The sequence below is a fragment of the Mytilus californianus genome, unplaced genomic scaffold, assembly GCF_021869535.1.
Source record: "Mytilus californianus isolate M0D057914Y unplaced genomic scaffold, xbMytCali1.0.p SCAF_19, whole genome shotgun sequence".
In the NCBI taxonomy this organism is placed as follows: domain Eukaryota; kingdom Metazoa; phylum Mollusca; class Bivalvia; order Mytilida; family Mytilidae; genus Mytilus; species Mytilus californianus.
In genome coordinates this window covers 6,159,326-6,447,683 of record NW_026262667.1, presented here as the reverse complement: position 1 = coordinate 6,447,683, position 288,358 = coordinate 6,159,326, and the positions used below count along the sequence as shown (strand labels likewise).

General features: G+C 32.6%; 9 protein-coding genes and 2 long non-coding RNA genes across 12 annotated transcripts; 4 read left to right on the top strand and 7 right to left on the bottom strand.

Moving 5' to 3' along the window:
• Positions 1–43,157: 43,157 nt before the first annotated feature.
• On the bottom strand, positions 43,158–48,716 carry LOC127727175 (uncharacterized). Its single transcript, XM_052234622.1, has 5 exons — positions 48,526–48,716; positions 47,887–48,030; positions 47,357–47,511; positions 45,980–46,128; positions 43,158–43,381 (listed from the first exon to the last, which is right to left on the bottom strand). Exons 1-5 carry the CDS (start codon positions 48,714–48,716, stop codon positions 43,241–43,243), a joined length of 780 nt encoding a protein of 259 aa, XP_052090582.1. The 3' UTR covers positions 43,158–43,240.
• Positions 48,717–60,002: 11,286 nt separating this feature from the next.
• On the bottom strand, positions 60,003–69,729 carry LOC127726959 (uncharacterized). Its single transcript, XM_052234335.1, has 4 exons — positions 69,337–69,729; positions 67,285–67,439; positions 60,941–61,092; positions 60,003–60,172 (listed from the first exon to the last, which is right to left on the bottom strand). Exons 2-4 carry the CDS (start codon positions 67,424–67,426, stop codon positions 60,032–60,034), a joined length of 435 nt encoding a protein of 144 aa, XP_052090295.1. The 5' UTR covers positions 67,427–67,439; positions 69,337–69,729; the 3' UTR covers positions 60,003–60,031.
• An 11,341-nt stretch (positions 69,730–81,070) lies between these two features.
• Positions 81,071–99,274, bottom strand: LOC127727165 (glutaryl-CoA dehydrogenase, mitochondrial-like). The gene is made up of 12 exons (XM_052234613.1): positions 99,114–99,274; positions 95,088–95,235; positions 93,695–93,733; positions 92,341–92,475; positions 90,992–91,115; positions 89,937–90,046; positions 89,150–89,279; positions 88,422–88,644; positions 87,609–87,712; positions 86,142–86,267; positions 84,158–84,318; positions 81,071–83,830 (listed from the first exon to the last, which is right to left on the bottom strand). Exons 2-12 carry the CDS (start codon positions 95,173–95,175, stop codon positions 83,760–83,762), a joined length of 1,311 nt encoding a protein of 436 aa, XP_052090573.1. The 5' UTR covers positions 95,176–95,235; positions 99,114–99,274; the 3' UTR covers positions 81,071–83,759.
• LOC127727163 (phenylalanine--tRNA ligase alpha subunit-like) lies at positions 95,376–111,878 on the top strand. The gene is made up of 12 exons (XM_052234611.1): positions 95,376–95,552; positions 98,338–98,475; positions 99,374–99,475; positions 99,873–99,991; positions 100,658–100,750; positions 103,713–103,841; positions 104,463–104,578; positions 105,317–105,407; positions 105,652–105,751; positions 108,068–108,314; positions 110,320–110,434; positions 111,008–111,878. Exons 1-12 carry the CDS (start codon positions 95,406–95,408, stop codon positions 111,114–111,116), a joined length of 1,506 nt encoding a protein of 501 aa, XP_052090571.1. The 5' UTR covers positions 95,376–95,405; the 3' UTR covers positions 111,117–111,878.
• A 5,420-nt stretch (positions 111,879–117,298) lies between these two features.
• On the top strand, positions 117,299–131,672 carry LOC127727164 (phenylalanine--tRNA ligase alpha subunit-like). Its single transcript, XM_052234612.1, has 12 exons — positions 117,299–117,529; positions 119,994–120,131; positions 120,495–120,584; positions 121,158–121,276; positions 121,676–121,768; positions 122,128–122,256; positions 122,761–122,876; positions 125,346–125,436; positions 125,780–125,879; positions 127,050–127,296; positions 128,541–128,655; positions 130,639–131,672. The coding sequence occupies exons 1-12, from the start codon at positions 117,392–117,394 to the stop codon at positions 130,751–130,753; spliced, it is 1,491 nt and encodes a 496-aa protein (XP_052090572.1). The 5' UTR covers positions 117,299–117,391; the 3' UTR covers positions 130,754–131,672.
• Positions 131,565–133,979, bottom strand: LOC127727167 (uncharacterized). The gene is made up of 2 exons (XR_007993812.1): positions 133,694–133,979; positions 131,565–133,546 (listed from the first exon to the last, which is right to left on the bottom strand). It is a non-coding gene; the product is annotated as an uncharacterized LOC127727167 (long non-coding RNA).
• Positions 133,980–136,100: 2,121 nt separating this feature from the next.
• On the bottom strand, positions 136,101–151,008 carry LOC127727162 (PDZ domain-containing protein GIPC1-like). Its single transcript, XM_052234610.1, has 5 exons — positions 150,544–151,008; positions 145,427–145,796; positions 143,340–143,440; positions 140,692–140,773; positions 136,101–139,762 (listed from the first exon to the last, which is right to left on the bottom strand). The coding sequence occupies exons 1-5, from the start codon at positions 150,850–150,852 to the stop codon at positions 139,572–139,574; spliced, it is 1,053 nt and encodes a 350-aa protein (XP_052090570.1). The 5' UTR covers positions 150,853–151,008; the 3' UTR covers positions 136,101–139,571.
• Positions 151,009–166,385: 15,377 nt separating this feature from the next.
• On the top strand, positions 166,386–185,572 carry LOC127727161 (transmembrane protein 214-B-like). Its single transcript, XM_052234609.1, has 15 exons — positions 166,386–166,589; positions 173,105–173,301; positions 174,314–174,470; positions 174,933–175,064; positions 175,708–175,790; positions 176,299–176,483; positions 176,926–177,064; positions 177,862–177,963; positions 178,358–178,449; positions 178,814–178,979; positions 180,491–180,608; positions 181,175–181,271; positions 182,029–182,197; positions 183,679–183,830; positions 184,582–185,572. Exons 1-15 carry the CDS (start codon positions 166,463–166,465, stop codon positions 184,697–184,699), a joined length of 2,034 nt encoding a protein of 677 aa, XP_052090569.1. The 5' UTR covers positions 166,386–166,462; the 3' UTR covers positions 184,700–185,572.
• A 5,294-nt stretch (positions 185,573–190,866) lies between these two features.
• On the bottom strand, positions 190,867–236,959 carry LOC127727159 (transcription initiation factor TFIID subunit 2-like). The gene is made up of 28 exons (XM_052234608.1): positions 236,874–236,959; positions 236,248–236,366; positions 219,783–219,930; positions 218,942–219,136; positions 217,496–217,598; positions 217,094–217,212; positions 215,216–215,329; positions 214,821–214,920; positions 213,532–213,729; positions 212,457–212,549; positions 212,144–212,205; positions 211,287–211,401; positions 210,029–210,138; positions 209,784–209,849; positions 209,159–209,291; positions 205,681–205,800; positions 204,945–205,085; positions 203,683–203,793; positions 202,628–202,710; positions 202,096–202,212; positions 201,664–201,803; positions 200,927–200,996; positions 199,641–199,745; positions 198,706–198,805; positions 198,168–198,239; positions 197,540–197,770; positions 192,185–192,287; positions 190,867–191,459 (listed from the first exon to the last, which is right to left on the bottom strand). Exons 2-28 carry the CDS (start codon positions 236,324–236,326, stop codon positions 191,146–191,148), a joined length of 3,342 nt encoding a protein of 1,113 aa, XP_052090568.1. The 5' UTR covers positions 236,327–236,366; positions 236,874–236,959; the 3' UTR covers positions 190,867–191,145.
• Positions 236,960–238,036: 1,077 nt separating this feature from the next.
• LOC127727160 (uncharacterized) lies at positions 238,037–242,333 on the bottom strand. The gene is made up of 3 exons (XR_007993809.1): positions 242,253–242,333; positions 238,378–238,430; positions 238,037–238,109 (listed from the first exon to the last, which is right to left on the bottom strand). It is a non-coding gene; the product is annotated as an uncharacterized LOC127727160 (long non-coding RNA).
• Positions 242,334–242,581: 248 nt separating this feature from the next.
• Positions 242,582–283,762, top strand: LOC127727157 (ADP-ribosylation factor GTPase-activating protein 1-like). 2 transcript variants are annotated; one of them, XM_052234606.1, is made up of 12 exons: positions 242,582–242,759; positions 244,746–244,855; positions 246,878–247,049; positions 247,668–247,864; positions 249,878–249,946; positions 251,803–251,911; positions 255,114–255,170; positions 273,986–274,075; positions 275,430–275,489; positions 276,239–276,298; positions 277,606–277,739; positions 280,214–283,762. In XM_052234606.1, exons 1-12 carry the CDS (start codon positions 242,700–242,702, stop codon positions 280,731–280,733), a joined length of 1,638 nt encoding a protein of 545 aa, XP_052090566.1. In that variant the 5' UTR covers positions 242,582–242,699; the 3' UTR covers positions 280,734–283,762. The 2 variants fall into 2 exon arrangements, with proteins under 2 accessions (XP_052090566.1, XP_052090567.1); XM_052234607.1 differs by lacking the exon at positions 275,430–275,489 and having other exon boundaries at positions 242,591–242,759.
• Positions 283,763–288,358: the final 4,596 nt, after the last annotated feature.

Genomic DNA, 288,358 nt, shown 5'->3' with positions numbered 1-288,358 from the left:
GATGACACTCACTAGCTTCTAGAATATTGTACTATCTTAGACTATGGAAGTGTTAGGGGTTTTTTGCTCGTCATATTCAGAGGTTTGCTCTAGCACACTTTTCAGTCTTCTCCTTCACCACTGTATTGTAGGCGGATGGACAGAAGCACGGACGGATTACGGAATACCATGATACGTCCCGATTTTTCTTTTGTTCTGTATTTTGATACAAGGTTTCGTCTACGGTTAGTCAAACTGTTTTTCTCTAGCTATTTGTGGCGCGTACGTCATATTGAAATCCGTGAAATACGCCAAATGAGACGTTCTAATCTGCCACTTTTTGCCGAGCTGGAAACAACGTCATAGAGCTTTCATGTCACAATCAAGTTACGTTAGCTAATGTGCACAAACAATAGGCTGTTTGGTCTTTGAGATGATTTTTTTTAGCTAGTAAATCTTTTTTTTTCAAATTTGCAATTCAGTTTTTCACTTTTATGTTATCTTAAAAACTTAAACGGGGGCACTAGTTGCGTAGGACCTGCTTCCGGAGCAGCTGAGATCACGTCAGTTTTTGATAGGATTCGTATTGCACTGTCTTAAGTTTTCTATATACAAAGCTCAAAATATATTTGTAAAATAAACCCATTTACAATGTAGAATATACAAATCAGGATTAAAAAAGGCCCCAAGAGGAATCGCATGAACTGCAAACGGATCAAAACAGGTTCACACTGTGAACGACTAATATGATCACCAATCGTGAGAAACATTCAAATTAAGACGGCATAATATTTGAAAGCATGGTCACTCTGTGGTGTTTATGTTTAAGTTAGCTTGCTTAATTGCAAAACTAGCAATAAGTAACCAGGTGACGGGAATGGAATTAACTGTCATAATCAAATCACCAACCTGACAATGAATTTGTAGAACAAACCATCTAAAAGGTAGATGCCGTATATGGTTAATGCCATCGATGTCTACGGGTAGAAATAAATCTTAGTTTTTGGAATGATTCTAATAATTTATAAGGTAATCCAGTTACAAAATGCTCAGCATACATTTAAATTTTTAAATCGACCAGAACGTATGTGTCTACAGTCGCCCAAAACGTCTGATGACTACTAAAGTATCGCACGAATAAAGTTGAATAGGTTTTCCAAATGTTGTATTTTGACTAGAGATTTTAGTTTTCATGAAGCACTTATCTAGAAGTGGCGTGAATCAGATGTGGATACTGAAAAATTCCATAGACCTTTAGAGTACATACAATCTAAGACTCTTTCATCTTGCAATAATTTTAAAACATTTGACTTTTCTACACTTTACACAAGTATTCCCCTTTCCTAACTAAAAGACAAATAGTAAGATTTGGTCCTGCTTTGTTTCATAAAAAAGAATGTCCAAAGAAGATACAAGTATCTTGTCTTAAGGAGGGATGAATCCTACTTTGTAAAAAATCACTCTGATTCAAACAAAATCTTCCCTGAAACTGACATTATCAAGATGCTTGATTTCATGATTGACAACATATTTGTTACGTTTGGAGGACGTGTTTTTCAACACTAATCGGCATTCCCATGGGAACTACTTGTGCCCCTCTTCTTGCCGACTTGTTCCTTTATTCATATTAGGCTGACTTCATACAGCAACTTTTTACAAAAGAAGTTAACAGTATCCTTTAACTTTACTTTCCGCTATATAGATGATGTTCTCTAACTAAATAATTCAAAATTTGTTGACTATGTTGAACGCATCTATCCCATCGAACTTGAGATAAAGGATACCACAGATACAGTTAAATCTCATATCTTGACTTACATCTAGAAAGTGAAAATAAGGGTTGGTTGAAAACAAAACTTTACGACAAAAGAGATGATTTCAGCTTCTCAATTGTGAACTTTCCATTTCTATGTAGCAACATTTCAGCAGAGCCTGCATACGGAGTATATGTTTCACAGTTGATACGATATTCCAGGGCTTGCATTTCCTATCATGATTTCCTTGATAGAGGGTTGCTGCTCACAAGGAAGCTATTAAACCAAGAGTTCCAAGTGGTGAAGTTGAAATCATCCCTTCGTAAATTTCACGATTTGGTTGACCGTGTTGGAATATCCGTTTCACAGATGATAGCGGATATGTTCCAAATGTCGTAACTACAATCCTGTCCCCTTTTCCCTGAATGTGACTTACTGATTTAGACTTATTACCGGCTTTGTACTAACATGAGCAACATGGCGGGTGCCACATGTGTAGCAGGATCTGCTTACCCTTCCAGAGCGTCTGAGATCACCCCCATTTTTTGGTTGGGTTCGTGTTGCTCAGTCTTTAGTTTTCTATGTTGTGTTTAGTGTACTATTGTTTATAGATATAGGAAGATGTGGTAAGAGTGCCAATAAGACAACTCTCCATCCAAGTTACAATTTATAAAAGTAAACTTGTTTGTCATTTTTCTTTTTCGACTTATGAGTTTGAATGTCCCTTTGGTATTTTCGCCTCTCTTTTAGCTGCTCCAAAATTTCTCTATCAGTGTATAAACATGATTCATACTACATGTACAGTCACTACTAAATATTACACATAGATGTATAACTCCCTCAGGCAAAGTTGACCTCAGATGGATTTGTCCATTTTTTAGGTATTTTTTTGTTCTTAAAGCTCTTCAACTGTTTCGATTCTTATACATCCTCGGCTTTCAAATATTCGGCTTTGAGCGTTCCTGATGAAAGTAAATCCAAAAAAGCGCTTCGGACTCATGGAGTTATTTAACGTGTTGCTTTCATTTTTATGCGTATTTTAAATTGTGCTGATGTAACTCTACCTATATCAAAAGTAATAGTTCTTTGTATACCTCTCCTACTGAATATCGTATATGTTATATCTGTGTTATTTGGATTTCTAACCACTAACTAAAGTAATCAAATTCTGTACTAATTGAACTTTTAATAAATAAATTATGTTATCTAGATAAGTGTTTTCTACATCGGCATATGTTTTTCTCTAAATTTAAATGTTAACTCGATGTAACATTACAACTTAGGTTCGACCGGTGTGCATTTCCGGCTTTGTCTTAATATTTATATCGTGGATGATGGTGGCCAAAAGTTCAATTAGAATTTTTTTTAAAGCAAACTCTATTTCAGGCCAAAAAAAATTGATAGTATCATCTGAAAAAATATTTACATTATGTCAGCATTTTTGGAAAGTTTAAACTTGTTTGAACCATAATCAAAAGGTATCCGTTTTCATTTTAACCTTCAATCGTTCTATTCATGTCCAATCACCAATCTCTTTGATGCAAGAGTTTAATAATTGTAACGTTAATAAATCATTTCAAATTTAGTTTTAAACAGAAGGTTACGACGTCTTCAATATCAACTAAAATATCATGTTTGTCTAGCAAATTATATAGAGGTGTAACACGTAACAGCTAATTATTTAATATGTTTAAAAGAAACTGCACTTTTGCAAATTATAATAAATAATACCGCTTCACTATCGTTTACTTTAAACATTTATAATTTGCAGTATCATATAACTCATAAACAATGTAGATGATTTATTTCTGCACCTACACAAATAATAAAAGCATGATTTAAGCAACAGTTAAAACGCTCAAATTTTGAGTATAATACTTTTGAAACCCATCACTTTGCGAATATTGATTTAAATTTATATCCTAACATTTGTGAAAGACCAAACAGCCTATTCAGTTCTACTTGTGATTTTTTTCTTAAAATTTTGTTTGAAGGTATTTTATGATTTTCGGAACAAAATATAATGAAAAATATTGGGGATTACCGACTCCGTTTTGTCACTATATCAACCTCAGTTTCGTGTCTTTCCCCAATATGAACAAAATGTTGGTTGTTATTTAAAATCCAAATAAACTATTTATATCAAACCTACAAGAAAAAAATTTTTTCACGTTAAACAGAAGATTTGTATCTATCAATTAAAGATCTAGAGTTGAAGATATTTGGTGTTTTGATCTGAAAAAGTATGATTTATTTCATTCCGTCCCAAAATAATAAGAAAGGAAAACATTTCCAGTATTACAAAATATCTACCAGTCATTTCTCCATAAAAATTTCAAGAAGGGAAACGATTTGTGTACTCTTTCAAATAAAAAAAAGCCCTAAAAAGTATATGTCACCGACCTTTCAAAAAGGTTATAGGTATTTTTCATGTTTTTTTTTCTCATTTGTTTTTAGGAAAAAGAGTTGTCTTTCTTCAGATCACTGAATCGGATGTCTAAGTTGAAGTTTCCTTCAATTTTCACAAATATCGCACATTGGACATTTGAAACCCGCATGCAAAATTTCAATAAAAACAACAATATACACCTTCTTTATTATCATGTTATATAAGAGAGTAGATTCATGTATCAGCATTTGTCAAAACATTCTGTTGCCGTATAAATCAGCCTTCAGAAAGCACCTTCTACTTCGCTTTAAAAAGAAAATTTTATGTTTGCCCCCTCAATCTTTTTGACAAAGTTATTGAACATAAAAAATGAAAATAAAAGATGACTATTGTACTATCTTAGATATGGAAGTGTTAGGGTTTTTTTGCTCGTCACTTTCAGAGGTTTGCTCTAGCACACTTTTCAGTCTACTCATTCGCCACTGTATTGTAGGCTGACGGACAGAAGCACGGAAGGATTACGGACTACCATAATACTTCCCAATTTGTCTTTGGTTTTGTTTTTTGATACAAAGTTTCGTTTACGGTTAGTCAAACTATTTTTCTCTAGCTATTTGTGGCGCTTAATCCCAATTTTTGACGCGTACGTCATATTGGAATCCGTGAAATACGCTAAATGAGACGTTCTAATCTGCCACTTTTTGCCGAGCTGGAAACAACGTCATAGAGCTTTCATGTCACAATCAAGTTACGCTAGCTTATGTGCACAAACAATAGGCTGTTTGGTCTTTGAGATTATTTTGTTAACTATTAAATCTTTTTTTTGTAACTTGCAATTCAGTTTTTCACTTGTATGTTATCTTAAAAACTTAAACGTAGGCACTAATTGAGTAGGATCTGCTTACCCTTTCAGAGCACCTCAGTTTTTTATAGGGTTCGTTTTGCACTGTCTTAAGTTTTCTATATACAAAGCTCAAAATATATTTGTAAAATAAATTCATTTACAATGTAGAATATACAAATCAGGATTTTAAAAAAGCCCCAAGGGGAATCGCATGAACTGCAAACGGATCAAAACAGAGTGCATGGATATGGTATGATATCAATTCTTTACACATTCAGTCAAAATGTCTAAATTAGGAATAGGTGACAATTAGTCATCAAATTACAGATGAGATGAATTTTCGGGTCTCTAAAGATTTAAAACGACGACAATGAAAACCTATCGCTTGTCCGTTGAGATATTGATATATCGCATGTTAATTAATGATGTTGACCGATCATGTTGTTTCAAAATCCGCCGTCCGTACACATGACCCTTCTGGGAATTATTTTGAGTCATGGCACGTTCTTGTTAATAAAGTTTGTACAATTCAAACATTCACGCGCGTAACGTGTCAAACGTGTCAGTTGAAGTAAGTTAACACCGAACGATTGGGTAAAAGCAATGTTACTGATGAAACATTGAATGTTCACAATTGGAAAGCTAAAATCGGCACGTTTGTCATAGATCCATAAATGAACCATGTTAGGTCTTTTTACCGCACAACTAAGGCAAAACAAAACCAAATTAATCTAGTTTATCCTTTTGCAATGAGCTTTTAAACACGAACGACAATTATGATAACGTGAAAATGCGATGTTCCGGTTTCCAATGATTTGATGGAAACTTACTGGAATCAAATAATTTGGTTATCGTTTTCCTTATCAACGGGCGTTACTTTGTAAGGGCGACAGTGAAATCGATCAAATTCGAGCTTTGTTTGATTAAATTGACTACTGTATTTCGATTTATCAAACCGCCTCGGTTGCCTCGAGTGCTGGAGGTCGTGGGTTTGAACCCCGGCCGGGTCAAACCAAAGACTTTAAAAATGGTATTTGCTGCTTCTCCACTAAGCACGCATCATAGACTGGTCGGCTCGGAGTCCGAATAATGTGTCCGGGTAAGGTGACATGTCTTCCTGCGGACTGTTACCTTGCGAACTAGCAAGTTAAAAATCCGGCGCAGTGTGTGTATTGGTTAGTACAAAGCAGGGTTAATATTCATATTACATAAAACATGTTCTCGTCCTGAATATGCATATCAATTTGCGCTGGACGTTAAGCAGCTATCCATCATCATCGATTTATCAACTGGATTCAATATAGACAACACAAGTGAAATCTGTCAAATTCATCCGCGAAACGGTTTTCAAATTATTTACATCTATGTTATCAATAATCAAAACCGGGTTTCAGAAATATTACCTACTTACAAACAATCCTTCGTATTGCAACAAACTATGCTTCTCTTTTTGTTCATGTGTTCCTTTATTCTTATACGGTATATTTCATACAAGAGTTTTTCAAAAGTTTGGCTCCCATCTATCCCATGGGACGTACAATAAAGAATACCACACATACAGTTCCTTCAGATTCATTTTTTGACTGAAATCAAGATTTGACAATGAAGGTCGGTTTAGAAATTTTACGTAACAGATATAATGTTAGATTCCCAATACAATGGTTTTCCTTTCCATAATGTAGCGACATTCCAGCAGCGCTTTCATATGAATAATATATTGCCCATTTGATGCAATATTCCAGAATGTACGTTTCCTTTGATATTTACATTGATGCAGGTGTGCTCTTATAAATAAAGCTACTGCACCAAAGGTTCGAAATGAGAAGCGAAAGATACCAAATGGATAATCAAATTCAGTCGTTCTTCTGCATAATTATGTTGGAGTAGTTTTCGTGTAAGGAGCTCGCTCCATCTAATAACGTCCGTTTCATGTGAACATGCACGAGTGTAACGTACCAAATGAGATATATAAACGCAATACGATGGGACAGAGGGTATGTTACTGCTGAGAAATGGAAAGTTGACAATTGGAAAGTTAAAATCAACACGTTTGTCATAGATATTAGTTTGAAGTCCTTTTATGTTGATTTCGAAGAATAAATCAAGATACAAAGCGGACCTTTTAGTTCCGATAATATCTCAAATCTCAAGTTCAAGATGTAAGGACTCACTGCTGTGTGGATTATTGAGTTACAGTACATCATTATTATATCTAAAAGTGAAATTAAAGAACTTTGCAAGGTTTGTTTTTTTTTTCTTTGAGAAGGTGTTGTATGGAAAATGCTTCATGTCAGTACAAAAAAGCAAGTCGCCCAGTAGGGGCACAATTCGTACCCATAGGAATTTCGACTGTACGTTAAGTAAATGAAATGGATGGACTTGTCTATATGTCTCGATTTTCTTGTGCCTACACGAATCCAGATCTGTTTTGTGTTATCTAACTATATATTCAATAATGATATCAAGTTCGCTAAACTCATTTGCAAATCAAAATCTAGTCATTTTAGTCATTGCTTAAGTTGTTTTGTAAATATAGGTAATACCATTTGTATTTGATTTAAAAAGTCTGCCAAAAACTTAGTCTAAATTCTAAAATATCTTATTCAAACTGTTTACAATAATTTTAGGAAATTTGATTAAAAGAACTGGGGTTTCTTGATAGCTGTATATTTTCCTTCTTTGTAATCATTTGTATGTAGCAAAATCATAGTTATTACAGATTTTTCAAGTAATATTTATTACTTATACAAAAATGAAGCGACGATCTATTGATGGGTGTCATTACCCGAACATGTTGCCTACATAGTACTGCAACTGACCTCGAAAAAGACGCTTAATTAACGAGTTTAATGTTCCGGAATAATACACGACTGGAAATTGTTTTAAATGATAGAGAAGTATCTATATTTTAATTTTCGTCTGGTCGTAAAAAGTTTCTTTGGTCACATTTTTGTATTTTAGCCCGTTTATGGGGTACCCCTCAATTTACAGTTTTGGGTAGCCGTCTTAAAATTAAAATAAAAAAAGTTTTATTCAATTTCAGGCTCTGCTCGAAATTATTTTCGATACACATATTATCAAGAATCATTGGAATGATGTAGACATAAATATAATACTATCCCCGAATAAAAATTTGAATCTTAAAGTTGGCAGTTTTTATGGTGGAAAATTAACGCATTTTTCTTTGAAAACGAGAAAACATACGATTCAAAAGCAATAGTTGTCATTTGAGAGGAAAGAATATATTGTTGTGATACTGCATGCCAATTTTTATTGACAAATTCCAAACAGTGGTCAAAAACTCAAAAACAAAAACATCACTTGTACCTTGTTTTTATTACGGAAATTTAATATCCGTCAATCAGCTCTATCACTTATTTTATCTCCACAATGAATTTGATAGTTTCGATATGATTTTGTACATTTTCTTTGATTAGTTGATTATTTTTGAGTTTTTTGAATTGTGATATGATTTTATATAGTAGTTTTTTTGTGTATTTCCTGTAAATACGTTATATTTCTGTAGATTCAATTTTAACTTTTATTAAAGTTTACCCGAATCCTTGGGATACGAAGTTTTCCGGATAATGGCTAGTTATGGTAGTCCAGTAAAGTTTACTCCTAGTAGTCCCAAAAGGAGAAAGAATGATATTGTGTGGGAATAAAGCCTTGTGTGTCAATGTTTAACATCAAAGCAATTAATATGTATGCGAGCGGTTGGAAAAAAAGTTTGATTGAAGCTATGGATTTATGCAGAGATTTGGTGTGCGACAGGGTGATGCAACAACTAACTTCTCTTGATAATCTGCTTTCCTTGGATGAAAAGGTTGTGTATCATCGGGCATGTTACAAGACAGACAACAGCAGGCAAAATTGTAGCGTCTTTAAATTAGAAACAGAAAGCCAAATATGTGATCAATCTGATCCACAAGTATCCTCACAACCTGATACTTTTATACAAACTCGCGCTTAATTTCCTCCTTGTAGTTTACATATCAAAACATGCTTTTGTGTAAAAACAAAACCTCTAAAATGGACAGACAACTACACAAAATTGAATCGCGTGAAAGTATTGATAGTCTTTTGAGGTGCGCTAATGTGAGTAATGATTTATCCATGGTAAAGATAATCGCTAGTACAGATTTTTAATGCAGTCTACCATTCAGCATGCATTACAAAGTCAACTCCTGTGCAATCATGCAACACAGTAACTGAAGAATCAGAACATTTACTTGCTTTCAAACCATTAATAACAATTGTTAATGGTGATCTGTTCTTCCACAAAAAAATTTTTTATATTGCACATCCTTGACATATATCGATCACCTTTATCCAAAAATGTCTCCGATACATACCAATATGCCAAAATTCAGAACAAATTAATTATTTATTATTGCAGCTCAATTACAATTTAGACACAGCGGGACATGGGATTTCAAATTTAGTGTTCAGCTCTGACTTTACTATAGGGGATGCTATATCTGCTACATATGTGTCTGCAGATATTAATGATACATTAAATGAAAACCAATTACTTCATCTGCCGCTACCTCTCTTAGGCGCGATGTCAAAAACCTCGCTATTTCCTCTGATGACTACCCTAGTGCCAATGAAGCCTCAGTGGGTGGGAAAAGATGCCCGCATTGCTTCGTAAGTTCATTTGTTGGTTGATTGATGAAAAATCACACAAAGTCGCTTCTGATGCGTATGTTGTCCCTAAAGATAAAATTCGTAAATGTATGACTATTACAGAATCTATCATTTCTGAAGCAAAATCAGCATTCACCCGGTTCTTAGTGTACATATAAGTCCAGAACAAGTATTCCGTCGTGCTCTAGTTCTTGAGGGGTGCCGTGAAGATATTACAATAGAGGAGGTTCTATGGCGTTGTCAGTTTGTTTTCGATCTATGAGTTTGACTGTCCCTCTTGTATCTTTCGTCCCTCTTTTCCATCCCTCCCAATCGGACCGGGGTTCCTATCTCTGTTTTCCACGAAGACATCACTATGCGAAAAACATGAAAGACCGATCTTTGCCATCAAATAGAATCAGAAGCTGCAATTACGCACCAGTTGGCACCATACGGTCGATCTGCTACCGTACTTATCAGGGAAGGAATGGCTTTAGTCCAGTCGTTGCATGTTCAGACATTTAGCACTTTCGGTGACTTGACAAAGTGATGATAGTTTAGCCAAACTACCCCCATGCGAATTAACTTTCCTGCAGCATGTCCTGAGAGCTTCACTTCAGACCACTATATGGACTTCTTCAAATATTGGACAGCAACCACAGCAGTCTTCTTTAGACTTTGGCTGGGAAGACACAAATGGATTAACCCCAACCCTTTTAAGGAACAAATGCCATCTGATTACCTACACGATTTACTTTGTACCTGCAAAGGTAAATCTTTGTGCTCAAAAAGCTGTGTTTGCTTTGAACAAAATCTGTCATGCACCGAACTGTGTCCGTGTCAAGGAAGTGAAGCGTGCTGTAATGCTAATACGATGACCATGACTGCGTCTACGTCGAGGACTTTCACCAAGCTACAGGAAGGACTAGATAGAATACCTTTACCATTAATTTTGTCATTGCAATTATATGGTGTTGCAGTTCCCAATTGTCGAATCCAGTAGGGGTGTTGCAAGATGAGGATTGTTAGTTCTGTGGTATATTTTTTCGATAATGCGAACTTGCGTAGAAAGGATTGAATGACCAGGCTGGTTAAAATGCTGTTAACAATGTCGCTTGTTGTAACATGTTGTTGATGTCTTATCTGTGGCTGCACATGCGTTTATTTAGCCTTCCTTTCGTTTTACCGACATATACCAATCCGCAAAGGTTACACTCTCATCCGTAAAACACACTAGTTGATTTACATTTCAGATCATCGTAGCTTCTTGTAAAGTCAGACTTTTTAGTTAAATCGTTAGTTAATTGAACATCTGTTATTAAAATTTTAAAGGTTTTACAGTTCCAAATGTGACAGTGTTGTTCAGTCATTCAAATCCCAAATGTCTTGTAGAAGAACTGAACACGGCTGCGTACGTAGATTAGTATGATGATCTGAATGTGTCATGTTAAGGATAGTTGTCATGTCTGGTGATGAGGGAAACCTGCTATATCAGACGACACCGTGTCCATGGTGAAGTATGTTTCGGACCGTTTTATAGTTGGCGACGTCCGAGCCAGTCTTCTTTTTGATCTTCGTAAATTCATGCATATTATGCTACTGGGTGGATGATGACCTCGGGGACAAAATTTCCACCAGCAGAGACATCGACCCAGTGGTTTTAAAAGAGAGGCGAAAGATGCCAAAGGGACATTCAAACTCACAAGTCGAAAATAGACTGACAACGCCATGGCTTAAAAAGAAAAAGACAAACAGACAAACAACAGTACACAACACAACATAGAAAACTAAAGACTGAGCAACACAAACCCCACAAAAACTGGGGGTGATCTTAGATGCTCAAGAAAAAGTAAAATCATAAAAATACCGAACTCCGAGGAAAATTCTAAAAGGGAAGTCCCTAATCCAATGGCAAAACCAAAAGCTCAAACACATCAATCGAATGGATAACAACTGTCATATTCCTGACTTGGTACAGGAATTTTCTTATGTAGAAAATGGCGGATTAAACCTGGTTTTAAAACTAGCTAAACCTCTCACTTTTATGACAGTGGCATCAGATTTCATTATATTGACAACGATGTGTGAACAAAACAAACAGACATAATAGGTAAACATGTCAAAAATAGGTGTACAGCAGTCAACATTGTGTTATAATCTTAATCACTATTAAAATAAACAAATATGTAACAAGGAAGCACAAAATGGTATATACACCAAGCATATTAGCAAAAATTAAAAACAAGAATACACAAATTTACCATAGTACAATAACACAATGACGAGATGTATAAGTACAGAGCCACGTCATATATGTATCATAGAAACATAAAAAGGCAAAGGCAAAAGCACTTTAGCAAAAATGAAAGGCAAGACTACAAAAATGTTTTACAATAACACAATAACGGGATGTATGAGTACAGAGCCACGTCATATGTATCATAGAAACACCAACAGGCATATAGACAAAGCACATTAGCAAAAATGAAAGACAAGAATACGAGAATTATCATAGAACAATAACACAATGACGGGATGTACAAGTACCGAGCCACGTCAAATGGATATCAATAAAAACAGACTAAACAGTAAAAGTAATATTCATAAAGACAAATAAAAGAAGAGTATAACACATTATTAAATATGATACACAACGTCAGTACCAAGAATCTATACTTCAAGACCATTGTGTATTTTTTTTGAAGTTGATACGGAATATTTATCAACATGGTCTTGGTACCTTCCGATGAACTTATTTAGAAAATTGACGAGACGTTCTTTGACAAACCCCTGGTTCATCAACTTTCTGCTAAGACACTGGTGACGTTTTACAAAGTCTGAGTAGGAGCTGCAAGCTCTTGAATACCGAATAAGTTGGGAAATGTATATCCCATATGCAGGTGAAGTTGGAATATTGCTACTAAGTGGGGGAAATTGATAATTTAAAATTTAAAATCGTCTCGTTTGTCATATATTCTGGTACTGAGATGACCGTGTATGTCAAATTCGAGGTATAGGTCTAAAAATGAGGCGGAGGAAGCCGTGTTTGTTGTTTCTTTAATTTCAAGTTCTGGGGGATATATCAATGGAATCCAATCAGAAAAGTTAGGATTGTTAATGGAAAGAACATCATCAATATATCTGAAAGTGAAATTAAATTACCTGGCTTCTTTGATCTTCTTGTTTTTGACAAGTGTCTGAAGGAACTCCGATTCATATGAAAATAAGAAGAGGTCGGCAAGGAGAGGCGCACAGTTCGTTCCCATAGGAACGCTGACAATTTGATGAAAAAGTCTACCTCCAAATTCAACAAATATGTTGTCAATAAGAAATTCCAGTATACTGATCACTTGTTCCTCTGTGTAGTATGTTTTACCCTTTTGTTCACTATTAACAAAATATGTCGTATGGTATCCCAAAGTAATACATTTATAGCGTATGCTACCGTTTTTAAGTTGAAAACATTGTGGATTATTTCTATTAGACGATTTTTCAATTTCACATGGGGAATGGTGGTATACATGGTTGAAAAATCTAAAGTTTTGATAAAACTAATTTCAGAAAAAGATCGAGATTTAAAATTATCTAGAAGTTCTTTAGAGTTTTTTAGAATCCATATATGGTTAATACCACTACGCGAATAAACATTTTCACAGTATTTCTGAAGACCCTTTTTCACTGCGGACAGAATGTTGGTCAATCTAATGGACAATTCATTAGTCGAACATGCAGATGAGCCGGCAATGTACTGTTGTTTGAACGGAATTTTGTGAAGCTTAGGAAGTGTAAGCAGATCCTGCTCCACATGTGGCACCTGTCGTGTTGCTCATGTTAGTACAAACCCGGTAACAATGTAAACTTCAACTTTAACTATTAATTATCTTTAGAAGTGTAATAAAAAGTCATGTATATTATGATAAATGTAACCTTTATCAGCAAATATATTACGCCAAACAGAAAAAATGAAGTATAATTATCATTCTTGTTACCTGTATAAATTTTGTTACCGTACAAAAGATCACATACTGTCAACTTTAACCAGATGGAACTCACTTCCCTTTTATAAAAATTATGATTACTTTAAAATATTTTATGAACCTAAACAAGTGGGGACACAGATCAGTGTGGATAGTATGTTTGAATGTTTGACAGTGTTTTCTGACAAAAAAGTTTTTTCCCATAGTGTTTTATGTTAAACTATGTTACACAGTGACAGTCATCATCAATATCAGACCACAACCAAACACTAAAATATTGTAGTGTCTATTATTCAATATTTGGTTTTTATGTTCAAGATTATCATGGAGGAAACATTTTTTATACATGTTATATGGATTACCAAACGATTCTGTTAAAATATGTTCCACTACTTTGCTTTTGGATAAAAGCAAAAACTCAAAATTAGTAAAGGAACACATAAGCTGCATTTCTGCATTATATGTGATTTGAATATGCAAGATGGTTTATAAGAACATGTATGTATTTTCTCCTCGTATGGTTCTAATTATGTCTGTTGTGGTGGACATTTCTTACTTGGAACACTGTAGTTAAGCTTAAAGGATAATCTGAGTATCATTAGTAAAAGATTTTGCTTACATGTTCGAAATTGTTTCTTAGAAGATGTCTAATAGTTCAAAATGATGATAATACCTGCCATGCACATGGGGCTAGATGAGCGAGAAAGTACACTTTTGTTGTATTACACATATATTTTAATTCTTTCTTTGAAAATTTCTTTTTCTTGTATTCTCCAAGGCCTGGTTGTAGTTATATAAACACGATAAAAGACAAATTTACCAGTATGATATAATTTCAATAACATGGTATATCCAATTTATTTGATTATGATTCTTAATTTTTATAAATAAATTATGACAAATAGGGTAGACTAAAAGAGATTTGAAAAAAAAAGTAAAATCACAAAAATACTGAACTCCGAGGAAAATTCAATCGGAAAGTCCCTAATCACATGGCAAAATCAAATGACAAAACACATCAAACGAATGGACAACAACTGTCATATTCCTGACTTGGTAAAGGCATTTTCAAATGTAGAAAATGGTGGATTGAACCTGGTTTTATAGCGCTAAACCTCTCACTTGTACGACAGTCTCATCAAATTCCGTAAAGTTTATATTTACAACGATGCGTGAACAAAACAGAAAAAGGTATTGCAAAATTATTCTTCTTTTAAGGTTTTTGTTATGTGGGTAAAAATATAAATGAAACCTGTGGGATGCAGTTTTGTTGTGGTATGCAAATAAACAGTGCTATAATATGGTAATTAACATTAACACAAATTAAAAATAACTAATGAATGATAAAAGTTGAACAATGAAAGATAATTTAGGGACTGACTAAGCATTATGAGTTTTGTCCATATGTATAAAAGAATGACCAGTTGCACTAAGGACTCTTCAGTAGGCAGTACAAATGGTAAAAAAAAGTGTTACAAAACCACTTGGCATCATTTTCCATGTAGCAATGTTTGGTATATTTCAATGTTTTTTTTTTTATTTGGCTATCTGGATGCAAAATGTTTGGTTCAAATGAAAATAATAAAATGCTTTAATCCCCCTTTAACTACGTTCAATCTTTAGATGCAGCTTCAATAATTCCTGTACTAACAATTTCAATGATCTTACGTTAGTTTTTCATATGTAGATATGGTTGTCTGTTTATAAATCTCATTTTAACAAAGAAGGCATTGGCATAACAATGAACTGAGCTTAATGCAAAGCACTTTAATAATACACTTAGACAGAGAGCTCAATCCAGTGATATACTTCTTAAACACCACTACAAACACACTTACTGCACTGATCGGAGGTCCTGAAAATAGACATGTCAATAAATTATATTAAACATATTATATGTAAATAAAATGTATATGCACATGTACATAAATCTTAAACTTATACAAATTACTGGTAAAACAGTTAGTGAAAAGCAAGTAGATGTCGCTATATGCAAAAATAAATATATCTTGATCATTAGTGCCCCCCTCTTTGAAATAAGAAACAAACTTCCACCTTATCATAGTAAACCGGTGAAAAAAACATTCAAAACTAAAAAATGGTTTCAGTGTCTATTACCTTCACAACTGAATCAATACATTAGTATTTGTACATGTATTTGCATAAGTGTGAAAATGTGCCAAACAGTAGTAACTTTTTTTTTAATGTATATTCTCCAACTATTAAACACTGTCGTATGGCTGTATTCTATTTATTTCGCACCTACATAAAAAGTCATTGTTGTACATCAATATTCATAGCAGTGAAGAATTTTCCTTTGGATAAAGAAATATATACACGAGGCTGTTGTGGACGAATGGACGACTACATCTAGGCACAAGGTCTGCAATTTTGATATATATATATATTCGAATCCCGGCCATGGAAGAACAAAAAATTTGCGTCCGCAAATTTACAGATCTAACATTGTTGGGCTGTTGTTTAGACGAATTAATTCAGACAAAATTAAAATATGTAGATAGTTTCCCTTTTCCTGCTTGGTAAATTTTAACTATGAAAAAATAGGGGGGGGGGGGGGTCGGGAGACAGCAGTGCATATACATGTAATCTGGTAGAGTAAGAAAAACAACTATGATACAATTTAATCATTATCTAAACTCTTAAATTGCTCAGGAGTTTAAGAGCCAAGCAAATTAAAACAGTGCAGTCACTGCAGTAGATATTTACATTTCTGTCAATACAAAAATAAAAGTTTAGTTGCTTCTCATGCTTTTAATACCTTATTTAATGAATGATTTATTTCCGAAAAGAACATCTAACATGGATAAAATGTAAATTATGTAAATATGTTTTAATTATCCCTAGAGTTGGAATATGTAGCATTCACCTTGTCCGTTCGTGCAAAGCACATTTCCGTCACAGTTTTTTATGTCGATATATCCTTATATTAACATCCACACATATTACAATCCAAATTCATTTGTTCAGAAAGAGATGCCCTGAAAACACTGCTGGGTACCTTTAACAGACGCTGAGATACGATGACCTAACATAAATAGAGAACTCCATCAAATTTCACGGAGCTGACTTTCCGGATTATATAAATCGAACATTCAGGAAAATTTCTCAGGTGTCCAGGCCAATCCCACACAAAACAATTTGAGTCACAGGTGTAAAGTTAAGGATTTTTGCAACAAAAACATCAGTTCAGCGATACAGGCCTACTTTAATATGATTATGTGTTTCGTGTCAACCGCTATAACAAATTAAGTTTTCAAATAAAACACTGCCGCCTGCCATGAGACAGTAAATATTCTTTTTGTTATAAAATGAGAAAATCCCATGATGTATAGTCGGCTGTAAAAGGGCCCAACATACTTATATTGCAATTCTATTCAAAAACCTTTAAAGACATCATAATTATTTGCTTTTGTTCTGTTGATTGATAGTGGTTTTATGGACTGGAATGAGATCAAATATGTATAGTTCTGTTCAACAGATTTACGGTTGATCAGTTGAAGTTTGTTGTTTGAAGTTCGAAGTATGCTGCATATTTAACTTCGTACATCTATTTCAGGTCTGCAACCAATATAAAAATAAGATGTGGCATGATTGCCAATGAGACCACTAATGACACTATCTACCAAAGTTCAAATGAAGTGAATGTACTAAGCAATTATAGGCAACTGTCCCTCAGACAGGGTGTTATTTTGCTGTTGTAGAAAAGGAAAAAGAAAAATGTAGCCTTTTTAACTTAAAAGGGGGAAAATTCATTATATTTAGAACAATTTTTCTAAAACTAGAAGAGGGTTCCACTTATTTTCAATAAAAAAGACGATTGAAGTCCATGAATATTCCAAAATGTATACAAACCCGACGTCAAATGTTGATACTGTTCTACTTCAGTGATTGTAGCATATCAAATTAGATGACGGTCAGTAAATTACAACCCAGAAACAAATTAATTGCAATGGTGAATGGAAGGTCAATGGAAATCTTTCCCGCGTAAATGTCATTTGTTAAACGGGATATACCATTTTTAGGGCTATACTGTCGTTCATATTTAGGTTATTTTGCACAGTAAAATGAAATATAAATGTCAACTATATATATAATAGTTTTGAATGTAGTCACTTTATCAGAAAAATGATTTATTTCTCGCAAACAACGCTAAATAGTATACATTAACTCGACTCTGAATCTAAAAACCCCTAAAATATAATGGTATATGGAATCGTCCGAAACAGGTTTTCTAATATTGATAAAAGTGAAATAGGTAGATTCAGAATTGCGCACAAAGAAATAAGATTAGATATAAAGCCCTATGTAAAGCGAAAACCAAAAGAACACCTGAATTGAATCATCGTTTATTGAATTTGCTTGAAGTTGAAACTACGACGATTACGTGTATCCTGTCAACCTAAAAAAATAATATTGTCTTCTTGACTACTTCCGCGCGCCACTGACTGAATTTTTAATATATTGTTATAGAGTATGTTAATAAATCTAAATAAAGAGGTATCTGTAAACACACAGGCGTATATAAAACAACTTAAAAAGTGCACATCCGAATTTCAAAAGCTAATGGAAATTCGTAATCAAACAAAGGAGAATTAGCAATAAGAAAGAAAGTGTCGTCATGTTTTCCATAAATTGTGGTATAATAATCACAAAATTGTAATAACAAGGTCAAAGAACAATAAGGTTATCAAAATGAACATTGCTTTCAGTAAGAGTGAGGTGAGGTGGATAAGTTTAATTTGTATGTGATTGAACATCTCGATTGGTTACAGACAATAAGTCGTCTTAATATCGTCAGAATCTGTTATAAATAGCTTTAGTTATAATACATATACTCCTGCAGATACAACAATTAATGAAAGTTTCTCAGCTGTTATATATTTATATTCATTAAATTGTTGTATTTCCTAAATTTTCAAGCCGATAGCTATATTTGTTATTTAGATTGTTTTATTTAGTAAAACCAGATTTCTTTAAGCTATATATTGCATAGGCAAATTGATATCTTGTTAATATGTCAGTTCATCCAACTGAGATCTTTGATTAGACGTTACCTTAAGTTTGTTCCTTTAGGACATTCAGAATCATATGCTCTCCTGTGAATTTGGCTCTAAATAAGACATTTCAAATTGCTGTCCTCACCATACGTAGCCAAACGTATAGTTAAACATAAAAAAAGAAAATGTATTCCAGGGTCAAAGGATTAATAGTTAGAATGTAACAACTGTGCTATCTCCAAAAGAACTTGTATCATCCCTCCCCTAGTACAAGTGCGATGTAATTATTTGATAACTGTTTGTTGATATATTGTCTTCTTGAGGTATAACTTTATATTCTCAGTAAAGATCGTAGATGATTATATCAATCTCAACTTACATACTGAATGTAACGGGTATTAATTTTACTATCGGAAGATATTACATTACAAATCATTGATATTTTTCATTTTTTGTTTAAAAGATAGTGCATTTTTGTACAGGATAAATGTATCCAATTAAGGTATCGTTAACTTTAGATATTTTAAATATTCGTTAGAAATGCAATACAAAGCCATTTATATTTGACTTGTAGATGTCTCGACAAAATTACACCGATAAAGATATTATCGTTCAACAAACTGTTGGTTCCTGAGTGCTGAATATTTGTCGTGATTGTGATAATTTTATCTGAGAAAAATTTAGATTAACCAACTAATACCTAAACAATAGTAAACCGTATTGGGTGCTTTTGAGCACGGACTTATCTATTTTTCTTTTATTCTCTATGAGTTTTGAAGGAAAAATCAATCAATTCTAATTTTACTATTTCATCCATTAACTACCTCTCATTTCATTTAAGAAACACGATATATATCTCTTTTCTACTGGCTAAATAAGCAAATTGCATTGCAAAAATTGTTAGCCACAAATGACAAATTAGAAATATATTTTTCTGCATTATTTGGGTGTAACAATGTTTTATTCATAAGCAGTAAAACTGAAAACAGCTATTGTAGTTTATGGTTTATGTCCTATCTTCTGATCTTGTTATACATTTGGATTCTTAAAACAATTGGTGTCGAGCGTTCTAGGCGTTGGTACAAGTGTTTTCATAGATATGTTTCGTGTTATTCGTCAACACGTAATTTTATTGTTAACTTATTTTAGGCGAGTTCAAAAGATTCTTAATATAAACATTCACAAAAAATGAAACTATGACTTTATAAATGTCGTGCGTCTGTATTTACCTTCATCAGAAACTCTCAAACCTAATCAGAACAAAAGCAGTAGAAAGGTAAGTAGAAACGTTAGGAACTATATGACTAAAAGGGCTATAAAAAGAATAGCCAAATTAATCAAAGGAAACTTTATAATTAACCTATAATGTTGGAAAAAATAGGAAGTTTAGTAATCATGAATTAAAGATAAGTTGTTGTTATTTTTCTTGTCATTAGTTCTTATAATAAGATCAAATACAGGAGTAACAAAATATTCAAAATAAGAATTTTGCCTCGTTATTCGTTATTTATTCGACGACGAAAAATTTATAGACTCCGTTCGCTATAAATAACTTTAACGGTACCAATTATACTGCACTAGAATCTCATTTCAACAATAAATTTCTCTTCATTACGAACGTTTGTCTTGAAACAGCTTTTGAAAATTTCTAAGGTGAGCAAAGAAGTGCAATGCTGGCCCATTTTTTTTTAAGAATTCATAAGGATAGAAGTGACGATTTTTGTATTTCTAGTTAGGTAAAGCTTGACATTGTAAAGGGAAAGCTTGAATTGACGAATGACTTATTGCAATTGTATTATTGATAATACATCTTTAACCAAATTTGTTAAAGATTTAGCATAAATCAAGTAGAGCATAACAGTCTAGTGCACCGATTAAAGACTTATTTTGATCACAATTTAACATTACTCGTTGCAAAAAGTGCAAGTATATCTTAAATGTCACTTCTCAAAAATGCAATCTAGAAAGATAATATAAGAATACATATTTGTTTCTTCTCTGTGATATCTGCTCTAATTTATTTTAAACATTTTTTATTGTTCAAAACAATGACAAAGGATCAAACACATTTTCTTCAACTAGTAAAGTCTTCTCCATTATTTACAAATAATACATAACAGAACAAAACCAAATACATGTGAATAACATAATACATAGTATTAATACGAAGACGTGAAATGAAGATTGCACAATATCATATTTTTCTCTGATTGTAAATTACGTCTTAACAAGAAAATCATGAGATTTGGATGTGTACTGATTGATATTTTAGTCTGAGATATATGCTTTTTTATTAGTTGTTATTGGCTTTGGGCTAGTTTTCAGTAACTAAGAGTACTCTCAGATCTGTACTTTGTGTCTTTAGTATTTTTGTTATTTGGTTTTGCAATTTGTATTGATCTGATTAGTTAATAAAATTGAGAATGGAAATGGGGAATGTGTCAAAGAGACAACAACCCGACCATAGAGCAGACAACAGCCGAAGGCCACCAATGGGTCTTCAATGCAGCGAGAAACTCCCGCACCCGGAGGCGTCCTTCAGCTCGCCTTTACAACATATTTTCATAGTCTGATCTTACCTTGTGCTGTTTCACCACTGTCAAAGATTGAGAAAGGGTTGGGCGCCCACAAACAAGTTAAGACCAGCCAAATTCTATGTGTGCCTGTCCCAAGCCAGGAGCCTGTAATTGAGTGGTTTTCTTTTTTGTTGCTGTTTATCATATTTGTTTGTCGTTTATTGTATTGTACAGTTTGTTTGTGTGTAGTGGTGTTGCACTACTGTCCCATGTTCGGAGACGTGTTGGACGTCGCTTACATGTTAAACCCCGCCACATGTTGTGTGTGCCTGTTGCAAGTCCGCCGCCTGTAATTCAGTGGTTGTCGTTTGTTGCTGTATATCATATTTGTTTTTGTTTATTAATTTGTACCTAAATCACACTGTATGGTTTTTCATTTGTCCTTTTTTAGCATGCTATATGCGGTATGGATTTTCCTTATTGGTGCAGGTTGTTCGATGAACTAAAGCTGCTAACTTCTACGTCATGTTTTATGTTTGTTACAGCGGTATACTACTGTTGCCTTTATTTGGGCTGCTCATCCAATTTTGTCAATATAACGGAACTATATACAACTGCCATATAAGTGGAGTTCAGCTAGCTGTAAAACCAGGTTTAACCCATCATTTTATTCTGAAAATGTCTGTATCAAAGTCAGGAATATGACAGTTGTTTTTCATTCGTTCTGATTTTGTCAGTTTTCATGGACTTCACCCTTTTTAAATTTACCTTAGAGTTCGGCATTTTTGTTATATTTTTTGGTATTTGGTGGACACTTGCCTAATTCGCAATCATACCACATCTTCTTATTTTATAAGTATTGAAACGACTTATGCCATCAATTCTAAAAAGTTAAGTTAATCGTAATCTTATTTGTCTTCAAACCAATTAGGAGATTAAATCTGGAGATAAGATTACATCTGGAGATTAGATTTCTATTTTAAAGCAATCAATTCGCTGTTAAAGTAGTATAATGCTCTATTTATCATATGCAGGATCCACGTCTTTGAATAAATTTAGCAATCTGATTCTGATCTCTGACCTCACATAAATATGAGACCCTATGTATTCGTTACATAAAACATTTATTTAAATATTGCTTTGAGCCAAACCTTTGTTATAATGTTCATTTGAATAAGGTCTTCCTTGCTAGATTACAATTAAGAACAGTTTTTGCCGTGACAGGTGGGAAATATTTGTTCCTATTGAATGAAATTAAGATGACATTTCATCTGTGGCAACGAAGACAGGTTTATCGGTCAAAGATTCAAATATATATATAATACTGGTTATGTACAAATGTGTGTTAAAACTATTGATGTACAAATGTGTGTAAAACCAATTGATGTACAAATGTGCGTAATAAACTGTTACCACAGAGATATGTCTCGCTTTTTTGTAATTTTGATAATGCAAATGTTGAAATTAAAATATCAATACTTTAACATGTAAGTTATGCAAATATTCAAAGTCAAAAAATAAACCATAACTGAAGGTACATGGCTAAGCAATCACCATGGAAATGAGATGTGCCAATGCTAATATAACTGCATACCAAATACCATTGACTTATCATAAGTTGTTCCCTTTAGACAAACCTAAACACAAACATTAACTTGTAAACTGTGTAAAAATTTCAAAGTCATTGAACCATGATGAGAGTGTGGGACTATATGATCTTCATGGAAATGAGACTTGCAAATGCCAATACATTTGCATACCAAATATCATTGACTTAACATTAGTGGTTCTTAAACTGATCTAATCACAACCTTATACATGTAAACTAAGCAAAAGTTTCAAAGTCAATAGACCATGATTGAGCGGTAAGGACCAAATCCATGGAAATGAGATGTGTTAATGCTTATACAACTGAATACCAATTATCATTGGCCTACCACTAATGGTTCTCCATAATCTGACCTAATCACAAACTTGTACACGTAAACTAAGCATTAGTTTAGTCATTAGACCATAACTGAGGGGGGAGGCCAAATTATCTCCATGGAAATGAGATATGCCAATGTTTATACAACTGCATACCAAATATCATTGACCTACCACTAGTGGTTCCCCATAAACTGACCTAATCACAAACTAGTACATGTAAACTAAGCAAAGGTTTCAAAGTCAATAGACCATGACTGAGGGGGGGACTAAATATTATCCATGGAAATGAGATGTGCCAATACTAATACAACTGAATATCAAATATCATTGATCTATCACTAGTGGTTCACCATAAACTAGACAGAATCACAAACTAATACATTGTTGACGCCGTCGACGCCCCCGCCGACGGAAACATATTACCTATGTCTCGCTTTTTGACTCCGTCAAGGCAAGACAAAAACTATTGAACGTAATAATAGATACTTAAAGTAGTTTACTTAGCGAACAGTTATAACATAGTGGGCTGTTTTCTGCTCTTTGGTCGGGTTGTTGTCTCTTTGACTTAATCCCCCGTTTCCATTCTCAATTCTATTAGAAATGAAAAATAAGTGTTGACACTGAAGCTTAAGTAAAACCGAAGACTATTGGTGTTTGTTTTTTTATTATCTTGGGTCTAGTTAAGAAATAACTTTCTACAGAGATGAATGTTTACCATCAACACCCCATTCGCACAAAGAACGAAAATTGCATGATATTCGTAAAGATTGACACTCACTAAAATGCTCAAATTGAGTCAATTGCATGAACACGTGGAGAATTAAACTTGTTATCTTAGATGTCTGATTTCTAAATGTCGTTTAGACAACATTGTAAGCCTTGTATCTTTGATGATTTGTTTTGCATTCGCTGAGTCGCTGAGTCGATGCCGCTGCTGGTGTACGTTTCGTCATCGAAGGTATCGGTAACAGCCCTGAGGTCAACTCTTTTTTGTAGACGGGAAATTTATTGATAATTTAACATTTTCTGTCAATCCTGTACTGAAATGTTACATTATAATAAGGTTGTTTCTACACTAGGCATATATTTCCTTAACCGTATTTTGCACAACGTCTCGGAATTTTCGGTTTTTATTTTTAGTTTTCAGACTTTGTATTTGATTCTTGAGTCTTGATGAGTTTTTATAAATTACAACCAGGGGTTAAATTCAAAAACAGTATAAAAGTATAAAAGAAGGTGTGGTATGATTGCCTATTAGACAACTCTCCACTAGAGACCAAATGACATAGAAGTTAGCAACTATAGGTCACCATACGGCCTTCAACAATGAGCAAAATCCATACCGCATACCAAGCCATAACAAATCCTGTAATGACAGACGTACAACAATTCAAACGAGAAAATTAACGGCCTGATTTGTGTACTAAACAATAAACAAAAAACAAATATGATACGCAGCAACAAACTGCAACCACTGAGTTACAGGTTCCTCCGATCTAGTTTGAGATGTTTGGCTTCCTAATATACAATAATGCTGAATTAGTTAAACGATTGTTTTTCTTCGGGGTAGATTTCATAACAACTCCATAAACTGCATAAAAAGATACTATCACGAGTAATACAAAGAGTATACGTCAACAGAATTTCAATGCAAAAAAAAACCATTTTAGTCTTGCTTCAATTTAAACATTAGCCAATAGAAGTTAATTAAATATATAGATACATATCCAAAAACTAATTGTTTGAAGAAAGACAGCCAAAAACGTTTTAGCCATTGATTAAATTGTTTGAAGGACAATTACTTAACACGGTTGCCTTTAAATTAATATTTCATGAATGAAATATAATTGGTGTGAAATACCACTTTTTATCAAATTCCTGCAGTTGAAATTATTTAAAAAAATGAAACCCTATGTTAAGGATAACATTTGGATAGTGAAAATTTACAATTTGTATAATGCATGCGTCCGAAGCGCTTTTCTGGATAACTCATAAGTTATAAACAAACTGACAACGTCATGGCAAAAAAAAATGAAAAACGACGAAATGACAGATAACGAAACACAACATAGAAAAAACTAAAGATTGAGCAACATAAAAAGTAAAATAACAAAATACCGAACTCCAAGGAAAATTCAAAACGTAAAGTTCCTCAAAACCTCAAACACATCAAACGAATGGAAAACAACTGTCATATTCCTGACTTGCTACATGCATTTCCTTATATAGAAAATTGTGGATTAAACCTGGATTTATAGATAGCTAGACCTCTCACAGTCGCATAGAATTCCATTATATTGACAACAATGTGTGAGTAAAACAAACAGACAAAATGTCAAAAATTGGGGTACAGCAGTCAACATTGTGTTATAATCTTAATCACTTTAAAAACAAACAACTATGTCAACAAAGAAAAACAAAGTGGCATATAGACACTCTATAGACAAAGCACATAAGCAAAAATGAAAGACAATAATACAATAAAACACCATAGCACAATAACACAATGGCGGGATCTATAAATACATCAAAATCTGAGAGTGATCTCAGGTGCTCCGGGAGGTAAGCAGATGCTGTACCAAATTAGCTACTTGTCGTGTTATTGTTTGACATAAATTTTACATTGAGGTTCTGCAAAAGGACATCAAGAATTCACCAACATTCCAACTGACTCCTTCTTCGGAAAATGACATCTGTAACAAACATAAACTTTTAGCTACCTCTTTACAAGCAGAACCAAATACAATGAAAGTTCCAACTATTTACTGGCTTCCGAAGCTGCACAAAACACCTTACAAATATAGATATATTTCATCTTCAAGCCATTGTTTCACTACTAAACTGTCTATTCTACTTACTAGTTCACTTGGTACAATTAAAAACCTGGTAATAAATTGTTCAAATAAGGCCTTTGAAAATAGTGGAATTAATTACTTTTGGACTGTCAAAAATTCGTTGGAAGTACTTGATAAATTGCATGGTGGTATTGGTGATTTCGAATCTGTTCAAAGTTCTGATTTGTCTACCCTATATACCACTTTGCCTCATAATCTTATTAAAAAACAATTCACACACCTGATTAAATGTGCATTTAAAAAGTCAGAATGCAAATATATATCTTCAAATTCTATTAGGTCATTTTTTAGTAACAACAAACAAAAGAACTAATGTCAATTAGACCTGCTTTGATACGAAAACTGTCCTTGAATTTTTACTAGATAACATTTGTGTTCGCTATTGAGATTCCGTATATCGTCAAGTTATCGGAATTCCAATGAGGACTAACTTTGCACCACTTATTGCGGACCTGTTTCTGTATTATTGTAAGTTACAATTTATGACTAAAATCAACAAAGACCAATCGAAACAACATATGATACATACATTTAATAACACTTTTATTTAGATATTTGGATGATATATTGGCTCTCAATAATGACGACTTCAGTATGTACACTAAAGAGATTTATCCTGCTGAACTGACTTTAAATCAGGCTAATACTAACAATGAACACTGCCCTTTCCTGGATCTTGATATCTATATCTTTAACGGTAAGCTTAATACAAAAGCTAACCAAACCTTTAAACAGACTTATTCAGAGAGAATATAGTGTCGATACTGTTGTCAGGTCATTAAAGATGGCATATCTTGGTATTCATATTGATTCACTCATAGGGTCTTTGCATCGAAAATAAACACATTTATTCTAAAACCAATTGTTGGCATGATACGGGTTATATGTTCTTCTCATATATTTTATGACGGTATGACACTAAACCCCTAACGGGAGGGATTGTGCTTGATTTTCATATGATGAAGACATAAATTTTCAATCAGTTTAATTGAGGTCTTGAGCTGGCATGTCAGTAACTGCTAGTAGTCCTTTGTTAATTTATGAATCATTGTCATGTTGCTTAGTTTCTTTTGTTACCTATTAAGACATCGGACTCGGACTTCTTTTAAACGGAGTTTTACTGTACGTATTGATATGTGTTTGTTTATTATACATTGGCTAGAGGTAAAGGGGAGGATTGAGATCTCATAAAACATGTTTAACCCCGTTGCATTTTTGTGCCTGTCCCAAGTCAGGAGCCTCTGGCCTTTGTTAGTCTTGTATGTTTTTTTAATTTTAGTTCATTTATATGTTTTGGAGTTTAGTGTGACGTACATTTTCATTGAACTAGTACACATTTTTGTTTAGGGGCCAGCTGAAGCCCACCTCCTGGTGCGGGATTTTTCGGGTTGTTGTCTCTTTGACGCATTCCCCATTTCCATTCTCAATTTTACTTATTTATGAATTCATCAAAAATACCAGGCTTTCAATTTGGTGCGTATAACACTTTTCAGTAGGGCTCCAATCAAATAATTATTCGGTGATGCCACATTCAAGGGAAAGAGGACGGTATTTATCAACGTGTTGAATATTTTTAACCCATTTATGATGCATATATTCTTGGCGCTTCCTTTATAAGCAATAGAAATATTACATTTTTGTTGAGATATATGGCGTCACTGAAAAAATTTAAAATACACAATCATCAACCCACTGCGAAAAGTGCATTCAATTAGAAGAAACCAACAGAACATTATCAACAAAAATAGAAAATAGGCATAAGATAGAACAAGTTATATTGGATGTCTAGACACGGACAGAGTTCTTTTCGAAGTGAAATTTGCATCATTAAATGTATATTGCTGTGGATTTAAAGGTGTTTTATTACAAATATTTTGATTGCTTACAAAGAATATATCTAATATTCTTGTTTTAAGAGTATAAATAAATCATATAAGTCCATGCAAGATCTTCTAAAGTCTTGTTGAAGTCCACTGTGGCATTTTATTCTTAGATTATACCAGTGTTTGAGGTTTCCTTAAATCCAGTTGAAATTATCAGTAGAGCTACATAAGACAGCAATAATATTGATAACTATTTAGATTTTCTTTCTACAAAACCTTTTTACAGTACTGCCGTAGTATTATGACTTTTCATATCGTATTTTACAGTAAAATGTTTACGGAAAATCAGTGATATTCGTAAAGGGGAGATTTTCCCTTGAGCCAAGTTGACATGTTGACAATTACCAGGTATAAGGCTTGTTTCCTCCCCAAGAAAATTAAGTCCAAATAAACAACGATTCGTAATCTAGTTTCTCCTTACATAAATAGACAATCTTTCACTTGCTGAATGCTATCTTTGTGGTAATTTCAATCTATTTGTAACCAAAATACAGAGGAAATTATTACAAATTTACAATGTATACAGAAAAGATAGAACACAAAATGACAAAGGGAAAAGTCATGGCGGATACTAATTGCTATTACTAAAGATTTTATAAGCTACAAAATAGATGAATTCCAATCAGATGTTATTACCGATATCAATACCGATACCTCCCCCCTATGGAACATCTTTTGAAAATTTATATATAACTCCAAAATATGGCTTGGAGGAGACTTTAAACTATGCCATATTGATTGGTCAGTTCCATGAGTTGTTGCTAGGAAACCAGAACCAAAACTAAACGAACAACTTCTAGACATAGCTTTCGATCGTAATTTACAACAAATGGTAGACAAGTTAACACGCAAAGACAGAATCCCAGATTTGTTCTTCACTAATAATCTATCTAGTGTAAAAAAATGACAACTTTACCACCAATTGGTAAGGCAGACCATGACATAGTATACCTTGAAATTGACACATGGTTGAAAAGGGCACGGGAACTACCTCGTAAAATTATGAATTTTTATAAAGCAAACTGGGGAAACATAAAATCTGATCTTATTGAGATATTAACAATAATTAAAGAAAAATACAAATACAGCAGTAAAGATAAGTTGTGGGAGACTTTTAAGATAGACCTATTAAAATCTATTGAGAAAAATGTACCACACAAATAAATCACATTCAAACATAGACGACCTTGGGTAACATATAAACTGTGTAATCTCATAAACAAGAAAAACATAGCTTATAGAAAAAGGAAAAAAGATCCAGAAAAATATAAAAAAATTTAAACAAACAGTACAAAAAGAATCACGTACAGAATACTGGAAATATATTGAATAAATGATCTGTGATATACCAATAAACAAACCTGGTTAATATGCACATCAAAAACAAAACCAAAAAATCTTTTCAGTTAAATCAAAAGTACTACGATCTGATAGATAGTGTTGCTACTTTGATAAAAGATGGCTTTTCAGAGACACAGGTGAAAAAAGAAAATATTTTAAATCAACAGTTTCAATCTGTATTCACAAATGAAAAAGATGATAACATCCCAAACAAAGGTAGAAGCCCCACCCTCAAATGCCAAACATAACAATCAATGAAGCAGAAAATACAAGTTATTGTCAAATCTTAATCCACATAAAACTTGTGGCCCTGATAACATCAATTGCAGAGTCCTTAAAGAACTAAAGGGAAAAGTTTCACCAATCCATACATTAATATTTAAAAAGTCTCTTGAAACTAGAGAACACCTAAGGATTGGAAACATGCAAATGTAGCCCCAGCTTTCAAGAAAGTAGAAAGATAAACCCCTAAACTACAGGCCAATATTTTTAACCTATGGCATTTCACCCCGATAAATGTACTAATCTTACCATCTCACAAAAAGAAAATACTTACAGGCATACTAACCACATTCTCGAATCAGTAACATCGGCAAAATATATATATATGTACCCTACAATCCAATCTTAAGTGGAACACACATATAGACAACATACTATCAAATGGTATTAAATCACTTGGTTTTCTTAAACGAAATTAAAAAGTCGCAAGAACTGAAATAAAATCAAGAATATAATAGGTACTAGTACGATCCACACTAGAGAATTTGCAGTGTCTTGGACCCACAAGTGAAAGACCAACAGCTAAAACTAAAAAGGCTCGCTACGTACACAACGAATACGATTACACAAGCAGTGTCACAAACATGTTAAGTCAGTTAAAATAGCCACCACTTGCTGAGAGACGATTAAAAATTATTTTATTTTATAAAATGATACACTGCTCTGTAGCCATTCCAACGCATGTTCTTAAGAAAACTGACAATAGAACAACACAAACCCATACATAGACATACAGATATATATCCAAACCTCCAAGGACATATACAAATGGTCCTACTTCCTTCGAACAATCATACAATAGAACTTGCTTCCTCAGACCGTCATTGAAACCACTTATGTTGACAGCGTCAGAGATCAGCTAACTACAGCTGTTCTCTCCAGCTTCAAATTAACACACTCAAACCAAAACATGTAAATAAAAGTTGATATTTTTTATCACAATCTGTATATATAAACACTTAAATTGTTATTCAATTATTATGAATTTGTACACATTTCGTCATTTACGCATGAGCAACAACATGTAGTCTTCAGTATTTAAGCCTTGTTGACCCAAAGAAGAAGAAGAAGATTATTCAGATCACAAATTCAAGGTATGGCCATGGTTGTTTGAAATAACCAAGACACACAGTTATGTACAGAAACCCGCTTTTCACTGAATCATTACACCTACATTGATCTAGATATTATTTTGTTCAATTAATCCCCATCCCCCCCACGATACATTCCAAGATTGGTAGAGATCTTGTCACGAGATAACCTCAAACTCAAAGCACATGTTTGAGAAGCTGTTTAAAGTGTAATTTATAGAAAGTAAAGACGTTCAATCTCCCAATCATACACAGAAAAATATAATCAGTGTTTAAGCAAAGTGAAAAAAAAATTACTGCTGTTGTCATCAATTTTTTTTCAAGGCGTTGGTCTATTAGATATTTTAGCTTGGTGATTTATTTCAGTCAATATCTATCAAGGCAAATTCAATAAGGGTGAAGTCCATTAAAAACTGACAAAATTAAACGCTATCAATCAATGGAACAAGTGAAAAACAACTGCCATATTCCTGATTTGGTACAGGCATTTTCCGGAGAAAACGGTGGGTATACGTATAATTTCTCACGTTTCGCTAGTATAGGGAGAAATTATTGTATGTACGGTACTAGCGTATAGTTTTATAAGTTTACGTCACTAGGTATAAGACACGTGACTAATTTTATAGCGGGAAATTTTTTCCCTGAGACTATTACTTTCTAGCCAGCCGCAGACAGGGCAACATTGAAAATGGACACCGGGATATCTAGTTCACTTAAAGACGCCATATCTTCGGAAGTTAAAAATGCAGTTTCGAACATTCAACAAGATATATTGAATAGCATTTCCTCTATAATGGATTCAAGGTTATCGTCTTTCCAATCTAACATCAGACAATCTCAACAGGACATTTCACAGTCTCAGATGTACAAAATCGAGCAGACCTTTACTGATAATTACTCATTCAAGAGAAAAGGCAACGAGAACCAGTTTAAACACGAGTCTAAGGTACTATCTAAGCTGAAAGAAGCAGACGTTAATTTAGAAGGACCAGAATTGAGTGTTGATTCCGTACAAGCAGCCAAAGCCAAGATAATAGAAGGTATGGAATTAGTAAAAGAAAGACAGAAACTAATTAAAATGGCAGATTCCTCGGAACTCGGGTGGAAGGTTGTAGGCGAATACGTGACAAATCCTATCGCCGACGATTCGGAAGATGAGAGGAAAATAATCAGGGCACAAAACAGAGCAGAAAGAAAACAGAAAGCAGAGAAATCCAAGAAACAAATTACAAGAAAAACACCATACACGAGAGAAAAGGCAGAGACTACCAATTCTTCTTGGAAACCTGGCAGGTGCTTCAATTGTGGAAGAAGAGGCCACTGGACCGACGATTGTCCGGATAAGAAGAAGATAAGTACTTTTAAAACTTTATATAATTTGCCAATCTTGACTAATAGTATATGTTCAAATTTAAATGATACTGAACAGAGTTCAATAGAAACTGATGGTCACATGACATTTTATTGCAAAGACGAGGTTAATAATAAGGTCAGTTTTAAATCGCCGTTAAATGTTACGGTTGACCAGCCTACAGGTATTCTCTCACCTGTAGGTCAGTTAAAATCTAAGTTACCTGAATGGAAATCAATTACAAGCAATACACATATTTTAGATGTTATTGAAAACGGATATAAGATACCTTTTAAGACAGAACCAAGATCAGAACTGTTGAAGAATAACAGATCTTCACTTGATAATCCAAAATTTGTAAAAGAGGAGATAAGAAAATTAATAGAGAAGAGATGCATTTCAGAAGTAAAAGAAAGGCCTTTTGTTGTAAACCCTCTTACAGTTGCTTACAATAAGAACAAACCGAGACTGGTTTTAGATTGTCGACATTTGAATTCACATCTCTTTAAATTTAGATTTAAGTACGAAGATACAGAAAACGCACGAGACCTTTTTAAAAAGGGTGATTTTCTATTTAGCTACGATTTGAAATCCGCATATCATCATATTGAGATCACAGAAATACACAGATCTTTTCTTGGTTTTGCATTTAATTTTGACGGTGTTATGCGATATTTTGTTTTTAATGTGTTGCCATTTGGCATCGCAACAGCTGGGTATATATTTACCAAAGTGCTAAGAGAAGTTGTCAAACACATGAGAACAGAAGGTAAACGTGTCATCATGTTTTTAGATGACGGTCTCGGAGGAGACAAAGATTTTAAAAATAGTATGAATAGTAGTTTTGAAGTTAAAAATACACTCGAAAGATTGGGATTTTTAATAGCCCATGAGAAATGTCATTGGTTACCAAGTCAGAGTATGGATTGGTTGGGTTACACATGGGATACCAGAATAGGTAGAGTTTTTATCAAGGAGGAGAGAATTGAGAAAGCCGAAAATAGTATTCGCAAATTATGCAAAGAAATTACAAACGGTAGATTGCTATTCAGTGCTAGATTTTTAGCTAGTATTTTAGGCCAAATAATTTCCATGATGATTGTTATCGGTGACAAGGTGAGATTGCACACCAGATACTTGTATGAGTGTATCATGGTACGAGCAAGTTGGGATGCTCCTGTAAAGATGAATCCAGATGCTCTCACAGAAATTTTATTCTGGGATAGCTCGCTCAGAAAATTAAATGAGCATGGTGTTGACATTTGCAGAGTTGATCATGATTTTGTGTCAGATTTTGACATTTTTTGTGACGCCTCGGATGTAGGCTTCGGTGGTTTTTTATCCACCCAGTGTAGCGTTGTTAATTGTGTTGACAACGGTGAAATGTCAGGTAATTGGACAAGTGATGAAAAGTTGCAAAGTTCAACATGGCGCGAATTAGAATGCGCCAGACGGGTATTATGCACTTATGAAAGAAAATTTAGCTTAGATAACAAGTCGGTTAACATCAACTCAGACAATAAAAACGTTCCACATATACTAAAGGTCGGCAGCAAGAAAAACATATTACAAAACATAGCAGTAGATATTCACAATATTTGTTCAGATAAGAACATCACTTTAAATTCTAAATGGCTACCCAGGGCAGACAATCAATACGCAGACAAATTGAGCAGAAACACTGATAACGATGATTGGGGTATTCACGGCGAATTGTTTAAATATTTAAATGGTAAATGGGGACCATATAGTATTGACAGGTTCGCTACGCATTATAATACACAATGCACACGTTTCAACTCAAAACATTGGTGCCCAGGTTCAGAAAGTATAGACGCATTCTCTCAAAATTGGGGTAACGACACAAACTGGTTAGTCCCACCACCGTCTCTTGTTCCTATGGTTTTACAAAAAATACAGCATGACAAAGCTTCATGTACCTTAGTTATTCCGGAATGGAAATCGGCCCCTTTTTGGCCGCTGATTTACACATCAAAAGGTAGAGCACATTTTATACAAGACATAGAATATCTGTCGGGAAAAAGGGTGATAGTTAAAGGAGCAGGCAAAAACGGAGTGTTCGTAAAATTGCCAATGAAATTTAGAATGCTAGCTTTGAAAATAGATTTTTGATAATACAATTGTTATTTGCAGGAGTGAACCTTAGACGAAACGTTGAAGCTGCTATAGTAGAGAGTGGCGTTTCAGAGAACAGTAAAATGTACAACTTAGCTGGAAAGATGACTACATTCCTTGTTGATTCGAGAAGTGAGAATACCTGTAAAAAGTACTATTCAAGTTTCAATAGATGGAAGAAATTCGCAATCGAAAACTGTTTAAATGAATTGCCTGCCGAGCCTGTTCATATAGCACTTTACATTACAAACTTAATAGATGAACAATGTTCTCCGAGTGTTGTTAATTCAGCTGTATATTCAATCAAATGGGCCCATGATCTTAACGGTTTTAATGATCCGACAGAAAATTCATTTGTAAAATACCTTTTAGAATCCGCTAAAAGACGTAATGGTAGGCCTGTAAACAAAAAAGATCCAGTTAACAATGACATGTTGATTGATTTATGCTCTATGTACACAGATAGTTCAGATTTACTTATAGTTAGGGATCTCACTATGATTTTGTTGTCTTATTCAGGTTTTCTCAGGTTCGATGAGATAAGTAAATTAAGATGCAAAGATGTTAGCATTTTCGAAGATCATTTAAAACTTTTGATTTCTAATAGCAAAACCGATCAATACAGACAAGGGAATGAAATTCTTATTTCTAAAGGTATCACTATCGCTTGTCCAGTTAACATGTATTTACGATATTTGTCTTTAGCTGGTTTAGACGCACAATCTGAACACTTCATATTCAAACCTATTTTTAGATCCAAAGGTGTAGCCAAACTTATATATAAGAATAAACCTATTAGCTACACTGCAGCTAAGGAAAACATTGTAAAGAGACTTAAGCTGGTAGCCCCAAGTTTAAATATTGGTCTTCATTCCTTACGATCGGGTGGTGCAACTGCAGCTGCTAAGTCTAATGTAAATGAAAGATGCATAAAGCGACATGGGAGGTGGAAAACAGATTTTGTTAAAGATGGTTATATCGAAGATACTTTAGAAAAGAGAATTTCAGTTTCACAAAAATTGGGTCTTTGATATCATTTTACTACACTCTAACCCTTTCTTTGGTATTTCTATGCTTGCTGGGCTATCGGCAACACTATATATTGTATTAATTCATGCCTTCATACTAGAATAATAGATATGAGCGTATAAGATATACGTATAATTTCTCACGTTTCGCTAGTATAGGGAGAAATTATTGTATGTACGGTACTAGCGTATAGTTTTATAAGTTTACGTCACTAGGTATAAGACACGTGACTAATTTTATAGCGGGAAATTTTTTCCCTGAGACTATTACTTTCTAGCCAGCCGCAGACAGGGCAACATTCAAGTTTCATTCATATTATGAATATATTATGATACATGTATTTATATGTTTTTAAAACAATACACGTCCGAGTATGTCTCGTGAGACGATTTGTCGCATTGGGTCGGACCCAGGTTTCCAGTTTATCCCATTATTGGGTTTGTTTGGTTGTTCCTGGCCGGCGAGGTCGTTCATGATCGAGTTATTCATTTATTCAGTTATTCAGTTTATATTCATGTCAACCATATAATAGCTCTTGTTCGTATAAGGTTTACATTATTCTAGCTAAGTTGTACCTAATAGTGTATATCATGGTTTCGTTATTCGGAGTAATTGTGATTATTATTTTTTCATATATTTATATATATTAAGATACATGTATGTAAATGTTTAATAAATTCCGTTGTCCACTATGCTTGCTGGGCTATCGGCAACACTATATATTGTATTAATTCATGCCTTCATACTAGAATAATAGATATGAGCGTATAAGATATACCTGGTTTTATAGCTAGCTAAACCTCCCACTTGTATTTCAGTTGTTTATAGTTCCGTTATATTGACGAAATAGTTCTGAAAATTTGCAAGTAAATAAAAAGGATGGCAGTAGAGAAATTCCAAAACCACTCATTCTTTTAGACGTATTAATAAACAAGATTAATCATATATATTGAGATACACAACGATAAACGGATAATTATTATAAAACTTAAGCCATCAATTGCAAATTTATATCGAATAACTTCTATATGACTCTAATACAAATGTTTCCCGATTGTAAAGTGAATAATTAAGTATTTTCCAAATTACCAAACAATTATATTGAAAATACAAAAAGACTTAACTTACCCCAAATGTTAATATCCAGTATGACAATATTGTTCAAGTAATTCGAAAATCTATTTTTAATTTTGGTAACGACTTTGCACTGTACAAACTTTATCACCCTTGGTATTATGTCTTGCGGGGAAATGATTTTGTTGGAATCAAGAATTTGTTTTACGAAATAAAATTACCAAACTGTAGACCAGCAGACCAATTTGCTGATAAATGGCATATTTGAATTTTCGTAAAACTTGTAGCTTTTTGTTTTCATCATTCTATATTCCTTTCTTTTGTTGCATCATCAGTCTTATATGCATTCATATAAAGATGACCATTTCATATACTAATATACCTTCGCATAAATTGTTTTTCAAAATGGTCTTATAAAAGGTCATTTTTTATTTGGCCTCCTAACTGTTTTGATTCGAGCATCACTGGTGAGTCTTATGAAGACGAAATGCGCGTACGGCGTACCAAATTATAAACCTAGTATATTTAATGAGATTCCTAACTCAATGTTGAAAATGTGTTTAAAACATATTTTCTGTATCTCGATGCATTTCTTCAACTACCTGATTAAACTATGAGTATCTTTCTTAACTTAATGCAATACTGATATATCAAGTTTTTTTGTTCACCATCATACCTGAGAATATGATTTGAAACTTTTCCAGTCTTTTCGTCGGTGATTTCGATAACTTTGGTTTGTCAGAAATACCTCAGAAGAAGTACACTTTTTTTCAGAATTTCATGAGCTAAAAGGGCAATTTTAAAAAGGATAATATATATGTCAAATAATGAAGATGACATTCTACGTTTTAATCCTTGTATTGTCTGTTATGATTAGACTTATGATTTTTAATCGTCCCTAAGTATCTGCTCTCTCTTATTTTTATGCCCCCGCCGCTAGGCGAAGGGGGCATTAAGTGTTACCCATGACCGTTCGTCCGTCTTTCCGTCCATCCTTTCGTCCATCTTTCCGTCCGTCCTTCCGTCCTCCCCAAAAGTTTTTTTCACATATTACAAGTCATATAAAATTTTACTCAACTATACCAATTTTTGATTGAAAATCATAGCACCACAGACAAGAAATATGGGACCACGTCAAGCCTGATAGGACCGACTGTCCACTGTGCTGAAAGGCCCTGGGGAGAACACTGAGTTTGGTCAATTTTAGTTATAAAAAGATCTATATTTTTTCCCTTAAAATGATCCAGAAACGAAGATTTAAGGCTAAGGAATAAAAAAGTTCTGGTTTTGAAAACATATCCTAAACATTGAAAATATGTCGAAGTCAGACACTTGCTTCGTGGTGGATCATCTGAATGGAAGTTTTTTGGACATACATATACTGAATTTGACACCACCGCTTGCTTTTAACATGTAAGGTATATAAAATTAACCTACCTTCATAGCAATACACCTTTGTTATCCTATCCTTTTCGATTTTTTCCCATTACAAATCCTCAAACCCTGACATTTGTAATGAATGAAATGAAACGAGCGATCTGATTGGTCCATTTTTTCAATGACCTTTACATCGACAATCACATCATTCGTTTTATTTCATTCATGAATAACAACAACTTGATTTGACCTAACTTGAGGCTAGTGGTAAATAAATAAACTGAATAATATAAAAGGAACTTCGAAGGAATTCAAATGTGCATACATTTAATTAAGATCAATTAAATAACAACCAAACAAACAAAAAGAATAATATGATTGATAATATTTACCTTTATATCATCAGAATCCTCCAAATTTTCACAGACGTTAGTAATAAATCCTTGATATTTACGTTTCGTCTTCTAGGTAACAATTCCCGACAAACATAAACAATATTCCTGCGCCTGTTGCCATTTGGCAAATGTAAACGACTTGTATTTTGAAATTTTCAGCGATGAAATATTTCATACAATTATTCTTTCACATCTTAACAAAAAGCACAGGGGATAATAAACAATGTACGGATTTCTATTGAGCACTATTTCCGATGTGCAACGTCAATTATTTTACGTTGTTCGACGATCATTTAAGGTTATTCTGGGCATATTTTTTGTATTCCAGAATTAAAAGTATGAAAAAAGTGTCCAATTAGTTATAAATAACCTATTAGCATGCTAGATAATGACAATGGCACCTATTTCAGCATTCGTTGGAAAAAGGGCAAATCTAGAGTGCTAGCATAAGGCCGCTTAACTGCCTAAAAACAGCTATGATACAAGTTAATCATTATCTAAACTCTAAACTTATCATTTGCTCATTAGAAGTTTCAGAGCCAAACAAATTGGAACAGTGCAGTCACTGCAGCAGACATGTACATTTCTGTCAATACAAAAATAAAAGTTCAGTTGTTTTTCATGCTTTTAATACCTTATTTAATGAATGATTTATTTTCAAAAAGAACATCAAACATGGATAAAATGTAAATGATGTAAATATGTTTTTATAATACCAAGAGTTGGAATACGTTGCATTCACCTTGTCGGCCTGTGGGTTTGTCCATTCGTGCAAAACACATTTCCGTCGCAGTTTTTTTATGTATGTTCAGAAAGAGATGCCCTGAACACACTGATGGGTACCTTGAACAGACTCGACACCCCCTGCAGACCAACTCTGTGTTGCGCCACCAATAAAGTCTACCTTTAATATTTGTACAGCCTTTTTTGTCTCGCCTGCAAAGAAAGTCCCAGTATGCGAGACATAGGTATTACTATTCGGCGGCGGCGTAAACTATTTGTATAAAGCTTAATATTTCAGAAGGTAGAAGATCTGGATGCTTCATGCCTTGTATGCATATACCTTATGTTACGAAGTTTCCATTTGTCATATGTCCATTGTCCTTGACCTGATTTTCATGTTTCAGCAACTGCCTGAAAACAAATTTCAGTTTTTTTTATATGTGTATTTCTCACTTATTATGAGTAATAGGATAACTATATTTGGTATATGGGTTCCTTGCAACACCTACATGTCAGTAAGACCGGGTTCACCTGACCTCGACCATATTTCATGAATCAGTGATCAAGGTTAAAGTTACATGATTAGGTTCGTTTCTCAGATACTATAATCAGGAGGTCAATTATATGTGGTGAATGGAATGATTGCAAGGTGTACACGTCACTCTGGCAGGTTTCATCGGACCTTCACTTCGTTTTCATGGTTCATTGGTCAATGTTAAGTTTTTGAATTTAGGTATGTTTTTCAAGTACTATAAGAGTAGGTCAACTATATTTGGTGTATGGAATGAATGTAAGTTGCACATGTCGGTCTAGCCGGTATCATCTGACCTTGACCTCATTTTCATGGTTCATTGGTCAATGTTAAGTTTTTTTGTGTTTTGGTCGGTTTTCCAAATTCTAATACAATGTAGCAATAAGTCAGCTATGTTTGGTGTAATGGAACAATTTTAAGGTGTACATGTCTGTCTGGCAGGTATTATCTGACCTTGACCCCATTTTCATGGTTCATTGGTCAATGATAAGTTTTCGTAATTTTGTCAGTTTATCAGATAATATAAGTATAAGCAAAAGGTCAACTATATTTGATGTATGGAATGATTGCAAGGTGTACATGTCTGTCTGGCCTGATTCATCTGACAAAGACCTCATTTTCATAGAACATTGATAATGTTAAGGTTCATGTGGGTCCTTTGGCTAAAATGGCTGCGTTTTCACCTCAAAATTTACTCGGAGTACAGACAAACCTGTGCATCTGGAAAAGTTTTAAGGCTTAGCATGCCCTAGATAAATAAAATTCAAATGCATTGTATGTTTTAGAAATTTTAAAACTTAACTGGATTTTGCAGTGTACTTTGCTATACGCATGCTTATTTTATTCAGTAGATACGGTATTCTTTTTCAAAATCCTAATCCCCCAAATCACATGGGAATCCCCTTTCCTTTCAACTTTATACCTGTACTACCTCTGTACCTTTGTCTTTGAGTCAATTCCTCTTGCCCCCTGGTTTTGTTGCTCTCAAAGCACATATGACATACAGTATATTAAGTTTAGCTTCTACCATGTCTACAGACAGACCCCTTATCTGGGAAATGTCCTACTATAGTGAGAATTTATCCAAATAATCGATAGGGATTTTTGTTTGGGGGGGGGGGGGGGTCAAACTTTTGAATTTATGTTTTCAAGCCGGGTAATTATGTGGTTCATAAAATTGGGTGGGAGGGGGAGGGTGCCAACAAAACTTTTTAATGTGAAAAATTTGAACCGACCCCCTCAGTTGATAAATAATGACCGTTCCTTAAGTTTAGCTTCTACAGACCCCTCATCTGGGAAATGTCCTACTATAGTGAGAATTTCTCCTCGCGTTAGGTTCCAGTTCTCATTATTTAAATCCAACTTAAAACATATGAAAAAGCATTCAAAGACCTGGCCGTCACTAGGTTATTCCACTGGTCTACTAAGACCCAATTTCACCGACGGCTAGAAATATTTGCATATATGATAATTCTTACCTTTTCTTTGATGCAAAATATCAAAAAGAAATGATAAAATGTCCAGCTGAGATACGATGACCCAATTTAGGGAGAACATAAATAGAGAACTCAATCAAATTTCACGGAGCTGAATTTTTGGATTATATAAATTGAACGTTCAGGAAAATTTGTCAGGTTTCCCACACAAAACAGTTTGTGTCATAGCCATAGGTGTAAAGTTAAGAATTTTGCAACAAAAATTTCCCGCAACAGTTTTAGCGTTAATCAGTTTTAGTTGTTGGTTGAAATGTGATGGGATATGCTGTACATCTACTTCAGTTCTGACGAGACTAACTTAAGGTGGCTCGGGTGTCTTCCTCCATCTTGGATTTTGAAGTAGCAGATAACGTTGGTCTAGATATTTGATGAAATGTGCAAATTTTGAGAATAGTATGTAATTTATGTAAAAGACTTTTGATGTAAATATGGAAAATTGTGTGTTTTATCATAATTACGGCTGTACTTTCTCAAAAACACCTTATGTGTGTTTGATAAGATTTTTTTCATCTTTGCCGAATAAGGGGAGATAACTCAGATAAAGTAATTTTTATAATAGAAAGTGTTGTGAATTTACCTATTTTGATATGTAGCAAGGAAACAAGTTCGGTGACCCCATTTTTTTCTTTTTCTTATCTGAAAGCATGCTATAAGATCCATCTTTTCACATTATATCTTAAAGTTCTCTCAAGTAGTATCTTTTTATCACACAAAATTTGATTTTCCATGCATAATCTATAGAAAATCTGACAATTTTGCACAACCTGTAGCGTAAAAAAAAGTCCGGTGACCCATACTTTTTATTATATTTTAAAAAAAAGCATGATAAAAACTTCATTTTGACAAATTATCAAAAAATCCTATCAATTTTAATTAAGACGCCCCAGCCACCTTGATGTGTACAAACCTGACGCCAAATGTTGATACTGTAGAAGGAGAATAAATTAGATCACACTAAAACAATCCAGAACAAATTAACTCATAAAATTGCAGAGGTCAATAGAAAGATTTCCCGCGCAAATGCCATATGTCAAACGGGATAAACCAAAACGATTTTTAGGGGTGTGTTGTCGTTCACATTCGGATCAGTTTACACAGTAAAATAAATATAAATGTCAACTATATATATAATGGTTTTGAATTTAGTTACTTTATCAGAAAATTGATTTATTTCGCGCAAACAACGCTAAATAATATACATTAACTCCACTCTGAATCTAAAAAACCCTAAAATAAAATGGTATATGGAATCGTCCGAAACAGGTTTTCCTAACATTGATAAAGGTGAAATACGTAGATTCAGAATTGTGCACAAAGAAATAAGATCAGAGATAAAGCCCTATGTGAAGTGAAAACCAAAAAACACCTGAATTGAATCATCGTTTATTAAATTTGCTTGCATAAGAATCATGAAGTTGAAACTATGGACGATTATGTGTATCCTGTCAACCCCTAACAAAATAATACTGTCTACTTCCGCGCGCCGTGAACTGAATTTTTTATATATTGTTATATAGTATGTTAATGAGCAAGCTTGAGTGGGGGCATTTGTGTCCTCAGACACATTCTTCTTTTATTTAATAGAAATTTTGTCCAAACATAAATTTGCATCCCGCTTAACATATATAGCTGTATCAAATGATTCCTAATCAAAGGTATTCTGAATAACTATAAAAACCAATAATGATGAATTAATTCAGACTGGACAATTTGACATCAACACAGGTACGTTGATATAGTATGTATCTTCAGCTATGCGTTTATCACCCTTCCCGTCATACGATTACAGAGTCACATCAAAAAGTAAAAAATGTTTACTACGTCATTTGATCTTTGGTGGATAGTTGTCTCATGTGCATTTATACTGCATCTCAATATTTTATATCTAATGTTCCAGTGACAAACTCGATGATATTGCCAGACTGATAGAGTGCCCATGTGCCGAATAACTAAATTATGATGGCAGAAAAAGAACGTATGAGGAGACAATATGAGTGTCTTTTCCTCTTGACCTTGTTGGTGTAATTTTTTCTATTTAGAGTATAACACTTCAGTTAGTAAAATCGATACATTGAGAACAAGCTCTAGCATAATGCAACAACAGAGATTCGCAAAGCAGATTCCCATACTCAAGAATGGAAAGTTGACAATGGTTAACTACAATCATCACGATTGTCATGTATCCTAGTTTCAGTTGTTTACCAGTACCAATATCAAAGATAAAATGGCTAGGGTGTCAAGCAGAAGATAAAATGATCTGGGTGTTAAGCAGAAGATAAAATGGTCTGGGTTTTAAGCAGACCTTATATCTACCCTTAATTTCAATTTTCCATGGATACACAAGTATAGGATATATTTGTCCGCACTGAAATATCCACGTTAAATTGACGTGTCGTCGGTGAGTATTAAACTACATTACATTCATTTCACAAGTAGGCTAACAGAAGATTTTATTTAAAAGTTTCGCGTTACATTATCGTCAGTACTCTTATCCCAAAAATACACCGGTATCATAAAGACATGTATGCAATTTTAACAACATTGATTAAATCATATGAAGTAATACATGTAACGTCGATTGATAGAGCGATTTCAATAAAAACAAGTATAACACAAATATGCTCTTTACTGGATAAGAAATTAACAGGCAAGTTTCCAGTTCACAGTCTTAACCTTGATTATTGTATTCATGTCATGTGGTCGATCAGAGGATGAACAGATCTCGTGCTGCTTTTGATGACCTTCAGTCGTAGAATGAACATACTGGATGTGGAACACCGGCTAAAACGAAATAAATTCAATTTACGAAAGACTTATAAATGCTACTTTTGATAACAAAGCAATAAATTGAAACAAAATTCCCCTAAATCCGAATAAATGTGGTGTCTTTTATGAAATAGTGTGTTACTTGGTTGTTGACTCCTTTAATGATAATAACACTATGTGAATTTCATGCGTCCGAAGCACTTTTGGTTATTTACATACATCAGGAATGCTCAAACCTAAACATTTGGAAGCGAGGGATGTGTGAAAGCAATTTACATCTTATTTTCATTTTTTCAGAAACAAGCTTTCAATAGCGGTCTTCTTGGTTATTGCTATGTAATTTGATTCATTGTTGAGAGAAGATTGTTTCAATTGTGGTCCAATGATTTGTTGTTTTTAATATTTTCTGATTACATCTGTGAATGTTGCACAAATGTAAACGGAATCGTCCGTAAGCCATTTCGCAAACGTCTTCAAGACATCAACGCAGTATCACATAGTTGGAAAACAGAAAATACAGTACAAGTTCTATTATTATAAAAGATTATTTCAGACCAGTTTGATTCCAACTGGCATGGTCGGTTCGAAGTGATTCAAAATGGACGACTGTCGACAAACATTAGCTATAAGTTATATTTTATGAACTCTGTCGGTGGAAAGTATACAACTAATTTGGTTTGAAACAGGAAACCAAGTAGCTGTTCCAAAGAAATATGTTAACTTGTGAACTTGAAATTAAGGATACTACTGATACTAGAAGGACTGCTTCATACCTGTATCTTTTCCTCAATATTGACACAGATGGACGACTTCACACTAAAATCTATGACAAACGGGACGATTTCAACTTCCCATTTCTCAGCAGTAACATACCCTCTGCCCCTTCGTATGGTGTTTACATATCTCAGTTGATACGTTATGCTCGTGCATGTTCACACTATACGGACTTCATATACAGGAGTGTGCTCCTTACGCAGAAACTGCTCCAACAAAGTTATGAGGAGGAAAGATTAAAAATGACACTCCGTAAATTTTATGGACACCATCACGAATTGGTTGATCCATACGATGTGTCTTTGTCCAAACTAACTAAGGACATTTTTACCACGTCTTAGATTGTGGTTTGCCATTACGTCTGATCTTTTAAGTACCGGACGTGACCTATTCCCGATTGTGACTGTTTCGCTGAGTGTGAATTCGCATTGCTATATGACGTGTCACGGTATTTTGCTATCCAACATTCTTGTATTTAGTTTTGATGTTATATTTGTTATTGTCAAATGTCTTATCGTTTGTAGTTGTAACTCTTACTTTTTTCTGTTCTATTTGTGTGTAAGTGTAAAGATAATTTATCACCCAGTTCATTTATAAGATTTTAGTTTGGGTCAACTAAACTTACACTATGTATTTGGTTTTCAGTTTGATTTAGAAGAAATACCGACATAGCTAGATAATACAATTAATTATCTAATTACTGACACAATTTTATATTTATAAGTATTGTAATTTTAATTGTTATTAAATACATGTAATATCAGTATTACAAACCTAATATTGAACTCTATCCTATTCTTTGAAATTTTTAGAAATTTACCTGTGACGTCACTTTTGTGTGTCGATCTTTTCGGCTGACATACAATGCGTTGTTCGGCTGTGCTGTTTTATGTGCTGATCTAGGTTGTTTTACGTATTCGTTTTTATTCTGTAGTTAGTTACCACTTCGGTGTTCACATGTATATTAATTATATGGTCATTTTTAAATTTTATAAATATACTGTTTGCAAAAATGTGAATTATTCTAAATACTAAATATTTTCTTATCCCAGGCAGATAACCTAGCTGTATTTGGCACAACGTTTTGGAATTTTGGGTCATCAATGCTCTTCATCTTTAGGCCTGGCACCTTTGATAATTATTAGCTTGTCGTAATGTTCTATTGTATTGTTTATTTGTGTGTTTCTCTGTCCTGTATGTTTTTCCATTTATTTGTATTATAGTCCTGTCATGTAATGTTGTCATTTTAGTGTTATGTTTAACATTGCCATTAAAGCGGGAGGTTTGGCTAGCCACAAAACCAGGTTCAACCCACCATTTTTTCTTAAAATGTCCTGTACCAAGTCAGGAAAATGGCTATTGTTATCTTATAGTTCGTTTCTGTGTGTGTTGCATTTTAGTGTTTCTGTTGTGTCTTTGTTCTCCTCTTATATTGATGTGTTTCCCTCAGTTTTAGTTTGTAACCCTGATTTGTTTTTTCTCATTCGATTTATGAATTTCAAACAGCGGTATACTACTGTTGCCTTTAATTAAAACCTATAGTTGAGTTGCTTGCATCCACGTCCGTTGGTTATCTCATAGGCATTCATACCACATATCCTTTTTTTTATTAATAAATCAACATTTTGTGTTCAGGCTGTACAAAACGTTATTTCTTAAATTGCTTGGAATTGTTTTAGTACAGCTGAGATGCAGTTGAGTGTAAATAGGGAGTTCTTTATGTACGACGTCATTTATAACTGCATCAAATTATTATGAAAAATTGTTGATACTATTTTTAGTTTAATTTTATGTACCCTAACAAGAACCGTTATACATATGAATCACTTTTCATCATACCTTCCGTGCATCAAAAAAAGGTTTGTACCGGCCACACTCGTGATAATTCATACAGGATTCGTTTATGGCGAAGTCAAAGTCGCCTACCAGGTCACTGAGTTGGCTTACATCGTTCTTTAGTCCTATAGCTAAACCATGTCCATGCGCCTCTGTAAAGTTGTTTTCAAGAATTTAAGTAGTAAATAGTCAATTAGACAAAAACAATGAGTGTGAAATTTTAAGGATCTGTTTTGACAGATACTGGAGGATTACACAAATAGGTACTAACTTTTCAATATATGTGTCACAGATGACCACGGATATGTTTCAATTGTCGTAGCCTCGATCCTGAACTCGTTTCCTTGATTGCGACACCGCCAAATAAGATTTAACACCGATTTTGAACCATGAGCAAAATTACAGATACCACGTGTCGAGCAGAACCTGCTTACTCTTCCGGAGCACCTAAGATCACCCCCTGTTTTTGATTGTGTTCAAGTTGCTTAGTCTTTAGTTTCCTAAAAGTTGTTTTGTGGACTTTTCTCCTTTTAAAGCTATTTTGCCATGGCGTTGCCGGTTTCTCTTCGGCAGATAATACCCCTCCTGTTGTATCTATGCGGCCCCTTTATCACTGCCCATCCGATATCGCTTTCCTATATAAGTCGATTTGCAACCAGGTCAGAAAAAATAAGAAAATTTTAACACAATTTCCTACTTTTAAGTTTCACTGCCATTATTTGAAAGATAAACTATTACAAACCGATCTAGTCGCAAAAAGACATTAGATTCACCTAACAGTGGGAATCAGGTTGAGTTCAGGTGACTATCGGACGACAGACGTGCACATCTTATTACCAAAAGAATGCCAATTACTAAAATATTACTGAAAACTGATATCCCTTAAATTCAAGCGTAGCATTGGAAAACCTTTATGTCTATTGTAGCTTGAAATGGCAAAGTTCCCAAGACTTGGGTAACAAGAGAGGAAAAACTCATTCAATTCCATTATAACAAGAGCATAACTTCAAAAATATATAGCACTGATTTATTCAAATAGAAAATTATGGCTTGATCTGATCACTTGCACCTTTAAAACTTTCGAAATTTTACTTAAAGAAAAAAGAGTATCATAGAATATAGTTAGTAGATATACTCTTCAGATTGAAATACTCTATGTTTACTAGATATCCGACAAAAGATTTTGAAACCAACACTTTATAGTTTCATTGTATGAATCTATGTGGCATCATGTATGTGCAAGGAGTCGTTAAGTGAAATACATGTATAAGTATGTTATGCTGTAAATTACTAACAATAATAACAAGCTTGACAAGGATGAAAAGGGTAGGTGGTCGCCGGAAGAAGGATTTCTGAAATATACTTCTTCATATTTATTACCTCTCGCTAAATATCTATTATAATCCAGTTGATCAGCTGGTGTTAAATGGAGTCCTGCTTGATTTTGTGCCCATCCATCAACATTATCCGGATCAACACCATCACAATGTCGGGATGCTGCATATGAAATCCGATCTCTCATTATTCGTCGAACACTTCAAACAAACGAAAAGTACTGTTACATTATACTGTTTTAATGTTGTTCGATTGATTGATTGATCGAGGGAGTGATGTCTGCTTAAATACCAGCGGCAAATAGAAACTGTAAATTAAGATTTTAATTAGAATTGAATATACCCTGTATTGTACACGTTGAGTCGAATATTCGACAACCTCACTCACATGGTAACTGTCCGTTGGAAGATACGCAGAGACCATAGTCCGACTCCGAGCAGACCAGTCTTTGCTTTCCCCCTAACTATCGCGTGCTTAGCGGAAAAGGCAGCAAATGTGAATTTTAAAAGTCTTTGGTTTAAAGCAAGAAAATGTGCATACCAGTAATACCTTACAAAATTCAAACATATACATACTGACTATTTCTGATATCAACCCACGTCTCGCCTGGCCAGTCCTTATTAGGGTCTCCAAGTCCATCGCGTGGAAATTTGCTGGCATCAGCTCGCCAATCTTCTTTCGTTCCAGCAGAAAAATAGCATACAACCTTCTTTCCTTTCCTGAGTTTAGATAAAAAAATATACACAAGTTTTAAGAAAAAAAGTGAAAAAAAGAGTAAACGTATAAGGTAACATCTGTTGGAAGTAGTTGGAGCCTTAATAACAACTTTCACTTTGGTATCCTCTTCCCCTTCTACACAACCGAGAATTTATGTTGAAATGAATCATGAGAGCGCAACTATCGACAAAATTACAGTAAATTAAAAAAACAAATGTTTAATATGATTAATTAATAAATTGCGGTACCAAAGTTACAATTACATGTATTAGGAAGGGAATCTTTTGCAACAAGTATTTTTTCGTTTCTTGAGTAATAAATAAATGCCATTATTTTTCAGCTGCGTATTAACTTCAAGTTTCTAAATATTTTTGGAGGAGAAAAAACATTTGAAAATACCACCTACCAAGAAACAAAACAAAAACAAAAAGCAAAATAGAAAAAAAACAAGCTAATTCATCAAGTTTTTTTATTCTATAAGCGATGATATTACAAACCTGTGGAGATCATCGATGATACTTTTAGGTACATCAAACAAATCGAGGACGAAAACTTCTTCTCCCTGAACACCAGTGTTGATGTGATGTTCACTTATCACATCGTTCCAGTACATGTGCTGATGGGGGCGCCACCAAGATCCCTGTGTAAATGAAAAATATAAGCTCAAAAGTACCAAAGTTTGCGACATGTTTCAGCCAAGCAATGATTAATTCTCTATTGAACTGCTATATATATATATATATATATATATACAAGGTTTCATTTTCTAATCAGCGTGACCTCTTCGGTTATTTATATATACATGTATATAGATTCCGGTACAAAGATTTCGTTATGCGAATTAACATATTGCTTGAAGTCTAGCTTGATCTGAGGAGTACGATCTCTGTGGGAAGAACAATTGTTCCTATAATCAGTGCCGTGTTGTTGTGATTGAGTGGTAGTTTGCACTGCCCTCAATCTTATAACTTTAACATGCTAGAAATACTGCTGTCGAATACGATAACTATCACATGTTTTGGTATCTGTGACATCAACATTGTCAAACATCTTAATGGACATCTGAACCTGATGCAGAAAATTCAACAAATATTCTGAGAAAAGTCGAAGGGACGATTTATAAGGGTATGGATATGAGGTCCTTCAATTCTATATTCTTTATATTTTACGCCATTTTTTATAAAAATAAGTAGATGTGGTATGATTGCCAATGAGACAACTCTCCACAAGAGACCAAAAGACATAGAAATTAAAAACTATAGGTCACCGTACAGCCTTCAACAATGAGTAAAACTTATACCGCCTAGTCAGCTATAAAAGGCCCCGAAATGACAACTGTAAAACAATTCAAACGAGAAAACTAACGGCCTGATTTATGTACAAAATAATGAACGAAAAACAAATATGATATACAGCAACAATCGACAACCACTGAATTACAGGCTCCTGACTTGGGAAAGGCACATACAGAATGTGGCAGGGTTAAACTAGTTTGAAGGCGTGCCAACCCTCCCCTAACCTAGGACAGTTCTCTATTTGTTATAAATTGTGTCCATTATTCTTTATATTTTAGCAACTCATTATTCTCTATTCTTTATTTTGTGGCTTATTATCTCTATACTTTACTTATTTCGCCCTTTTTTCTATAGTATTGTCTCATTATTTAATTTTGTAAACCCCATCCAGACTTTTGAATTTGACTTGAATAAGTCTGTCAAAACTGCTATGATATTTGTTAAATACATTTTTTACGAACTGCATACTAAAGTAAATCAATACATTTTAGTGACAGCGAAACCTGCCAAAGTAAACTGCCCCTGGGGCTTTTTATGGGTGGTATTTAATAATGCGCCCTTATCCAAAGGTTTGCTAGCCAACTATGTTCGTAGATACAATACGGAGTTGGAACAAACAAAGAGAACAAATAAGACAATAAAATATAAGTTGAATCTCTTATACCTAAGATAGCACATCCATTGCGACAAAGACTTTCAACTACGAACTGGTGTTTTCAACACACCAATACGGGTGCCTATAAAATGCGAAACGAAAGGAAAAGAACCAAAACAAAAAGAAAACAAACAAAACGAAAAGAAAAGAAACGGTAATAGCGTAATCAAAGAGCTTGGGAGCTATGAGGGAAAAGACAGCCATTGTTTCTATGTTTTGGAGTATCAATATTTAGAGAGAGAAAAATGCAAGAACAGTTAAGCTAGCCACTGTGAAATATTTTGAATTTCAATATGGTGGAAAGGTCAGATTATTAAAAGTCTTTGTGAAGGCAATTTTATTTAAACTAACAAATAACTAACTTAATAAAATGCAACTGAAATGATAACAAGAATGCACATGCTGAAATGTCTCGCCTGCATTAATTGAAGTTCATACCATACACCAAATAAAGTTGGCCTATTGCATATACTAAGATATTGTAAGCCAAAGGGCCAGAGAAACAGACTTGATTGCCAAAATTGAACATTGACTAAATAAATGAACCATGAAAATGAGGTCAAGGTCTGATGAACCTTACCAGACAGACATGTACACCTTACAATCATTCCTTACAACAAATATAGTTGACAAATGGCTAACAGTATTTGATAAATGGACAAAACCATGAAAACTTGCCAGACAGACATGTCTTCTTAACAATCATTCCATGATATATACCAAATATAGTGGCCCTATGGCTTATACTAGTATCATAAATAGAGCCCAAATAGGAAAATCTTAAAAGATTGTCCGATGAATCCAAAAAAAAGGTCAAGGTCAGTTGAAACAAGTCAGACGGACATAAACACCTTGCATTCATTCGATACACCAAATACAGCTAATCTTTTGCTTATAGTATCTGAGAATTGACAAATGAACCATGAAAATGAGGCTAAGTTCAGATTAAACCTGCCAGTCGATCATGTACAATGTACACCTTTCAGTCATTCCGCACACCAAATATAGTTGACCTATTGCTTATAGTATCTGAGATACGGACTTGACCACGACCATGTCTGACGGATATATGTAGACCTTGCAAGCATCCAATATACCAAATAAAGTTACCCTATAACTCATAATAAGGGAGTATTTCACAGCGACAAAACAACTAAAACAAGCATTTTGAGAGTATTGCATGGCAATACATTGTACATAGTCCCCTACCAGTTAAAAATTCATTACACTAGAACAACAAACTTGATCTATTAATTGTCCTGGTGTTAACATGGTCAAACTATATAATGAATATCAAATCAAAATCTTCAAGCTGGACGAAAAATAGTGTGGAAAACTGATTACTAGTATTTGCGTGAATTTTCTAAGACCGAGCACCATAACGCTGCATAAAATCAGCCGAACCGAACAAAATTCAAACTTGATCTGTAACTTGTCACTGTAAAACTATAGTCTACTACCTTCTGAAATATAAAGCTTTATAAACAAATAGTTTATGCTGTCGCTGTCCCTGGATTGTAATCCCTATGCGACTTTCGGCATATGCAGTCTCTACAATAGATTTTTGAATCTAAAGGCCCGATGCTGAATTTTAAAAAAAATTTAGGTAGATTATATCGGCCTGTAGAGATGATTTTTAAAGGCCAGACAGAAGTTTTGCAAGCCATGATCCATGTAAATGAGGTCAGGGTCAAATGAACATGTCAAATTGCCGTGTGCATTTGAAATCATTCACTATACACTAGATAGTTGACCTACTGCTAAAAGAATCTAAGAAACGGATCTGACACCAAAATATTAACATTGACAAATGAACCATGCAAATAAGGACAAGGTCAGACGAAACCAGAAAAACATAATATTGACCAAAGAGCCATGAAAGGAGATCAAGGTCAACTCAAGGTAGACTCAACTCTAACAATACCAAATGGTCAATTTAAATGTCCCAATTGTATTGTCAATTTTACAATCTGGTTGAACAATAGGTAAAGGTAAACAGCAACACCTATAGTCAAGTCAAAGTAATACGATATTCCAGAGCTTGCATTTCCTATCATGATTTCCTTGATAGAGGGTTGCTGCTTACAAGGAAGCTATAATGAACCAAGAGTTTCAAGTGGTGAAGTTAAAATCATCCCTTTGAAACTTTATGGAGTCCATAACAATTTTGTTGACCGTTCTGGAATATCTGTTTCACAGATGTCGGTTATGTTCCAATTTTTGTGACCACAGTCCTGTTCCCTTCTCTCCAAATGTGACCTACCGAATTCGACTTATCACCGGGTTTATACTTACATGAGTAACACGACAGGTGCCACAAGGAGCAGGATGTGTTTACCCTTCCGGAGCACCTGAGATCACCCTGGTTTTTGTGGGGTTCGTGTTGCTCAGTCTTTAGTTTTCTGTGTTGTGTTTTATGTATTGTTGTTTGTCTTTTTGTTAGTTTATTTTCGACTTATGCGTTTGAATGTCCCTTTGGTATCTCGGCAATATCTCTGAAAGAATTGACAGCCTCTGGAACACCAGTGTCAGCCATCGCCTTTAATGTTGTAAAGTTCAAAGAAAAATCATAATCAGTGGTAAGACATCATAAAATGGCAAATTTGTAGATACTGCTTGTCTAAGACATTGGCAAAGAGGCAAGTATGGAAAATTTAACCTGTATTGGTTTCACTTACAGGGTCAAAATTGAGAAAAAAATTAAACCTAGAGAATTTGATTAGTCTTGATAACATACTTTGACAATTTTTAACAATCACAGATATCCATAAAAAATTAAAAAAAATATTATTCAGTTCTTAACATTGCTGTTGAAGACAATTTTGATACAATATTGCAAATGTTTACATGTTTTTTTTTAATTTTATCAAAGTAAATTAAGAACCAAATTGCATTACTTCATATCTTAAGAACGATTCATACATTTCCAATAGAATGTGGGTTTTGATTTTGAAAGTCTTTCTATGAGTTATTAAATTTATAAACAAAATCTCTGAATTGGTAGTTTTGAACCATCTTTAAGTGCGTACTATTTAAATAATTATTAAGAAATACAACTTAATATTGTTAAGAATGAGATCCAAAATGAACTTGATCCAAAGGGTTAATTGCAAAGTAGAAATATGTGTATCAGAACTTTTCTCGTTTGACAATAAAACTTAAAAAAAAAAATGCCCTTCCCAACATACCCATTTCTTTCAGAGGTAGTTTAAATTTCAAGCCCTTTGCTGTTAGATTTACTGCTGTTATCTGTCCTCCTTTAACTTTTAACTTTGCCTGCCCCCTCTGCATATTCTGTAGAATGTATTCTTCTGATGTTTCAGTCTCGTTTAAATCTCGTTCGGGAAATATTTCCAAACATGTGATACAAGTGGAGAATATCAATGAATTTAAAAAATATTTCAAATAACTACTACATTTTTCAGTCATTGCAATAAGTACTGGTTTTAAAGGGAAATAACCTTTTATGTAGCGTTTATAGTGGTCGATATCTAAACGATTGTATAAACTATAATAAATAATTGCTTTTTTTGTCTGAAGCTATTAACAAAGTACACTACAACGTTGCATTTAGGACTGGAAATGCAATGACTATATATCATGACTGATTTAAATTAAACAGGTTATACTCTAAATGTTTTACCTTTAAAAACTGAAAAGCTTCTTCCAACAAACAAATTGACTTCTACATTGACATGTGAACATTGATTTATGTAATCCATCGCACTTCAGCAAAGCTATCGACAAGATAGCGTCACAATCTCATGATCGCACTTCAGCATGATCAAAAACGCACTTCAGCGTCCAACCATCGCGGTTCGGAGTACCATCGCGGTTCAGAGTCCTACATATATATATTGTTTAAAGCTTCAACAATATTATCACTTTTGATTGGTACTTAAATACGTTTGTACATTTTACATTTATACATTTACTGTTTTGAAGTGTAAATGCTACATAATTTAGTACTATTCGATATGTTTCTTAATTGCACTGGAGTTTGAATACTATGTAATTATGATAATAATTTGTGCTATTCTGAAGTTCACAGAAAATGTGCCGATTAATTATCACAATATCTAATTTCTTAAAATAATTGTTTCAAATGTGTGTGAAATAAAATCCACTGAAGTTATAAATAGCTCACCAAGATTAGAATTCTTACAAAATTTATTTCAAAAGTTTCCAAATCTGAGAAACGTAAATTTAGAACATCTTTATATCTGGATCATGACAAATAAAGATTTAGATTTTAATACAGGTTTTAGTCTGTATCTAAATTTCCAGATCAGACAGAAAAAAGAGACACAAGTTAAGGTAAACAAATGAATAATTGCATTCCATTTAATAGATAAATTCAACAACACTTACCGTTATCTTGATGATATTTTTTCGTTAAAAAATCAAAAATTCTCTAACTATACTGCTGAAATTTACCCACAGGAACTTACTTTAAATAAATCTAATATCAACAGCAATAACTGTCCTTTCCTAGATTTAGATATTTCAGTTTTACACCAGAAACTCTACAAAAATTTACGACAAAATGAATGATTTTTCTTTCCCTTTTGTTAATTTTCCCTTTTTGGACGGTGATGTTCCTTTGGTGTTAATATATCCCAACTCGTTCGCTATGCCCGTGTCTGTAGTGACGTTTTGGATTTTAATGAGCGTAATCTATGTATTACTAGTAAATTATTTAGTCAGGGATTTTGTTACCACAAATTACCAAAAACCTATACTAAATTCTTTCATAGATACAAAGATCTGGTCTGCAAGTTTGGCTGTACCTGTAGAAAACTTATTTCAAACGGAATAGCACATCCTAAATTTTACGGTGATGTTGTAAACCGAGTCCGGAAATTTAGATACAATCCGGGTAAACTTATCAATCATTTAAATAAACTTATTCTAAAAGGTTACCTATTCAACACTGTAATTAAATCTTTGAATATTGTTTTTATTGGAATAAATATTGATTTTGTTATCAGTAAATTAAAACCATACTAAATATTACATATATGTACTTTCATGGTACTACAATCTGTCGATATCTATAGTTTGGCATTGCACAAGGTCATGTTTTTCTATGACTGTTAATGACGTCTTTACACTAAATATGTTGGATGTGTACTGATTGATATTTTAGTGTTAGATACATGATTTTTTCATTAGTTGTTATTGGCTTAAACTAGCTGCCAGTAACTGCGAGTATTCTCAGATCTATACTTAGTGTCTTTTTGTTTTTGGGATGTATAAGTACCCGTCCACGTCCACTCTGTGTTTTTGTTAGATGTATTTCTATTTGTATCCATCTGATGAGTTAATAGATATAAGAAGATGTAGTTTGAGTGCCAATGAGACAACTCTCCATCCAAGTCAAAATTTATAAAAGTAAACCATTATAGGTCAAAGTACGGTCTTCTACACGGAACCTTGGCTCACACCGAACAGCAAGCTATAAAGAACCCCAAAAATTACTAGTGTAAAACCATTCAAACGGGAAAACTAACGGTATAATTTATATAAAAAACGAAAAACGAAAAACACTTATGAACCACATCAACAAACGACAACTACTGAACATCAGATTCCTGACTTAGGACAGGTGCAAACAATTGCAGCGGATTTAAACGTTTTAATGGTACCAAACCTTCACCCTTATCTGAAACAATAAGCCTTTTTCAACTGATTTTTATAGTCTGTTCTTATGTTGTACTGTTACACCATTGTCCCAGGTTGGGGGGGAGGGGGGGTGAGCGCTCACAAACATGATTAACCCCGCCACATTTTTAAGTGCCTGTCCAAAGTCAGGAGCCTGTAGTTCAGTGGTGGCCGTTGGTTCATGTCTGTCATATTTGTTTTTCGTAAATTGTTTTGTTATAAATTAGGCCGTTAGTTTTCTCAATTGATTTGTTTTATATTTTTCATGTCGGGGCCTTTAATGGCCGACCATACGGTATTGGTTTTTTTCTCATTGTTCAAGGTCACATCTCCTTATTTTTAAATGGAGTTATTCCTCTTTGTATTGGCTCTCTCCCCTCATGTATAAATTTTTAATCAATGTTTCCATATCTGTTCTTAATTATTTTTAATTATTAACAATCAGTATGTATGTTAGATTACATGTGTTGTTTGTGTGGATGTTGAATGAAATTTGTGATTTGTATTGATTTATATGCTCTATATGGGCCCTTAAATTAGGAATACGGACATTTGATTTGATATATTAACATAACATTGTCATGTTGATTGCAGGTGCTTCGGTAGGGTAAGCAGATCCTGCTTCACACGTGGCACCCGTTATACTGCTTATGGTAGATATTAGATAATCAGTCTCACTCGGTGATGTTACAAAATATACTTACAATACTTACAAAATCGTTCGATATTTTCTTCTCCTGTTAAGAAACCATGTAGTATACGATCGTTTCATCCTTTCTTTTCCAGTTGCTACATTTGAATTTATTATATAATGGTGAAGTGGTCTGCAAAACAAATGTACATGTATATCAAGTTTAAGTTCACCGTAAAATCATAGATGCATAAATATCCAGAAAAGAATACCCAATAGATGTTCATTGATACATTTCACTTTATCCTGGAATGACTTAACTCAGCCTCGTCATTTATTCAACATCCGCCGTATTAAACACTGATCAGTGAAAAACTAGCCCGATGGTCACCACAGTAGATTGAAAGATCTGACAACTATTATTGTGTAGATATTTTTAATCTAATCGTATCTCCATATCTTATACCCATTTGTGATGATGAACATTAAAGATCATTAAACCTGTGTAGTAGTTGTAATCGTGACTGATTGGGTAGTGTTTGTGTTTCGAGCTCTTTCCTGATAAAGATTCTGGTAAGTGTGAACATGCTGGCGCGTTACGGATCATTCTATAAATAAACATCAATACAATAGGACAGAGCTAGGGTATGTTATTACTGAAAAATCGGAAATGAACAATTTAAATATTCAGTCAAAATTTATGGTATCGCTTGTCAGTCTTTTCAATGAGATCCGATTATAACCTCCTTTGCCTAATAAATAATCTATATGTTTTAACTATTTTTTGTTACATTTTCCTTCAAATTCTTATAATCATTAAAAATAAAAACACAAAAATAAAACTTTTTATCAACTGAAAATTGAATATCAGTTTCTTATAACCATGAATTGAACTGCTTTGTCTCTCATCGATCAGCCCTTGTTCTCCTGTGATTGACAGTTTCATGAGAACAGATTCATTTTTATTAATTCTTTGATATACCTATGCTTGTAGGTTGTATCAATATTGATTTGAGCGTCATTGATGAACCTTGTGATGACGAAACGCGCGTCTGGCGTACAACATTATTATCTCTTTAGTACAGCTACATATCAATTATTGTCTTAAAAGCTTTTTATTCCAACTATGGCAATTTTGTCTGAAAGTATACATATAAGTTACTGACTTTTAAATTAGACGTTCTACGTAGTTATAAATGCAGTTATACTTTTGGGTGTATTTCATACAGCAATGCCATACACAGTTCAGGAAAAAGAGTATTTTGTGCAATTCCGAAAGTAAATTTGAATAGATTTACATTTAAAAAAAAATAACCACTTTTCTATTCACACTTTAAATACTTGAGTTGCTGTAAATTATAAATAGTTCCTGAAGGAAATACTGAATACTAACAGCAAAATTGCCCTTTTCTCTATACTTTGAGGTAGATATTCTACTGCAACGTCACAAATACGATTACTAGTATGTGCACTTCCAAAAGTAAAAGGATATAGACTTACAATGTAAAGAACAAAAAATGTAAAGAACAAAACATACTTTTTCCTCAAACTTTGAATATTCAAATTGTTGTCATTACAGAAGAATATTTGAGGATATGCCTATTTCGGTAGGTCACATTCGGGGGAAAGGGGACGATATAGCAGTTACAACAATTGGAACATATCCGTCGTCATCTGTGAAACAGATATTCCATAACGGTCAACCAACTCATGATGGCGTCCATACATTTTACGAAGGGATGATTTCAACTTCACCTCTTGGAACTCTTGGTTTAATAGCAAAAGGAAAGAATAGATTACTAAAAGTGTAGAGAGATCAAAATGTGAAATACACGGTGGACATTTTGATCTCTCTTTGTCTTTCTCTTGAAACAAAATTTGGTCAAAAACTTGGTGAAGAAGTTGCCTCACTACCTCAATAGAAGCAACACAACTGGAGGGCATGAAATTATCAATTAGCTTATCAACGGCAATTTAGGCCAAAACAAATATTTTTATTACCTGTGTACGTTATTTTATTTGGCAGCAAGGTTATGGTTGTCTTTCTGATATTGTTTTACATCTAACCTCCTTGTTTTATCAATTTTGTATTAACATTGTGTCATAGATCAAATTTATTCGTCCAGTGTATGTTCACTTGTTTTTGTTTTGATTGAGTAAAGCCATTTCAATTGATATTTTATAGTGTGTCTTTCTATGTTGTGTTGTTACACTATTGTTTCAGGTAGGGTGAAGGTAGGCGCCTATTAAAACGTTTAAACCCGCTGCATTTGTTTGCACCTGTCCTAAGTCAGGAACCTGATGTTCAGTGGTTGTCATTTGTTGATGTGGTTCATAAGTGTTTCTCGTTTCTCGTTTTTTATATGGATTAGACCGTTAGATTTCCTGTTTGAATGGTTTTGCACTAGTCATGTTGGGGCCCTTTATAGCTTGCTGTTCGGTGTGAGCCAAGGCTCCGTGTTAAAGGCCGTACTTTGACCTATAATGGTTTACTTTTACAAATTTTGACTTGGATGGAGAGTTGTCTCATTGGCACTCATACCACATCTTCTTATGTCTATATAGGCACTGGCTACAGTTACGTTGTAATGTAACAATAATAAAAAAAGTAATTGTTACATTGGACACTAATTGCCGGAGGTTGGGTTAGGACCCGATTAATTACAAACGTAACAAAAGTATTTGTGTCTACGGTTAATAATTGCTGGGACTAGTAATATGTATTAAAATACAACTTGAAAACTCTTATTCGTAAACACTGCAATTCTACAATATTGCATACATTTTTTTTGATTTTATTAATACTAATGGCAGCTTCTCACACATCCAGTATGTGCTTTTGGGAGCATGCTTTAGTCCGACGCATTTTTTTGTGAAACCACTATAGGCAGCCATCACAAACAAGTGTTGCAGCTGTAGTGTGCACGTATGTTTTGCAGACTAAACAGTTCCATTCTGCAATACCCCTTTTTGAAGTATATCAACTTCCAATGTCTGCCATGCTACAAGTGAAAAATATAAATGTGCATTTTTTCGTGTGGGGTTGTTTTATGTTGCCTTTCAATATCATTTCATTTCCGTCCATTACTGATGATATGTTTATCTCTGATTTCAATATCCAACTTAGCATGTCTGAACTTGATGGGGAAAAAAAAACCCACAATAAAACTTAAAAATATAAGCCGAGAAATATTTGTGAAGGCAATCAAAGTGATTTTGGCATTTGCCGAATGTTGTCAACAGTATTTATAGGTGGAGATGGACCTATTTTCATTTTCAGAGTCCAGATGTTTTGTGATTTCGTTCTTATTGGCGACGGTGCATGTTCTTTTGAACAGTTCATCATGATCAAGTATTAATTAATCAGTAATAGTGCCATTAAATTCATAAAAAAAATTTCACTCTTGTTTTTGATATTTTTTCAGCTTACCTCAATATCTACTGTCCAGTATTTTTGTAATTAAACAATTTACTTTCTTTCCTTTGATCGTCTTTTTAGAAACGTCAAGACTCTAACGTAACAATAACACAACGTACCCGTAGACACAAATATTATTGTTAACGTTAGTGTCCAATGTAACAATAATTTTTGTATTATTGTTACATTTCAACGTAACCGTAGCCAGTGCCAAACATATAATGATGCCACATATGCAATATTCAAAATAATACAAATAATATAGAACAATATAGTCCTTTCATCAGACGATTTTAATAAAAACAAACACACCACGAAGATGATCTTTACTTGAAAAAAATTAACAACCAATTTTCCAGTTTACCATCCCATGCTTAATTAAAGTATTCATGTTATGAGGTCGTTTTGACGATGAGCATATTTCGTGTTGCTTTTGATGACCTTCTGTCGTAGAACTAACATATTGGATGTGAAACACCGGCTAAAATTATAAAAAATCAAATGTATGAAAGACTAATGGTGCCTACTTAGATGAAAACATAATAAATGATACAAAATTTCCTAACTAATCAAGAAAATATGTGACAGTAGATTATTATGTGATTAGATTGGTGTATTGTTGACTTAAACCCCAAATCTTTTATTCGTACTTCCTAAAACAAACTTACGATGGCATCCTCTTTGGAAATTGAGTCTTGGTCATCTACCTTTACAGAAAGGAGAATGTGGCAATTGCAGTCCCAAAGCAAGTTTTTTTTTAGATATTACGAGAGTGTCAGTCTAAGTTCTTGAACACATTCTACATGGATGTAAATGAAAGCATTATAACGAATTTCATATAGACACCAACACTGCATCATGTGGTAAATAGTGAACACTGAAATCTTTAGTTTATGAATACAAATTGTATTGTTGTTGTCTTATCATAGGTTTGAAACCATTTCTACTCAACCTCAAATGGTGGATTGGAAGTCAATTTGATGACTGTAGACAGACATCACCTAATGATTATATTTTAAAAACCTGAATGTAGATCTTGTAAATTAATTTGGTTTAACAGTCAGAAACCGTTCAGTGTAAATGGGGGAGTATTTAATAAACAATTCTTACTGAATCAAATCAGCATTACAGGTCGGTGATAATATAAACTGTCATATTATATAGTTTATTTTCCGTAATTGGTATGATTTGTAAAGGTGTCTATCTCAACAAGGCAACTATAAAATTAATATAACTTATTTCGGTATACCTTTCTAGCATCAAAAAATGGTTTGTACCGGTCACACTCGTGATCATAATCCATACAGGATTCGTTAATGGCAAAGTCAAAGTCGCCAACCAGGTCATCAAGTTGGCTTACATCGTTCTTCAGTCCGATAGCTAAACCATAGCCGTGTGCCTCTGTAAAGTAATTTTCAAAGGTCTTAGTAGTAAAATATAGTGCATAACACAAGAAAAAAATTCTTGGACCGAAGATCTTTAGCACACATTTTGTGTGATCTCTTATTTTATCAAAGAATGTCAAGAAAAACACGATAAAGATATGAAACAGGTGTTACAAAGTAATGTGTCCCCTCATTTTCTGCCAAAAAATCATCATCGGTGTGTTCAGTTTTCTCCAACATTTGATAATTTTGTATACAGGTAAGTAATTTCGTGTTTGAGAAACGTGATTTTTTTTTTGGCAATAAGGATTAGTGAAATTTAGCTGTTATTATAGTTACAGTGAATCTAGTTCAAATATACTTTTGAATAATCTGCCGGATTGATAGTTGAAAAAAAGTCAAAATTGAAAAAAACATATTTATTTCACCAAAGAGCACTAATATACAAAACAGTGGTAAACAACGAACAAACTATTTTACAATCGTATGAAATTATTTACAATATTAGCCCTTATGGACAAAACACTATAAAATCCTGAAATTATGCGCAAGAAAATGTTTTAACTTGTGGACACATTAATAGTATACAAAAAATAATCTTTGAATTAAGCACAAAAAAGTTTAATTGATAAACAAGAGTGCACACGCTGAAATGTACTGCCTGTTTTATTTATCATGAATTAATTTGTGTTGAAAGACTGTAATATGACTGTAATATAACTGTAATATGAAGTTTTTACTACAAATATCACATAAACTTCATCACCATCAATGATCCATTTACATGAGGTCAAGGTCAGATGAACCCTGTCAGACAAGCATGTACACTTAATGTTGGCAAATGTTCGTTGGGCAGAATAACGGGTAGCCGTCTCAAAGTCAATAAAGAATATCCGCGTTGCTAGTTGGAGTTGATGTTGTTGACAAAGCAGCCATCAGCAAATTGAATGAGCCGTCGTGATTAAGTTTTTATATAACAAGACTAGATATTATATGTAAATGGTGCTCTTCAATTAAGAAATTAAATGCTTCTTTTTATAATTTTATTGGGGTGTAAAAGCGTTGACCGAAGCACATTTATTAAAAATGTGCTCACGTTCAACGCATTAACGCCATACAATATTATAAAAACAAGCATTCAGTTCTTAGAATTATATTTTTATGCTACAAACATGAAATTAAGAGTTATATCAAGCTATTCATAGATATTGTATTTCTTACGAAAATAAAATTTGATATGGGAGTTCCTCGCAATTGTTGTCCGCCAAAAATTACAGATTCTAATGAAACATAAATGTTATGTAATAATGGGGGTTTAAAAAATTCTCCAAGTAAAAACTGTAGCTAAAGATATTTACTAGAAGGAAAAATTTATACAACTTTGAAATTTGGCAGTCATATATTGAAAATAGTTTTTAAGAAATAAAATTTCTAGGATTAATTTTTATTAGGAACTTAACTTTGCACAAATATATTCAAAATTTACAAAATATTTGCATAAAAGTTATAAATTGTATGATATAACTTTCAGGAACCAGACGAGGCGCAACCAGCCATCCATTAAAAAAAGTTTATTCTTCTTTGGTTGGATAAAAAATTGATAATGGTTGTGAAATATCTATATTCAACTTCTTTTACAACTAAAATTCAAAGTAAGATATTACATACATTTAGCGGCTCAATGAGACCTTATGAAATAAGAAGAAAAGACCGGCTTAAGGTGCGGTTAATGTTAATCAAAAATTGTTAAATAAAAATCTTTTTCAGGCTGTCATATATGTTACACTTTCATAAATGTCCATCCCCCAAACGTGTCCGATTCGCCGAAACGTGTCCATCTCCCCCAAGCGTGTCCGCTCCAAGTTATAAGAACCAACTAAATTGTATTAATTGTTAATTTGTTCTCGTCCTTAATATACATGAAATATTTTTTTCTTGTTCACCGGGTATAACGTTCCTGTTCAAATTTCGATTTAATTTGTTTTTTTCGACTTAATTTGTTTTCAAACAACATATGTGATAACGAATAACTTTTCATATAGGTAGGCCCATTTGGACGTTTTCAAAATATGGACGTTTATTAAAAGGACACGTTTCGGTGTCTTACACAAGCTATACATGTCTATGCGTTATATGAAGACGTTTGGGGGGTTGGACACGTTTGAGGGGAAGGACACGTTTCTGAGTGTTTCATTTATATTTACATTTATATTATAATTGAAAGTTGAACAGTTTTAGAAGAAGATTTATACTAAATCACAAACAATTTTGAATTTTTCTTAATTCATTTATCATTCTATATTTAAGATTATTCATGGCTTTTGTTTAGAGAGATAGAATTTGATGGCAAAACTGCAAGATATGGAAAAGGACGAAAAAAAACTCTGTACAGAAATATCATTCGACCAATTGGACGTATGCCCGGTTTGGAAAAGGCTACATTCCAGTTCGATCTCCATATTGTTGACTTGAGCCTTAATGCAATAAGGTTTCCTCTTTTCCGTTTGCACTTGATACATAGAATATTTTTCCTTGCATTCACTATTATCCTCCTCTACAAAATGTGTTTTCTGTTGCTTCTGTTTAGATTTCGGATGTCCTGACTGCGTCTGTTGCTTATTCCTTGGTTTCACGTTAGCTGGGTGTTGCCTCCCTTTATTCCTGCACCTTTTTGCTAAGTGTCCCTTTTTTCACATATGTAGCACTTGGCGTCTTTCCATTTGCATTCATGTGGTCTATGGTTTCCACCACAACGGTAACATTCCTCTTGTCTGAATGTCATCTTATGCACGGTCTGACGTGATTCCGTAGTTTGCAAATCTTGTGCATTTTTCGCAGCTGTCTCCATCGCTGCGCTATTTCCATTGCTTTTGGAAATTTCAATTTTGGTTCAGCTAAAGGTCGCCTCTGTATTCGGTCGTCTTCTTTGCCACACACAAGTTTATCTCTTAATATGTTCTCTAATGTCATATTAAAATTACAATGTTCCGAAATATTCCTCAATTCGGCTACATACGAACTAGTCGTTTCGTTTTGATTTCTATCTCTAGTATTAAATTTATACCTCTGTACAGTTTCTGATGGCTTAGGATTTTGGTGATCTCTTACTAATTTTACCAGTTCATCAAATGTTTTTTCTCCTGGTTTCCCTGGTGCAAATAAATTTCTCATCAGTTTATAGGTTTTCTTCCCACAAGCGCTTAGTAATATTGCTCGTTTTTTCTCGGCATTGTCTATGTTATTTGTTGTAAAATAGAATTCTAATCTTTCTGTGTACTGAATCCAGTCTTCAGAATGTTCATCAAATTCTTCTATTCTGTCGTATTTGAAGGCATAACAACTGCTACTGGTGGATCATCAGCCATTGTAAATGTTTTAATTAATATAATAGTTTATCCTCGTCGACAAAATATGTGGTATCTTAACTATACACCCATAGAAAAACACAAAGTTCCTAAGCTATAATTTATTAATCCTAAACGGTCGAACTTCAAAATAATAATGAATCAATGCATGCAGCTTTAAGTGAACTTTCCCATGACCCTTATCTTACTATTGAAAACACGTGCAGACAAGACAACATTACTCAAATCTTACGGTTTCGGACTTTATCTAAATAACAATTTCGCACTTAAATACATTTCCACATGTTAGCATCAATGTATCTGTTTACAGATCATAAAGTGATAATGTTCAGTTATCACAACGGCCTAAAAGAAACCCTACACCAAGGACGCAACATATTGAGACAGTCCTTGAGAAACAGAAGACAAAATCCTATAGTACGAGACATAATCTGATAAAGAGCCAGAGCAGGGCTTCATTATTTGGTTGCCAGAGGAAGACGCACAAAGCAACACCAACAGTGATGCTGTACCTGTGGTAGGTTGGCAACAAGATAGCGTCAATTAAGCTGGTAACGATCGGACTACAGTTGGTGGTAGTCAAGAGAATGATTTTGGACATGACTCTTTCCCTCTAGCACAGTTGAACACTGGTGAACTAGCACTTGTGACTAATGCGACAACAGGCTAAGAAGCGACTGACTAGATTGATAAGAGGGGATACTTCTGACAAACAGAATGATCAGGATGGTAGTACGCTCTCAGACACATCAGGTGATACCGAGGCAAACACAAAGGAACCAGTGGCTCCAGATAACACACTGCAGTAACCAACAAGGCTCAGAGGACGAGGAATACTACATATATACACTACCATGAGAATAACCAACAACAGAGTTATAGTTACAACCAAGGTATTGGACAAACATCTTAGCTACATAAAGTAGAATGGTTAAAGAAACAACTGAAGGAAGGAAGGTTTAGAAGAATGGAGAGAGATATCACACGTACTATAATTGAAATTGTGAAAGAAACAGCATAGTGAATACCTGTTTTGAATGCTTTGACGTCATATCTTCATCAGAAGGAGGAAGAGTCGAATGGCGTGAAAGTCATTTTTCCAACACGTTAGAGAAGGTGATAGTCTTTTTATTTAGTGTATATTCAAATGGTAAAATAAAGATGCATAATTATGTAAATGTTAAATAAAACTTCAAAATATTATATTTTTTCTAAATTTTGATTACATTCAAACGTTTCCATACATTATTGACGTATTGTTAAATATTCATGATTATTTGGATTTCTGGTAATCTGATTTGTTGGTTTGAGGTTTTAGCGCTGATTTGTGACTTATTTTGTTTGAAACAGAAAGACTAATGGATTTGAAATAGATAGATGTTTATGTCCAGAAGCCATAGAAATTATTGAGAATTTATATTGAATAGATTGACAGACTTGACATTTTGACGTGAGTTTTTCTTAATTTCTTCTTTATTAATATGCCTAATATATTTTCATTGAGTGAATGATTTATTGAATGAATGATTATTTTTCTCTATTTTTTCAGAAATGTATTATTGCGACATATTTTGCAAATATATATATATACATCGTGTGTTGCATAAATAAAATGGAAGTCACTCGGTAGAACTATATGTAAATCAGTTTAGAAAGTACACACATTCCGATCGATATTATGAGGTGTATTCGATAACACTTTGTTATAAGTAAATTTTGAATACTACAGTGTATTAATTGAGTGCATCAGTCCGTACACGATAACAGTATTGATTGATTACAAATAGAAAAACATAAATAAAGTTGTATTAGAAAGAGAACGATAGTTCTGTACATATTTAAAGTATTGCCTGATTTATGTATGATTTCCTTACATGAAAACATCGCTTACATTGCATGTTTTATAACTATGTCTATGTTTCAATATGGTAACATTAAAATCATTAATTAAACCTTGTAATTTTGGATTACAGAATTTGTAAGCTGTTATATATTATAAGTTCACTGTGTGATATACCAGTATATAATATACTTTTGAAATGGTTTGTGTCATAGCAGTAACTACCTTTCTCCACAAGTTGGTGAGGATTAGTAATATGCTATTAGAATTATAATGTATTTTTCTAAAATAGGTTGAAAAAACTAAGTATTATGTAAAGCAAAATCTCATTTGCACTTATTATGTTCACAATTTAATCGTATTTTTGAAGAGCAATGTTTTGTATATTACCATTAAATGTGATGATAGTATGTTATAGTTTTTATATGTAATACCAAATTTATGATTTTATCATTGTTACTAGAGGATGTTTAACGTTACCCTGAACCCTAGCAAATCGGCTCGAGTTTTATATGAAGCCTGAAAGTCAGCTATTACATAGGTATACTTGAGACTTTCCTTCACTGTCCAGGTCTACCTCCAAACCGGGTTGAATGCTCTCAAACGTTTTATATTTCTATGGTTTCCAACTGTTGGTCTCTAGCGTACTTTATGAAGGTCAATCCAGAAACACGTCGTGTGTGCACGAATTAAGTATCATATGTTGTGTGAAGGTGGTTTACAAAGGTTAGATGTTGAAATAAAGATTATCCGTTTGAAACGCCTTCGTTCATATGAAATTGGATTTATTTGATCACTACCTCTTTATTATGATATCAGCAGTTGATATTTATCATTTAATTGTTCTTGGAGAAGACAATTAAGATTTTAAAATATTGAGCGGAAAATGATTAAGTGTAACATATGAATATTTCACTTGTATGTTGAAACATGATTGCAAAGTTTAGACGAGGATAAAAAGTGAGGAACGTCGGTAGTTGTCCTTCATATATAAATGTTTTACCTCTCGCTAAATATCTGTTATAGTCCAATTGATTATCTGATGTTAAATGGAGTCCTGCTTGATTCTGTGCCCATCCATCAACATTATCCGGATCTACACCATCACAATGGCGAGATTTTGCATGAGCAATCCGATCCCTCATTATACGTCTAACTCTACAAAACAACGTAGTGATATGATAAATTGTACTGTTTTAGTAATTTTGATTGATTAGTTGATAAGTGGATGGTTGACTATCAGCGCAAAGTATTTCATGCATATGAAAATGACATGTTAATGCAATATGAATGTACCCTGCTATGTACCAGCCTGTTACATATAACGGGCTAGTCTACCAGTTAATGGCCAGAGAAGATATATCTCCATAGCCGATCAGTTTCGGCGGAGAAGCAGCAAATAATAATTTTAAAGATTTTGTTTTGACTCACTTGAATAAAACAAGAAAATTTGTTTTTTCGTATGAATAACAACAAGATGCTCTACAGAGCCTGTGTCGCTCGCCTGGATATATGTGCATCTTCAACAATTGCCCGACATTATAAGACTAGCATATCATTCATGATCAACATATCTTATTTGTTGATCTCCCCCATTCCAAACTAAAAGACAAATTGAAAGAGTTGGTCCTGCTTTGATTCATCAAAAAGAATGGCCAACTTAGATACAAGCATCTTGTCTTAGGGAGGGATAAATCCTACTTTGTAAAAAATCTCTCTGATTCAAACAAAAAATTCTCTGAAACGGACATTATCAAGGCCTTACCTTGACCTATAATGGTTTACTTTTATAAATTGTAACTTGGATGGAGAGTTGTCTCATTGGCACTCATACCACATCTTCCTATATCTATTATCAAGATACTTGATTTCTTGATTGACAACATATTTGTTACGTTTGGAGGACGTGTTTTTCAACAAACAATCGGCAACCCCATGGGAACCAAATGTGCCCCCTTCTTGTCGACTTGTCCCTTAATTTATATGAGGCTGACTTCATACAAGAACTTCTTAGGAAGAAAGAAAAGAAGTTAGCAGTATCCTTTAACTTTACTTTCCGCTATATTGATGATGTTCTCCCACTAAATAATTCAAAATTTGGTGACTATGTTGAACACATCTATCCCATCGAACTTGAGATTAAGGATACAACAGATACAGTTAAGTCTGCCTCATATCTTGACTCACATCTAGAAATTGACAATGAGGGTCGGTTGAAAACAAAACTTTACGACAAAAGAGATGATTTCAGTTTTCTAATTGTGAACTTTCCATTTCTATGTAGCAACATTCCAGCAGCGCCTGCAAACGGAGTATATATCTCCCAGTTGATACGATATTACAGGGCTTGAATTTCCTATCATGATTTCATTGATAGAGGGTTGCTGCTCACAAGGAAGCTACTAGACCAAGAGTTCCAAGTGGAGAAGTTGAATCATCCCTTCGTAAATTTTACGGACGCCATCACAAAATAGTTGACCTTTATGGAATATCCGTTTCACAGATGATAGCGGATATGTTCAAAATGTCGTAACTACAATTCCGTCCCCTTTTCCCCAAATGTGACCTACCGAATTAGACTTATTAACGGGTTTGTACTAACATGAGCATCACGACGGGTGCCACATGTGTAGCAGGATCTGCTTACCCTTCCGGAGCACCTGAGATCATCAAGTTTGTGTAAGGGTTCGTGTTGCTCAGTCTTTAGTTTTCTATGTTGTGTTTTGTGTACTATTGTTTGTCTGTTGGTCTTTTTCTTTTTTAGCCATGGCGTTGTCAGTTTATTTTCGACTTATGAGTTTGATCATCTTATCATTTCAGATTTTCTCTTTTATCTATAGTTTTCAAGATATCAGTTCTATTTTGATCCATGGTTGCCATGTTGGTGGATTGGCTTGAATAAAAAAAACATGAACTTTATACTAGATGGCCTAGGGATCATTCAGGCCAAGTTTGGTTAAAATTGATTCCGTAGTTTCAGAGATCATCGAATAAGTTTACGACAGACACCAGACGACGACAGACGCCATTTGGACTAAACATTATGTATACATACTGACTATTTCTTATGTCAACCCATGTCTCGCCTTTCCAGTCCTTATTAGGAACCCCAAGTCCATCGGATGGAAACTTGCCGGCATCATTTCGCCAATCTTCTTTCGTTCCAGCAGAAAAGTAACATATTACCCTTTTCCCTTTCCTGAATTTGGAGGAAACATATTACAAAGAAAGCTTTGAGACAAAAATCATGTACGGTATAAATAAGTTAGCAAAAACTGTTAACGTCAAATTGTCTGAGATAATTGGAGCATCTATAACACAGTTTATGAATTGCATCTGAGAATGAATGTTTACAACAAATAGTGACAACGTTATTGACTGTTTAGAAGCCATAAAAAAATATAGTTAATCAACAGTGTTATCGACCAAGTAACAGTGAATCAATAATGCAAACAGGCAATAAAATTTAAAAATAAAGTGCGGTATCAAATTCATTATAACTGGAAATTGCATAGTGTTTGTATAATTTGCGGCAGATATGTTATGCTTTTTTAGCATTATTTTGCAGCGTCTTTTTAATTTCTAGGTAACTCATGCAAAGACAAGCAGAAACCCCACCGACCAAATTTTCCAATAGGCTTTTTTCAACAAAAATAAAGATTTTGCTCGCAACAATATGACAAACCTGTGGAGATCATCAATGATACTTGTAGGCACATCAAACAAATCGACGACAAACATGTCTCCATGAACACCAGTGTTGATGTGATGTTCATTTATCACATCGTTCCAGGCCATGTGCTGATGTGGGCGCCACCACGATGCATGTACAAATAAAAAGCACGAAATCAAAATTACCAAAGTTGGCAACATGTTCAACCAAGCATTTATTTATTCTCTGTTAGGTATCTTTGTTCAATGTTTAACTTCTTATCAGTCGCGACCTCTCTTTACTTATATACATATCTATAGAGATAATAAAGATCCGATGTCACAAACAGTAAGATCGCATGATGTATGACAATAATTGGACCTACACTTTACTACACTTTACAACGCTTAAACCTTTGAGATTTACTACTAGTATTAAAGGATGGTACAACCGAAGAACTATGTGAACGTGTATAACACAAAAAGAACGATATACACTCAAGTACAGTAGACTCTTTCAGAGATTAGAGAAAGATAGACTAGACAACTTCAAAAGATAACCTGCTAGTAAAAATGATTACTAGTTTTTAAGGCAAAGTACAGTCAGTGAGCGTTTGGTGTTGTATAGATGTTTTATAGCTCACAAGTCAGTTCTTTGGTACTTCTCTCCTTTGGTTTTAGCAATAAAAAAGGACGATGAAAATCTCCCATTTTTATACTGGATACCTCAACTTCACAAAAATCCTTATGAAGAACGATACATCTTTCTAATGTTCTGACCACCATTCTTTCTGTAGTAAAAGATGATTCTGAAATATCGTGATTAAAGCGAAGTGGGAGAAACCAAAAGGATATTCAAACTCATAAGTCGAAAACGAACTGTCATACCGTGGCAAAAAAAGACAAACAACAGCCTACAAAAAACAACATTGAATACTGCAATTGTCTCAATAGGTTAAATTATAGATCAGTCAACTTCACTCGTATCTGAAGATCTAAGATTGCGAAAACATGTCGTTCGTTAGGTGGGATTAAAGTCTGTCTATTACCTAATGCTGTATCTTAAAAATAAAAGTAAACAATTGCCTATAATTGCTTACATCCACTTCATTTGAACGTTGGTGGATAGTTGTCTCATTGGCAATCATACCACATCTCCGTATTTTTATATAGTAGCATACATATTCTGTTGGTTTTCCTTCGTTCTCCGAGGATTTCCTTTATTATTTGATTTATCATGTTTGTTACAAAGCCAGGTTTTCGGTCTTTGCAGTTGTTTTCGACAAATCTCACTGCTTCTTTTTGCACTTGTTCTATCAATGTGATCTTTTTTGCCTTGCATATGATGGGGTGACGGAAAAAACGCGAAGTACTAACATTGAACTATGATAACGTTGTAGCCATAACGCTGTATTGTATGACGTTATTGTATAGATTCCATTACTATATATCACGACGATTAAACGTATATTGCAATTATAACGTATTTATTGAGATTCCACAACATTTAATGGTGCCGTGAACAGGATATGGATTCAATGCTGAAGTCAGTTTGTGCTGGACACAAAGGAGCCGTAAGAAGTTACTGTTAACATTCTACGAGTTAAAGTCTAACACAAATACAGAAGTTGACGAAGTGAAAGTTCTCGATGATGCCGTCACGCAGAAACAGAAAACATTGATTGACTTAAATAGCAGACTTTTGGATCAAAAATCGGAAGAAAATCCGGAACAGGAAATCACCAACTCAGATGAGTATATGTATGAACTAGATTGCAAGCTTAGACAAATTCGCAAATTTACCAAGTCTTTAGAAAAAAGTAAAATAACGAAAACACCGAACTCCAAGGAAAATTCAAAACGGAAAGTCCCTTATCAAATGGCAAAATTAAACAAACACTAGAACGTCACATGATGTATGTAATGTTGATCCTTCAACAAGCAGACTTAACGTAAATGCATATAATTTCACGCCCGAGGTCAGAGTTGATATGAACACTTGTGCAACAGATTCTTTGAACAAGCAGTATTCAATTGACGCCCCTGCAGTACATACCCGATCGTCAGAGAATAGTATGTATCAAGTCCCGTTAGGGTCGAAATCGTCAAAAAGTAATTACTACAGGCTACCTAAGTTAGACTTGCCCTATTTTAATGGAGATATACTCAAGTAGCAAACATTTTTGGATTGTTTCGAGTCATTTATTCATCATAATAATACTTTAACGCCAATCCAAAAGACCAATAATCTAAAAGCCCAGCCTGCGGAAAGCGCCGCACAAACAGTAGAGGGATTCGCTTGGACCAATGCAAATTACGAAACCGCAGTCAACCTTCTTTGAGATCGTTACGGACAATCAAGTAAACTGATACATACTTGCATGAAAGCACTCATGAACCTACCCCCACCAACAAATGATGCATAGAGATTGAGGTTTTACGGAGACGAACTAGAATCCTATGTGCGAGGCTTCTAATCACTTGGTCAAACACCAGATATGTATGGATCGCTTTTGGTCCCAGTTGTTTTGGACAAATTACCAATTGAAATAAGGAAATCTATTGCGCGAGAACAAGGGAGACATAATTTGTTCTTAGAAAATTTACGCAAATCGATAACTATAGATATCGACTTACTCGAAGCAGGACAAGGGGTCACGGAATCAGACGGATTGCACACCATTGCATTTTTCATGGGTACGAAATCATATTCATACATCAAGGCCAAATTCTCAGAATCACGTAAGAAGCTTAATACACGTACATGTATTTTTGTTCAGGTGAGCACTTTCAGACAAAGTGCACTGAAGTAACAGACGTAAACAAGCGAAGTCAAATTGTCAAACAGAAACAGTTATGCTTCAACTGTTTAGGGTCACATTGAGTGACCGCATGTAATTTTATAAAACGATGCAAAACATGTAACGGAATGTATCATACCAGCATATGTAAAGGAAAAGAGGTCATTCCAGGTACGACACAGCAGCCTACAATGATTTACTAACAGTCAGCGATAACCGTAGTTGAAACAACAGACGAGACTAGTGTAATGCATTCTTCACAACAAGTCGCGACATTCTTCTTGAAACATCCATTGCACCAGTTAGTTATATCGACCAAGGAATAGAATCTAACATCTTGTTTGACGAGGGAGCACAACGTTCGTTCATAACTCAAAACTTAGCGGATAAATTGGAGATAAAACCGACAAGAAAAGTCAGCATTCATCTGACTGCGTTTGGAAATTTATCACAGAATGTTCAAAACTTAGACACTGCAACAATACAACATACCTACACAGGAGAAAAGATCCGTATCAACACGCTCATTGTTCCACAGATTGCCGTCCTGATTCAGAAAAAGATTTCGCATAATATAAGGAGCTTGCCACACTTTAGAAGATTTAAACTTGCACACTCTGTGCCAAGCTATAGAACGTTTCGAAATTGATTTACTAATAGGCGCCGACTACTACTGGGGAATTATCGAGGACCAAGTTATTAGAGGAAAAAGACCCACCGCTGTTCAGTCAAAGATCGGATATTTATTATCATGACCAATCAGTAGAAACATCAACCAGTCTTCATCATCTACAGTTCGTCATTTCATACCAGAACACAGCTATTGCCTACAAGAACGGAAAGTACACGGCAAAGTTACCATGGAAACATGACCATCTAGATCTACTTTCAAATATGGCCGTTGCTATAAGTAGGACAGAGAACATATCGCAATGCCTCGTTCAAAGCAGAACGCACGTAAATTCACTTGATGAAAAGCTCCAAGGACACAAATTAGAATCAAGGCCACCCGTTAGAGCAAACCAGCAACTGGTAGAGTCAAGTAGCCACATAGATACAGGCCAGGAATAAGTAACATGCAAAGACGATTACTGTTTCGTGTGTGCCAGAAGAAACATCCATGAATGGACTAAGAGATAAACTTTAATTGTGATCAGTTAAGGTTAAGTGACTAAAGTATTTCATTTGAGGTGGACATTATTTTTACATTTCTTTTATCTAAAGTGTGAACTTCATTTATTTAAGTTTTCATGATTACATATTTCAATTTTGTCTGCCCCCAGAATGTCGGAAAATACGCGAAGTACTAACATTTAACTATGGTAACGTTGTAGCCATAACGCTTTATTGTATGACGTTAATTTATAGATTTCATAGCTATATATCACGACGATTTTAAAAATGTATATTGCAATCATATCGTACTTATTGAGATTCCACATCAGGAGGTAATCGATACAGGTTTTTAATTGGAACCTAAATGTCTTTCCTCTTTCTTGAATAGGGGTACTGCATTAACATCTCTCTAATCTTGTGGGACTTCTCCGGTGTTGGGTGATGGTTGTACAGATTTTTGAGAATAGGAGCGAGTTGGTATGTCGCTAGTATGAGAGATAAAATTGAACCTGGTCCAGTAGCTTTTATGTACTTTGTGGACTCCTTTGGTGATTATTTTATCTTTGTTCTATTATATTCCTTTTGGTCGTATAACTCGACGTGGCTCGGTATTTGTGTAACCAGCTTTCGGGTTTTGGGCTTTGGGTGTTCCTGATGCTGGTGGGTCCAGAGGTGCAATTCGGACGCTTGAAGTTTAATCGTGGGTTTTTTTCCATTTTGTATACCTTTGCATTTATATTGTTTTACTTAAGTTGTACCCTATCGGGAAAGTGTAGTTGTCATTATGTTTAACTATACTGTGTGTACTATCAACTACAAAAACAGTCTTTGTCAGATTTATTTGTATGTTTGTTTAGTTTTGTTGTATGTATGTGATGTATGTTTTCACAGTTTTAGCTGCTGCATCCCAATTGTTGTTGTCACGTTAACCAATTATGTCTGTTTGGGTTTCTCATCCAATTTTGTCAAAATAACGGAACTTTTGACTATTCATACAAGTGGGATATTTAGCTAATTACAAAACCAGGTTTAACTTCGTACCAAGTCAGGAACATGACAGTTGTTTTCCATTCGTTCAGGTGGTTGATATAGTCATGCATTTAATTTTGTAAAACGTGTTGTGACGTCTACAATTTGTTTAAATCCATTGTCAGCTACAATCTCCAAGAAAGTTTAGTTGGTCCTGGAAGGATAGTGTCAACTTGTGATGGTTTGTTCTGACCAGTTAATATCTGGTATGTTGAAGTCGCCTCCAGTTAAGAAAATATCTTTCTGATGTTTCATTCGAATAGTATTAATTGTGGTCTTCTTTTGGTGCAGATAGCTGTCGACTGTTTTATCTGTGGTCGATAGAAGGTACCTACAAGCATTTTCTTTTTCTAGATTTATTGTTCCAGTTATTAATTCTGTTTTTTAGTTTTTGTGATGTTCCCTTGCTGTTATGAATTTTTGCAGCTACCATAACTCCTCCTCCATGAGGATCTTTCGTGCGATCTCTGCGTTCGGTATCAGATATAGATACAGATAATATCATAGTTTAGTTAATCAGGGATTATCTGGCTTAATTTGATGTTTGAATTTAACAATGGTTCTGTCCCTATGGTTACATCTAGTTCAGTTGAAACTTTCTTGGAAATTGATGTTTAATATTCTCAACTGTTTCTTTGGTACTGGCTTGGTTTTTGTTGGTTTTGGGATGGTGTCATGATTGGTCTCAGCACTGAATGATGAACGGTTAAATGATGGGGAATTTGTGCTTGGTCTTGATTGCTTCGGATATACTCTCAGCCAAATAACGGATTGGTTGAAATATTTAATAATTGAATGATTACTGTAATTACCATTTGGTATGAAGTATATTTTTGTCGAAGAATTGTTTGGTTTGGAACAAGATGAGCAAGATCAAGTGTGTTCACATTTCCCTTAATTGCTGAATTCTGGACATTCCAATAAATCAGGCTATAGATTCCAATTTGCATGATTTCTGGTAAATTGCGCATGGACATCTTGGTTGTCTATGACTTGGATTTGGTTTTGTGCCACTGTGTAGTAGTTAGACGAGTTGTTTAGTACTCCTGACCTTCGGGGACCACTTACTATGTAATAAGTGGTAGGGATGAGCCGCCGCTGGAATAGATCACTAATCAAGCTTTATAGTATATCATAAGATTGAGAAATTAAGATGAAATATAAAGAAAAGGTTGCTGATTGAATAAAAAATATCTGCAATTAATCAGATGTCGATATTTTTTCACAGATTCGATTAATACCTCAGTCGTAAATATATCAGATATTTATCAAATATAATTATCTCTTCTTGAAATGTCGTAATCATAATAGCAGGTGTATTTTTTGTCAAAAACTATGTAATAGGGTATATATATATTTTTATTAATCATTTCTAACTTAGGTCAATTGTAGTTATGTATTATAGATATAATGAATAAGCGTTGATTCTTAAAAAAGAAACCATGAGTCCGGATGGCAATAGCGATTCCCATGGGAACCAACTGTGCTCCTCTTCTTGCAGACTTGTTCCTTTATTAATGAGGCTGACTTCATACATGAACTTCTTAGGAAGAAAGGAAAGAAGTTAGCAATATCCTTTTACTTCACTTTCCGTTTATATAAATGATGTTCTCTCACTAAATGATTTGAAATTTGGTGACATGTTGAACGCATCTATCCCCTCGAACTTGAGATGAAGGATACAACAGCTACAGTTAAGTCTGACATCTAGAAATTGACAATGAGGGTCGGTTTAAAACAAAACTTTACGACAAAAGAGATGATTTCAGCTTCCCAATTGTGAACTTTCCATTTCTATGTAGCAACATTCCAGCAGCGCTTGCATACGGAGTGTATATCTCCCAGTTGAAAGGATATTCCAGGGCTTGTATTTCCTATCATGATTTCCTTGATAGAGGATTGCTGCTTGCAAGGAGGAAGCTTTTAAAACAAGAGTTCCAAGTGGTGAAGTTGAAATCCCTTCGTTAATTTTACGGAGCCATCACGAATTGGTTGACCTTTATGGAATATCTGTTTCACATATGATAGCGGATATGTTCCAATTGTCGTAATTACAATCCCGTCCCCTTTTACCCGAATGTGACCTACCGAATTAGACTTATCACCGGGTTTGTACTAACATGAGCAACACAACGGATGCCACATGTGGAGCAGGATCTGTTTACACTTCCGGAGCACCTGAAATCACCAAGTTTTTGGTTGGGTTCGTATTGCTCAGTGCTCAGTCTTAAGTTTTCTATGTTGTGTTTTGTGTACTGTTGTTTGTCTGTTTGTCTTTTTCTTTTTTAGCCATGGCGTTGTCAGTTTATTTTCGACTTATGAGTTTGAATGTCCCTTTGATCTTTTTCGCCTCTCGTCTAGTACTTCGAGAATGTCAAAGTTTTGTAAACACTTCATTTATAATTATGACCAATTCAAATTGGAGTCGAATGCATCTGCCACGTTCGGGGTTCAAACTCACAACATAATTGTTGGCAGGCTAGTGATACAGTAGATGAACTACTCGGCCAACGAGGCCCCTATGTCATTTATCACCAAGCATAATTACACCACAATGACTATTACCATAAGACATAGAAAGGAAATTGCCTTCCTCTATACATACCAAAGAGCATACACACTGAATTATGGACATGCACTACAATATTTGACATTAAAAGGCTCTTAGTAATTATATAGCATATTTTGAGACATGAACTAATTGTTGAGACCTAATGGAACAATATAAGCTTGAAGCTAATTATGCTCTAGCAATCAACATAGCGAAAGGATAAAATGTGCATTATTGACTTCAGAAGAGACTTTGCAATGTTCGAATAGTTACAAAATTTTATGATTTAAAGTCCTATCTTTTCCGCAAATTTGAATAAGCTTTGCAATAAGGCATCATTTATGAAAAATAAAATACTAAATTACTCAATAAAGTATGTGGAACCATCATTAGGATGAGGTCTGCATTGCCATTAGCATAATACTTATCAGGGGGTTTCAGGGTCCCGTGTCTCGAAACCTATGGGGTTCATGCGATGATTCTCTCAGTGTTTGTTAGTTTTCTTGATTTATATTCTCTTTATCGATTAATGAGACTTGAACATCAGTAAACTATAGTTGCCATCATTCATAACAACCAAAGAAAAATTTACAATTTTCAGTTGTTTTTTTCAAATTTTATATCCAAGTAACACCTCCCTCTACAAATAAGTATACAAGACAAATCTTGTCATGCAGTAAGCTAAGAGGTCCTGTACTTTCTTGAAGAAAATATGTTTGATATAAAAGACCAGTTCAATATTAAAACCATTTGCAGTTTCAGAATCTAATGCATTCTAGGTAAAATTTTCACAAGAGTACACCAAAACGTTGTGATTGGTTAAAAATGTCAAAAAACATGGAATTTCAACCAATGATGTAACGTTATTTTCATTTAGGGGTACAAACAATGAGGTAACCCATAGCCCTTTAGTTCTATAAAGGCGAATTGAAAAGTATAAAAAATTCAAGTTTAAAATATGGGACCTTTTCTACCAAATTACACTTAAAATAACTACTCCCTATTCCAGAAATTATTAAAAGACATACCAATGGAAAATTTAGTTAATCAATTAAAAGAATTTATTTCAAAGACTTTATATATTGTGGCAATATCCTCACTATGTAGTCCATGCTAAGGCAATGGCTGTCTCCTATGCATTTATTTTAATAAAATGAGTTCTAAAAAATGCAGTTCATGATTTGTTGCAGCCATTCTTTTAGGTCCCCTGCAATTTTACAATGCATTGCTTCTTTAATATATAAAGTCTTTGAAAGAGTACAAGTAACTAGATAAAACCAATTAACTCGAAGAATATCTTTAATATACCTCAATGAACAAAGTATTAGCTGTTAGTTTTAGTGGAAACTTTCAGTAAGTGATCTGAAAGTTTTTTCTATAACAAGTAGTATGCAAATGAGTATTTTTTTTCAGAATGATTTGATGCTGTATACCTGTTTCCTTTGTTAACTGTTATCATAATACTCCCATGCAAACTTTGTATTCAATTTTTGCATGCAGAAGTATATGTCCACTATAAAATGAATCCATTAAATCATGAATATAACATTTAGCACAGCAAAATTTTAATTTTAAGTAAAAAATAAGTCACTAACACTGAATATAAGACCATCCATGGTTACTACTACTAGTACTCTATTTGCACAAAAGCCACATACGTCTATATCTTTAAGTACGAGAGACAAATTGAATATTAGGTTTACAGTTGGCCACTGACGTTTCACTATAGCAAGTTGGTTGCACAAGCCTGTAAACTAGTACACTGTATCTCATATAAGCCTGTTAAAACAAACGTTAATTTCTTGTGTTTGTATTGTACCTTCCATTATATTGTTTAATAGAATAACATTGGATTGATTTGTTTATCCTTGTTTAAAGGGGCAAACTCCTCATTATGTCACCTTATGAAGCAGAGGGTATAGTTCATGCTAGCTTTTGCAGACTCCACAGTGAGCTGCAGATTTTTATCTGTATATTTTGGATAAAGTTACCTATACACCTAACCAGTATCTTTATTTTTTATTCTAAGACCAATTTTATTTTAACCATCTAGCAGCAATTTTAAACTCAAATTCAAAATATTTGAAAAAGATGTGTTTCCCCTCTTCCAGTTTAAAGCATTATTCTCAACTAAAGCCAATGAGTCTTTATTCTTACTCCTAATAGCTAAGCTCTTGCAGGAAATCTGGAAGTCCAAATACTGGTCTTTGGTTTACCTGGATACAATTAAATTCAAAACATCCTGATACCCAGTCTTTTTTGACAAGTTTGATAATACTTAATTGTTGTTAACATTTGTATATTACCAAAGGCATATTGAACATTTAACAGGGAACCAACCTAAAATGTCCTAATTTTGAGGTCAGTGTTGTACCAGATTACAACCGTAGTAATTCCATAACCACAGCAGTAGTCAAAGTTCAATTATTTTGTTGAAGGAGAAGGCTTAAATAATGTATGAAGAGTGGTTGTTTTGGCTAATTGATGGCCACTGTCACCCACATATCATATTCAATTCCATTTCCAGTACCCTATTTAAAACCAAATCCATAAAATCAGGTGTAAAAAAGTCAAATGAACCTTAATGTTTGCATTGACCTTTGTTACCATCCAATAAAATGAACCTTAATGTTTGCATTAACCTTTGTTACCATCCAATATATCACTGAATAAAGATGATGATGATGGATGGCTGCTTAACATCCAGCGGCAAATTAATATGCATATTCAGGACGAGAACATGTTAATGTAATATGAAATTTAGCCCTGCTTTGTACTAGACTGACACGCTGAGCTGGATTTTTAACGTGCTAGTTCACAAGGTAACAGTCCGCAGGAAGATATGTCACCTTACCTGGACACATTATTCTGACTCCAGGCTAACCAGTCTTTGCTCTTACTCCTTAATGCCGCGTGCTTAGTGTAGAAGCAGCAAATACCAATTTTAAAGTCTTTGTTTTAACCCGGCCGGGGTTCTAACACACGACATCCCGCACTCAAAGGAACACACTACCACGAGACCACCAAGGCGGTCCACTGAAATAAAGAGCTGCGCCATGAGCGCATGATATGCCTGTCACTTTTTCAATGAATAAAGTTCCATAACTCCTCAATGTCATATCTGAAATTAATAAAAAAAACTAAAGGGAGCTTGTTTTAATTGATATAAACCAGTCATAAAAGTTTCAAGAAAACTGCTTAAAGCATTTTTTTTATAAATAAAAACCAATAACTCCGAAACATAAAATCGAAAATTTATAAAAATCGAAAGGGAACTTACGTCAATAGATATAAACAATTACTAAAGTTTGATAAAAATTGATTAAAGTGTTTTTGAGTTATTGTCTGAAAAACTGGAAACTCCCCCCTTTTTTAATAAATAAAATCCAATTTCTCGGAAACGTAAAATCCAAAATTTATAAAAATCGAAAGGGAGCTTACGTCAATAAATATAAACAATTCACCAAAGTTTCAAGAAAATTGGTTATAGCATTTTTGAGTTATTGTCTGACATGTTGACGACGGATGGACAGACAGACGGAGGGACAGATGGACGGACGAACAACAGTATACCATAATACGTCTTGTAAACGGGCATATAAAAATATTATCATTCAAATAACTATGAAATAAAAACAACATAACACGAAAATACATTTATACATATACATCGCAAATCAAATATCGTTTAATTTTTAATATTCAAAAATGCAAAATCTTTAAAATATAATAAACATAAAAATGCTGATTATTAATTGATTTTTAACTTTTTTAATATCCTTCTCCCTTCTTCTCTGAGGTATTGATTTTTCATTAATATGTTTATAATATAAGCACATGTATGTTATGTTGAAATAATTCATTTATTTTGCTTAACAAATAACAAATATATAGTAATCATTGTACCAATAATGTAAAACAACTTTTAAAAAATACCTTTTTTTATGATAATTTCACCAGAAAATTAAATTGTGAGTTTCAGAAGTAGAAAAATAACATGCTTTATAACAGTATCTAGACATTTTTTGTCAATTCATCAAATACAAATAAGGCATCAAAAGTGCACATAAAAAACACTGACTTTGTGTAAATTAATTTTTCAATGTTTTTGGTACTAATTTTCTTGGATTTTGTTGTTACAAGTGAACTAGGGATGTTAGTGTTTAAGTAAACCTAAATTTACTTTACGTTTGAAATCAAGCATGTACAAAAATTCAGTTTTACTTTGATCCACAACAATTTAAACTCACAAATATTAATAAATCCTCAGTACATATACCTTTATCATGATTCCAATAAGAAACTTTTTTTTTTAAAACAAGCGACATTATATGAAATATTTACACATTATAATTATCATGATCTCCTTTATCAACAATAATAATAATAAAAACTATCACAGCTAACAAATCATTTATTGTTAAAAAATTATCTCTTTCCATAGAGAGAACTGAATATAAATAAAACAATTACTTCCTATTTTAGCTCAGTTTTCTGTAAATAAACAGCTGCATCAAGAGCCATGACATGTATAATTGAAATTGTCACATATTTCATAATTGGATGTCACTTACCAGTGGAATAACACATCTGAATATCTTCAAAATCAAAAGAGGTCATGTCACCATGCAACGAAAAAGTACATGTTAATATCAAAAACACACATTTCAAAGAAAACTAAGTTAACATGAAAAGTGCTGATAATCCTTGAGTGTAATTACTAAAATCTGAATGCTTTCACAATGGAAAATAAGATTGTCTTTATAATGGAATCAATCATTGTGTGAAAAATTCATACCAATTACTTATAGCAAACTTGGATCATCTCTAGACCTGCTAGGACAACCAGACAATGGAATATCATTATAGGTCTGTCATTGATGGGTGTATAAAAACATAAGTAAACTATAAATGTATAGGTAATTCCTTATCTAATTATATGTCTGTCACTGACGGGTGTATAAAAACATAAGTAAACTATAAATGTATAGGTAATTCCTTATCTAATTATAGGTCTGTCATTGATGGGTGTATAAAAACATAAGTAAACTATAAATGTATAGGTAATTCCTTATCTAATTATAGGTCTGTCACTGACGGATGTATAAAAACATAAGTAAACTATAAATGTATAGGTAATTCCTTATCTAATTATAGGTCTGTCATTGATGGATGTATAAAAACATAAGTAAACTATAAATGTATAGGTAATTCCTTATCTAATTATAGGTCTGTCACTGACGGATGTATAAAAACATAAGTAAACTATAAATGTATAGGTAATTCCTTATCTAATTATAGGTCTGTCACTGACGGATGTATAAAAACATAAGTAAACTATAAATGTATAGGTAATTCCTTATCTAATTATAGGTCTGTCACTGACGGATGTATAAAAACATAAGTAAACTATAAATGTATAGGTAATTCCTTATCTAATTATAGGTCTGTCACTGACGGATGTATAAAAACATAAGTAAACTATAAATGTATAGGTAATTCCTTATCTAATTATAGGTCTGTCATTGATGGATGTATAAAAACATAAGTAAACTATAAATGTATAGGTAATTCCTTATCTAATTATAGGTCTGTCACTGATGGGTGTATAAAAACATAAGTAAACTATAAATGTATAGGTAATTCCTTATCTAATTTAAGATTTCACCAGGTCTTTCCTTGACACAAGCAAAAATAAGAGTGCCTATAGTAGAGTAGGAACTGCTTTTCCTTCTGGAGTACAAGAATTCACATTCCCCCAGTTTTGAGCGGATTCATGTTATTAATCTTTAGTTTTCTGTGTGATGTAGAATGTTGTTTGCCTTTTTTTCTTAAGAGGATGGTGTTATCTGTCCTTAAACTTTTAATATTTACCTGCCCTTCTACATCTTCCTCACTTTTTATGAGAAAACTTTTACAAAATCACATTATTAGGAAATAACTAACAAGACAAATAGAAGCTTCATTGCTTCATCCAAAACCTATAACTGGTCTATAAATATCAACATAGAAGCTTAATTAAACTCTGAATAGTAATGACAATGTTATCAATCTGAATAAGATAAAAAAAAATATAGACTTGGCACACTGCTTATCATTAAAATACACTTTTTAATGTATTTTTTGTAATATATACTTGTTCATTAAATATACAATCTCAATGATAAAAGAACTGTTTTGAAGCAAACAAAATGAGGTGGACAGTTGTCTTCTTAATGCCACTTTACCATTGAGGTAATACCAGTGTCTTCCGTATACTATATAGATAATATAATTGAATAACCTTCTCTTCACTGACTAGAAGACTGGTAGAAGTCACAACACACTATATCAATCTGATGTAAAAGCTTGGATTCCTGTGATAGCTCTTCCCAATATCAATGCATGTATGTCATGAGTACCTAACAAAACAATAAAAAAAAACTGAAATTGAGTTTTCAACTTCTTTCAAATATCTCATATAGAAATGAATTTTCTAATGTCTGTTGAAAGCCAGTATACTTATATACATCACTACTGCTCTGAACTTTAAAACAATATGGAAAAAAACACTGGCAAAACAATTTCTTAACTAAAAAAAAATTAAGCTATAAAACAGCTTTATTCACAGAAAATTTTAGTAATTGAAACTACATTTAACAGTTTATGCTCTAGTTATAATTTTATGTTGAACAATTTGTTTTTGTTTTTTCATTAATAGATTTTTGTCAGTTGTATACTATACTAACCTTCGTATGTATTGACAGCTTCAAGGTTCATCACATGTCTAATCACATGATATTCATCTGAGATTCCATTTCCACCAAGCATGTCTCTTGCCAAACGAGCTATGTCTAAAGATTTACCACATGAATTTCTCTTTATCATAGAAATCATTTCTGGTGTAGCCCTGGAAAAAGGTTAGATATGTCTTAATACTTAAACAATTAGTTTTATTAAGAAAGCACAGACATGAAGAAAATGTCCAGGATGGAAAATTCAACTACTGTTAACCAACTTATTTTCGCAAATACTTTATTTCGCGTTTAGCACTTCGTAGCCGACTTCACGGCGATTTATTTTCGCGATTTTTAAATTATTTTGATGTATTTATATAAAGGAAGATAAAAGTTTAACAAATTCGTGAAGATTTATATTTGCGTTATTTTTCAACACGCAAAAGTCGCGAAAAATAAGTTGGTTTACAGTATCTGTTACACGTATGTAGTATGTAGTTTATGTATGCAGCCACACTGCTTGATATTTATTTAAGTGTGAGCATAAACAGCCACAGGGAAGGACACTTTTATGATGCCATCTTACATGCTAAATCAGGCAATCTTTCTTTTCATTTATACCTTTCACAATTTTGCTGCCATAAAAGAATACATTTATCTGAATGTACTGTCAATTTAGAAATTAAAGTTATGTTTATTTTTATACAATACATATGTCAGAAATCAATGTTGTGTTTACATTTATACAATACATGTGTCAGAAATCAATGTTATATTTATTTTTATACAATACATATGTCTGAAATAAATTCCATTACTTTATGGCAGCATAATGCTTGGCAAGACCATAATGCTTGGCAAGACCATAATGCTTGGCAAGACCATAATGCTTGGCAAGACCATAATGCATGGCAAGACCATAATGCTTGGCAAGACCATAATGCTTGGCAAGACCATAATGCTTGGCAAGACCATAATGCCTGGCAAGACCATAATGCTTGGCAAGACCATAATGCTTGGCAAGACCATAATGCTTGGCAAGACCATAATGCTTGGCAAGACCATAATGCCTGGCAAGACCATAATACTTGGCAAGACCATAATGCTTGGCAAGACCATAATGCCTGGCAAGACCATAATGCCTGGCAAGACCATAATGCTTGGCAAGACCATAATGCCTGGCAAGACCATAATGCATCAGCAAAATCTTTTAGCTTATTTTGACAAAATTGAACCAAACTGACTGTTAAAACTGAATTATTCTTTTCAATAGGCTGTTCTTGTACCGGTAAATGTTTGATTAAAAAAAAACATACCTTAATTTTTCAACTAACTGACAAAACTGTAGCTAATGCCACTTTAAAGGCTTGGGAAACATAATTTTTTAGAAAATATTCATTCATTCTTGTTGAATAACCCTGTGCCATATTATGTTATTATAGCCGACATACTTTCCTTGATCCTTCAACCTGCCAACTTGTACACAGATCTGTAATCCTAAAGAATAGTGTCTCAATATGTGACTTACTTTCCTTGATCCTTCAACCTGCCAACTTGTACACAGATCTGTAATCCTAAAGAATATTGTCTCAATATGTGACTTACTTTCCTTGATCCTTCAACCTGAATCTGCCAACTTGTACACAGGCCTGTAATCCTAAAGAATATTGTCTCAATATGTGACTTACTTTCCTTGATCCTTCAGCCTGCCGACTTGTACACAGGCCTGTAATCCTTAAGGATATTGTCTCAATATGTGACTTACTTTCCTTGATCCTTCAGCCTGTCGACTTGTACACAGGCCTGTAATCCTTAAGGATATTGTCTCAATATGTGACTTACTTTCCTTGATCCTTCAGCCTGCCGACTTGTACACAGGCCTGTAATCCTTAAGGATATTGTCTCAATATGTGACTTACTTTCCTTGATCCTTCAGCCTGCCGACTTGTACACAGACCTGTAATCCTTAAGGATATTGTCTCAATATGTGACTTACTTTCCTTGATCCTTCAGCCTGCCGACTTGTACACAGGCCTGTAATCCTAAAGAAATCTCTGTTAACATATCAGCCATTTTTTTCTGTATCAACTGATTCTTGGCCAAAGGTTTTTTGAATTGAATTCTAAAATTAAAATATTGAATATATATATATATATATGTAGGACTCGGAGGTGCGATTGGGACGCTGAAGTGTGATGGTCTACGCCGAAGTGTGATGGTCCTTTCGCTGATGTGCGATGGTCTCTAAGATGCATGATCACTATAGTTAAAATCTACAGATGTTGCAGTAAAAACTATCTTGTTCCTTGTTCTCATTCACAGCAGACATATAGATTTTCTGCATATTTTGTTCCATTCTGACTAATCAAGTAGTATTTGCATTTCAAATAAATACTAAGTTTTTCAGTCTATGCAATAAGTACTGGTTTTAAAGGAAAATAACCTTTTATGTAGCGTTTATAGTGGTCAATATATAAACGATTGTATAAACAATAATAAATAATTGTTTTTTTGTCTGAAGCTATTTACAAAGTACACTACAACGTTAAAGTTAGGACTGTAAATGCAATGAATATTTATTATGACTGTTTTAAATTAAACAAGTTATACTCTCGATGTTTTTCCTTAAAAAAAACTGAAAAGCTTCTTCCAACAAACAAATTGAGTTCTACATTGACATGTGAACATTGATTTATGTAATCCACCGCACTTCAGCCTTACCACTATCGCACTTCAGCATAGCTATCAACAAGATAGCGTCACAATCACACTTCAGCATCAAACCATCGCACTTCAGCGTGACCATCACGGTTCAGAGTCCTACATATATATATTGTTTAAAGCTTCAACAATATTGACACTTGTGATTGGTACTTAAATACGTTTGTACATTTAACATTTATACATTTACTGTTTTGAAAGCGTAAATGCTACTAGAAAACTATTGCATAATTTAGTACTAATCGATATGTTTCTTGATTGCGCTTGAAACAGTCTGGAGTTTGAATATTATGTAAGATAATAATTTGTGCTATTTTGAAATTCACAGAAAATGTGTCGATTAATTATCACAATAAATCTGAGAAACAAGAATTAAGAAAATCTTTTTATCTGCATCATGACAAATGAAGATTTAGATTTTAATAGAGTTTTTAGTCTGTATCTAAATTAAATTTTCCAGATCAGACAGGAAAAAAGAGACACAAGTTTAGGTAAACAAATGGAGTTATCCCTCTTTGTACAAGCTCTCTCCCCTCATGTATACAAGTTTTTAATCATGTTTCCATATTTGTTCTTAAACATTTTTAATTATTAACAATCAGTATGTATGTTAGATTACATGTGTTGCTTGTGTGGATATTGTATGAACTTTGTGATTTATATTGATTTATATGCTCAATATGGGCCCTTTAATTAGGAATAAAGACATTTGATTTGATATATTAACATTTCTCTTGGTTACCTGTCTAATGTATATTGCCTGGCTGTTTCCAAACAAAACTCTGCTGCCCCTAATGTCCCCCAAGCAATACCATAGCGTGCACTGTTCAAACAACCAAAGGGACCCTGAAAAGTAACATCAATGTAAATCATTACATGGAATTGATAAAGTAAAGCAACGTTTAGATAACCATGGTTAAAGTAAATCTTGAAAATTTGTTCATATATATCTGAGAGTAATGTAGTGCTAAAACTACTCTAAATGTAATGACAAAAGGTCTTCTTTTTTGTTGAAAATATGATATTGATAATTCATTTGTGTTTCAAAAATTGATATTTTTATGCATTTCAGTGCTGTCAGGGACCACTTAATACAGATTATGTTCATCTTTGATTATTTTACTTTAGTCTTCCAGAGTTATGCCCCTTGATTGCAGAAAATGAATCATGCAAGGATTTCAATTAAATAACTGAAGTTGGCCTTAAAGAAATCTTTTGATGACACCTATTTCAGGAACCATTCAATACAGGTCAAGTTCAACTTTCATGTATTTCATGATTTTTTTTATTAAAGGGAAAGTTGTTAGAGAGGGACACTTTATATCATAAAGGATGGAGGATCTTGACTTTTCCTACTATATACTAAAACTGTGATTTCCTACTAAAATTGTATAGAGTTTAAATTTTGCTTAATGAAGGGACTTTAGTGTGGTACGACAAAATTACAACTTGTTTTAATGGTTATTTATAATAAAATAATTGTAAAAGATTTAGACAGTAATTTTGTTTATGACCCACCCTCTATACTAACACAGAATAAAACTAGAAAACCTACCCCTAGTCCCATGACATTTGGTAGCATGTTTTCTTCAGGTACTTCTACATCTTCCATAGAGATCTGTCCTGTTATACTGGCCCTCAATGAAAACTTGCCTTGAATCACTGGAGCTGTTAATCCTTTCATTCCTTTCTCTAATATAAATCCTCTGATTTTGTTATTGTCTCTATCACACTTACCCCACACAATGAATACATCTGCAATAGGTGAGTTTGTTATCCTGGAAAAACAAATAAGTTTTACTTTAGAACATGTACAATGTCATCAATAAACATAAAATAGTCCTGTTCTATCAGGACCAGAACCTTGCTGATGGGGGCTTGCACCATGGAAAAAAATAGTTGAGTTGTACAGGTTTGTATATTTGAGGGTCTCTGTGGCCAGCGGGATGTGGGGATTCATTTCTATATTCTTAAATTTTGAGGCCATTTTCCTCTAACTTTTATAAATTATTACCCCTTTATTCTCAATTCTTTAAATTTTGGCACCCCTATGGCTTTATTCTCTATTTTTAATTTTTTGGTCCTAATTTTCTCTAATCTGTACTTTTTGGACCATTATTTTCTTTACTGTTACTCCATCAAGACCCTGCATATATGGTAATTAAAACAAGCAAAATATACATAATTTAAAGAAAACAGTACAGCCTTCAACAATGAGCAAATCTTTTGGAACACAAATTATCAGTCTATCTCATGTGTATGAATAGTTTTGCCATGACTTACCAAGATTTAGTTCCATTCAATGTGAAGGTTTTACTGGATGGATTGTATCTGGCTTTAGTTTCCATAGATGAAGGATCACTTCCATGGTTAGGTTCTGTTAATCCAAAACACCCGATTAGCTCCCCTTTTGCTGGAAAAAAATAAGTATCTTTTCTAACAATTTTTAAATGTATTTATATCTTTTAAAATATCATACATAAAACATGTAAATATGAGGATATGTAGTACCAAAGGACAGGATGAAAACAGGTAAAGGTCAATAGTTGTTTTAAACCAAATTTCTGATAAACAGTATATCAGTTTGCACCAACAGGGCAACGTCAGGGACCCAGTGCCCCACCCTAAATCCTCCTCTGCAGCAACTCAGCCATAACTAATCACTTAGTTCTTTAGTTGTGATAAAAATCTTGTACTTGTCTACAAGTATCTCATTTTGGTACTTTCCTTCAAACGTATCTAATTTTATGCTTGTCTACCAATATATCAAATTCTGTACATGCCTTTAAGTGTATCTATTTTTATCTTGCCTACAAATGTATCTCAGTTAGCACTTGCCAACAAATGTATCTAAATTGTACTTGCCTACAAATGTGTCTCATGAGTACTTGTCAAAAAATTAATCTTATATTGTGCTAGTCTACAAATTTATCTAATTTTGTACTTGACTATAAATTCATTTAATTTTGTACTAGTCTACAAAGAAATCTAATTTTGTACTGGCCTTCAAATGAATTTTACTTTGTACTTGTCTATAAAATGTATCTTATTCATTATATATCAGTCTTACCTAATCTAGGTAAGTATTTTTGTTTCTGTTCTTCTGTACCGTATTCGTTTATTGGATGCATAACTAAGGAAGACTGGACACTCATAGCAGATCTGTAACCACTGTCTACCCTAGAAAAGCAAATATATTACATGGAAGTATGAATACATATTGTAGAGAAAAGATAACCAAAGCATCCTCTGGCATGGTCAGCTGGAATAACGTAACAAAGAAGAAATTGGGCTCCAGTAGGGTATACCCCCCACCCCCTTTTTTTAACATAAAAGGTCACCTTTAAATATGCCTAATTTCACCATGTCACATTTAAGAAAATAAAACGTTTTAATAAAACGATTATGGACATTTGAATGTCACCTGTTCCTTTAATTTAGACGTCAGGTTGCAAGGTCGCCCACCAAATCCCCAAAGTTGCAGTTTGGATTTGACCATGTTTGATCCACAATAATGAGATTAATCATTTATTTAGCTTTTATTTTTGTGAATGTTCAACAACTGATGATACTTTGAGAATATTAAATGTGATCCCAGCACATACTTTTATAGAATATAAAAATCAAAAGTTAAAATGTGAGGTTTAAGTTTAAGTAATTTGATATTCATAAATCATCCTGCCCCACTTTTCACTTCAATTAAAAACTTTGTATAAAATTCTTTATATACAGAACTATATCCACAGTAAGATTATCCTGTGATAGCATAAGGCTAGTTATGAACCTGAAAATACACTTTTATAGCATAAGGATGGATTCCAGTCTAAAAATAAACTTTATATATCCAGATCCATTTTTTGCCTCTAGTGTTAACCTAATAGATTTGATTTTTAACAACATTTCATATTATTGTATGTAAAATATGACGTGCCTCAACATTCCCTCTAATTAAATTTAGAATATTAACAATAATGTAAAAACATTTTATCACCAAACTTTCAAGAATAATTGTTTATTTTTTATGTAATCCAAAGGCAATTATTCATTCTTCTGAGTAAAAGGTTTTGTTCCACAAAGAGAATGTTCACATAGCTGTATTATGGGTAACCAGTTCTAACATCTTACCTCTCTACTTCCCTGGCTATGAGACCATAAGCTACAGATGACACTCCAGCACAACCATAACCATGTATATGTGGTCCAAGCACTCCTATAGACCCCATTTCTGGTATAATCTCTCTGTCAAATTCTTAAGATAAAAGGTATGTAAAGTCATATTTGTATGTCACAACTGTCAAACTTATCACGACTATCTCAAAATCCTGTTAAAGGTTTAATACGTTTTTTTAGAAACATGAAAAAAGAGACAGGATTGAAAATGGTGAATAAACACAAGATATGCATGAAGAAGCAATCAATGAATTAAAACAGTTTTACTAATAACAAATGATTATATTGTTCTTGAAAATGAGCAGGTTGTGATGCTCATTTTTTTTAAAGATTTTTATATGATTTGTGATATTTGTCCTTCTCTCAATCCAGATTTCCTCTGTGACCACTGACTAAACTTTTCTATTGGTCCTTTTTTTCTTTACTCATTCTTTGCAAGTCTAGCTTTGAACAGTGTCATAAATAGCATAGAAAGCACACATAATAAAATAATTGGGGAATGTGTCCATTGGACACAGATGATGCCCCTGCTTGCATATCATAATGAAGTTATAAAGGGACATAACTGAAGAAAAGTAAAAGTGACGCTACCCAAATTTGTATCTGATCTGAGTTTTGTGGTAATAATTATCGTGTATAAGTCTCATAACATTTGGTTGTGGCAAACTTAAGTTAGAGAACAGAAACGAAAAATTCAGCAAATTTTCCATTTGTAAATAGGCATAACTCAAGAACGGTAAAAATTAAGCCACCCAATTTCAAACTTGATCTGTATTTTATGGTAATAAGCATTGTGTATAAGTTTCATAACATTTGGTTGAGGCAAACTAAAGTTAGAGAACTGAAACAAAAAATTCAGCAATTTTTATGTTTAGAATGGGGCATAACTCAAGAACGGTAAAAGTGACACCACCCAATTTCAAATTTGATCTGTATTTTATGGTAATGAGAATTGTGTATAAGTTTCATAACATTTGGTTGAGGCAAACTAAAGTTAAAGAACGGAAACCAAGGCAACTTTGGGACGTACGGACGGACATACAGACGGACAAGGGTAAAACTTAATGCCCCCTCCGCTACGGCAGGGGCATAAAAAAAACATTCCAACAAAAATACAGTATTCTTTAAGGGCAACCTGCATTCTTGGATGTTGATATAGATTATAATGAGCTTTTATAAAGACTGCTAACATTTCAATATGGTACACTGAAACTTAAAACAATTACAAAATAGAATTCACCAATTTGTGTACATGTATGTACATATCTCATAATAATCAGATAATCTCATTATTTTATTTTTACTTTCATTTCTGTTTGCCATGAGGACTCTTGGCATTAACCTGTCCTGACAGTAGGCCCTGAACTGGTCCCGTACCAGTATCTCATCTTCTAATAATAGATTCTCCAGATTTAGTGCATCCTGCCAGTTAAAGGTCGCTGCAACAAAATAAATTTGTAAATAAACTAAAAAATATTTTCTTTGGAATCAAGAATACTTAGTTTTTTTTAATCTTGCCACTATGTTTATCATCATTGCATTGAAATCCCAAGATTATATAAAATAAGAAGATGTGGTATGATTGCCAATAAGACAACTCTCCACAAGAGACCGAATGACACAGAAACTAACAACTTTAGGTCACCGTAGCACCTTCAACAATGAGCAAATCCCATACCGCATAGCCAGCTATTAAAGGCCCCAAAATGACAAATGAAAAACAATTCAAACGAGAAAAACTAACAGCCTCATTTATGTACAAAACAATGAACTAAAAACAAATATGTTACACAGCAACAAACGACAACCACTGAATTACAGGCTCCTGACTATGCCTGTATTTACCATCTTTCCAAAATTCCTTAGATTTTGCGAAAAAATACAAATTTGTATTTCTTTTTGCTCTATACATGTATGGATAGGAATTTGCTGCAATAATTCAGTTGACAATAAAATTCTAATTCAAAATTTAGTGTTGAAGTGCATCTTGTATGATGGAATGGCCCCCTCGATACATTTCTGAAAAAAAACATTCTATCTGGTGTCAGAGGATAAAAGTATTTGAATATATTATTTATGGACTAGAACACTTGATAGTGAACTATTGATACATGTTACATAAATCTTTGTCAAAATTCTTTCAAAATACCATTTTAAAACATTATCACATTTTGAATGCTGTTATCACACAACACTAACATTGAAGGTTTGTTGAGAGATTCCTTCAGGTCTTTTTACCATGCTTTTTTTCCCATTGTGTGGGATTGAAATTCCAACTTGTTTAAAATAATGCATTTCATTGGTGATAGTACTTGAAATTTTGCTTTGATTGTAATGGTGATAAAAATGATGTTTCTATCTTTAGAAACACCACTAACACATAACACTGTTTAAAGTTTTTTTTTTGGCTTATATCAATGTTAGAATATGATAAACAGGTTTTATAAATTTGGTTTTTCTCATCTTTGAGGAATACATTTTGCCAAGTTATATTTGAAAAAATTACTTATCCAATATCTTAAACAGATAATCAATGTCAGCTTTGTTATTTTTAATGAACATTATGTATTGTTGTATGTTCGCTATGTCTAATCATGTAAACAAAACCTCTTGCTAGTACATGTAGCATTTATAGACTACTGCAATATAATTACATACCTTCAGTTTTAACATTATCTTTAGTTTGAGTTTGTGGTTCTGTAGCTTAGTTAAGGAAATATCCATCTTTTCACAGAAAATATAATTCACAGTATATAAATACATACAGATCAAGTACATGTATAATCATGATAATAATATTATTGAATATTTATAAATAATTGTAAAATTTTCTTTTGAAACTCCCTCTATAACATCTGTGCTTAGTCTATCAACACAAACATGACAAAGAGATTCCAAAAAAATTGTTTCAAAATAAAATTACCATATATAACATTATATATATATTAAAACACTACAATAAATAATATAAAAATATCTGAAAATTACACACAAAAAATATGTGAATTAACCATTTTTTCAAAGAAAATATATTTCTCTGTATAAAACATGTTTAATGAGAACTTTTCGATTAAATCTTTTTTTTTTTAAATTTACCAAAAAAATGTTTTTACCAACAACAAAAAAACTCAAACAAGCAGAAAAATTTTATAAACCAATACATAATGAATATCATATCATCATATATTTCATGCAGAGAGAACCATATCATTACTTTCACCTCATATATTTAATTCTATACATCTGCAAAATTACTTTTAATCTGGCATCTAAAACAGATTCTAAATTAGATACTAATGACTTAAAAAGCATATTGTGTAACGCCATATACTGGTCTTCCCATTAACCAAAATCAGAAATATAAGAAGAAAGTGTCTGAGGACACAAATGCCCCCGCTAAAGTTAGCTTATAATACGTGAAAATACTTTTGGGACGGACAGAAGGAGTCTTAGGACGGACGGAAAGACGGACAGTCAAGGGTGACACTAATGCCACCTTCAACTAGTGGCAGGGGCAAAAAAAATTCAACATGTTGAAATTGCAAGATCCAACAAGTGTCTATCAAACATCTAAATTACTAATGAAGTCAAGAGATGTGCATTGAGTTGTGTAATAAGTTTTGTTTACAAGTAAATTATTACTAAGGTTAAGATGCTGAGGTTATTTATACTGGTATATGCAGCTGTTAATTGACATAGATAAAAAGTATTCTCCATACATTTCACTTAAAATGTTACAGTACAAATAAGAATTCTGTAGGATATAAAATTCTCCTAGTACAAATCAGAATTCCAATATCTACTCAGGTCATGCTGGTAGAAATCAGGATATTTAGATTTGTACTAGAGGGATCCTGGATTGTACTAGATGATTACTGGGTTATTTAAATTATTTTGTACATATAAATTAAAAAATAATGGTAGAATTGATTTTAAAAAAATAACCAGGGGAATAAAGTCATCTAAAAAATGTTTCGATTTCATTGGATGGCTGGGACAAGGCCCACTTTTTTGTTTTGTTTACCTTATGAAATCTGTTATCAAAGGATACGAGCAGTTCCTTGGCATCTACATGAGATGGCTGTAAATTTGTGTCGTATTATATTCGAAATACGAAATCTTGAAGCTATAAACGCCATTTCCACTATAATAATTCTTTAAAGTTTCGTAAGAGGATAAAGCTATCTGACCTTGAACTTCTGAAAAATTGTCGCGGAACAAAAATAATATATTCTGTACATAATATATAGTAAACACAACCACCTGTATATTGATGTGATTCAAACAATTCGCAAAAAAATACATTTAATTTCTTATTTTGCAGAAAAAATCTTTTGAAGACACCACTTTTACAGGACCGCAGAAACGCATGAGCGAGAACATGGCTGAACTTGAAGTAGTTTTGCAGCATGTTGATAAAAAGGGGCATATAAATTCTCTTGAGCTAGCAACCGAGTTGAAAGAAGACCACCAAAAAATTGTTGGGGCCATAAAGAGTCTTCAGTCCTTTGGAGAGGTGATACCTTAATTCGAAACCAATAAATTATAGTGCTGTAAGCGAAAATATAGGAAGGCATATCAGATCAGACAGATGATGCAATAAATGAATCATTATTCTGTTATTATAAATGTGTATATTTCCTTATATTTTAAGGGATCCAACTGCATGTAAGGTTGTATGCTTCAATTTTCTAACCAGAATTGTAGATTGCTATATCATGTATATGCTGTTTCTCTTGCAAGCATGCATCATTAGGTTGGGGTGCAAGACAACTTGGGCTCCGAAGACCACTCAGACAATCTATGAAATTAACTTGGTCCGTCAATTAATCAACTGGGAATGCCTGTTATGCCAATTCAAACAAAATATTAAAACAGGTTGGGTATTGAACTATTCACCATATGAGTATAACAATCCAATATATGAGAAATCATTTAATAGTGCTAAAAACAAAATTTTCTTAACTGAGTCTTTTTTATTTAAAATGGCATGTATTTATAAAGAATGCAGCAAATTTTCCAAAAGACAAATAGCCCCAACCTGATTTACTGAGAAGTTGTAAGCTTCAGAAAACTTCTAGAAATTGACTATTTTCAAGGCGACTAACTTTTTAAAAACCCAAAATAAAATTATGTTTCTTTGGAAGAAGTTGTTCCATTTTCTATAAATGTGTGCCATTTTAAGTAAAAGCACCCAGTTAAGAAAATTTCCTTTTTAGGCCAAAAAAAAATATATGTCTGTTTAAGGTTACATACTTTTAAAAAATAGGGTAGGTACAATGTAGGTCGGTATTTCCATTTTATTCTATTTTTTCATTTTATTTTTTGTGAAATGATTTTGAGTCATGCGGTTTCGTCTTGTCGTGGTCCAAGTTGATCAAGGGCCGAGTTTACCTGTAATTTTAATGATTGGATAATTCCCTTGGTAATTGGTTGGAAAAAAATGGCGGCAGAGTGTTAATTTCTTCACACGAGTCGCGAATTTCCTTAAAACAGCTGTCATATTCACGATTGTGAACATTGGGATGTATCAGGCAATTGATTTATATTATTTGCAACACTAACTTCGCTTTTGACACAAGTTTCACTTTAGAATGGAAATAAAATAACATAGGGTCGGCGCTCAAAAATAGGGTCGGTCAGGTAACCGTAAACAGACATATATTTTTTTTTGGCCTTGGCACTATCAAATGATTGCTCAAATGAGGGATTGATACTCATTTGGGAAATAGTTTACCATTTGGCGGGTTGCCCCCATTCTGTTGAAGGAGACTTTTTACCAAAAATTTGATTTAATGTCTGAGTGTCTTTATATATGACAAAAAAGACAACTCGGAATTGTGAGAAGTTTTACCATAATGGGGAAGAGTTTCCCATTTGGCAGGTTGTCCTCAAGCTGTTGAAGGAGACTTTTGACCAAAATTTTGATTTAATGTCAGAGTGTCTATGACAAAAAAGACAACTCGGAACTGTGAGAAGTTTGACCATAAATAAGTCATATAGTGCCAACTCAAAGTATAAAGGGAGAGTTTTGATACCTGTTTTAACCATAAATGATTAAATGAGTGTCTTTGCATTTACATAATGATTTGAGCACTGTAAGTAAAATCTAAGACATACAATATAGAAATAATTTTAAAAGTACTAAAGTTAAAACACATTAATTTATTACTTTTATGTGAAATATAACATTTAATCATTACACTCTGACATTTAAAAAGTCCAAACCCTCTTTAAATACTATATCTGAGTTTTCATTATAGACGGTTGTACAAGTTGTCCTATTTCCTTTGGTTGATGGCCACTTTTCTAAAGCTGTTCCAGAGAAAAATGTATGGGGGGTTGGAAGGCAGTTTGTTTCAGCACCTGCCACCCAGACAATTGTAATTGAGAATCATAGTGCATTGTAGTGTGAAAAGTTGCTCTGATACCCATCACCCATGTATTATTAATATAAAATGCCTTCCAACCCCTTTTTCTGGAATAGCTCTTAAAGGTAAATATATACATGATATATCCAACTGGGAATATTAAAATCATGAAAAACTCATTTCAACATTTAAGAACAATGTTTTGCAATATCCCAATATCATAACCTGATCAATTTTCCACTCTGGCAATAATTCTATCAAAAAGGAGCCAATTTGAAACAACAGATATTTCTACAATTTGCTATCATTCTCTTTTTCAAAGAGACAGTATGTTAGTGTGTGTCAGTTCAATAACTAAAAAAGATAGTGAGTAAAAGAGTTGAACTTGGCAGTTTTCAATTTATGATTGGGAACATACAATTGAGAATGGAAATGGGGAATGTGTCAAAGGGACAACAACCTGACCGAAGAGCAGAAAACAGCCGAAGGCCACCAATGGGTCTTCAACACAGCGAGAAAATCCCGCACCCAGAGGAGGGCTTCAGCTAATCCTAACCAAAAATGTGTACTAGTTCAGTGAAAATGGACGTCATACTAAACTCCAAAACATATAAATGAACTAAAATTAAAAAACATACAAGACTAACAAAGGCCAGAGGCTCCTGACTTGGGACAGGCGCAAAAATGCAGTGGGGTTAAACATGTTTTGTGATATCTCAACCCTCCACTATACCTCTAGTCAATGTAGAATAAACAAACACACAGCAATACACACAGTTAAACTCAGTTTAAAAGAAGTCCGATGTCAGAATAGGTAACAAAATACATGGTTGTCCTGATCAAGAGCACTACATGGTAGTAAACTAATATTTTTCTGTCCTCAGCATAGCTTTACATATACTATAAAACTGCATAATCCTGTATTTGCAGTTAATAAAAGCAGAACAGATAGTTAATAAAAGATGGGAATTGACTGATGAAGGAAGGGATGTTGCCACTAATGGGAGTCATGAAGCCAGGGTATACTATGCCATCCCTGATGCTGGTACTTCACAAGCACAAATTATGGTATGTATCTGCTTGCCAATACAAACTAAAGTTTTGTTTTTCTGTTAATACTTGTTTTCAAAATTTTTTATTTTATTTTTGTTAGTGGATTAAGATATTCTTGCAGTTGCTTACTGATATGTTAGTTGGGATGGAAAAGAACATATTAAGGCACTAACTGATATGGCTAACGATAATTTATATATTAGAATTATAACTTTTTATTCAATATTGTTGTAAAAAAGAAATGCATGCCTATGATGTTAGATTTTTAATCGTAAAATATGCAACCATTCCATGAAAAATTACAAGAGTAAAACATTTATCAGTCCTAATAAATGAAACACTTTTACAATAATAATATTTTGGCAATCATAATATTATCATACCACATCTCCTTATTTTATATTGTTACAAGAATGAATTTTAAACATATGTTTATTTACTGTCATTTAATGTAATCTTTCATTCATCATTCATAATCAACTTAAAATTTCCACTGCATATTTCTAATTTCAAAATCGAAAGTAGCATTATCAATTCTTGAGGAATTTGCTTTCTCGACTTCTGCTGTATATGAAATTTACAGTTTGAATAAAAGAATATTGAATTTGAAATCATCAAATATGATCAAAAACCTGTGAAAAAAATTCTCTGACCTTTGGTTACAATGTATGCTGTCAAGTTATCGCCATCTAACTGTGTTGAGAGGTTTTCTTACTTCCAAATATATCAGCAAGATTTATCCAACTTTCCATAAACTGTCGAATCATATTTTTCCACATGCATCATGGAAGACAAGTGACCACCATATTTTACCTGAATAACAAATGTTGAGTTGTTACCTAGACCAACCTTTATAGTTGATCCAAGATATGAACACATACAGTATTAAAATTTACAAAGTTTGCATTTACAGAAAACTGTACCTAATGCCAAGATTGGATTCAGTAAAGCTATGCAGGCAGGATGGATTGTGATGGATAAAAAGGCTGAAGGAGGACCCAAGGTCAACAAAAAGGTAAGATTAAAATAGAACACTGTTTTTTGTCTTACACTAATCTTCATGTCATGATTATCTGGATACCTAAAAATCCCTTCAGTGAGTTTTACTGATTGATTGACTCAGAAAATCAGCATTTATATATTCTGTCAAAATCCATTGCCATTATTGTTCTCATTGGGAATCTTAATACTGTGCAAGACCTACATTTAACATGTTGAGAGCAGCATGATCAGTTTTCAAACTTTGAACAAGATACATTAGAAATATATATTTGGATTTACTTTCATAAGTCTCTGATGAAACAATGTAAAACTCTATGAAAATTTCATCTTATTGAAAAGATCTCAAGAAGAAAAATCAAATCAAAAGAAGACTTTAATTAGCTTATCTGACCTGTTCTTTCTTTTTACAGGCTGACAGTATAGAAGATGCTATTCAGAAGAACCTACTGAAACTTCAGCAGGATCAGACAGATTCCCTAACAGATGAGCAAAAGGCTGAATACAAGAAGAGAAAACTTATAACAGAAGTGTATGTTTATAATTTATTGACATTCATAGTTAAGATTTGTTTTAATTTAATGCTTAAAAGAAAAAAAATGTTTGATAATGATGTTAATTCTTAATTTACCTGTTATTCACCTTATCAGGTTTTAAGGATTGCAATTCAGTCATTCAAAAGGAAGAAATGTATATGAGGTAATTGAAATTCAGTGAACACATGAAAAGTGGATTTGTAATTTTTGACATTTGACAAGGAATTTATTACGTAATGGCAGATCATAAAAAAACGAACAAAATAAATATAATCGATCTTTCAAAAAGCAGGGCACTGTGAAAGAGGCAATGGAAATTGGAAAAAGGGCACAGGGCGCTGCGCCCTCTGAAAACGGCCTATCTGGAACACTATTCTTCTCTTACTATAGGAAATTTTTTAATCATGACAGTATGTTGAATTCTATCATTGTTAGATGTGTTATTTGTGTAAATTTAATTGTTTGGTTTGTATTTAGATAAGCTTATTTGTTTTGATATGTTTTGTCAGTTATTAGTTTCTAAGGTTTCAGTCAGTCATGCTTCAGTGACCCAGTTTCAGTGTCGTTTTTAAGAATGATATTACGGACAACAAAAATTCACCTCATCATAATACAAGTTAACAAGATAACAAATTAAATACATCTTTATCTATGTTTTGCAGAAAAATAACCAGCTATGAGATCACAAAAGGAGATAATTTCAGTCTTACCATAGAGAAACCAGAAGTTGATCTAACGCCAGAAATGTTACAAAGGTATAAACTTTTATTTGATTTTAACTGGAATTATAAATGCAACATATATCAGCGGAGGGGGCATTAAGTGTTACCCTTGTCCGTACATACATATGTACGTCCCAAAATTGGTTTCCAATCTCTTACTTTAGTTTGCCTCAACCAAATGTTATGAAACACAATGCTTATTACCACAAATCTCAGATCAAGTACGTCACTTGTACAGTTTTCTAGTTATGTCCCTTTATAATGTTATATGCCAGCGGGGACACATTCTCCATTTATTTATATTTATTATGAACCTATAATGTATAATCGACAAATATTTCATTCACTGATTGTTGATCGCAAGCTAGTTAACTTTCGAGTTTGTTGCCGATGTTTACCAGATCGTGACATTGATAAACAATCAACACAGAGCACTTGGAGAATGTGACAAATAAGTGCATTAATAGAGCCATGATATATTGTTTTTATATTTTCTATGCGTTCCCATTTGTTAATTCAATTTTTCCTTCACAGTTGTTAAATGATTTGTTGTACTAAATTTTATCTTTAAGAATTTAGTTATTACTGTTTACCTTCCAATGCATGTTTGTTTACCATCTTTCATCATGGTTTTCCTCTCACACTTGCGCTGTACCGTGGCCGAGGTTCTAACAAGAGGTCTCAAAGTTAAGGTCACTGCATATGGAAAAATATCTTTGAATTAGTGTATGGGAAGACAAAAATACATTAGTTGTACATTTATGAAGATTTTGATAATATAAAGGGTTTTCTTTTACAAGAAAGTTCACATACACTTGTTTTATAGTATAACTTAGCCATTCAAGTATTTAAAACATATTAAACTTTTTTTTTTAAATTTGAAGTTTCATATGACTTTAAAATCCCAATATTACCCAATTACCTGTACTTTGCCTGAATACATTACCTTTTAACCTTTGTGACTGATAACATTATGAGTGTTTCAGCTTGAATCTCAGGGCAGAAGGGTGCTAGTTGACCCAAAGGGCACTTTATAGCACAATCATTCAGATTTTTAGGGCACTTGTGCAAAGTAAAATAAATGCCAAAAATACCAATTCTGATAAATCCCTTCCTATAGAAATGTACCTATACAATTAGGCAATATAAAGCATTTCAACAAATTTAACATTAGTGGACTATTAGCACATCCCCTGAAAACAAATTTCAATATTTCTAAGATAAACATGAGGCCATATTTTAAGCATATTTCTTGATGTTATTTCCATGTTTTATCACATTGAAATGAAGCAAGACACATGATAATAATGGTCATGATGGTGAAGAAGAAAAAACATCAGAATTTTCAATGTTTTGGTACTGATATACCAGTCTATATAAATGAATAGACAACTTAAATTGCTTAACAAATAATATTATTTACAGTTAAAATATTTGTGAATACATGCAAATATTGTATATTGAAAATTATTTATTTTGTTCTTAAATAAATGTTACAAGTAAGTAAGTCTAATGTGCACATCCAATTAAAGTGCTCCTTTTTTAGTAAGGAATATTATAAATATTAGAGATGAGACAGGAAGTGATGCAATCACATTGATGTTCAAAATACAATTTTTATTTAAGACAACAGGAAAATAAACTGAATATTTACTGCTTTTTCCAATTAAGTCTTTTAATATGCCTTTAATATTGTTTAATAGAACATGTGATTTAATTTAATCCTCACAAAACAAACTTAAAGTTTTCCAAATGTACATACTGTACATAAACAATTTATAAAATGGTCATCTCATTTTGCATTAAATATCTAGTATTTGTTCTATTATCTTAAATCACCTAATTAGCAGAAGCCAATCATCAACAGAAGTGGAGGGGCCTCGGTGGCCGAGTGGTCTAAGTAGTTACTACTGTAATCACTAGCCAGTCAACACTGAGGTTGTGAGTTCGAACCCCGCTCGTGCGGGTGCACTCGACTCCAATCTTAATTGACTAGGATTGTCAGTTTTCCTATCGAAGGTCGTGGTTTTCTCCGGGCGCTCCGACTTCCTCCACCAATAAAAACTGGCCGCCACAAAAATAGCCCAAAAGCGGTGCTTAAAAGTGGCGTTAAAACTCCAAAAATCAAATCAAATCAACAGAAATGGTAAAACTGCCAAAGGTTTATTATATTTGATTTTATGTCAGTGTCAATTTATTAGTCTTTTAGAAAATTAAAGCAGGTAACAAGTTGACTGGAAATGCTGATATGTAATTTGATTAAGTTTATTGTTGAAACGGCAGAAGGATGCAATTTTTTGGTTTGAGGGGCAGAAGGGAGGGGGTAAGGGCACCAAGGGCGGGCCACCCTTCCATATAGGGCAGGCTGGCACACTGATTATATATAAAAATGAGAACAAAAATTGATAAAAATATCAACCAGTACAACAGTCTACATGAACAACCAACAACTGAAATATGAGAGATACAAAGACCTACAACAAATGGTCTAGATTACCTATATAGATTCAGGCACTAAATTTGGAGTCAAACAAGTTGTACATGTGTACAGACCTCACTATCTATCTAGACTTGTAATGAACATGTATGGAATATTATTGATATTCATATAAAAGTAAGGAGGTGTGGTATGATTGCCAATGAGAAAACTATCCATTAAGATCAAAGAACAAAGATGTGAACAGTTTCAAGTCACGGTACTGCCTTCAACAATGAGTAAACCCATACAGTATAGTAAGCTATATAAAAGACCCTGTTATGAAACTTATGACAAAATGTGTGATTATTGAACTTAGACGGTATAGTGAAAAACTTTTCTTGATTTATTTTTTCTGATGTTAAGTTGACAGTCTTATAAAATATAATTTTTACATCAGTTGCAAAGGAAAAAACAATTTCCTGTTTTTACTCTATACAATTAGACTAAAAAACGTGACAAAGAGTCAAAAGATTCTTAAAATGCAGGATCAGTATAACATTCTCTTTTTCATTTCAGTGGTTCATGGAAAACTAAAAATTTCAAGGAGTATAACTTTGATGCTTTAGGTATTCCACCAAATGGTGGACATTTACATCCGTTGTTGAAAGTCAGAGCAGCTTATAGACAGATCTTCTTAGAAATGGGGTATTTACATTGTAGATCATTGAAATATTATTAAAATTCCATAAAAAGATTAACTTGATTACAAATGACACTCTTGTCTGTTTATGAATGAAAAAGACTGGAAGATTGAATATAAAATTAATACATTTCATCCAATTTAGAATGTGGAGGAAAATAACTTTTTCTTAGAATTCAGACTTACCTAAGGGAGGAAAAGTATTGAGGAAATCTGAGAAAAAAAAAGGAATCTATTCAAATATATTAAATTAAATTTAAACAACTTTGTAGATATTTTTGTTGTTGTTGACATGTTTATTTGTAGAAGACAGCCTCTAAGGAGTACATTATTTTATAGTTCAAAATGTTAAGATAAAAAAGAATGGACTCAAGGAAAGAATTTTTTTTTTACACAAAATGTATTTGAAATGAATATAAGAATTTAAGATAAATGCTATCAGAAAAAGACATACTGGTAAATTATACAGCCAGTTTACATTAATAACATATTGTAGTTGTGTTTATTAGATTTTAAGTAACTGATAATGAACAGTAGATCCATGGTGTTTTTCAAAAGGAAAAGAAACTTCTGTATGTAATTTCATATAAGCAGCATCTTATTTAAATTGTCCTATTATATTTCAGTTTTTCAGAAATGCCAACCAATAACTTTGTTGAGAGCTGTTTCTGGAATTTTGATGCACTTTTCCAACCACAACAACATCCTGCCAGAGATGCCCATGACACCTTCTTCGTATCAGGTAAACTTGAACACACACTTACACACAGACACACTCATTGCAGTGTAATATATGTATTGATGTACTTTTCCAACCACGACAACATCTAGTTAGTAGTTGGTTTAAAATCCATTTTAAAACTCGTAAGATGTCAACATGGAAGAATTTATCATTCAAAACTATTTTTCAACATTGGTGTTTTAATGTAACCATATTTACAAGCAAAATCATTTATATAATAAAAATAATGTCTTAAAGATATGTTTAAAGACACACAATTGTCCCTAGAGCATTTATGGTCCTTGTGATAGCAATAGTTACTGGACAATATTGGTGAATTTACTGTTTCAGAATATAAAAAAAAATATGGTTAATTTCAATAGTTTTGATGCTTTTAACCAGTCACAAGGGTTTAAAAATTATCCAAATGCTATATTCTGAAAAAGTGAAATAAGACAATGATGGCTGCTTTTAGAAAGAAGTAAGGTGAATGATTCAAAGTGTCCTGAGCCTTTTAAAATAGTTATGTAGTGCAGTCTGCACCAAAATCTTTTCTAACTACTAGTCCGAAGACCAACATTCCGCCATTTTTCTTATGTGTCTAAACAAAATTTTGCAAAAACTTACTAGTCCAAATAAAATTTGGTATGGGGCATCGGACTAGTGGCTAACGGTGCAGACTGGTAGTGAGCAAGAAAATTGATAACATTTTACTGTATTTAGGTAATATATAGACTAATATAAATTTATCTTTTACAGAGCCACAGATTTCTGATATAAAACAGGTTCCTCCAGATTATTTACAAAGGGTCAAAAGAACACATGCGGAAGGAGGTTATGGGTCTCAAGGGTAATATATTTAATATTTTATCTTGTTCAGTGTGGTTACAAATAATTGAGGTCTGAACTTATTTCCTTGTTATTTCTTAGTTTAATTTGAATGTTAACTTTGTTAGATATTGAATAAATATTTCTCACTAGATTTAGCTGAATTTTAACACCTGATATTTCGTAAAATTAAACTGGAATTGACATGGTGCACAAAAAAAATCAAAACTTTGACATACATGTACATAACATCAATTTGTTTACAGGTATAAGGTTGATTGGAAAACAGAAGAGGCAGAGAAAAATATACTGAGAACTCATACTACAGCTGTCAGTGCTAGAATGTTGTATAAGTTAGCTCAACAGGTTGGTTAACTAATATGTATAGATGAACTCTAAATGTAACAACTGATATAATACCAAGGCTTTATATAGAATGCAATCATCTTGCAAAATAAATAATATGAAATAGGTTTTGTATTATAATTTTGCAATTCCTGTTCGTGACTTCAAACATTAAAAGCTCTGTGCACTTTTAAGAACTCTTGCAACAACTCTTTGATGGCCCCATAGGCAAAATTCTACACCAATCCAACATACCATTGTTTTCATGTGGCAGTTCGAATTTCTTCACCTATCCAACAGACCATTGTTTTTCCCTGTTGTCCTATCTTGCACACTTAAACAGTTTGAGTTATTGTAAAAAACTATTGCATAAAGTAAGGATTTTTATTATATAACTATAAAATTTCTCTTTTCTCATTGGCTCAAAGCATAAATCAGTGTTCTCCCAAGGCCGATATGACGCAGCGGTCCCGCAGCGCCTTCAAAATATTTTCGTTGATCCTGCAGTGCCTTTATTGGCCTCTGTCCCTTAATACTTGATCCCGCAGCGTGTTAATTTTCACATTTTAATTATAAATGTTGGTTAAAGTTGTCAAGTTGCTGATCACTGCTGAGAGGTCGGTCAATGTTGCGCAATAACTGATAACTAGCAAAAGTGTCTGATTTACCTGTTCCAGCCTTATCAGACCATGTAATCAGGTTATAGCGTAAATGATCATCAAGAAGATAGATATTTTTAGTAGAAAATAAAAGTTTTTAAAAACTTCAGTGCAAAAATTGAAGCAATAGATCGCAAATACATTGTATTTATGCATCGTCTGTGTGCGATCACTTGGCCATTTAAGTAACAAATTTTTTCATTTGTCGAGAAGAAGAATCTATTTAAACACAACCAATGAACATGATGAATACACATGATAAATTTGAATACACATTACTGAAGAAATTTAGGATGAAATTTATGAATGAGAGTATTTGTACGTCAAAAAAGTAAAATAAACTTTTATTAAAGATAACGAGGAGTGATTTATTTTAATAGAAAGTGAAAAATTGTTGCTTGCAAGTAAAATTTGTTAGTCAACTGTCACGTTTTAGAAATAAAATAATTTTTTAACATCGATCGTTAATTCGTCCATCGGGAAATATATGTACGGAATCGCTGCAGCATTTGTATAATGTCACTAGAATTTCACTGGTTTATATCTACCTGCCAAAGAAACGTTTTGACAATTATACACACAGAAGCGTAATGTCGAGCTACGGAAACTGGTCAGCTGGTTCATTACATTTTTTTTGTTTTAAAAAGTTGTATACCAAAGTGAAACATCTTAAACATAATCAATTTTAATGCTGAATCAACATGTTCTTTGCAAAGAAAAAATGGGTTAAGCGAAAGGCAGATGATGTTTTCAACCCTAAAGAGGATAAAAATTGAGGAACAGGCTGTCCAACAAAATTACAAACTGTCTTGTTACTATATCTCTAGAAGGAACAGAGAGTACAGAAATAAATATTTCTGAAGCTGTTCAGCATTGGAAGGCCTAGAAGAACATGAGGATTTTTCGAACTATATATCATGATATATACATTTTGACTTATTCAATTGACTGTGATATAAATGCTTTTTGTGTTTAAAATGAATTTATTTCATATATTTATATATATTCTTATTCTTTATCTGTGCATTATTGCATATAATGATTTATGACCGAATGCTTCAGGTCACAATAGTTCACTCTAAAATAGAGTTACACGCCCTTGAAATTTTGCGCCTTAAAAAATTTCTGGGGAGAACACTGTACATCTGATTTGATAAAATATTATATTCACTGCATGAAAAAGTATGAGAAGTAAACATTAGATAGGGAACAGCCAACATATACCTAAATAGTTATTTTCCTAGGCAAGGTAAATGGCGTAGAGTTATGACGTCATGCAAATTCTTTTTTCATACTTCAGTGTTCATTCTTTTAAAGTAATAAAAATAAGGAGCAATTTTAAATATCTTGAGAAAATACTAGAAAATTGGAGATGTATAAAAAAGTTGTATAATAAATCAATTGTTGACTTTTGATTAGGTTGATAGAATGATTTATCAAACCAAGAGATGTGATATTCACCCTCAGCCATTGGCCTTAGTGAATATCATATCTCTGGGGTTGATAAGTCATTGTATCAACCTAATCAAAAGACAATAATTGTATAAATACATTTGATGAAAAAAAAGGCTTTTTTTTTATACTTTCAGCATGGAAAATTATCAGTGTACAGCTTATTACTTTATACTTCTAGTGTATAAACAATATTAGAATACAGGTCAAATCTGTTTGTTTTCAGGAAAAGTTCACACCAGTGAAATATTTTTCAATAGACAGAGTGTTCAGAAATGAGACAACTGATGCTACACATCTAGCAGAATTCCACCAGATTGAAGGGGTTGTTGCAGATTATGGATTAACATTAGGAAATTTAATGGGCATTATTCAGGAATTCTTTAAAAAATTAAACATTAAAAAGTTACGTTTCAAACCAACATATAATCCATATACAGAACCTAGTATGGAACTATTCAGTTACCATGAAGGTAAGAATACAATCAGTGTATTGGGATTCAGTTATTATCTAGGGTTCTGATCTGCATAGATTGAGGAAATTTGGATTTTTTGTCGAGCCTGCGACTTCTGTAGCAGAAAGCTCGACATAGGGATAGTGATCTGGCGGCGGTGGCGTTAACAAACTTCTAAAAAGCTTAATTTTTCAGAAGGTAGAAGACCTGGATCCTTCATACTTTGTATATAGATGCCTTATGTTATGAAGTTTCCATCTGTCATATGTCCATTGTCCTTGACCTCATTTTCATGGTTCAGTGACTACTTGAAAAAAATAGTTAAAATTTTTAGTATTCTTATTTTCTCTTTTATTATGAGTAATAGGATAACTATATTTGGTATGTGCATACCTTGCAAGGTTCCCATGCCTGTCAGACAGTTTCCACTTGCCCTTGACCTCATTTCATGGATCAGTGAACAAGGTTAAGTTTTCGTGGTCAAGTCCATATCTCAGATACTATGCAATAGGTGTACTATATTTGATGTATGGAACGATTGTAAGGTGTACATGTCCAACTGGCAGGTGTCATATGACCTTGACCTCATTTTCATGGTTCAGTGGTTAAAGTTAGGTTTTTGTGTTTTGGTCTGTTTTTCTAATACTGTATGCAATAGGTCAACTATATTTGGTGTATGAAAATATTTTACGATGTACATGTCAGTCTGGCATGTTTAATTTGACCTTGACCTCATTTTTACGGCTCATTGCTCAATGTTAAGTTTTTATGCCCCCGCTGTAGCGGAGGGGGCATTAAGTTTTACCCTTGTCCGTCCGTACGTCCCAAAGTTGGTTTCCGTTCTCTAACTTTAGTTTGCCTCAACCAAATGCTATGAAACTTATACACAATGCTTATTACCACAAAATACAGATCAAGTTTGAATTATGGTGGTGTTACTTTAACTGTTATGCCCCTGTTCTTCAGTTATGTTCGTTTATAATTTTATATGATATGCAAGCAGGGGCATCATCTGTGTCCCATGGACACATTCCACATTTATTGTTTTTTTATCTGTTTTTCTAATACTATGAGCAATAGGTCAACTATATTTGGTGTATGGAATGATTGTTAGGTGTATATGTCTGTCTGGCAATTATCATCTGACCATGACCTCATTTTCATGGTTCATTGGTCAATGTTAAGTTTTCCTGGTGAAGTTTGTTTCTGAGATACGATAATCAATAGGTCAACTATATTTAAAGCATGTAATGATTGTAAGGTGTACATGTCTGTCTGGCAGGGTTCATCTGACCTTGATCTCATTTTCATGGTTCATTGATCAATGTTAAGTTTTCCTGGTTAAGTTTGTTTCTAAGATGTGCAATAGGTCAACTATGTTTAAAGCATATTTGGTGTATGGAATGATTGTAAGGTTTACATGTATTTTCCAGTTTGGTTTATCTGACCTTGACCTCATTTTCTTGGATCATCTTAAGTTTATGTGATAGTTGTAGTAAAGCTTGATATTTAGGACTATCAACATAAAATCAATGGTTAGTAAGAAGGGGAGACATTTCAGGGTGTGCACTCTTGTTACTTGATTTTGTGGTTTTGACAATCTACAAACAAACCTATATGAAATTATTATTTTATCTAGATTAATGGTTCCCCTATACGCACGAAATCCTATAAAAAATGGCACCTCATAAATAAAATGAATTCACAGTATGTTAATGTGTTATATTTTAAATATATAAATGTAAGAATTTACATTTTATTAAATACTATATTAAAAGCAGAATAATGTATTATTGTTATATTTGAGAATAAAGTGAACACAGGAATAATACATGAGCATGTAAATATATTTTTTATTGAGACAGTCCAATATTATGAAGTAATAGAAAATGTACTTTTACTTATTTTAATGCTGACAGTCAAGTGTATGGTTAGTAACACCTTGTATGCATAAGTCATGTAAGTGTAAGTTGTATTAAGAATGAATATTTTAGAATTAAAGAGACTTGAATTTTATTGATAGGTTTGAAGAAGTGGGTTGAAATAGGAAATTCTGGAATCTTCCGACCAGAAATGTTGTTACCTATGGGGTTACCTGAGGGTGTGTCTGTGATAGCATGGGGACTCTCATTGGAAAGGTGAGGACAATACTAAAGTTATAAAATTAGTTACCTTATATAAAAATTAAAAATAAAAATAGATGTTGTGTAAAAGTCAGTGAGACAACTAACCAACAACAGAAAAATAACCGAGAAAATTCATCTCAACATCATTTGTATATAAGTTGATATAGAACTAATTTTCTGGTTTTCAGGTACTACTGCATCAGGAAAAAAATAACTTAATAAATAGTCTGAACTGATACTTATACAAATTTTAACTGAGCTGTTGAGGATTTTGATGAAAAATAAAGATATAACAAGCCAATCCCACTTTTGATCATTTTAAGAAGACAATACAACATCTTTAAGGAAAAAATTTTAAACAATGATAACATAATGCATTTGAAATCTTGTATGATATGAATATTTTGAACAAGTTCAAAATGGTTTCTGAGAAGTAACTTTTTGTCCAAATAGACAGGTTGAAAACAAGATGTTTGCAGAGCCCTGAATTGTACCATGACTTTTATATAAAAAAATTAAACTGTACCACAGGGCAAGTGTATCATTTCAGCCCTAAACATTAATCATGTTTTACTTTTTTTTCAGGCCCACCATGATAAAATATAAAATCGATGACATCAGAACATTAATAGGACCAAAAGTAGATCTACAGATGGTTTATGATAATCCTATTTGTCGAGTAGAGAAACATTAATGTACGATTAGTTTTATATTAATTTATTAGATCTAAATGAATCATGTGATAGCAAATTCAGACCAATTCAGTACCTATTTTACCTGGTATAAAAAAATGGCAGAAATAATACACTGGGTCATGTTTGTGTAACTCGTCAGCCTTCTTTGGTATTGATGTCTTTTTAAATTCCATTGAACCTATTTGTACTAACAACTGTAATTGGCTTTATACTGATTTATAGTTTGGAAAAAAGGATTAATACTTGGCAACTTTATCTAAAGATGAAACACATTGTATTTAATTGTGACTTATGTACGTGACACACCTTTTCCTGTCAAGAGTTATAATCATGTGCCATAATTGCATCTTATAAAAAATAATGAGATAAAGAATCTTCCTCATCATATAAAATATGAAGAAGAAATTGACCACCCCCACCCCTCCCAAAAGCAACTCAAGTACATGTTATTTACCTTGGTATATCAGTATCAGTTTAAATATGTTGCCAATGTTTTCTTATGCAGTTAAAAGTTTATGTCTTATCAGAAAGGTTCAAAGCCAAAAGTCTGTAGAATGTTGATTTTTTTTTCAAGAGAAATCATGTTAATTAATATTTTCTACTGACAGACCAGCCAAGTTTCCGACATTATTTTGATCAGAAAAAGTATCAATAAACCAACTATTAAAATCTGTGGTCTTAAGTAGCACAGTGAAACCACCGATTTGGTAAATGCTGTAATCTTACTTTATGAATGTATGAATAAAAGTTGTGCAATATCATTGCTATGTTTCTTGTTACTTGAGACTGCATTTTATAAGCCTGTCAATGATAGACATATTAAGGTAATGGCACAGAGATTTAAAAATCAGGTATAGTGGTTTCTGTCTATCCCTGTCTTCATTCAAACATGTGGCCATAAAGTATTTTACCTCAAGGGCATATGATACAGTAGCAAGGGCAGGTAATAAAATTTGAGTCACATGAAGACTGCATATGTTTCTATCATCAATAAGTTTGTATATGACAGCTATTGGTTTAACGATTTAATGTACGGAGGGGAAAGCTGCACGATGAAGTTACATAAAGAATACAATGCAATGTGATATAGTGCCAGAAAAGGGAAATGAGATCTCCAGCATTGAAAAATAAGGTTTTTCTATTTCTAGCTCAAAAATGAGTATATAAGCCCCCATTTCTATTTCTATTGCAATCGACTAAATTCTACTTTAGGAATGTAATATTGAAATTGTAAGAAAAATCAAATATTGAATTTTTTTTATATACATTTCTATTGGCCAGAAAAATGTCTACAGCTTTTCATATCCAGTAATTGTATTTCACAAATGTTTTATTGCATTGAGTCATCATATAAGGGACTTTCTTAAAGGCCTATAGAATGAACACTTAGCAAAAAACCTTGTGAAAATATCACTTTCTGTTTCTAAGTTGTGTTATTTTTTCCGGGAAAAAATCAAATTTTATTTTTATGCATGTATCATGCAAATTTCAAACTGAATGTAAGTCATTAATGTATATTTTTTATACGACCGCAAAAAATTTTGCAGTCGTATATTGGTATGACGTTGGCATCGTCGTCATTGTCGTCGTCCGAAGACACATTGGTTTTCGCACAATAACTTTAGTTTAAGTGAATGGATCTCTATGAAATTTTATCATAAGTTTCAATACCACAAAAAAAAGGGGGGTAAATTTATTTTTTTTTTTTGTGGGGGGAGGGGGGTCAATTCGCAACAGCAAAGTGTATTGCACAAAAGCAAAAAATGAATATAAATTCAAATCATATAACCAATTCTAAGTTCTTTGACTACAGTTATTCTGTGTCAGAAACCTTTTATGTGTCAAATATTTATTAACAATCCAAATTCAGACCTGTATCAAGCGCGAATATTGCGTCCATTTTTGCCCCAACTGTTCAGGGTTGGACCTCTGCGTTCGTATCGGCGAAGCAATTTATCTTATCATATTTCGATAGTGCCAATCAAAATTGACTTTGTGTAAAAATTAAAAGGAAAAATGAATGGGAGATGTTTTCTTTTTCATATGCCCTTAAAGGATTATTATAAGTATCAATCACTGTTTCGTTCTGTGATGAATTACTAAATCTAAACATTTAGAGTTAGTATGCTGTTGTAAAGATATTCCGGAATCTTTGCTTCAAATCCTACATCTCAATCCAAATTCAGTTACTTTTTAGCTCACCTGGCCTAAAAGGCAATTTTTGTCATCACTTGGGGTCCGTTGTCATCTTCTGTCTGTCCTTCGTCGTAAATGTTTAAAAAAATCATCTTCTCTGAAATCTTTGCCAAATGTTACCAAACTTAATTTAATGTAACTTAGGGTATCTACTCATAAAATTGTATCCAGGAATGTGATCCATCATCAAACATGGCTGCTGTTACTTAAAATAGAACATGGAGGTATAATGCAATTTTTTGCATATATCTAAAAAAAAAAAACTAAAGCAGTTAGAGCAAATCTAACATGGATAAAAATCATCAGCAGGTCCAGGTCTATCACCTGTGGAATTTTCAGAAAAATTAAGACAATTCATTTAGGATTTATTGCCCCTGGAATGTCAATTTTTAGTATTGGCTTATATCTCAAAAACTAAAGCAGTTAGAGCAAATCTGACAAGGAAGAATTGATCAGCAGGTCAAGGTTTATCTCCAGCAGAATTTTCAGAAAACCCAGTTATTGCCCCTGATATGTAATTTTTACGCCCCCGCCGTAGTGGAGGGGGCATTAAGTTTTACCTTTGTCCGTACGCCCCAAAGTTGGTTTCCGTTCTCTAACTTTAGTTTGCCTCAACCAAATGTTATAAACAATGCTTATTACCACAAAACACAGATCAAGTTTGAATTTTGGTGGCATCACTTTAACCGTTCTAGAGTTATGCCCCTTTACAATTGTAAAAATTGCTGAATTTTTTGTTTGCCCTAACCAAATGTTATGGAACTTATACACAATACTTATTACCACAAAATACAGATCAAGTTTGAATTTTGGTGGTGTCACTTTAACCGTTCCAGAGTTATGCCCCTTTACAAAAGGAAAAATTGCTGAATTTTTCGTTTCTGTTCTTAAACTTAAGTTTGCCTCAACCAAATGTTATGAAACTTATGCACAATACTTATTACTACAAAACTCAGATCGATAACAAATTTGGGTAGAGTCACTTTTACCGTTCTTCAGTTATGTCCGTTTATAATTTAAGAACATAATGTACTCATTTGTTTATGTGTTTTGATAGAAACTATAATAAATAGAGAGAAATTGTTAACACAAAAGTGTTCAGCAAAATGAGATCTAATAATAAGTCAATTTGGCCAAAGTTGTCAATTGATGGCTAATGGGAGTTATTCCCATGAAAGTTGGATTAACTTATTGCTATATAACTACAAAATGTAGTTGCAATGAAGGAAAAAAATAAATATTAAAATGGCATATTTTTTGCCAGGTGAGCCATTCAGGCACTTGGGAGCCTCTTGTTTAAGCTCACCAGCCCTTAAAGGCCGCAAGAGCTTTTGCCTTCACTTGGCATCAATCATGAATCACCATAAATTTAGATGCATCATCAAAAATGGCCAGTATTGCTAAATATAGAAAATGGAGTAAAGTGCAGTTTTGGGCTTATATCTTAAACACTAAAGCAATTAGAGCAAATTTTTAATTAGTAAAATTTATCAGGTGATCAAGGTCGATATCCTGCAGAATTTCGAGAAAAAAAATTGACAACCCATTTATGAATTATTGCCCCTAAAATGTCATTTTATTTTTTTGCAAATTTCAGTATTTATGCCCCCGCCGTAGTGGTGGGGGCATTAAGTTTTACCCTTGTCCGTCTGTACGTACGTACGTCCCAAAATTGGTTTCCGTTCTCTAACTTGAGTTTGCCTCAACCAAATGTTATGAAGCTTATACACAATGCTTATTACCACAAAACACAGATCAAGATTGAATTTTGGTGGCGTCACTTTAACCGTTCTAGAGTTTTGCCCCTTTATAAATGGAAAAATTGCAAAATTTTTAGTTTCCGTTCTCTAACTTAAGTTTGCCTCAACCAAATGTTATGAAACTTATACACAATGCTTATTACCACAAAACACAGATCAAGTTTGAATTTTGGTAGCATCACTTTAACCATTCTAGAGTTATGCCCCTTTATAGATGGAAAAATTGCAAAATTTTTATTTTCTTCTATATATCAATTTTTGAAATTGGAGTTATCTTCCTTTGTCCATCATTATAGTTGAATCAACTACAATCAATGCTTTATACAATGCAATGTTTAATTTTGACTTCCATGATCAAGTTGAATTTGGGTAGTGTCACTTTAACCATTATTGAGTTATGCCCCTTGAGAAATTGAAAGATTGCTAAATTTTTAGTTTCCATTCTGTAACTTAAGTTTGCCCCAACCAAACATTATGGAATCTATACACAATATTCATTACCACGAAACTAAGGTCAAGTACAAATTTTTTGTTTCCGTTTTCTAACTTTAGTTTGCCTTAACCAAATGTTATGAAACTTACTACATAATACAGATTAAGTATGAAATTTGGAGGCAACACTTTTACCATTCTTGAGTTATGTCCCTTTATAAACATAAAAATTGCTGAATTTTTCGTTTCCGCTCTCTAACTTTAGTTTGTCTCAACCAAATGTTATAAAACTTATACACAACCATTCTAGTGTTATGCGTGTTTACAAATAGAAAAATTGCTGAATTTTTAGTTTCTGTTCTCTACTTAAGTTAGCCTCAACCAAATGTTATGAGACTTACACACAATGCTTATTACCACAAATCTCCGATCAAGTTCAAATTTGGGTAGCGTCACTTTTACTGTTCTTCAGTTATGTCCCTGTATAACTATATGATATGCAAGCGGGGGCATCATCTGTGTCCACATGGGGACACTATCAACAATTTATTTTTTTATTATCTTGAAAACAATAATAGATAAAGAGAAAGTTTAAACACTAAAAATGACCTGATCAATCAGATCTACTAATACTTCAACTTGACAGAAATTTTCAAATGACCCCTTATAGGAGTTATTGGATTTTAATAATGATTTTTACCCTTTTTGCAATTTTTGTGAAACTATATTTGGTAGAGAGAATCTTTTGATAGGAAAAATATTCAACAGAATATGATCAACAAATGAGTCCACATCGATTAATCATCAATTGACCTCTTATAGGAGTTCTTGCTCTTGAAAGACTAACTTGACTTATTTTTTGCATTTTTGCAGAAATTGTAAAATGCAAAGGTGTTAAGCACAAGAAGATCTACAAATAAGTAAAACATTGCCAAAGTTATAAAGGAATTTTTGCCCCTGAATGACCATTTTTACCCATTTTATGAATTTTTTGCATAAATGTTCAGCAAAATTTGATCTACAAATAAGTCAATAAGGTTGAAATTATCAATCTACCCCTCACTTACTCACTTATCCTCTTCGTGCGTACTTGCACATGAGGCCACTACCAACACCCTCCACTGTTGCCTGTCTTGTGCCTTTCTTTCTGCCTTTCCCCATGTCATTCCCATGATTCTCAGTTCACTCTATATTGTGCATCACCATGTTTCTTTTGGTCTCCCTCTCTTTCTTTTCCCCTCTGCAGGTGTCCATCAAAGAGCTACCTTTGTCATGTCATGTTTGTCTTTTCTTAGAATCTACCCCTGAGAGGACTTATTGTTCCAAAACAAATGAATCAATTCGGGCTCTTGGGAGACTCTTGTTCTAATTACTTGGTATATCCATCCTCAATCTATCTGTCATCAACTTTATGAAAAAAAATCCCCCCCTTTGCTATTTAGAAATAAAGTTTTAACATCATAGTTCATGTAGGTACAAGCATTTGAAAGGTGGTTTCTCAATGATCAGGTAGCTGATTTCAAAAATCTCAATCTTACTTGTAATTCAACCCCAGTTATTAATTCGAGGAACTTAAGACTTCTTTGAAAAAGGACAAATAGTGAAAGTGCAAAACACATACATTTATACTTACAAGACTTAAGTTATCCATTAAGAAGCAAAAGTGACAGGAAGAGGGGCAAAACATGTGTCACAGATAAATTTTAAGTCATTTTATATCTTTTTTAAAACAATAAAAGAGGAAGTAATATTTGAAAAAAATATTGCATCATACTATTGATTTCTTAAAGTTAGTCATACATGTGGTTTTCTAAAGAGAAAGCAGAAATCCCAAAATACTTGGAATTTAACATAGCTGAAAATTAAAGTGAAGCAATCATAAGACTATGGCAGACCTACAAGGCAGGTTGTTGTTAGCTCTGAAAGAGAAAAATATTGTAAACTCTGAAGATTTAGCTCGAGAATTGCAAGAAGATCACCAAAAAATTGTTGGAGCAATCAAAAGTTTACAGACACATTATGGGGTAAGATATTTATGCAAAGTATACAATACATTATTTGGTAAGTTAATTTCCCCAAAGTTGCATCATTTGTTTATATTTAATATTTTCTTCATGACAAGGAAAAGAGTATCTAACTTGATAAATTATTAAAATTAGAGGAATGGAGAGAAAAAATTAAAAGTGACTGAAATACCTTTTTCTGTTTTCATACTTCATAAAATGATCCAGTAGCAAGTTTTTTTCTACCATCTGGAACAATTAAGAGAATTTATATTTCTGAAAATATTTCCAGAAATAGTGATTTTTCCTTTGCACATTTGTGCTGATAAACCATAGGTTGACTATATGTTACTGATCCCTACTTGGTGTTGTGGGTTTGTTTTTTGTTCACATCTTTAATAGTAGGAAACTCTGAATATCACTGAATTGCTTCTATTCCAAGAACATTGCTTGTACCAATCTTGTGATATTTAACTGAAAGTGCTCCAGATATTTCTGTGAATGGCTGAAATCCCCTTACCTAATAGATTAGATATTTAGCTAACTTGCACATATTTTATGAGATATTTATTGAAAAAAATAGAGCTTAAGTTTTTGTTTCTCCAGTAGTTTGACTAAAAACTGTTTCCACCTTTTATTTGAAAAAAAATCATAGTTTGAAACAGGACTTCATTACAATTCTGGCATCAAGTTCATTAGTAAAAATAAGATTAAAAACTCTTTTGTCTTGTAGTCAAATTGTCTCAAAATGATATCTTTCTGTTCATAAAGTGGAATAACCAAAAACTGTTAATTGTTATGTGATATATCAAGTCGTCAGATTTTGAATTGTATTGATTTTATTTAAATGTTCAAACAAAAGATAGAAGCTTTCCTCTTATGTCTTGTTTTTAAGAAATTTAAATCTACTAGAGTTCTATTTATAGAACAAAAAATCCAGGACATTGATTATACTTGTCAATAGGCAACTTATTCTAAATATAAATCCATGCAATATTTCAAATACAAAGAACTTATGTTCAAGGAATGCATTCTATTAAAATGAATTTTAAACTTTTAAGAAATACTATAGTTATATAGTGTAATTTTGTAGAAAAGATATGAGGTGTTATAAGTTCTTAAACAGAGTTTGTGTTTTGAACCATATAATTCTTTTTTTATCATTTATATGACGATTTATTATCCAGTTGTATATTTTTATAATTGATTATGCAAACTGTTGAGTATGGTCCGTCATGTTTTTGAATTACTGATCTCTATTTGAACTTTTAAGGAAAAAGTGTTTCATGGAAGTTGGAAAATTTAAATACATATATTTTTTATAATTTGATACATATTCTACCAAATTGTGATTAAAATTTGTTTAAACTTTCAACTGGCGAAAAAGAAATACACAAGTATGATATAAGAGAACAGTTATCTCTTGAAAAAGTATGCATATTTGGTAGGTCCAAAACAATGGCATATGCTCTGATTTTATTTTAATCAAATACAATTCCTTTTTTTAAGCAGTAATGTTCTTGGCCTAGTGTCCCTAGTATGATTATTAAATGATATATTTAAGGAAATATAATAAAAATTGCAGCAAGGGGTTGTCAATTTAAAATAGTAAGTTAGATAGAATATACAATTAATAAACTTACCCAGATGTTAGATAACTTGTACTTTATTTGTTGGATAAAGAGGGTATAAAGACTAAGATTAATAATTCAGTTACTTTTATACTCCTGTCACTAAGTGACTGAAGAAGGTAATTTTACAAGACTTGTTTTTTCATTGCTGTAGAGTTTTAGTTATTTTTCATAAGACTGTAAATTTGTCTTGCTTGTGTTATATATCTGTAAAACTTGCTTTTGGTCTAGTTTTGATTTAGATATTCTTGACACTACAGAAAAATTATTCTATTGAATTTGACAAATTTGACCATATTGATATCATGAAGCAATTTGTAATCTAAACCCTAGTTGGATTGTGTTAACCTCCAAAATTTTATCTTTTTGTGATATGACCATAAAATTGATTATTGTCATTTGTGGAATATCTATTAACAAAATATTAAAAAATATTAAAAAATATAAATAAAATATTATAAAAAATGTATATGTGTCCACTCTGTCCTTGTCTTTCATTTGACAAATATTTCAGAAAATGAGACCCATGTTTGCTTTTTTCAGTTGGATTAGCAATAGCATGAATAATTTATAGAATCTTTGTGAGGTATATATGTATGTCTGACAGTCTGACAAGGCTCATCCACCCTTTGTTATAATGAAATTAACGTTTTTATTTGCATATCTTGAAATCATGTTACACATAAGATTTAAAATCAGATCCAAAGTTTACACACAAAAAAGAAAGAAAACGTAACAAACAAACAAATCAAATCAAATTATATTGTACTGTCTTAAAGCTTCTTTTTATAGATATACTTATAATGAATAAACATAATTATCTTGTAACTCCAAAGTTTAAATTTTGTTCTTAGATTATAAATGCAGAACCTATAAATAAAACAAGATGGCAGTTAAGTGATGAAGGAGAAGTTGTAGCTAAGTATGGAAGTCACGAGGCCAGGGTATATAATGCTGTACCACAACAGGGTATCACTAGAGAGGAACTACTGGTATGTTATTGTATGTTATTGTATTGAATTTATTTCAAGGTAACTGCTTGACTAATGTGATTAGAGATTATAGGTATCATTGAGCACAAATCTTGAATTCAGTCTTATAAAGCAATGCCCTAACGTTGGTCATTGGAAGGTCTTAATTTTTTTTAAAGTAAAACTCAGCTGATAGCATTATGGCAAAAAAAGCAATCTGAAATTGTGTGAGATTGTTATGGAATGTTCTGATTATTCTTTGCCCTTGTTTTGTTCTTATTTTGTAAATTGCTTGCATTAAACTTTATCAAATACATGATTCAAGCATACATAATATTTCTATTCACTGGATGAAATGATATATTGTATGAAATTTTCCTACAGAAATCTGTTCCTCAGTACGGTGAAATTGGTTTCAGTAAGGCAATGCAGGAGAAATGGATAGAAATTAATAACCAAAAGGTGTATAGGAAGGTAAGTTACAATTATATAAATGACATTCTTCTCCATTTAACTGCTCAGTTGGAAAAGATAAAATATACCAATTTCTTGAGTCTACTTCGAATGTCTTTTGTGAAATATTCAAACATTACAAGCTTTGATATATATATATATATATATATATATATATACAAGTCTAAATTGAAAACAATGTTCAAACCTATGATTGCGTTGGATAAAAACCGCAATTTTTATACGTGTGCATGCAAAACAAATTTCTTGGTAGAGGGGTCTAAATACAGCACAAACAACATTTTTCAAAAGACCAAAAAAGTACAAAAATTTGTACACCATATCCGGATTTCCACAATCAATGTCTCTTCAGTGATGTTAGGAATCGAAACGGTATTTGGAAGGCCATATAATTTACCTCAATTTATGTATATATATATATACATATTAAGTAAATGAGAGGCTTAAAAAATAAATAAAAATAAAAAGCAATTAAAGAAATTAATATGTGTGAGAAATGAGAAAATGAAAAATACCAAATTAAACTTACCTTGTTCATCTTTTCTGTTAGTAATGATGTTTTGTTTTTTGAAGATTGATAGAATAGATGATAAAATACAAAGTATGTTAAAGAAAGTACAGACAGGTAACATCAATGATCTATCTGATGAACAAAAAACAGAATGTAAGAAAAGAAAGCTCATCAATGAAGGGTAAGTTTAACATACATCTCTAATCATATCTTTTAATTTAATATTATATTACATATCTCAGTTTCTGCTTATTTTAGGTTTCCTATACACTTTTTACAGATTTTTGGTAGGGTCTAATTTTTGTTCCTAATTTACAAGTTTTGCTACTTTTAGGATAAGCCTCTGTTGAGAATAAGTAGACAACAGAAGGACATACTGGCAATTTCTTAAGATTCACGATTTACTTGTTATAAGATGTAAAGCTTTATGATAAACAGAGAATCTTTATTTGAATACAGATAAGGCTGTGCAATGCAAAAATATTTTTTCTAGTAGTTTTGGAAGAATGACCAAATATAATCCATTTTTGCTCTTCATAAAAGTAAATACGATTTATTATAAAACTTTGTTACTTTTCAGTAAAATGACAGTATATAAAGTTAGCAAGGGAGAGATGTTTACACTAGATATAGAGAGACTAGAAACAGAATTAACTCCAGAGATGATTGCTAAGTAAGAGATATATAACCTAGGCTAAAATATGTCTAGCACACTCACTTTTGCAGTAATTTTAATTTAACTACAAATTATGTCACCATAACACATCATGGTATTTTCAAACGAATTGCCTGGTAAACAGATCACTCGATAATTCTTATTTCTAGATAAACCAGATCAATATTTCAAATAGTTTTATAAAAGATATATTTGTATTCAAATTTTTGATGTAAATATACTGTTTCTTTATACTTTGTAATGACCTTAATAATAACCTCAGTAAGAATTGTTTCTAATTAAAACAAAAAAGTTCTCTCTAGTTTGCTGGGTTACACCTGATGGTGTTTTGATTTTTAACTTTGTGTTATTTACAGTGGTACCTGGAGAGATAAGAAGTTCAAGTCATATGATATGGATGCTTTAGGTATACCACCAGATGCTGGACATCTCCATCCATTACTGAAAGTCAGGACAGAATACAGACAAATCTTCTTAGAGATGGGGTTAGTATTGTAATTAACAAGCATAAGTCTGTACATTTCTCACCTACCAATTTTAAATACAGGTATTATAGGGAAGAATAGTAAGTTTAGTAGATGTTACGTGAAGGCAACATTTAATATTCTATAAAAATGTATGCATATACATTCTTCGTATTAAAAGTGTGTATAAGACTCGAGGTACAATTTTGGATATGACCTTAAAACATGCCTCAATGGTCTCTTGGTAGAGTGCCCACCTTGAGTATGAGAGGTATGAGATCAATTCCAGGCTTGGTCAAGCTAAAGACTTGAGAATTAGAATTTGTTGCTTCTCCACTAAGCATGCAGCATTAAGGAGTAAGAGCAAAGACTAGTGGGGATAAAATAATGTTTCAAGGTAAGGTGAGATGTCTTCCTGCAGACTGTAATACCTTTTTGAACTAGCATGTATAGAGATGGAATGTTATCTTCAATTGAATTTGAGTGTTTGTAGGCTGATCATTTATATCATTTCTATTTTACAAGGTTTACAGAGATGCCAACAAATAACTTCATAGAAAGTAGTTTCTGGAATTTTGATGCACTCTTCCAGCCTCAGCAACACCCTGCCAGAGACGCCCATGACACCTTCTTCATATCAGGTAAACTTACACAGACACACTCACACATAAATAAATACATTACAGTTTAATTAATATATTGATGCACTTTTCTAATCTCAACAACATCATCCTGCTAGATATGCCCATGACACCTTCTTTATATCTGGTTTTTTGTTTTTTACTGTATATGATCAAATATGTTTTAAAAAGTTGGTTTTTTAAACATAAAGGGATCAGTCTTGTAAACTAAAAACAGACTCATATATATATACAGCACCAACCATTTATCTTTTGTTTGGGAAGCTTTTTTATGCCCCGTGGAAGCAGAGGAGGCATTAAGTGTTACCCTTGTTCGTCCCGTCCGTACGTTCCAAAAATTGGTTTCCATTCTCTAACTTCAGTTTGCCTCAACCAAGTGTTATAAAATTATACACAATGATTATTACCACAAAACACAGATCCAAGTTAAAAATTGAGTGGCATCACTTTTATCCTTCATGAGTAATGCCCCTTTATAAACATAAAAATTGCTGAATTTTTCGTTTCCTTTCTCTAACTTTAGATTGCCTCAACCAAATGTTATAAAACTTATACACAATGCTTATTACCACAAAACACAGATCAAGTTCAAAATTGGGTGGTGTCACTTTTATGGTTCATAAGTTATGTCCCTTTATAAACATAATAAAATGCTCCGCTGGGGCGCAGCTTGATACGACTGCAGAGGTTGAACCCTGAACAGTTGGGGCAAGTATGGACACAACATTAACGCTTGATACAGCACTTAATTTGGATTGTGATTTAAATATTTGACACAGCATAGGTTTCTGATACAGAATGAATGTGGTCTAAGAACTTAAAAAATTTTAATTTACCGATTCAAACCATATCATTATTATTTGCTTTTATATATAAATCAGAAATAACCAATTTAAAATGGAAAATTTTAAAGAAAAAAAAATCCCCCCCCCCCAATTCTTTGAACCCCCTTATGATTCATCACCCCCAAACTCAATCCCAGCCTTCCCTTTGTGGTATGGTACCTTGCAGTACAATTTCAGAGAGATCCATAAACTTGAACACAAGTTATTGTCTGGAAACTAGAAAAATGCTTGTTTTTTGGCCCCTTTTTGGCCCCAAAGTCCTAAACGTTAAGGGCAATTACCCCCAAACTCAAACACAGCTTTCCCTTTGTGATATGGAACCTTGTAGTACAATTTCATAAAGATCCATACACTTACACACAAGTTATTGTCCTGAAACTAGAAAAATGCTTGTTTTTTTGCCCCTTTATGGCCCCTTATTCCTAAAATTTTGAGGCAATTACCCCCAAAATCAATCCCCGCCTTCCCTTTGTGGTATGGTACCTTGCAGTACAATTTCAGAGAGATCCATACACTTGAACACAAGTTATTGTCTGGAAACTAGAAAAATGCTTATTTTTGGCCCCTTTTTGGCCCCTAATTCCTTAACAGTTGGTACCATAACCCCCAAAATCAATCCCCACCTTCCTTTTGTGGTATTTAACCTTATGTTAAAATTTCATAAAGATCCATTCACTTAAACTAAAGTTAGAGTGCGAAAACCAATGTGTCTTCGGACGACGACGCCAACGTCATACCAATATACGACTGCAAAATTTTTTTGCGGTCGTATAAAAATTGCTGAATTTTTTCGTTTTTGTTCTCTAAATTTAGTTTGCCTCAACCAAATGTTATGAAACCTATACACAATGCTTATTACCACAAAACACAGATCAAGTTTGAAATTGGGTGGTGTCACTTTTACGGTTCTTGAGTTATGCCACTTTATAAATGGGAAAATTGCTAAATCTGTCATTTCTGTTCCCTAACTTTAGTTTGCCTCAACCAAATGTTATGAAACTTATACACAATGCTTATAATCACAAAACATGTGCATGCATATTTACAAGCATATCTGTGGCCCATAGACACATTCTCCATTTATTTTTTAATTGTTTGATTCTCAATTGCTTTTTAAAAAGAACTTTGTTTCCAAAGGGAATTTAAAAAAATAGTTTGTTTCCATTGAAAAGTAGGGGGACACAAAAGATATGACAGTAACTGTGTGTTATTAAAAAAATAGTTTGATTTTGAATACAGCAGAAGAAAATTGAGAAAAACCCATGCCCCACTAAAAGATAATTGGTCAGTATCTTTTGAGAGTTCATTTCTCTTTCTTATTAAAAGTTTAATCTACTGCAAAGATCTTATCATTCAGATTGCAAGCCTTGATCAAAATGATGTAAGTGTATTCTGAAATCATTAAATAAGTATTTCCTTACCTATGAAAATTTTCTAAACCAACTTAATGTTGTGGACACTGAATTGGTATAGGATGAATTCTTTCAATAGCTTCAGATCAAATTGTAATCCAGGTACCGGTTATTATCCTAAAAATCCACATTATATCTTGCTTTCTACATGAATTTTTCCAGTAGTTGTAAAAATACACCTGATTGTTTCAAATAAAAGTATCTTTTTACAGAGCCACATGATGCCAACATAAATATGATACCGAAAGACTATTTACAACGTGTAAAGAAAGTACATTCTGAAGGAGGATATGGATCTCAAGGGTATGGTCCTATACATAATTATTAGATAAGATAATTGATATTGGGAATAGAATTAAGATCAAAATGTATTTGAATAGTCTGTTATATTGTTATAAACTGGTGTGAAATAGCTAAGCTTGAAATCTTTCTATGAGAAATGTTTTTAAGAAATACATGGTCTATATTTCAAAAGACCAATAATTTTAATGCAATGTTTCATTTAACTGTTGCTATACGCTCTTTAATGCTAACTTGAAGAACAAATTGTCTTTTAGAAATTGAAGAAAAAATCAGTACCCTTTCAGTTTTGAAGACAAATTGGTTATAAATTAGCAACTGATTCATTTTTTTTCATGTATTCCAGGTACAAATATGATTGGAAAATTGAGGATTCCACAAAAAATATACTGAGAACTCACACAACAGCTGTCAGTGCTAGAATGCTGTATAAATTAGCTCAAGAGGTAGGCTATTTATAAATGTAGCATCATTGAATGGTAGCTAATGTTAATGGAAAATGAATCATAGCAGTTACTGTAAATTCAGAAATCATTGCGTGCATTAATTATTGCGAGTTCAACATGACAGATCAAAATGTGAGAATGATTACTGTAAATTCAGAAATTATTGCGTGCACTTATTATTGCGATTTTGTCATTTTAGACTTAAATGCGATTTTAATTTTTACTATTTTGAGAAAAATCCTGTTTAATTCATATAAAATATTTCAAAATGCGAGTTTAAATTATTGCGTTTACAACTCTGTCGCATTTTTCGCAATAATAAAAACCTCGCAATAATTTCTGAATTTACAGTATTACAATTATAGGAAAGGTTGCATACAAATATATGTGACAGATTATAAAACATGAGTTCTTATTTTTGCAATATTCTCCCAATCTCATTATAAGCAACAATAAAAACCTCACAATAATTTCCGAATTTACAGTAGAAGATTTTGAAATACTGTTTTATTTTTAAAGATGTTCATAAAGGTCGTATAAAAATAGAATATATTACTGTGGATTTATTTATTTTCGTGGATATTAATTATTGTGGATTGAGGAAATTTATTTTTTATTTTGTGGATGTGCTAAAATCTGCATACTACAAACATTTAAATTCGTGGTTTACCTATACCCATAATTATGAACGATCCGTAGTATTTTAAAGTATCTTTAAATGCAAAAGCCTTAACCGTTGAATGTAACAAAAATGCCATACTTATATGTGTCAACAATATAAAACAAAATTATATCTCTGATTTCATTGATTCTTGTCATTCAGGGCTGTATTCTTTAAAATAATTAATTATGCCCCCGCTGTAGCAGAGGCGGCATTATGTTTTACCCTTGTCCGTCTGTGCAACCGTCTGTACATCCATACGTCCCAAAATTGGTTTCCGTTCTCTAACTTGAGTTTGCTTCAACCAAATGTTATGAAACTTATACACAATGCTTATTACCACAAAACTCAGATCAAGTACGAATAATGGTAGCGTCATTTTACCGTTCTTGAGTTATGTCCCTTTACAACGTTATATGCAAGTGGGGCATCATCTGTGTCCCATGGACACATTCCCAATTTATTTTTTTAATATTTATATATTAACAAAAAGTGTTGGAATATTTCAGAAAGACTTCAAACCAGTGAAGTACTTTTCAATAGATAGGGTCTTCAGGAATGAGACAACAGACTCCACACATTTAGCTGAGTTCCATCAAATCGAAGGACTGGTTGCTGATAGAGGATTAACACTAGGAAATCTGATGGGAGTTATTAATGAATTCTTCAAAAAGCTTGGTCTGACTAAACTTCGCTTCAAACCAACATACAATCCTTACACTGAGCCAAGTATGGAGATATTCAGCTTCCATGATGGTGAGTCAACCATAACAAACACTGTCAACTTTGCAGGGGATAAACAATGGTTAAATAATCGTTAGACCATAGAGCTTGCTTGAAATTTTTCAAAAAGCCTTATCAAAATTTTCTAGTCTTTTTTCTTTTAGTATGTTAAATCATAATAAATATGGCCTTAGTTTGGAAAGGAGAAGAAGCTCAGACACTCAAATTCAAGCTTAAATATGAGAAATCTATCAAATATGCCATAAAAAGTCACTTTTTAGATGGTGTTTGTCTAAAATGTAAGTGTCCGCATTTGTGTTCAGTCTCAACCTTTATATATGTTATGTATTATCATCAACATACATTTAAGTATTTAGACTGAACTCAAATGTGGCCACTTCCAATTTAGACAAAAAACGTCTTAAAATTAGCTCAAATGCTAAAATTGTGAAGATTTCAGTAATTTTGCATGAATTTAATTTGCTAGTACCATGTGCATTGTATTGTTAAAAATAGCCCATATTTATGGAACAAAAGTATTCTCTTTTCCAATAAATAGCTAAAAGTTTAAATTTCAACAAATTTGTAAAAATGTTATATTTTGGGGCCAAAAAGGGGTCTTACCGAGTCTACTCCTTCGGCTATACTCTTACAAAAGTTATTACTATGGGGTTATCATATCCTTAAGAATTTAGTAAAGGTTTTAGGTACATGCAATTTATTGTTAAGAAATCCCAGACTCAATAATTAACCAGTTTTTACATAGATAACATTTATTTGAATTCAAAAACATCATTCCAGACATGGGCATTGCAAACAAGCTGGGATTTATATGCACTGTAAAGGGTTCTTTGTGTGTTTGAGCAAAAGAAATACTGTCAATCATTTTTTTTATGTCATCTCTTGAAATTTTATAAAAATCTGACAGCCTGTAAGTCCTACCTAGAATTCAATTTGTTTTAAAGTTTTGATTTGTTGTTCTTGAGTTATTGCTTGGTTGGTCAATGTGGGGCAGACATATTTAATAAAAGGAACAGACAAATTATGTTCTTATAGTGCGCCTGTTTATTAACATATTTACATCATAATATGTCTTAACCTAAACTGAACCTTGTGTTAACAGGAAACCTTTATAAGCTGAACTCCTGTATTCATGAATGTTTTAAGTAGTTTAAATTGAACACCTGTCTAATATGAACACTATCTGTAGTTTAATGTGCATATTAAATAGTGAACTTATTTGTGGATATCAGTCAGTATTTTGTCATATTTTAAAGGCTTGAAGAAGTGGGTAGAAGTTGGAAATTCCGGTGTCTTTAGGCCAGAGATGTTGTTGCCCATGGGCTTACCTGAAGATGTATCTGTTATAGCATGGGGACTTTCTCTTGAGAGGTAACTAATCATATACATAATAATACATAGTAAAGCATCACCATTTCCTCAAGACTCTGGTCTTTGTTTTATTGTACTAAATCCTCAATGATATTACACCACTATTTATTGCACTAAATTCTCTATGGTGTTACACCACTCTTTATTGCACTAAATTCTCAATGATATTACACCACTATTTATTGCATTAAATTCTCAATGATGTTACACCACTATTTATTGCACTAAATTCTCAATGATATTACACCACTATTTATTTCTTATAAAGGATAACACACTTCCATTTTTTATACACTTTGACCTTTTACTCTAGCCTTGATCGACATGGGTTAAGCTTAAACTAAGGTTAATATCTAATATCAATCATGTAGTTTCAGTGATATTTCAGCACTACTCCTTTTGTAAGGTTAACAGTACAATAATTTTGAGTTATGGAAAAGGTGTTATTATATTAACAGAACAAAAACTAGATGTCAGCATTTTGAAATGAATAAAGAGAAGATAACTCTTATAAAATGCTTTTAGAAAAATAAAGAATAATGTCATAATGTCACCATTCTTATTTTTCTGATTGGTAACAAAAAAGATAGATTTACAATTTTTATGCCCCCACCATAGCGGAGGGGCATTAAGTTTTATCCTTGTTTGTCTGTACGTCTGTCCGTACGTCCCAAAGTTGGTTTTAGTTCTCTAACTTTAGATTGCCTCAACCAAATGTTATGAAACTTATACACAATGCTTATTACCACAAAACACAGATCAAGTTTGAATAATGGTGGTTTCATTTCAACCATTCCAGACTTATGCCCATTTACAAATGGAAAAATTGCTGAATATTTCGTTTCCGTTCTCCAACTTAAGTTTACCTTAACCAAATGTTATGAAACTTATACAAAATGCTTGTAACCACAAAATACAGATCAAGTTAAAATGTTCGTAGCGTCACTTTTACTGTTCTAGAGTTATGCTTCTTTACAAATGGAAAAATTGCTGAATTTTTATACGACCGCAAAAAAATTTTTGGGATCGTATAATGGTATGATGTCGTCTGCGTCTGAGTCTGCGTCGACGTCCGAAGACACATTGGTTTCCGGACAATAACTTTAGTTTAAGTTAATGGATCTCTATGAAATTTTTTAAGAAGGTCCAATTTTTTTAAGGAATTCATATTTTTTTCAAAAATTTTCAAATTTCAAATTTTGTAAAAGTTTCAAGAAGTAATCTTCAATTGCACAGTATTGTGCAATAGATTTGTAAGATCTTTTACCACATTTATTTTGTATCAGAAATCTATATTATGTCAAAAATTTGATCACAATCAAAATTCAGACAGTATCAAGCTTGAATATTATATCCAAATTTGCCCCAACTGTTCAGGGTTCGACCTCTGCGGTCGTATCAGGCTGCTCTCAGCGAAGCATTTTATTCGTTTCTGTTCTCTAACTTAAGTTTGCCTCAACCAAATGTTATGAAACTTATACACAATACTTATAACCACAAAACTCAGATCAAGTACAAATTTGGGTAGCATCAATTTTACCGTTCTTCAGTTGTGTCCCTTTATAACTTTATATGATATGCAAGCGGGGGCATCATCTGTGTCCTATGGACGCATTCCCCATTTATTTCTGTAAAATAAATTATCTGAATTATCTCCCTTTACAAAGCAATTAAATAAAAATTCTGTATTTGTCAGGAAACAAAATGTTACTAAATACAAATATTTTTGTTGAAATAAATATTTGCTTATTTCAAAAAAATCTTGACTGGTCATATGTAATCCAAGATGGTGGAATACTTCCATTACACCTAAGAAAAATTATAAAGCTGAATGGTCATATGAGTGTGCATTATCAAATCTGTAAATTTTTAGGAATATAAGAAAAGTTGAACACCTGTAAAAAAAAATTAGTTGCATTGATTTTGTGATTTACTTAAAAATATTGAATTAATGAGAAACTCACATATATGTTATTATTTCAGACCAACCATGATAAAGTATAAGATACAGGATATCAGAACATTAATAGGACCTAGAGTAGATCTACAGATGGTTTATAATAACCCATTGTGTAGAGTGGAAAAGGCAGCAATCTAAATATATGACCTTAAAGCATGAGTCTTTATAAAAATTCAGACTGTCTCTAATTAGACATGTGTAATTAGGTGTGATGTATTATTGTCTTTCATGTATTAACATTTCATAAACTGAATTGTTAAGTTGTGTTTTGTGTTGCATACACAATGTTAACTATGTAAATATTTCTATATAATTTTCTAGATGTAAAGACAAAAAAAAAGAGTGAAATCGCTAATTCTGTATAAAAAATCAAGGAAAAATCACAAGCCAATGTCTTACATGTAATTATTGTGTTGAAATGTACCTACATCATCTTATTCCAATGACGGTAGAGAGTTGGAACAATTTTGACTGTTTTATCACTATTGATGTGAAGAATAGTAGAGATTAAAAACATTTCTTTAGATAATGGCAAATTTACATTCCCTTAGATTGCTTTATAGACCTTATCTTCAATTTGCTTTATGTAAGGGATTTATAGTATGTCACTGCTCAGTATAATGATCTATGCTGCTTGAGTAGAACTTCTTATTTTTTCAACCAGAACATTATGTATTGTACATAGACCATTTAGAATTCAAACAGAATATGTTGGTGATTCTCCAAGACTTCATTGAAACAATAAAATTACTCTTATTTGACATTTCTGCCAGATAACAAATCAATGTCATTTTACAAAAAAATTTAAAACAATTGTTCAAACAATATATTGAGTAATGTTTGGTTCCATTAATAAAATTGTTTTATGATAAGTTAACAGTATATTCATGGTAATTCTGTCTATAATTGATCTTCAAACTATAGTTGATTTGACATTTGACATTTGCAGTAAATATCTTAGCTGGTAAATTTCATTACTTATATTTTGTACTTTTTAAATAAACTGTCACTGATAGTACATTTTGGTGTAGTATGAATAAACATGTAGATATCTATATATATATTTATGCTTTTTATTACTGGAAAATTAAATGAGCTTGTTAAAGCTATATACTTAATGTCCAAAAGTTTAGTACCTTTTTTTAAATGGATAAACATCTTCACAATTATTATTTCTAGATCTGACGATTTTTTAGCCAAACAACTTTAAAAAATTTTGACAAATGTCTTCTAATATTAGGATTTTCACAAAAACTGATATATAGATGTATTAAGGATTTTCACAAAAACTGATATGTAGATGTATTAAGTTATTTCAAAGTGATTGACAAATTAAAAAATATGGTAAAAACTTACTGTTGGCTAACAAGAGTGGACACGCTGAAATGTCTCTCCTGCTTTACTGACCATTGATTTATATTGAAAGTCTTAAAGATAAAGGTTTTATTACAAGTATCACATAAACTTAACATTTTTAAAGATCCATGACAATGAGGTCATGGTCAGATAAATCGTGTCAGACAGACATGTACACCTTACAATTATTCCATACACGAAATATAGTAAACCTTTTGCTTATGGTATTTGAACAAGAGTGCACACGCTGAAATGTCTCGCCTACTATACTGACCATTGATTTTTGTCGAGCCTGTGACTTTTGTCGCAAAAGCGAGACATAGCGATCCTACATTCCGTCGGCGGCGTCCACAAATATTCACTCTGTGGTTAAAGTTTTTGAAATTTTAATAACTTTCTTAAACTATCCTGGATTTCTACCAAACTTGGACAGAAGCTTGTTTATGATCATAAGATAGTATCCAGAAGTAAATTTTGTAAAAAAAAAAATCCTGTTTATCCGTATTTTACTTATAAATGGACTTAGTTTTTCTGCCAGTTAACATTACATTCACTCTGTGGTTAAAGTTTTTTAGAATTTTAATAACTTCTTAAACTATCCTGGATTTCTACCAAACTTGGACAGAAGCTTGTTTATGATCATAAGATAGTATCCAGAAGTAAATTTTGTAAAAAAAAATCCTGTTTATCTGTATTTTACTTATAAATGGACTTAGTTTTTCTGCCAGTTAACATTACATTCACTCTGTGGTAAAAGTTTTTCAAATTTTAACAACTTTCTTAAACTATCCTGGATTTTTACCAAACTTGGACAGAAGCTTGTTTATGATCAAAAGCTAGTATCTAGAAGGAAATATTGTAAAAATTTATTTCCTGTTTTTCCGTATATTACTTATAGATGGACTTAGTTTTTCTTCCAGTTGACATTACATACAGTCTGCAGTTAAAGTTTTTAAATAATTTATTAGATTCATAAACAATCCTGGATTTTTACCAAACTTGGATAGAAGCTTCTTACAATCAAAAGATAGTATCTAGAGGAAAATTTTAAATAATTTTTTCCCCATTTTCTGTTGAGCCTGCGACTAACAGCAAAAGTAGGCGAGACACTGGGTTCCGCAGAATCCTTACGAATTTTTTATGTTGATAGTCCTACATATAAAGTTTTACTGCAAGTATCACATTAACATTTATTATCCAAAAAAATGAGGTCAAGGTCAGATAAACCAACCAAACACAGAATATAGATGACCTATTGTTTATAGTATAAAAGAATCATACCAAACCATGGAAATTCTATATTGACCAATGAACCATGAAAATGAAGTCAAGGTCAGATAAACCCTGCCAGACAGACATGTACACCTTAAAATCATTCCATGCATCAAATATAGTTGACCTATTACTTAAAGTATCCAAGAAACAAAGTTAACCAGGAAAACTGAACATTGACCAATGAACCATGAAAATGAGGTGAAGATGAGATGATACCTGCCAGACAGACATATACACCTTACAATCATTCCATACACCAAATATAGTTGACCTTTTGCATACAGTATTAGGAAAACAGACCTAAACACAAAAACTTAACATTGAGCAATGAACCCTGAAAATGAGGTCAATGTCAAATAAAACCTGCCAGACTGACATGTACATCATAAAATATTTCCATACACCAAATATAGTTGACCTACTGCATACAGTATTAGAAAAACAGACCAAAACACAAAAACTTAACATTGATCAATGAACCCTGAAAATGAGGTCAAGGTCAAGTAAAACCTGCCAGACTGACATGTTCATCGTAAAATATTTCCATACACCAAATATAGTTGACTTACTGCATACAGTATTAGAAAAACAGACCAAAAAACAAAAACTTAACATTGAGCAATGAACAGTGAAAATGAGGTCAAGGTCAAATAAAACCTGCCAGACTGACATGTCCATTGTAAAATATTTCCATACACCAAATATAGTTAACCTATTGCATACAGTATTAGAAAAACACCAAAACACAAAAACTAAACTATTACCACTGAACCATGAAAATGAGGTCAAGGTCAGATGACACCTACCAGTTGGACATGAACACCTTACAATCATTACATACACCAAATATAGTAGACCTATTGCTTATAGTATCTGAGATATGGACTTGACCACGAAAACTTAACCGTATTCACTGATCCATGAAATGAGGTCGAGATCAAGTGAAAACTGTCTGACAGACATGAGGACCTTGCAAGGTATGCACATATGAAATATAGTTATCCTATTACTCATATTAAGAGTGAAATTACCATTACAAAACATCTTAATTTTTTTTTTCAAGTAGTCACTGAACCATGAAAATGAGGTAAAGAAAAATTATCATATAAAAGACAGAAACTTCATTGCATAAGGCATCTATATATAAAGTATGAAGCATCCAGGTCTTCTACCTTCTGAACAGTTCAGCTTTTAAGTAATCAGTAAACGCTGCTGCCCACCGATCATTATCCCGGTCTCATTTTCTGCGACACAAGTCACAGGACAATAAAACAACGTATTTTTTTGTTCAAGATATCTTTTCAGATGACTTAATTTGATTTTTACAGTTTGTTTTCATGTTGTGTTGTTACTCTACTGAACCAGGTTAGGGAACAATGTAGAGTGCTAAAAAAGCATGTTAAACCCCACCACATTCTTATGTTCTTGTCCCAAGCCAGGAACCAGTGTTATCATGTGGCTGTCATTGGTTGCTGTCTACCATATTTGTTTTTCATTCACCCTTTGTAGTATAAATCTGGCTCTTCGTTTTAGGTTCTGTCATTCCAGGCTAAACAGTATTGGTATTGCTCATTGTTGAAGGCTATATGTTGACCTGGAATTGTTCACATCTCTGTCCTTTGATCTTTATAGTAAGCTTTCTCTTTGCAGTTCAAGTCAATTAAGCATAAAATTTCAATCAAAGCCAGAGGGTCCTTAAATACGATTTATGTGACCTTCACTTTATGGTACATGGGCAGACGTCAGGATAAATCAGCATACTTATTTATATATATATATTTTATCCACTTTATCTTAAAGTGGATTAGATAAAAATATAAAGTTGATGAGAACTGGCTATAGACATGCATAGGATCACAGAGATGTCAATGACCTTCAAAAAGTACCTTGTCCTGAATATGCATGAAATGTTTGTCACTAGAAGTCAAGTGCCAGTCTTTGTAAGAATCTTGCAATTTTGAAGAATTTCAAAACATGGCCAATAAAAAACAGCCACCCTTACCATCCTATTTTGAAGTTACCCTCATCCTGAGTTGGAAATTGTAGGTATTTCATTTTTGTGTGTCTGGTAATTCCAGAAATTTCTAGATAACTTTCGGTTAGAATCCTAGTTAATCACAGAGTTAGCTCCCCTTAATTGTTAATTTCTAGTGCATTTCAAATTATATCTTGAAATACCGGAACAGGAAAAGGAAAGAATGTTATAGTCATGCACTATTATACCTTTCGAACTTCAATTAATGTAAACTTGAGCGTGTTTTTGTTTGTCATGTTTTCGCCATTGCCTGATTCTTATGCAGATTTGTCTTTCATGTCTTAAGCCACAATCAATCAATCAAAATGATCTCCCCATAAAATCACTGATGCCAACTAGAAAGAAGGAAGTTTGTTTATTTGTTTTGGTACAGGCAGCATGACATCCACAGAAGAAGCTATTGTTTGCCAAGTCAGTGTTGTTGAAATTATTTTAGATATACAAAAAATGGCAATCAGCCAGCAACTAAACAACACAATGACCAAGAACATCTTTATATATAGGGATGCCTCTCTTAAAATCCATCATCATTCCAAAATTATAATTCTGTAGTATACTTGCAATTACTTCGTCTTAATCTAAATGAAACCACTAACTTTGGCAAATTACTGACAAATTTTCAGACATTTTTGCATCATGTGAAGTGCACTCATCGATATTTATATGTTACCAAGCCAGACTGGAACTCATGCCATAGTGGTGATAATGGCTTACAGATCTGTAAATATTTAAAGGTAGTTTTGATAATCTACTCAGACCACTTGAATGACTTGATTAGCCATTAAAATCTGCATTGGCTAAAAAAATAAAATTCAAAAATGAACATTCATCATTTTATTCCTTTCTCAATTTGTCACAATTCTAGCATGAGTCGAGTGATCAATAAATATATATGGGAAAGTGACCAGCACTCAAGATATTGGTTCTCAACTTCAATTTATTTGATTGAAAATCCATTTGTAAGTATCCAATAAAAATAATTTTGGTAAAAAATTAAATAGAGAATTAGAGACAACACAATTAACGCTTAAACAAGTAAAAATATATATCTATAGGAAAATTCTGTAACAGTAAAACCTGTTTCAAAAGTGAAATATTTAAAATAGGTTTGAAATGATTGGTTTTGTTTGTACAGATAATCTTTTATCTAAGTCAAGTAAATCTGATATGCATATTACCATCCAGGATCACCATAAATTCATTTTCCAAAATGCTGATCAATGCAAGGCAAGTGCTTTTTCTCAATGTACTTTTGCTTTTAAAAAAATAACATCAATTTCATTTAAAATTATACAGGTGCTGTTTCTATCATTTTATTTTCCTCAGATATTTGAACCATTATTTACGCTATTTTCATTTAAAATATTAAACTGAATATATATATATATGATAGAAGCGTACAAACACCAATGTTTTTGCTATTAATATAATCCAGTAAGAAATAACTTGTAAATCTGTTCTAGATTACAAATATCAAATATGATAAAAACAATATTCAAAGGTTGAGAAATGAAATAAATGAATTATCAAAAAATAAGTTTCTACAGAAGCTTGCTTAATTACTTTTAATTCATTTTAAACTAGAAAAGTAAATGTATGTCAAGGAATGTGTGTGATACATGTGAGCAATCCTTAATTTTGAATGGACAACGAACACAACATGAACACACATGTAATCACATGAATAAAATAGATTGTAAAATAACAGGAATGTACACGATAATTACCACAATGATCACACATAAAAATGTTAACACAACAGTAAACTTCTTAGTAAAGCTCAAAATATCAACAAAATCTGTCGTAACAGCTGTCTGGTTCAACTTCTCTGTACTCAACATTCACAATTAAGCCGTCAATGCCAAATAAAACTAGCTATTAAATACATATAGCTGTTGCTTGTTCCTTTCATAAACCCTTCTATATTTTTAAATGATTTAGGACTGGACTAAATATATGATTTACATTAATTACTCAAAAACCAAAATATAGGAGAAATGTATCCATAACAACCCTTTCATTAGCAGTAGTTGTGACAAAAGCATCCCTGGCAATGGTTACAGAAAACAAATTATACCACATACTTCAAATTCCAATAGTTAATTTTATTCTGGACAATTGTTTGGCTTAGGTAAGTCTCATTAAAAATAAAACTTTTTTGCTGGCTTGTCCAGTAACTCTAGAAAATTCATGTATGAAATGATAGTAAATCGGGCTACATTAGTGTATTGTGTTTTTAATAAACTCATAAAATTTAAATTTTTATTCATCCGATTTAAAACCACAAATGTTTTTCTATCTTGTTTTGTGCCATCTAGAACTAAATTTATATCGGAAATAATAACACTGAAGCTTATAAATCCTCAAATAAACCTATTTTATATGTGAATCTGTATTCTGTTTTTACTTCAAAAATAAATTTCTACACAAACAACTTCTTTCGACAAGATTTCATAAGGTCTATGACAGCATATCACAAAAGTTTTTACAATCAATTGGATTTAACCATGAATATAGTGTGGTTTCAGAATAAAACAATTTGTTCTCATATAATCATTAAACTGTAAGTTTTAAATTCATATTATTATTATTATTACCAAACTATAAAGATATAATTCATGTTTTCTTTCATTCAAATTTGCATTCAGAAATATTCTTGTATTTTAACCTCTCAGTGAATATACCAATAGGGATTATAATATTTTTTAAATTATATATTTGTGTATATGATAGTTTCAGAAAATCTGTCTTTAATTGCCTTATGACAGGTACAATGTATTAAACTGAAACCTCACGAAATATAGTTCTTGACATTTTATGTGCTACTCGGTAACATAAGAATCATGAATGTCAATACAAGACTGACAGACTGTTGAATACTATTATTGAAAGATTTTTGTTTGCTTAACATCCTGTGGAAAATGTTTTATGCATACTAAGGATGAATAGTTTTAAAAACATGTAAAAAGAGCAGAAAAGAAGGATGAACAAAATGATTTTATGCACTGAATGTAAATGTTCACATTTAGCTATCTCTATGATAATTTTTTTAAATAACTGTATTAGCTATAAATGATGGCTAATTAAAATGAGTGTCTCTGATGAAGTTTTTTTTTAAGTAAGAGAATTAAAATGTTTCCTAACTCAACATTATTAAAAATTTGCCTATCAACTACATCACTTCTTTCAAATCTCTTGAGCACTACGATAAATTCAAATCTAAAAACTCATAAAAACAGACAGAAACAGCCCAATGAAAATTATAAAAGAAAGGATTTCTTTAGCTGATGAGACAATTTTTTTTTCTTTAAGTGATATATATGAACCCTTAAAGAAAACTTCCCTTGCCATAATGGCATAAATATTTCAAAAATAAACAAATCAAGGCTGTTCAAACAAATTTTCAAATCCACATATTAAGACAATGGAGCAATTCAGAAATTCAATTTACGACCTTGTAAATTATGTTGCACAGTGTCACCATCCACATAAATGACGTCTAGACAAATAAGAACGTCCAAAAGATGAACGTTTTTCAATCATGCATCACTATTTCTGAATTGGTTCATTGTAACTTCTATAAAACAAGCTATTTCAATTATTTTTAGAGAGCTAATTATGCAAATAAATCTATGTACAGATATTTAAATACATATTTTTTTTGTTAGCCGATAATTAAATTACCAACTGTAAAAATCATAAATATTCGTTTCATTGTTGATGGAATTAGTCACAGCAATGAGACAATAACAAATGCAAAATTTCCACACATATATAAAACAGTTGGTCATAAAACAAACAATAATTCATAACAAATATCACAAAATTTAAATGAAGACCATATGGTCGCAAAAAACACTGAACTGTCAAAATTCTCTGGGACATATCAATTAACTCTGGGAGCACTATATAATGGTAGTTCCTAGTCTTTCATAAAATAAAATGAAAATTGTAAATAATAATTTTTACACAGACCTTAAACAAGTTTGATAATTTTCACTTCAACATCTTCAGAGTTTGTTTTATTTTCATTTATGGTTATAAAATGTAACTGAATAAGACAGGAACTGGATATAATTAAAGATATTCTTTTGTTAACATTTGCATAATTAAACTTTTATTTTCTTTTTACTTCTGAACTGATCAGGAATGCTATCGGTATCTTAACGAGGGTTTTGAGTATGAATATCAGGACTGTATCAATATAAATAATGCTATGCCCCACCGGTTAATTTTGACATATCTGGTAACATTATTTCAATGATAAAATTAACTATCTCTCTCCCATGTTTAAAATTGTTCACTGAATTCTTTGACTTCTGACTTGTTCAATCTTCCACTCTTTGCATCACTTATGGCACCCCATAAATCAAAGACAAAATCATCAGCAAATCCAAAATCTTTAATTTCTGATTTGTCGATTGCCATGGCGAAATCACTTGGGTTGTCTAGTTTGCTCCCCATATCCCATATTTGTTGTGCTGTAAAATAATAAAGATAATGTTCATTATAAAAAATTAAAACTGTGAGTGGAATCATAAAAGGAAACAAATGTTTGAATGTAATCATTGGGTGACAGAGATTTGAATAACATCACTTTCTGTGTGGCCTTTTCATTATTAAACAATAAAAGTATATCACATATACACAAGTATTGACAAAAAGAATCAATGAAACAGTTTCTCATGAGGTTGAATAATAAACCATTTCTGTACTGCCTGAATTGTTTTGAGTATGACGTAGATGGAAGCAAAATGATGACAATTGGTTTCAATTACCATAAATAACACTATATAGTGGATTTTCCAAGTAGAAACAAGAACATGTGACCACAGGACACATGCCCCCCCTCGCACTATCATTTTCCTTGTTCAGTGAACTGTGAAATCAGAGTAAAAATTATAATTTGGCAAATAATTATAAAGTTCACATCATTATGAACATGTGTACTAAGTTTCTAGTTGATCTGACCAGTCTCATGCAGATCCATGGATTTTGAAAAAAACTAAACTAAAATTAGTGGAAGCGGTAAAAAATCTGGATCAAACATAAAGTTCCATAAGGGGGGCCCGGGCACCCCCCTTAATCCGCCCCTGCTGACCACACCTTCATGGTATACTACCTTAATAAATTCCTTATCTTGAGAATGTACTATTTACACACTACCACACCAATGAACTGTGAAATTAGGATTGTAACCGTATTTGACATCAAATTTAAAAAGTTCACATCATAATGAACATATGAACTTAGTGAGTCCCCAACTTCAACACAAATTACTGTGACAAAAAACTTTATCCTGATACGGGAGGGACGAATCGAATAAAACACGGACCAGAAAACATAATGCACCACTAATATTGTAGGTGGGGCAAAAACATGTGTACATTTTTGTACTTTTTTATCTTACCTAATTCTGTATCATTTATACCCATGAATGACTCTAATAAACCATTGATCTTGTCTATAGCTAAATCTGAAGAATCGTCAACCTAAAATAAGAAAAGTACATTAAAATGTACCAATTGTATATATAGCTACCAAATCATACTGAATCTACTGCAGTCAGTAAACATTACAAACTCACTTATTTACTTGAGTAGCAAAAAACTGTTCAGTTACAATTACTACATGTAGAAAGCGAAAATGCAGTCAATTTTTTTAAGTCTCCTTAAATAAATAATATATATAGGCTAACTTTAAACACATAACATGTACATCTGTAGTTTTAATCACATTCCAATAGTTGCTGCTAATGAAACAGGAGCCATGTTCATCGGGACATATAAAGATTTATAATTTACCATATGTACAAAACTTCTAAATCAATGTGCTAACAGCTTCAAAGATCATCATATACATAAACTTATACTCATACAGATAATAAATATATAGTTACATTTTTTGCTTCTGAGTTTTACATGAAGACAAAATTTACTCAAATGCACAAAATGTATGTGTCTTGGCTGTATCAATATACTTATGGAATTACCATTAACATATATGAGATAAGTGTCACTTATAAAGTATTGGGAAAAGTTATATGGGGTGGTTGTCAATGAGACCTCCTGTATACTGAGCTAGCTGAACTAAGAGAATTGATACTGGGTACTTTGAATATGATAAACTAAAAATATAATAATCCGCAGGCAAGAGTGAACTTTTTGGACAAAACCTTTTCATAATACATTCATTTAATGATAAAAAGGGTTTGTGCATGGTAGGTAGATTTGTGTTCATTATATGAGGGAGTTCATACAGCTTTGTCTGCATCAGTTTCATTTAATTCTTCATCAGAGTTGGAACTCTAAAATACATTTTTATCAAATATCTATTAAAACTGTATATTCAATTTTAGATGACAAGTAATGGAAAGATGATGTGAAGTGTTTCAGTCAATATAAAAATAAGAAGATGTGGTATAATTGCCAATGAGACAATTCTCCACGACCAGAGACCAAATGACAGAGACGTTAACAACTATAGGTCACTGAACGACCTTCAACAATGAGCAAAACCCATACAGTATAGTCAGCTATAAAAGGCTCCGAAATAACAAGCATGGTTTCATGAAACCAATAATGTTTGTCCAGTACAGTTGACCTTTATAGTTTCAACTACATGTATTCATTTATGTCCCTATTAAACACATACATTACTCATTGTGTTTTCTAGATCTTTGACTTCAAAAAAGTTGGTTCTAACTTCTAAGCATGGACAAATTATCAGAGGATTGGAGATTTAAAGAGTTTTTCAAAATTCAAGTTGATGAATAAACATGTGGGAAAGTAAATATTTTGTCAAACTTTTCTAATGAAATGTTGACATTTTAAATACACTCAAAATAGGTAAAACTTAGATTTTGGAAAATTTTTACCAAATTGGATTAATCAAAATTGAGCCTAGGAACCATAGAGCCTAGGGTTTGACACCTTAATATTCAAGTCAGATATGTTATTTGTTATAGAAAACACAAGGTTACATGATCTATTTGTGGATGCATATATATGTGTCCTGTCCTGAAAACTAATTGAAAGTTGGCCTAGCTGTTTTCATTGAAATTTTGGTGAGAAGTTGATGCTACTTAATGTGACATCCTAAAAAGAACACTGATACATAATCTTCACAATGGTCATATTTTCTATCTAGTCATTGTTTTAACTATGATTCCCATAAGAGCCATTAAATCCTAATTTGTTTATAATTATAAATAGGAGCCATATTGGAACCTAATCGAACATACTCCTTTATTATGTTGAATTTATCATGTGTAATTAACTCCCTTTAATTTTTTTTAAATGACTTGCTTGGCTTATTTTATCATGCATAATCCACATAACTCCAGAATTTTTAAAAAGCAAATTAAATACCATGACTTTAATCTGATAAACAAACATCATTTTACATGAACATGTTTAAACTATATGGTTCAGTAAGTTATCAATGTTAAATCAATTTTAAAGTTCTCTTGAAAATCATCTTTTACAAATACAATGGCACATTTGCTAATTTTAAATGTCAATTTTATTTGGTGTTCATCAACAATCAAATGAACAGAAGCTTTCTATTTTAATAATGTAACTGACATTCAAGTGTCATGGTACAAAAACTTTAGACAGTAAAAAAGTTCAAGAAAAAAACTAGAAACTATATTTTGTTTCATAAACCTATCTATACATCTCTGGTTTCAGGAAGTCAATAATAGCATGATGATGTTCACAACCAAATTACATTTTATCTTGAATAAAAGTCACATTTTTTATTTTAAAAAGTCAGGCGATGAGAAATCAAATGATTTTTTAACATGAACAGTGAAAAACAAAAGAAACGAATTAAAAAATCATGGTTCATATGTTGCCCTCTAGATTTTTTGGGGTTTTTTTGCTGTTGGGCTGTCTCATTGATCTGAATTTCCTATTACTCACATTCATAAACTGTAAATTTGGATGTAATTGATTTCTTTCATTTTAGATTCTGTAGATCATGTAAAGCTACTGGTACATGCATGTAAAATATTTTAAACACATACAGTTTACTGAGTAATACAGAACAACTTACATCTTCCACTGTGGCTGGACCTGTTGACCGTAGTCGTAATGTCTGTTTTCCTGAACCTATACTACTACTGCCCTTTTTACTCTGCTTTTGTTCAACAAATGCTATAAAGGAGTTAAATTTTAAAATCAACTGAAAAGTCTCATGTGCATGCTAAAATTTAATAAGACAAAATAAAGAAATCATTTTAACTGAAAGTAATATATGTAAAATGTACACAGAGGGTATAACATAAAATCCATGCATGTTCATACATTGTACATGTGTTATTTTGAACCTGTTTAATAATTAGTTTTTTATTTAGTGTGTTTGTTGCTTTATTTGTCAGTTTCTTGTCCGTCTACTGATCATTTACTGTAATAATATATGACCTTCATATTTCAGACTTTTATGAGATATATTATTTTTGTTTCTATGGAAACCCTTCTGTTTTCCAATCGTCTAACAATTTACACAATGTAACATAATCTGTTCGTGTAATTTTAAGAATGTAACAAGTTCACTGGCAGTTGGTCTTCATTGGATTGACTGTCTAGGTGAGGATTTAATACATTTGTAGCACAGATAATTGTTTGAATGAATCTCATAAAACCAGGCAGTTCTATTACATGTACACTTAAAATTATCTTAATCATTTATTTTTTAGTACTACTTTTCAAATTAACAAATTATTTTTTCACTTCCCCTCTGAAACCTACTGTCTTTTAACAAGAAAATCAAAATCCAACAATTTGAAAATAGATGAAGGATTGGTGCCTTAGAAGAACAGGTTTATATTCTATTATTCTTTAGTATGGACATCTTTCACATGTCTTAAAATTTATACATCTTTTTCGTTGATCTTCTCCATGCAACTCTGCTATCAACAATTCTATCATGATCAAATAGGGAAAAGACAGGTATTCTCTTTGACCATTCATGGGTTAAATATCAGTTTACCTTTAATTTAATTGCAAATTTCATAGTTTGCTTTAATTCATCCATGAAAATTAATGAATGATGACATGTCTAACTAGCAGATCTATCTCATGATGAATTGTGTTACAATTATTACAGAAATAAATTCATCAATAGCATGTAAAAAAACAAGCCTTTTATCATCTTGATACATGAACTTTAAAAAGACAATTTATCATCTGGTTATACAAGTCAGGTGACACTTGTGGAAAAGGAACTGCTTAACCCGTCAGAGCATCTTATTTGGCTTTTGGGTGTTTGTGGTTTTCATGAAAAATGTAGTTTAATGTTGACGGCTCTATGTAATATCATTTTTAATGTTGACTGCTCTATGTCATAACATTTTTAATGTTATTTGTCAGTTTGCATTACATATTGCCATGGTTTTATCATCCCTTCTGCAAGTGATGATTTTTCAATTGTGGGCCTATTTTCTTAAAAGTTGGGGTTGCACAAAATGCAGAAATAGTCAACATCCATGCATCTGGATAGCGCTGTAAAATTTATATTGATACATAATATTTCTTCCAACATAAATTAAATGCAAATAACTGTGAGAACTTGTATAAAAAATACAGTTGGTTGCAATTGCCCAATTAATGAAAAACCTATAGTATATATTCATGTACTTGATAAAAACATTTAAAATATACAACTTCACTGCACTGACAATAGAAAATAAATAAACAAAATAAAAACTAGGTTTCCATACTTCACAACAAAACCATAAAAACACAAATTACCCAACAAGTCCGCTGCGTGCAACAAAAACAATGAAAATAATCCTTGAACTCTTTTCGGAATTTATTTCCTCAATTTTTAGCAATTCAAACTACAAATTTATTTAATCCACAGTGCAGAAAATGTTAGTTACATATCAAAGTTTAATTACATGAATACAAAGGAAATATTTATTGAAACATTCATACATCCCAAGTTTCCTTGTAAATATAAATAGCTAATGTCATTTACACAAAAGTACATTTTACATACATTTATTTCTATATACAAGGAAATCAGGAAAAAACTTACATTTTAAAAACCTCCCTATTCAGGGAAACCATTTTACCATGATGTGTACAAAAGATTTTATTTAGTATATTAAATAAACTAAACATTATATATGTACTTACAAAATCCTGACTTCATTGGTTCCACAACTCGAATTGTAAAAGTAGTTCCTTTCTGAATTTCTTTTAACATTTTTGCCACTTCAAAGTGCCGACATCCAACCAAACTTTTACCATCTATTTTTTCTATATGATCACCAAGACTAACAAGTGGACATTTGTCCATAATACTATTTTCTTTTATCCGTTTAATAAATGCATATCCTGCACCATTGTCTGTGATAGTAAGTCCAAGAGCATCCTCAGATTTTGTGACCTCACACTCTTTTGGTTGACCTCTTACATGAGCAAAAATGAAGTCTTCTAATCCAATTTGACCTCCCAGAAGTCGGGACATATCTACTTTATGTGTATTTAACGTACAAAATAAAATCTGAAAAGAAAATTAGAACTTACAGTTCTATTTTATTTTTCAAGCAATGGCATACTATATTTCAGGAAGAATTTGCCATCAAACGATTTGTTGTATTTGAGAAAATTAAATATGAAGATGTGACAGTGACCATGGTGACAGAAGATTCTACTATTTTATGTTTACACTTTATAATGGTTATCCAGGGAAATGAACACCAAACTGAACTCAGAAACATATAAATGAACCAAAATTAAAAAACACACAAGACCAACAAAGGTCTGAGGTTCCTGACTTAGGACATGCGCAAAAATGCTGGTTTAAACAGGTTTTGTGAGATCACATGTACATTCAATACACCTACACCCCCCCCCACACCTCCCCCCCTCTTGTGGGCCTAACACACCCCCCCCCCCCCCCCCCCCTCCCCCCTCCCTCTTGTGGGCCTAACACCATATATTATGAATTTTAATTTGTTTAATTTTGGAGTAACAGTGCAATTTCAAATCCCATGGCGCATTTAGAAATGTATAAAGGTTACAATGTCCAATACAGTTCTGACTGTATAACTACTTATGTAAAACACACCAGGAGACCCAAAGACAATCAATATACGACAATGCTGTAAGTAGAGATGGTTCTTTAATTAACTACATTTGTACAATGTAATTATGACAAAGACAGAAATCATGAACTATCAATTTCTCAATAACTCAAAGTAAACTTATTCTTATAAAGAATATCAGAAGCATAGACACATTCAACACCTAACAGGGGCGGATCCAGCCATTTTTTAAAAGTGGATCCGCCACTGCCTAAGTAGAAAGAAGCACTAAGTGTAAGGGTTAAACAAGTATGAGAGTTTTTAAGACTTCAAAATGACTAAATGACAAAAACACACAATATGATATTTTGCTTTTATTGCTTTTTGAGTTGTTGTCACATTGACATTATGTCATTATAACCTACATTTCAATTCAACATACATCGTACATGTAAAAAATATATGTATAAATTGAATGCTATAATTTGAACCTCACCTAATCAAATACATATTTAGATAAGTAGTTTCTATTGCCATAGAAACCTATAATAGATAATAGTATATAATAATATACCCAGACATTAGATAGTTATGTGTATATTTTTGTTTCAGCATAAATCAATATATAAATGTATTGGAATTTTGGCCCAGACAGTTAAATCAAAAATTTTCTATTTCTATTATCTTGATTATCATGATTATTCAATGCACACAATATGCAGACTAAAATTATACGAATCATAGAATAACTCGTCCAACAATTCAAATATATAGAAAAATATTCAAAAAGTGACTGAACAACACATTATTTTATGAATGTGAGAAGTGCATGAGTTAATTATCGTGTTGTTTCAACACATGTTTCCAAATTCTTGGATTAGTTTTTCTATAATTCATTTTTAGTGTACATGTTGTGGGCATTTAATAATCACTGTCTTAAAGTAATATCTGTTATATGATATAATAATGTCAGTAAGTATTTATGTTTGATACTTTCATATTAATGGTAGAGGATGGAGGTTACCAGTTTCACTTTTCACTACTTTAAAACTCTTTGAAGCACAGACTACGATTACACAGATAAAGGAATAAATAAATTTGTTGCACCATCTCAAACTACATCTAATGTACATCCTGTTGACATTCACCTGGTATATTACACTAAATCCATTTGAGATTCACTGATTGATATTTTAGTCTGGGAAAGCATGGTCTCACCCAGGGGCATAGCTACCCGGAGGCACGGCAGCACGTGCATCAACGTCGTTTTCACAAACAAAAAAAAAAAACCAAAAACAAGTATGTAGGCCTTGACAACACGAATAGTTCATTTTCACATCACGTCAACGTATCTCGTCCTGTGTGCATGTAATATTTGCTACCGGAATAATATATCCATTCAATCAATCAATAGTTTTTGTATACTAGTAGATGAGAAGTTGGAGCTGCTGTTATTATAAAAAAAGTACACATTTTCCAGTACATGTATTACGTTTTAATTTATTTTACAAAAAAAATCTTTTATATAGATTCGATAATTCGAAGTTGTTTCTATATGGGCCGGCTATACGAATGGTTAATTGTAAAAGCATTTAAATCAATTGTTAATTCTAACTCGTTTTATTGGACTAAAAGTTTTAGGTCATTCAATTTTAAAAAGAACTTTCTGTCCGAGTCGGACACTAAACTGCTGATTCTTGTTCGAAAGATACACCAAATTTTTATTACACGTATCTTTACTGTTATCATCTAGATATTGCCATACAACTGGTCGAATGCATATGTTAATTAGCTGGCTAATTAAAGAACGCAGATCATGAAAAAGATCGTGATCAAAGTACCATTTCCTCTGAAAAAGTTCATTAATTTCAACTTCGAATATTCCTAACTACGTAAAATTCGAAATTCCCATCTCTCTCTTGTAGAGTTTACCCACAAAATTTTTAAACATCTAAATACATATGTTAAGCAAAATATATGAGAATGTGTCCACCAAGTATTTGGTATCCAATGATTTATGCTAACAGAAACTCCACATATAGTATTGTGTTTATGTTTGTTGTTTGTTTTTTTAAATCTACTTTGCTTAATACAAATACTAGCATATGGAACAAATCTCCGTGATTTTAAAAGCTTTCATGTACAAAAAATGCAAACGACAATGTAAGGTCTTCATTCGACTCGAAGTTAAACAAATAGTTGACCAAAAAACCACAACAAAAATGTCCAAGTTTTATTTCGGTTGTGATTGTTTTGAAACGCTATATATGCGGAGCTTCCGGGGGGTAGGGGCTTCGCCCCCCTGGCCCCCTACCAGGGCTGTGCCCTGGACCTACTGGGGGCCTTACGTGGCCCCCAGACCCCTCGCCCTTAAGTTTTTGATTCCACTTCATTAATAAGATAGCTACGCCCCTGTCACCTATTAGTTAAAATTTGCCTTAAAACTACATTTTGTAACTTACAGTAACTGCCAGCATACTCTTCCGTTGAATCTTTGTGTATTCTATTTATTTGTTTTTATACAGATCTGATGAGTCATGCACTTTCCAAATGACTTTTACAGTTCCTTCTTATGTTACACTACTGTCCTAAGTTGGGGAGAGGGTTGAGTGATCACAATCAAGTTCAACCTCGCCACATTCTTTACTTGCAGCCTTTGAATTGTTTCACATTTTTTTATCCTCAGACCTTTAATAACTTGACATAAGGTATGGGTTTTGCTCAGAGTTGAAAGTTGACCTGTAGTAGCTTTCACCCATAAAATTGATTAGTGTCTTGAGTGGATAGTTTTCTCATTGGCAATTAGACATCATCTTCTTATTTATCATTTCCAGAATGCAACAACTTCAAAATTATTAAATCCAAGGTTCAAATGTTGAAAACTATAGATATAAAAGGTACAATATTATATGTATGCATTTCGACTGAACTTCAAGTCTAGTTTGAACAGGTCAAGAATAACCACCAATTGGTGGATTATACCTCAATTGACGTATAATCCACCAATTGACATATATTGGTATAGACCAATTGACGTATAATGCAAGTTTTTTGTTATAAAATGCTAGTGTGAGATAGGAGCATCATTTTGCAACTTACAACCTATTTTATGACCATTATTGAGTCCTCTGAAAGTTTCAGTTTTGTCAAAGCCTGCTGCATCTCTTGAGAATGCATGTGTACAACAATTCTTTTGTTGAAACATCTGTACTATTGACCATGATTGACTCTTAATAATGAAAGTCAAGTATTAACAAAGAGCTCCATTCACCTGTGGAGTTGTACTCATAATCACATGACTACAGACAGTATTGATGTCCATTGACAGGTCATTAGTCGTAAATTTGCCAATCAAGAATTGACAAGATAACAATAGAAGAAACTGCAAATACAATTATTGATTAAATGCAATATGTTATGTCACTATACTAAACTAGGAATGTTTGACATGTTTTCATACAATAATATGGTTTTAAGAAAACAATGCTCCATTTTGGTTGAATAATTTGCTTTGAAAAACAAAGAATTATACGTCAATTGGTCTATACCATTATATGTCAATTGGTGGATTATACGTCAATTGAGGTATAATCCACCAATTGGTGGTTATTCCTGACCTGTTGAAGCACACTTATTTTCGTTTCTAGAAATTAACAAGCCATTCATTGTCAATAAAAGTTCTGTTTGTTTTTATACCCACCATGAACAATAACGATAAAACAAAATGAAAACATACTGGGGTATATACAGACACCAATTACTAAAACAACAGTTTACATGTGAAGTTAATAAAACAAAAACCACGTGACAGACAGTGACAACACACAACAGAAAACAAGATAAACTGAGATTGTTCATTTTATTTCTACATGTAAATATAGAGTTTGTTAGGGTCCAAATTTATTTTAGGCCGAGATATGGAGCAGGCCAGCATTCTCAGACGTACAGTCTAAGAAAATGATAATTTAAAAATAATTGTAAAATGGCCTGTGTTTATCTTGTAGAGTTTGATACAGGGCTGCCAAGTCTCATGCAAAATTAATGGAGACGCACACATTTTCATGCTTATTTGGCGGTATTTTCCTTTGATCCATTGTTTTTTCTCTTTGATCTTTACAATTTTGGCCAAATCTCACGCCTTTGCTTCATGAAAACTTGGCAGTACTGTCCATAGTCTCTCCCAGACAACAATTTGACATAACAAACTAACTAAAGTTTATTTACCTCTGAAACTGGCATGTCATAGCAATCAGCTATTTTCTGGTACAATTCTTTTACGTTTGTAAACCCGGAAATAATTCCAGTTGGACTGCCATGAGCTTGTTGACAATGAAAAACAAGCTTTGGTCTTGGTGGTTGTGGTGGAGTGTCATTCTTCTGAACAACTGGTGGCTGTTGTTTCGATGTACCATTTGTTTCAGGCACACTGTTGGTTTCTGCTGCTGGGCGGGGCAAATCATTTTGCGTGGAATTTTGTGTATAATCCGCTATATTGTCCTTACTTTTAGACTTCTTACCGAATATTTTATGCATGTTAAAGTATAAATGTATATAAATCACTGGTATTGGTTATTTTAAGCCAGTCTAAGCATCAATTAAAGCTATATATTCCTTAGTTATATTGGTTTTTACACCTTTGTAATGTGACATAGGTAAAGCGGAAGTTATACCTGACTATGGGATTACATAGTCGACTACGAAAAACGTCATTTCCGGTTCGACTCAAAACGATTGAACCTACCTTCCTCTTCATATTCTTTATTGAAGCTTTATTTTGTTAATATATATGAAGGATAAAACAGAAATCTGATGCTCTTAAGATAAGCAATAAATTGAAACTTCAAAAAAATTCGAAATCCATTTTTGACATTATCATTTCAGTTCTCATTTACCTGAATCTTTTAATTTGTTGTGATTAATACTCCCAGTAATCAAAAGCTATTGATTATTAAAGACAGATGTAACTAGCTAATTACCAGATGTTCAAAATATTATATTACACCCCCCCCCCCCCCCTCCTTTTTTTTTTACAAAATCCTTGAAAAAACAGACAAAATAAAAGAGGAAAATAAATATGTCGGGAAATTTTGTGAAATAAGGGAAAAGATGTCATGTGTGCAATCAAAATCTATACAGAAGGTCTGATAAAAAGATATCACAATAACAAAATTAATATGAACGACGAAAAGTTATCCCCCCCCCCCCCCCAAAAAAAACATGAATGACGGGGCGGATCTTAATTAGGGAAAAGGTAAAATAACAAAAATACCGAACGCCCAGGAAAATTCAAATGGGAAAGTCCGTTATCAAATGCCAAAATCAAAAGCTCGAATGGAAAACAACTGTCATATTCCTGACTTGGTACAAGCATTTCCTTCTGTAGAAAATGGTGGATTAAACCTGGTTTTATAGCTAGCTAAACCTCTCACTTGTATGACAGTCGCATAAAATTCCATTATATTGAAAAAAAAGGGGGAAAACAAAACAAACAGACATAACCCTAATAGGTAGAAATTTCAAAAATAGGGGAACAGGGAACCCGTCATTTTACATATTGCAAGTAAAATAAAATGCTCCGCAGGGCGCAGCTTGATACGACCGCAGAGGTCGAACCCTGAACAGTTGGGGGAAGTATGGACACAACATTCAAGCTTGATACAGCTTTGGATTTGGATTGTGATTAAATATTTGACACAGCATAGGTTTCTAACACAGATTGAATGTGGTCTAAGAACTTAAAAATTTTAAATTGGACATTCACCTATTATGGTCCAATATCCAAAATCTAAATACATGGTTAGATTCAGCATATCAAAGAACCCCAAGAATTCAATTTTTGATGAAATCAAACAAAGTTTAATTTTGGACCCTTTTGACCTCAATGTGGACAAAGTTGATAACGGGGCCCAAAAATCAAAAATCTAAATACATGGTTAGATTCATCATATCAAAGAACCCCATATATTCAATTTTTGTTGAAATCAAACAAAGTTTAATTTTGGACCCTGATTTGGACCAACTTGAAAACTGGGCCCATAATCAAAAATCTAAATACATGTTTAGATTCAGCATATCAAAGAACCCTAGCTAAGAATTCATTTTTGTTAAAATCAAACTAAGTTTAATTTTGGACCCTTTGGACCTTAATGTAGACCAATTTGAAAACGGAACCAAAAATTAAGAATCTAAATACACGGTTAGATTCGGCATATCAAAGAACCCCAATAATTCAATTTTTGATGAAATCAAACAAAGTTTAATTTTGGACCCTTTGGACCTCAATGTGGACCAATTTAAAAACGGGGCCCAAAATCCAAAAACTAAATACACGGTTAGATTCAGCATATTAAAGAACCCCATGAAATCAAGAATAAAACCCCATTGAAATTGGTCAAGAAATAAGCAATTTATAGGAAGTATCTTCTTTTGCACAATCCTGTGCTATTAAATATTTCTTGCTATTGCGCAATACTGTACAATTGACAATTTCTTGCTATTGCGCAATATTGTGCTATTGGATATTTCTTGCTATTGCGCAATACTGTGCAATTGAAGATTTCTTGCTATTGCGCAATACTGTGCAATTGAAGATTTCTTGCTATTGTGCAATACTGTGCAATTGAAAATTTCTTGCTATTGCACAATACTTATTATATAATAATTTACACATCCTGTTTGGTGTGTATCTCCTACCATATCATTATTATTTGATTTTAAATATAAATCAGAAATAACCAACTTAAAATGGAAAATTTTAAAAGAAACAAAAAAGGAAAAAAAGAAAAAAAATGAAAAAAAAATAAATCCCCCCCCCCCCAAAATTTATTGAACCCCCATTATGATTCATCACCCCCAAACTCAATCCCAGCCTTCCCTTTGTGGTATGGTACCTTGCAGTACAATTTCAGAGAGATCCATACACTTGAACACAAGTTATTGTCTGGAAACTAGAAAAAAATGTGTTTTTTGGCCCCTTTTTGGCCCCAAATTCCTAAAAGTTTAGGGCAATTACCCGCAAACTCAAAACCCAGCTTTCCCTTTGTGATATGGAACCTTGTAGTACAATTTCAGAAAGATCCATACACTTACACACAAGTTATTGTCATGAAACTAGAAAAATTCTTGTTTTTTGCCCCTTTTTTGGCCCCTAATTCCTAAAATTTGGAGGCAATTACCCCCAAAATCAATCCCAGCATTCCTTTAGTGATATGGAACCTTGTGGTACAATGTCAGAGAGATCCATACACTAACACACAAGTTATGTCTGGAAGTTACAAAAATGCTTATTTTTGGCCCCTTTTTGGCCCCTAATTCCTTTACTGTTATTACCATAACCCCCAAAATCAATCCCAACCTTCCTTTTGTGGTATTGAACCTTGTGGTAAAATTTCATAAAGATCCATTTACTTAAACTAAAGTTAGAGTGCGAAAACCAATGTGTCTTCGGACGACGCCGAACGACGCCGGACGACGACGACGACGACGACGACGACGCCGGACGACGACGACGACGACGCCAACGTCATACCAATATACGACCACAAAAATTTTTTTGCGGTCGTATAAAAATCGGTAATAAGTTGCATTCGGTGATGTCAAATAAACAAATACTTTCATTTTCAAAAATAATATAAAAGCAAAATAAAAAATAAAGGGTTAAACAAAGTATAACATGATTGGATTTGATTTAATTGATTAACAATTAATATCAAAGTAAATGAGATAAGAAATATGAAAGGACTGTGAATACGTCGGACTAGTTGAATCATCATATCTGTGGTCGTCTGTGCCACATCCATAACCGAGCTAACCAATTTAAGCCATGATAGCGTCCCTAATACTTTTGAAGAGATTACTTTATCTTTATCGTTTGGAACACAGGAGCTTAGGGAATGGACTCCCCATCGTAAAATTAAAAATCAGTAGATATTATTGATTATTTTCACCTAATTGACGTGTGCTTGCTCTTATCCACACGATATTACAATTACACTAGTTTATAAAATTTTGACCCTCTTTTATAATGTGGAAAATGATAATAGAGGGTAAAATTTATATCATGAAACTAGTGATATTGTAAAGTCGTTTGAATTTTAAGCCTGGTATGTATGATGAGTTTATCATATGGATAAGAGCAATCACACATCAAGTAAGTGAAAATAAGTTAAAATACTTCAGAAATTTACTAAATTTGATTTAGAAAAAAGGGCGTCCATTCCCCCAAGCGCCTGTGGTTTGGTACCCAAGGTTCAATATAATTGTAAACAGCAACCTTCCATCAAGGAAATTATGATAGGAAAGGCAAGCCCTAGAATATTATTACCCCGTATCAACTCCATGGGAGATATATACTGTGTGTGCACTGAACCGCTATTGAAATGCTACACAGGAATATAAAGTTCACAATGGCAAAACTGAAATCATCTCTTTTGTTGTAATGTTATATCTTAACCGATCCTCATTGTCAATCACTCTAGATGTAAGTCAATATATGAAGCAGACTTAACTGTATCTCTGATATATCCTTTAATTTCGAACCCAATGAGATAGATGCGATGTACTATAGTCAACAGACTTTGATTTATCCAATGAAAGGACATTATTTATATATTATAACGAAACATAAGGTTTAAGGTTGATGCCATGCACCTTTTTTTAGTTTTTCTTCTGGAGCTCCTGTAAGGTGTCTGCGCATAAGAAAACAGGAGAAAATCGATAAGAAGAGGAACATCGTTGTCTTTTGCATGGTTGCATGTGATAAACTCTAATAATAATTGTTTACTTTGATATATATATATCGCAACACCTTAGAACCACCTACCGAATGTTTAGTCCAGCTGCTCACTCTTGTTCTGAAATGCAACAATTTCACCTTTAATGGTGAACATTACCTTCAGATAAACGGGACAGCGATGGGGACGAAAATGGCACCGTCATACGCCAATATTTTCATGGGAAAATTAGAGAAACAAATTATTTCAACATCTTTATCCAAACCTCTGTCTTGGTTCCGTTTCATCGATGATGTTGACATTAAATGGATTGAATCCCAACAAAAATTGGATGATTTTATCAGACATGCAAATAACGCACACCAGTCAATTAAATTTACATATGAAATTTCCGACTCCAAAATATCTTTCTTAGACACTACTACATCTATTAAGGACGGTGTCATATCAACAGATCTCTACTGTAAACCTACAGATAAACATCAGTACCTTTCTCCCCAAAGCTGTCACCCCAAACACTGTACAAAAGGTATCCCGTACAGTCAAGCTCTCAGAGTAAAGCGTATTTGCTCCTCTGAGGAGGCTATCACTAAACGGTTACAGGAATTTAGCGGTTTTTTTTACCAAACGAGGTTATAAGAAATTGGACATAGATAAGGGATTTGCGCGTGCTAATAACAACAGCCGCAATGCCCTATTACAGTACAAACAGAAGAGGCGCAGCAAAATAGTTCCGTTTGTTTTAACATACAATCCCGCCTTTACTAACCTTTCACGTTTGATCCGTGCCAATTGGCAAACTATTGCCAAGCACCCAAAATTGTCCAAGATCTTTTCCAATCCTCCTGTCTTAGCTTTTCGGAGACCAGCAAGCCTGAAAGACTTATTTGTGAGAGCTGACGTCTCCTCTAATAAAAGCTGTTCAACTGCAGGATGGTGCAAGTCGTGTGGTAACAGACGATGTCTGACTTGCCAACAAATACTGAATACTCAAACATTTACTCAGTGCCACTCCACTGGGTCTGTGTACACTATATTTTGTAATGTAACTTGCAAAACACAGAATGTTGTATACCTTCTTCAGTGTCGATGTGGCATGCAGTATATTGGCGAGACAGAACAGCCATTCAACAAACGCATGTCATTGAATGGTCATCGAAGTGATTACACCTGCAAGCCCGACCTCCCCGTAAGTCGTCATTTGAGATCACCTGGGCACGCCCGAGCTGATCTCAAAAACCTTACAATCACAATCATAGACCACAACGAGGGTTGGTCAAGGGCCGAAAGACTTGCTCGGGAAAGGTTTTGGATAAGAAAGCTAAGGACAGTTTCCCCAGAGGGCATAAATGAAAATACATAGAATGAGTCACTCATTTTCCCTACCATCACTCATTTTCCTGACATCATTTGTTTCCAGTTACTCCGGCTTCCTTACTTGACTCTTACAGTTTTAAGGATTCTTTTGGATTTTTTTTTTATTTTACTAGTTTAAATACCAGGGTTCTTTTCATTTGCTATAGGGATGTACAAGTACGCATCCACGTTCAATTATTTAACCTTAGCCCAAATTTACTATTATTTTTTCTTTTCATTATAAAACTGCTATTTATTTGGGATGATAAATACGCAGCCTCTTTTTGACATATTTTACCAGCTTATATCGATCAGTGCTGTTTTTTTGGGAATGTATTTACACGCAGTTGTTGTAACATCTTAACTGACGTCATTTTGGAATTTTAGAGTTGTGCCAGTTCATATCTCTAATTACTATTTTCATTTTAGGCATGTCTTTGAGTCGTTTTTTTGGAAATTTTTAAAATTTATTAGCGTCTCTACATATGATGTTCGGGTGAAACTGTTTCACTTTTTTTATTGTATAGAATTCAAGATTGCTATAGTTTAATAATCAGAATAGATTGATCTGATTCATTTTACATCGTGCTCATACTGATGAAGGATATCTGTTATCCGAAATATTTATAGTAACTGTTACATTTGTTCGTTTATTGTCATTTTTTGGTGATGTTGTTCCCTTTTAGACTGGTTATATATAAAAATTGCGGTTTTTATCCAACGCAATCATAGGTTTGAACGTTGTTTTCAATTTAGACTTGTTTATATTTTTTCGTTTGGGCTTGTATTATATTTGCCTTCGGGTTTATATGATCCGTTCATCCTATTTTGACTCTTTCAAAATTCAAGAGTCTATCCTAAATTTAGGTAAAGTATATGGACATCACTGAAGAGACATTAATTGTCGAAATCCGGATATGGTGTACACATTTTTGCACCTCATGTTTGCGGTATACCATCTTTTCCGCAAGTTTATTGTTTTCTGTTTGGTAATAAATTAATAATAAGATCTATTTTGCTACATCTTGTGATCCGTTTATTTGGCAATCGCCAATGGCAGTCAGCAGGGTTTAAGAACATCAGTTGTTCGACCTGCTAGTCAAATGCGTTTTGTTAAAATATACTTTTTCACTCATTTGGTCTTTTGGAAAATGTTGTTTGTGCTGTATTTAGACCCCTCTACCAAGAAATTTGTTTTGCATGCACACGTTTAAAAATTGCGGTTTTTGTCCAACACAATCATAGGTTTGAACGTTGTTTTCAATTTAGACTTATATATATAATTTAAAACCAACAATTACCCATTGGGTTTGCAAGTAGATTACAGTCACTTACTACATTAAAATGTTCACATGTTTTGGGAATATCAGAACACTTCTTTCAAAGCGGCGTTTATTGTACGCAATTCATACCAAACTAAATGTCGACATACTAAAACTCTTTTTTAGAAGAGAGAATCACGGGTAGTGAGGTCGTCATATCGAGGAGCGTTTTGTTCAGTGATTTGGTCATAGTTTGGTTAAGTTGGTCATGGTTTAGTAAGGTTACTTCCCAGAACGATTGCCTCAATTCTTTTCAAATGAGCAAATAAAAAGCAAATAAGATGTTTGAATCTATATTGTAAGTCAAACGATCTATATAGGAATTGCTATTTTTATGAAATTAACGCAGGATAACCAGAATATCGAAATTGATATGGTTTGGTTAAGCGATTGACATGGTTCAGTTAAGTTTCTAGAAATTCGTCATGGTTTTGATCAAATTTGTCATGGTTTAGGTCCAATTAATACATATGTGTTTCAGCTTCATATTGTTAGTTTGTTTGAAGCCGCTTGTGAAAAAAACAAAGATACACAATTTATAAATTGACTAAAAAGAAAAAAGCTTTTTTAACCAAATTTGGTGGGCGTAAAGTATGCAAACCGTACATTAGACATTTTTACTTTTCGTGGATTTCCTAAGATTTAATTTATGTAGTTATAGCTCTTTTGGACTGATGTTCAGTAAAATAAATTACAAAAGCAGAAAGTGTTACTGTTTCACCTAGAACCTTTTCTCCGTATGTCAATGATGGACTCTGTCGGGGAGTTACAGATATCGTGAGCGGCATCACTTGTCAAAGGTTAAAGACTTCTATTTAAAGCTGCAAAACGTAGCAGCTAAAAATTGTTTTCAACATTTTGATTCTATTGAAATTATACCTCTGTTGTTTTTATTTTGAACCAGATTATCTCTATGATGAATAAAAAGAGTTGTTGGGGTAATATGCCAATGATACAGTAACCCAACAACAACTAACCAAACGATATCGAGATGGCACCATACAGTCTGCAACAAAAGACAGTTGTCTACACAACATGTCAATCTCTTAATCGCCCAAAGTCTAGAATAAATTTAACACATACTATCAAAATGGACGACATACATTTGGGCGAATTTGAATATGACAATTTAAGCATTACGTTTGCGTGAATATTTTTGTAATTCACCTGAGTTTTTACCTGTGATTTCTAATTCTGAGAATAACCTGATTTTCAAGTGTTTTTTATTAGGAAAATGAGTTATCTCGTTGGTTGATGTCTATCATATTTGTTTTTCGTTTATTGTTTTGAACGTAAATTGACAACCATGCATAACACATCTTCTTATTCTTATATTGGTTATTCGTTTATATAAACATCCAAAAGCATTAAATAATGTAAAAGAAAAGTTTTGAATAAAGTGAATATCATGAAAAGGAACATTCAAAGTTTACAAAATATGCATTGCCTGGTACTTTTATCCTAGCAATTTCGGATAACTTTGGCGGGAAATTTCCCCAGCTTGAAATTTCAAAAAATGTTTAACGGTAAACTGAATTTTCTCATTGTCTGTGTGCTTTACAAGAGTTTGGTGATCACTACTGCGAATCTTAATGTAAGTAGTCGCCTGAACTTGCAGTATAATCTCAATGAAAATGGTTTAGGACAAACATAAGACTAAGGTGAAGTATCCCTGAAAATACTTATTTTGTAAAAACAAAATTGAAGTATTTGTGTAACTCGTCTGTGGTGCCCGCATCTAAACATTTGGAAGTCTAAAGAATGATTAAGATGAAGAGCAATGAAAACCAAATATTTCATAAAATTTTTTTTTAACGATAAATGTACAGAACATGAATGCTATTTAATGTCAGTGCAGGAGTGTTGACTACTGGACTCGTAATACCTCGTGACGAAACGTCAATCTGCAGAAACATTTTAACCAGCGGACGCGAAACAAAGCCACCGCTTTGATCTGATGTGACGTCAATAGAAGTCATCAAATTAAAGTTATTTTTAAAAAGTTTCTGCACGGGACAACATTTTAACATGGACAACAGTACAACTTTTTTTTAATTATCTATAAATGAAATTAAGTTGAAAGATTTCCTAATATTTTCGGAGAACTTAATAAATTGTCAATTACATGTATTTACAAAGTTCTTAATTAAAATATATGAAAGATCACTATTTAGAAGTAGAATAAGGTCGATACAATGTGAATTTTTATCAATTATATTTACGAATGAATAAAAACGATTACTCGGGATTATGTTTTTCTCATATTGTATTTATGTATGGTGTAGTACCGCTTGATCTGTTGGTTTTGTTTTCTTTTTCATGCAATAAAGATACGAGAATTAAAAAAATCTCAGTCGATCTAGTATTTAATATAAGAAAAAATGTACACACTAAATATGATTTTCATTCCAAGATACATGTACACGTTTTATAAAGATAGCCTGTAATGTTTGATTGGCCATCATTTGTTACTGTATATCATGTTTGTTTTTCGTTTGTTGTTTCGTACATAAATCAGGCATTTGGTTTTCTCATTTGAATGATTTTACATTTAATTTTGTTGAGGCCTTTTATAGCTTGATATGGAGTATGGGTTTTCCTCATTCTTGAAAGCCATACGACTACATATAGTTGCTTACATCTGCGTCATTTGGTCTCGGCTTGATAGTTGTCTCATTGGAAATCATACTGTATCTACTTATTATATATTACTATGTAATTTCTAAGGTCCTTTTTTAGCTCACCTGGCCCAATAGGCCAAGTGAGCTTTTCTCATCACTTGGCGTCCGTTGTCCGTCGTCAGTTAACTTTTACACAAATCTTCTCCTCTGAAACTACTGGACCAAATTTAACCAAACTTGGCCACAAACATTATTAGGTTATCTCGTTAAAATAGTGTCTGATGACCCCCGCCTGCCAACCAACATGGCCGCTATGGCTAAAAATAGAACAGTGGGGTAAAATGCAAGTTTTGTCTATTATTTTGAAAACCGTTATGAATAGAGAAAATCTGACAGGAGTACAAATGTTCAGAATGTTGAGATCTACCAATTGTCCATATACGTCAAAATTGTTAGACGACTTCTTATAGGAGTTATTGCCCTTAAATGACAAATTTTACCATTTTTTTCATTTTTGCCTATTATCTTGAATATTATAATAAATACAGAAAAACATTAAATTGCAAAAATGATCAGCAAGACAAGTTCTACAAATAATTCCATGGTCTAAATGGTCAGCCGACTCCTTATTAGAGATATAGCCCTACGATAATGATTTTTACCAATTTTTTGCGTTTTTTGCCTTATATCTTAAAAATTTTAATAGATAGATAGAAACTTAAATAAGCAAAAATTATCAGCAAGACAAGATCTACAATTAAGACATTAAAGAGAAAATCGTCCGACGTCTCCTTGCAATTATAGCTCTTTAATGACGATTCGATTTTTACCATTTTTGGGGGGTTTTGCCTTACATGTTAAAAATTATAATAGATAAATAAAACACTTTAAATCACAAAAATGATCAGCAAGGCAAGATCTACTAACATGTCAAATTTTGCTGCTATATGTAGTAGACTGTCACTCTTTATAGGAGTGATTGCCCTTAAATGATGATTATTTTTTACCCTCTTTTGTGTTTTGAGCAAAAACTAAAGAAGATAGAGGGAAACTAAACAGATTAAATGATCAGTAATACAAGATCAACAAAACAGAGATTTTTGTCAAGAATTCTATTCTCGTCTTCAATGTTGGCGAGTGTCCTTTGTTGAATATGCACATAGACCAAGAAGAGCGACACAGGCTCTTTAGAGTCTCTAGTTTTTAATTCTAAATGAAATAATTTTTAAAGAAGTTACCATTGAAACGCAGTAACATATTACCGTCGTGATTACTTTATTAATGCATATTCTGTAACCGTTACGCTAATATCTTACATTTACTGTTAACGACTTATTTTCTAGAGGGATTTATTTTCTGCGAGTAGAAAATCAACGTTAATATGTGAAACTTGGATCTGATTGTATATGAACATTACAAGAACATTAGAAAATGGCGACATCATATATTGTCGCGAAATAGGGTAGAAAAGGTTAAACGCCAAAAAAAGTAGTCGAGAAATATTCGTTTTTCTCAGTTTTTCAATAGTTGTATAATATATGTTTACTTTCATCTTTACTTTTCCTTCATAACTATAAGAATCATCACATAACTGAACACGAACCAAACCATGACCCTGAATTGTCAGTAATCTGTAATTATGTGCAAAAGAAGCTATTTTTTTCGGAAAAAATGACGGCAATTGTATATTGTAACGAAATATGTGATGTAGCAGACAGTAAATAAATCTTTTTTTTATGGTTGGTAAACGAGTAAGCAACTTTTTAAATGTTGACATACGCAAGCATTATACTGTGTCTAATAAGGAAATATACTCGTGATACAAATTTTAATCTACTAACATATCAGCTATAAGAAAAGATATTTACCAGCTTGAATACATGTTAATACGTTCCTTTGGCAAAAAATCAGAATGTTTACATTGTGTCATTGTTTGTCATCAAAAACACTTAACACAATCATGTCCAACTTAACCAAACTATGACAAAATCACTGTACTAAACGCTCCTTGATATGACGACCTTACTACCCGTGAGAATTATCCCTCCATAAGTAGAAGACGACTTTCATTTCACTCGTAAATGTACAAAACTAAACACAGTCAGAGAACATTTACTTTTAAGAAATTAGTGAAATAGTTCCCTCTTTTATAAAAACGACTAAAGAAACCAGTGTTTTTTGTGTTTATCTAATTTATATTGTAAAATTTTGGTAGTAATCATGTAATTTTGGATTAGAAATCAATAATATATCTTATCTTTGAAAATACGCCCCGAAAACGCAAAAAAAAACATACGGGATATATTGTTAATAGTCAAGGTCAATAATTACGATGTCAGTTTCAGGGAATTTTTCTTTTAAATTAGAATAGTTTTTACCAATCTGGTTAAAATATATACCCTGTGTACAAGCTTTGCGTAATCAGATTTGGTTTTTACAATTTGTCCGTTTCTGAAATAAGATATTTGAATCTGCTTTCTCCATTCTTTTTTTATGAAACAAAGTTGGAATAATTCTGTAAATCTAAATATGTTTATATATTCAGAACGAGTATTACTTGTGTAAAGAAGACATTTTGTTTTTACTGCTCGAGGAAAGGGACTTAAAAATTTGTTGTTGTTTTTTTTTTTAAAGATTTCACTTCTGATTAGCATCACTCCTATATCGTAGGGATAGTAATCCTCTGCCTAGTTTTGATTGTTGATAAATTATCTGGAAATCTCGTGAAGCACTTGAGAGATCGAACGTTGTTTGCAAGGACAGTTATGCAACTTGGATATCCAGTAGAGTGAAGGAAGCTCAATTTCTTCATTTTTGGATGAAATTCCAAAAAAAACATCGTAAACAAGCTATTTTTCACTACATCTTTGTGTAAGACATTACAAGAACTTTTGACCGTGTCCAACTATATCGTAAACATTTTCTTAGTATCCATATTAACTGTTACTTTTATGTAAAGTTGTTAATCTGTGTCCATATATTCGCCACAGAACATTTAATGTTCTAAGTATTTTAACATTCGAAGATAAAAACACATTTTATGTATTTCTAGTTAAGTTTTAACATTTTTCTTCGGGTTTGGGGCGTTTGCTCGATGTGTAATATGATATGCTTACAGTGTATAAAATATTGTAAATGAAATCAATGTTGTATTACTAGTTTATATTAAGGTGTAACAAACATAAATTTTGGCTGTACCTGTAGAAAACTTATTACAAACGGGATAGCTCATCCTATTTTTTACGGTGATGTTGTTTGCCGAGCCCGTAACTTTAAATACAATCCGGGTAAACTTATCGATCCTTTAAATAAACTGACCATAAAAGGTTGCCAATATAACATTGTAATTGGCTCTTTTTTTAATATTGTTTTTATCCGTATAAATACTGAGTTTGTTATCAATAAATTAAACCCTAACTAAATAGTGTTGTTATACACCTATGAACATTCACAGTCCTACATTCTGTCGATACCTATATTTTGGTTTTGCACAAGACCATGTGTTTCTCTGACTGTTAAAGACTCTTTACACTAAATCTATTGGACATTGGGTGTGTACTGATATTTTAGTCGTAGATACAGGATTTTTTATTAGTTGTTATTGGCTTTTAATTACCTGTCAGTAACTGCGAGTACTCTCAGATCTGTACTTTGCCACCGGTGTCTTTAGTGCTTTTGTTAGTTGTTTTGTTGCTTTGTATCGATCTGATGTTGCGCTGTTACACCACTCTACCAGTTTAGGTGAGGGTTGATATAGCTGGTATATAGACCAGATATAACCCTGAATAACATTAAATAACAAAAAAAGTATTACAATTAGTATCAACAGGTCATAAACAAGAAAGTACGATTTGAGAGTACTCACAGTTACTGAGACGCAGTAAACCTTTTGAAAATTAGACAGTATAAGGAAAATTAAATTTATTATGGCAAACGAAAATATTCACTGATAAAGAAATAAAATGTTTCCGGCTGTAAATAGAAAATGTCATTTTTTGCTTTGTATTATAATTATCTTTTTATGAAACTACTTTTGATTTTCTTTCTCCATTTATTTGTGTTTATTATGTAATGTCGCTTGATGGACCAAAATTTATAGCAAAACAATTTACGAAAAACAAATATGACAGACATGAACCAACGACAACCACTGAACTACAGGCTCCTGACTTGGGACATACACATAAGAATGTTGCGGGGTTAAACATGTTTGAAGGCGCCAACCCTCCCCTTAACCTGGAACAGTGGTTTTACATCACAGCATAAGAATAAACTATCAAAATCATTTGAAAAGGGCTTAACTCATCAGATCGATACAAAGCAGAAAAAAACGTCAAACAAAAACATAGACCGGACGTGGCAGGGTATTTATACATCCCTAACAACAAAAAAGACACAAAGTACATATCTGAGAGTACTCGCAGTTACTGGCAGCTAGTTCAAAGCCAATAACAACTAATAAAAAGGCATATATCTAAGACTAAATGTATATGTTCAAGACCATATGCGTATTAGGACCATATGCGTATACTCGTATGATCCATATGACCATATAAGTATATACTAGCTCGTTTGGTTATTAATGGGTCGGGCCATATGAGTATTTAGACCATAATCGTAATTTTCAAATAAATTTAAACATCCTTCGCAGGAACACACAGCTCGTTCTCCGAACCGAATTCGGCACAAGCTGATACGATATTCCATGGCTTGTATTTCCTATCATGATTTCCTGGATAAGGGTTGCTGATCACAAGGAAGCTATTAAACCAAGAGTTCCAAGTGGTCAATTTGAAATCATCCCTTCGTATACTTTATGGACGCCATCACGAGTTGGTTGACCGTTATGAAATATGTTTCACAGATGACGACGGATATGTCCCAATCGTCGTAACCACAATCCGTCCTCCGAGATCACCCCCGTTTTTATGGGATTCGTGTTGCTCAGTCTTTAGTCAGTTTTCTATGTTGTGTTTTGTGTACTGTTGTTTGTCTTTTGGTCTTTTTCTTTCAGTTTTTTTTCCATGGCGTTGTCAATAGAAATAAGAAGATGTGGCATGAGTGCCAATGAGACAACTCTCCATCCAAGTCACAATGTGTAAAAAGTAAACAATTATAGGTCAAAGTACGGCCTTCAACACGGAGCCTTGGCTCACACCTAACAGCAAGCTATAAAAGGCCCCAAAATGACTAGTGTAAAACAATTCAAACAGGAAAACCAACGGTCTGGTCTATATAAAAAACGAGAAAGGAGAAAAACTTAAGAACCACATCAACAAACGACAACCACTGAAACAGGTTCCTGACTTAGGACAGGTGCAAACAAATGCAGCGGGTTTAAACGTTTTAACAAGCGCCAACCTTCACCCTAACCTGAAATAGAAGTGTAACATTACAACATGGAAAGACACACTATAAAATATCAATTGAAATGGCTTAACTCAATCAAAAAGACATATTAACAAAAACAAGTAAACATACACTGAACGAATAAATTTGAATGTATGACGCAATGTCAAAAAGACAACTATAACCTTGGACAAAATGGCGTTAAACAAAATAACGTACTCAGTTTATTTTCGACTTATGAATTTGCATGTCCCTTTGGTATCTTTCGCCTCTCTTAAACCATGGACTTTCTATACTATACTTTAGTATAGACTGTCCCTGCTTAAACTTAATAAAATCCTTTATCTTGGACATATAATTGTCTGAATCTTGGTGTATCTGTTATTTTGCCTTCGCTATTTTTATAGTCAATGTACCTTTATCCTGTCGACTTTCCCTCTGTGGAATAAGTGAAACCACAGGTGTTTAGAGAATGGAACTTTTTTCTTTTCCCCTGGTGTTTAGATTAATTGTTTTTATTTCTTTTAATTTCTCCTTATTTTCACTTAATTGATGTGTTCTTATTCATTCGCTCTTTATACTTTCCACCAGGTATGATTTTTGACAGCTTTTTAAAAAGCAAAATTTTTTCACGGTTCGCTGAACGGTATGCAGTGATTGGGAAAATCTAAAAAGGTTCCGAAAAAACGGAAGCGCATAATATTTTTGTTGCACGTCACATTTGAAATTTCGTAGGCATTTTTACAAACGAAATTGACACAGTATGGCAAGTACATCTGCTTCATGGGAAGTTGTGGGAAAAGGGAAAAAGACTAAAAGTCAAATTCCCCATCTAACTAGACAGGATAAGAAGAAATTTGTGGAGAACATGCCCAGAATTGAGGCAAATGGTAAGCTTTAACACTAGCCGGTTCTCGTGATTGATAGATTTTGGCATCGATATCTGCGCTATCCCAATTTCTAAATAGAAATCAAGAAAGAGTGAAAGGAATACGATGTTGGCCGGTAATATCGTTTGTTTCATTACTTGGTTCATTACACATTTATCGTTATGCTTTGGGAACAATTATTTGGATTAAGATCTACAAGTTACAACGGAAAAACGATGTACCAGACTTCATAGAAATCATTTATGCGTAAGGTCTTATTCAGTAGTCAAAATCCAGATGCATTTAACCTCATTGTTCTAAAGTAGATTATACAAATACATTGTAGTTTCTGTCATGTATGTATCATACGTAAAATTAGAAATTTAATTCAGATGTGAATGGTTAATAAAATAGTTTTGTTTGGATTAATTTTTATCATGTATTTGGCCCTGTTGGCAATTTAGTTGATGCATTGCATGTTTTAAAAACCATCACAATAACTAAATGGAGATCCCAATATTGTCTGTACTTATTTTTCTTGTTTTCAGACATGTCAGACAATAAGTTATGACAGTTTATGAAATGGATTAAGAAAAACAAATGACTTATAGAAAGGGAACAAGTCAATCCGGTACCTATAAAAAAAAAAGTCAAATCAACATCTAGTCAATTGGAACTATTAAAAGTCATTATGACATTTGATAATTCCTTTTTATTTGAGAGTAGTTTTTTGTCTTTTTTTATATCATGTATATATATATATATATTATTTTTGCCAAACTTACAATTTCAGAGGTTCATTTTGTTACATACATCGTTAAAAACTCAGCGCACGTAATTAAGCAGGAAGAATACACAATAAACTATAATCAGTTGGCTTTTATTTGAAGTTTTCTCAATATTCTATTAATTATGTTTAGATTGGTTATCACTTTAAAAACTTATGAACTTATATATCAATTACAATAACCCATTTGTTGTTTTATAAAGTTTCAGGTAGTTTTTGATCTTTTATAATTAAAAAGAAGGTAAACAAAGAAGCCATTACACAAGCTGTTGTTTAATCCACAGATGAGGATAAAAACTAATTTTATCATTGTTATTTGAATTGGGTTTTTTCCTGCCTTTCCTGTCTACTCTTATAAAATAAATAACGTAGGCACCAATCTTGTAGCCGATGTTTACTAGTAATGTGCAGTTGTCATGAAATAGAGGTTCTTTTATTATATACATGTAAGTTCCAATAGGAACAGATAGTATGGTCCCATTGTTTATAACAAAGTTTCCATTTAGAACTTCTGTTACGCACAACAAATATACATTGAGTGAAAATATTAAAAAAAACATAAAAAACAGAGTCTTCAATAGTTTACTTGCAAAACATAATGTTATTTGTGGGTGCCGAAATAACTACCTCGGGTGCCGAAGTGACTAGAATTCACAAGAAATGATAGAGCAATTTCACTCAAAGATCTATATCATGTATATCTTGAAGTTTTATTTGGAAAATTATGATTTCTGGGTACAACATTAAAATAAAAAAAAATGCAGGCTTTCAAGTTATCCTTTTGTTACCCGTTTCTCGAGTTGAATTGCCAACAATTATAAATGTTATCCCTCTATACCTGTAGAAAAAAAGATGAATATTAATTTAATTTTCCCGTCTCACCAACACGATCTACATCATGTACATGTAGCAAACAGGGTTCTCGTTAAGACGCGTATACGCGTCCTGGACGCATGAAAATCGAACTGGACGCATCATTTTTGAAACCCGTGAGTCCCTGGGACGCGTCCTCATTGTATCCCCTGAGTCCCAAACACATCGTTTTGCCTAGAAGATTCATGATCGTCACATTGTTTTGACAAGAAACTAAAAATTTATGTGATGCGTAGATCAATATTTTTGTTGACTGCTAACTATTTTTTTTAAATTAAACGTATTTCATCCTAAAATATAATAATTCTGTTCAAATTAATTAATAAATATGTAATAGTCACCAATTTTTATACGACCGCAAAAAAATTTTGTGGTCGTATATTGGTATGACGTTGGCGTCGTCGTCGTCGTCGTCGTCGTCGTCCGAATACATGTTGGTTTTCGCACTCTAACTTTAGTTTAAGTGAATGGATCTTTTTGAAATTTGACCATAAGGTTAAATACCACAAAAGGAAGGTTGGGATTGATTTTGGGGGTTATGGTACCAACAGTTAAGGAATTAGGGGCCAAAAAGGGGCCAAAAATTAGCATTTTCTAGTTTCCAGACAATAACTGTGGAACGGTGTATGGATCTCTCTGAAATTATACTACAAGTTTCCATACCACAAAGGGATGGTTAGGATTTGCTTTGGGGGGTTATGGCTCAAACCGTTTAGGAATTAGGGGCAAAAAAGGGGGAAAAACAAGGTTGTCCTGGTTAATGGACAAATACTTTAGTACAAAACATAATTTAAAGCAGTGTAAGGGAGATAAATCAAATACATCATTGAAATTATCTCCCTTACACTGCTTTTAAATTATGTATAAAGTAATGGTTAATGAACAATAAAGATAATCTAAAACAGTGTAAGGGAGGTAATCCAAATACAACGTTTTGGTTACTTCCCTTACACTGCTTTTAAATTATGTTTAAAGAAATGCATATTTATAAAGGAAGACCAGTAAAAATATCTGCAAATGTTTTCATCTTTTTTTTTTACAAAAAAATCCATATGAAAGATTTGACACTATATTTTTATTAATTCTATTATAAAATAGATTAAGTTAGCACTATGGTAAATTTAAATGGGTAATTATGGTTGCCAACTCCATTGGAAATTTGAATTGAGATTATGACCATATCTTGAGGGAAAGAATTTTTTTTGGGGAAAAAGGGGGGGGATAAAAAGAAATTGTGGGGGGCCAATTTTTTCTCATTTCAGATTTCAGAAATTAAAAAGAATTATTCTTCAAATATTATTTTTTTTTCAAATTTCAAATATTGAAAAATTTCAAGAAGTAATCTTTAATTGCACAGTATGGCGCATTAGATTTGTAAAATCTTTGATCACATTTATTTATTTGTTATGCCGAATCTAACAGTGTATTTAGATTTTTAATTTTGGGTCCAGTTTTCAAATTGGTCTACATTAATGTCCAAAGGGTCCAAAATTAAACTTTGTTTGATTTTAGCAAAAATTGAATATATGAGGTTCTTTGATATGCTGAATCTAAACATGTATTTAGATTTTTGATTTTTGGCCCAGTTTTCAAGTTGGTCCAAATTGGGGTCCAAAATTAAACTTTGTTTGATTTCAACAAAAATTGAATATATGGGGTTCTTTGATATGCTGAATCTAACCATGTATTTAGATTTTCTATTTGTGGACCCCGTTATCTAATTGGTTCATATTGAGGTCAAAAGGGTCCAAAATTAAACTTTGTTTGATTTCATCTAAAATTGAATTATTGGGGTTCTTTGATATTCCAAATCTAACCGTGTATTTAGGTTTTTAATTTTGGGTCCTGTTTTTTAAATTGGTCTACATTGAGGTCCAAAGGGTCCAAATTAAACTTAGTTTGATTTTAACAAAAATTGAATTCTTGGGGTTCTTTGATTTGCTGAATCTAAACATGTGTTTAGATTTTTGATTATGGGCCCAGTTTTCAAGTTGGTCCAAGATAGGTTCCAGTATTTAAACTTTGTTTGATTTCAACAAAAATTGAATATATGGGGTTCTTTGATATGCTGAATCTAAACATGTATTTAGATTATTGATTATGGGCCCAGTTTTCAAGTTGGTCCAAATTGGGGTCCAAAATTAAACTTTGTTTGATTTCAACAAAAATTGAATATATGAGGTTCTTTGATATGCTGAATCTAACCATGTATTTAGATTTTTTATTTGTAGGCCCCGCTATCAAATTGGTTCATATTGAGGTCAAAAGGCTCCAAAATTAAACTTTGTTTGATTCATCAAAAATTGAATTATTGGGGTTTTTTGATATTCCAAATCTAACCGTGTATTTAAATTTTTAATTTTAAGTCCCGTTTTTTAAATTGGTCTACATTAAGGTCCAAAGGGTCCAAAATTAAACTTAGTTTGATTTTAGCAAAAATTGAATTCTTGGGGTTCTTTGATATGCTGAATCTAAACATGTGTTTAGATTTTTGATTATGGGCCCAGTTTTCAAGTTTGTCCAAGTTGGGGTCCAAAATTAAACTTTGTTTGATTTTAACAAAAATTGAATATATGGGGTTCTTTGATATGCTGAATCTAACCATGTATTTTGATTTTGGACATTGGACCATAATAGGTAAATTAAAAAAATTCAAGTTCTTAGACCACATTCTTTCTGTGTCAGAAACCTATGCTGTGTCAAATATTTAATAACAATCCAAATTCAGAGCTGTATCAAGCTTGAATGTTGTGTCCATACTTGCCCCAACTGTTCAGGGTTCGACCTCTGCGGTCGTATCAAGCTGCGCCCCAGCGAAGCATTTTATTTTTAATTTTACGAGTATTTGAAAAGCGTGAATATTTCCAAGTGTTGAACATCACATACATATCGATTGAAACAAAAAAGTAAATTTTGTTTGAGAATTTGAAATGAAATGATATAATATTTCATAACTGTTGCTACTATGCATAAAATAGATCGTCGAACAGTGAAGATATAAAATTTTACGGTTAAAAATAATTTTACTGGTCTTCAAATGATTTAACATTTACCATTTTCTCGTATTGTGCATGTTGAACATCGCGATCGTAAACAAAGGTGAAAAATGTTTTGAAATTGAAACAGAACGGATTAAAAAATGATTAAAGCCAAACTCATTATTATGAACAGTGTTCACTTTAAATTTGCTTGTTTTTTGTCGAGCCTGCGACTATTGTCGCAGAAAGCTCGACATAGGGATAGTGATCCGGCGGCGGCGTTGGCTAACTTTTTAAAAGCTTTATATTTTAGAAGGTGGAAGATCTGGATGCTTCATACTTTGTATATGGATGCCTCATGTTACTAAGTGTCCATCAGTCACATGTCCAATGTCCTTGACCTCATTTTCATGGGTCAGTGACTACTTGAAGTAATGTTAAATTCTCTCTTATTATAAGTAATAGGATAACTATATTTGGTATGTGCGTACCTTGCAAGGTCCTCATGCCTGTCAGACAGTTTTCACTTGACCTGGACCTCATTTCATGGATCAGTGAACAAGGTTAAGTTTTGGTGGTCAAGTCCATATCTCAGATACTATAAGCAATAGGTCTAGTATATTCGGTGTATGGAAGGACTGTAAGGTGTACATGTCCAACTGGCAGGTGTCATCTGACCTTGACCTCATTTTCATGGTTCAGTGGTTATAGTTAAGTTTTTGTGTTTTGGTCTGTTTTTCTTATTCTGTATGCAATAGGTCTACTATATTTGGTGTATGGAATGATTGTTACGTGTACATGTCTAGCTGGCAGGTGTCATCTGACCTTGACCTCATTTTCATGGTTCAGTGGTCAAAGTAAAGTTTTTGAGTTTTGGTCTTTTTTTCTAATACTATATGCAATAGTTCAACTATATTTGGTGTATGGAAATATTTTATGATCTATATGTCAGTGACGCAGGTTTTATTTGACCTTGACCTCATTTTCATGGTTCAGTGGTTATAGTTAAGTTTTTGTGTTTTGGTCTGTCTTTCTTAAACTATAAGCAATAGGTCAACTATATTTGTTGTATGGAAGAATTGTTAGCTGTACATGCCTGCCTAGCATGGTTCATCTGACCTTGACCTCATTTTAATGGTTTATTGGTCAATGTTTAGTTTCCTTGGTTAATGTTAAGTTTATGTGACAGTTGTAATAAAGCTTTATATTTAGGACTATCAACATAATATCAATGATTAGTAAAGAAGGCGAGACATTTCAGCGTGTGCACTCTTGTTTTTAAAGACTATAATAATTATAATGATGCAAACATCAAAGTGATTATTAACTTAATTAAAATTAATTAATAATAATTAACTGGGTACTAGCTTGTCTAACAAAATGACATCAGTGACAGTATCAAAATGAGTCCGTCAAAGTTAAAGTCCTTTTTTAAAGGGAAACCTGATGACATTGAATCATCAGTTCCAAGTAAAAGACCAAGAGTCAATGATCCACTACACCAAGAATTGATAGACATAGAAAGAAGTCTGTTATATATGTTGTAAGGAACAATAACCATTAAGAGATCATACATTTTATTGATATAATAAAAACTACCAATCCAACACGCATCGTTTTAGTTTTATTTCGTCATATTTCATTATATTAAGACCATGAAAAATTCTTATTGAGAACCCTGAGCAAACAAGAAAACTTGACATCACAGTTCTTTGTGACATACGAATAAATGTATATGCCTAAAGGACATCTTATCATGCTTGATTTTATCAATATTGCAAACAACAAATAGTAGCTTGGGAAGAATTACCCATCTTTATTAAGCATGTGAAGAAACAAAGTTGATTTTGGAAGGCCTTTCTACTTCTAATTCTATTTTATTTGTATTTATAATTTAGCTCCTCTACAAGAGTCAACTACCATGTACCAAGCTTTCATAGAGAAAGAACTGAGAGCAAATGGAATTAATAAGACCTCACCAAAAGATACTTCTAACAAGACTGATAATAACAAGAAACCTAATCAACCAAAGAAAAAGAAAACTGAACAAGACAAAAAGAAGAAAGTTATTACCTTAGAGGAAGCCATGAAAACGGTTAGTTGTAACAGTACCTTTACTATTGAGCATAATTTTATCAAATGTTTTGACTAGTCATAGTCCTGTTTACTGTGTGTCCAACATAAAATTACAAGTTTCAACATCTAACTATAATTAGATATAATTCATGAAGTATTTAACTGTATTTCTATTCATATGACATTTTCACTACCGCATATTAGAATATCCAGTAGTTTTATATAAACTTTAAAGATATAAAAAAAGCAATGATGTAATTTTGAAGTTTAATGAATTTAACTGTCCACTGGTTTCTTATTCTTTAATAATTGAATTTATTACATTGGTAGCAATGAGTTACATTGATTTCCCAGTCATACAACAACAGGCGTTGTCAAGACGTCGATAATTGTGAATGCATAGAAAAAAGATATAGTTCCTTACATTTTCTACATTAATTTCATTTAAAAAAGCCCTTTGCCAATGCAATAAAAAGAATATCTAATCAAAGAATTCAAATATCGAAAAATATTCAACTCGTGACCGATAATTACGCGCATTCGTGAATTAATGTATTATTCGGTCACTCGTTGAATATTTTTCTCTATTTGAATTCTTCGATTAGTTATTCTATAAGTATTTTTATGACCAACCATTAGGTTTGTCCTTGTCTGTTTGTACGCTAGTCTCCCCATCAGTATGTATATATGTCCCGAAGTTGGTTTCCTTCTATAACTTAAGTTGCCTCAACCAAAAGTTTTGAATCTTATCCATAATGCTTTAACCACCCAACACAGATCAAGCTGAATTTGGATGGCGTAGCTTTCACTATTCATGAGTTGTGCCCTTTATAAATAAGAAAAATTGCTGAATTGCCGTTCCTGTATGAAGTTAACAAAGAAAACAAAACGTCATTAGGTTTGAAATAGTACAATGACTCTTGCATATTAACATTTTTCTTTTATTTAACTCATTATGACTGACCATTAAAAGTTATGCATTTGAGCTTGATTAGAAAAAAATTATAAATTTGACTATTGATATATTTTAGATAACCCAGGATGAAGTTTCATCTTTGCTTACAATGACCCAGACAAGATTTCCTGATAACATTGATGTTTGGCTGAAGGATCTAGCATCATTTCTTAACATGAAACTTGAAGATGTCCAAGAAACAACTGACCCTTTATTTACTGGAAAACCAAAAGGTAGTGTGAAAGCAGTTAAATGCAGAAAAGATGTCATAAGAGTAGTACTGTTGATAACAGTTAGCTGACCATATCATGTTTAACTGGTAACATAAGAAATGGTGTTACCAGTACCTACAAGTTCTGCAACTATACCTGTGTCAGTTTATGCTTATCCTTTAAATACAATAAATAATTGTTTGTACTAAATTGATGAATGCTTAGTTGTCACTGAAATTCGCTTCATTTGGACTCTGTTGGATAGTTGTTATTTTACATAAGTGCCAATAGATTTATATAAAAATATTGGTGGCAATATAACCATGGACCATTTTATGTGCAATAAATTATTTTAAAGACAATGTCGAAAAAGATTCTAAAGGTGGAGGGGGTGAAATATGAGACTTGCATGTGCCTCAACAGTTTCCTGAAAATGTAAGATACAATTGACTTACTAATTAATATGTATTACCAATGTTGTAGAATATCCAGTAAATAAACTGAACAGTAACTGCCAGGAGATGATAAGATGTACCATCAGTGAAGCACCTGCTGAAACCCAGGAACACATGTTCTATCACTGTGTACAGATGATGTTGACAGAATCATCCAAAGGTAGACATTCAACATTGTACTTAACCTTAACTTGAATAAGTACCTGTGTAGTCCCAACACCTACAGAAATATGTACTGTAAATGAAGCCTGCAACTCGTATTATAAAATGAGGTGTGATGGAAATCTCAATGAGACAGTTACCCAACAACATAAGAATCAAAAACAAAAATGAGACATCTAGAGGTTAATTTCAGTGGTAGAAATGTGTTCATTAGAAGTTCAAAGTACAGAGTTTAAAAAAACGATATGTTATGTTCACTTTAGACCCTCCTAATACAGATGTATATTATAAATGGGTTTTGTTTTGGTATCTGTAAAGTTAAATTTAAATGTTTTGTTAAAGTTGGTATGAATTTATTTATTTTCATAAATACTTGATTTTGTTGATATGCTCAAGCTCAATAGTAAACAAGGAAATTTAGACTTTGTTAAACATTTAAATTTTGGTTCATCTATACCAGCAAAATCCATGAAGATTGGAACCTAACAAATAGTGATGAATTTACAGTAGCTGAATAGGGAATGATCAATCCTTTTCTGAATTTTTCATAGCATGCTTTTAAAGATTAAAGATGATAATATGTCATGTATGATAGCTTCAACAAATGAAAAATACTTGATTATGTTTTCTATTTTCTACAGTCCACTCTACCTATGGATACAGAGTGTTTTTACAACTACTTGTTCAAGTGAAACCAAGTGTGGTAATATCAAAGTTACAACAGGTATAGAAACTTTATAAAGCAGATTTTCATGGTTGTGGTCATTTATTTAACCAAATCATACTTTAGTTAAATTGTTTCTCTAACTTTAGTTTGCCTCAACCAAATGTTATTGAACTCGTACACAATGCTTATTACCACAAAAGTCAGATCAAGTTGGAATTTGGGTGGCATCACTTTTACATTTCTAGAGTTATGCCCCTTTACAAATGGAAAAATTGCTGATTTTTTTGTTTCCGTTCTCTAATTGAAGATTGCCTCAACCAAATTTTATGAAACTTATACACAATGCTCATTACCACAAAGCTCAGATCAAGTTTGAATTTGGATGGCGTCACTTGTACCGTTCTTGAGTTATGTCCCTTTATAAAGTTATATACAAGCAGGGGCATCATCTGTGTCCAATGGACACATTCTCCATTACACATATATTTTCATTAGCCTATTTGGATACACATAAGTTAATTGTATAAATTGATTATTCTTACGATATATATGGTATAATTTTCAGTATGAAGAGTTGGTTTCCACCAACACTAACAATCCAAAAAAGTGTTTGTCTATCTTATGGGCCCTCAGCCAATCTGCCAGGGATTTCAAGTGTGGATTGAGGATCTGGTTCAAAGTAATGCTTCCTTTTCTCAGCTCTAAAGGACTTGCTCCTTTCTGTGTGGAATATCTTGAAAATCTTTTCAAGTGAGTAGTTAAAAGTGACATGGTTTAAAACATTAAGTAGAGTACGAAAAAGACTAGTGAGTAATCAAAAAGACCGGAGTAACGATTGTCTCAGCTAAAATGGGAGAAAAAGACAATTGCTTTTATAAGTTTACAGTCATATAAATGTTGATAAGTGTGATAATTAGAAGGAACAATAGTTTGCAGACTATCAAGTTTCAGTAAAATTATTTCAATTTCAAATTTCTGTGTTTAAGATTGGTAAATTGGTGTTTTTGACACAGACTTTATCATTTCAACTTGTATAATACTTAATAAAGTTCCTGGTTAAATAATAAAAAAAGCTGGTATATTTACAGAATAAAATATTGAAGATACATTAAACAGAAATTATTTCTGATTGATGTGTGTACTGGAGGTAAATCAGAAGTATATGATTTTGAAAATGCTATATTTACTATAGGAGACATACAGACATGAAGAGAGTTTATGGTGAAGTATCAGTGAGGGAGTACTTTCACATGATGGATGCTGTATTCGAGGACCACCATTTCTCTAATGAACTTAAGAAGAAACTAATAGCTGTCTATCCTAAGATGAGGGTTAGAATTAATGTTATAAGTTCTAGATAAGATTGATTTGCATGTATCTTAATTGTTACAGGGACATATCACATGATCTACTCCTAGGTTTGGTGATTTTTTTTCTTTAAAAGGCCATTTTCTAAACATGGGTCCATTTAATTGATGGGAGAAAACTTGATTACACATAAGAAATTAACGATCTTTAACCAATTACTGACAAAACCAGTCTTGTATATCAAGGATACAGACGTTTGTAAATGATTTGAGTAAAAATGTTGTCCCTGACTTAGTGATGATAGCTTTATACAAGGGTATAGCAGCTTTTTTGGGACACAAGGTTAGTGATAGGCTTAAATATGCTTGGTTTAATAGTTGGATCATAGAAATGTTGCTAATCAGTTTTAAAATGAGAGGCATTCACCATCACAAAGCTTTTGGAAGCAAGTATTGCTCTAGTGGTCAGTGTTCTTCCCAGGGCATTTTAGAATCATGGTAATGTGAGGTATCAGAAATTATTTTCTTATGGATTGTGTTGTGAATGTATTTTCTAGAAACACGCTAGTATTAAAAATTCCCTGTTTTCTAAATGAAATTTGTAAGAAAAGCACTGTGGTCCAGCGAGTCCTATACAGTGAGACCTGAACTGCTTGTTTACCTCAAGTTGTGTAAAAATAACTCAGATAGTTTTCTAATTCAGGAATGCATAGGGAAGGAATTTAACTTTCAATTCAAACCATTCCAGTTTGTAAAATATTCTACATTGTAGCATAAATATTTTCAAGGACAGTCAGTCATTCCATGCTCATATTTTGCAGATAATAGCCTTTGGTGGAAAGAATCCTCCAGCAGCAAGATCAGTCTTCCCATCTTATTTAACTAGACTGACACAGAAATGTTCCCAGAATATGAAAACAGAGGTATTTTTCTTTTGATTTGGAAAATGTTTGTACACATTACATTGTTAAAAAAAATATCAAACATATTCATATAAGTTTTAGATACAGGAACAAATTGAGGCTCCCTTAACATTTACTTCATTTTGTATTGAATGCAAATAATATTTTCTGACATTGTATGCATTTTCTTTTTATCCCCCAAACAAATATTCACAAAATATGTTTAGTTTTACTATTTTTAACTTTCTCTTCTTTTTCATGTCTAGTTGTAGGGTAAAAGATCTATTGAAATCAATTATTATTTTCTACACTTTTTGTTCTCTAGTCTGAATAAAAGAGAGAAAGGCAACAACAGATATATATATGCATATTCTGTCCATAACTTTTTTTTATAAAAAACCTGGTCTATTTTCAGCTGTTCAATTGTCTGATCAACTGTCTGGTGACTGATAAACAATGCTACAGTGTGTGGTGTCAGATGTATACTAACAAATTACTTCCTTCAAGGTATGTTTAAATCTTCATTCCTTTTGGTATAGGTTCTTGGTTTGTTGAACTTTTAGTGCTACATACAGTTATGTAGATTGAAAAGAATATCTGGTCATACTTACAACAAAACCTTTGTTACTTAGTGGACACAGTAAGTCATAAATTTGAAGTGGTAAAAAAAAATTTCAAAGTACAAATTTAGTTTTAGAATAAATGTTAATGAAATGAGGAATGCATGTATTAAACTAAATTTGAAAAATATGTTAAAATTTCTCTGATTGAAACACCGATCTGCTGTATTAATTTGCCTTTTATGTGTCTCCCAGCTTGAAATGATTATAAATGAACTTATTAAGAGGCTCATTTTAAATTTTATTTTCAGCATATTGTTACAATATTTACTACAGAACTGGAATAAATTGAGATCTAAGCTTGATAAAAAGTTGCTCCAGCAGACCTTACGGTCATTCTCTATTACTAATGATGAGTTAGCTGCACAAGGCAAGAACAGTATGGATGGCTATGGAAAGTGTTCTACTGCTTGTAGGGTAATAATGATTCTTGTTGATCAGAAAAGGGGAAACTTTATCAGTCAGGGGACTTATTGAAATAAGTGATTTTTAAATCACTTATTTAAGTAGCAAATTTCGAAGTTTTGTCACAAATTGTGATTTTGTAGTTTTACAAAAATTTTAAACACATAGGTTTAGATAATATCTTTTCATTAGTAAAATTGAAAAAAATGAACTTTTTGCTTCTTTAAAGCAGCAAGGTTTATGCCTTTGATGCAATCATTAAGTTGCAAATTCTATTTTAGTTGAAAAAATGCTATAAAAATGGCTTTACATAATGAACTGATACTTTCTTAACAGATTTTTCCCACCAGTGGGAGTATTTTTCCTGTAAAATTCAAGGTTTCATCTCATAGATTATGTTATAAAATTCTACTGTTCGCGATCAAAATTTCACTGTTCGGGGGTGTTGAAATTAGTGGGGGTTATTAAAATAATGATACTTAAAGAAGTGATTTTTTGGAAGGAAATTCAGGTATGATACTTGAACAAGTGATTTTTATGTCATTATCCTAGATTTAGTACAAGGTCATCACCTGACATGACCCGGTCATCCTATCAACACAGATGTTGGTTCTGATAATTTTAGCATCATAATTAGTCCCTGGATCATTAGTATTCTATATTTAAAGCTACAATAAAATTAAATCACTTAGTTTAGTGATTAATTTGTACTTCTTAAATAGGTGATTATTAAAGAAAGACAACTCTTACTTCCAACCTTTATGGACATAATGTTACTTGAATCAGTGATTAAGAAAATCACTAATTTAAGTAAGTCCCCTGACTGTTTATATCAACACTACTACTGCCAAATTAGGCTTCTTAGTAAGATGTTGATTAACATTAACCAAACATTATTGGCCTACCATGTGAGACAGGGGGTGTTTAAGGATTGACTGCCCATGAGGGTCTTATATGGTCTACCCATAATGCTAGGTTAATGCTAATCTATATCTTACTGAGAAGCCTAGTTTAGTGCTCAATCATAATCTTGATATATTTTATAATCAGAATTCAAAGGTCAAGGCCACAGTTTGTCATAATGGAAAAGTTAAGATACACATCTTTGTGACTTTAGTCTATAGAGCTCATGCCTTATATATTAATTTTTAAAATTTTACTATATATACTACATATTTCATGGTGAAGATAAACCCTACTGAATTTTAGAGTCAGCAAAATGACATAATAAAAATTCTTATGTTAGCAATAAAATTGCAGTCTTTGTCATATTTAAATAAATAGCTGTAACGAAGTGATGCATGTAGAAAGCATAAACTGTATTAAAGGACAGAGGTACAATATTATCAAGTGAGATAAGATCGACATACACGTGATTGGAAGAATATGATAAGAAATCAGCCACAACTGCACAGGGTGTCTTATAAGTACCACTACGTCTAAGTTTGATAGTAATAAAATAAAATGTGACTCATTTACACTACAGAGAATGTTTTTCAACATGTATTTTTTTCAAATTTTAGGATCTGCTGCATGAGATGGAACAGGCAAGATTTCCTTGGTTTTGGTTGATCTTTCTTCTGTGTGGGGCTGTCTCAGCTATAGTGGCATATGACTTGTTCTCAAGTCCAAGTGTAAAAGGTATCATCATTGTATATAAGTTAGATGTCTATGGGATAAAGCTGCCATTAAATACAAACAGATAGTAAATATACCTATGGAAAATCACTTTACTTGTAATTATAAATGTTTTTAAAAGTAAGCCACTTCATTTTGAAAAAGACAGGTGAAAGATACCAAAGGGATATTCAAACTCCTAAGTGGAAAACAAACTGACAATGCCATGGAAAAATTAATGGGACAATTCAGATAAAATTCAGAAGAAAAATAATTTGATTTAAAAAAAACCTGTAGTTTGCTGATAAATGGACTTATTATTTACATTCTACATTTCACTTTTACACTGACCATGCTGACAGCAGCAATCACAGGCGAGACACAGAAATTTACATTTTTTTTCCTTTTCTTCTTTGAAAGAATAAGATAATTTTAAACATTGTAATGCAGATGACATCAAGATCATTGTAGTGTTATTTTGATGGCAGATTACACATTAGAATGCTATTAAATGTGAATATAGGACACTTATTTGCTGTTGGTGTAGTTTTGCTACAGTTTTCGCTGTATGAAGATATTTTGTTTTACAGAATCCAAGACCATGAGATTTATGGAGAATTATGGGGTACTTGGATTTTTGGAACAGGTTTGGGGAAGGCTGACTACATATTATGGCATTGTATATGGGTAATTGTTTTCATAGTTTTAAAATGATTATATATTTTTATGTAAAAGAAAACTCATACACAAGATGCTTTCTATAAATTTGGTCTTAAATTATTCTATGTCTACACAGAAGTTTTAATTTTGCAAAAAACTTAACTTTTAAGATAAAGCTTTCAAAGAAGTGAGGATTTCAAAATAAATTTACCAAACTAGTGTATTCTATATACAAATAATCTTCATTCTTATTCAAATCATTCAGTCTGACCAAATCCAAATGAAGTATTGTTTTATTTTAACCTAAATTCAACATTTAAATTCTATGCAGAATCTCTGTCATCTATTTACAATAACTTGACCTTTAAGTTCATTTTCCAAAGTGCTACAATACACACAATTTACTCAGGTAGATACCATTCACACAATTTACTCATGTAGTTACCATTCACACAATTTACTCATGTAGTTACCATTCACACAATTTACTCATGTAGCTACCATTCACACAATTTACTCATGTAGCTACCATTCACACAATTTACTCATGTAGCTACCATTCACACAATTTACTCATGTAGCTACCATTCACAAAAGTTGCATATGTAGTACATGCAATTTTTTTTCTCACAGAAAGTATCTATGGCACACCTCTCATAGCCATTTATAAAACTTGTGCGTCTAACTACTATAAATATCTACAAATAACTGTACAACTGATCATATCTAATAAAAGACATTTCCTTCTCTTTCAATAATCTATGATATTTACATTATATTTTAGCTGGTTGAGTGTCAACATCCCATTGTACTATGGCAAAGTAGCAGCTGTTGTTGGACCACAGGTCAACAAAATGGTAGAGGTCACTACCACAATGTGGATCAAAGTTGTAGACGTGACAGCACCTTATAGAGAATGGCTACTCATCAAGTTAATCGCAGGATGGCATTGGGTATGTTTTTAAAGATATGCAGAGAAATAATTTATATATCAGAAAGTTTTTTTTGATGACCCCCTCCGTCAGCAACGGGAGCATTAAGTGTTACCCTTGACCTTCCGTCTGTCTTTCTGTTCGTATGTCCGTCCGTGCATCCATCCTTCCGTCAGTCCCATTTTCCTCATGCTAATTTTATGAAACTCATACACAATGCTAAGAACCAAAACTACTTGCTGACAGAGTTCTACTTGGGAAGCAATTCACTTACCATTCTAGAGTTATGCCCTTTATAACATGGAAAATTGCAAATTTTTTCGTTTCTGAACTCTTACTTAAATTTGCCTCACTCAATTTATATGAAACTCATTCACAATGCTTAAAACTACAAAAGGCAGACAGATTTCGAATTTGGGCAGTAAGTCATTTACTGCTCTAGAGTTATGTCCCTTTTTTACTTGGAAAATTGCAAAGCTTGAGCGGGGCCATTTGTGTCCTCAGACACCTTCTTTTATTTTCATCAATTTTTGAGATACAGTTGACTCCGGCAAATCGGATACCCAAAATGTCAGCAAAAAATATCCCATTACCTGATATATTCAATTAGACGATAAATGTATATTCGTTGAATATTTTGCAATAATGAGTTGACCTAATCCTGAGATGTTACTAGCCCTGACCACTGAGGTATATTCAGTTTAAATTATATTTCTGATTCTGTGAGCACAGAGTTTAATCAAAATTCTCCCAACGCACTGCTCTTGTATATCTTATTAATTAATTCAAACCATTTGAATTTTGAGGGCATCTAATTCACATTACAAAGGAAGACAATGAATACAGACAACAATTTATTAAGAAATAGTTCCTTTCATTAAGTAAATACAAAACTTTCTTGTCTGCAAGATTGTAATTGCAGAACTTCCGGGTCTATTTCCTGTCAGAAAAACATTGGAAATATCCGATTGTGCATGGTTTTGACAAAATTTTCCTGAATATTCTTATCCTATTTGCCGATATATTCTTTATCGGATATTCGATTACACGATAAAACTAACATTAAACATATAGGGAATGGTTTGATGTTTTGAAATAATATTACAATAGCCGATATATTCGTTCAGCCGATATCCGATTAGGTGGAGTCTACTGTATAAGAAAAATGTGTGTGGCACATAATTACAAGGCCTTTACAATGAAAAGTCGGATACAAAACATGACATATGATATCTCTAAGAATATTATATTTTCACACAATGCTTATACATATTTTTTTTAAATAGTAAACACTGTATCGATATCATTGAAGCAAATTATCATTAAAATATTTTATAATGTAGAACGAAATAAAGAAGTTGATTCTTGAGTGATAAATCTCTTCCTTTAAATAAAACTAAATTTTTCACTTGAAGATAAATCATGATGAAAAGATGTATGGTAAATTTCTTTAAAAGTAAAACTTTCAAAGTGTTAAAAATATTTATATTCATATTTTGTAGGTATACTCATTATCACCAGAATTTTTCAACCAGTTAGGAAATTATATTTCAATAGCCTGGAGTTGGGTCTGGGATAATGTCATATTAATATATGGCCATGCGGCCAATTTATTTTTAACCACGTATAAGTGGTTGGAAGAAAATTTAATATTGTAAGTATTATTTTCTTTGTAAATAAACTTACTATCCAGTATGCAGATATTACTATCTAGATGACGTTATCTTGAACAAATATGGTATCGACTAGCCTTTGTTTTAGGTTAACCAATATTTTGAATTCTGTATTTAACATAATAATAACAACCAAAGGAATTAGATGAAATTGTTTGTATTGCCATATTTAATAAGAGTCAGGTGGGGTGTGGTATATTTCCCCCTGTCAGTTTATAAATACAAAAATCAGTGATGTGCATATGAAAGGGTATGTATTTTTTTCAAATTTTCACAAAACTAGCAGTTGTTGAAGTTGTTCAATTTTCCATTATAGGATACAGGGTTTAATTGTCAAACTTCTTAAATCTTACATGGTAGTACCTTTGTATTTTGCTGAACAAATGTAAATATACTGAGTATGTGCTCGTGGGAGAGATTAAGACAACACCCTAGCCAAAAGATAAATGACAAATAAACAATACTCCACAAAACACTACACAGAAAATTGAAGATTGAGCAACACAGACCCATCCAAAAACAGAGGTAAACTCAGGTCCTCCAGTAAGCATTTCCTGCTCCTCTATTGGCACCCGCCGTGTTGCTCAGGGCAAGTACACATCATATGATAACTCATTGAGTAATGTCACTATAGAGGTAAAAAAGGATGGGATAGTGGCTACAACAATCTTGTACAAACTTTTAAATAAAACTAACCCCAATGAAGTAAATTCTTACTGCCATCTTTTTCAGAAATAATTTTACACCAAAGTCTTTGCAACAGATGTATACAACAGGAATCTCAGCTATACAGAATACAACCATGTCATTCATACAATGGTGTGCACAGATGACAAAGACAACAACATGATCTTACTTAATATACAGATTTTTAATATATTATATTGACACATTATTTCATGGAAATAAGTTTATTTTTTAAAATTGTCAAATCTAGGATTGTTTGTCTATGCTAAAAAGGAAGGTATTAGATCTTGCCCACTATAATCATATCTTTTCAACACATTAAGTTCTATCTTAAAAATTAAATTAATGGGACTAATACAGTTGTGTCAGTTTCATTTAGTAATATACTCAGGTTCAGTTCAGGTTAAAGTAGGTAAACATGAAGGAAGAATTTATGTGGTGTTGATGATGAAGTAATATGCTAGAGTGATATTATAAATACCTACCTTGTCTTTGATATAGACATATAGTCCTAGATAAGAGAAAGATTATTTATTGAATATCAGGTTCAAATTTATTGTATAGAAATATGAAATATTTCACTTAATTTTTTTGGTGCTTTTATAATTGGTCAGTTCATATGAAATTTGTATATAAAATAGTATTTTATTGTTTTCTTTAAATTTAACCAAAGTATGTATTTATTGACCCCTCATGACATTTGTTTAATAACTTTAATATTGCAAATACATGTTTATCGCCAACTCCATATATAAATTCTTATATATAAGAATATCCAAGTTGTTTGATTTTATGAATCAAATCAATTGGTTTTTTGAAAAAAAATGAGTTTACATTTACTAAAAGTATATACTTAAAAGTGAAAATGTTCATCTGGATAGGAAAATGGAGTTGACAGATAGTTATGTGGAATAAATAAAGCTGTAGAAAGTTTAAATGTGAATATTCAGTTTGATGAGTCATTGTTTATCTGACGCAAAGTACAATGCAGTTATGGCTGTTCTTGTGTGGCCATTAAATAAATTTATGAAATTTATATTCTTTATTTGCTCAAGTAAAACCCCTTTTGGATAGCCTGTTTGTCTAGTTTAGGCAGGGCATAAGGAAAAAAAATTACAATTGTGTTGAATGTTTTATGTCCCAACCCAAAAACCATGTTACATGATGCAGTCGTCTTCTGTTATGTGTGAAATACTATCTTATTTGAAGATTTCTGTAGGCATAGACCATACCCATGTTTCAAGACCAGCTTAAATTGCTTTAAAGGATTGTTCAATTCTTAAAATAGACTATTCACTCAATAGTCCATTTCAAATTACCTATTTTGTTTAAAATTTAAACTGCCTTGATGGTCTTGTGGTAGAATGCACTTTTCTAGTGATGGAAGTGGGTTAGATCCTCAGCCAGGTCAAACCAGAGACTAGAAAATGTATATTTGCTACTTCTCCACTAAGCACACTGCATTTAGTAGTAAGAGCAAAGACTGGTCGGCTTGGAGTTGGAATATGTTTCTGGGTAATTTAACTTGATTTTCTGCTGACTTACCTTGTTCACTAGGATCTTAAAAGTCACTAAGTGTGTCGGTCAAGTACAAATCAAATGTCATATTCATATCACATTAACATGTTCTCCCGATATTCATGTTGTATTAGTCACTGTTAGTTAACACCAGTCCATCAAATGTTAAAACTTTTTGCCAGGGGAAAAAACTCCTTGGTAGAACAATATGAATCCGCCCTATACAAAGCAAATGGAATTCACAATGCATCATGCTCTTTCCACTTGCTTTCTTGTACCAAAAGGTAGAAAAAGACTGTTTTTATCTCGCCTCCAACGATGGTCACAGAATGCAAGATGAGGGTTTCAATTGGGCAGTGACAGCGTTAACTATTTGTATTAAGCTTTATATTTCAGAGGCTAGTAGACCTGGAGTCTTCATACCTTGTATGTAGATACCTTTGATTCCTAAGTTTCCACCTGACCTCATTTTCATGGTTAAGTGACTGCTTGAAAAAGTTGTTTAGTTTTTGTCCAGCCTGTGACTTCTGTCACAGAAAGCTCGACAGGGATAGTGATCAGGCTGCGTTAACTAAATACTTGAAAGCTTTATATTTTAGAAGCTGGAAGACCTGGAAGCTTCATACTTTGTATATAGATGCCTTATGTTATGAAGTTTCCGATTGTCTATCATTTGACCATTGTCCTTGATCTCTTTTTCCATAGTTCAGTGACTACTTGAAATAAAAGTTAAGATTTTTTGTAATGTTGATTTCTGTGTTATTATGAGTAATAGGATAACTATGTTTAGTATGTGCATACTTTGCAAGGTCCTCATGCCGGTCAGACAGTTTTCATCAGACCTCGACCTCATTTCATGGATCAGTTAACCAGGTTAAGTTTTCGTGGTCAAGTCCATATATCAGATACTATAAGCAATAGGTCTACTAAATTTGATGTATGGAATGATTGTAAATTGTACATGTCATGGTTCAGTGGTTAAAGTTAAGTTTTTGTGTTTTGATCTTTTTTTCGAATACTATATGCAATAGGTCAACTATATTTGGTGAATGGAATATTTTTCGATGTACATGTCAGTCTGGCAGATTTTATTTGACCTTGACCTCATTTTCACGGTCTTTGCTCAGTGTTAAGTTTTTCAACCGGATTTTTTGTGTTTTGGTATGTTTTTCTTAAACTATAAGCAATAGGTCAACTATATTTTGTGTATGGAATGATTGTAAGGTGTACATGTATTTCCGGTTTGGTTCATCTGACCTTGGACTCATTTTCTTGGATCATGTTAAGTTTATGTGATACTTGTAGTAAAGCTTTATATTCAGGGCTATCAACATAAAATCAATGATCAGTAAAGCAGGTGAGACATTTCAACGTGTGCACTCTTGTTTTGTCAAGTGAAATATTCATTTATTATGAGTAAGGTCACTCATGTCTGTCAAACAAAGTTCACCTGACCTCGACCTCATTTCATGGATCAGTTATCAAGGTTAAGTTTACATGGTCAAGTTTGTATCTAAGATACTATGAGTAATAGGTCAACTACATTTGGTGTATGGAATGGTTGTAATGTGTACATGGCTGATTGGCAGGTTTCATCTAACCTTTACCTCATTTTCAAGGTTCAGTGGACAATGTTTAGTTATCGTGGTTTGGTCTATTTCTCAAATGGTAAAAGCAATAGGGCCTCTATATTTGGTGTATAAATGATTGTAAGGTGTACATGTCTGACTGACAGGTTTCATCTGAGCTTGACCTCATATTCATGATTCATTGGACAATGTTTAGATTTTGTGGTTTGGTCTATTTCTCAGATACTATAAGCAATAGGGCCATTATATTTTATGTATGGAAGGCAGTTTTCATATGAACTTGACCTCATAATCATGGTATCATGGTTCTTTGGTCAATGTCAAGTTTTCATGATTTTGCCAGTTTATAATTAAGAAATAATTCTTTCATGCCAAGCTCTATGCTCATTTTAACATGGGTAGGTATTATATTTGTCAATATCTTTATACTGAGCGTTAGCGAGGTGTAAAATGTTGACAAATATAATGCCTACCCATGTTAAAATTAGCATAGAGCATGGCATGATAGAATTATTTCGATTCTAATAGGAAAACTTAGAACTTTTCTACTTCGAAGCAGACCTATAGTTTGCGTTCAAAAGGCATCCATTTTGATTTGAAGAAGCCAAAACGTTATAGAAAATCAACCGTTTCACGATAAGCAAATGAAAAGATACATGTAAACTTACTTTTAGAATGATTTTATTTAATTTCCTAGCGAGCAACACCAAAACAAATGTCCATTTTGATTTCCGGCGTTGTTCAAAACATAGCTGACATTGCTATTTCAATTGTGACGTCAATCACATGCAGCCCATGTTTTATTGGAATTAGAACATGGCTTTGTTTCCAAAACGAAAGAAGAACGTCATATTAGAATATACTACTGTAAATTCAGAAATTATTGCGATGTTTTTATTATTGCGAAAAATGCGACAGGGTTATAATCGCAATAATTTAAACTCGCATTTTGAAATTTTTAAAATGAATTTAACACTATTTTTCTCAATATCGCAAAAATTAAAATCGCATTTTAGTCTAAAATGACAAAATCGCAATAATAAATGCACGCAATAATTTCTGAATTTACAGTATAAGCAATAGGACCACTATATTTGGTGTATGGGATGATTGTAATGTGTACATGACTGTCTGGCAGGGTTCAGATGACCTTGACCTTATTTTCATGGATCATTGATACTGTTAAGTTTATGTGATACTTGTAGTAAAACCTTCATATTCAAACTTTCAACATAAATTGAATTATAAGTACGGTAACGCAGCCGAGACATTTCAGTGTGTGCAGTCTATTCTGTGACATACTTATTGACCCTAAGGCTTGATGTAACTGGAATGTACAGTGTTTGTGTCCTGTGTGGAGAGAGGTCCTTGAGGAGCAACTTTATCCAGAAAGTGATACCACTGAAAGAAAACAGCCTATGAAATGCCATTCCGGTAAAAAAAATTGCCAAAATTCTGTATGTTTGACTGTACATGGCCCTTTAACTGGAAGTAGCCATTTCATAGCTCTTTTTTTTAAAACTTCTTTGAACACTTGAAATAAATGTCTTTCTGCATGTTCAGAACCTTTCTGGACCACAATGCCTTGACTTGACAGTGTAGTGCAATAAGTTCAGCCCACACCACCAAAAATTCCTTTTTTGGAACCCCAAATTTCTAGTTCTGAATTATCTTTCCCTCAAATCATGTAATTATATTGAATGACATAGAAAAATAGCTTACATTTGTTTTAGATGTATATAATGTGAAATGATAATGGACAAGCCCCACCTTTGAAACTAGGGAAAAGAGGAAGAGGTCAAAAACCAGAATTGGCACCTAACCGATCAAAAGACAGGACCTGCATAGTCAGGGTTATTGATACTTTGTATTATTGTTGCCCACTACCAAAATAAAGTTGGAATGTGTCTGTCAAGGTAACAAACAGTTTCAATTAAACAATGTTATGTGTGCCTCAGAACTTATAAATACAAGGATTACAAATGACGTTATTATTGCTCATCAAAGTGTATAAAGTTGTATTGGTGTATAACTTTTGACAGCATTGATACTGATGATTCATGGCATGTTTTTTGCGTATCACAAGATATATATGTAAGATGATGTAGTGATTGTTTGATTTACGTCCAGTGGCAAATATTTCATGCAGGTTTAGGACAAGAACAAACTGACAATAAATACAATAGGTAGGTCCTGCAAAGATGGGGTTGACCTGGATGATGGACAGGAAATTTGGGATGCCACTGGAAAATGAGGCTATCTTGGATTGGACAGAAATTTATCCTTGCCACAGGCTTCCTACAGATCCCTCAAAGAGTTGTTACGTGATGTAATGAGGTCAAGTTCACACATAACAGTATTATCAAATACACATTAAAAATACAAAAAATTCAGCAATATTTTCCTTTTGTAAAGGGGCATAACTCTAGAACGGTTAAAGTGACACCACCAAAATTCAAACTTGATCCGTATTTTGTGGTAATAAGCATTGTGTATAAGTTTCATAACATTTGGTTGAGGCTAACTTAAGTTAGAGAGCGGAAACGAAAAATTCAGCAATTTTTCCATTTGTAAAGGGCATAACTCTAGAACGGTTAAAGTGACACCACCAAAATTCAAACTTGATCTGTATATTGTGGTAATAAGCATTGTTTATAAGTTTCATAACATTTGGTTGAGGCAAACTAAAGTTAGAGAACGGAAACGAAAAATTCAGCAATTTTTCCATTTGTAAAGGGCATAACTCTAGATTGGTAAAAGTGACACCACCCAAATTCAAACTTGATCTGTGTTTTGTGGTAATAAGCATTGTGTATAAGTTTCATTCCATGTGGTTGAGGCAAACTAAAGTTAGAGAACGGAAAGCCTTTTAGACCAGGTGAGCTAAAAATAAGTAACATCATGTGAAAGGTCTTTGGTAAATAAATCATTGTCTTAAAATGTTTGATAACCCCAATATCCTGGGAAAATGGAACTCATTATTACAATAGAATTAAAAAGTTGAAAAAAAGTCTCTAAAATATAGGGAAAATTGCTTCCATACATGAGACAAATAATGTACTTCCCATTCATTTATGAATTTTGGTTGATATAACCAACTATTCTCAAATATGACCACCAACTTAAGTACATTTAAAGAAGACCTGCTAATATTTAACAACTACTGTACTATAAAAGATTTACCTATTTTCATCTAATTAATCCTCCTCGCCTCAACTATGTATAACATTTATTTTCTCATTATTTATTTACTATCTTCATTTTGACCATTACACACATACAAAGAATGTATTATGGTGGACAATAATGTCTCAAAATTCTTAAATCCAATATGTGAATCAAATTCTGCTCATATGTCTTTATAGTACAAATACAAAATAGTATGAATATGTCAAGTTCTGTATTCTTCAAATTGCTGATCCTTGAATCAAATTACTTAATCTTTTCAATAGATTTTTCTAGTCAAGTTAGACTATTCAATTCAAACATTTGCCATACAATTTCATATAACTTCAAATTCTGGTGAGCTTGGAGCATTATTAAACACTGACGGTGAATTGACAGTACTACTCTCTGACGATTTATGTCCTTCTTTAAACCTGTCTAACGACAAAACACTTTCTTGTTCTGAGTCTTTGAATCGATCAACAGAAGTATCCCTTTCAGATTTCTCATGTTTATGCTTATGTTTGTGTTTCTTGTTTTTCTTCTTCTTTTTCTTGACTTTATGTAATCTACTATGGTCCATGGAGTCCACCATTGATACTGATGAAAACAATCCAGAAAATGATGTTGGTTGGGATGTTACAGCTGATGCTATAAAAGAAATGAGCCATTGCTACAGATTTACTACAAATATCATACATAAATCTATTGTGTTTTTTATACTGTTTATTGTACTGTTAATTACCCAAAAAGGTTATTAACGTGGTGTTTAAGTCGTGTATGCTTTATAACCCAATCATACTGTATGTGGTTATTCATGTATACATGCTCATTATTGACGAGATAATACTTTCTTAAGATTTCCGTGTGCAAACAGACGGTATCTAAACAGAACAGTTTTTTTTCTATAAAGGAAAACAAGATCTACACAAATAATATTCAAAATGAAATATGATTTAGAATGAGTTATTTTACATTGAAGGTGTTGTTTTTATGATGTAATAAACTGCTTGTTTCATAGTAATATAAAAGATTTCCTGCCTTGAATCATTTATAAAATACTTGAAATAATGATGAGATTTGTTTAAATTTTTTTTTTAAATCCTCATCTACATTAGGTTTTTTTTTTTAACTTCTTTCTCATGCATGCTTTACTTATTCATTCTGTCAAAATACACATTAAGACTATGAGTTTTACATTCATGGTGTTTATTTTTGCAAACAATGATTAAGAACTTTCTAAAAAGATATTTGTATCCTTCTGTTGATCTCTGTTGGCAACTCGTTTTTATGAAAAAATAGGACTTGTTCTTTAAATTTAAACAATAATTATGGTATTGGTGGGGATATAAAAAGGATGATATTGTAATACCAACCTGGAGCAGAACTTGATTGTGATGGTGACATAGAGTCATCACTTAATCTATCTGATTCTTTGGTAAAGGAGGATGCTACTGTTATATCTTCTTCTGGTTTGACCTACAAACACAAATATCGGCACTCAAGTCATTTATATTCTGTAATAAACGTCAAAATGCATCACACAAATCAAAAATACATGTTAAATGTGATATTAATATGCTTTGTACTAGACTAACAGGCTGAGCTAGATAGTTAATGTGCTAGTTCACAAGTTAACAGTCAACAGGAAGACACTAGACATACGTTTCTTAAACCAGTGAAATGAAAAAGTAAACATATCAATTTGTGAAATAATATCTACTAACCATACTATAAAAGTTAAGAATCTAAACAGCTGACAAATTACTCATTACACATAAACAGCTGATGGAACCATTTTTATGACTTCCAGTTAGGACATCACTTTAAAAAAATCTCAAAATCCAACCCCTTTGCCAGGAAGTTGTGAAATGAGAAAAAAAACAACAGCAACCCCATGACACAATTAACAAAAAGATATCTGTTTATGTTTGGTTGTTACTGATAGATATCTGTTTATGTTTGGTTGTTACTGGTAGATAGAGTTTCTGATGAGAAAGTACTTTGAACCAGATTATTAAAACCATAATGATGCCAACTTATAGTAAAATAAAAGGTGAACAATTTTATTTTCTGTAGAATAGTCTGTAGTCTTTGGTTTCTGATTAGTGGTCTAGAAATAAATGCATTTTACAACCAAAACAAATTTTTGGTCACCAATTATGACCTATCTAGTCAGCTCAAGATGTTGATATTTTGCAGTATCTAGCTGAAACTGCTTGCTTCATGTGACATCGATTTATCTAGCTGAAACTGCTTGCTTCATGTGACATCGATTTATCTGAATCAATGTTATTTTAAACATGTAACAGTTCGCGAAATCAAGTTTTTCTTTTATTTCTTGCTTTAATCGAACTCTATAATACACCTCCTGCCCGATTGTACTCTATAATCTGCACTCCTGCCTGATTGTACTCTATAATCTACACCCTGTCTGATTTTGTACTCTATAATCCACACCCCTGTTTGATTGTACTCTATAATTCGCACCCCTGCCTGGCAATTTTAATTTTGAAGTAAAAAAAACGCTGTCTATACATGCCCGAATTCGGGGTTACTGTACATTTGTTCTTTGTCTTTATTTCATAAAATGATGAAGATGCTATTTTACAAACTTGTTACTGATCATGTCTACAAATCTGTGTCGAGATGAGTTAAAATTGTAAAGCACAGAAAGGGATACAGAAACACTCCTGAAAACGTACTTTGTTTAGACTTGACCAGCCGGCAGTATTAGATTTCAGAAGACTTGATGTCTTCTTTCATGCACCAAAAATAGCTGTTATTAAAATTTAAACAAAATTGACCAATTACAATTAAATTGGATATCATATGCATGCTTTTGATTGTAACCAGTGTGATAACGATAGCAATACAAGACAATAGATAGTGATTCTTATGTTTCATTTCTACTGCAAAACTGACACAAAATTCAGTGGTTAAGCACTGACCATTCATCTTTTGAAGGGGCCATGGATTTTTTCTCAGGACTCATATTTTTTTTTAACTTTAATAACAAAAAAATTATTAACCCATAAAAGATGAATGGTTGGTACCTTATGCGTGCAATCAAAACTATGCCAAACACAAACATTTTTAACTGAAGCTATCAACAAGCTTACATACTATCAAGCTAACCATTACTATGGTGAGTATCACTATTTTTAGTTCAAAATTGTACTCGCAATCTTCTGTTTAAAAAGTCTAAAATTTATGTTAATACTGAATTTTATTTCATATAATAATACCATGAAATTTTGTTTCTTGAAATCATCAAGTAGATTTAAAATCATGGAAAAATACATAATCAATTAAATATTATAACTATTATTAGTGTGCACCTTGAAATGTTAAAAGCTTATAAAACATAGCCCATAGGATTAAAATAAAACAACAACAAAATAATGGGCAGCCCAGACCATCATTTAACAAGTAGTTTACACAGTGTTTTATATTTTATTGTATATAAACAGTAGCTTGTGTGCTTGCAAAATTTTACAGTCTCTATCAAGTGGATCAGCTGGCATTTCAAATCATGCTGTTTATACTCAGAATTTCTTACAGCCATTCAAATATTTGTTTATCAGTAACATAAAACATGTAACTTAGATGACAAAAAAAAAGACAGGAATAAGAGCTAGCATTACAGGCAATGAACAGCAGACTACATAAAAAAAAGTTAAGGAAAAAAGCTAAAATTGTACCCCAACAAACTTCGAAAGCTCCGTAGCAAAAGACAGATTTGCTGAAGAAGAAGTGACAGGTGTTTTAGGTGTTTTCTTATCTGTTGCCATGGTATCACTTGTTTGCTCCATACTGGTTCCCTGTGAGTAATTTAAAACACAGCATGCAAATATGCATTTTACTAAAGGTAAGAACAGATTCAGTACTTTAATTAACAAACTCATACATATGTAGATAATTTACTATTCAAAAGAAAAGACATATTACATGATTTTCATCTTTAAAGAAAACAATATTATAAATAAATATTATATAATACGAGAAAGTCACATAATTTTGACACCTTGAAAATATTGGAAAAGTGGTGATTCACAGGGTTATTAAATGAGATAAACTTAAAATAACAGAAAAGAATAAGTTCAATAAGTGCCATATTTGGCCCCAATATTAATTTCATAGTTTGAAGATAAAAAATATTTCAAGTTGATGAAAAGACACACGAGAAAGTGAAATAGAACTATTTTCGTGCAGCTTTTCTCTTAAAGTGTTAACACTTACAACCCAAATTGGCCAAAAATAGAGATTTTAATGAAAGTTGACAAAATCATCTGGATTTCTACCAAATTTAGGCCTAGGAAACATAGAGTGCAGGCTGTGACAAACGAAATATTCATATCAGATATGTATAATGTTTTCTCTAACTCTTCGTCAATTTATCCCTTTCTGCACCCATTGTATAAAAAAAAATTTAATCAACGTGTGGTTCGTTTGATCTCAGTTCTTCATTGGTTAAAATCCGATTAAGACGTCGAATTTTCTTGCTTTCCTCTGAATTTCCTATTGTGACGGCATGAAAAAAGGCGACCATGCCTGATGACGTCACATAGAAAGAACACATCTTTTTGCAGATCATTCGAAAAGACGAAATAGATTTGCCTGTGTATTGTTTGAAAATCATGAGAGGAACAGATTCCACCACCAAATCTTGTGTAATACGATATTTATCCACTCTCGACAGTTAAATTTTAAATATTTAAAACGCTCGGCGAGCCTCACGTTTTAAATTTGAAAATTTAACTGTCTCGAGTGGATAAATATCGTATCACACTCGATGCAGTGGTAGAATCTATATATAACAAACATTATCTTAAAACATCTTACTTGTCTATGCATGCACTCTATTTTTCTAGTCCAAAAAATCTATGGAAATTTACCAGTTTTCTTTACTTTTAATACTTGGAAAATCAAAATGTGTGCTATTTTTGATGTTATGAAAAGAACGCTTATACATAAATTTTCAACAAAAAGGTATATTTCCTATGTAGTCATTGTTTTAACAATGATTAATGGTAATATTGGTCAATAAATTCTTATTTGAAATTTAAGCTAGAAATAAGGGCTATTTTAGGGCCTTATTGAACATAATTCTTTAGTTGTAATTTTAAAATTGTTTATTCATATCATATAATAATATTTTGTCAAAGCATTCAAATTCATAATTAGCTGATGATTATGATTTGATATAGTGATAACCAATTCAAATTTAAACAATTCAAGTAAATATTTTGCACAAACACAGGAAATCTGATTTCAAGGTTCTGTTCAGTGATTTTCAAGAAGAAACAGGAAATGCTGACATACAGATGATGTCCACAGTGACAGACACCAAGTAATGACAAAAGATCCCATGGAATTTGATCAGGTGAACTAATACTACAAACATCAAACAATAAATGTGTAAGTAAATATAATATTTTAAGGAGGCACTAGATCAAAGGAAAATTGGATGTTTTGATAATAATAGAGAGAAAACTGACATCATCAGGCGCTTTGAATTATGTGTTTTGGCATTACCTGCTTTTTATTTGTGATATTTGGTTGCTTCCAGCAATTTTATGGATAAAAATACACTAGTGTGATTAAATTATGAACCCTACTTTGTATTAGATTAACATGCTTAGCTAGACTAGCCAACAAGGGAATTGTCCAAAGGAAGAAATGTCCTTCCATTAAGACATTTTTATTTAACTCCCCATAACCAGCACTTGCTCTTAATCCTAAATAGTTGATCTTTGTTGAGAGAAAAAAAAAAAAACAACAATTCAAACTGCAACTGTACTATTTTTGTAGTCAAAATGCATTGACAGTTTAAACATTTGTGATAAACAGCCACAGATCATATAAAGCCTTTGTTTGTGACATTTATAATGTGTTTCCTAGAGTTTTATATATAACGTCATGAAAGAATACAAGTTCTCAGAATTTTTACGTCTTTTTTCCACTTCAAATTCAAAATTATTGGTTTCTACCAAAATATTTAATTTGGAACAGTTGTAAAGTTGCAGTAAAAAGATAACAACCATTGTACTCTCTTCAGCCTAGCATTCTAACTGTTTCTAAGCCTTGTACAAATTAATTTAATATTTTTAGACAATGTATAATAATTTTATGTACGTAATTTCTTTTAATGTGATTGGTTTGACCTAGTCAGGAATCTAACTATTAAGCCCCCATAATGGGGAGACAAGTTCAACACCAACAAGGAGGTCAGATACTCAAAAACCCTTTTTTTTTTACATGTAAAAGGAAATTCTAATTACAAAATAACATTATATGGAAAATTGGAAAAATTACGAACTGTAAAAAAAACCAATAATAATATTTTCAAAAATTAAACAGAACTAACAGAAATAAATAAGAAACCCAAACATTTCACTTACTCTTGGAATTTTAATGAATTCACAATTTTTATATGCTATCTGTAATGGAGTTGATTTTATAAGTCATGCAAAACAGATAAATCATTAAACATCATTAGTTTAAATCAAAATGGATGGAAATATTTCTTTCAATGTAATATCAACAAGATAAACTGACAAGTTAAACATATTATTCATAAAATATCTCCCTATCATAAGAAATATGAATAATGAGCTTGACAAATTTTTAATGTTTACAAAAAAAAAACAAATTGTAAATATTCATTGGTAACAAGTTTCCAAAATTTTGTGTGGTATATTCATCAAACAGACCCTGTTTGACCTTACCTTGAGTTTGAACTTAAATTCTGAGTTACTGTCTTCATTCTGCATGAATTCTGTAATCATACCATGATCAGACTTAATTAGATCAAATGCCATGTCACTTTTACGTTTCAGACTGACGTCATCTTTGAGTGGTGACACATCCATAACATTTATTTCTTTGTCATCAGATTCAGCTGCATTCATACTGGAGTTTAAATTCATTTCATCATCGTCATCACTTTCAAACATGTCCTAAAATGAACATATTCAAATGTTTGTACTTTTTTAAAATCAGCTGATAGATTTTCTGTGAAAATTGTAACACATGATGAGTTCAATATAAAAAACAAGTGTTGACTGATTATGGAAAAAGTGTGAGAAGCCAGAAAAAATAACAATACTGACAGCATCAAACAGTAATAATTCTTTTGCAATAGTTTTTCGCAAATTATGATTTATTCCATGCATAATGGAATAATAGCAGCAGAAAATCGAAAAAAGTAGCTATTAAAATAAAAAGCACTTGTCATTAAAAGTCAGAATTATATATTCAATTATGCAGAATTTCAAATTATCACATGGTTACTGTTTCCATCTGAACATTTAAACTGTATTATTTGTACCCCATTTGACAAAGATATATACAAACCTCCAGTTCTTCAGGAACAATGGCAGGATTCATTCTTGTCTTCTTGTCTTTAAGGTTTAATACAACAAGGTTCTAAAATCAAAAGTCAGCAATCATATAGATATCTTTAAAAACAGTACATACTGAATGCAGTAATACAGGATACATAATCAATGGTTTAGTCATAGTGTCAACAAACTGGTTGCTTCAAAGATTATCAACAAACTGGTCCACATGAACTACAATTATGTGTGCATGCAAGCTCTGGGACTTACTTGAAAGAGATATTTTATCAAAAGATCAACATTATTTAGATTTTTTTTTACTGAATCCATATTATCTGAATATCAAATTAATTAAATACTGTAGTATTTCTGTCTTGTACATCTACCCTGTATCATACTACAGATATTTCAAGATGGCAAATTTTTACATACATGTGCTATAAATTGTTTTATTAATTTCTACGAAAACAATATGGAAAAGTGAGACTGAAAATAGTTCAAATTTATATAAGAATCTATTTATTGTTTTCATTAATAAATATTGGAGTTCTTACATCTGGAATGACAAGACAAGTTGGCCTAGTTCTACCATACAATGTAAAATATAGGTCAGCAACATCACATCTTAGTCTACTGTCATGTGACAATGTCGAACTGAAAATCAAATTAAAAAAATGATTACTCTAATTGAAATCATGGATATTTTATACATTATTTCTCCAAATTCATTGCTTCTAATTGTAATATTACATGTAAAATAATTGGTAAAATAGTAAGCAATACGTTCCTTGAACTTTTACTGATAATGCCAATAAGATAAACATCAATTGTTTTCATGATAATGATGCAAGTGCACTCCACATAAATTAACGATTTTATAAAACAAAATTTTGCACCAAAAAATCAATTTCATAAAATACATTGCGGGTGTTACCAAGCAACTTATTTGAAATATTATTTCACAAGCTTTCTTTCTCAAATCTTATTATTCACTGTGTTTTGTGCAAATTGGTAAAAAAGCAACGTGTAAGCTATTTCCTTATATCTTTTTTTTATCAAGGCCATTTTATTTCCCGTTCATCCCTATACCATGATGTATTTATCACTGATACGCATTTAGTATATAAGGATCGGTAGCCCAGTGGTCTAAGTTGTTCAACTACTGTATCACTAGCCTGTCAACACTGAGGTTGTGATTTCAAACACTGCCCATGGCAGGTGCGCTTGACTTACAATCTTCATTGACTAGGATTATCAGTTTTCCTGTCGAAGGTCAATGGTTCTCTCTGGTCACTAAGACTTCCTCCACTGACCACCATGAAATAACCAATAGTGCAGAAAGTGGCTTAAAACACTAATCAATCAATCAATCAGCATTTAGTGTAACAGCATTCATAAACAATCAGCTTTCATTTCTGCCTTCATTCTTTTTATTTTTGACTGTGTTCTTCATTTGATTTACTAAATACTGAGATTTAAACTAACTTACTTCATCATTTTCCACAGCCTTTCCACCAAGTCCTCGGTATGAAGTGGATTGTGTTCCATTCTTTTGAACGGTGGATTCTCTATCAATTGTCTCATAGCTATATGGCTTAAAAATAAATAGGCAATTTTGATACTAATTTTTGCTAAACAATACAATGTGAGATTTACTATTACTATTTATACAAAGAATATCTTTTTATTTGATTATTGAAATGGAAATTTATGCAAAGAATATCTTATTATTTGATTATTGAAATGAAAAGTAAAATATCCATGAAATATTTAAAAATTCTTTCTTTCAAACCTGTGATTTTACTGTGTTGAAACAGGAGTTTGTGATGAAAGAGATTTTTACATCACACTCTTAGGTAATCAACTGCAGTAACATTATCAAAATAAAAGTTTTATAACTTGTTTGTTGACTTCATTTCTGATGAAAAATTGATCACATTACATTTGTTCACTGCCTTCAAAATTTACTAGTCTGCATATTTGACCGAATGTTTTATTACAATATTGGTAATGCATGGCTTCACATATGTTAACTAAGAATCTGGTTAAATGTACAAATATTTAGTTGGATACAATGATATGTGGCTACTCTTTAAGACCCCTTCATACTTCCATTTGTAATTATACATCTTCATGTTTCAAACGTTTGGTTCTGAACATTCCAAATGAAGTTTTATCCAGAAACACAAGATGAATTTTGATTTTGACTAAACTTCTATCTGAACAAAACATGCAGTTCAATAAAAATGTTTTACATATAAAACTGTAAACTTATGTCAAATACGTGTTATGAATTATAAGTTTAATTTTGATTTTGTTTTTTAAATAAGTACATGACTAAATAGTTATTGCTATACATTCATGAACACTTACGGTTGAGTGCTGACAATCGTGTTTAACATGCCACATTATTTATAAGTCTGTCCCTAGTAAGGTTATTCCGTGGTTGTTGTTGGTTGCTATCTGCCACATTTGTTATATGTCTGTCCCTGGTCAGGTAATTCAGTGGTTATTGTTGGTGGCTATCTGCCACATTTGTTTTCTTATATTATTTTTAGCATAAATCAGGCTGTTGTTTTTTTCTTTTGAATTGTTTTACAGTTTGTCATGCCAGGGTCTTTTATAGGTTACTATACAGTATGCATTTTACTTACTTTTGAAGGCCATACAGTGCCGTATAGTTTTAACATCCTTGTCATTTGGTCTCTTGTGGATAATTGTCTCATTGGCGAAATATCACATCTCCTTATTTTTATATTAGGAAATAAGACCTACCAAACATGTTTATCTCTGTCAGATTCAATGAGATCAAGTAACCAGTATAAATCACCAGGCATCAGATCAGCTGTAAATACAGTCAAAGACTATTATTTATATATCAGGTAAGACTGGGTAGCCCTCTTTTTCTTTTTTTCAACTAGAAATTACATGGAAAAATTTAAACTTTACCAAGCAAGATTAATTTATGAGTTTCACTAATATTAATAAAATCAATAAGTAACTAATGAACTGATAACACATCTAAATACCCCATCTTAATAAAATAATAAATGTCTCGCTTACGATTTGAATTGAATCTATGATGAAAAAATTACTGTCAGTTTATTATTCCTATTCATAAAACACTTAATTTTCAGGGATAGTTTTATTATTCAATGTTATTACAAAACAGGTCAATTATTTGGATAGAAACAAACAACAAACTATGAACTAAATGGACACAAGAAATATCATATATGTAATATAAATGAAAATTGGTTAATGTGGATTCAATTAATTTCGAGGGTAGCAATTTGTGGATTGAGGAAAAATTGCATGTGAGCAGATATTTAATTTCATGTTTTTGCCAAAGTCTACATACAAGCCTTAAAAAAATGTGTACTTCATTGAACATTTATATTTGTGGTTTACCTTCCAACCATGAAATACATGAAAATGGGTATTTAAAGAATAATATCCCCCTTTACATATATTATGTTTAATCTGTCATGTTTAGAGCAAAATTTGCTTACTTTTGATGACATCTACTAAACATTCTAAAGCTGTGATTCTGACATCTCTAAACACACCATACTGGGCATAGTTAATGAAGAAAGTAGAATCTGTTGTCAGATGGCCATTCTTCTGGAGAATTCTGATAGCCTTTAAACAACTGAAATATATACATGTCAAACTAACTAAATCAAGTTAAAAGATGGCACCAAGCTACCATAGGGGAGAATTTGAAACATTATAATTGTGTAGGAAAAGAGAGTTACAAAATGAATTGTAAAAGATAATAAGCTATGTACAATAGTTGCAGTGAAATTGTTGAGAAATGAAATATTTAACACTATGGGTGTTAATAAAAAAGTTTACAACTATTGACCAATTTTCACATCTGACACTGATATTTGTTTAAAGATAAAAGATATATAGTATATTTCTTCCATAATTCTATTTACCTAACAGTGACTACATGTCTATAGCATGGCAATAATTTCTCTAGGTTAAGACATCTTGTGATTTCCTCCAGAATTCTCTTGGCCTCTGTTGTCAGACTGTCTGTACTCAATCCTTGACTAAAATGAAACAATTCATTTTCACCAAATTGTTTTAGCATGCAGTAATTTTGAATCATATAAAATTACACTAAAAAATGTCACAGATAAAATTTCATGAACAAGTAGTAAATGGGTTTTTTTTTCTCTCGCTGAACTTTGAAAATTACATTCCATAAACTGCTTGAAATTACTAATCCAATCGGCTACCTATCCACATATTCAACCTTTATGCATTGAATAATACTTTTTCAAAATACATAATTCAAAAGTAGAATGGATTTCACAGCCTCAACTGAAAAAGTAAAACATTATTTCTACAGATAATTCTAGTTGATCAAAATGTGTTAAAGGTTATTTAAAAGGCCTTTAGCATATGAATTTTCTTATATCAGGATCCTAGGAAAGCTTAACAATGCAATAGTCCATCACTTACCCACTACCAATGATAGTAATAGCTGGTGTAATTGTTGCTGCAGCAGCATCTATCAATGAGGCTCTGTAGTAACAATCAGAATACTGAAATAGTCAAAAACACTTCCATTGTGTCAGTACATTCAAATATTAAAAGTTTCATAGTGTAAACTTAGAATAAGTACTGAGCATTTATTTCAGTTATTTTTGTAAGGTCAGTTACCACCTGAGAAATAAAGATCTTGGATGTAAAACTTCACAGGTTTAAATTGTAGGTCAAAGTTATCCATTTTTTGTAGATGCTGTTCTCTAGATGCATCTTAACACAAGCTATATGATTGAAGGGGATATCACAGTATGTCAGAGTGAAATAACTTTGTTGGAAAGATGTTATATTCCAACTACACAAGGTTATGATTTCATGTTCAATAAATATCAAAAAGCTGATTTTTATCTCACAATTTACAGCTATTGAACCTTGAAATACAGGTCATCTAACCATCATCTGATGATGCATGGCAAGACTTTCAAAGTCCCATCTGCACTCAAAATTAAGATCATATATCGCTCCATCAAAATCAATATCTGTGGACTGGCTGTTGACATACATGGAAATGGACAAAGAAGGTACTCCTAAGCCCCTATCAAAGTTGTTTCATCCACATTTCAAAGGAATTGGCAATGATGAAACTTCAAAAATTGTATTTATATCTTATTAGCATTTTTCATGAAATTTTCTTTTGTGAATTTCCAATTATCACCAATCTTTGACAAACAACAATGTCTTCCTTTACAATGTTTAACTTCAATGTATTCTGTCATATGGCTAACCTTTTATATCTAGACAACCATTTGCTAACCTTTTATATCTGGACAACCTTCTGCTAACCTTTTATAGCTAGACAACCATCTGCTAACCTTTTATATCTAGACAACCATCTGCTAACCTTTTATATCTAGACAACCATCTGCTAACCTTTTATATCTAGACAACCATCTGCTAACCTTTTATATCTAGACAACCATCTGCTAACCTTTTATATCTAGACAACCATCTGCCTGTTTTGCTTACTTTACCTTATTTCTGCTGTTATCATTGTACTTGAACAGTCCCATAATGAATTCAAACACCTCAGGTGGGCATATAGCATGTAGATTTCTTAAATGGGCCATGGCACGTGGAATTGTCTGAAATAATATTAAAAAAATTAAAACACACACACACATATTTTTGCAATAAACAAGATTGATCAATCTCCACTAATGAATATCTTGATTTTCACAAAAACTCAAGTTGTATAACTGATGGGACATTTACAATATCTCAGTTTAAAAAACTTTTGCTAAACAAATATTTAGGTCATAAAAATAATAGGCTATTAAGAGAGGGTCTACTGGAGTCCTCAAATAACTTTACTTGTATCAATCAATTGTAAAAAGAACTTTTTGTCGAGTCTGCGACTTTTGTCGCAAAAGCGAGACATAGCGATCCTACATTCTGTCGGCGGCGGCGTCCACAAATATTCACTCTGTGGTTAAAGTTTTTGAAATTTTAATAACTTTCTTAAACTATCCTGGATTTCTACCAAACTTGGACAGAAGCTTGTTTATGATCATAAGATAGTATCCAGAAGTAAATTTTGTAAAAAAAAATCCTGTTTATCCGTATTTTACTTATAAATGGACTTAGTTTTTCTGCCAGTTAACATTACATTCACTCTGTGATTAAAGTTTTTAAAATCTTAACAACTTTCTTAAACTATCCTGGATTTGTACCAAACTTGGACAGAAGCTTGTTTATGATCAAAAGCTAGTATCTAGTAGGAAATTTTGTAAAAATTTATTGCCTGTTTTTCCGTATATTACTTATAAATGGACTTAGTTTTTCTTCCAGTTAACATTACATACAGTCTGCAGTTAAATTTTTAAAACATTTATTAGATTTATAAACCATCCTGGATTTTTACCAAACTTGGATAGAAGCTTCTTAAAATCAAAAGATAGTATCTAGAGGAAAATTTTTAATAATTTTTTCCCCATTTTTGTTGAGCCTGCGACTAACAGCAAAAGTAGGCGAGACACTGGGTTCCGCAGAACCCTTACAAATTTTTTAAATGCATTTCATTTTTTTGCAATATACAGCAAATGTCATATCAACAAAAACATTTTTTTTGTACTATGCAATGAACTATACAATTGTTTATTTTGCATACAGCATAGATTTCTTCATATTAAAGAATAAGAGATAAAGATATGTAAACTCTATGTGTCTTTTGGTTATTTGTGCCATTGGGTTGCAGTCTCAATGACATATAGCAAGCATTTTATTGATATTATACCTTTAATAGAAAATAATGCTGAAAATTTGAGAAGTTATTTTGTCTTATAATGGCTGGACAAGAGTGTGATCCAAAGATCTTCCTAAAAATGGTCATCATTGCTGGGGGTCCTGCCCATGAGGTTACCATGGAGTTGGCTACCTATAATCACAAAATAATGTAATAAAATAGTTTCAATGTTTGCCATGATTTTATGGATATAATTGTCATGGTTCCAAAAAATAAGTTAAAGAATACAAAACAGCATATTATTTGATTTGTGTGTCATCTTTGCTAAAAAATAGAAATACAATTATTGATAAAATTCTATAAATCAATGGCAAGTACTGAGCATGCCAAAAATCACAATTTAAAAAATGCAATGCACATCCTCCTGAAACGAAAAAGAAGAATGTGTCTAAAGACACAAATGCCCCTGCTCAAGCTTGGCAAGGAAAATGAGACAGAAAGACAGAAGGATGGAAAGACGGAAGGTCAAGGGTAACACTTAATGCAATCTGTCGACTACGGTGGGGGCAAAAAAAAACTTGAGATTGCCATTTTACATAGCTATACCCTTTATTCATTGATTTTCTTTGTCTGAGACTCTCAATAATATTCCCACAATTACACTATGCATTTTAAGTCAAATCATCTACCTTTATGTTTAATAACACTGAAATTTCTTTTCTATTCAGCAAAAATATGTTTCTATTATATATTTTTTAACAAAGTTTTCTCTTTTTTAACACCATACCTTTGCTAAACATTGAGCAGAATCTATTCTAACTTTGTAGAAACAATGTTCATTTTCTAATACATCAGTCAGTGCTTTTCTTGTTGCTGGTGAGGGATAATGTTCCAATGCAGTAATAGCCTACAAAGAACATACAACAATGTATCAAAACATCAATACACAAGAGATATCATGATTAAAAAAAAAAGAAATTAAGAAATAATTATATCGAACTAATATGGGAATACTCTCAACAATTAAAACGAATATCCTCCCTCAAATATTCCAGAAATCACATAGATCAAATGACACTCAACACATGATATATATTTCATACATGTCTTTGCTTGATACCCCATCACAGGGCCTCGGTGGATCAGTAGTCTAAGAAGTTAATCTACAGAACCACTAAACTGTCAACACTGAGGTTGTGTAGGAGCCTCGGTGGATCAGTGGTCTAAGAAGTTAATCTACAGAACCACTAAACTGTCAACACTGTGGTTGTGTATGGGCCTCGGTGGATCAGTGGTCTAAGTAGTTAATCTACTGTACCCCTAAACTGTCAACACTGAGGTTGTGTAGGGGCCTCAGTGGATCAGTGGTCTAAGTAGTTAATCTACAGTACCACTAAACTGTCAACAATGAGGTTGTGTAAGGGCCTCGGTGGATCAGTGGTCTAAGTAGTTAATCTACAGTACCACTAAACAGTCAACACTGTGGTTGTGTAGGGGCCTTGGTGGATCAGTGGTCTAAGTAGTTAATCTACAGAACCACTAAACAGTCAACACTGAGGTTGTGTAGGGGCCTCTGTGGATCAGTGGTCTAAGTAGTTAATCTACAGTACCACTAAACTGTCAACACTGAGGTTGTATAGGGGCCTCGGTGGATCAGTGGTCTAAGTAGTTAATCTACAGTACCACTAAACTGTCAACACTGTGGTTGTGTAGGGGCCTCGGTGGATCAGTGGTCTAAGTAGTTAATCTACAGTACCACTAAACTGTCAACACTGTGGTTGTGTGGGGGCCTCGGTGGATCAGTGGCCTAAGTAGTTAATCTACAGAACCACTAAACAGTCAACAGTGTGGTTGTGTAGGGGCCTCGGTAGATCAGTGGTCTAAGTAGTTAATCTACAATACCACTAAACTGTCAACAATGAGGTTGTGTAGGGGCCTCGGTGGATCAGTGGTCTAAGTAGTTAATCTACAGTACCACTAAACTGTCAACACTGAGGTTGTGTAGGAGCCTCTGTGGATCAGTGGTCTAAGTAGTTAATCTACAGTACCACTAAACTGTCAACACTGAGGTTGTGTAGGGGCCTCGGTGGATCAGTGGTCTAAGAAGTTAATCTACAGAACCACTAAACTGTCAACACTGAGGCTGTGTAGGGGCCTCGGTGGATCAGTGGTCTAAGTAGTTAATCTACAGAACCACTAAACTGGCAACACTGAGGCTGTGTAGGGGCCTCGGTGGATCAGTGGTCTAAGAAGTTAATCTACAGAACCACTAAACTGTCAACAATGAGGTTGTGTAGGGGCCTCAGTGGATCAGTGGTCTAAGTAGTTAATCTACAGAACCACTAAACTGTCAACACTGAGGCTGTGTAGGGGCCTCGGTGGATCAGTGGTCTAAGTAGTTAATCTACAGTACCACTAAACTGTCAACACTGAGGTTGTGTAAGGGCCTCTGTGGATCAGTGGTCTAAGTAGTTAATCTACAGTACCACTAAACTGTCAACAATGAGGTTGTGTAAGGGCCTCGGTGGATCAGTGGTCTAAGTAGTTAATCTACAGTACCACTAAACTGTCAACACTGAGGTTGTGTAGGAGCCTCTGTGGATCAGTGGTCTAAGTAGTTAATCTACAGTACCACTAAACTCTCAACACTGAGGTTGTGTAGGGGCCTCAGTGGATCAGTGGCCTAAGTAGTTAATCTACAGAACCACTAAACAGTGAACAGTGTGGTTGTGTAGGGGCCTCAGTGGATCAGTGGTCTAAGTAGTTAATCTACAGAACCACTAAACTGTCAACACTGAGGTTGTGTAGGGGCCTCGGTGGATCAGTGGTCTAAGTAGTTAATCTACAGAACCACTTTACTGTCAACACTGAAGTTGTGAGTTTGAACCCTGCACATGGCAGATGGTTCTCCGATCTAAATCAACTAGGATTGCCAGTTTTCCTTTCAAAGGTCGTGTACATTCTGAGCACTCAGACTTCCTCCAACAATAAAAAATGGACGCCATGATATAGCCAACAGTGCTGAAAGTGGCGTTAAACACCAACAATCAATCAATTATGTCCAATCACAAGTTTGTGTGCCTGTCTTTATTCAGGGTTTTCATGGTTTTTACTATCTCTTCATGGTTTATTGTTTACCATTGAGAATTTGGTGCTGGTTGAAAATATTTGTTTATTTTGTGTTGAATTTATTCACAACTTGTCTTGACTCAGGGTTACTCTTGTCTTGACTCAGGGTAACTCATGTCTTGACTCAGGGTAATTCATTTCTTGACTCAGGGTAACTCATGTCTTGACTCAGGGTAATTCATTTCTTGACTCAGGGTAACTCATGTTTGACTCAGGGTAATTCTTTTCTTGACTCAGGGTAACTCATGTCTTGACTCAGGGTAACTCTTTTCTTGATTCAGGGTAACTCATGTCTTGACTCAGGGTAACTCATGTCTTGACTCAGGGTAACTCTTTTCTTGACTCAGGGTAACTCATGTTTGACTCAGGGTATTTCTTTTCTTGACTCAGGGTAACTCATGTCTTGACTCAGGGTAACTCTTTTCTTGACTCAGGGTAACTCATGTCTTGACTCAGGGTAACTCATGTCTTGACTCAGGGTAACTCTTTTCTTGACTCAGGGTAACTAATGTCTTGACTCAGGGTAACTATTTTCTTGACTCAGGGTAACTAATGTCTTGACTCAGGGTAACTCTTTTCTTGACTCAGGGTAACTAATGTCTTGACTCAGGGTAACTCTTTTCTTGACTCAGGGTAACTAATGTCTTGACTCAGGGTAACTCATGTCTTGACTCAGGGTAACTCTTTTCTTGACTCAGGGTAACTCATGCCTTGACTCAGGGTAACTCATGTCTTGACTCAGGGTAACTCATATATTGACTCAGGGTAACTCATGTCTTGACTCAGGGTAACTCATATATTGACTCAGGGTAACTCATGTCTTGACTCAGGGTAACTCATGTCTTGACCTAGGGTAACTCTTTTCTTGACTCATGGTAACTCATGTCTTGACTCAGGGTAACTAATGTCTTGACTCAGGGTAACTCATGTCTTGACTCAGGGTAACTCAATACTAATCTTTCAGTATGGTTACTTGTCCTTTGTTAAAAACTGTATTGTAAACCTTCTATCACTATTTGATTTAATGTTGTGTTTGTGTCACATTGGTGTATACCCACATTTTATTTGATTCTCATGTACAACTTTACAAAACCTAGAAGACTTAAATCTTCTTAAGAAGTCTGTGTGAGTTATACCTCCTTCTGTGAGACAACATCTCTCTCATATTTAAGTTGATATTGCCACATGTAATCTGGTTGTTCAAATGTCACCTGTCTGAGAAGTTCTAACTTAGGATCTATCTGCAGCCATAACACTGGAGAATCGGCACTAAAATGATAAATAATCAAGAAAAAAATAATAAAGATCTCATAGATTCTGTTTTATTTTGACAGTGACAGTTTAAAGTGAAATTTCATAAGTAATCATGAATTCTTAGATTTGAAAAAAAAATATCAACTTTACTGAAATATGCAACAGTTAATTTGTTTCCAGAACCAAAAGCTCAGAGGTAGTAATATTAGATAAATTTATAATAAAAATTACCCTGAAATCAGAGAAATTTTGTTTATCTAAAATTTCCTGTGATTACCAAACTTTGACAAACAACAACACTGCAAGATTAGATATTGAGATTCTGTGTACATGGTGTAATAGAATATTACCAGCAATTTATATAAGATGTTTGATTATTGTAAAGTTTATATTGGTACATTGTCATACATGTATTACAGTAATAAAAACTGTGCATGCATGTCTGAATTTAGAATATATACATTTTTAGCTTACTGAATTAAAAAAAAAAAAACTTTGATAACCTACTCCATAGCACTGAGATCCATATCAACTTCCTCTCCGGTCACCAATGGTATCTTTTTCTTCTTATTTCTACAAATAAATCATGGATATATTATTGTGTTACGGAACTCTTGCATTAATGCATCACTTTTTGTAGGCAAAAATAACAATAGGAAAACATGTTTATTTCTATTCAAATAATAGTAAAAGATTGTGTCTTTTTTAAATCTTTAAATGATCTTATATAAATAAAAAAACAAATTTCTTACCTCCTGCTTTTAGAATGACAAGTTATATCAAACTTAGTCTTATTTTCTTCTATCTTAAATGTATGATTAAAAGATCCATCTAATTCTTGTATTGTGACTGTTAAAGGACCCTGTAAAATATTTAAAAAAAACATAAGATAATATGCAATAACAATTGAACTTCATTACAACTATTATAATAATCTTCATGAGTACCGACATAAGATTTTTATTTGAAGAAAATTTAATTTAATAAAGCATAAGTTGACTTCACTTAATGTGTTAAGCTAATATCAACACAAGTGATGACTTCACTTGATGTGTTTAGTTAATATCACATAAGATGTAAGTGATGACTTCACTTGATGTGTTTAGCTAATATCACATAAGATGAACATGTAAGTGATGACTTCACTTGATGTGTTTAGCTTATATCACATACGATGTAAGTGATGACTTCACTTGATGTGTTTAGCTAATATCACATAAGATGTAAGTGATGACTTCACTTGATGTGTTTAGCTAATATCACATAAGATGAACATGTAAGTGATGACTTCACTTGATGTGTTTAGCTTATATCACATACGATGTAAGTGATGACTTCACTTGATGTGTTTAGCTAATATCACATAAGATGTAAGTGATGACTTCACTTGATGTGTTTAGCTAATATCACATAAGATGTAAGTGATGACTTCACTTGATGTGTTTAGCTGATATCAACCTCACACTTATTACATAAAAAAAATATAGAAGTTTGGCTGATTACTGGTCAAGACGTATCTAAAAGAAAATATGGTATGTAATTATCTTAGGCCATTAAAGCATGGTATGTTAGTCAAGGTAACAATTCATTTATAACACCAGAAGTTTATATTGATTAAATCTCATTCCCTGCAATAAAAAAAACACTCAAATATAAGTTAATATAGACTTCAATATACTAAAAATTACATATTGTAAATACTTTTACTTACCACATATTTCAGTGCTCCTGTAGCACTTAGATCCTGTCTGATTACTTACCACATATTTCAGTGCTCCTTAAATTTAGCACTTAGATCCTGTCTGATTACTTACCACATATTTCAGTGCTCCTTTAGCACTTAGATCCTGTCTGATTACTTACCACATATTTCAGTTCTCCTTTAGCACTTAGATCCTGTCTGATTACTTACCACATATTTCAGTGCTCCTTTAGCACTTAGATCCTGTCTGATTACTTACCACATATTTCAGTGCTCCTTTAGCACTTAGATCCTGTCTGATTACTTACCACATATTTCAGTGCTCCTTTAGCACTTAGATCCTGTTTGATTTCTAACTCAACAACATTTCTCTTTCTGTTAAACACAAAACTACCAAAGAAACGAGCACACCCACTCTGTGATCTGGTTGTAAGTCAAGGTAAATAAAAACATGTACTGTAAATCTACTTATTATTGCTGATTTTTTTTCATAAATAGCCTTTTTAGATGACTTTACAGTCGCTTATATTTGCCATTTTCCTAATAACAGGATGCAGTCATATAAGGGAAAACAAAGTTAGACAATTCAGGTTATTTTTTTCATATCATTCAATAAATTGCTCGGAAAAATTGTTTGGTTTACAGTCATCCTTCGTTGAGAGTCGTCATGTTTTATTCTATTTTATTTATGCAGAGTCAATTAATCAAATTTCTTTTATTTTGAAATAATTACAATAAAAATACATCTTTCTTTGGAATACCATTATTTTGATTGACAGAAAAAATCATGTGGTGTTTAATGTCTCAATAAAACAAAACATCGATGACAGCACCTGCTCTCCATGAAAACTTTACAACAAAGGGGGAGGATTGTAGGAATGTAAAACATTTTGTGCCTGTGCCTAGTCTGGGTATCTGGATCATGTGTTGTTCATTGGTGTTTGTCTTTGTTTGTAAGTCTAATTTTTTGAGGAGTGGGTGTTGGTGGTTGGGTGGTGCGGTCTGTTGTTTTGACCAATATTTTTAATAATTCTTGTTATCCTTTTTAAGTAAAATATTAAATATTTTTTCCAGGAAGTTGCAAAATATTTATATCACTCCTATTTTGAGAATATAGTTAATCCCTTATTCATATTACAGCAAACTGATGTGATCTAAAGGATACACCCATAAATCCAAGAATGGCTGAATGTCTTTACCAGTAACTGTGGAAATAATCTTTGTGAACTAAAATAAGAATCAATATAATATTTATGGCTCTAATTATGTAACTATTCACTTACTCAATTATACTGAGTAAATCAAAATAACAATTATAAGCTAAATTAAAATTTACAAATTTCAAAGGATTTCATGAAATCATTCTAAACTGAATGAGCATACACCTAAGATTTTACAGTTTTTTTAGAAGCATATATATTTTTTCAAACAGTCTGTAGAGGTAATTCAATGACAAATATAGAAGTAAAATTACTTACAGAACTGGTAGACAGTAGAGTATTACCCCATGTATTGGCTAAGAATTTCTGTTGTGCTGAGGAAACCGCCAAAGCTAGCAGCTTATTCAAAACCTGAAATTATATGTATATATTTCAATTTCTTTATATATTTCCCTTTAAATCTTTACACATGTTTATATTTCTTGAAATATATTACAGTCAAACCTGAGTAAACTAGACCCTGTAAAAACCAGTATTCTTTCCATTCCAGACAAAAAATGAAGTCCCATTATTTTCCCTTCACATCCTTTGCAAAAATACCTTCTATAATCCAGACCCTTTGTATTAGGAATTCTGATCTCATTAAGAAGCCCCAATACATTTAATTGCATTAATAGTTACCTGTCAAAACCGGTATGTTTAATTTATTTAACAGAAAATCATGATACATTATTGTTTGATTTGCAATCAAAGCAAAGTTGTTACACAATAGGATCTTTTACGGAATAAAATTAGTAAGGTGTCAAACTGTTTGTAGTGAACTGTTTTTATAAACAATATTAGGTTGTCACCAAAATAAGTGAGTTCAGATAAGAAATGAAACAATAGTCAGATCTTTTTCAGGAATCTGAAAAAAAACCCTAAGAAAATGCAGAAAGATCTTGCTTTTCAGTTTGAGATAGAAAAGCAACTGTATCTGACATTTTAAAGAGAAGAGTTGATTATAAGACAATTTATGAGGACAACACAACATCTGCAAGAAAATGACATGATACTGGAAGTAAACATGGAGAGCTAAATGACTCTCCATCATGCCTTTTAACAATCTTCAGGCGACGTCAAGGACATTGTTATATTGTTGCCTGAAGATTGTCAAAAGACATGAAAGCGTTAGTGATATCATTTTAACAAACTTTTATTATTTGATGTGAAATGTAATCTTTGTGAATTAAAAATTTATATATATATTTAGACCCCTCTACCAAGAAATTTGTTTTGCATGCACACGTATAAAAATTGCGGTTTTTATCCAATGCAATCATAGGTTTGAACGTTGTTTTCAATTTAGACTTGTTTATATATATATATATACACATATATGTCCATCAATTACCTGAATGAGCAGTTGTTGTCCTATTCTGATTTCAAACATTCTGAGAATAAGATGAGCTTTTTTCTGAAATATCTCAGCATATTTGGGAGAGATAGTCTGTCTATGCCATACAAAGAAGTGATGTGTACCATGTTTGGCTGCAGGATCCAATACAATTCCACCAACCCTGTGTTCATAGTCCTGCACAAGTTTCATTTCCTATAAATTAAACAGAAATACACACAACTTTGGACTGTCAATTATTTAACAATAACCAAAATGTTAATGCAAGATATTCTTTGCGTTCATCGGACAATAATTGTCTTTTCATACCACGTCCGAGAACAAATTTTATGAAAAAGACATTTCAATATTCCATTACAGTTCTTTGGAACAGTATTCCTGTAGAAATCAAAAAGATAGAAACGATAGAACAGTTCAAACAAAGGTGTTATAATTTCTTGTTTCTAAACTAAAAATGTAATTATCAGATGAAATTTATCTATATTCTAAAAAATCCATATATTTGTCTTGTATATCATTAACAAAATATGTTCATGAAACGATTCTGTATGTTTTTTGCCATTTGTTTTGCATAAAAAGCTGTATGTAGGTATGTATATGTATATATTATATTATTGTTATATTTTGAATTATTCAGAGGGCTTCAGGGGAGATTAGTATTGTACTAACTGATTTTACCCTCTTTAAATAAAGTATTTATTATATTCATTATTATATTATTATTATTATCAAACTATGATGAACAAACAAATGGTTGAAAAAGCATGTTCAACTAAACAATTATCAGCAGTGCTATAAATACGATTGGTTGATATAGCATGTTCAACTAAAAGCCAAGGGCAATATAAAATTTGTCACTAAAAACCAACTAATTTTCAGAGTTATTTTTTGGTATTTAGTCCTTTTTAACCAAGTTCACAATTATTTTCAAATTTTCTTACCATCTTGTATTCTCATAAGAAAAAATGGCAATGAAACATGTTTGCATTATTTTCTACTCACAAATGTGTAAATACATTGCTTGTGAAAATAAGTGTGTATGTGACCCCAATAGATCTTTTATTGAAATAGACTTAAATAGAATACAAGTTATAAATAATGAGATGGAACAACAAACAACACATGGTCAACATAGCCTGACTTTATATAGGAACAAAATGTGGTGAACCAGTTTTACATCTCATCTAGACGTGCTGTATTAAAATAACTGGATCATGTTTAATCAAAATAAGACTATATTACATTCTAAAAATATGTAAATGCTAGTACAAGTATTTGTAATATACCTTAGAAACAAGATATCTGTACTCATTATTTCCAAACTTATTCTTGATAAACAATCCAGCAAGATATTTTGCAATGCCAACAGTTAACCATGCATCAGGCCTTAAATTAAAACACATATATTATGTAGATACACAAAACAAATTAAAGTTATTGAATATCTCTTACCCTTAAATAAAGGACTTATTTCTTTGACTCATAATTTGAGATAATGTTTAACTAATACATTCCTTTGGAATATGTGATATAAACTTGTAAACATAATTTGACAAACAATATATATCTGAATGACTTTATCCACAAAACATATTTGTGAATTTATCTACAAAAAGTGTTTGTGCGCATAGAAAATTAATGATGATACATCAAAGTGATATAAAAACAACTAATGATTTACCAGCTGGCCATAGAAAGAAAACATCCAAAGAACTGTTCTGCTACAGCTGCAGCCATCAACGTCCTGGTTTCTATTGTTTGGTTTATAATTCTGGAGGAGTGCAGCAGGTTTGTACTGCAATTAAATTTTGTAAAATTAACATCTTAGGCTATGTTTCTATGTAGATAGCATCAAGGTATATCCATATGTAGATAATAAAGTATAAAGTATATAATAAGTATTACTGCTTTGTTGTTTTGGGGTTTTTAAAGAATATATCACATAGTTTCAACCTCTGTAAACCTTCAAAGTAATGTGTATTAATTGTACTATATTGTCCACCTTCCATCGTATTCATCTTTGAAAAATATTCAATAAAAATACAAAATGAGGACCATAAGTATCTTCAATTTAAATATGATGACCAATAGTTGTTAGTGGTAATTTCTAAAGTAAGAAAATTAAAGAACCTTAGTGAGCGCGCTCACATACCCCACATCCCCACATTGTCATTGGAGAAATAAAATAAGTGTAAGAAAAAGAAATTGTATCAGAAAAAAAAATTGAATCATAATTTCCTGTCAATATGCACATCTACATAGTATGTCCTTATTATCTACACAGTTTCATGAAATTCTGTTGTGTGGTTTGAGAGGAGTTGCGATGACAAAAGGTTGCAGTAGTATATTGGGCAAATAAGTTCAAAGGGGCGTAACTTCTGGAAAAAAAATTGAATTGTAATTTCCTGTCAATATGCACATCTACGTAGTATGTCCTTATTATCTGAAAAGGTTTCATGAAATTCTGTTGTGTGGTTTGAGAAGAGTTGCGATGACAAAAGGTTGCAGTAGTATATTGGGCAAATAAGTTCAAAGGGGTGTAACTCCTGGAAAAAAATTGAATCGTAATTTCCTGTCGATATGCACATCTACGTAGTATGTCCTTATTATCTGAAAAGGTTTCATGAAATTCTGTTGTGTGGTTTGAGAGGAGTTGCGATGACAAGAAATAGGACTGACGGACAGACGGACGGACGGATCAAAAACATTATACCCTCCGCAACTCGTTGCTTGGGGTATAATAATCATGCTGGGGTCTTTTCTCAATACTGAATGTCCTACGATTTCCTATATTTGCTTACATCCACATCATTTGGACTCTGGATAGTAGTTGTTTCATTAGCAATGATTAGCTATCATACGGTAATACCACATCTTCATACTTTTTATAAAACCGGTAATCAATTAACATTTCTACATCTTTAATGAATAAAATAAAAAAGTTTTCCTACATCAAAATAAATAAATTTGTTTTATTTTCAGTCAACTTGACATATCCATTGGCAAGGGAGATAACTCAATATTATGTGGATATATCCAGTGGTAAATGAGATAACTCCATATCATGTGGATATATCCAGATGTAAAGGAGATAACCTGATATTATGTGGACATATCCAGTGACAAGGGAGATAAATCAATAGTATGTGGATATATCCAGTGACAAGGGAGATAGCTCAATAGTATGTGGACATATCCAGTGGTAAAGGAGATAACTCAATATTATGTGGATATATCCAGTGGCAAGGGAGATAACCCCATAGTATGTGGACATATCCAGTGGAAATGGAAATAACTCAATAGTATGTTTATATATCCAGTGGCAAGGAGGTAACTCAATATTATGTGGACATATCAAGTGGCAAGGGAAATAACTCAACATTATGTCGACATATCAAGTGGCAATGGAGATACCTCAATATTTATGTTCCTTTAATACTTTATGAAGTTGCATCAGTGTGAAATGGCTAGATATATATAGCATGTTAATCTTTAAAAGCAAAATAATCATTTAAAATCTTTTTAAACCAAATTTAATGTATTAATGAATCAATTTTACCTGAATATTGTCATTGTTGCATACGGATCCATGTCAATGAAACTTTCGTCTACAAACACTTGTTTATAACAGGAGTATGGATATCTGCTGGATAGTAACTCTTCATAGAACTCAAAAGCCTTCAATTGTACATCATTTTAAAGCATAAAACATTTGGACATTGCAAAACATATCTATTATTTTCTAACTTTGTATTATATATCAACAAAGAAGTCAAGATTCAACATTTACTGGATACAATTTTTTTGAAAATATCTGTTCATCCTCTTACAATTTCTCAGTTTTATTTGAATAGTAAACATAGATATTTAAAAAGTTGTAACTGGTTGAAATGGAAATTGCTTAGATAAAACATAAAGAATGAGAAGTTTTCTAGGTTATGTAGAGGTCATATACTCCTACCTCATGTATGTAACCAGTAGTATGTTTCAGGATTTCTGTCAGATGTGGCAGACAAAAGTGTGTCACTTCATGCATGTTTGGATCTACCAAAATCTCAAATGGTCTGTAAAATATTAACTTAATTTGGTCTGTGATAATAACATCAAACAAATATTGAAACTTTTAGAATTAAAGAATAACTGTTCTTTATCTTAATACATTACGGTAATAGTGATAAAAATTGAATTTTGCTAATAACATGCTAATTTTGTTAGAAAACAGATATTTATGTCCGTAAAATCTAAGATTGATGTCTGCATGTATTCAAATTTATACATTATGGTTGTTTCTACTCTAGTGTAAAGTGCTGAATCATGCCTCATAAATGGACTTTAAGAGAAAATGAAACAGCAATTTTGCAAACCCTGAATAGGTTTTTGAACACATCTCTGGAAATTCAGTTTTCTAGAAACATTTTAAAATAAGTCCATAGTTTTTACATCTTTTAAATTTTATTGTCCTCAGCACTTTAAAACAACACAAATTGTTAAACCCAGTCAGCTCTTTAAAATGGCCATATGTCCAATATCTTGGTGGAATTACAAATGGCCATATGTCCAATATCTTGGTGGAATTACAAATGGCCATATGTCCAATATCTTGGTGGAATTACAAATGGCCATATGTCCAATATCTTGGTGGAATTACAAATGGCCATATGTCCAATATCTTGGTGGAATTACAAATAGCCATATGTCCAATATCTTGGTGGAATTACAAATGGCCATATGTCCAATATCTTGGTGGAATTACAAATGGCCATATGTCCAATATCTTGGTGGAATTACAAATGGCCATATGTCCAATATCTTGGTGGAATTACAAATGGCCAGATGTCCAATATCTTGGTGGAATTACAAATGGTCATATGTCTAATATCTTGGTGGAATTACAAATGGTCATATGTCCAATATCTTTGTGGAATTACAAATGGCCATATGTCCAATATCTTGGTGGAATTACAAATGGCCATATGTCCAATATCTTGGCGGAATTACAAATGGTCATATGTCCAATATCTTGGTAGAATTACAAATGGTCATATGTCTAATATCTTGGTGGAATTACAAATGGTTACAAATCATAGTTGTGTTCCTTTAGTTTGAAGCCCATTAAGGATATTGAACCAGATGTAAAAATGACATTTAAACTTCTGTTGTCAAGGTAATATAGGTCTAAGTTTTCAGTATATGAATGTGTTACTGTAAGCCATCTTTTTAGACCATCATGATTGTAATCTAGTATGCAACTTTTTAATTGATTTCCAGCAAAATATCACTTTAGTTTTTGGTTCATATTCTATATAATGCATCATTGCTTTTATATCAAAATAGATTAAAGAATTATAATGATATAAAAGATGGATGAATAACCTAAGTAAGGTCATCTAAGAAAAAATCAAATTACCCAACAGCCATTGCTATATTTGGTGCAGCAGTTGGTGTTGACAGGAAGTAATGAAATGTTTTACTCTTTCTGTCTGGCATCTGCATAACCTCTATAAGATCACCACACGACACAGCTGTCATGTCCATTTCGGTAGTGATCTCTATCTTCCAGGTACATAGTTCTGAGAATGTATCAATACAGGGGAACCACATCCTATTCAATATAAATTTCATTCTTAAAACTTTTGTGAAAAAATTATTTGTTATTGCAAAATCATTACCATATTAAAATCATAATTTTTTGTTGAATTTGGAGTCATAAATTTCTAGATCTGTAGTAATCTTTATTTCTAATTTAATTGGGGGTGACTGGTTAAAGTCTGGTTTAAATATGTGTTCATATATCAATTTGGCACCTGAAATAGGACAACATTGCAAGTTCACATTTATATGAAAGATAAACACAATAATTATATTAATTAAAAGAATTAATTAAAAATGTTTAACCAGGTTTTAATATTCAATAATTTGTCAGCATAGGCTAGATCATATGAACATGAATAAAAGGGGATGTGGTGTATTGTTCAATGAATATAAAAAGTCAATCTCAAGTTGTTGTTTTGGTTGTTTGTGTCTTTTGTTGCTGAATGACAAATACCCAATATCTCCTTTTAATTCAAACTTAGAGTAGTCAGATATTAAAAACTGATTCTCCAAACTTTTGCATTTATCTATTTGATGTGTGTAGTTTTGGTACTTTCTTTATAGGCACCAAATAATCAACTAACATAAACACTGCCAAAACATCCCAATTTAGAGAAAATGAGACAATAAGAAAGAAAATATGAGATTATTTATACCTTGAAGAATTTTCATATAGACTTTTATATGTATACAAGTGACAACTTCTCTCTGCTGGTGTACCTTCCATATTAGGAGTTACAAAGTGAATTCCTCCCTTTGGCTGTTCTAGTGAAAATTCAATGCATACTTTGAATGGCCTTAACTCTGAAATGTTCAAAACAGCAAATAGTCATATATTTTATTTCTGAAATATACTAAAGTATGTTTGACATAACTTCTTCAAAGAAGTGACTATATCTCCTCAGCTAATTTGAGCATTTTTATATTTATGTCATAATAAAGTACAAAGATCAATTAGTTCCACACAATGAAACTTTCTGTCATAATAAACATGATAAAGTACAAAAGTTTAATTTGTTTCACACAAGGAAACTTTCTGTCATATCTTATTTCAACAAGTTAAGAAGCTGTCCATTAAACAAATTTTACTATATTATTCTGTCCTGTTCAGATGATTTTTTTTATATATTTTACAAGCAACCAAATTGCAAATAAGCTAAAGTGAAAATCCTTGATAAGTACATCAAAAGAAACATTTTAATTTGCCTAGTTGTTCCCAAGATTTTACAATCTATTTCTCATAGGCTCCAATGTAAACTAAGTCTCTCCATAAGAATTTTTACAAGGAACCTAACTGTCACATTTTGTTTGTGTGGTTCACAAGAAGATTTTCTAGTTCCCATGTGAAACTATGTCCTCTGCTAGTACCCTAACATGTAAAAAGTTAAATCACAAAAATACTGAACTCAGAGGAAAATTCAAAACGGAAAGTCCCTAATCAAATGGCAAAATCAAAAGCACAAACACATCAAACGAATGGACAACAACTGTCGTATTCCTGATTTGGTACAGGCATTTTCTTATGTAGAAAATGGTGGATTGAACCTGGTTTTATAGCTCTAACCTCTCACTTGTATGACAGTCGCATCAAATTCCATTATATTGACAACGATGCGTGAATAAAACAAACAGACATAATAGGTAAAAATGTAAAAATAGGGGTACAGCAGTCAACACCGTGTCACAATCTTAATCACAACAAAAACAAACAAATAATTAACAAAGAAGCACAAAAAAGCATATATCACATTTAACAACCTCGTTCATTGCTTACTTATTTTTGTATTTTATTTATGTATGCCAAATCAACCCATAAAGGATCGAGGGATTTTAAGCACTGGGACCGAATCGTAATAATTTTAACATTAACTCTGGCGTAGAATCACGTAAGTCATTAGTGTACGGTAAGCCAGACACAAGTCATCATTTTTTCATATTTATTTATCAACTGGTTTAGCTGCAACAGTTCACAATCAATAGGTTTTTGACTGAAAGATCTACAAATGACCTGATGGTAATCTTATTGTAACTTCTCCATTACCTACCTGATATAAAAGGATGAGATTCTGGTGGTAATCTTATTGTAACTTCTCCATTACATACCTGATATCAAAGGATGAGATTCTGGTGGTAATCTTATTGTAACTTCTCCATTACCTACCTGATATTAAAGGATGAGATTCTGGTGGTAATCTTATTGTAACTTCTCCATGACCTACCTGATATCAAAGGATGAGATTCTGGTGGTAATCTTATTGTAACTTCTCCATTACATACCTGATATCAAAGGATGAGATTCTGGTGGTAATCTTATTGTAACGTCTCCATTACCTACCTGATATCAAAGGATGAGATTCTGATGGTAATCTTATTATAACTTCTCCATTACAAACCTGATATCAAAGGATGAGATTCTGGTGGTAATCTTATTGTTACTTCTCCATTACCTACCTGATATTAAAGGGTGAGATTCTGGTGGTAATCTTATTGTAACTTCTCCATTACCTACCTGATATTAAAGAATGAGATTCTGGTGGTAATCTTATTGTAACTTCTCCATTACCTACCTGATATAAAAGGATGAGATTCTGGTGGTAATCTTATTGTAACTTCTCCATTACCTACCTGATATAAAAGGATGAGATTCTGGTGGTAATCTTATTGTAACTTCTCCATTACATACCTGATATCAAAGGATGAGATTCTGGTGGTAATCTTATTGTAACTTCTCCATGACCTACCTGATATTAAAGAATGATCTAGTGGTAATCTTATTGTAACTTCTCCATGACCTACCTGATATCAAAGGATGAGATTCTGGTGGTAATCTTATTGTAACTTCTCCATTACCTATCTGATATTAAAGGATGAGATTCTGGTGGTAATCTTATTGTAACGTCTCCATTACCTACCTGATATTAAAGGATGAGATTCTGGTGCTAATCTTATTGTAACTTCTCCATGACCTACCTGATATCAAAGGATGAGATTCTGGTGGTAATCTTATTGTAACTTCTCCATGACCTACCTGATATCAAAGGATGAGATTCTGGTGGTAATCTTATTGTAACTTCTCCATGACCTATCTGATATTATAGGATGAGATTCTGGTGGTAATCTTACTGTAACTTCTCCATGACCTACCTGATATCAAAGGATGATCTGGTGGTAATCTTATTGTAACTTCTCCATGACCTACCTGACATTAAAGGATGAGATTCTGGTGGTAATCTTACTGTAACTTCTCCATGACCTACCTGATATCAAAGGATGATCTGGTGGTAATCTTATTGTAACTTCTCCATGACCTACCTGATATTATAGGATGAGATTCTGGTGGTAATCTTATTGTAACTTCTCCATGACCTACCTGATATCAAAGGATGAGATTCTGGTGGTAATCTTATTGTAACTACTCCATGATGACCTACCTGACATCAAAGGACGAGATTCTGGTGGTAATCTTATTGTAACTTCTCCATTTACATACCTCATTACCTGATATCAAAGGATGTGATTCTGGTGCTAATCTTATTGTAACTTCTCCATGACCTACCTGATATTATAGGATGAGATTCTGGTGGTAATCTTATTGTAACTTCTCCATGACCTACCTGATATCAAAGGATGAGATTCTGGTGGTAATCTTATTGTAACTACTCCATGATGACCTACCTGACATCAAAGGATGAGATTCTGGTGGTAATCTTATTGTAACGTCTCCATTTACATACCTCATTACCTGATATCAAAGGATGTGATTCTGGTGCTAATCTTATTGTAACTTCTCCATGACCTACCTGATATTAAAGGATGAGATTCTGATGGTAATCTTATTGTAACTTCTCCATTACCTACCTGATATAAAAGGATGAGATTCTGGTGGTAATCTTATTGTAACTTCTCCATTACATACCTGATATCAAAGGATGAGATTCTGGTGGTAATCTTATTGTAACTTCTCCATGACCTACCTGATATTAAAGAATGATCTGGTGGTAATCTTATTGTAACTTCTCCATGACCTACCTGATATCAAAGGATGAGATTCTGGTGGTAATCTTATTGTAACTTCTCCATTACCTATCTGATATTAAAGGATGAGATTCTGGTGCTAATCTTATTGTAACTTCTCCATTACCTACCTGATATTAAAGGATGAGATTCTGGTGCTAATCTTATTGTAACTTCTCCATGACCTACCTGATATCAAAGGATGAGATTCTGGTGGTAATCTTATTGTAACTTCTCCATGACCTACCTGATATCAAAGGATGAGATTCTGGTGGTAATCTTATTGTTACTTCTCCATGACCTATCTGATATTATAGGATGAGATTCTGGTGGTAATCTTACTGTAACTTCTCCATGACCTACCTGATATCAAAGGATGATCTGGTGGTAATCTTATTGTAACTTCTCCATGACCTACCTGACATTAAAGGATGAGATTCTGGTGGTAATCTTACTGTAACTTCTCCATGACCTACCTGATATCAAAGGATGATCTGGTGGTAATCTTATTGTAACTTCTCCATGACCTACCTGATATTATAGGATGAGATTCTGGTGGTAATCTTATTGTAACTTCTCCATGACCTACCTGATATCAAAGGATGAGATTCTGGTGGTAATCTTATTGTAACTACTCCATGATGACCTACCTGACATCAAAGGATGAGATTCTGGTGGTAATCTTATTGTAACTTCTCCATTTATATACCTCATTACCTGATATCAAAGGATGTGATTCTGGTGCTAATCTTATTGTAACTTCTCCATGACCTACCTGATATTAAAGGATGAGATTCTGGTGGTAATCTTATTGTAACTTCTCCATTACCTACCTGATACCAAAGGATGAGATTCTGGTGGTAATCTTATTGTAACTTCTCCATTACCTACCTGATATCAAAGGATGAGATTCTGGTGGTAATCTTATTGTAACTTCTCCATGATGGCCTATCTGATATTAAAGGATGAGATTCTGATGGTAATCTTATTGTAACTTCTCCATTACCTACCTGATATTAAAGGATGAGATTCTGGTAGTAATCTTATTGTAACTTCTCCATGACCTACCTGATATCAAAGGATGAGATTCTGGTGGTAATCTTATTGTAACTTCTCCATGACCTACCTGATATCAAAGGATGAGATTCTGGTGGTAATCTTATTGTAACTTCTCCATGACCTACCTGATATTAAAGGATGAGATTCTGGTGGTAATCTTATTGTAACTTCTCCATTACCTAACTGATATTAAAGGATGAGATCCTGGTGTCAATCTTATTGTAACTTATCCATGACCTACCTGATATCAAAGGATGAGATTCTGGTGGTAATCTTATTGTAACTTCTCCATTACCTACCTGATATTAAAGGATGAGATTCTGGTAGTAATCTTATTGTAACTTCTCCATGACCTACCTGATATCAAAGGATGAGATTCTGGTGGTAATCTTATTGTAACTTCTCCATGACCTACCTGATATCAAAGGATGAGATTCTGGTGGTAATCTTATTGTAACTTCTCCATGACCTACCTGATATTAAAGGATGAGATTCTGGTGGTAATCTTATTGTAACTTCTCCATGACCTACCTGATATTAAAGGATGAGATCCTGGTGTCAATCTTATTGTAACTTCTCCATGACCTACCTGATATCAAAGGATGAGATTCTGGTGGTAATCTTATTGTAATTTCTCCATTACCTACCTGATATCAAAGGATGAGATTCTGGTGGTAATCTTATTGTAACTTCTCCATTACCTACCTGATATCAAAGGATGAGATTCTGGTGGTAATCTTATTGTAACTTCTCCATTACCTACCTGATATTAAAGGATGAGATTATGGTGGTAATCTTATTGTAACTTCTCCATTACCTACCTGATATAAAAGGATGAGATTCTGGTGGTAATCTTATTGTAACTTCTCCATGACCTACCTGATATCAAAGGATGAGATTCTGGTGGTAATCTTATTGTAACTTCTCCATGACCTACCTGATATAAAAGGATGAGATTCTGGTGGTAATCTTATTGTAACTTCTCCATGACCTACCTAATATTAAAGGATGAGATTCTGGTGCTAATCTTATTGTAATTTCTCCATGACCTACCTGATATTAAAGGATGAGATCCTGGTGGTTATCTTATTGTAACTTCTCCAGTTACCTACCTGATAAAAAAGGATGAGATTCTGGTGGTAATCTTATTGTAACTTCTCCATGATCTACCTGATATTAAAGGATGAGATTCTGGTGCTAATCTTATTGTAACTTCTCCATGACCTACCTGATATTAAAGGATGAGATCCTGGTGGTAATCTTATTGTAACTTCTCCATTACCTACCTGATATAAAAGGATGAGATTCTGGTGGTAATCTTATTGTAACTTCTCCATGACTTACCTGATATTAAAGGATGAGATTCTGGTGCTAATCTTATTGTAACTTCTCCATGACCTACCTGATATTAAAGGATGAGATTCTGGTGGTAATCTTATTGTAACTTCTCCATGACCTACCTGATATTAAAGGATGAGATCCTGGTGGTAATCTTATTGTAACTTCTCCATGATGACCTACCTAATATTAAAGGATGAGATTCAGGTGCTAATCTTATTGTAACTTCTCCATGACCTACCTAATATTAAAGGATGATCTGGTGCTAATCTTACTGTAACTTCTCCATGACCTACCAGATATTTAAGGATGAGATTCTGGTGCTAATCTTATTATAACTTCTCCATTACCTACCTGATATTAAAGGATGAGATTCTGGTGGTAATCTTATTGTAACTTCTCCTTGACCTACCTGATATTAAAGGATGAGATTCTGGTGCTAATCTTATTATAACTTCTGCATTACCTACCTGATATTAAAGGATGAGATTCTGGTGGTAATCTTATTGTAACTTCTCCATTACCTACCTGATATTAAAGGATGAGATTCTGGTGCTAATCTTATTATAACTTCTCCATTACCTACCTGATATTAAAGGATGAGATTCTGGTGGTATTCTTATTGTAACTTCTCCATGACCTACCTGATATTAAAGGATGAGATTCTGGTGGTAATCTTATTGTAACTTCTCCATTACCTACCTGATATTAAAGGATGAGATCCTGGTGGTAATCTTATTGTAACTTCTCCATTACCTACCTGATATTAAAGGATGAGATTCTGGTGGTAATCTTATTGTAACTTCTCCATCACCTACCTGATATTAAAGGATGAGATTCTGGTGCTAATCTTATTATAACTTCTCCATTACCTACCTGATATTAAAGGATGAGATTCTGGTGGTATTCTTATTGTAACTTCTCCATGACCTACCTGATATTAAAGGATGAGATTCTGGTGGTAATCTTATTGTAACTTCTCCATTACCTACCTGATATCAAAGGATGAGATTCTGGTGGTAATCTTATTGTAACTTCTCCATTACCTACCTGATATTAAAGGATGAGATTCTGGTAGTAATCTTATTGTAACTTCTCCATTACCTACCTGATATTAAAGGATGAGATTCTGGTGGTAATCTTATTGTAACTTCTCCATTACCTACCTGATATTAAAGGATGAGATTCTGGTGGTAATCTTATTGCAACTTCTCCATAACCTACCTGATATTAAAGGATGAGATCCTGGTGGTAATCTTATTGTAACTACTCCATTACCTACCTGATAGAAAAGGATGAGATTCTGGTGGTAATCTTATTGTAACTTCTCCTTGACCTACCTGATATTAAAGGATGAGATTCGGGTGGTAATCTTACTGTAACTTCTCCATGACCTACCTGATATTAAAGGATGATCTGATGGAAATCTTATTGTAACTTCTCCATTACCTAACTGATATTAAAGGATGATCTGGTGGAAATCTTATTGTAACTTCTCCTTGACCTACCTGATATTAAAGGATGAGATTCTGGTGGTAATCTTACTGTAACTTCTCCATGACCTACCTGATATTAAAGGATGATCTGATGGAAATCTTATTGTAACTTCTCCATTACCTACCTGATAGAAAAGGATGAGATTCTGGTGGTAATCTTATTGTAACTTCTCCATTACCTACCTGATATTAAAGGATGAGATTCTGGTGGTAATCTTATTGCAACTTCTCCATAACCTACCTGATATTAAAGGATGAGATCCTGGTGGTAATCTTATTGTAACTTCTCCATTACCTACCTGATAGAAAAGGATGAGATTCTGGTGGTAATCTTATTGTAACTTCTCCTTGACCTACCTGATATTAAAGGATGAGATTCTGGTGGTAATCTTACTGTAACTTCTCCATGACCTACCTGATATTAAAGGATGATCTGATGGAAATCTTATTGTAACTTCTCCATTAACGACCTGATATCAAAGGATGATCTGGTGTTAATCTTATTGTAACTTCTCCATGACCTACCTGATATCAAAGGATGAGATTCTGGTGGTAATCTTATTGTAACTTCTCCATTATCTACCTGATATAAAAGGATGAGATCCTGGTGGTAATCTTATTGTAACTTCTCCATGATGACCTACCTAATATTAAAGGATGAGATTCAGGTGCTAATCTTATTGTAACTTCTCCATGACCTACCTGATATTAAAGGATGATCTGGTGCTAATCTTATTGTAACTTCTCCATGACCTACCAGATATTTAAGGATGAGATTCTGGTGCTAATCTTATTATAACTTCTCCATTACCTACCTGATATTAAAGGATGAGATTCTGGTGGTAATCTTATTGTAACTTCTCCATTACCTACCTGATATTAAAGGATGAGATTCTGGTGGTAATCTTATTGTAACTTCTCCATTACCTACCTGATATTAAAGGATGAGATTCTGGTGGTAATCTTATTGTAACTTCTCCATTACCTACCTGATATTAAAGGATGAGATTCTGGTGCTAATCTTATTATAACTTCTCCATTACCTACCTGATATTAAAGGATGAGATTCTGGTGGTATTCTTATTGTAACTTCTCCATGACCTACCTGATATTAAAGGATGAGATTCTGGTGGTAATCTTATTGTAACTTCTCCATTACCTACCTGATATTAAAGGATGAGATCCTGGTGGTAATCTTATTGTAACTTCTCCATTACCTACCTGATATTAAAGGATGAGATTCTGGTGGTAATCTTATTGTAACTTCTCCATCACCTACCTGATATTAAAGGATGAGATTCTGGTGCTAATCTTATTATAACTTCTCCATTACCTACCTGATATTAAAGGATGAGATTCTGGTGGTATTCTTATTGTAACTTCTCCATGACCTACCTGATATTAAAGGATGAGATTCTGGTGGTAATCTTATTGTAACTTCTCCATTACCTACCTGATATCAAAGGATGAGATTCTGGTGGTAATCTTATTGTAACTTCTCCATTACCTACCTGATAATAAAGGATGAGATTATGGTAGTAATCTTATTGTAACTTCTCCATTACCTACCTGATATTAAAGGATGAGATTCTGGTGGTAATCTTATTGTAACTTCTCCATTACCTACCTGATATTAAAGGATGAGATTCTGGTGGTAATCTTATTGCAACTTCTCCATAACCTACCTGATATTAAAGGATGAGATCCTGGTGGTAATCTTATTGTAACTACTCCATTACCTACCTGATAGAAAAGGATGAGATTCTGGTGGTAATCTTATTGTAACTTCTCCTTGACCTACCTGATATTAAAGGATGAGATTCGGGTGGTAATCTTACTGTAACTTCTCCATGACCTACCTGATATTAAAGGATGATCTGATGGAAATCTTATTGTAACTTCTCCATTACCTAACTGATATTAAAGGATGATCTGGTGGAAATCTTATTGTAACTTCTCCTTGACCTACCTGATATTAAAGGATGAGATTCTGGTGGTAATCTTACTGTAACTTCTCCATGACCTACCTGATATTAAAGGATGATCTGATGGAAATCTTATTGTAACTTCTCCATTACCTACCTGATAGAAAAGGATGAGATTCTGGTGGTAATCTTATTGTAACTTCTCCATTACCTACCTGATATTAAAGGATGAGATTCTGGTGGTAATCTTATTGCAACTTCTCCATAACCTACCTGATATTAAAGGATGAGATCCTGGTGGTAATCTTATTGTAACTTCTCCATTACCTACCTGATAGAAAAGGATGAGATTCTGGTGGTAATCTTATTGTAACTTCTCCTTGACCTACCAGATATTAAAGGATGAGATTCTGGTGGTAATCTTACTGTAACTTCTCCATGACCTACCTGATATTAAAGGATGATCTGATGGAAATCTTATTGTAACTTCTCCATTAACGACCTGATATCAAAGGATGATCTGGTGTTAATCTTATTGTAACTTCTCCATGACCTACCTGATATCAAAGGATGAGATTCTGGTGGTAATCTTATTGTAACTTCTCCATTACCTACCTGATATAAAAGGATGAGATCCTGGTGGTAATCTTATTGTAACTTCTCCATGATGACCTACCTAATATTAAAGGATGAGATTCAGGTGCTAATCTTATTGTAACTTCTCCATGACCTACCTGATATTAAAGGATGATCTGGTGCTAATCTTATTGTAACTTCTCCATGACCTACCAGATATTTAAGGATGAGATTCTGGTGCTAATCTTATTATAACTTCTCCATTACCTACCTGATATTAAAGGATGAGATTCTGGTGGTAATCTTATTGTAACTTCTCCATTACCTACCTGATATTAAAGGATGATATTCTGGTGGTAATCTTATTGTAACTTCTCCATTACCTACCTGATATTAAAGGATGAGATACTGGTGGTAATCTTATTGTAACTTCTCCATTACCTACCTGATATTAAAGGATGAGATTCTGGTGGTAATCTTATTGCAACTTCTCCATAACCTACCTGATATTAAAGGATGAGATCCTGGTGGTAATCTTATTGTAACTACTCCATTACCTACCTGATAGAAAAGGATGAGATTCTGGTGGTAATCTTATTGTAACTTCTCCTTGACCTACCTGATATTAAAGGATGAGATTCGGGTGGTAATCTTACTGTAACTTCTCCATGACCTACCTGATATTAAAGGATGATCTGATGGAAATCTTATTGTAACTTCTCCATTACCTAACTGATATTAAAGGATGATCTGGTGGAAATCTTATTGTAACTTCTCCTTGACCTACCTGATATTAAAGGATGAGATTCTGGTGGTAATCTTACTGTAACTTCTCCATGACCTACCTGATATTAAAGGATGATCTGATGGAAATCTTATTGTAACTTCTCCATTACCTACCTGATAGAAAAGGATGAGATTCTGGTGGTAATCTTATTGTAACTTCTCCATTACCTACCTGATATTAAAGGATGAGATTCTGGTGGTAATCTTATTGCAACTTCTCCATAACCTACCTGATATTAAAGGATGAGATCCTGGTGGTAATCTTATTGTAACTTCTCCATTACCTACCTGATAGAAAAGGATGAGATTCTGGTGGTAATCTTATTGTAACTTCTCCTTGACCTACCGGATATTAAAGGATGAGATTCTGGTGGTAATCTTACTGTAACTTCTCCATGACCTACCTGATATTAAAGGATGATCTGATGGAAATCTTATTGTAACTTCTCCATTAACGACCTGATATCAAAGGATGATCTGGTGTTAATCTTATTGTAACTTCTCCATGACCTACCTGATATCAAAGGATGAGATTCTGGTGGTAATCTTATTGTAACTTCTCCATTACCTACCTGATATAAAAGGATGAGATCCTGGTGGTAATCTTATTGTAACTTCTCCATGATGACCTACCTAATATTAAAGGATGAGATTCAGGTGCTAATCTTATTGTAACTTCTCCATGACCTACCTGATATTAAAGGATGATCTGGTGCTAATCTTATTGTAACTTCTCCATGACCTACCAGATATTTAAGGATGAGATTCTGGTGCTAATCTTATTATAACTTCTCCATTACCTACCTGATATTAAAGGATGAGATTCTGGTGGTAATCTTATTGTAACTTCTCCATTACCTACCTGATATTAAAGGATGAGATTCTGGTGGTAATCTTATTGTAACTTCTCCATTACCTACCTGATATTAAAGGATGAGATTCTGGTGGTAATCTTATTGTAACTTCTCCATTACCTACCTGATATCAAAGGATGAGAGTCTGGTGGTAATCTTATTGTAACTTCTCCATGACCTACCTGATATGAAAGGATGAAATTCTGGTGGTAATCTTATTGTAACTTCTCCATTACCTACCTGATATTAAAGGATGAGATTCTGGTGGTAATCTTATTGTAACTTCTCCATTACCTACCTGATATCAAAGGATGAGAGTCTGGTGGTAATCTTATTGTAACTTCTCCATTACCTACCTGATATTAAAGGATGAGATTCTGGTGGTAATCTTATTGTAACTTCTCCATTACCTACCTGATATTAAAGGATGAGAGTCTGGTGGTAATCTTATTGTAACTTCTCCATTACCTACCTGATATCAAAGGATGAGAGTCTGGTGGTAATCTTATTGTAACTTCTCCATGACCTACCTGATATTAAAGGATGAGATTCTGGTGGTAATCTTATTGTAACTTCTCCATGACCTACCTGATATTAAAGGATGAGATTCTGGTGGTAATCTTATTGTAACTTCTCCATGACCTACCTGATATTAAAGGATGAGATTCTGGTGGTAATCTTATTGTAACTTCTCCATTACCTACCTGATATTAAAGGATAAGATTCTGGTGGTAATCTTATTGTAACTTCTCCATTACCTACCTGATATTAAAGGATGAGATTCTGGTGATAATCTTATTGTAACTTCTCCTTGACCTACCTGATATTAAAGGATGTGATTCTGGTGGTAATCTTACTGTAACTTCTCCATGACCTACCTGATATTAAAGGATGATCTGATGGAAATCTTATTGTAACTTCTCCATTACCTACCTGATATTAAAGGATGAGATTCTGGTGGTAATCTTATTGTAACTTCTCCATTACCTACCTGATATCAAAGGATGAGAGTCTGGTGGTAATCTTATTGTAACTTCTCCATGACCTACCTGATATTAAAGGATGAGATTCTGGTGGTAATCTTATTGTAACTTCTCCATGACCTACCTGATATTAAAGAATGATCTGGTGGAAATCTTATTGTAACTTCTCCATTACCAACCTGATATCAAAGGATGATATTCTGGTGGTAATCTTATTGTAACTTCTCCATGACCTACCTGATATTAAAGGATGAGATTCTGGTGGTAATCTTATTGTAACTTCTCTATGACCTACCTGATATTAAAGGATGAGATTCTGCTGGTAATCTTATTGTAACTTCTCCATGACCTACCTGATATCAAAGGATGAGATTCTGGTGGTAATCTTATTGTAACTTCTCCATGACCTACCTGATATTAAAGGATGATCTGGTGGTATTCTTATTGTAACTTCTCCATTACCTACCTGATATTAAAGGATGAGATTCTGGTGGTAATCTTATTGTAACTTCTCCATGACCTACCTGATATTAAAGGATGATCTGGTGGTATTCTTATTGTAACTTCTCCATTACCTACCTGATATCAAAGGATGAGATTCTGGTGCTAATCTTATTGTAACTTCTCCATTACCTACCTGATATTAAAGGATGAGATTCTGGTGGTAATCTTATTGTAACTTCTCCATGACCTACCTGATATTAAAGGATGAGATTCTGGTGGTAATCTTATTGTAACTTCTCCATGACCTACCTGATATTAAAGGATGAGATCCTGGTGGTAATCTTATTGTAACTTCTCCATTACCTACCTGATATAAAAGGATGAGATTCTGGTGGTTATCTTATTGTAACTTCTCCATGACCTACCTGATATAAAAGGATGAGATTCTGGTGGTAATCTTATTGTAACTTCTCCATGACCTACCTGATATTAAAGGATGAGAATCTGGTGCTAATCTTATTGTAACTCCTCCATGACCTACCTGATATTAAAGGATGAGATTCTGGTGCAAATCTTATTGTAACTTCTCCATGACCTACCTGATATTAAAGGATGAGATCCTGGTGGCAATCTTATTGTAACTTCTCCATGATGACCTACCTAATATTAAAGGATGAGATTCAGGTGCTAATCTTATTGTAACTTCTCCATGACCTACCTGATATTAAAGGATGATCTGGTGCTAATCTTATTGTAACTTCTCCATGACCTACCAGATATTTAAGGATGAGATTCTGGTGCTAATCTTATTGTAACTTCTCCATTACCTACCTGATATTAAAGGATGATATTCTGGTGGTAATCTTACTGTAACTTCTCCATGACCTACCAGATATTTAAGGATGAGATTCTGGTGCTAATCTTATTGTAACTTCTCCATTACCTACCTGATATTAAAGGATGAGATTCAGGTGCTAATCTTATTGTAACTTCTCCATGACCTACCTGATATTAAAGGATGATCTGGTGCTAATCTTATTGTAACTTCTCCATGACCTACCAGATATTTAAGGATGAGATTCTGGTGCTAATCTTATTGTAACTTCTCCATTACCTACCTGATATTAAAGGATGTGATTCTGGTGGTAATCTTACTGTAACTTCTCCATGACCTACCTGATATTAAAGGATGATCTGATGGAAATCTTACTGTAACTTCTCCATTACCTACCTGATATTAAAGGATGATCTGGTGGAAATCTTATTGTAACTTCTCCATTACCAACCTGATATCAAAGGATGATATTCTGGTGGTAATCTTATTGTAACTTCTCCATTACCTATCTGATATCAAAGGATGATATTCTGGTGGTAATCTTATTGTAACTTCTCCATTACCTATCTGATATTAAAGGATGAGATTCTGGTGGTAATCTTATTATAACTTCTCCATGACCTACCTGATATTAAAGGATGAGATTCTGGTGGTAATCTTATTGTAACTTCTCCATTACCTACCTGATATCAAAGGATGAGATTCTGGTGGTAATCTTATTGTAACTTCTCCATTACCTACCTGATATTAAAGGATGAGATTCTGGTGGTAATCTTATTGTAACTTCTCCATTACCTACCTGATATTAAAGGATGAGATTCTGGTGGTAATCTTATTGTAACTTCTCCTTGACCTACCTGATATTAAAGGATGTGATTCTGGTGGTAATCTTACTGTAACTTCTCCATGACCTACCTGATATTAAAGGATGATCTGATGGAAATCTTATTGTAACTTCTCCATTACCTACCTGATATTAAAGGATGAGATTCTGGTGGTAATCTTATTGTAACTTCTCCATGACCTACCTGATATTAAAGGATGATCTGGTGGTATTCTTATTGTAACTTCTCCATTACCTACCTGATATCAAAGGATGAGATTCTGGTGCTAATCTTATTGTAACTTCTCCATTACCTACCTGATATTAAAGGATGAGATTCTGGTGGTAATCTTATTGTAACTTCTCCATGACCTACCTGATATTAAAGGATGAGATTCTGGTGGTAATCTTATTGTAACTTCTCCATGACCTACCTGATATTAAAGGATGAGATCCTGGTGGTAATCTTATTGTAACTTCTCCATTACCTACCTGATATAAAAGGATGAGATTCTGGTGGTAATCTTATTGTAACTTCTCCATGACCTACCTGATATAAAAGGATGAGATTCTGGTGGTAATCTTATTGTAACTTCTCCATGACCTACCTGATATTAAAGGATGAGAATCTGGTGCTAATCTTATTGTAACTCCTCCATGACCTACCTGATATTAAAGGATGAGATTCTGGTGCAAATCTTATTGTAACTTCTCCATGACCTACCTGATATTAAAGGATGAGATCCTGGTGGCAATCTTATTGTAACTTCTCCATGATGACCTACCTAATATTAAAGGATGAGATTCAGGTGCTAATCTTATTGTAACTTCTCCATGACCTACCTGATATTAAAGGATGATCTGGTGCTAATCTTATTGTAACTTCTCCATGACCTACCAGATATTTAAGGATGAGATTCTGGTGCTAATCTTATTGTAACTTCTCCATTACCTACCTGATATTAAAGGATGATATTCTGGTGGTAATCTTACTGTAACTTCTCCATGACCTACCAGATATTTAAGGATGAGATTCTGGTGCTAATCTTATTGTAACTTCTCCATTACCTACCTGATATTAAAGGATGAGATTCAGGTGCTAATCTTATTGTAACTTCTCCATGACCTACCTGATATTAAAGGATGATCTGGTGCTAATCTTATTGTAACTTCTCCATGACCTACCAGATATTTAAGGATGAGATTCTGGTGCTAATCTTATTGTAACTTCTCCATTACCTACCTGATATTAAAGGATGTGATTCTGGTGGTAATCTTACTGTAACTTCTCCATGACCTACCAGATATTTAAGGATGAGATTCTGGTGCTAATCTTATTGTAACTTCTCCATTACCTACCTGATATTAAAGGATGAGATTCAGGTGCTAATCTTATTGTAACTTCTCCATGACCTACCTGATATTAAAGGATGATCTGGTGCTAATCTTATTGTAACTTCTCCATGACCTACCAGATATTTAAGGATGAGATTCTGGTGCTAATCTTACTGTAACTTCTCCATGACCTACCTGATATTAAAGGATGATCTGATGGAAATCTTACTGTAACTTCTCCATTACCTACCTGATATTAAAGGATGATCTGGTGGAAATCTTATTGTAACTTCTCCATTACCAACCTGATATCAAAGGATGATATTCTGGTGGTAATCTTATTGTAACTTCTCCATTACCTATCTGATATCAAAGGATGATATTCTGGTGGTAATCTTATTGTAACTTCTCCATTACCTATCTGATATTAAAGGATGAGATTCTGGTGGTAATCTTATTATAACTTCTCCATGACCTACCTGATATTAAAGGATGAGATTCTGGTGGTAATCTTATTGTAACTTCTCCATTACCTACCTGATATCAAAGGATGAGATTCTGGTGGTAATCTTATTGTAACTTCTCCATTACCTACCTGATATTAAAGGATGAGATTCTGGTGGTAATCTTATTGTAACTTCTCCATTACCTACCTGATATTAAAGGATGAGATTCTGGTGGTAATCTTATTGTAACTTCTCCATTTCCAGTGTCAGGGTCAACTGATGTCATAGAAGTCAAATGGAAGTTTTGGAAATAATCAAGATTACGTCTGAAATAATATTCTCTGATTATTATGGTATGTTTTATTTCAGGAGTCAGTTATCATATTTGTTATTAAAAATAGATATATTATTTTCTATGACAAGATTCAGTGTTATAACATCTATTTCCAAAATAACCTCTGATATGTGTTCACTGTTAGCGGAAGGAGAATTTTTGAAGTTGTAAAGTTGCTCTTCCAACAGTAATTAATATAAGTCCTGTTACCCTGGAACAACAAACCATATAACTTCCAAATCAAAAGGAAGCTTTTTTCCATCAATTTAGTATTCAATAAAAGTTACTTGTTGTTTGATCAAAGGATTCTCCAGTCTTTAGTATGACATCTGAACAGACAGATGGACATTGTTATACCATAAAACATTCTGTCAATGATGGACATATAAAAACAACACAATAAAATATCTATAACCTTTAAAATGTAAGCTCCAAACTTTGAATTTATATGGAAAATTTGAATAATCTGAAAATATAATGAAACTTTAAAGAGACTTACTGTTTAGCATCTCCTTGACAGATCTCCAGTGATGGATCATTGTACAGGAATCTTGCATCCCATTGCTCATTTATACTGACTTGGTAAATTCTTATCAAATGTTAAGGATCAATATTTGTATTTATATTTATTCATTCAACAAAAATGTTTTTGTGTGTTTTTTGTTCCCCTTTTTATATAGTGCAATAAATCCAATCTTATATTTGTTGTCTTCAACGGATTTGATATGCTGTTAGTCGATCAGTTGAAAACTACTGTTTTTTGCATTTATCATATATACTTCTACATAATTCAGACTTTCAATATAGAAGTCTAAAAAAATGCAGATATAGGGATGTTCAAAATTGTCAAAAAAGAAAACTTTAGCAAATTCTTTACGTTATTATTTTCCATATTTCTCTTTTTTACCAATCAATAATTTGTCTTCTTTTATTTCTGGGTACATAGTGGTGAATCACAATTAGGCAAATAATAATTTAGAGAACACTAGGATGTCATAATTTAGGTTATAACAGTAAATAAAAAAATTAAATATTGAGACTGTTGAACTGCATTTATGAACTGTGAACGGGAGAAAACAGAATGGATTCTCTATTGATTTTCTGAGCTTATCAATGTGTAGAATTAGCTGGGAGCTCACAAACTAAGAAGAAAATTGGCTGCCCAGTTCATACTTTAATATATCAAAAACAGAATATTCTATTTAAATCTTGTTGATGTTAATATAAATAAGAAGATGTGGTATGAGTGTCAATGAGACAACTCTCCATCCAAGTCACAATGTATAAAAAGTTAACAATTATAGGTCAAAGTACAGCCTGCTTGTAAAGAAGTAATGGCATGTATATGGACATTTTACTTTACAAACATACATAATACACAAGAATACACTGACATTCATGACATTAACAACAATATAAATCAAATTATCAATACATGATTAAGATCAGCAAACTACTGGTGCTATTTTATCCTGTTCGAATAATCCAATTGTTTTAATGTTACCTCATCTTTTTAATAATAATCTAACCAATGAAAAAAGAACCGACTTCACATAAACAGCTCTTATGTATATTTTTTTACTTGTTCCTAAGGATACAAAATGATTATAGAATGTTATACAGTTGGTCTAGTAAATTATGAATTAAATAATTAAAGGATATTACATTGTTTACTGTTAATCTTGACTCTTCTAAGGTTTGGAACCAGTGGATGAATGGCTAGCTCTACATATCCCTGAAGACACAAAGAAATAAACTTTAAAATGCAGCATTACTGTAAAGAAAATTAAACTTTATGAAAGTGTAAGATGGTAAAATTTGACCATTTGCGGTATAATTGTGGTTATTTTAGATCTGAATACATGTACTTGCATATTAATTTATGCCAAATCCAGTGTCCAATTGTCAAAAAACTATGGAATGGTTTTTACTTATAGTTGTATAACAAGGATGTTACAAAATTAAGCACCTGTAAGGCTTAAAATAAAAGTAAATGTACTCACCACAACTGATCTTCTGTTAAAGTTAATTGCTCTTATGCACAAAGTCTGATGAGCTGCAGAAAAAAATCAAAGTGCTTGTGAGCAAGGGTAAAGATTGCTTTCATTTTGCAATTTTGTGAATTTAAACATTGAATTGTAATTGGAGTTATCTTCCTTTATTCATAATTGCACATTGTAGTTGAGAGATTCATACAGCATGCATAACTTATGTATTTTTTTAATAAAGAAAGTTTTCTTGACAAGTATGATAATTCAAATGCACATCACATTAAGACTTGAATATCTAATTATAACATGTCATTAATAAATTGCTTGACATTGACTGGATAGGATCTAAAGAATGATCACATAACTGCATTATTATGTTTGAACTATCAAAGGTAATGATAATCCTTGGGACTATGTTGGAAGATTTAAATATCAAGTCAGTACCATAGGGTATTGATTGCATTTCATGCAATCTTTACCCAAAAACTGTTTGACATTTTTTAGTATGGATTTGTAATACAATAATTTGCATCATCAATTTAAGGAAGCATTTGATTTATTGTGAATATATTAGGTATTTTCTCACTAAATATTGTATAAGTTTTCCTTCTTATTTGAGCATAGTTATATGCCATCTTTGCAATGTTATTTCTTTCTCTGCAAGTTGATCTTATCCTTATTATGACTAAATAAGTGAACCAACACCTTCTGGAGTACAAGCTGGCAGGATGGGTTATTATGACTGATATATTTACCATATACATTGTACATGTATGTATAGTGTGTACTATCATAATACATTAATTCATAAATTTAATAATAGATTATAACAAAGATTTATGCTTTTTTTGTTGAACTGCATAAGTTTACCTTTAATTTACATTCAGTATTCTCGAAAAGTGGTGGTCAGAAAGTTTTAACCACCAAAATTTTGCAAACAGCCAACACAATTTTAGTATTTTGCAATAGAAATTATAGTGAGGACCAGCAGATTTTCTTCAAGGGCTACCAGGGGAAAAAAAGATTTCGAGAACTTAAATACAATACTGTATAAAACCAAATAACACTTATCATGATGATGTATTTATATGAGGACAAAGTCCTCAATAACAGTGGAAAATCAATATAAAGATCAATAAACTAATGAATCAAAAATAGTTAACTTTTTAATCTGACTTTCGCATAATTTGCGTAGAAATCCTTTCCAGTATCATTTCTATCAGGACTTTACATAAAACATTCTCACAGCTGTTTGAGTGATGTTTTGCAGATACAGAACACATTTATTTCATAAAATTTGTTACATTCACCTTACACACTGACACAAAAAATTTGTGTGTAAGATGAATGTAATAAATTTAGAAAAATTGAGAAATTTGTATTTATAAGTATTGTTACATCTGGAACTCATTGTGGAAGCAATATTTAAATACAACATAGTCAAAATCATCCCTTTTTGCCTGTGTGTCTACAACTGACATGACTGAATTCATACACTTGACCTTGTGCTCTCCCGTATTTTAAGACAATAAACACAGCAGTAAGGAACGTAATGATTCTTTTTACTTCTGCATGTATTTGGACTTTCTTTTCAGAGATTCCATGTCATCTTTTCGGTCGCTTTTCAAAGCTACACTTTCATTTCCATCATTCTTATCAAGACCGTCATCTTCGTCTGAAGATATTCCTAACACTGGATGTCAAGCTATAGTCAGTGAAGTGCTTTAAACAATGATGATTCCAATATTACAAGCGTCCTTTAACATGTTTAAACCTGATCCACAAATTTTATACCAATTTTGGATTATAAGAAATCTATTACATATTTGCATACTAAAATAATGTTTATTTCAGGATTGGAGGTAAACCGTAGATTTTTGCCTGCTTATCGTAATTAATTCGTATTTGAACACAAAAATTTTGCAAAAAATACAGACAATCAATAATAATAATAATAATAATAAATTCTTTATTTAAAGAGGGTAAACTCAGTTAGTTACAATAAACTAATCTTCCCTGAGGCCCTCACATACAAATTACAATACAATCAAATAAACTGCTTCGCTGAGCGCAGCTAGATACGCCCGCAGAGGTCCGACCCTGAACAGTTGGGGCAGAAATGGACACAATATTCAAGCTTGATTCAGGTCTGAATTTGGATTGTAATTAAATATTTGACATATTATAGGTTTCTGAATAAATGTATTCAAAGAACTTTTATTGGTTATATGAATTGAATTTATATTCAATTAAAAATTTCTTGCTGTTGTGCAACACTTAGTAAATCTGTTGTCAAGACTATAAACAAATAAAGTTCAATTAATTCTCAATGCCATATTAGAAATTTATGAAAATAAAAAGGGAGCTTACATCAATAGATATAAACAATTCACCAAAGTTTCATAAGAATTGGTGACAGCATTTTTGAGTTATTGTCTGAAAACTGGAAAATCACCCTTTTTTTAATGAATAAAACCCCATAACTCAGAAATGTTAAATGTAAAATTTATAAAATTCTAAAGGGAGTTTACATCAATACATACAAACAATTCACCAAAGTTTCATAAGAATTGCTGAAAGCATTTTTGAGTTTTTGTCCGAAAACTGAAAAATCCCCCCTTTTTTTATGGATAAAACCCTGTAACTCGGAAACGTAAAATCTAAAATTTATAAAAATCAAAAGAGAGCTCATGTTAATAGATATAAACAATTCACCACAATTTCTTGCAAGTTGGTGAAAGCATTCTTGACTTATTGTCTGAAAACTGGAAAATCCCCCTTTTTTTAATGAATAAAACCCCATAACTCGGAAACGTAAAATCTAAATTTTATAAAAACGAAAGGGAGCTCACGTCAATAGATATAAACAATTCACCAAAGTTTTATGCAAATTGGTTAAAGCATTCTTGAGTTAATGTCCGACATGTTGACGACGGAAAGACGGACGGACAGACGGACGGACGGACGGACGGACAACGGTATACCATAATACGTCCCGTAAACGGGCGTATAAAAACAGATATTTACACATAGTTAATTTACAGTCAATTAGTTCAATGTAATATTACTAACATGATAAGATATAAGGCTGTTCAAGATGTACATGTAGTCAAAAAATCAAATACAAATATAAATAAAAGAATATACAAATACATTGTAGAAAACATAATCTTATCAGGACTGTGTTAAGTACTTCTTGATACTTTGTTTAAAAGTATAAGTGTTTTGAGCTTTACGCATTTTGTTTGGTAGTCCATTCCATAACACTGATCCAGAATAAACAAAAGATTTCTTAAATAGCTCAGCTTTTGGCTTAGGAACTATCAGATTACCTTGAGTGACGCCTCTCAGGGAGTAAGGATTATTATCTGATTTCAGTTTAAACTTTTGAACTAGGTACATTGGTGCTTCCATACGCATACATTTATATAGAAGTAAATATTTGTGGTATTTTATTATATTGTCAACTGTCATCCACCCAAGTTCTTTAAATAAGGGGGCTGAGGGGGATAAAGGAACTGCATCTAGAATTAATCTTGCTGCCCTTTTTTGGAGTTTTAAAATTCTTGCTATCCCTTCATTTTTACATTCACCCCAAATAATACAGCAGTAGTCAATCAGGGGCAGAATATACCCATTGTAATATGTTTTCCTTGCATTTATATCTAAAAATTTCAAGTAAACAGATCTGCTCCCGAATTTGAGTGCCATTTTCACTTATTTGAAATTTCTTTTCCAATGGAATATCTCCAATTGGGGAATATTGTGTAGCTGACATGGATGATGAATAAATGTCATTAGAAGTAGCACCAAAACTAATGATACTAAAATTTAAATGTTGGTAAAAAAAAAGTAATGTAATTCCAGGTTTAGTTAAAGATATCTACCCAATTTAAACGGCCTTTGTCCATCTACTTTGCCATCTTTCTTCATTATTGAATAGAAATGTTCCTTTGTTTGATCATGACATAAGCACGATTTTGAATATTTACATCACATCAACAAAAACAATAATATTGTCCATGGGCGCCGCCATTAAATTGGTCGTACTAGTCTCGTATCACATACTTTATTTGTTGTCATGATGAATTAGATTTGCCACAGTTAAAATGTGATTTTGATATTTTCAAAATTATTTTAGTATGCAAATATGTAATAGATTTCATATAATCCAATTTTTTAAGGTGAGTTTGTATTTTCGAACTAAACTAGCTTTACATGCTGATGTCAAACGAAGTCTGACAACTCACACGTCTCATCCCACGTTAAAGGGACTTTTTTTAGGCAAACTCAACCATAAGGACAAACTTATATAATAGTAACACACATAAGAGATGGCCAGCCCAAGAACAAGACGTGTGCTGAAGGATTTAAAGCTAAAAGATGATAACAGTGTATTATTTTTGTGTATTCTTACTGTAGTTTACAGCCCATGATCCAATTTATTTTCAATTTTCATACATTTTATTACTTTCCTATGATTGAAACATCTATTTTCAACTTGGCCCTCTTACTTGCTCTCAACTTGATGTGAAATTCCTCATCCCTGCTTTCAATTTTTTTTCGGAGTGCTATATATTTCCATCATTTCTAGGCATTACTAATTAATACAACATGTATGTACCGTACCCTATTTGCTGTTTCAATACACCTTATTGCTATTTGGAAATCTACGCCGGTTGACCCGAGAATCTGCACCGCTTGAACTTTTGACGTCATACAACAATCACTTTTCCATTGTGGCGTCAGATATTTTCTATTGTGACGTCAAAATTTTACGGGAACCTTTGTGATGTCCAGTGATGGCGGACAAATATCGATAAGATGTATGCTCAACATATGGAAATTTAATAGAAAAGCCTTTCCCCTTGTACACTTATATATGAGAATTCAGTACTTAATAGATAGAAGATAACTGCACGCAGTGCTACGAATGATGTCCCTAAAACAAGTTTTTAAAAATATAGATATAAATGTAAGCTAAAAACAAGCATAAATATGGACATATTCAAGTAAAACATATAATGTTATATAAGATGGTAAACAAAATGCTAATTGAGTTTCAGGGAAAATCCCCCTGATGTTAATATTATAATGGAGAGTTGTTAACTCTGATTAAAAACACACTGACATGGCTTTTTCTTTCGATTCCAAGTAGAAAAATTAGTGGTTTAACTATTAAACCATATTTTAATGCCATAAAATGTTATCTGAAACAAACACTTGAAGACTGTGTGTCTTTGTTTACAAAGATGATAACGTCATCACTAAAAATCAATAAAATGCAGAATCTGTTTACCTTTCTGAGGCAGTTGAGATCACCCCTGGTTTTTGACAGGGTTTGTGTTTTCCTCAGTCGATAGTTTTTCGCTGAAGTCTTTTGTTTGTCTTCATTTGTTTTAAATTTAACAGTTATCATGTTTATCCATACTATTTAGTTAAATCTGTAGATATCTATCAGAACTTTGATATGTAATTTACAGTGCTCACAAATTTGAATTTCTTTACTTATAAATGAAAAATTGCAGTTTCTTCAACTTTGTAAAAATGAAAAATTATAGATTATGAAAGCAACTGGGAGACAAGATATTGATTTTGGCCGATTGAAAAAGCCAAGAGATGGACAGGAATGCAAATTCTTCGCCCTAGTCGCCAAGGAGAATTAGCCCTGTGTATTCATCAAGAATTATAGAATATGTCTACATTTAACTTTATTGTGGCTGAAATATTTGTTATGTACCAACATGTCTAGTTTTGTCTTCTGATGTTAGTGTTCTATGATAAACAGAAGTACTCCTAAGCCTTTTTCAACTTGTGCTGATGTTTTTTTTAAACTTTTTCAAAACAAATAAAAAAAAATTACCCAAAAAGATGGTTGATGATCCATCTGCCATTAATTATGGTTGTCAGTTTTATCACTGTTATAAAAACTTCCAAACTTTGATGAAGTGTTTTATTTGACATTAAGGGAAGACTGAAGTTATATAATTATTTAAATTTTATGAATTATTTTACAGACAGACATTCACTTCCATTGGCATTTTAGCTAAAAGTGTCATTTTATAGTCAATTCCAAGTTCATCAGTAATGGCCCAGATATTGTATGAACTCTGGAGGACTTTAACAAGGTGGTAAAAAAAGCTGAAAATTCCAACAAAATAAATGGTGTGGCACTTAACTTGGGTGACATTAGAGATTTAAAAATAGTTTTATTATAGTTTAAAATGTATATTCAATTTTCATTCTGTAGAGTAAAGCTTTAATTTCCAAACGTTAACACTGAAACTGAAAGATTGTTCACTTTCATGTAAAATTACTTATGTAAAACAACTGATATAGTGTTACTTTAAGTAATGCAATCTATATAAACTTTATTTTAGACATGCTTTGAATGTGGAGGACACAATCCCCAGTGGGTTAGTGTGACTTATGGAATATGGATCTGTTTGGAATGTTCAGGCAAACACAGAGGACTAGGTGTCCATTTAAGGTAAATTTATAAAGAATGGTAGTGAATGGTTGAAGAATTGTTAAACTATGAATAATTGAATGATATTTTTTCCTTAAATATCTGGTGACCATGGTGGTAGGAAAGAATGGATATGGATAAAATGTATGCAAAAAAAATCTCAGGGGTCGACTGTAGGTTGTTTAGAAATTCGAAATTTTTAGAAATTCTTTCTACGAAGGGATTAAAACAATTGTATTAAATTATGAATAAAGGCATTCCAATTAATTAGGGATACATGCTATTTATCATTAGTCCCCTACCGACGAAGTGGAAGGGGACTTTAGGTTTGCACTCTGTCCGTCTGTCTGTCTGTCCATCCGTCAGTCCGGCAAATCAGTTCACCACACTTTTTTTCTTCGTGCATAAAGATATTGATTTGATATTTGATATTTGGTATATAGTTTTATCATGACAAGTTACAGATCAAGTTCGAATTTTGTTCTGGTCTGATGATTTTGTCCAGAGTTATGGTCCTTGGACTTAATAATTCACGAAAATAATCAGTTTTTCACACTTTTTTTCGTCATGCTTGAAGATATTGACTTGATATTTGTTATATAGTTTACACCATGACAAGTTATAGATCAAGTTAGCATTTTGTTCCATGGACTTAGTAAATTCACTCAGATATTCAGTTTTCTGCACATTTTTTCGTCATGCTTGAAGATATTGATTTGATAATTGGTACATGTATATAGAGTTACCATGACAAGTTACAGATCTATTTTGAATTTTGTTCTGGTCTGATAATTTTGTGCAGAGTTATGGTCCTTGGACTTGATAATTCATGAAATTAATCAGTTTTTCACACTTTTTTATGTCGTGCTTGAAGATATTGACTTGATATTTGTTATATAGTTTACACCATGACAAGGCATAGATCAAGTTAGCATTTTGTTCCTATACAATGAATTTTTAAATGGTAGGGGACTATGTATTGCCATGCAATACTCTCAGAATGCTTGTTGTTATAGAATCTTAGAAATGATCACTGACAGTAAGTAATTCAGTCATATCTGAAATTGGTGGCACATACTTTTTATTTCACTAATTTTTAATTTTCATACTGATAAGCATAACAAAAAGGTTAGATTTTAAGTGTTTCGTTTTGTCTTGAATTTAGTGTACTCGTAGACAATAAGTTAACTGGATTGAGATGCTAATGCAACTTTATGATCAAATTATAACATTCAGAGTTTTATTTTTCATTTCTTTGTATATATTTATAGTCAGTTAGACCCAGTTTTATGTTTGTGAACACCACTATATACATGATATAATATAAAAATAAGGAGATGAGGTATGATTGCCAATGAGACAACTATCCATTAAAGTTCAAATAAAGTGGATGTAAGCAATTATAGGCAACCATACGGCCTTCAACAATGAGAAAAACCCATACCGTATAGTCATCTATAAAAGGCCCCAACATGATAAATATGAAACAATTCAATTGAGAAAACTAACGGCCTAATTTATAACAAAACAATTAATGAAAAACAAATATGACAGACATGAACCAACGACAACCACTGAACTACAGGCTCCTGATCATGACTTGGGACAGTCACATAAAGAATGTTGCGGGGTTAAACATGTTTGTGAGCGCTAAACCCTCCCCCTAACTTGGGACATTGGTGTAACAGCACAACATAAGAACAAACTATAAAAATCAGTTGAAAAAGGCTTAACTCATCAGATCGATACAAAGCAGAAAAACATCAAACATAAACACAGAGTGGACGTGGCAGGGTATTTGTCCACCCCTCATCCCTAACAACAAAAAGGACACTAAGTACAGATCTGAGAGTACTCGCAGTAACTGGGTTTATTTTCTTTAATTTGTTATTCTTGTAACTGTTAAATAGTCTTTAGTACAAAGGTATTTTAAATCAATGATCTATTTACTCATGACCACATCAAACGCTGATGAGACACAGGGTTCCAATGCAGGGTTCAATATATCACAGGTTTACATCTTTTGTTTTATTTTTATTTTAGTTTTGTTAGGTCTGTTTCAATGGATAAATGGAAAGATATTGAGTTAGAAAAGATGAAAGCTGGTGGAAACAGAAATGCCAAAAACTTCTTCAAATCCCAATCAGATTATGATCCTGGTATGACTTTACAAGAAAAATACAATTCTAAAGCAGCAGCATTGTACAGAGATAAGGTAAACAGGTTATTTATAAAGGAAATTCATTTTTCTTTGTTGCTGTGTTTATTTAAATGTTTGTAGTAATATTTGTGTGTCACTATTGATATTTAGTGTGTCACTAGTAATATTTAGTGTGTCACTAGTAATATATGTATCTAGTGTGTTACTAGTTATATATGTTGTGTCCAACAGTGTTTTCTCGGTTGCTAGGCCAATTCCTTGATTTACACCTAAGACAATTTTTATGCTGCCGCCGTAGCGGAGGGACATTAAGTGTTACCCTTGTGTGTCCGTCCATCCCCTATGTCCCCAAAATTGGTTTCTTTTCTCTAACTTTAGTTTGCCTCAACCAAATGTAATAAAACTTATACACAATGCTTATTACCACAAAACACAGATCAAGATCAAATTGGGTGGCGTCACTTTTACCGTTCATGAGTTATGCCCCTTTATAAACATAAAAATTGCTGAATTTTTCGTTTCCGTTCTCTTACTTTAGTTTACCTTAACCACATGTTATGAAACTTATACACAATGCTTATAAACACAAAATAGTCTTAACTACGCGAATCCTGCATCTGTATGTGGAAGTTGACTCATGCATATTTATGTTGTTGTTTTTTTCATTATCAGATTTTGGCAGAAGCTGAAGGGAAACCATGGAGTATAGAAACTTCCTCTGCTAGAAATTATGTTGCATATAAACCATCAGCTGGTCTAAAGACATCATCTAGTTCATCCAGTTTCAGTAACAAACCTATGAACACTTCAAAATATTCTGATGACTTTACAGATAATAGTTATCAAGATGGAAATGTCAATTTACAAAGGTAAGTCTGATACAAAAAAGTAGGTAAAAAAGAACATTAACAGTTCAAGTTCTAACTTAAGTGAAATTTAAAGCTGCCAATCAATTCTGAAGACATTAATCTGTCTGTAGCATGAATTTTAACAGGGAGGAATGTACTGTTAACTGTTGTGTTAAAGCTCTGATTTGATCTATTTCAAACTAATAAAGAAGTTGTTGTAAATCTCAAAATGATTATGACTGAAATTAATTAGATAGTCATTTCAATTCTATCCAGTATCAATTTTGCAATGTTTTTTTTAACAATTACGCTCTTTCTACCTTCAAAACATAATACAATTTCCAGTCACACAAACAAATGGGAATAAAGATCATTAATTACACTAATAAAAGAAAAAAATATAGAAGGAAGAGAAACTAAAAAACTGAAGAGTATCTAATGTCAAGTTTGCTTGAAGGATCCTTCACTTAAGTACAATGATGACTTTTTCAACTGGAAATATATACAATATATATCAATTTAAGCATGCCAAATACACCAGCAGCCGTACTAACCAAACAGAAGTTAAAAAAAAAAAGATTTGTTTTGATTTCATTGTGCACAACACTTATTTCTAGAGTATTAAACCTTCATTATGTACACACTATGCTAAAAATTAAAAAAAAACACATTATAGTACACATATAAAACACAAATAAAAACATAATGTAGTGCACAAAAACTTAAAGTGATGTTTTGTAATACATGTGCAAGATTGTACTGAATCTATTCCTATTACAATAGTAATTTAACATGTAAAATATTAGTGTTTTTGACTTGCATGGATTATTATCCAATGTTTTCCATTCGGCATTTAAGGCGGGTGTGCCGACCACCTTTCCATTTTAGGAGTTGGTTGGCTTTTTTTTTCAAATTCCGGATTTTTTTCGGTTCCGCACCGTAAAAATTTGAATACTAATCGCGCCTCACTGATTTGTTTTCATTGACAAAAATGGCGGATCGTCAAATTTCAATGTTTTCTATTTTTATTCGGGGGAAGAGAAAGGCAGATGACGATGGTGATAAGGAAAACTTTGGGCAAAATAAGTCAACTAAAACGGATAGTTGTATTGAAATTGTTAAAATTGAAAAAAAGGTATCAAAACAACGGAAAAGACACGAGCGATCAGGTTGGTAAACAGGCTGGGAACAATCCCCTAATGAGGGATATTCCTTAATGAGTGACAAGAGGTCGTCTTATTGTTGAAGAAAATAAAAAAGAAAATAAAAAAAGATTTTTTAACTAAAAAGGGGGAAAACTCGTTATAAAATTGAATCAAATCAAATAGTTTATTATTCCAATCGGGGTTCCACAGGGGGCATTTACAATTTACAATAATTTATGATAGTATAACTATAAGCAACAAACATGAGACATTGTACAGTTATGTAATATTTGGAACAACTTTTCTAAAAGAGGGTCCCTTTTTTTTAATGATAAAGTAGATATAAGTCCAGGATTATTACAAAATTCTTGGACATGTTTTGATCATATAATACCAAATAGATGTATAGTTCTTTGGAAAAAGTTTCTGTAAATGAAATAAATATGTGCTCATTTGTATCTCTTGAAAAGTATCCTTCATAAAAGGGATAGTCATTACATTGAGAGGTTGTTCCCAAGCTGAGAAATATGAACAGGACTTTGAATGGCTAATCGTCACAGAAGAAGGATGTTACTGTTCTGTGTACCAAAAATACAGCACTAAAGCAAGGAATAGGACAGGCAGAAACTTGGCAGGAGGAGGGAGTCCTGCAAAAGCCATCTGCTATTCAATTCCATTAAATGTGAATACAATACTAACCATTCTTTTTGTGACAACACCCACAGTAAAAAAAAACGGTTGGAAAAGTATAAAAAAAATAATACGACCGGTTGCAAGTGATTTTTTCAAAACGCCCACCTTACCTTAGTGAAAAATGGAGAACACTGATATCTTTATCCTAAAGCCTTTTGTCACATCCTTTAACAAACTGATATTTTTTTTTCCACAGTGATGAGTTTAAAAAGCAGAAAGAGGAGTATTTTGGTAGAATGCAAGCAGAAAATGCCAGCAGACCTGAGTAAGTTTATACAATTATAATTCTTATATGATTTGCATATCTATAAATACTTGAAACGGATTGGTCAATTAGAATTTTTTACCTTGGTTTACGCTTCGATAAACCATGTTTCCGAAACTACTTTCGTACCATCTATTCATGCGCGATACACATGCATATGCAGGGAGTCCGGGATTTTCAGCAAATTGAGATTGAAAAACAAAAACATAACAGTTTTTTTTTTCTATTTTAATGCATATGAAACATAAAAATATTGCATTAAAGCTTTGAAAATGCATAAAATTAAAATTCATGAAAAATTCCGCGAAATTTCATGAATGATTTAGCGCATTTACGTCATGGCAAAACACGACGTCATACAAATGAAAACTTTCAAGCGAAAGATTATTTCTTTCTTACACGAAGTACGCTTCAAATTCGGATAATATCTCATTAAAATGCAGTTTTTGAGGTAGGTGCTATTTCATTTTAGATTCTGTTGCAATTATCGAATATTTACGGATTTTAGAAATTCAATATGGCGGCTAAATCCTTAGTTACGACATGTGCATTTGATGGTAGTAGCCATCAAACAAAAAATCTTAACTAAAAATCGCGAATGTTTGACTGAAGAATTATAAGGATTAAACACATTTTTTCTAGAGGTTATTGATGTGTAAACCGGGGCTCTTACTCACAAACTTAACATAAAAGTCCTTCGGACTTTTATTCAGTTTGTGAGTTAATCGCCCCGGTTTACACATCAATAACCTCTAGAAAAAATGTGTTTAATCCTATAATAGACTGAACCATTTAATATGTTGCAGATTATCTGCAACCTCATGTAATGAAAAATTAAAAGCTAATATTTGCTGCATTAAGATGTGGTCACAAAATGAATGAGTATATAAGGCATTTTAATATTATATTTTTTTATAAATGCTTATAAACTAAGCACTGTCAAAAATCTTAGAAACTTTTTAAGCTGTTAATTTAAAGATGAATCATATTTTGTTTTGTTATAAGTCAGTAACAGTATTATTACTTGTTATTGTCTCGCCTGCAGAAAGCGAGACATAGGGATTGCTTTTCGGGCGATGACGGCGACAGCTCTGGCATCAACAATTGTTAAGTTTTCTGCTTAAGTTAGTATGATAGGAACTACTTGTGATAGATTATTGATATTTACTATGAACTTGCATTACTATCAGTACATATCAGGTTGACAAGTATTTTGAGGCCCTGCCCTCTAGGACATGGTCCAGTGACTTTGAATTAATTAGCAATTTTCAATGTTAAGTTTTTCTGCTTAAGTCAGTTTGATAAGAACTATTTGTGATAGATCAATGATATTTTGTATAAAGTTGCATTACTATCAGTACATATCAGTTTGACAAGTATTTTGAGGCCCTGCCCCCTAGGACATGGTCCAGTGACTTTGAATTAATTAGCAAATTTCAATGTTAAGTTTTTCTGCTTAAGTTATATTGATAGGAACTTCTTACAATAAACAATGATATTTTCTATAAAGTTACAACTGTCTGTACATCTCAGTTTGTCACCCATTTTCAGGCCCTGCCCACTAGATCATGGTCCAGTGACTGAATTAATAAGCAATGTTGCTGTCCATCAGATTGTCTTTTTCTGAATTTTATGCTGATAGGTGAGACATATCTCTGTGTCCACAGTTTATCATTAAATTTAGGATGATGATTTTTTTGGCTGCTGTGAGAAAACTTATTTCTTACTATATTTTTATTATATTAAGTATGCACAATTCTGTTCAACACATAGGAACATAACATCTTCAGAAAATGTTGAATGGATAAATGCCTTTAGAATTTTTATAACTATCACATTTTTCTGTTATTTTGTAGAAATCTTCCTCCTAGCCAAGGAGGAAAATATGTAGGATTTGGAAGTACACCTATGTCTGATAAAAAAGAAGACGATTTCTTCGACAACACTTTATCATCTTTGAGCTCAGTAAGCTTACTTATATTTAAATATTTTATTGAAGCAAGATAATTATGCGTGAAAACGCTTATTCACTCTTAGCATATTGAAATGGAATAACAGAGTAAGATTTACACACAGTAGATGTTAGCTATTTAGACACTGGCTGATCATTCGACTGAATGACAAGGTAGCTGTTAGATATTATCATCATTTTTTTGTGTATTAAAATCTTTAAGTCTTCCGCTGGTGCAATGAAAATGGCAGCTGTTACAAATAATAGTACATAAGAGTCGAGCACTAGTTAAGTAGTTAGTAACACTAACAATCAGTTGGTGAAATAGTTAATAAGACGTGTAAATTATTTTAATATATTGTTTTACCCTATTATTCCAACAAAGAAGGCTGACAATTCTATAGTCAGAAAGATAATTACTTCTAAAAGTATTCAGTTGCATCCTTGTATCTCTACTGTATGTACTATATGATTAACCGTACCCCCATTGTGAATAGGTAATAGATATAGTATGCTGTTGGATTGTCATTGGAGCATTTCAGTTATTGTGACACTCACTTAAAAAGACAATGTTTGAAATAAACAAAGATCCAGAATGGAGTACTTGTTTATAATTATATATATGTGTAGGACTTGGAGGTGCGACGGGGACGCTGAGATGCGATGGTCCACGCTGAAGTGCGATGGTCCACGCCGAAGTGCGATGGTCCTTTCGCTGAAGTGCGATGGTTTTGCATGCCGCTTGAATATTGTGACGTTTTCAAATACAATGTTACTTTTAAAAATACAACATGGATTCGCAGGCAATGAAAGAAAGGAATGAAAAAAATAAAATGTAATGAACGATTCAAGTCCCGAACAGTTTTGAGCAGTACAGGTTGAGGTTACAAAACTATGTTAAATCATTTCAGGCAGCAAATCGTGGGGAGCAAAGCAGCTGAAAGATGAACTTGGTCAGCAAATGTGCTAACCAGTGTTCAGAAGTATGCCACAATCTTTTTGCACAATATATAAAATATATTGATTTAGATATAAATTTTGACTTCAAGTATGCGTCACATGATTTTGTATAGACAATTTAATGATAGAATTAATTATTACCTATGTTTTTGCTATATCAAGTTGATATAATGTTGTTTTATTCCTGAGATAAATCCTGCTTTGTAAGAACACCGGCACTCTAGCATAATTTTATTGTGGTTACAGTGTTAATCTTCTACAATAAGTGTGACCGAAATAAACCTGACTGGTCCCTACTTGTACTTCCAAATTTCTCCACCTCAGCGAGATGCAGCTAATTCTAAAGTTTTTGGTGAAGTACGTGACACGTCATGCTATAAATCAAGCATGAATATATATAATTGGCTATTTCTTACTTCTTTGACACTGTTCCGTCATCAAATAAATGGATGAATGATTGTTGGACCCTGCTCAGTACTATATATAGACACATACGCTGGACCTTTTTTTATCGCCCATGAACACCCCTTAAAAAGACATTTTCTTCCACTCAAACCCGTTTAACCCATTATGCTTATTTGAACGATCCAATCTATTTTCTGACTCCATACTGCTACGTGCTAATCGGAGAATTGGCAACTGTAAAATTAGATTTTAAAAAATCTTTGGTTTGACCTGAACAGAAATTAAATGATCTTTCAAATGCGAGCTAGCAGCTACTTTGGTCAAATCTTAATGATGTTATTTCATGCATCCCATGTACATTTTGCTTTTTACTCAATGTCACAGGAAGACCATCGCACTTCAGCGTAACCACCATCGCACTTCAGTGTAGCTATCAACCATTTAACGTCACAATGTCACCATCGCACTTCAGCGTGTTAACCATTGCGGTTCGGAGTACCATCGCGGTTCTAAGTCCTACATATATATATATTATACACTTTTTTTGGTCTTTTGGAAAATGATGAATGTGCTGTTTAGACCCCTCTACCAAAAAATTTGTTTTGCATGCACACGTATAAAAATTGCAGTTTTTATCCAACGCAATCATAGGTTGAACGTTGTTTTTAATTTAGACTTGTTTATATTTTTTCGTTTGGGCTTGTGTTATATTTGCCTTCGGGTTTATATGATCTGTTCATCCTATTTTCGACTCTTCTAAATTCAAGAGTCTATCCTAAATTGAGGTAAATTATATGGCCTTCCAAATACCATTTCGATTCCTAACATCATTGAAGAGACATTAATTGTCAAAATCCGGATTATGGTGTACTAATTTTTGCACCTTTTGTTCGCGGTATACCATCTTTTCCGCAAGTTTATTGTTTTCTGTATGGTATTGAATTAATAGTTAAGATCCATTTTGTTACATCTGGTGATCCGTTTATTTGGCAATCGCCAATGGCAGTCAGCAGGGTTTAAGAACATCCGTTGTTCGACCTGCTAGTCAAATGCATATATATATATAGAAGTCTATAAAAAGGACCAACCAGCAAATTTAATATGTACCGGATCGTCTAGAATAGACGATACTGCCCAGATAAGGAAAAAATTATATAAGTATAAAGATTTGCACCACGGTACTAATAGAAGATGATAATATACGAAGATGATGTTATAAAATCATGTTGACAAATATTTCGGCTTAACAAATAGCCTTCATCACTGTCAATAAATTTTGAAAATCTGTATATATAAAGTACCTAGAAAATCAGCCTATTAATGTTAGAGTAGATCTGATCTACTTTTTCTAGGCACTTTATAGGCAGACACACTACATATATATATATAAATACGTCTAAACATGTGACAACTTTACGAAAGACATTCTCCATTGGATAACCCATAGTTATACAGGGCTAACACCATAATATATATATAATTTGTCTCAAATTTAGCCCAACAATGTTAGATCTGTAAATTTGTGTTCTCAAATTTTTGTTCTTCCCTCAGCCATGTCAGCAGAATCCTCAATTTTTAAACAACATTGGTTGGATCCTCATGATAATTATGCAAAATTGAAGGAAACTTACCCTAAATGTAAAACAGTGGGCAGTATACTTTATGATATTGGTCAAAATTTTCTTCTCACATCAAAATAGTTGTTTATTCATTGTATAACAGATAAGACAGTTACATATAAGACAGTTAAATTCTGACTGCTAGAGAATATGTAGAAGAATGTCTGGATAAACTGAACAAAAAAATAACAATCATCAGAACACATGTGGCATCGATATTTTAATATTTCAGGGATGGTCAACATTTGCATTGGGCGCTACCAAGTTTGCATCAGTAGCTTCAGAAAAGGTTGGTAAATTTCAAATACATAAAATGATAAATTCTCAAGAGCTTGCCAATCACCTGCAGTCAAACCTGTATATCCTATTAAGAAACGCAGTCATAGTATGATTTGAATGTTTCAATGTCATCATCACTAAGTTGTAGATGAAATAACTTTAGTCTTGAATTTTAAAACAATTTTAAAGGCACAAAACAATGGCTGTCATTGAGTTTATGGATCATGTGCCCTTAAGTCTTCATGGCAAAATAGAAGCCAAAACAGTTTTTCATTGGTTTTTGATATATAGCATTTGCTTTTCTTAAATGCAGTTTTTGGGATAAAAATTATTATCCGATTAATGCCAGTATACCCCAGCAAACAAAGTTTTTTGAGATTATTGAGAATGACATATTCATCTGTCTTCTTTCCACCTGTCTATGTGCTTTGTCATGGTAAATGGCTAGATGGATATTGATTAAACTTTACACTGTTATTGAATTATACCTTATGCTATATATAAAGGAATATAATCCTTGTCCAATATGTTAAAGGGGAGATAATCAAATTTACCTTTTTCATTATACTAATACTAACATACCAATTCCATTTAGAATATTTGAAGAAGCTTTACAACATTCATATGATTAATTATTTTTGTCCATGTTACATTCATACATTTACAACGTCTAACCATTCTTGTAATACCTTTTTAACATCAGTGATTAAAATTGCTTTTGGCATGCATTGTATTGAATAGAAATTAGAAATTAATAGAGTATTGTTTAAGTGATCAGAAATAGGCTTTATTAGTGAAAAAAATTATAAAAAATAATTAACCTTTTTTACAATGAAGTGTATTATTTTATATTTTTCCAAAGAAAGAATGAAAAGGTAGTGGAAATATTGAAAATCATTCTATATTTCAGTCAAAGTTTATATATTACCATGTGCACTAAATAGTATTTCCCTAACAAACACTGGAAATATTGAAAATATTGAAAGGGGGGGGGGGGGGGGGGTGGGGAATTGTCAAATTTAACCTAAAATTGCTTAATTATCATGCATTTCCAGAAGAAGATATTTCATAGAAAATAAGATTTAATCTGTGCAATGAGAGATATTGTGACAAAAAGGAATTTAGAACAGTACACAACTATATCCTTAGATATTTCTGATTGCATTAGATCTACTTGAAATAGCTATTGATATGAAAGTTGTAAATTTCAACAGGTGTTTTTTGTATTTAAAACACTCAAACATGTCACAGTGTGTGATAAATAAACACCTTGTTGTGAAAGCTCAGTAAAATGTGTTAAGATTTCAAAATACGTTTAATTGTAGTAGCGTCTTCTGACACATGAGTCAACTTCACATCTTCTTTAGATGTTACTAGTTCCTGGGTGTTGAGTATCAGACGTGTCTCTGTGGTAAATATCACATATCTCAAGGATATATAAATTCACAATAGTTTGAGTCCTGATTACCTGAGTAAAAGTTTTATCTGCAATCCAGATAGTTTTAAATTATTTGCCATTGCAATACACTGAAAAATATAATACACCTCCTAAGTTTGATCTCTATTTTTGGCCTGGAAGGACAAAGTCCAAAACCGACTTATAGTATGGTGATGGCCAGCAGGTGTGCTGGGAAAAGTGGGAACCTAATTTGTGTAATCAATTCCTCCTACAGTTTTCAACCCAGATCCCTGAAACTTCTCACAGGAAGATTGCACATATGCTGAAGTTGTGCACCTGCTATTATAAAATTGTTTTAGGAATTTTTTCTAATTTTTCCAGATTTGGGAACTTAGTCATTTTATAGCAAAATTTATGAAAGACGGTACAAGCTTTATGTAATCAACAATTCCTACAGTTTTGCCCCCATGTTCAGACATGAATGTTAAGTATCTTTTGCAAACAACTTATTTGAGTCATTATTTTCGACCTTTAATAACTAATTTTAAATTGAAAAACTACATCTCAACTGTCTTACAGGCTAATGCTATACCACATTTTTAAGACATTCAGAAATCTTATTGTACAGCTTCAGGTACTTCCATGGCAAGTAAGGTTACCTTTTGATTTAGTGGAATCTATTTGCACAATCTTTACATTCTTCTTACTGGTTAAAAATGCATCATTATCTTAGCTTTTCTATAAAATATATAATTATTCATCACTACACTGTTTTTTGTTTACAGTACATTTCATTAAATAGTGAGTTCATCATTATTATTTCTGATTTACAAACAATTATGTATAATTCAACCATAAAATTAAATAGAAAAGATATGCAGCATAAGATTGGTTTAATAGGCACAAAATAAAGTGATATTAAACAAAATTGATTGTTGATTCAGAGATATGTCTCGTCTGTGTAACCAAATCACAAACCTAAACAATTGTTGCCACTGGGAACAAAACATCTAAGTTTCACTTTCATGGCTTTCTACCCAGGCCAGATGAAAAGTACCAAAATATTGAGTACTTTTTTTATCAACTAACTCAAGAGAGAGCCAATTATCTTGTTTGATCATCATATTTCAATTTCAGGCATTTATTTATATATTTATAGGGCCAAAAATATTTTAATCTATCTTGTCCCTTTAGTTAACATTTACATCAATCCGTCATGAGACTATATCAAGGATTTTTCTGTTATTGTCCCCTGCGCAACAGTTTGCGGGGGACAAAGAAATACTGGGCGTCTGTCCGTCCATCCATCCATCCAGTTTTGTTAGCGCTCTCACAGGTACAATTCTTGCCAGATTTTTATAAAAATTATATCGTAGATTCATATCAGCAATATTTCGAATGAGTTCGAAAATGAGTGCCAATCAACTATTTTTAAAAGAGTTATGCCCCTTGGAAACATTAATTATTTGGAAAGTTGCATCGTTAGCACTCTATGGGTACAATTCTTGCCAAATTTTTATGAAACTTATATTGTAGGTTTATATCAGCAATGTCACAAACAAGTTCGAAGATCAGTGCTGATCCACTATTTTTCAAGAGTTATGCCCCTTGGAAACAATAATTATATGGAAAATTGAATTGTTAGCACTCTCATGTGTACAATTCTTGCCAGATTTTTAAGGGTTAGGGTTAGGGTTAGGGTTAGGGTTCTTAACAATTGTACGTTTATATCATCAATGTCTCCGATGAGTTCAAAAATCAGTGCCGATCAACTATTTTTAAAAGAGTTATGGCCCTTAGAAATATAAATTATATGGAAATTTGCATTGTTAGTGTTCTCACATGAACAATTTTTGACATTTTTATCAAATTCATATCAAAGGTATATAACAGCAATGTCTTCGACAATTTTGAAAATAAGTGCCGATAAAACAATTTAAATGAGTTTCCCTTTGAAATATTAAAAATATAGGAAATTACTCTCAAGTCTTCAACTCACTAGTAAGATAATTTAAAAAATTTTTAAAGAACAAAAAAAAATGTTTTTTTAAGTTATTGCCCTTTGGACAGAACAGATAAAATATTTGGAATGCGGGGAACATTGGAACTCTGTTCTTTTATTATTTTTTAGTGTCTGTGCAATAACTTATGAACCGTTTAACCAATATTTTTTAAATTTTGATATGTTGTTACTGAAGACAAAATGGAGGTCAAGTTTGATATTGGCAATTTTCACTTTAATTTTTCAGCGGTTATGGTCCTTGGTAGATTGGAAAATTACACTTTATGAAAATATGTTGCTTCCGTGCAAAAACTTATGAACTGTTCAACCTCATTCGTACTATCTGCCCTCTTAAGGATGTTTGCTGCTCTTATTATTTAAATTTTGTCAGATATTCGGTATCCTCTGGTTCTATCCATGTTGTGCCATAAAATATTTTGCCCACTAACCCCTAATTTTCTTTTCATAATTTATTGTCTCGCGTCTCTCGCCTGCGACAAAAGTTGCAGTATGCAAGATATAAGGATTACTATCCATTGGCAGCGGTGCTGTAAACTATTTGTATTAAGCTTTATATTTCAGAAGGAAGAAGATCTAAATGCTTCATACCTTGTATACAGATACCTGATGTTACGAAGTTTCCATCTGTCAATGTCCATTGTCCTTGACCTTTTTTTTAAGGTTCAGCGACTGCTTGAAAAAATATTATAGTTTTTTGTCATGTGAATTTCTCACTTATTATGAGTAATAGGATGACTATATTAAGTATATGGGTTCCTTGCAACGTCTACAGGTAGGTCAGATAGGGTTCACCTGACCTTGACCTTATAATATGGATCAGTGATCAAGGTTAAAGTTATGCGATTAAGTCTGTTTCTCAGATACTATAAGCAGTAGGTCAACTATATGTGATGTATGAAATGATTGTAAGAGGTACATGTCAGACTCGCAGGTATCATCTGACCTTGACCTCATTTTCATGGTTCATTGGTCAATGTTAAGCTTTTGTGTTTTGGTCTGTTTTTCAATTAACTTAAGCAATAGGTCAACTTTATTTGGTGTATGGAATAATTGTAAGATGAACATGTCTGTCTGACAGGATTTATCTGACCTTGACGTCATTTTGTTATGGATCTTTAGAAATGTTAAGTTTATGTGATACATGCAGTAAAACATTTATCTTTAAGACTTTCAACATAGAATTAATGGTCAGTAAAACAGGCAAGACATTTCAGCATGTGCACACTTGTTACATATGGTTTAAATGTTCCTTTGGTTTTTGTGTTGTTTTTTTTGCTGTGCATGTACTGAATTTGTGTCATGGATGGATGCTCTAAATCCTTTGTTGTGTCGCCTGCCAGTATGCGAGACATAGGTACCGGTATATACTATCCGGTTGAGGCTGCAGCGTTAACTGTTTGTATCAAGCTTTATATTTCAGAAGGTAGAAGACCTGGAAGCTACATACCTTGTATGCAGATACCTTATGTTATGAAGTTTCAGTCTGTCATATGTCCATTGTCCTTGACCTCATTTTCATGGTTCAGCGACTGCTTGAAAAAAATTCAGTTTTTTTTGTCGTGTATTTCTCACTTTTTATGAGTAGGAGAATAACTATATTTGGTATATGGTTCCTTGCAACGCCTACATGTCCGTCAGACAGGGTTCACCTGACCTCGACCTCAATTCACAAATCAGTGATCAAGGTCAAAGTTACTCGATTAGGTCTGTTTCTCAGATACTATAAGCAGTAGATCAACTAACTGGTGTATGGAATGATTGTTAAGGTTACATGTCAGTCTGGCAGGTTTCATCTGACTTTGACCTCATTTTCATGGTCCATTGGTCAATGTTAATGTTTTGGTCTGTTTTTCATGTACTATAAGCAATAGGTCAACTACATTTGGTGTATGGAATGAATGTAAGATGTACATGTCGGTCTGGCCGGTATCATCTGACCTTGTCCTCATTTTCCTGGTTCATTGGTCAATGTAAATTTTTGTGTTTTGGTCAGTTTTCCAAATACTCTTAGCAATAGGTCAGCTATGTTTGGTGTAGGGAACAATTGTAAGGTGTACATATCTGTCTGGCATGTATTATCTGACCTTGACCTCATTTTCACAGTTCATTGGTCAATGATAAGTTTTCTTAATTTTGTCAGTTTAGTAGATACAATAAGCAACAGGTCAATTATATTTAGTGTATGGAATGATTGTAAGGTGTACATGCATGTCTGGCCTGGTTCATCTGACCTTGATCCCATTATCATAGAACATTGATAATAGTTAGTTTATGTGATACTTGTAGTAAAACCTTCATGTTACAGACTTTCAACATAAATTCAATGATAAGTAAAACAGGTGAGACATTTCAGTGTGTGCACTCCAGTTTTTCTATTAAAAAAGTTATAAAATCCTTGTCATTTTTATATGCCTGTTTACGGGACGTATTATGGTATCTTTTGACTGTCTGTCTGTCCGTCCATCCGTCGTCAACATGTCGGACATTAATTCAAAAACGCTTTAACCAATATGCATGAAACTTTGGTGAATTGTTTATATCTACTGACGTGAGCTCCCTTTCGTTTTTTATAAATTTCAGATGTACCGTTTCCGAGTTTTGGGGTTTTATTCATTAAAAAAGGGGGATTTTCCAGTTTTCGGACAATAACTCAAAAACAATTTCACCAATTTGCATGAAACTTTTGTGAATTGTTTATATCTATTGACCTGAGCTCCCTTTCGTTTTTTTTATAAATTTCAGATTTACCGTTTCCGAGTTTTGGGGTTTCATTCATTAAAAAAGGGGGGATTTTCCAGTTTTTGGACAAGAACTCAAAAACATTTTCACCAATTTGCAAGAAACTTTGGTGAATTGTTTATTTCTATCGACATGAGCTTCCTTTTGATTTTTATAAATTTTAGACTATACGTTTCCGATTCATGGGGTTTTATTCATTACAAAATTGGGGATTTTCCAGTTTTCGGACAATAACTCAAAAATACTTTCAGCATTTTTTATGAAAATTTGTTAAATTGTTTATATCTATCTTTGTAAGCTCCCTTTTTGATTTTTTTAAATTTTCAATTTTACGTTTCCGAGTTATAAGATTTTATTAGTCCCCTACCGACGAAGTCGAAGGGGACTTTAGGTTTGCACTCTGTCCGTCAGTCCGACAACTCAGCTTTCCACACTTTTTTTCTTCGTTCTTAAAGATATTGATTTGATACTTGGTATATAGTTTTATCATGACAAGTTATAGATCAAGTTCGAATTTTGTTCCGGTCTGATGATTTAGTCCAGAGTTATGGTCCATGAAAAAACTCCATAACTAATGATAGAGTGCAATGTTAAACCATATAATCTGTACAAAGGGAGATAACTCATTTTTTAAAAGACATTCTTTGGTAAATTGTTTGAGAAATTTTGTGGCAGGTTTATATGTTATTTTATATAAACTAATTTTCTGAATGCTACATATATATATATATATATATTTTTTTATTAAGTGAAATCCTTTAATTAGATAATAATCTATTTTTATTAAGGTATATATTTCATTACATTACATAACATTGTGTAGATAAAAGTTGTTGACATTTTATAGGTAAGTTACAAATCTCTATTAGTTTGTGACAAATGAAAGAAAAATATTTGGAACTATCAATTATATTTGATTGTAATTTGAAAATAGATATACATTGTATTACATCATATCTAATGTTAGAGTGTTATAGGTTTTCCACACTTTTTTTCATCATGCTTGAAGATATTGATTGACAATTGGTAAATAGTTTTATCATGACAAGTTACAGATCAAGTTCAAATTTTTGTTTCGGTCTGATAATTTTGTGCAGAGTTATGGTCCTTGGACTTGAAAAAATTCACTCATATATTCAGTTTTCCACACTGTTTTTAGTCATGCTTGAAGATATTGACTTGATATTTTCTTTTTGTTTACACCTTGACAAGTTATAGAACAAGTTAGCATTTTGTTCCAGTATAATGAATTTTTACCCGGTAGGGGACTATGTATTGCCATGCAATACTCTCAGAATGCTTGTTTGTTTATAGTCTGACAACAGATTTACTAAGTATTGCGCAACAGCACAGTGTATTGCACAACAGCAAGAATTCTTTTAATTGAATATAAATTCAATTCATATAACCAATTTCAAGTTCTTTGACTACATTTATTCAGAAACCTATTAAGCTAGATTAGGTTTCTTTTTCTTTCAAATTCAACTTTTTTCATATTTTTCACATTGGATTAGGGGGACAGCATGTATCATCTATACTGTTATTGTAAGATCGAATAAATAGCATCAGGAACACATTAAATAGCTAAAAAAAAATTAAGAAATTCAAAATTACTAAAAAGAATTTAAACACCGAAACAAAATAAAAAATAAAAAGGAGGGTTCAATGCCCCAAGTGTTTGTAAGTAAAATAAATGACTTTTTGGTTCATTTAGATATTTCATAAAGTTGTATTTCAAAGTCGACATATTGTGATTGGTAAGGTAAAATCGACGAAGACCATGTAAAAATGCTTTTATTATAATTTTAACTAAAATTCACTTTATTTCATTAATCATGTAAAAATAAATTAATATATGATTAAATGAGTCAAAATTTAAATTAAATCTCTTAATTTGTGACACCTTGAAGGGCCATACAATAACAGTCAATTTTTAACGTACATCATATTAATTACCCGGACCATACGCGTATGGTCGGACCATATAAGTCTATATGCGTATGGTCCAAATACTCATATGGTCCAGAACATTGTATATCCCTTAAGTAACTTGCAGTTGTTTTCTTATGTCCAGTATCAAATATTTCAGCCACAATATAGAAAATAATATTACTAAACAGTCAATCAGTTGTTAGGCTCTGAGGACACAGGAGGTCGATCAAGACAACTTAAAAAAGTGAAATGCGCAAGGCGCTGTTTAAATAATGGATAATGAATTAAATATATGTTTCATTCCTATTCAATATGATTATGTATAAAACTATCAAACAGAAAGAAACCCTTCATACTTGTCTGGAGAAGTCTTTGTGACCATTTTTCTATACTTATGTGACCCTTGCTTGTGTATACAGTATGCGATGATTGTCACTTTCTACTAAAAATCCACAGCATAAACATTTCAGATTTTCAACACTGTCCTTTATGGTTGTTTGATTAATTTGAAATAGTCCTCATTTAAGAAATGGTCCCTCTATTCAATCTTGGCTTGATCCCACCAAAAATTGTTAAATTTATACAGTACGGTATTTATAATAAAACAATTGTTGAAGTGGTCTTTATGATTTTTTCACTGAAGGGGTAATTCACAGAAGCCTATGTTGGTTTGCTTAGTTGAATCACTGCTGGTTCTAGGAGCTATTAGAAAGAGATGGTTACATATGAACAAGGGGAGAGGGGAGGAGTCAAGCCTTATATTATACTACTTTTTACTCCATTTCACAACAATTGAAAGATTTTGGAAATTGTGTACCTCAAATTTTTTTACACTCATGTGACAGTAACATTTTCCTTACTGGTAAAAATCATTTTTTAAAACTTATTTGATTTTTCATTTACCCCAGTATGTTGCCAGTATTAATGGGAATTTATTTTTCACAATGTACCTTAAGTTTCAGACATTTTTCTGTATTTCTATTTTCTTGATATATAGAATAACACTTTTTGATAATAATGAATATGGAGATATTGAATAAAAGTCAGCAGCTCATAACATAAAATTACAAGAAGCATATACCTCTAATGACTAAGTGTGATATTCAAAATTCAGTGTCAATTAGAAACAAAGCTGGACTTTCTTGACTTCTGACATCTATTGAGAACTAAACGTTACATAACCATCAGCATATTTCTATGTCATTGTTCATAATTTGATAAATTAAACATCTACATGTTTTTAAGATTGATGAATGTAAAAGTACTTAATATTTTTGTTGATTTCACTATAGTTCTTCTTGGGTAATGGCACTTGTTTTTTTTTAAAAGCTTTTTTAAAATCCTTTACGTACTTACATTTGTTTCAACGAAATGTCATTTAATATTTAAATCTTCACAATCAAAAGGAAAGTACCTTTGATTTTTGATAATTTCCACATTCAGAGTTGTTGGACTTGATATTTAAAAAATAAAGAAAAAAAATCAATAACTGAATTGTTTTTTAGCTGATTAAAAAAACCAACATTTTTTAGGTTTAGGGTAAGTAAAGTTCTTTTCCTTCAAATTAAACAATTTTTACATATAAATTCTGATTTGTAATGTAACAAACACATATTTAAGTAATTTAAGGAATGCTCCATTTAAAAAAAATAGTGACAAATGGTGTTTTTTATAACCACCCATATTTTCCTCACCAAAAAATGTCCAATTTCTATGAATTTCTGTTTTTTTATGCTGTATAAAGGTACAGTTTTTGACCATCAGACCATCATTCCTGGTTACTTAGATTTTCCATCCCAACTTAGCTACCGTTAAAATTAATAAGCAGTCAAGGGAAAGGTTAAACAGTTTAATTTTGAAATTATTTACTGCTTTCTTACAAAAATGTTGTGTCATTAAAAGAGGAATCTAATAGTTTGACTGGATTCTGGTGTTATCTTGAGATAAAATCCTTTAGCTACTAGTATTGATTTTGTGATCTAATAAAGACATTAGTCATACTCTCACACAGTTTTGTTTGTAGCAGATGTTACAATGCGAGGTTAGATTGTGTCTGGGGAGAATATAGTAATTCAATTGAATCATCAGCACTTCTCTAGATTTTTACTGATGTAGTGGATAAATCTATATATTGTCTTCGATGAAACATCATTATCAACCAATAGGAGGGCCACAGGTTATTATTATATTATATGGTGTTAAATGTTTTTTTGACTTGCATTGTAAGGTATGAAATTACATTTTATTTAGATCTATATTTTAAAGGAAAATGCTATAATTTTGGTATGTTGAAAGTGTTTATTGTGAGCATTTATTTAACAATATGTTGTATGTTACACAAGCTTTGCTTGCTGTATTCTTGACATGAGCACTATATAAGATTTTTTTTCTCCAATTGATAAAAATATTTTATTATATAATGTAAATGTGAAAATTCTAACAATTCACATGTTCAAAAAGAAATGTATCATTTGAACAGAATGTTGATAAAATGCATGCAACTCTGAAACCATGCAACCAGCTGCATGGAAAATATATAAGCATGATGTGGAATATGACATCAAATACTTAGTTCATAGAAATAACAGTACCAATGAGAATATACATAATTTTACATATATTTACTACAGTTTTCATTGCTTTTCAATATGAAAAAAGGAATGGGGGGTATAAGTCTTTGGGACAGCAACCAATTGACAGAAACAACTGAAGACATGATATGACATTCTAGCAGCTTAATATATATTTGTAGTAGGGTATGTATCAAAAATGTAATGCCTTCAAAAGAACCTTTTCTTGAATCTTGATGTTGACCTTATAAAAGCATTTAGAATTCTTCTAATGTAATTTTAATTGATATTAACCCATATATCCTAGGGGAACATCCCTCATACATATTTCATTGATATTTTAACATATCTCCTGTCACTATCATTTATACATATATGTGCAATGGCTTTTTGCTTTTTACTGATTATTCTTATTCATATTTATTTGTTTGACTTTAGTCCTGACCTATAAAAAATTAACAAGCTTGGGATTTTCAAAATAAATGGTTAAACTAAGATAAAATTGACTGTTTTTATACAACAACAATCAGAGAAGTCTCTGATGATTTGGACATATTCAACACTTCTTTCTGTTTTTCAGAAGTTGGTGATTAGGTCAGTTTAAGCGGAACCCCTTTCTGTTTTTCAGAAGTTGGTGATTAGGTCAGTTTAAGCGGAACCCCTTTCTGTTTTTCAGAAGTTGGTGATTAGGTCAGTTTAAGCGGAACCCCTTTCTGTTTTTCAGAAGTTGGTGATTAGGTCAGTTTAAGCGGAACCCCTTTCTGTTTTTCTGAAGTTGGTGATTAGGTCAGTTTAAGCGGAACCCCTTTCTGTTTTTCAGAAGTTGGTGATTAGGTCAGTTTAAGCGGAACCCCTTTCTGTTTTTCAGAAGTTGGTGATTAGGTCAGTTTAAGCGGAATTCCTTATCTTGCTTATGATAAGTCAATGATATTTTGTATGCAGTTTTATAATGCATCATAATATATCATTTCATGAACATTATTTGGCCCTCAACCTTGAGTCATGGTTCATTGAATTTGGATGCTTTGCATAGTTTTATACATGTTTAAGTTTAGCCATTTTTAATAACAAAATTACATACAGGCGAGACATATCTATGTGTCAACGTCAATAGTACAATATAAACTACATTCTGGCAAAGTATGAAAAATTTTGTCATTTTTTTGTTTATACCCCATACTACCGGTACCTTAAATTTCACAAGCATTCATCCTAATATTTTAAATGCAGGAATAGACATGTCTGATTAACAGTTGATGGCAGAATAAAAGGATTTGCTTTGTCTTAAACCAGGTTTAAGTTGATAGAATTGTTACAGTGGTAATGTTTCTGTTTATTACATCAATTCAAAGAGCTTGAACTCCTAATTTGCCTGTTTTAGGAAAGATTGATTGAGAAGCACCAGCAAGTTAGTTTGGTTCATTTCTGTTATAAGTATATATTGCACAAAATAATGAAGATTAATTTGTTTCAACAGGATTTAAAAGTCTACCTTGATAATACCTAGACTAGTAAATAACTTAATAAAGAGATTGTACTATAAACATTGTGAACAAACTGTGAATAGGATTACTGCAAAGTTGCAAGCTTTGATTTATGTATTAAAGGTTTTTCATGTTATTTTGTATTTTCACATCTATATAAAATAAATTGAAACTATATTGTTAATGTTACTTTAAGAAGGTGTATCTTTAAAATCAGGGATGGTTTGAATAAATTTTAAGCTATTTAAAAATTTAAATCTTCAATGAACAAATAAAGATACATCTGACAGACAAATGAATACTAGGAAGTTATAGCATTGGTGAGTTCAGTTTAAATTTTATCATTTGATTTATATTATCCATGAAATGATTCTTCCAAGCCCTCATCTTTAAGGAATTTGAACATGGAAAAATCTGCTCCCCTGATCTGCTGGTTAAGCATTTTCACCCAGAAGTTACAAGTCAAGACATCTTACATGGATTCCGCTGAAGGCAAGATTTATGTCAATATAATTTCAGAAGGATAATCTATTTTGATAAGGTAGTGGTACACTTGTATTGAAGAAACTATAAATATCCTTTATAAAGTGATGCATTTGAAAAAGATATAAACCATCAAAATTGATCATGATAAATAACTAAATTCTGCTAACTTTAATCCCTTTTGCATATACTGTTTCCATGGTTCTGTACAGATAACACCTTTTGTCATCTAAAATGTTTGTTTTTTTATGTTCTCACTAATACTACAAATATCGAAAAAGCATCTGATGAACCAGTTACTCATTCAGAAACACACATGGCTAAATACATACACATTCAAAGAACTTGTATTACAACAAAATTTGATTTGTAGGAAAAATATGTCACAAATTATCTGTTGGTACCATTTTCTAAATTTCTGTTGACCCCCATTTTCAAAATATCTGTTTGCCTCCATTTCAAAACAATATTAATTATTTGTGGATGTGCCTGACACTTAAAAAATGTGCAATCTGTGATTTTGCTGAAATGTCAGTTTTCTTATTTTTTATTGCATTATTCTTTAATAATTTATGGATAGATGTCTCTTTTTTTGGGGGGTTTAATTTTGGTCAATGTTTTGCCCTTCTTTATATGATTTATGATTACTTTAGTCCCCTGTTTCTATAAATAATAATCTGCTTAGATAGATGTTTCATTCCACTATGAGCCTCTAGTTTATTAATCTATTATTGGTAATATTGTCACATGTAATCAATTGTTATAGAGGCCTTGATGAAAAAAGCAGAATTTATTGGAATTAATCTAAATATATTGGTGCTTTTGATTAAATGTGATGCGTTTAATTAATCGTAGAAGTAAATTCATTGTAATACATATGTAAGACCTTCATTACTGTCTGCGTTAACAGTACTAGTTGTTGGGAGACAGATATAAATTGCTTAGTTTTTTCATTAGAGCCTTAAATAAACTTTCATACATGCCTATGATAATCACTCTGTCCATCCATCAGCACTTTCATCGTGTAAAATAACTCAAGTTTGCTTTGACAGATGTTTATGATTACATGTACAGTACTTAAAAAACTGTAAAAAACATGGAATTCTATGTCAGCCATTCAAAGGCCTTGAGATGCCCTTGAAATTTGTAAAAATAGCCAAAATTGTGGTAAAAAACCTTGAATTCCAGATGTTTAGTTGCTTCTTCTCAAATTTGACAGATTTGCCTTTCAGAACATCCTAGAAGGTTCAGCTGCAATCTTTTTATTCTATACTGCACAATGATTTCTGAATGAAGTGGCTTGACCAAATTTCTTTTCTTTGTAAGCAGTTATGAACATCCCAAGATGGAGAATAGAAAATTTGGTAGAAATAATTTCTTACAATTTGTATGAATAAGAAATAATTCTTTAAAATGGTTATGCACCTCGAAATAATTTCTGAAGTACTGTATTTAGCAATTTCTTTGTCTGTCCATCCTTCTGTTTTAAAAAAAAATGGTTTCTGAATGATATCTTAAGTATCCCTTGATTGATAGCAATGAAACTTGTATGAATAAGAAATAATTCAGATTTGATATAAGGGAAGGAAGCCTGCTAAAAAAAGACTGAAAATTAAGAAAAAATATGTTGTTGTTTCTGGGTGAAATTTTGAGGTACACTTGTTGGGTTTTAATATTTATAAATACTTATACCAGTGGTTGAAAATTGAAAAGGTAGGAAGCCTATGGATTTTAGGTCACTTTGTAAAATTCAAGGTCATTGTTGCTAAGGAAAGCTGTTAGTATCTGAATGTGTCTCAACAGTCAACTTTTCCTGAATATTTTAACTAGGCAAGTGCTTCCATACCCAGTTGGTTAGCCAAGGTCAGGGGAAACCCTGCCCAATTTGTTTTAAATGTATCCCCAAAAAGGGTTTTAATGTACTAGTATATTGGTACTCTGGAGAAAGAATTGGTAACAATTTTGGTTTCTAGATATCTGACTTTTAATACTCCCTGGAGCATTAAGTCCTAGCTTAGTCATATTATTTTTGGATGATTATTTGAGCTGTAACACATTTTTACAGGTGAAAAATGATCAATAACAGTACATGTTTTATTAGTCCCTTCAAGCATACTAGTATTTTGAACCTGAAATAAAAATAATTTCTCTCATTAAATGTCCAGCTTTTTACTTGTTACAGGTTTTTTTAAGTGTATAACTAAAAAATTTGTAAGGGTTCCGCTGAACCCAGTGTCTTGCCTACTTTTGCTGTTGTCTATGTCTTCAGTGTGATAGGGGAATACACATAATAGATTTACAGTTAATGAAATAAAGCGTTTGAAATGTATGAAAAAAGTTATGCTTGTAAAAAATGAATACAGTATGCAATCAAATGTATAGATTTATAAAAGAGTTGAAACATAAATTTATTGAATGAACAAATGATAAAGAAGATAATTTTTACATTTTCCTCTAGAAATCATTTGATTATAAGAAGCTTCTGTCCAAGTGTGGTAAAAATCAAGGATGGTTTATGAATCTAATAAATGTTTTAAAAACTTTAACTGCAGACTGTATGTAATGTTAAGTGGAAGAAAAACTAAGTCCATTTATAAGTAATATACGGAAAAACAGGAACTAAATTTTTATTAAATTTCCTTCTAGATACTAGCTTTTGATCATAAACAAGCTTCTGTCTAAGTTTGGTACAAATCAAGGATAGTTTATGAAAGTTATTAAAGTTTTTAAAACTTGAACCACAGAGTGAATGTAATGTTAACTGGCATAAAAACTAAGTCCATTTATAAGTAAAATACGGATAAACAGAATTTTTTTTTTTTAACAAAATTTACTTCTGGATACTATCTTATGATGATAAACAAGCTTCTGTCCAAGTTTGGTACAAATCCAGGATAGTTTATGAAAGTTTTTAAAACTTGAACCACAGAGTGAATGTAATGTTAACTGGCATAAAAACTAAGTCCATTTATAAGTAAAATACGGATAAACAGGATTTTTTTTTTTAACAAAATTTTCTTCTGGATACTATCTTATGATGATAAACAAGCTTCTGTCCAAGTTTGGTAGAAATCCAGGATAGTTTAAGAAAGTTATTAAAATTTCAAAAACTTTAACCACAGAGTAAATATTTGTGGACGCCGCCGATGACGACGACGGAATGTAGGATCGCTATGTCTCGCTTTCGCGACAAAAGTCGCAGGCTCGACAAAAAGGGAGCAGCACTGGCATGTATCTAATGGAGAAGTCATCACATGCAGTTAAGAAACGTCCTTTAGTTAGGAGATGTCCGTAACTGACCATTTCTATGTCCATAACTGACAACCATTTTAAGTCGTAAATAATTCTGTCAATATGAAAATCATTAGAATTATTTCTTTTTAAAGAAACAAATTAACAAATTAACTATGAATAATATAGGCAGGTTTTGCAAAGTGGGTTGACTTTGATGAAGAAGGATACTACACAGTGGCGGATCCGGGGGGGGTTCCGGGGGTTGAAACTTCCCCTTTTATTTTTGACGATCAATGCATTTGAATGGGGACATATAGTTGGAACCCCCCTTTTATCCTGGGTTGGGAACCACCCCTTTTAAAAATGGCTGGATCCGCCCCTGTTACAGACCCCTGAAAAAGTTGCTTTTATTGTTATGGGACTTAAATTGTCAAAAAGTCAGAATTATTTTTTATGATGTTCCAATTCGAAATTCGAAATTCATTGTATTGAGATCAGCTGACATTATTTGCCCAAGGTGAAGTTCTACAGGGATTATCACTTTCAACAAAATAATTGCGGACTTTTTTTAATTTTTACACTGGGACTTTGGTTGGGCAATAGATCAATCAATCAGGTAAACTAACACATTCCCTAAGTATCATCAAAGATCGTCATTTGACATTTCAAAGAAAATGAATAAAACTTCATTTTAAATACTTTTTTATTTCATAAAAAACAAATATTGCATTATAAATAGTATAAAATACATATCTTTCTTGAGCTTATTGGATTTATTTTGGACCCTCGTCTGTTACATTCCTTCACCCTATCTTGAGGTTTTGCATTTGCCTAAAATTGGTGCTTCAACCAATTCTCCCCATAGACTTACATAGGACAGTTAGACTAAATTTATATTTGAAGTATAAGTAATGGTGACAGTGTATTTCTCCTGGGAGGATAAAGTGACTGGTGAAGTAAATATCAGTAGACTATAATAAACCATTTGGAGAGAGTGGATTTTATATGCAATACAGTCATTAGAAGTTGCTTATGCAAATAAAACAATATTGTGACATTTAGATAAAACAATTTTACAAATTTGTAAATACATAGTTTATTTGAGCCCCATAGAAAGGTAATTAACATACAGATTACTAACTTTGATATTTACAATGGCTTAGTATGTGACTCTATTAGCTGAATTGTGAAAAATTCAATATCTGAATCCATACACTAACTTTAATCTGTATAGAAGAATTTTATATTCGGTGAAATGTTGTAATCTGAATTTATTGGTAAAGGCAAAATGCATGTGATTGTATGTAAATAAAGACATTATATTCAAGTTAGTTTGACTTAATCTTTTACTCCTTAAGGTAGGATCATTAATTTTTTGTTTGTTGAATTATTTTCAGGTTTTCAGATAAGAAATAGTTGCTTTAATGATTTTTTTGTTGTTTTTAAAAGAGATATCTAACTTTTTTTATGCTATATAACACAAAAGTTCCTTTCTACAACTATCATAAACATGTGTAAAATAATCTGGTCATCAAATGTACCTTGATTGTCAATCTGTTCTGGGTGACAAATGTAGTTAACATATGCGGTAAAGAAGTTCTACCAAGTGATTATGAAAAGAATTTAAAATCTTCTGTATATTTATAAAAGGAGATGCAGGCTATAGATTGAAATAAACAATTAATTTCCCCATAGGCGACAGTGATAGCCTTTTTCGAGATACAGACTTTAGAAAGTTGATTTTTTTAACAAAACCTTGCTAGAATTAAAGAAAAGTTATTAGGACAGTATTTTTTGGTCCAAAAAATATAGGTTCGCGTAGCTTTTCTTAGCGTAATTTGTACTTATCTCCCATGCCTATCAATTTTGCACTTAAAAATACGTGTCTCATCCTAGCGTTTAAAAGACATCTCAGTCCCGTTAGGGCTAAGGAAAATAATTTATTTGACCTTTGGTATAATGCAGAATGCACAAAGTCTCTAATAACAAAAAATAACGGGCGCACATATCAACCAATCAGGATTAGCTATACTCTTAATTCTGAATACCATGTTATGCTCATAAAATCGCTGCGCCCATAAAATCTAATGGTTTATTGTAACCTATATGTCAATGACACCATAACCCAATAACAACATTAACCATCTTACAGGTTTCATGTAGGAGCCTGTAGTTCAGTGCTTGTCCTTCAATGGTTGTTTTTTGTCATATTTGTTTCTGTTTTGTTTATTGTTTTATCATAAACCGTTGGTGTTATCATTTGAATTGTTTAACATTTTGTCATGTCAGGACCTTTTAATAGCTTACTGTACAGTATGGGTTTTGTTCATTGTTGAAGGCCTTACCATGATATATAGTTGCTTACATTTATGTCATTTGGTCTCTGGTGGATAGTTGTCTCATGAGCAGTCATACCACATTTCTTATATTATGTTTGTTTTTACATGTTCATCTGGGTTGCTCCAAGATAATGCCTTCATTTTACAAACCATCCTTTTCAAATTTGGAGGGATCTTTCTTACCATCAAAACTGTGGATGGTAAGAAAAACATGATTTGGGGGGGCCTTTGTGGGGTTGACTTAGGAAAATATCCAGTATTAATTCTTGTTTACTGTCAACTTTTGCAGTTTCACAGCTGAAATGCAAGATAAAAGAGTTTTGAATTCTTTTATATACATCTATGAACAAGATGGTCTTTAAAAATTAGTCATTAATTAATAGTGTGGGAAAAAAGTTCTAGACATTGTCTAAAGCATTATGAAAGTTAGCCATGTGTTGACATGTCTGAACTTATGTACAAATGACAGTTAGAACAAAATAAAGAAGCATCTAATATATAATTTAAATCTAATAAATGAAAATGAATCCAGATTTAGCTAATACCTTGTTGATATTAAAATACTGACATCTTCCAACCATTTTGCCAGATTTTTTACAGTAAAATCATGTTTATCTTACAGGCCACAAAAGTAGCATCTGCTGCATCAAAGAAGACAAAAGAATTAGGTCAAACTGTAAATGACAGTGTTATAAAACCAACCAAAGAAAAGGTAACAACAGTTTGTTTTACAGGTGTTAAAGTACTAATTCATTAACAGTGGAAATGGCTTTACTAACATTTATTGGTGAAGGTGACAGTTTTATTTATTCTTGTATTATTTCAAGTTAAAAGTGTGAACATTGAAAAAAGGTACATTCCATAAGAATCATCCTTTTGTTAAAAAGAGCAAACCTGTAGATATGTATAAAAGTGTGTATACACCAGTGAGACAGCAACTCAACAACAAAACAAATAGACAACATCTAAAGGGCAACATAAAGTATTAAACAAAAGACAGGTGTCTTTATAATAATTATTATGTCAAGCTCTAGTTCTTCCAGAGTAAAAAAAAAATAGGTGAGAATGGAATTAAACAAAAACTACCAAAGATCTACTGTCACAACCATCTGTCAAATTCTCTAGTTAATAAAACATCTAAAAGACAACCAATGACAAGGTTTCCTGACCCTGAACAGCTGACACTTCAATCTAAATACTGCTATATATATACATTTCATCAGATTCACTTATTAAATGTATAAATAAAAGATTTTCTTTTTATCCTGGTTACTGATGATATAAATTTTGTAAATTGGTAAATCAGGGTTAATGGGGGGATCACTCACTGAAAAAAACACCATGTTTATTTACTACTTACAGAAAATATGAAGCCTTTGTCTATAAAACTTATAATATTTTTGACCTAACACCAGTTAAAAAGTCCCATTTTGAGATTTTTTTAAATCTATTCTAACTTAGACTTATTTAAGTTCCTGGAATTTGTTACCATCAATTGCATGTTTTCTGGTTGGTTTTGGTGTGAATAGGACTTAGATTTAGGTTAATGTTGTATGTTTAGTTAGACCTATTTGATTTTATTCTCTTTGGATTTTCAGCATTGCTTTTAAGGAAAGCATCTGTTCTTATTAAGAAATAAGATTCTACTTAGACAAAGTAAAATTACAGACTTGCTATTTTATCATGTAAAAATTTTGATTTTTTAACACTTAATGTAAAAAAATCAAGTTAAACTTTTTTACACAGTATATAATTTAGACTTATCCTTTTTTTAGATCTCTTTCAATAATATGAAATAAAATGTTATTCATGAAAAATCCAAAGAACAGAAAATGACGTTGGTATGAACGTATTTCCTTGATAATGTTGCTTAATCTGACGCATGCCTAGATTATTTTTTGTGGTTATAGATTTTCATGTTAATGCCCTGTAGTGATTATGATTTTAGTACAGATATTCTTTATGTTTGTTTAACTAATGTGAAGATTAGTAGACAATTTTATACAATCGTAAACAGGATGATTTCAAGTTAATGGTTGAATTTTTGAATGATTTGACTTCTTTAGGTTCAAGAAGGCACATTACTTGATGGTATATCATCATCTGTGTCAGGGTTAGCTAATAAAGTAAGTAACAATATAAGTATAAGGTAATAATTCAAACTTCCTGATGCTGCTGTTCATGTTCTTATTTGGTGAGATTAGATTTGAGAGTCAACTTCAGTATCATTATTAAACACAATTTTATTTCATACTTTTCATGTTTAGTTCTGTGTTTTGTCCCATATTTGTTTTATAATATATATAATATTTTCAAACAAGAATCTCAGAAATTTAAATATACTGATCTATATCTTTCTCAGCTATTAACATGTTTGTCCATACATTTTCTAATGCTTACTGTCCAGACAGTTTAATTATTAAAAGATATTTTAAGATATCTGTGACTGGCAAACTGATATGATGTGGCCTGAAAGGTAGATATTATTGACAGGAAATTTTAATGGCTCTATCATACTGCACTAGTCAAAGCCAATTGATTTGAGTTTTTTAATGGGTAAATGAAATTGACTAATAGCTGAACATGTCTTATATTGTGCATTGATGATAAATTATTTTTATAACGTGTTGACATTTACAGCAAAGAAACATAATGTAAAGTTTTATCTTTACAAAAAAAATGTTTTTAATTACTTACAGTTTGAACATGTTATAATTGGTAAACTATTTGGTCCAGTATGCATGCTTCTTGTTAATTTTTGTTCAGTTTTATGCATGTACCTTCCCCCTTTATGCATGTTTGTAGGTAATGATTAACTTTGTATTAATTGTTATTTAGTACAAAATATTGAAGAAAAAAATTGTGTCTTTTCCAGGTGAAAGAAGGTTCTTTGATGAATGACGTTGGATCCTCCATGAGTGGATTTGCTTCAAAGGTCGGTCTTGTTACTATTTTATTCATCAATTTGTTTATATACTTGATCTTACATATGTTATATATAAGTACTGCTCTTTAACATCATTCTCAAGCTTAAACTACTTTTTAGGATCAATAAGGATCATGTTGCCACCAGACTTTCACTTGACCTATAAATTTTCTAGACTGGTCTTTTTTTGAAAGATTAAATGGTAATTTAGAATGTTTTCTACATATCAGCTTGTTCAGAAAATACATTTTTAAAAGTGGTCCTACAAGATGTTAACATCTCTATTAAGTAGCCTATGTATGGAGTGCCCTGTATAGTAAGCATTAGTTTTGGTAAATAAAGTTCATAGAAATTGATTGAACAAATGAAAAAAAATATATATTTATTGGTCATTCAAGTTGGTTTCATCAGAAAAATAAGTGCAAGGTGTCTAAATTTCTGTATGGTAGTGATTTCAAGAGATATTTTCAGTATACATTTCCTCATAAACTACTAGACTAATTCAGGTACTGTTACCAAACATATTTTTAGGGATACTTTATTTTGCATTTAGTCCTTTCTAGCCGACTTTGCAGCAATTTAAATTTTGTGATTTTATAATTTTCTTGGCATATTTATATTGAGGAAGCTCTAAGTTTTACATGTTCAGGTAGATTTATATTGAGGAAGTTCTAAGTTTTACATGTTCAAGTATATTTATATTGAGGGAGCTCTAAGTTTTACATGTTCAGGTAGATTAATATCTCTAACTTTTACATGTTCAGGTAGATTTATATTGAGGAAGCTCTAAGTTTTACATGTTCAGATAGATTTATATTCACATTATTTTTCTACTTGCGAAAGTCATGAAAATGAATTGGTTTACAGTGAACCTATATTTACACCTGTGCTCCTTTTGATGATTACTTTTTTATTTTTGTCTTTCTGTCTGTGTTCCAGTTCCTTGAATATTTTGCCAAATTTTTTTTCAGATTCTGCAAATCTGAGCTTCTTAAAACTGAGTATCAAGCTTTGTATGAGCATGATATACTGTGTTATGATTTTTCATAACAATGGCCCATTAACTTCCTGTTCACCAAATACTGGCATCATTAGTGAGCAATAGCTCACATTATATCTTGGTTTCTTTTTCAGTGCAGTTGATAAAAATTTACATTGGTGAATGTGTCAGGTTGTAATATTTCCTTGTCACTGTGGGCAAGCTCCCCATCATCTATTCCTTTATTCAAATTTATACCAGTAACAGTATTATCAAGAATTAGATTTTTTAGTGATGCTAGACATACTAATTATCATGCCTTGTTTGTATTTGTCAGATTACTAATGTTAGTTCTAAAGGATGGACAAACTTCTCTTCACTATGGGGAGAACCAAAGACAACATTGTCATCTGTAGATACTAGTCCTGGAGAGAAGTCCAACTTACTCAGTGGAAATTCTTCACCAGACAAGTTAGTATTCAAACATTAAAACCTACTGTTATAACCTGAGAGTGGTAAAAATCAATTATGCCTTCAATTTCAGGACTGGCATCAGTTTACTTACCGGTAAAAGAAGTAACACTTTTGTAAATTCTGGTGCAGGCTATAGGAAACATCCTTGTTCATCCTTAGACCTAATGAAGGTTTTTGAGAAACAAACAAAAAAATGTTAATTCCTGTGTCTTCTAGTCTTTTGTTATGAAGACATCTGTTAGCTGTTCATAATCAAATATAATAAAGATATGGTAAGTATTATTCAGTCACAACAGCTGCTTTGCAAGAATGTTAGCTATTTTTGAAAGAAATTAATCTTTGTTATATATTGACATAAAATGTGCAAGGAATTGCAACTTTCTGTATAAAGTAAGTATAAAAGGTTTATGTACACAAATCTGAATTTATTTGCAACAGATGTTGACACTGCTTGAACTGGTATGTGCACTTTGAATGTTAGCGTAAAGAGTGTTTTAACGTTGTTTTGACAAAATTTGAGGGAAAACTTCTACTTGAAGTTAATATTGGTGAAGTTGGGAGTATATAATTGGAAGATTTTAACCCTCAAATTTGGAGACAGGTCTACTATAGGAAAGTTCAAACTTTTGAAAAATTATCTGGATTGTTTACATCTCTGATGTGAGCAGTCAACTGTAAGAACCTAATTTTGATGCCAACATTGTTTATATACACCAATGACTTAAGGTTTATATAACAGTTCATATGTATGTGAAGGTACTGTAAGATGTTAGATTATGTAAACATGCATTAATATGTACAGTTAACTCTCGTTGTCTCGAACTCGGTTGACTCGAAATTTCGAATGAGTCGAAGTTTTCTCGTGGTCCCGAACTTTGTTCCATATAAATATATGTATTTCGACTCCTGGTGAGTCGAAATTGGATGAGTCGAAATTTCGGTTGACTCGAACTAAATTTACGGTCCCAAGGTTAACAAAAGCATTCAAAATTCATTATTTATCTCGAACTAATACACATGTGTCAAAACATGACCTCGGGGATTTAAATGGATTGAAGAGTTAACCTGACGATACACGTGTAATTAAATTTCCAGTCACTGACCACTGTATTGATTATTGACATTCTTTTTCCACGAATGTTTACCTAAGATTATCCTTGATCAACATGATAAATAATTCGTGATACATTGTTATAGTTAATAAAAAATTGTTTAAAATGTTTGAAAAACAATTAACCGTAAACATACACTAATGAGCTTGGTTGTGCATAAAGTAGGGATTAAGACTTCCGTTGGTGATCAACTCAAAACTACTCAATCGGCGTCTTTAATTTTTTGTATTTCCTCTTGCAGAAAAAGTTTGAAATAAAAGAAAATGAAAAGAAATCTAAATTTTCTAAAATCTCTTGAATACGAGAATGAACAATTTTGTCAACTTTAAATAACGCTAAGATCGATTGGAAATTACTCTCTTGGCTAAAAACCACAGGAAAAATTGTAACTGTACAAAGAAATAAATAAGAGAAGAATACATAAAATGTTATTATAATAATAAAAGACCATAACATACAGATACATCGATCTTAGACCAGAATATCGATTCCCTACCCATATTCATCCGGATTTATTTTAGCTTTACCAAGCTAATAAGAGTTGTGTCCCTTGGTCTGTCAAACTTCCGGTTTTCGTTTGAGTCGAACTACGGGTATCTCGAAATATTTCTCTGGTCCGGCTGACTTTGAGATAACGAGAGTCGACTGTATTAATATTTCTACCGAAGGTGGTGGTTCTCTCTAGGCACTCAGGCTTCCTCCACCAAGCACAATAGTGTTGAAAGAGGCTTAAAACACTAATCAATCTATCAAATGTTACTAGGTCAGCATCTAGGCAAAAGTAGAACAATTTGACAAACTTTTCAGGGGGTAGTAAGGTGAGTGCATACATGAAAAAAACCAAGTATGGTAATTCAAATACTCATCATATTGTAAATCAAATTTTGATTTGATTTTTTGTTTATGAGTATAATGTTAAATATTCTGTTAATGAATACAATATAGGATGAATATCATTCAATGTTTAAGTTTAGATGTATAAAAATAAGAAGATGTGTGATTGCCAATGAGACAACTGTCCACTGAAGTTCAAATGAAGTTGATATAAGCAATTATAGGCAACTGTATGGCCACAATGAGAAAAACCCACATCCTATAGTCATCTATAAAAGACTCAGACATGAAAAATGAATGTTTCATGAATTTCTTGGTAGGCACACATGTTCTCCAGATAAAATATTGCACAGTTACAATGCCAGGGGGACATTTTACTGTGTTGTAGCTGTAGTTATCTTAATCAATAGAATTAGTATTAGCTCAATAAAAAAGGGCATGATAACTTTATAATTGTAGATATAGATAACAGTTTTTCAGAATAAATAAAAAAATATCTATTGTTTATTTATTATCTGTTTTCAGAGATCTAAGTAAAAACAGACTTCTGTCAGAAGACGATGATGATAATTGGGGATGGGGCAATGAGTGGGAAAGTAAAGGCTCTAAAGGTTCCCCAAGGAGATCAGAAGATTCATCATCTGGCTTTGATTCAAAGAAGGCAGATGATGACCTTGAGAATTGGCTGAATGATGATGACTCTTTAATACAAACCTCTAAGTCAAAGTCTAAATCTAAGAAAGTGGAAGATGACTGGGATAATTGGGGCGATAACAGCAAAACGGATAAAGTTAAGACTGACAAAAAATCATCTAAAGGTAAAAGTAGTGATGGATGGGAAGATGTGGACTGGAATGCTGGCTTTAGTTCAAATGAAAAACAAAAGCAGCCATTGGTTGGAGATTTATTGGACCTTAGTGAAGACACCCCTGTCACAACCAATGGAAATTCAGGATGGGACAATGAAGTTTGGGCTAATGAAGAAGAGGAAGATGAGTGGCAAAGCTTAGATATAGGTTCATCGGATAATAGGAAACTCAAATAATTAACACAGTATCTACTTTATGTGTTCATATTTTAACTTAAATCCCATGAATCCATTGAAATAATTACCAAATGTTGTATTTCATGGCTTAGTGAGACTGCAAGCACCACACTTACTAAATGCAAAAAAAAAATATCTTGAAAAAGTTAAAATACTTGAAAGTTATAACCTGAATGTTAAGAATCTGTCTAAATTGAAAAAAATAGGTGCTAAACTACAATAATTTAATTTTGGATGTAACCCGTCTTCTGATTGGCTGAAAGTGTTTTGTCTATCAGCTCATAGATATATTTTGTCATGTGGCTGTGACGCCACCAACGTTTTTTTCAAAATTTACTCCTTAAAAATGGAATTTAGAATTAAATTATAAGGAAGGACTGTAATATTTTTTCTGTCTAATCGAAATAACCTAAAAAATGTGGTGCACACTTTTAAATAACCCGCTACGTGGGTTATTCAGTGTGCACCACATTTTTTATGTTATTTCTTCATAGACAGAAAAAATATTACAGTCATTCCTTAAATAAATCTGATAATCAATGTTATACAGAAAGAAGATATATCAAGTACAAAGGTTAATAACTGAAGTAGCCAAAACATTTCATAATAATTTGGAATTTGATACATTCTTGATAATATTTAAAATATTCATCAGATATTGCACTTTTTTTAAACTGTCCTAATCAATAAATTTTTGCTGAAAAAAAAATTTAATGCATGAAATTGCTTGTTGTTTGGCAATTTGTATTAGAAAAGCAAATATTTAGATCTATATTTACTCTGGGAGTATGCTGATCTATATGTTTTCCTGTTTTTATACGACAGCAAAAAATGTTTGCGGTCTTATATTGGTATCACGTCGTCGTCGTCATCGTCCTCCGAAGACACTTGGTTTCCGGACAATAACTTTAGTATTAGTTAATAGAAATCTATGAAATTTAAACACAAGGTTTATAACCACAAAAGGAAGGTTGGGATTGATTTTGGGGGTTATGGTCCTAAAAGTTTAGGAATTAGGGGCCAAAAAAGGGGCCCAAATAAGCATTTTTCTAGTTTTCAGACAATAACTTGTGGAACGGTGTATGGATCTCTCTGAAATTGTTCAACAAGTTTCCATACCACAAAGGGATGGTTAGAATTGGCTTTGGGGGGTAATGGCTCAAACCGTTTAGGGATTAGGGGCAAAAAAGGGGGAAAAAACAAGGGTTTCCTTGTTAATGGACAATCACTTTTAAGTACAATGTTAAAAAAATGTTGTATTGTCTTGAGGTGATTAGCTGTCAATTTATATTTAGAAGTTACTAATAAAAATGCTGATTAAAGATATATATTATTTTTAGACATGATTATGTATTTCATTTTCTATTTTAAGACTTTTATGATGTATTTAAATGGGTAATTATGGTTGCAAATTCCATTGGGAATTTGAATTGAGATAATGACCATATCTTGAGGGAAAGATTTTTTTTTGGAAAAAGGGGAGTGGGGAGGTGAAAAAAAATTGGGGGGGGGTTAAAAAGAAGTTGTGGGGGGGAACATTTTTTTTTTCTCATTACAGATTTCAGAAATTAAAAAGAAAATTTCTTCAAATAAATTTTTTTTTTGTAAAAAAAAAAAGTGGTGGGGTGAAAAAAAATTCTAAGTTATTCTGTGTCAGAAACCTTTTATGTGTCAAACATTTAATTTCAATCCAAATTCAGACCTGTATCAAGCACGAATATTGTGTCCATTTTTGCCCCAACTGTTCAGGGTTGGACCTCTGCGGTCGTATCCAGCTGCGCTCGGCGAAGCAATTTATAGTAGATGTATTGAGATTGCTGTTGATAAATTCCTTTACAGTAAGATGTTATCAAACTTTTTACTGAGCTAGCTTTATGTTATGAAGTGAAATAAACAATGTGTAAAGGAGTAACAGCTGTGTTGATCTGTTGCTTTTGTGGAAAATATCACATTGATTTTACATAAAAATTGTTCATTGTAAATTACATTGATGTATCTGTGATATTGTTGTAATTTATGTCATTAGGTTGTTCATGGGTGAAAGTTCACAAGATTTTAAGAAATATTTGCCTGATGTAATCTCTTTAAAAAAAAAAGATGTTTCCCAAATGTTCAGTTTATCTCCAATTTTATGCTTTCACTCATGAATTAACAGTAAAAATTTGCAGAATTTTAAATGTATATGTGGGAACAAATTATTTTAGAGGCATACCATAAAACAAACATCGGTCATTTATTCATTACTTCTATACATGCATTATATTTTCATATCAATTATATCGAATATCATTTTACCTTCAATAGTTCTTCTAATTAAAATATCTGTCAAAGCTTACAGCATCACTTGAGTTTGGAATAAACTAATTGCATAAACTGAAACGATCTTCACATTGTACTGAAATGTGTTGAATCATTTTATGGTGGATTTTGTTAGGGAGTTGTCATAATTTTGTTTCATTTGTTGGTAAAGATTTCAAAATCCCTTGATTAAGAACCCTCAAAGTAATGGTATTTTTTCTGTAACCACTTAAAACTTTTACCCATAAAATTGATCATTAAATAAAGGGTAAACGATGATGTTGAAGGGAGTAATTCTAAAATGAAAATCTATAGGATGGTACATGCAATAGAAAAATCCAAAACAAAAAGACATGTGTATGAAACAACAAAAACTGTTGTTCTTAAAGTCAATTGCAGCCACTTGTGAAATGAAACTTATAAAAGTAAAATTTGCTTTTCACGTACAAACTGTATTTGTTCATATGTATGTATTATAAGAGGTAGTCAAAGGGCAATACTTTCCTGTGTCTCAATTTTGTTCAAAATTATTGTGGATAAATGAATATAATTGTAGTAGATAAGTGTCCTAATGTTGCAAAATGTCATTAGATATTGCTGGTGCATCTCATAATGTTTCATTTCAAATTGTCGTTAATATTGATGTTATAGGATACTTATCTGAAGTCAAGTTGTTAATAAAATGTAAGCCAGTATTCATTTTAAGATTACACAATAAAACTTAAAAGCCACTTATTTTTTATAGCTAATAAGGTATAGTTAGTAACAAAATGTGAGACATAGGAATGCTAAACGGGCTCCAGTGTTGTCTGCATAATCTATTTGTATGAAGCTGCTTATCGTAGTAAGTAGAAGACCTAGTTATTTCATATCTTTTATACAGATACCCAATATTACAAAAGTTTCTATCTGGCATATATTCATTTCCTTGCCCTCAATTTCATGGTTCAGCAACTGCTAAAAAATTTTTTTTTATCACATTTCTCAGTTTCTATGAGTAAAATGAAAGACTGCTATATTTGGTTTATAGAATCATTGCAAGGTAAACATGTCTGTCAGTCTTCATTTACCTGAAGTCGACCTCCTTTCATGGATCAGTGATCAAGGTTAAGTTTTTATGGTTGCCCGTTTCTCAGATTATATATGCAAAAGGTTAACCTTTTATTCTTGGGTCAAAGAAGTCGAAAAAAGCAAGACTTAGGTGTGCTGCTTCCGGCGTCAACAATGTATTAGTTTGTGATTAGTTCAGCTTATGGGAAAGCCCTAGTGGTAGGTCAATCATATTTGGTATGCAGTTGTATAAGCATTTGCGCATCACATTTCCATGGAGATTATTTGGTCCAGCCCACACAGTCATGTTCTATTGACTGAACTTTTGCTTACCGTATTAGTTTGTGATTAGGTCAGTTTTAGGGGAACGACTTAAGTGAAGTCATTGGTATTTAGTATGCAGTTTTATAAGCATTGGCATATCTCATTTCCATTGAGATTATAAAACCCCCCTCCCTGCCCTCATCATGGTTCATTTACTTTGAAACATTTACTTAGTTTAAATGTTAAAGTTTGTGTTTAGATTTGTTTAAAGGGTACTGTTACCCCTACATGTAAACTACCGGTATTTAGTATGCAGTTTTATAAGCATTGCCATTTCTTATTTCCATGGAGGTTTTGCACATCACCTTCAGTCATGGTTCATTGACTTGGAATTATTTGCAGTCTAAATATTGCCATTTTGATTTCAACATTTGTATTTTACTATCAAAATAACAAAATGCTGGACATATCTCAGTGTCAACAGTTTATTGAATTATTGTAAGGTGTATATGTTCATTTGACAGGGTCCATCTTACCTTGACCTCATTTTCATGGTTCATTGTTCACATTTAGTTTTTGTTGTCAGGTCTATTTCTCAGATACTATTACCAGTAGGTTATAACTATATTTGGTATATATATAGGACCTCCTCAGTGGTCTCGTGGTAGTGTGTTCACCTCAAGTGCGGGATGTTGTGGGTTCAAACCCCGGCAAAGTCCAACCAGACTTTAAATTGGTATTTTGCTGCTTCTCCGCTAATCATGCTGCATTAATGTGTAAGAGCAAAGACTGGTCGGCTCTGAGTCAGAATGTGTCCGTGTAAAGTGAAATGTGTTCCTGCAGACTGTTACCTTGTGAACTAGCACGTTAAAATTCCGGCTCAACCTGTTGGTCTAGTACAAAGCAAGGTTAATATTCATAATACATTAACGTGTTTTCGTCCTGAATATGCATATTAATTTGCCACTGGACATTAAGCAGCCATCCATCATCATCATTATTTGGTATATGACAAGATTGTAAGATGTACATGTTAGTCTGGCAGAGTTCCTGTGACCTTAAATAGGAATTTGAGGATAGATTGATCTGGTACTGAATTAAATTTATATCATGCTCACATGAAGATTGGTAACAAATTTCAGGAAGCTCTCATTTTGAAGTTCCTTAGAAAAGTACGACAGAATTTCATGAGGCTAATGGATAAATGGACAGACAGAGGTAAAACGGTCAACCCTCTCCATTAGACCGGGGGTATAAAAAGTTGTTACTTAAAGATTTCCTTAGAATACTGTATCAAAGAATGATTGCAGTAACTGGATGCATAAAGGTCAATATATGCTGAAACATCTCTCATTGATTACTGTTTAAAGGTTATTTTCCAACATTTTTCACTTCAGATCTTGCTTGGTAAGGTAAAAGAATTTGCTTGCTTTGTAGTGCTAAGTGTACCCTTACATGTTTTAATCATCCAATAAAAGAACAGTTTTCCAACATTGCCGGCCCCAACATATTTTAGCTGTCAAAGGGTAGGAGCTCCAACAATTTTAAAATATGATAGCAGAAATCATTCAGGTTTCCAAGATTTATTGAATGAACGATTGGTGTTTTATGCTACTTTCAGCACTATTGTGCTATTATGTGATGGTCCGTTTTTATACGCTCGTCAAAATTTTGATGGGACGTATTATGGTATACAAATGTCGTCTGTCCTTCTGTCCGTCTGTCCATCTGTCCATCTGTCTGTCCGGCATAAACATGTCACACCGTAACTTGAGAACGACTTATCCAAATTTCATGAAACTTTACATTGTTGTTTCTTATGATGGTCAAACGATCTGTATACTTTTTGGTGAAAATAAGATTAAAACTTTTTGAGTTACAGGACTTAGTAACTAAAACAGGTGTGTGTTTTTTTTCACATGTCGAGCCGTATCTCAAAAACAATTTATGATTATTGCTTAAAACTTTACACACTTCTTAGTTATATTAATCTTAAGATCTGTATACTTTTTGGTGATGATTCAAAATTTCATTTTTGAGTTATTGAGTATTTTGTAAAAAAGGGGGAGGGGTTTTTCACATGTCTCGCCGTAACTCAAAAACGATTTATGATTATTGCTTAAAATTTTACACACTTCTTAGTTATATTAATCTTTAGATATTGATTTTTTTAATTTTTTTTATGGGGGGTTTTCACATGTCGCACCGTATCTTAAAACTGATTTATGATTATTGCTTAAAATTTTACACACTTCTTAGTTATATTAATCTAAAGATCTGTATACTTTTTGGTTTTGATTCAAAATTTTATTTTAGAGATATTGAGTTTTTTGTAATAAACAAGAGGCTCTCAAGAGCCTGAATGGCTCACCTGTATTTCAGAGGAGAAGATTTTTAAATGTTAGCAAACTTGATGAACAAATTGTGTAAAATTGTTTTTAAAGGGCAATAACTCCTTAAGGGGTCAATTGACAATTTTGGTCATATTAACATTTTTGTAGATCTTACTTTGCTGAACATTATTGCAGCTTACAGTTTATATCTATCTATAATAATATTCAAGATAATAACAAAAAACTGCAAAATTTTGTTAAAACTACCAATTTGGTGGCAGAAACCCAACAATGGGTTGTTCGATTCGTCTGATAATTTCAGGGCCGATAGATCTTGGCCAATTGAACAATTTTACCCCATGTCAGATTTGCTCTAAAAGCTTTAGTTTTTGAGATATAAGCCAAAAACTGCATTTGACCCTTATGTTCTATTTTTAGCCATGGCAGCCATGTTTGTCAATGGATCAAAACTTCGGATACATATTATAAAAAAGATACCCTGAGGCACATTTAGTTAAAGTTTGAAGGTAATTGGCCCAGTAGTTTCAGAGGAGAAGATTTTTAAATGTTAGCAAACTTGATGAACAAATTGTGTAAAATTGTCTTTAAAGGGCAATAACTCCTTAAGGGGTCTATTGACAATTATGGTCTTATTAACATCTTACTTTGCTGAACATTATTGCTGTTTACAGTTTATATCTATCTATAATAATATTCAAGATACAAAAAACTGCAAAATTTCCTTAAAACTACCAATTTAGTGGCAGCAACCCAACAATGGGTTGTTCGATTCATCTGAAAATTTCAGGGCTGATAGATCTTGACGAATTGAACAGTTTTACCCCATGTCAGATTTGCTCTAAAAGCTTTAGTTTTTAAGATATAAGCCAAAAACTGCATTTGACCCCTATGTTCTATTTTTAGCCATGGTGGCCATGTTTGTCGATGGATCAAAACTTCGGATAAAATTTATAAACTAGATACCCTAAGGAACATTTAGTTAAAGTTTGAAGGTATTTGGCCCAGTAGTTTCAGAGGAGAAGATTTTTGAAATAGTTTACCACGGACGACGACAGACGCCAAGTGATGGCATAAGCTCACATGTGGCCCTTTGGGCCCCGGTGAGCTAAAAAGGGGGTTTTTGCATGTCGCACTGTATGTCAGAAACTATTTATGATTATTGCATAAAAATTCACACACAAGACGACGGGCGTATCATGCACTCATTGCGCAGCTGTTTATTATTGGTGGAGGAAGCTACAGGTTTTCAAGACATTGATCTAAATTTTAAAAAACTCTGTCAAGAAATGTAGGAGCAAGATTACTTACAATAAAACTTCCCCTATATTTTATATTTGAAAAGGGCATAACTCAAGTAAAAAGGTTTATGGGGACTGATTTTTGTCCAAGACCATGCTATTATTAACCTTTAATATGAATTTATATAAAAATATGACATAACTGTAGGTGTGAGTGCTTAAACAACAGGACGAACAGATGCCTGGTAAATCTATGCCCCCTCTGCAAATTGCGTCCAGGGACAAAAAGAAGGAAGTGGCAGGAAAATCTGAAAATGTTTTAAACAGTAACTTAATATTTTCATGCTAATGCCACTATTTTCCAAGCATAAAATCAGTCTTTGTATAAAAACTGTATTTTTCAGTGGGTATAGTAATGTTT

Coding starts and splice junctions, on each gene's coding strand:
- LOC127727175 (XM_052234622.1), bottom strand. CDS start 48,716: ATGTCGCAAACTTTGGTACTTTTGAGCTTATATTTTTCATTTACACAG. Junction 47,512..47,886: donor GTTGATATCAGAAATAGTCA/GTATGTATATGT, acceptor GTTTGTTTGAAG/TGTTCGACGAATAATGAGAG. Junction 46,129..47,356: donor TAATAGATATTTAGCGAGAG/GTAATAAATATG, acceptor ACAACTTTACAG/AGGCGCATGGACATGGTTTA.
- LOC127726959 (XM_052234335.1), bottom strand. CDS start 67,426: ATGAGGGATCGGATTGCTCATGCAAAATCTCGCCATTGTGATGGTGTA. Junction 61,093..67,284: donor TAACAGATATTTAGCGAGAG/GTAAAACATTTA, acceptor ATTACTTTACAG/AGGCACACGGCTATGGTTTA. Junction 60,173..60,940: donor CATTTTTTGATGCTAGAAAG/GTATACCGAAAT, acceptor TTATAATTTTAG/CCGGTGTTTCACATCCAATA.
- LOC127727165 (XM_052234613.1), bottom strand. CDS start 95,175: ATGGCGTTTATAGCTTCAAGATTTCGTATTTCGAATATAATACGACAC. Junction 86,268..87,608: donor AGGCAATATACATTAGACAG/GTAACCAAGAGA, acceptor TTTTAATTTTAG/AATTCAATTCAAAAAACCTT. Junction 83,831..84,157: donor AGCTGTCAATACATACGAAG/GTTAGTATAGTA, acceptor TTGTTTTGTTAG/GTACTCATGACATACATGCA.
- LOC127727163 (XM_052234611.1), top strand. CDS start 95,406: ATGAGCGAGAACATGGCTGAACTTGAAGTAGTTTTGCAGCATGTTGAT. Junction 99,992..100,657: donor AGAAAACTTATAACAGAAGT/GTATGTTTATAA, acceptor TATGTTTTGCAG/AAAAATAACCAGCTATGAGA. Junction 103,842..104,462: donor CAGATCTTCTTAGAAATGGG/GTATTTACATTG, acceptor ATTATATTTCAG/TTTTTCAGAAATGCCAACCA.
- LOC127727164 (XM_052234612.1), top strand. CDS start 117,392: ATGGCAGACCTACAAGGCAGGTTGTTGTTAGCTCTGAAAGAGAAAAAT. Junction 117,530..119,993: donor GTTTACAGACACATTATGGG/GTAAGATATTTA, acceptor TTTTGTTCTTAG/ATTATAAATGCAGAACCTAT. Junction 122,877..125,345: donor TGACACCTTCTTCATATCAG/GTAAACTTACAC, acceptor ATCTTTTTACAG/AGCCACATGATGCCAACATA.
- LOC127727162 (XM_052234610.1), bottom strand. CDS start 150,852: ATGCATAAAATATTCGGTAAGAAGTCTAAAAGTAAGGACAATATAGCG. Junction 145,797..150,543: donor ATGACATGCCAGTTTCAGAG/GTAAATAAACTT, acceptor TTTTCTTTTCAG/ATTTTATTTTGTACGTTAAA. Junction 139,763..140,691: donor TATAAATGATACAGAATTAG/GTAAGATAAAAA, acceptor ATTATTTTACAG/CACAACAAATATGGGATATG.
- LOC127727161 (XM_052234609.1), top strand. CDS start 166,463: ATGGCAAGTACATCTGCTTCATGGGAAGTTGTGGGAAAAGGGAAAAAG. Junction 174,471..174,932: donor ATTTACTGGAAAACCAAAAG/GTAGTGTGAAAG, acceptor CCAATGTTGTAG/AATATCCAGTAAATAAACTG. Junction 180,609..181,174: donor CTCAAGTCCAAGTGTAAAAG/GTATCATCATTG, acceptor TTTGTTTTACAG/AATCCAAGACCATGAGATTT.
- LOC127727159 (XM_052234608.1), bottom strand. CDS start 236,326: ATGACATCAGTTGACCCTGACACTGGAAATGGAGAAGTTACAATAAGA. Junction 217,213..217,495: donor CTACTGGTTACATACATGAG/GTAGGAGTATAT, acceptor GTACAATTGAAG/GCTTTTGAGTTCTATGAAGA. Junction 205,086..205,680: donor CTGCTCAATGTTTAGCAAAG/GTATGGTGTTAA, acceptor TTGTGATTATAG/GTAGCCAACTCCATGGTAAC.
- LOC127727157 (XM_052234606.1), top strand. CDS start 242,700: ATGGCCAGCCCAAGAACAAGACGTGTGCTGAAGGATTTAAAGCTAAAA. Junction 247,865..249,877: donor GGAAATGTCAATTTACAAAG/GTAAGTCTGATA, acceptor TTTTTTCCACAG/TGATGAGTTTAAAAAGCAGA. Junction 275,490..276,238: donor TGTCAGGGTTAGCTAATAAA/GTAAGTAACAAT, acceptor TGTCTTTTCCAG/GTGAAAGAAGGTTCTTTGAT.